This window comes from Gouania willdenowi, chromosome 17 (assembly GCF_900634775.1).
Source record: "Gouania willdenowi chromosome 17, fGouWil2.1, whole genome shotgun sequence".
In the NCBI taxonomy this organism is placed as follows: domain Eukaryota; kingdom Metazoa; phylum Chordata; class Actinopteri; order Blenniiformes; family Gobiesocidae; genus Gouania; species Gouania willdenowi.
This window is the reverse complement of record NC_041060.1, coordinates 22343080-22631437: the sequence shown is the minus strand read 5'-3', so window position 1 is coordinate 22631437 and position 288358 is coordinate 22343080. Positions and strand designations below refer to the sequence as shown.

Below are 288358 nucleotides of genomic sequence, written 5' to 3'. Positions count from 1 at the left end.
TTTTGATTGTAGTTTTGAAGAAGCAGCTCGACAATAACACATGATTTCAGTTTGGACCGAGGAGCGGAAGAAAGATAGGAACTAATCACTGGTAAAAAGTCCAGTAAACCTCTGGAAAACAATTACCAGTGTCGTGGTTTCCCCAGGTAGTGATGTGGACAATGAAAAAGGTGGTGGAAAAAAGGATCTTTATTGAAACGTACTTGCAAAATAATACAAAGTTTATTAACACAAGCAGAATCAAAAGAGCAGGGCCGGGATAGGGACCCTGGGAGAACAAAGGATGTCAAATCATGTTCTCAGGCCACTAACAGGAGAAAGACAGGACTCCTGTGAGAGCACGAGTGGCCAAAATGTACTCTGAAGCAAGAACAGGAGAGAAGCGCTTATATCTTTCACAAAGTTCTCAGATATCACATGATTACTGAACCACCCTTCTCTGGGACACAAAGAAAGGAAGCAACATTTGTCCATTAAGGTGGTAAGACCCTCACATGGCAATGAACATAGGCCAAAATTAGATAGTTTATGGCCTGAATTTACAATTTAAGGAAGAGCAGGAAATGGGGATAGAATGCCCCCTTAATCACAAGGCAATGTCACATGCAAACAGCAGGAACACAGAGACAAATGCTAGGATAGTAAACCCCATATGCTTAAATCCCAGTTGAAGCCTATACTCAACTTTTAAATGAAAAGGTATATAGCATAAATGAATATCATATTAAGCAGTTAATACACCTCATTCCCCCTTTTTTGAGGCAAAAAAGTCTTGAAAAAACAAAGATAACAAAGCATGTTATAAACTGTCTTAAAAGTTATGGCAACCCCTTATCATGTTTAGCCTTATTCATACTGTAAAATTTCCAAATGTGAAAAGGATCCTTTCAAATATCATCCTCTGCCAATTTTAATAAATCTCTAATTAATCAAAATGAGAAAACTAGTATTATTTAATTAATGCCTTATTTTATCTTATGTTTATCAGTCTTTAACTCCAAGTCTATAGACCTACTTAACTCTAATTTAGTTCATTTATTATTGGTTGAAAAGAAAAACATAAATGTCTAAATGTCTACGTGCATCTACATTAAGTACACACATTGAGAACCTTAGAAACAAACAAAAGGTTGCCCACTGTGAGGTCTGGTCGTCCCATCACATCTTACAGTAAGCCTTTCCTTGCCTAAGCCCCACTGGCCTTGCAAATAAAAACCGGAAAAAAATCTCAATACCTGAGGTCTCAACATAAGCACTTTAAACTATCTAGCAAACTCTAAAATGCGTATTTGTTAAAATATCTAGTGTAAAATAAAACACCTCACCAGCAATAAATAGTTTAATTTCAATTAAATTAGCATTAGGAATTAAGTGTTTAAAAGGTAAGTTTAAAGAGGAATTAACTTATTTTCTGCTTTAAAAAGAAACTAAAGCCCCCATGTAAACATGACCAACTTGTTAATTTGTTTGTGTTAAAAATTCTAATTATTTTATTTTGAAAAGAGTTAGACAGGAAGGGTGGTACTTTAGAACTGGCTTTCATGTCAGTGGCTTTCATGTCATTGGCTTTTATGTCAGCTCAGTTCTCACAGAGTGATTTGCACTGAATTTTTCATAAAGTGAGCAACTGATCTTTGTGATACTTCATCAACAATCTTTTCAAACCCTAAAAGTAACATGTCAAGGTACAATAAACACTTCTACAACAAGACCTCTGCCAGGCCATACAACAATAGAAAGCATGACCGCTGGACTGACCAGGACTACGAAGGAGAAATACAGAGGCTGAATGAAGTGATATTGAGGGAAAAGAACAATATCTTGAATGCACAGTATCAGTTGGATGAGGTGTCTAGGAAACTGCGGCAAACTGAAGCAGAGCTTGATCAAGAGAAATCTCTGAAAGTATTCTTCATAAAGGAGGTGAAGGAGGCAAAGCACAAATTGAAACAGATGGAATACAAGGAACATATGACAGACTACATCACTAAACTGGAACAGCTACAAAAAAAACCAAAGAGCAGAATTCTGCTGGAAGAAATGGCCTCTACTCATACAGAGTTTAGCAGCCAGCATGAGAGTGAGGTCCTGCAATGTCAGCTGCAGAATCCAAACAAGGCTTACACAGAGAAGATCACTGGTCAACGGGTAATGGAGGAGATTACCCAGGAGCAGCAGAACTTCCAGCAAAAAGTGGAAAAGCTGAATAAAAACACCATCACCAACACCTCCCCTTGTGTCTCTGCAGAGCTTCGAACTGAGTCCATCTCACCATTTACGTCCAATTCCAGTGACACAGAGGAAGACTCAGAAGAAGAGGAACAATGTGACAGTGACCTCTCAGACACACCAAAGACATCTTCATGGCGGAAGAGACGTTCACTCCGAAAATGGAAAAAACAGCAAAGAAAGTAAAGCGGGTCAATATTATAGAGACATTCATCAGGATTCAAACATTGTTTTTTTGGAAGCTGTCAGTGAGCTGTGAGTGCTGGAACTTCCTCAGCACTCCACAGCGTGTGACCCAAAGCAGCTCTACCTGAGTTGTCCTTTCACCTGTTTGTAACTGTTTTTAGATGACATTAAAACATATTTAACCATCCTACGTGTGTGTGAAGGTTTGTGTCTGTCTCATTATGTGGACTTTAAGCCCATTGTCACAGATGTGGCCATACCAGCCTGTCATTGCCCGATCCCGTTTGCTCTTGGAAGCTAAGCAGGTCTGGGCCTGGTTAGTAGTTGGATGGGAGACCACTGAGAATTCCATGTGCCACAGTGGGGTGGCAGTCACGCCAGTGGTATCTGTCATTGTGTCCTTGGGCAAGGCACTTCACCCACATTGCCTAGTATGAATGTAGTGTGTGAGTGAATGTTGGTGGTGGTCGGAGGGGCCGATGGCGCACTTTGGCAGCCTCGCTTCGATCAGTCTGCCCCAGGGCAGCTGTGGCTACAATCATAGTTTACCACCACTAAGTGTGGCGTGAAAGAATCGTGACTCAATTCTGTAAAGCGACTTTGAGTGTCTATGAGAAAGCGCTATATAAAATTGATGCATTATTATTATTATTATTATTAGATGTTAGTACTTTAGTGCCTCATGACGCTTTCACAGACATTTCTCTGTCATGGAGTATCTGTGCACCTCTGCGGCCCTGGGAGCCACATCACTCTGATCATGTTTTCTGTCTTCAACCAGGACACGTCTTATGGCTGGGAGCTGCTTCAGCACCATTTCTACCATCTTCTGCTTAGTGCCCCATCTTGTGGCAACATCCTGTGGGAAAGATCATACATTTCTTTGTTTTTAGTTGGTCTACATCAGTGGTTTCCAATCTTTTTTGTCCCATGTACCCCCTTCACATTTTTGTCAAATCATGTGTACACCCCCTCTTCACTACATAAGTACCCTCTCCATAATTTCACATGCTTTATTGTTGTGGAACAGTGGGCTCTCCTAAACCCCTAAATGTTTCTCTTAATCTACAAATTCAAAACATAAATTAAAATAAAATAAAATTACATGACACAGTTTAAAGTGGATTTATTAAAAACAGTAAGTAAATGCAGTCTTCTATTTAAAATGTTGCTAATTATTGTCTCCTATAATCAGAAGTGTAATAAAATGGCCTAGAGCATTAAATAATCCTGTTTGATTATATTATAGGAAAATATAGTATTTCATTGAGCAATAGTACTGCAAAAAATAGCCGAAAAAGGCATAGGAACATTTCCCAATTATTATTAATTTTTTTGGCAAATCATTTCAAGTACTCACTGCAATGTGCTCTTGTACCCCTAGGGGTACACGTACCCCTGTTTGTGAACCACTGGTCTACATCAAGATTCAGGCTGTCTAAAAAAAATGTAAATTTTTATATTTCCATTATTTATCATAATTAATTTGAATATTATATTGTTTATATTTGAGTTAATATGCAACACTATATTATAAATCTAGTGTTGCATATTAACAAAACTATTCAAATAAATATTATATTATATTATCACTCACCACTACTCACAGACACACATAAAAAAAAATCACATCCCGATTTTTTCTTTGTAAAATATAATTTTTTCATTCAAACATTTAGACTATTTTATTTTATTTTATTTATTCAAAAAAAAAAAACAGACTATTTTAAAGGAATGGAAGAAAGGAATAAAAGATAATTTAAGACAAGGTAACTTTAAAAAAAAAAAAATAAATTGTGTGTGAGGAATTTATCAAACTGGTTCTTGGTACAATTAACATCAAACAAAAAGGCTGAAAAGTTATTATAGTTACACAGTCTTTTTACTTTGTTGGTGTAGCATTAGTGTAACCTGGTAGAGCTGTATCCTCACCTCTTTTTTGTGTGTGCTGTGGGTGTGGTGACACAGGCCTTGTGTGTGTGTGTTGTGGGCGTCTTGTGAGTGTGGTGACACAGTTGCAGGTAATCATCTGGGGAACACTGTCTACTTAAGCAGCAGACTTGCACTGCTCTGTCCCTCTGTATCTCTGGTTCTTGCTGTCCAGGTAATGCACAATATTAACAGCCTACACTCTCTTAAAAAAAAAAAGCCTAAAACTGCACATATACATTCTCTCATTTTCCCTTTACTATATTAATTAATTAATTAATTAATTAATTAATTTCATTTTAATTTTCCCTTTACTATATGTGGTTCAGAAATATTTATTTTGTTACATGCTCTCTGTATCGCTGGTTCTTGCTGTCCAGGTGTGCTGAAGGGGGCTCTACGGGCGTGGCCCATGGAGGAGGAAGCAAGTGGGTCGTAGTCTAATCCCAAGTCCGATAAAGAACGCAGCCCAAGCTCCGCATTGCGCCATGGCTGCGCGGCCTTGTCGCTCGGACTGGGAAGAAATCGACCAACCTCCTTCACTGACTTTCCCCTGCCTGACAATTTGCACATCAGCACTTTTGGATATATCCTCAATTTTAGACTACCTTTTTAATCTTTTAAATTTTGTAATAAAAATTAACTTTTTAAACTACAACCTGGCTTAAGAATTTTGTCCACACAGAACACTGGTTGGTCAGACAGCACCCTGGGAGTTACATTAGCATTAGCATCACTTGCTACATAACAAGGCAGCATATCAGTCTAGTGATTTCTACTTGTTATTGAGGTACCACACTCATGTTAATAAAATCCTACCTTAAGCAGTGTTTGAACGCCTCATTTCACACAGTTTGGACAATAATATCCTTTACAAGATAAAACGTTACTGTTTTGGTTACATTAGGCCTGGGTGACATGGACCAATACTCATATCTATATTTTTCCTCAAAATGGCAATAGGCGATATCCATCCATCCATCTTCTCCCGCTTAGCCGTTTCCGGGTCGCGGGGGCAGCATCCTCAGTAGGGAGGCCCAGACTTCCCTCTCCCCGGCCACTTCCTCCAGCTCTTCCGGGGGGACCCCGAGACGTTCCCAGGCCAGCCGAGAGACATAGTCTCTCCAGCGTGTCCTGGGTCTTCCCCGGGGCCTCCTTCCGGAGGGACGTGCCCTGAACGCCTCACTTCAGGGGGGATCCTAATTAGGTGCCCGAGCCACCTCATCTGGCTCTTCTCGATGCGGAGGAGCAGCGACTCTGCTTTGAGCCCCTCTCGAATGACTGAGCTTCTCACCCTATCTCTAAGGGAGAGCCCAGCCACCCTACGGAGGAAACTCATTTCGGCTGCTTGTACCCGTGATCTTGTTCTTTCGGTCATGACCCAAAGTTCATGACCATAGGTGAGGGTTGGAACGTAGACCGACCTGTAAATCGAGAGCTTCGCTTTTTGGCTCAGCTCCCTTTTTACAATGACGGACCGGTGCAGACTCCGCATCACTGCAGACGCCGCACCAATCCGCCTGTCGATCTCTCGCTCCATCCTTCCCTCACTCGTGAACAAGACCCCGAGGTACATCTCCAACCCGGAGAAGGCACTCCACCTTTTTCCGGTCGAGAACCATGGACTCGGATTTGGAGGTGCTGATTCTCATTCCGGCCGCTTCACACTCGGCTGCGAACCGATCCAGTGAGAGTTGAAGGTCACATCATCTGCAAAAAGCAGTGATGCAATACTGAGGCCCCCGAACCGGACCCCCTCAACGCCCTGACTGCGCCTAGAAATTCTGTCCATAAAAGTTATGAACAGAATCGGTGACAAAGGGCAGCCCTGGCGGAGTCCAACCCTCACCGGAAATGATTTCGACTTACTGCCGGCAATGCGGACCAGACTCTGACTCCGGTCAAACAGGGAACAAACAGCTCCTATCAGGAGGTTCGATACCCCATATTCCCGGAGGACCGCCCACAGGAATCCCCGAGGGACACGGTCAAATGCCTTTTCCAGGTCCACAAAACACATGTGGACTGGTTGGGCAAATTCCCATGACCCCTCAAGGACCCTGCTGAGGGTGTAGAGCTTGTCCACAGTTCCACAGCCAGGACGAAAACCACATTGCTCCTCCTGAATCCGAGGTTCAACTATCCGGCGGACCCTCCTCTCCAGTACCCCTGAATAGACCTTACCGGGGAGGCTGAGGAGTGTGATCCCTCTATAATTGGAACACACCCTCCGGTCCCCCTTCTTAAAAAGGGGGACCACCACCCCGGTCTGCCAATCCAGAGGCACTGCCCCCGATGTCCACGCGATGTTGCAGAGTCGTGTCAGCCATGACAGCCCCACAACATCCAGGGCCTTGAGGAACTCCGGGCGGATCTCATCCACCCCCGGAGCCCTGCCACCGAGGAGCTTTTAACCACCTCGGCAACCTTAGCCCCAGAGATAGGAGAGCCCACTCTCGGGTCCCTGGGCCCTGATTCCTGATTGGAAGGCGTGTCGGTGGGATTGAGGCGGTCTTCGAAGTATTCCCCCCACCGATCCACAACGTCTCGAGTCGAGGTCAGCAGCGCACCATCCGCACCATACATAGTGTTGACGGTGCACTGCTTCCCCCTCCTGAGACGCCGGATGGTGGTCCAGAATCTCTTCGAAGTCGTCCGGAAGTCGTTCTCCATGGCCTCACCAAAGTCCTTTGGCTTTCGCCGAGGCAAAAGCCTCGGCGACCGCCGTGGCTGCACTCCGCTTGGCCCATTGGTACCTGTCTGCTGCCTCCGGAGTCCCACAGGCCAAAAAGGCCCGGTAGGACTCCTTCTTCAGGTGATAGGCGATATAAACCATTTATTTTTGTATCAATAGTTTTACAAGAAAAACAATTATGGGTCAAAGTCAGTGGAGAAAAGTGCCACAAAGACCCTTTTATTAATCATTAGCAGCACAATAACATTTTGTGTCACTTTTGACTTTTCCCTTCTTAAGGCTGAAATGTGATCAAATTATGTAGTGTTGCTTTTTTCAGTCGTTTTTAAAGCAAATCACATTCAGGACACTGTTTCTTTAAGAATGTGGAAAACATCCCCGTTAGCAGCAGCAGCAGGTCTCTGCTGAGGAGTGACAGAGAGTTAGTTATAGAAGATAAACACATGCAGCGTTTCCTCAAACATCTCTCAGTGCTTCAACACTCAGAACTGATGGAGTTTTACAGGACAGACAGACATCTGCACTCAGCCTCTGACAGACAGTCGTTAACACAGCTGACTGTGTGTGTCCGTGCACTGGGGGGAGGGGGGCTTGGTTTTTTTAGACGAGGAAACTAACACGAACACACACACACAGCAATATAAACAGTGAACAAAATTAGGTCATTACATACCATCTCAGATGGCGTCTGATTACTAGAAACTCTTTCTGAAAGCATGTTGACGAGTCGGTGCGTGTTGTGTGAGGTGTGTCACATATGTTGACCCATTATCATTTTTAACCTCTTTCCACTATATATCATGTTATTTTTGCCAATTTAGCCACATTCTCAATTTGTCATGCCCCTTATTTGCCAGTTTAAACTAATCGCTCCTACTAATTGTTCCAATATTGACACTTTGAACTCTTTTTAATACTTTAATTTTGCCACTCTAATTTGCAAATTTTAACCAATTTCTGTGGCTTTTAAAATACCATTTCACTGCCTTTTTGGTCACTTTAAAAAAAAAAAAAAAAATTCTGATTAAAACAAGAATTTACAACTTTAAGATGACTACATATTAGGGCACAAATAATAATAAACTTCCTGGATAACAGTGAATATTACTCAGATAAATAAATAAATGCGGTTATCACAGATTCATAGAACAAGGGACCATAATTTTTCTGACTTTATGGATTTGCTTCAAAAAGCTTTCCCATTTCTTCCCCCTTATGGCCCTGTCTCCACATGGCTGATCTTCAATGTACATGTGTTCAATCTCCTTCAGTTCAGTGGGGGTCCCCGGTCTCTGGCACCTTTATTTTGGGGGTCGCAGGCTAAAAGGGTTCAGAACCAGTGCTCTAAGGGTTGAAACCCTGTTATTAAAAATCAATTGGCTGAGATGGAGGCCGATGGCACTTGGTGGCTTTTTACGCCACGCACCACCACTGTTGGCCCCGCCCCTTCCATAAAAACTAGCACCTGCGGACTCTGCAAACTGTGGTGAGCAGTGTTTGGAATAACGGCGTTTGTTTTTCAGTAACGGGGTAATCTAACTAATTACTTTTTACGCCGTTACAACGCCATTATTGTTACTGAATGTTAAATGCGGTGCGTTACATGCATTGATTGAATAAAATGTTATCCGAAAGCATCCCTGGCTGAGGAGGTGGGTTAAAAACAAGAGAGCGATTATGATTGGCTAAGGCGACGTGCCAGCACACGCGACACACACACGCACACACACACACACTACAGATTTGATGAATCAGCAGTGATGTTGAGCGTGGAGCAGTCTGATGAAAAGTTGACATTTTTAAGGTGACGATACAAACACTACTTTAAATTAATTGTGGTCAAAGGCAAGAACGTGTATGTGAAGTGTTCATTATATCCAGGAGTGAAGACTTTGTCGACATCCGTTGTAAGCAACTCAAAATTAATGAAGCACCTCACGACACACGCATCGAAAAAATGTGAATTATTTGAGCAACTTTTTTTTTTTTTTTTTTTTTTTAACAGTAACGCAAATAGTTACTTTCTTTGGTAATGAGTTACTTTTATTATAGAGTAATTTAGTTACTAACGCAGTTACTTTTTTGAACAAGTTGTGAGTAGTAAGTTTTTTAAAGTAGCGTTCCCAACACTGGTGGTGAGTAGGTTGGATCGAGAGGATTGAGAATAGAGATGTACAGTGAGTGCTGAGTAGGTAGTTCGTTCCTGTTAGTGACTGGGCGTGGCTTAACTGCTCATTTTTTGCATGTCCAGCCTATACGCACGTCAGCCAAAACCTCAGGGTTTAGTTACTCTTTAACTATTCATCATTTTTAAAACCCTATCTTTCCAGTGAAATAATTATATTTTACTGTGGTGTCCAACATGACTCAGCAACAACACTTAGCTATGTGGTTTTCAAACTGTGGCTCAGGTGATACTAAGGGTATCAAAGTGTGCAGAGAAAATCTTCACCAAGACTACTGGGCCAGATGATTCCTGCTTTCATGATGTTAACTCGTTAATCTGAGTGGAACATCTGACTGGTGCAGCAGAAATCACATCTCTCTGAATTGGTTTCTTTTCTCAGGTCATTGTCTTAGCAAATGATGTTGTTGTTGAAATCTGCTTTTCGCCAGAAGCCAAACAGCTGTTGTTGTTCTCCTCCGTCGTCTGTGCGACTCGGCCTGTCTGCCCCGAACACTCCCCGCCTGCTCCTCTTTTCTCCAGGGCAACTCACTGATATCGCCCCTTTCATTTCACTTATCTGTAACGATAATTACTCCCACCATATGTGGATCTAATTGATGCCTCACAAATGTGTAAATCCGCACGTACTTTGTGCATCTCGCTAATAAAGTCGCATTGCTTGTTAATCTGGACTGTCGTGTGCAAATCCATTAAGTGTGTCACAATTACCATTGCAAACAACATTTTTTCAGTGAACACACATAGCGATGGCTTCATCCTGGGCTGACACACTTGATTGTTGGATATTTCACTCGTGCACATGAACATTTGTTATTGAAATTTGCTAAATATTCTAATGGACACGTCCTCAGGCATTTGTTGTTATTGAACATAGAAGAAGAACCAAAAAAAAAGGTTAAAATATTCCTCTTTTTATCTCTAATTTAGCCTGTATGTCTGGTGCAGTGCCTTATTTCACCACTAGAGGGAACATGAGTACCAGTCTATATCTGTGTGCTCTCCAGCACTAAAAGTGATCCTCTTCTTACATCCTAATCAGTTTTAGCCCCAAAGGATGCAAACCTTTAACCAAATACTTAAAATAAAGTAAATTAGGGTCTGAAATGATACATTTTCACCCTTTTGTTGCAAACACTGTTTTTTATTTGGCTTTTTTATTTGTAATTTCTTCATATCTCCAACCATCAGGGTCTGTTGTCAGATTTAATCATTTATTATTATTTTTAAAACAAAACAAAAAAAAAACACAGCAATTAAAAAAACGTAAACCACAAATTAAACATCTGGATGCTCAGATGGAGACATGTAGAGCCGGTCAGTTGATGCTTCATGTGCGTCCTGTTGTTATTTTTTCACCATCTGTCTAGTAATTCTTACTTTTTATGTACCTTTTTCTGTGTGTGTGTGTTTTTTTTTAATATTTATTAATAACTTCAAAGTGATTAATGTGGCTTCATGGAAACTTTCCAAATGTGTTTATTTTCTTTAAAATTAAAAATTCCCTACAGTATAAGGTTTCTCGCTCATTTCCACCTTATTCCTGTGGGCGCTACTGTAAGAATGATGTTGGGCATGACAAGTAACAATTCACTAATGATAGCAGTTAATTCTAAAAATAATGAATAAGCTTTCAAGACAATATTGGCTTTTCAAATGTGAATTATAGAAGTGTTCATCTTACATAAATACAGGATACACAGCAGTACATAGAATCTGTACTACAAAGTCAAAGTATAGCATAAATCTCTAAAAAAATTGCCACAGGTGAAAGGGATCTTTAACCTAAATGACAAAAAATATTTAAACTTTATGAGTAGGAGTGAAAGGCGATTTAGAAGCTGCATATAGCACATTAAACCCATGCTTGTTGAGGTGGGCATGTTTGACAAACTGTGACGTGTTCATTACTCAAGGAAGTGTTCCATTCATGTTAGATTGGGTATGTAGCCTATAGCTATAAAATATCCAGCATTTCAAAACACTTCAGAGACCAACAGACCTTTACATAAACTGTTCAAGTTCATGAATCTGTCTCCCGCTTGTTTTTGAGTGTTGCTGTTTGAAGTTTCTCACACCTGATGCAGTCTGCTCTGCGTTGCCAGATAAAGCTGTTATTGTAATTCCACCCATTAACTTTAAATAATCCACCAAAATGTGGCCTACATCGCCTTCTTCATAAATCTAAGCTCCACCTGACAACCAGCTTCTCTTTATTTTCCGCTCTACGCTCATCTTTTTTGTTACTTTTCTCACTTATGTTTACATCTTATTTCCCCTGTGAAGTGAAACTAGGACATGTTTATTCATTGTTTACTGATTTATTTTGACTTAGGCCAATTCATTATATACAATTTGATCAAATAGAATGCAAGAAGTGTCTCAAAAGAAAGACAAATGAGCATCCAGCTCCGCCGAAAGACAGACAGGCCTTTTGCTACCAACCGCCAAAAAAAGCCAAAGAAGAAGAAGTAGCAGTACTTGATCATGTAAAGCCTAAGTTCCCAAAGTGGGATACGGGTACCCCCAGGGGTACCCAAATAGTCATAAGGGGTACTTGAATAAAACTTAAAAATTGGAAACTAGAATATAAATAGACCAGTAGTTAGGAGCCTTCATGCATTGCCACAAATTACACATTGGCCTTTGTACGACTGCCCTCTAGCGGTGACTGAGAAACAATCTGATCAAAATAGCACAAATTGCTTTGCACTAGCCAGAAAATGCCAGTAGGTTAGAATCAGAGACGTACCGTGAGCACAAGGGTTGGGAAGGCAGGGCGTTGCATATCGAGACCACCAATGTCAACACCAATGACAATTCCATATGTTTCTGCTGGCAAGTGTTAATCAAACAAAATTAACATCGTAAAACACCATTAAATTAAATAAACAATTATTCAATAGCAGCCTCCATACTCTCCCAACAAGATATATTTCATGACACGACAGCGCATCCGTTGCTTGTGTTGGAAACACAGAAACAGGGAGGAAATGACGACAACAACAACAACAACAACAACTCAGAACAGCCTCAGTGAGGTGCATCCACAAAGTCAATCCTTCCTTTTGTTCCATTCACTGTGGAAAGTACAAACCAGTTTCTGACCTTACCTTTGCTGAAGGTCTGGTAGCTCAGGTGTTGGTCTCCCATCTTTTAAAAGCTGTCATTTTTCTCAAAAGAAAGTTTCTTTATCGTCTCTAGCACTGTCATCCTGCCTGTAGTGTAATCCCGCCCACTAGCTAGAGAACGTAGCAGCGGCCACGCTTTATCAATTCACTAATGCACTGTGAACTTAAGTATAGCATTTAGCATAGCACAGTTACGTTCAAAGATAGCGTAGAGAGCTGCCTTTTTACGTAAATGGTTTTCATCTTGGGGACCTGACTGCACATGCGCAAACACATAAAACACGCTATGGAAACGGAGGCAGAGCAGCAATGTGTTTCTGGGAGGGGGTGTGGCCTACTCCTGCCTTACAGTGAAGTGAGACTGTGCAGCGTCTCTGTCGTACCAGGAAATAGCGACGTTTAGTCATTTGGGCGATGAAAAGCATCAAATGCTGACACTTTCAAAATTATAGGTTCTGTAGGCTATCGGAAATGGAAAAATAAATAATTTATAATTATATTATAATTAAAACAAATAATCAAAATATCCATTTATCCTTGGGTAGGCACTGCCTACCTTGCCTACCCTGACTGCATGTCACTGATTAGTTAAATAAATTGAGTGATACTGCACTTCTAAATAAGATGTGGAAGGGAAAATTCAAAGACAAATTTCACTGTAGGGCTACATTGTATATGACATTACATTATTGTGTTTTTTAAGTGAGCAGGAGTAGGGGGTACATGACTTAAATATCTGAAGGGGTACAGGACTGTGAAAAGTTTGGGAACGATTAATGTAATGCACGTTGAATTGCCTTGTGTATGAATGTACAAGTTTGCTTCGCCTTGCCTCATCTAGGAAGTGCTCCCAAACCCATCTCAGCCTATAACAGTACAGAAAGCTCCCATCCTAGTCTTTTATTCAATCTAAATTATTGCGAATAATCAACTCTATTGTGTTCATTTATTTGTAAATCTAATGTGAAAAAGTCAGGACCTCGCCAGACGTGATCCTCACCGCTTGTCGTTGCTAAAAACATGTAGGAAAATGAAACATCACCCACTGTAACACTCGTATCTCTGCATCGTACGGCCCTGGATCAGCCATGGAAGCCTTCAGCTCCTGGACCTGCTGCTGAACAACACACCCTAGCTTTTTGGCTTTCCCCTCCTTACCCTCAGGCTGCACCAGCTGCCTCCACCATGCACCATGCACCTTCCACACCTCCGACACGCCTTCGTCCAATGCCTCCTCTTCCTCACACTCGCCTCTTATTTTGGCTCTCAACTTTTCTCCAAAAGGTGAGCCGGAGCCATCACGGATGGCACCGTGCGTGACTAATGGTGGAAACATGTTAAAATGGTCGCAGAAATGTCCTTGAGAAGACAAATGAATTTTCAGCAGAATAATTAACTTAATTAACAAATTTGCATGCAAATTCATCAGGGCCATTGAAGTCTTTCCAGCTCAGCTTGATGAACGTTGCTGTGTAATAACCAGCTCATTTACATTCTGCCATCCAGTGCCATTCGTGTGGATTACTGAGAAAAGGCTAAGTGTGTGTGTGTGTGTGTGTGTGTGTGTGTGTGTGTGTGTGTGTGTGTGTGTGTGCGTGACTATAGCTTCACACGGTCTCATCCATTGCCTAAAATATCTCAGAGAAAGCTTCATGAATCCATTTGACATGACACACAGGTTTATGTCGCACACGTTTCACGTAAAACAGCCTCAGGCTTTTTAGAGACGCACATGTTTGTAGGCCTACATCTGACCCTGTGTGTGTGTGTGTGTGTGTGTGTGTGTGTGTGTGTGTGTGTGTGTGTGTGTGTGTGTGTGTGTGTGTGTGTGTGTTGGAGGTTTTAACATTTTTTAACGACAGTGCAGTCAAGTAACCCGGGAGGGTTTACGACTCAGGATTGGTGCCAAGGACTGCCCACCAGAGAGCAACGCACGCACGCACGCACGCACGCACGCACGCACGCACGCACGCACGCACGCACACACACACACACACACACACACACACACACACACACACACACACACACACACACACACACACACACACACACACACACACACACACACACACACACACACACACACACACCTAACCAACCCCTCGTCTCTGCAGGGCAATCTTTAAAAGCAGCAAGGTGTGACGGCACAGACTGGCAGCTTGGCAGACATGCCCGAGGATACCCACGCTCCATCAGCCGTGAACGGGCACCATCACATGGGCTCCACCCAAAACCTCAGAGACAAAGGAATCCATGCAGATATCCCCACAGTGGTCAACTGAACTAATAAATAAAATAGAAACATCTGTGGGTTTTTTTTTAATTTTTTTTTTTAGAAAATCTTCCCTAAAATGTGAAAAAACATCTTCATACAAAAGCTTCTATCAGTGTTGTTCCCTCCGTGGTCCCACCAAGCACAGCTAGCGTGTATCTTATTTTAGGTAGACGATCAATGTACTATTAACTATTACATGTCTGAATGTACAGTAGGAATAAGTTATCGCTGTTAGAGTTTTTGAGATACTTTCGTATCCAGTACCTGAGATTACCTACAGTGAAACATAGTCATAGTTTTGCTTTGCTGAATCAATCAATGAATCAATTTATTACAAATGAACAGAAAATGAATCAACAATAATATCAAGTCAATAGGAGAACAGGGAATCGTCTAAAACACAGCTGTGTGCATCAGGGTCGGCTCACTCCCTGGGCCTATACTGTATGTCATTTTCTCTTTGTACTAAGACATTTGTGATTTTGTCAGGGTCAAACATGAGCTCATCAAAGATAAAGACATAGACAAATTATAGAGATCAAAGCACAGTTTTCAAAAGTTGAAATCTAACAGTATTATTTTAATTAGAAGATGTTTTACAGTTATTATAGTTAGTTAAAAAAGACGTTTAGTGCTGATATAAACAATACAAATTATGTTCAAGATTATTGATTTATTCATTATGATTTTCTATTATTTAAGGGTCTATTGTTTCTGTTTATTTGATTTATTAGGTATATGTATATGAGTTGTTTAATGTGTATTAAGTTTAATATTTAAACTAGAATTATTCTTATTTGTTAACAATTTTTTTTGCGCAAACTATCCTTTTTTAGTGTTAATCTGAGTATCCTAGTTATTTATATGTAATTTGTTTCATCGCTTACGTACTTGCTTTTGTTTTTGTTAGATTTAGATGAAGTTGAAATCAGATGTTCTAAAACCATTTGCTGTGTAGGTTTTGAGAAAGTTGACTTGGATATATTTTATTTTGGGTAAATACGAGCTATTGGACATTTAATTATAGTGTGTTAAAAAATAAACCATGAATAACAATCCATATTTACATTTTACATTGTAAGTAACCATGATGAAAACAAGAAGTGAAAGTACTCACGTTACTGTAATTGAGTTGCTTTTGTAGGTACTTCTACTTTTTTATTTCTAAATCAGTCATTTTACTTGCACTTAAGTTTAAAAGAAGTAAAATTAGTTACATTTCTACATCCAACCGATACTGAGTAAACAATGTATTTTTTTTTTTTTAAATGATCAACAGACATTGTAAAACTACAAAAAGAATGAAACAACCAGACAACAATTAAATGCATCACATCAAAGCCGACCAACCAGATTAAACGTAATGCATAGCTCAAAAACAGCATTGAATGATGGTTATTTTCTCAGTGTTAGAGTTCATAAATGTAGCTATACTTAGAGCCTGAAAAATGTATTTTGAATTGAATTCATAGGTGTTGTTTTATTTTGAAAATAATTGTACATTTTGACAAACCTTTTATTTCCTACAGATGCCTTTGTAGAAGTAGAAGATTTGGTCTCTTCCTTTTTAAGTTTATACATGAGATGTTTACTTTATGCAAGGGAACATGACAAGATTTATTACCAAAAATAAACATGGGGGTGAAAGTAACTGATAACTTTTACTTTGAGTACTATTTAATTGAGCTACATTTTACTTGTACTTGAGTTTTTTATGTATGACGTACTTGTACTTGTACTTGTGTACAATTTCAATCAAGTAACAGTACTTCTACTTGAGTAGAATATACTATTCACACCTCTGCTAACCAATGAAAGAGTCCCACTCTTCCCTGGAGACGTACCAATGAATGACCAAGATTCTCCATACGGAAACACGTGACGTGTGAGCGATCAGAATCAGAATCAGAATGTGTTATTGCCATTGTTGATGAACATAATTCACAACAAGAAATTTGCTTTGGCTTACAGGTGCTTAAAAATGTGCAATAACAAACAATAGAATAGAATAGATTAAAAAATAAATTAAAAAAAACAAGGCATGCAATAAAACGTTCTTGATAACATATTCAATAGATTATATCTTAAAAAATATATACAACAAACATGTCGTCATTGCAGGTTATTAAGGACATGATTTATAAAGTGACCTGAATTATAAAGTGGCAGCAGTTATGAAGTCATAAGTTTGTGTTGAGTATGTAAACGTGACCGTGGTTTGATGGACATGACAAAGACTTTCTTTTCATCTATTTGCGTTAGTGAAAAATCTTGTTAGAATATCTGAAAGCTTTTGCTGGTGTTTACGTTAGTTCTTTAACGTGTATCAATATGTATGATCATTGGTATAGACATTGTGGACATTGACATGGAACTTTTTATTACTTTTTTATGACTGCACTAAATACAGAATGCTATATCCTGCATGTAGCTTTTTGCAATTTTAACCATGTGTCTAAACAAGTCTCTCTTGTGAACATGAGAATGTATGTTTCAATGGATTTTCTTTATAATTAATAGAGATTAGAATAATAATAATAATAATAATAATAATAATAATAATAATAAAACAAAACATTTTAAGATCTTAGACTGTTCAATATCCTCATTAAACACTGAACTTATCGGCCTTCTAATAAGGTTAATCTATAACCTTATATATATATTTGTTTCATTATGATTTAACAAATTTACAAAAAGACAGGAAGAAATTATTTTAAAAATTAGACAACTAAACAACAATAAATTAAAATTAGTGGTTTATTTTGAATTTTTTAAGAGGCTTAATTTATTTTTCTTTTTTAAAAAAAAAGCTTTTATACAAGTGTTTTTTTTTAAGGTATTAAAAGTGAGACTATTTTTGTTTGCACAACATTAACTGTTTTTTTTTTTTTAAGGTTTCATATCACTAAATAAAACATATATTTTTATATAATATTTGTTTTAAAGAAGTAGTTAATTCCATACCTTTATGTAAATAATTAATTAATTACGCTACCTAAACTAATAACTAATAATTTTCTTCCGTGATCAGCCTGACTGACCGGTGTCATGTACTGAGTTCACAATTTACTGATTGAATATGTGCATATATGCGCATGCGCACACATGCGTACTACCGAAAAATTAATTTTTGCTGCAAAAAAATAATATTTTTTGTTTTCAAAGTGAACAGACACGTGTTTTATTTCTTTATTGGATTATGTTAGGGTTAGAGTTATAATCTCAGTACGGAGGTAAACTCAGTACGTGACAGGCAGTCTGTGACGTGACCTTACGTCATTACGTCGCCGGAACGTCAACGTAGCGCGAAAGTTGAAAACGGATCTGAAACCTAATAAACTATATAAGAAGAAAGTGTTTGACCTGAGCGACATGTCGCAGGTGTTTCACTGTGTCAGGTGTTTCAGGTGCGACAGCTTCCAGGTCCAACAGGTAAGTGCTAACAGGCTAATGGCTAAAAACAGCTGGCACCGACATGCTAACAATAGCTAACTGTGTTGCTGTTTACGTTCCTCGTTACGTCATAACCTGTTTGTTCTGCAGGTTAAGAAAGTAAACAAATGGAGCTGTAAAATGTGTGGAATAAAACAGTCTCTGCTAAAGGTGAGTGTGAAGCTCAGGTTTTTGGTGTTGTGATCCTGTTAAAGGGGAATATGGATATATATATATATATATATATATATATATAAGTTTTTGTTTACTAAACTCAGGGTTGGGACAACTCGAAAGAATAAAACATAGAAGAAATGTCTCCTGAAAAGACAACAAATCTCTGCCTTTTACATTTGTTTGCGCCTACTTGCTGTAAGACCTCACCTGATTGGCTTCCTGGTTGATTGACAGGAGTATGGGCGGGGCTCTGGAGCTGACTGCAGACGTCAGGTTCAAAAGTTAAATGCCATGCGAGGAGCCAAATTGGAGGAGTGCAACAACGGGGTGCAATGGTTAGCCTCCTGCTCCTGTAGCCCAGTGGTTGCTATGGTAACCCCCTCCTTCATCCTAATGCTCAGGTATGTGTGTGTGTTTCCAGTGAGCAGACAGAGGAACAGGTGAGACCTGCTCAAAGCAGTCGCTGGAACAAATACTTGGACTCACCTGAAGAGGCGGAGCCTGAGGATGACCTGAATCAGAGCATGCATCTCCATAGCAACAACACTAGTCACAGGTAATGCCTTTCTTCTTCTTTTTTTAATAATATTTTGGTAATACTACATAATTATTTAGTGCATTGTTTTTCAACTTTGGGGTCACCCGGAATTCAAATGGGGCCACCTGAAATGTCTAGTAATTGATTAAAAAAAAAGAAAAATACTAGATAATTATTTTTTAAATTGAAACACCACACACAATCTCAAGCGACTGTATTCTATACTCTCTCAGATATAAATCTAGTTAAAGAAAATATATATACAGTATAAAAATGAGCTTTCTGACACTTTCAACTGGTTTGTTCTTCCAGTGGGATCATGAAGGGAAACTCAGACAACAGACCTACACTTCCACAGGTACCAGTCACCTGACCTGCACATCCAATTAGTCTTTACTGTTTATACTTTATACATGTTTTTTTTGGAGCCTTACCTGCCTTTAACTGAATATTAGAAGCTGTTTTTCCACTGATGATGTGTCAGTGAAGGCAACAGGTCTAAACTATTTTCTCCTTTCTGTGCAGTCTATGAAACCTTTAAACTACAATCAATCCCTCAGTTTTGACTGTCAGGCTCATGGACAGAGCCTGAGACCAACTGGAGCCTCGACTGACGGTGACATCACCAGCAGACCCCGCCCTCTGCTTCCTGTTTCCATGTTCGAAAGTGGTGAAGATTTCAGCAGTGACATTTTCTGACCAATCAAACACTCAGAGCCAGTTTGTAATTTGCTTGCTTTTAATATTTGTTAGAATTAATAAATTGTAGAAACAAGCTGATTAGTCATAAGTGATTAATAGTTATCAGATTATAAGAAATATTGTTGATCTCCTCCTCCCTGGGTTACGATCAGGGCAGTGGGCAGAGCTGTTTGATTCCATCCTCAGGGCTGTGAGCGGCGCTGTTTGATGGCGTCCAGCGCGGCGCTGACATCAAACTCTTTTTCCTGGAGCAGGCGAGTGAGCCAACCGTCTTCATCTGAGAACCCCATGGACAGCATGAAGGACAGGGACTCCACCAGCCGCGGGTCGGCCTCTGGGTAAAAGGTAAACGTTGAAAAGTTAATCAACTAGTTTCTAGTGTTGAAAATCACTTGTGCTTCATATGTGACAGCACGGTTTATTATCTCATTCAATGCATCTGTAAAAAGTTATGCTACCAGGGGTGCATGTTAAAAAAATCAATTCCATTTTTCAATTACATTTATGTTTATTACAGGACCAGGATTTTTTTCAATTACAATTTTTTTAATCCTCAAAGTAAATTACAACTACGTTCTCAATTATTAAAGTTCAATTAATTACAATTACTGAGCCTGAAATAAATAACCTAATAAAAGTTCACCTTCCTTGTGTTAGCTTTCTGTTAGCATCTCTTATGATAACGGTCCTAAATCAGCTGTAAAATACATTAAAAACAAATATCTATAAACAAATTTCTTTCCAATCTATTGGTTACCTTGTTACACCCTTCCTAAACAATGAAAATATAGGTTTCAATATTTTTGTCAGTATATCTTTAAAAACATTTTTAAGGTTAATTGTGGAAAAGCTTGATATGAAACATATTTTAATGATTATTAACTACATATGTGTAGAACTGTAACATGTTCTTTAGTTTTGCATTAAATTATAATTGAGAATTTTTATAGAATTTTCATGGCAATTACAACTACAAAGCCAATTATCTAAACTCAATTACAATTTAATTACGAGTATGGCAGAAACACTTTTTTTTATTACAATTATATTCATGCCATATTTGTAATTATCAATTAAGAAATTACAATTATAATTGACCCCAACCCTGTATGCTACACTAAGATTTTTTTTTTTTACTGAAGTGGAGGAAAATAACTTGTTTAAAATAAGCTCTTAAAATGGAAATTGTCATTTTATAATAGAACATCATTAAATAAAAGCTTCTTCTTGTTTCCATAACCACAGCTTTAAAATAATAACTTTACAATATATAATCAAACTTACATTATCAGTTTGTTTAATTCTCAACTTTATAGTAAAAGCTAGCTCACGCTCACCTTTAGGCAGGTGGGGGTACAGGCCCGCCTCCTTCAGACCTGTGGCCCCTGCCTGCACCTCCTTCAGACCTGTGGCCCCTGCCTGCACCTCCTTCAGACCTGAGGGCCCTGCCTGCATCTCCTCCAGACCTGGATCTGGCTTCTCCTCCTTGTCTTCTGGCTGCAGTTCTCCAGTTGAAGGGTCCACCTCCTTTGAGCTCAGATGAGTCCACTCCTCCTCAGACTCTGAGCTCTCCTGAGGTCAGAGGTCAGTCAGCCAGGGGGATTTCAACAATGACATCATCACTGACGTTTATAAACAATTAACTGACCTTTGACCCCTTCCCTGCTTCCTCTTTGTCACCCTCGGTTTGGGGGGTCACCTTCGTCTTCTCACCTCCGTGTTCCACATCTATGTCCACGTCTATACCTGAAGATTAAATGATATGTGATATATACAGTATTATAGAATGTATCAGAGTTGGGCTCAATTACATTTTTCATTTACAATTACGTTTTCAAGTATTCATGCTCAATTACAATTACAGTGACCAATATTTTTTCTAATTACAATAATTTTTCATCCTCAGAAAGTAAATTACATTTACATTCTCAATTACTAAACTTCAATTACAATTAATCACAATTACTGAGCCTAAAATAAATAACCTAATAAAAGTTAACCTTCTTCTTGCGTTAGCATCTCTAATGATAACGGGTCCTAAATCAGTTGTAAAATACACTAAAACCAAATATCACATTTATTTTCTAACTATTAGTTACTTTGTTAGGCTTCCTAATCAATCATCATATTTTAAAAATTATTAACTACATATGTGCAGGACTGTACAAAGAACTTGACCATGGTTCCCCAGTTAGTGATTATAATTGACAATTCTTATAGAATTTTTATGACAATTACAAAGCCAATTATCCAAATTCAATTTTGATTAAACATTTTTAAATTTACACTTACACCATAATTGTGATTATCAATTACAATTATAATTGACCCCAACCCTGGAATGTATTATATATTACATTTATTTATTATTTCATCCTTCTAAGATCCAGTTAATCTGAATTGTAATGACATGAGAACAGTTTAATATGGTTATAGTGCTGGCCCAAAAATATTTGTTAGATTAAATGTGATTCTTATAAAAGCCAGTGAATTCAATGAATACTTCTTTTAAAAAAATGTTATTCAATAATCATTTTTCACTTCTGCAGGAGGCAGAAAGAGGCCAGGAATCTTTAAAAGTATATTATTTCCCACCCTGATTCCCAGGAGAAAACAAATAACATGAATCGCATGACATTTAGTTAATCATTACTCACCCAGTGGGCTGAGCATGGCAGCCACGCCCTCTCCGATGTTCTTCAGGTAGTTCAGGTGGCTCTGATTACCTGCACACAGAATAGGCTGTTATCAATCCAGTACCACTACAGTGACCTTTAACCCCTTGTTAGAAAACAGCTGTTAGTCCATTACTGACCAGAGGGGGCGGAGCTGCTGGCTGCAGGTGGTCTGCATTGTCCTCCTCTCCCCTGGGTACACATGAAGTGTCTCATCATCTTCACCCACTTTCCCCGAGGACCCCACTGTGGAGTAGACAGATTACTCAGTAACACTCAGGTAATTTAGACACATACACTTTTTAACCTGAAATTACTCAATAACCGTAAGTTATGGTGATATATAGAAGGACTCAGGAACACTGATAACTGAATGATGTTAAAACGGAAAATTAATCTCACTGTAATGCATGCTAGGAGAGCAACAGCAGGTTATTTCTAAAGCATTACTGCAGATGAAATGTCACGTAAACAGCATTAGTCAGATTAAATATGTACAGTAACCGTAACGCACGTCACAATTCTGATATGCATTGACCTTATTTTTACAGATGAACTAAAGTTGGTGTAAAAAAAAATGAAGGCTCAGGCTTTGTGTGTCAATAAGTGACGGCACCAGAAGAAAACACACACACTCATCTGACCTCTATACTCAGTGTTCATATAAACAGGACGGGTTTGTTTTTTCTGTATCTACAGATGAAGTAAATAGAGGAAACATCTATTTTATAATACACTACAATCAGTTTGGGATTCAAAATCACTAAGTTTCTAAGTACACAATTGTTTGAAGACCACCAAATGAGTTTAAAACTGAGTATTTCTCTTTATCAGTGCCATCATTTATCATTTAATGAGTAAACTACACCATATAAGAGAGAAACATACATTTAGTAAAGCAGAAAGTAATCTTAATAATACTAATAAAGAGATGCATTGCTTTCAATAAAAAAAAATATGAATAGACCAAGTGCCTCCCAATGGTTCAAACAAATGTTCTCTCGCTTACCTTTAGAAAAGATTACATACATCTACAAGTCAAAGCAACATATATTAGAAAATATTTGGGGGCCCTTTATTGACTTTATTAAGAATTGGATGTTTCTGATGATTTGACTAATTTTTGAATCTCTTGCTGTTATGTACATGTAGATATGTCTACCTCCTAAACTCCAAGAGAAGGTATGTCCTTGAAAAGCATTATGTGCCTTTTATTGTTATGTTATTTTTTAATTTTTATTTTTCATTGCTTTTACTTTTTATATATTTGTAAAAAATGTGATACTGAATTGTATCAGTAAATCAGTGTATCAGTAATCAGTAAGTAAAAGTATAATTGTAAATTGTGAAAAATGTCCCTTGATTTGGTTCTGATTGATTATTTGGGGCAAGTTCCTATAAATATAAAAATTAAAAAGAGGTTAAAATAATTCTGGATGATGCAAGGCAGGTTATGTGTTTTTAAAGTCAGTATAGGTTAATGCTAGTTCAGTTCCAAAAGTGTTAGGATTTATTTAGCTAATGATGGATTAGATTAAAGAAGGCTAATTTATCAAATCATGCTAAATTAGGATTATTCAATGCAGGTTGAGTCACTTTAGGATTTCTCCAACCAGGTTAGGTTGACACTGAGTGCATATTTACTTTAGTTAAGTCATGCGTGTCCTACAGCGCCCCACATGACCGGTAAACCTGGCTTAGACTAGTCTAACCAGTCAGGAGAGAATGTGATGGAATGCTTGGTTGTTGTGATTATGAGGTGTCGGTGACTGACAGGAAGGGGTGTCATACCTGCAGTGGGTGCCAGATTGGCAGCAAGGCGTGCTCGGTGTGCTTCCCCTGAGCCTGACAGTCCGAGCACAGGTCGTAGTCTGGACACACGGAACACTTGAAGCGAGTGCCGACCACCGGACCTTCACAGCCATCGCACGTCACGTTAGGGTGCACGACAGGGGGTGGGGGCATGTGAGGAGGTGGCGGGGGCATGTGAGGAGGGGGCGGAGGCATGTGAGGAGAGGGCGGGGCATGGTGAGGTCCAAAGGCGAAAGGAGGGAATGCATGAAGAGGGAAGTCCCGGCGATGCTCTTTTCTCTCTGGAAGAGTTCAGACAAACGTTATGGACGTGCAGACGTGAACTTGACTTTGCTCTGAGCTTCACTGACCTTTGACGTACAGACGGAACGTTTCGTCCTTCATAAATGTCAGAGCCATCACCAGCTCCTCGTCAGACGAGAAGGCGACCAGGTCACCATCTTCATCTGAAACACAATCATCGTCACTCATATCCATTAATCAGGTCTGATGGTAAAACACAGGTTTGACACACCCAGAGCCAGTCCATTGTATGCAACACAAAGGCACTATTTTTCCTGGAAGTACAACTGCGAAAAATAAGCCTGAATCAATTTAACTACGCTGTTAAAAACAGTAATGGAGAAATAAACATGCTTACCTGATTTATTCACTGCATTGATACAATAACAAATAGTTTGTTTCATAACTTCATCTGTTCACCTGACAGTGGGAGGGGCCTTGTTTGTTTAACTCGTAGAACAGGATGGAAATTGTCTGTTGTGTTAGTTATGTCTACCAAAATTTTTCATTATAGTTTTCGTCGACTAAATTTTTTTAAGAAGTGACAATAACTAGACTATTACTAATTTTCAAAATCATGTTGATGAAAACTATATCAAACTATATTCAACACTACTATTTGACATGGGATTCTGGGACAAAATTCAATCATAACTCATGTGAACATGTGGTCTTAAACATTGATCACATCAAATCTGTCAGTGTGTATTTACAAACATTATCATCCAATATCAGGTTGATAAACAGTGATTGAATCTCTTTTTTAAAAATGCACAAACTATTCCACTTTATATTTTACTTGACTATATCAGTAACAGATTAAAAAAAAAAAAAAAAATCTTAATGTCATTTAGTTGACTAAAACTACACTGTAACTGAAATCGTCCTGATTACTACATTTGGACTAAAACTAAGATGTATTTTAGTCAAAAGACGAGAAAAACTAAATGAAATGAGCTGTTAAAATGAACAATGATTTGTAGTTTGTTTACCTCAGCAGAACAGACTAAAGCTAATCTGTAATTTGTCTGTTTGTCTTTATGGAACAGGTTGAAAACCTTGATTTTGGCCCTTTGTTGTGTGTTGACTTTTGCTAAACAAGCTAAAATTATCCTGTGGTTTCTTTACGTCTGTCATTTGTTTGTTCACCATTGTATTATCAGTTCGTGTGTTTACGCCCTTAGAACAGGCTGCATGACCCTCTGGTTTGTTTACCTCTGTAGTTTGTGTGTGTGTGTGTGTGTGTGTGTGTGTGTGTGTGTGTGTGTGTGTGTGTGTGTGTGTGTGTGTGTGTGTGTGTGTGTGTGTGTGTGTGTGTTTACCTTTGTAGAAGAGACTGAAGATTTCCTGTGGCTTGTTGAAAGCTCGTCCGGTTTTCTCTCTCAGAATCTCAAAGGTTCTGTATTCTTCCACCGTGAACCGTCGGATCTCCTTCACCGATTGGTCCTTTCCCAGCAGGTAAGCTTTCACCGTCACACTCATATTGGACTTAACCAACAGACAGATAGCCAACTATATCACGAACTGACGGACTGATACCCAACAACGCACTGTAAGGTAGCAACTGACGGACTGACACCACGGAGTGACTTTATAAACAGACCACGAAAGTTTGTGACGCAGCAATAGCAAAGAGCCTGTTTACTTCCGCACACGTCACCGTAGTCAGTGGATAGATCACTTCTCATTGGCCGAGGACTAGACAGCCCACCCTAACAGCCAATGTGAAGCTAGAAGGGGCGGGACTTTGTTTTTGAGCCACGACCTGTTAGACTGGACGGAAAAAAAGTGCGAAGTCACTGCTAAGTAGGTTACGCTGAAAGACTTTTATAATTTTTGTGTTTTATTTAACACGTCTTAAAGTCGAAAAGCCCCAATACGCAATTTTACATAATTACCTGATTATGTAGTTTTCTTATCTAAAAGTATTATGATGTCCCTTTTGTTTATTTTCCTATGTTTCTTGGTCTTCTCTTCAATGAGTACATACAATGCCTTTATTTTTTTGTTTCCAAATGTATGTTGTCAAACTTATCATTAAAGAAAAAATAGATTTAAAAATAAACATACATAAATATTTTACAAAAGCCTAACCTTAATCCTCGCCATAAACCCAAGTTTTATTTACTTTGAAGTTTAAATATTGTTTTGTTTTTTTTGTTGTTGTTTTTTTTTTTTTTTGGGGGGGGGGGGGGTGTCTAATTATTATTATTATTAGTCATTTATTTTTATATAACATTGAGAACATTGACCTTTGTGTGTAATGGTACTTTCCAGAATGTGCCAGAGCGGAGAGAGTTCACATGACGCTGAGTCACCAATGACTCACTGTCATGTGAACACAGACATCACGTCGTTTGCCAAGTTACCAAATATTTTTTTTTTTGATCTACATGTATTTACATCACTTTCACATGAGAATACATTAATTTTCAAAGTCAAAGTGTGTGTTTTTGTCCCTTTGTCTTGGGCAGAGGGATGCTGCATACATTGATATTTACATACAATACATTCATAATATATTTATAATAAAATAAATACAAACATACATAGACTTACATATTCAACAGGGATCAGATTTTTTTTTGTAGATATATTTACAATATTTATACATTTACATTCATTTCATGTAAAGCGACTTTGAGTTCCCAAAAAGCGCTAAATAAAATTGATGTATTATTATTATTATTATTATTATTATTTATGTATGCTCACGTTTTTAGTTATGTTTACATTATTACACGTGTGAATACATAATTTCTTTTGTTTACATTTTTTTATTTTTACATGTTTGCATTCATTTTACATGTGTTTACATTTTTTTTAATATACATGCATTCATATTTTTACATGAGGATGAATAATTCATAAAGTGTACCTGTACAAGTCATCTTTACAACATCAATCAGGTTTTATGTATTAGCGAGAGCACATGAAGTTTCATCAAGTACTTTTCTGAACAGTTTCATTCTTTGACGCAGAACTAATGGGGACCAGCCATTGTCGGTCTAATCCAGAAGTTTCTAACCTTTTTCGGGTCGTGACCTCATTTTGATATCATAAATTTATGGCTATCCCAGAGACATTTTCTTTTCTGGAATTAGTTTTTGATCAAGTGTTTTACAAATACAGAAAAGCCAGAATTAGCGCATACAGTGACAAGATGCAGCACCAGATATTTTTATTTGAGAGAGTTTAGGAATAGAAAACAGTTTGATATTTGCATGTGATGTGTTAATTTGATAAAGAATAATAATTTTAAAAAATGAAAAAAACGTCATTTTAAGCAGTTGTTTTGTTTTTCTTTTATTTTTATTAATTACTTGACATTTCAGGCGACCCCATTTTAATTCCAGGCGTCCCCACATGGGGTCCAGACCCCAAGGTTGAAAAACCCTTGTATAATGTGACTGGTCTTGTTGTATCTGGGTTATCTGCTGCAGGTAAACAAACCGTGCTCATAGGTTGACAGTGTTTCAGATGGAACAAACCTGGCTGTAACTGTGCTGAAATGAGTGTGAATGGTTATCTGTTGGAGCCACGGAGGGATAATATTTATTACATTCTTGTGATTCCCAGGAGGAAAAAACCACCAGAAAGTAGTGGTTTTGTAGGGCAGTATAAGCTCTGCAGGGCTACAGCACCACCTACAGCCTAAACTGTGTTTAACCTTTGCATAATGGATAAAAAAACATGCTGCATAAAAGAATTTAGTCTTTCAATAGTGACATCTCTGTAGTGTTTTTCACCCATTTTCTAGAGCTGCTTCTTCCTTCATTCAGGGTCTCCACTTCACATTGAGTGTAAGGGATAGATTTAATAAAGGAAGGCATTTTGTCATAGGGCCACATAGAGACAAAAAAACATTCTTGCACTCATTCAGTCTTATAGGCAATTTAGAGACTCCAAAGATTGTAATGTACATTTTTTTTTTTTAAATCATTGTAGGAAACCAAAGTAAACCAGACTAACACTATGGGGCATGCTGGAGAACATGCAAACTCCACCCCCTTTACACCGGTAGCTCAAAACCTTGCCCAGTGCCTGGACCAAGTGTCCATGGAAACTGAGGGTGAGGTGTCGGGGTGGTAATGCACTTGTTGCTCACACCTCTCGTGCAATACCTACATTTGCTTCCTGACATTGTCTCATATTGTGCAGTAAAGTGAAGGAGTTCTAAAAAAAAGGTATAGCGGCAATTTTTTTAATGTAAAATTTCAAATTTCACTTTTTTTCAAACACTTCATTCTTTCTCTGCAGCGCAGTGGTTGGGGACCACTGGCTTACATCACCTTGCAGCCTTTTAATTTGTTCCCTCTCTTTAATTTAATTGTATGATTTAGTGTGTGTTGTAATATTATAGTAATATTTGTACTGTATTTTTCCCTTCCCATGAGCTTTAAAATATGTCAAATTTCATTACATATTTGTTTTGTTTTTTAAATATGTCACTGAACAGCTGCTTTTTTCTCTTTTAGATAGAGTACTCTATATTAGCATTGTATTAATAAATACATGCTTATTGTTAATTATATTGATTGACACAGGACTGGGAATAATACTGTACGATATTATTTCATTTTAAGCATGACGCAGGAATTTTTTTTTATAGTATTGACAGAAAAACAGATTCCTTGGGGTATTTGTGTAAATGCAGCCTGAGACTTGTCGTATAGCACTGAAAGGAAAAGCATCTTTTACACAATCAATAAGAGATTTTTACATGAATAATTATCACATTTAGTGGGAAAAATATCACCTGACATATGAAAAAACTGTGAGATTCGGCGTACTTTGATACTCTCTCCTACGCTTCTTACGCAGACATATGTACGCCGCTCGGAGCTGTTACCATCGTTGGAAGTGTGAAGGGGAATTGTTGCAGTGATATGCTGCTATTTAGTGTTTTGACAGAAAAATGCTTTTTAGCAGCAGAGCTGGCATCGGTCCGTAGAACGCCAAGTTTGCCAATTAATTCCTGCAGAAAGGCTTTGATACTTTGAGAACACGTCGCAACACCAGACAGCCTCGCTGTGTTTTTAACGACAGGTTTTAACCATAAAATAAACGTGTTTATTGCACAGTCTGACCCTCTTTGTTTTGAAGCTTCCACTGAAGCAAGACGAATACAAAACACAAATGGACCATTAAACCGACCTTCAGCCCGGGCCGTGTGAAAATCAAACGGCTGTCAGCTCGCCATGAGGGGAAATATGCAGAATTACAGCCCGTCTCCCTCCAGTGACGGCATTAAACACACCGATCACATGCTTGTTTTGATGATCCTCCTATTTGAAGTTAACAACTTGCAGCTGAAGTGAATAAATCTGTGGACGCTTCGATCACAGGACGTGAAAGGAGGGGACTCGCCTCTGCTGATACGCGACAGTTACTCTCCCATCGTACGCCTCGGAACAATAGACCAACAAATCCCTTCATCTGATCACTAGCCATAAAGCCCACACAAGCACATTCTGTTTCCCCTCCAGAAAGATGTATGAAGATAAAAACAGCACCTGTGTAGATCTTAAGTCTTTGTGCCTCAGGTTTTTCCCACTTAAAAGTCTTCATTTGTTTAACTCCAGCCTGAAAAGTTGCCGACGTATATCAGAAGATAAATTTAAGTAACTTCACTGTAACCCTTTCCTTTGAGGCGGGGGTTGTATTCGACTACGGCACCGTTTGATGGTGCAATTGATGGGAAACTTCTAAAGAAAGTCCCAAAGCCTCAGAGGAATTTGATTACCTCCATCCATTATCTGCACAGTGAGCAATCGCGAAGCTCGCCATCTGTCATCCGTTTCATTTGCATCGTCAACACCTGCCCTGCCTGTTTATGCCTCCACATTTTTTATAAGCTGCCTTTCACGGCGGAGGAAAATGTTGACTTTTCCTTCCAAATACATTAATTTCACAAGTTCAAAGAACATATTGAAGTGCGAACGACTTGGTTTGTGTCTAATCGAATTTGGAAAGTCTTCATTTCAACGCCGCAAAATATACAGCAGCTGCTTTTAGAGATCACTGAAAACTATCGAGTGCTATAAACAGACAGACGGGTAGATAGATAGATAGATAGTTAGACATGACGATAGAAACTTAGGTAGCTTGATGCATAGATAGCTGGGTTGATACTCAGATACGTAAATGCATAAATATGTAGATAGATAGATTTGAAGATCGATAGATAGACAGATAGATAGATAGATAGATTACGCCAGACACAAAAAACCACCCCAAAACACAAAATAATTAATCTAGACATTCAAAATGACAAAAATACACAAAATGACTACAAAAATACACAAATAGACTACAAAAATGCACAAATACACAACAAAATTACACTGAAAACATACTCAGATATATATGTAAATGCAGACAAATGTAGATACTGTCGGTAGGTTTGTAGAAAGATTTGCAGATAGATAGATAGACATTAAACATGTAAGAACATGGAGGAACTTTCTCAGACTAATTATATAGTGCTTTGTGAAGAGTCATTAAGTAGATAATTAAGTATCTATTAGCTCGCAAAAAGACTCCATTTGTAATATCTACAGTAAAATGAAGCACTGCTTCTTCCCTAACTGGTAACGTATTGTTCCATAATCACTCCTCCTCAGAATTAATAGCAACTCATCAGACATCGCTTGTAGATCGTTTCAGATGAGGTAATCACTGTGGCAACACCTATTTCTGTTAGCAGCCAGTGCAAATTAATAAACACTTTAATCTGAAGCGGTTCTCTTCCCCTGAGTGTTTGAGAGATAAAACTTGGTACACATGCATCAGCTGGCAGTGAGATAGATATATACGTAGATACTTTTAGAACATGGAGTCTAATCGTCTGTGCTTGTATTTGCTTGTAAAAGTAACCAGCTTACTAGTGTTGGATTATTTTGAGCAATCTGAGGTTTGTAAATGCCTGTACGCACAATCAAGTACAATGCACAGAAGATAGTTACAACCTGACAGTTACTTATCAAGTGAAGACCAGCCAGCTGAAGATGCAGGAGTGGACTACAGCCTACACCACGACTGTTGGTGGACTCACTATAGAAGGACACAATTGTTGGGGATCTCAGACTGGAGCAGCTTGCTGTGAAGGAAGCAGAGAACCACGGTCATAGTGTAGAGTTATTGCAGCTTTACATGCAGCAGCTTTATTGCTTAATAAATCTATTCATCTGTTTGAGGTAATTAAAGAGACCACTGAGAATCCTCGTCACTGGAAACACCAGCATTCAACTTGTACGCTGACAATATGAAGCTAGATAGATAGGGAGGTTGATGCGTCGATATATACGCAGATACATACATAGTTACACAATTAGGTTGGTAGATGCCAATATATATATATATATATATATATATATATATATAGAGAGAGAGAGAGAGAGCTAGATCAAACTAGTTCTTTCATTACTATTTATTTATCATCAGTTAGTGTAAGTAAATATTTTTAGATGATTTACTCTATTAATGGATGGTATACAGTAGGTGTTTCACTGGAATTACAATCTTACATAATTGTATCACTTTATACACAGGCACTGTTCAATGCTGCACATTACTCTTTGGCAGCAGCTATCAATATACCAATATACCAACATTCTATCCGTACGCACTAGCGCCCCTCATTGGCCAGTTTAGGTCACATGACTAAGACTAAACTTAACCCTAACCCTAAAAATTGTTGCGATATAGGGTGATAACCTAACCATAATGCCTGTGGTGCATTAGGTCTGTGTGGTTATAGTCCTTCATTTAGTTTGTCAGAATATTGTGAATAAAAGAAGGGGGTTTTCTTATATGAACCGCAAATTGTTCGCGGCGCATTGTTGTAGATAAACTAAGGTTCTCTTCATTGTCATTGCTCAATCATACCTCTTCAATAGCTCATCCAAATGTTTTCTTTTTCCAATTTTAGTGATTTTTTTTTCTTTTCCATTTTTTGAAAAGAAGAGGTTGTAACTGGATGATGACCACAAATGACAATGGATGGGTAACGTGAGGATCCCGTCACATCTGGACAACATTGACAAAGTCCATAGAGCAAGCACAGGGAAAACAGTCCAACTCGCCGCTAAACAGTTTGGCATTTACTTCTTCATATATCTTCCACGTCAGTTTAAGTTGATCACAGCATGGGTATACACAGTGTTCTGCCCTAGTTTATCAGTCATAAGATTACATTATTTTTTACAGTTCACAGAAAAGCTGTTCAACATCAAAACCTTCAGTTAAAACTACCTGGAACTGAACTATATGGTGTATTACCTGGTAATTATTGGTTTCATTAGATTTTCCACTGTGCAAAATCACACCGGGTACCGATTGAATAATTGTTCTGATGGCCTGAATTTGGCACACGGACCTTCTGTTTGATACAACACAAAAGATGATTTCTGCAGTAATGCTTTATCTTTAGTGATACCCTACATGTGGTAATAGATAGATAGATAGATAGATAGATTCAGATTTTTCCATGTCCTCATGTTTGTTACACATCTTGTCACTTCTCTCCCTCCTCCTTCCCATCTTTCTCCATCCTCCCCCATCCATCCATCCTGTCTTCCATATCCCCAGGTGGTGCCGACGGCTGTGGGGCCCATTAGCGACAGAATTCCTCCCTCCAGCAGGCCATGCGTGTCCCGAGTGACATATTTTTGGACCGGCACCAAGAAACCAACCCTCAGCAGACAGCTCACTTCTCTCTTCTGCAGTCACTTGTGTGTGTGTGTGTGTGTGTGTGTGTGCGTGTGTGCGTGTGTGCGTGTGTGCGTGTGTGTGTGTGTGTGTGTGTGTGTGTGTGCGTGTGTGCGTGTGTGCATGTGTGTGTGGGAGAGAGAAGGGCCCTGTAAGCACAGCATGAGTCCCATAGGAAATGCTTGAAAGGCAGTATGGGACAGATTGGCGATGGCGCACAATGGCCCAGAATACTAAGAAGTATCTCAAAGATATGCAATAACAACACGATGACACACTGAAACAAAAGAGAGTGCCGCCTTGCAGGGATGTTGGTTATTGTGCTAAACTAAGGAAAACCATGTAAGAAGTCTTTAGGATAGTAACTCGCGCTGATGTACTCGCAGTCATAAAGAGGGTTTAACTGGATTTCGCTGATGCACAATGTTGTTTGTGGACTCTCACTGCCAGCTGATGCATGTGTACCAAGTTTTATCTCACAAAGACGTCCCGCTCAGGGGAAGAGAACCGCTTCAGATTAAAGTGTTTATTCATTTGCATTGGCTGTTTACAGAAATAGGTGTTGCCACGGTGATTACCTCATCTGAAACAAGCGATGTCTGATGAGTTGCTATTAATTCTGAGGAGGAGTGATTATGGAACAATACGTTACCAGTTAGGGACGAAGCAGTGCTTCATTTTACTGTAGATATTACAAATGGAGTCTTTCTGCGAGCTAATAGATACTTAATTATCTACTTAATGACTCTTCACAAAGCACTATATAATTAGTCTGAGAAAGTTCCTCCATGTTCTTACATGTTTAATGTCTATCGATCTATCTATCTATCTATCTATCTATCTGCAAATCTACCTATCGATCCATCTACATATGTAGGCATTTACATATCTGAGTATGTTTTTAGAGTTGTTATGTGTATTTTTGTTGTCTGTGTGTTTTTGTAGTCATTTTGTGTATTTTTGTCATTTTGAATGTCTGGATTGATTTTTTTGTGTTTTGGGGTGTTTTTTGTGCAGTCTATGAGGAGTTTTAAAGTTATTTATACAGGTTAAGTAAGTTAGGCTTTATAGCTGTTAATAGTATATCTTGCTTTATATTCAAAGATCTATATGTGAGCATTAGCTGTGGAAAGTAAGGGGGTGACCTCTGATAGAGAGAGCTACACAGACAGGCATCAGTGTTTCCTGCTGTATATGTTTAAGTAGGAAATAAGAATGTAGGAAGAAAATCAAAGGTGGCTGAGAAAAAACAGCTTTAAAATACACAAAACAACCATAAAACAACTAAACTAAACGCAACCAGTGAGGTGACCAAACATATCTCTGCACTGTTTTACACCACTGTACTGAACATTGACAAATCAGTTGCCTTTAATACAACGTCTGTCCTTCTACAGCTCTAACAGCTTCCTCTCTTCTTCGATGGCTTTCTATCAGATGTTGGAGTGTTTCTGTGGGATTCTGTGTCCATTCATAGATCATTGATAAGATAAGATATATGATATAGACTAGAAGGCCTGGTTCCAGTTCATCCCAAAGGTGCAGGATGGGTTTGAGGTCAATACCTTTGTGATGCTGGCTTCACAATGAAACAACAAAGGGTCTTCGCCAAACTCTTCCCACAAAGCTGGAACCAGAACATCGTCCAAAATATGTTGTTATGCGGAAGCATTAAGATGGCACTTTACTGGAGATAAGAGACCCAAACACTTTTGTCCATGTTGTTTATCTGTTTGACCTCATTCCCTCCATCAGTCAGACCTGCTGACCAACACATACTTACAGAAGCACAACACAGAACTGAAAACAGGAAGCATGAACTGAAACACAGCCTGCTCCATGACTGTAACCACAGGTTTGAAATTTCTGACCATATGCAATCGATGGCAGCCTGCACTTCATGAAAACTAAGCAATAGCCACAAACGGAAGTCTAAGTAGCACATGCACAAGTACAGAACGCCCAAACACCTACAGAAAAACTCACACATGGACTGAATCCACCAAGGACAGGAACAGTATAAAAATAACAAACACAGATGTACAAATCACTCAGACACAAACTAAACAGGATGCAGAAATGGATTTAGTACTTTTAGAGTTACCAACTGAATTCCGTCTGTAATACCGCGTACACATTCACGTATATTCTAAGGGTACTATGTTTCGGTACTTAAGCGCATCCTTGTGACTAGTGCGTAATGACGTCAGTAGCTGCAGGTTCAGCAAGCATAGCTGATAGAAAAGTATGGTTCTACTTTTGAAAATGCGATGCCAGAGTACGCTTGGTGCAATATTTGTGATTAGAAGTGCAAGTGTCAGCGCCTGTGGCGGGAATACTTCTAGTCTGAGGAAGCACCTTAAGCACACGTTAGCGACCTGTCGTCTACAGCTCAGCAACAGGGGAGAAGAAATAGTCCTATGTAGGGGTTCAAACATTCTCTAGTCATTTTAAAGCCTCAACTGTGTTCTCCTATTTGATAAATTCTTCATTAACTCTCACCTCAAACTAAGGAGAAAACACTGCATGACTCATTACACAAGCTAACTCATTTCTCACATTAACAGATTATCCTCTTCGCCGTCTGCCAAGCTTGTAGAAATGACCAAAGTGACAATACAATACAAGGGTACCAAAGTATACAAGAGATTGCCAAAAACATTAATGTGTCCTCAGGTTTCCATGAAAACCCCAGTCACTTTGCCTTAATTTTTTGTTCTTTTATTCTTGCTTTACTATACTATATTCATTTTTATTTGGTAATTACCATTAGAGGGACCTAATAATCCAGTAGGCACTTCCCATTTTATTAACATTGGTGTGATTTCGAAGTAAATCATTTTTTCATTCACCTTTCACTGTGTTTTAATCAAAACATTTCCCATTACTGATTTTATTGTGCATTTTTGAATTTTTTGATAATAAATGGTAAAATGTAGTGTTGGTCTGTGATTAATGTTATTGATTCTTGGCTGATTTAAAGAGATTTCTACCCTGGTTCATTAGAGTTTAATGACAATTTATTTAAAAAATCCTTATTCTTCCCAAAGAGGGAAAGTGGCACATTGAATACACTTAAAACCTCATAATGGAATTCAACCAATAATAAATAAATCCATTTAACTCCATACACCAAACATTTGGTGATGCTGCAAGAGCGACAATGACAATGCAAGTGAAGCCCTTAGATCTTTGTCAACTCTAAGCCTTGTGTTTAGGATGACGTTGTCTATGCTTTGTAGTATTAATGTAAATACAAGGCTTTTTTTTACAGGTAAGTCAGACAAATTGACGACAATGAGAGCTTCCACGGTGACTCCCTTTACAAATAATTAATGCAACTATACCATAACTGCACATTTTAAGTCATTTGACAACTTAGTGAAATAAATCCTGCTCTTCCTTTACTTATTTTGTATTTTTGTTGATGCTGTTAAACTAAAACCAAACCAAGCAGAAAGCCAGTTCAGGAGTTTGTGCGAAATGATAAAAAAAAACAACTTTTTTTAACAATTTATCCGTCTGTCTTACATCGCACTGCAGTCACGATGAGCAGATGCTCGCTGTCACATTCAGGGAATCAAAAGCACTTTACCCAGTAGCACCCTGCTCTCTGCCCGCCTTCACACAGAGTGTTGCTGGGGTGTCAGAGGATCACACCCCTGTACACTTCCCACCTGCCACGAAGCCCACCAGACCCTCTGATTCATTGTATCCCCCCCACACACCACCCCACCCACACACACACACACTCAGAATACCCTGGGAGAAGAAGCAGAATTGTCATGCAGTGACAGATGCGTCTGTCACATGCTTAGCATTTCTCTCCACCTCTAAAATAGTCCAAGTGCAGGAGTGAAGGCTGTCTGTCTCTTTAGAGCTGAGCTTTTACACACTGAGAACAATGCCTTTTCTTAATGATCCCTGCTCAGATTTAAGTAAGCGGGAAGCCATTTGGAAATGTTGCTGTTTTATTTTTCAGCATGGAAGTTGTAGTGTTGAAACTATTGCCATTTAAGATATTGGCTTTTCTGAACCAACCGGTCAGACACAGGCCACATTCAGCCCCCCAAGACTTGTGATTGAATAAGTTCACTTGATACAAACAGATCATACAATGTATATACCATCTGTATCAGAAAGATTACAGCAAACTGATGTTTTCACTTCTGTCACCTTCAGAATCATTTTAATATAGGGGCCAAATACGGACCAGTTTGATTTGGATTATAGGCAGAGAAAACAAGCAATTAAAACAGTAATGGGCCCTAGTTTGCACTTCTGCATGAATAAATGATATGTAAAGTATCTAAGGCACAGACAATATTCAAGCAACAAGGGACCTTAAACTTAAATTCATTTAAATTGTTTTTTGAGAGTTCTTTCAAAAGATTTGAGATAGAAAAATGAAAGCATGCCATCATGTGATAAAAGCATGGGGAAACTGAGCACATGGTAAATCTGTGAAGTTTCAATGAATTTGTGTATTTTGAGACATCAAATACTGAATTAGGACCTCAAGTTTGATGCATGTGATCTAAAGTGATTGTTTTTGTTAGAGTAAAATTTATCACCCGAGATTTACTCCGGATTTATGGAAAATAGTTTAAGCGTGAGAAAATGACATTTGGTAGGAATATGGAACAACACAATACACAAAACGACAACAGAAACACAAACTACAAGCAAATAATGCAAAATGACACAATATGATTGGAAAAACACACACACAAGAACGTAATACTGTAGCTTTAAAACAGCTCTTGTGAGTCTGGCTAATGGAACAACATAAAAGTTGAGATTGCAGAGTCTGACCAATCACAAAAACTTATGTCACCATGAAATACAATTTTTTTAAATGAAGGATTAAAACACAGACGTGTTTCTGTTCACGTTCAATTTTGGTGTAATCTGTGGCTCTGATGCTGAGTTCAGAATAAAGCTCAGCCTACATAACATTTTGTTGCACAAATTGCAAATGTGGGTTGGACTAAATAGAAAAGTACTACTACTACTACTACTACTACCACTACTACTACTACTACTACTACTACTACTACTACTACTACCACTACTACTACTACTACTACTACCACTACTACTACTACTACTACTACTACTACTACTACTACTACTACCACTACTACTACCACTACTACTACTACTACTACTACTACTACTACCACTACTACTACCACTACTACTACCACTACTACTACTACTACCACTACTACTACTACTACTACCACCACTACTACTACCACCACTACTACTACTACTACTACTACTACTACTACTACCACTACCACTACCACTACTACTACTACTACTACTACTACTACTACTACCACTACTACTACTACTACTACTACCACTACTACTACTACTACTACTACTACTACTACTACCACTACTACTACCACTACTACTACTACTACTACTACTACTACTAATACTAATAATAATAATAATAATAATAATAATAATAATAATAATACATTTTATTTGAACATCAGCGCCTTTTATGTCACCCAAGGTCACTTAACAGTACATGATAAAACCACAACAGCTGAGTTTAAAACCACAATCAAATTTAAGCTAAAACAGTATAAAAACAACAGTAAAAGTGAAGGTAAAACACAGGGACAGAGCAGGGGGGGTCAGGTGGGAAATGCTGTTGTGAATAAGTGGGTTTTGAGTCCGGCTTTGAATTGTGAGAATGAGTCCATGTTCCTGAGTTTCAAAGGTAGTGAATTCCAGAGCCAGGGAGCAGAGAGGCTGAAAGCTCTGTTCCCCATGGTGGCAAGGCGGGATGGTGGAGTGGATAGATGAATGGAGGAAGCGAGATGGAGTGTGAATGTGGATGAGATCGGTCAGGTAATGGGGGGCAGTGTGGTGAATGGCCTTAAAAGTTAACAGAAGGATCTTGAAGTGGATGCAGAATTGAATGGGAAGCCAGTGGAGGCGGTGGAGAACAGGAGTGATGTAGGAGTGAGAGGGGGGTTTCGGTGATGATGCGGGGAGCTGAGTTCTGGACTAACTGAAATTTATGGAGGGGTTTGCTGGGGAGACCAAAGAGATACAATGGTTTAGGTCCTACTTGGAGGAGCAAAGTTATTTTGTAAGCATTGGAAACATTAACAATGTCATGTGGGGTTCCTCAGGGCTCTGTTCCTGGACCCCTTCTGTTTAGCCTCTATATTCTTCCTTTAGGACAAATTCAGAACTGTAAGGTTGATTATCAGAGCTACAGACGACACACGACTATATCTATTGCTAAATCCAGATGACTAGATGTGTTGTATGACTGCTTAAAAATGAGTAAAGACTTCCTTCAACTAAAGCATGACAAGATGGAGGTGATTATCTTGCGTAACAGAGAAAAGAGGGACTGCTGTCAGCAAGTATCTTGGGTTTCAACTTTCAAAAGCTAAAGACCACGTCAAAAACCTTGGTGTTCTGATTGACTCAGATCTTACATTCAGCAGTCAGATCAAATCTATCACAAAAACAGCCTTCTACCACCTAAAGAACATCTCCAGAGTGAAAGGTTTAATGGCTCAGAAAGATCAGGAGAAACTGGTCCATGCTTTTATCTCCAGCAGACTGGACTATTGTAATGGTCTTCTGACAGGAATCCCCCAAAAGAGCATCAAAGAGCTACAGCTGGTTCAGAACGCTCTCACGTCTCCCTGTTTCCCTGCTCATTCTCGATCCCTCACATGCACGAGCCCACACTGAATGCACGTCACTGCTGACAGAGTTAAAACAGAGTTTTTGGTCACGCTTTTTTAACATATATAATGGTAACGTTTATTGTTCACTTACTGCTGAATGAGACACGAGACAACAAAGTTTCTATACAATACAAGCGATGAGCTGAGCTCCTCTTCTGCAGCAGCTGTGCACATGCAGGTGAGTGAGATGGAGCACAGAGGGGAGGGGGGAGGGGGTAAAGGCGGAGCCATCAGGGAGGCTACATTCAAAATCATGCTAGCTTTCGAAAATCACCTACCGTGCCTTTAACCAGAACAAAGAGGTCAAAACACATTACTCCAGTTTTAAAGTATTTACACTGGCTCCCAGTCAGCCTCAGAATAGACTTTAAAGTTCTGCTGCTGGTGTTTAAATCTGTGAATGGGTTTGGTCCAGCTAGTCAGGTATGAACCCAGCAGGTCTCTCAGATCTATGGACACAGGTCAGATAGTGGAGCCCAGAGTTCACAGCAAATATGGTGACGCTGCTTTTAGTTGTTATGCTGCAAAGAAGTGGAACAAGCTGCCAGCAGAGCTGAAGTCAGCATTACATGTGGATATTTTTAATTCCAAGTTAAACACACTCTTTGTCTCTACTGTCTATGACTGTGAGGGAGATTTTTTCCACAGCAAGTGGTAAATCTCTGCCAGCCAGTGCATGGCAGACCAATAAGGAGCCACCAGGATCAGTGCATGGCCTTGCTCTCTCACCCTGGCCAGGGTGGAGGTTATCAGGGCCAACGGGGGGAACGCATAAAGAAGCAGCTGCAGGACTGCTTTGATAACACTGAGTGGACTGTCTTTGATCACCTGGAGCTGGATGAATACACTGAGACTATACTGTTCTACATCAAGACCTACACAGACAATGTCACTGTGGAAAAACAGATCAGGGCATTTAACAATAAAATACCCTGGATGACAGCGCTACTTCCACTAGCAGTTCAGGGAAGACTGGGAGAACTTGTCTCGACGTGCCCTTGGAAGAGGGGAGCTTCTTTCCCTCATAGCGGGATCTGGTGGCCTTCGTCACAACGGTGGGCTGCAGCGCGTCTGCACACATTGACCGTATCCAGGCTTGGGAGAGGGGAGAAAGGTGTGGGACCCTCATCCTCCTCCAGAGAGGCAACAAAGTTGGTGGGCTAATTAACGTGCCATTCTCTTCCTCATCCGTTAAGAGAGGGTCAGAGGAGTCTTTGTCCTCTTCCCCACAGTCTATAACGAGGACATCCTTGTCGTGTGGAGAGACATCCGCCAGGTCAAGCTGGGAGCCCGAGCTGGAACTGTGAGCAGCAGCAGTGTCCATAAGAGCTGTTTCCTCTTTGCTTGCTGCGGCAGGAACGTCATGAGGAGGAAGGAAGGGGTCCTGTTTGGGCAAGCTTGCCTAACACACCAGCTTCCTTTGGAGGCTCGGTGTGTTGAACACTGCGCATTGCCAACATGAGCCGGGGGACTCGACCGCCAGCCAGGGGTGTTCCAGACCCAGGCAGTTGGAGCACACCTTGTGCTTGTCTTTGCTGGACATCTTGCATCCGCATCGACAGATGCGAGCTGAGAGCATCTCATCTCCTCAGTGAGAGGAGCCTTGGCCTCCATAGTTGTGCTAACACAGGCAGGTAGAGCAGGGGGATAAGCCTGAGCTACCATGTGGTGGCTAGCAGGTGTTAGCAGGGATGCAGGTTAACGCATGCTTGAGTGCCAAAAGATGTCAAGGACAGCGTTTTGCTCAAGATGGCAGCCGTGCTGGTGTCTAGAAGCTCAGATACCGTAGTATGGAGCTTGGAGCTGGGCTGGTCACTGTCATGAGAGCCTGAAAGGAGGACCAACGTGCCGAGGAGACCAGAGGCATCGAGGGCAGAACTGGGGCTGAGGTGTGAGTTGGTGTGCTGAAGCCTGAGAGCTCCGGACCTTGGTGCGGTGCTGAGTGTGGAGCTGGGCAGTCACTGGAGTGAGAGAGCCGCTGGAAGGCCAAAGTGCGCCGGAGCATCAGGGTTGGGAGAGAGAGCCGTCAGCCGGAACTGAGGCTTTGAGGTTCAACACCGTGGTGAGATGGAGAAGTGCTGGCTTCTTTCTCGACCTGGTGTGGTCCAACAAAAGGTGTTAGTCCTACCAGCGTTTGTCAACTGGAAACCGAAGATCCGCCTGTGGACAGTTATGCTGACAAGACCTGAAATGTGAGATACGCTAGAGAGAGAGAGAGAGAGAGAGAAGAGGTGTTTGAATGGAGGGTGCCTGTCCGCCTCCTCCTTTTATATCAGGTGGAAGTGTCCTTGGCAGACGGACATGTTTCACCAGCCAATCAAGATTGGCAGATTGATATCAATGCTTCTTAGGGCTGCAGATGGAGGATGCATCCCATAGTGAGACATCTCACAAAATATTATGAAATAGAACTGGCATATATGAATTTTGCATTCTGTGGCGAGTAGGTTAGATTGATAGAATAGTGAATAGAGAGGCACAGTGAGTATTAAGTAGCTATTTAGCATAGCATAGCTTGTTCTTTGGAGATTTTATAGTTTAGACTTGGTGTGGCTTTAAATACTCCAGGAGCCCCTCCCATAATTAAGGTAAGACAATTGTCAAAGTAAATATTTATGGGAAAGTTATCACATTTTGTTTAATATCGGTTGAGGGATATTCGCGCACTCACAAACGCAATTTTGGTGACGCCACAGCTCTGCACACTGTGTCAAACTCACCGTTGCACGTCTCATAAGCCATTGATATATGATAGGAAGAAGAGCGGGTATTCCACCATCAAGGTGGGACTAAAGGGTCAAACATACTTGGGCACACAGCAGACTCCAAGCTGACTGTTCACTCTCCTCAGAGCTTACATACTCGGGCGCACTGCCGCGTAGTAATTTCCATGAAAATCCTACATTTCCCACAATTTTTAGCACTTCTCTGTAGTCCTTGTACTCCTGGAAACTAGTTTTAAAGGTGTCGGTACTTTTGTAGCTCATCTGCCAGTCTCTCCTGTAAGCTTGCCGTCATTTCTCCTGCTCTGTTTCACCAGGCGCGTGAAATGCAGGTCGGTGGTATTTAATGCGGATTGATACAATGCCGAGCAGTGTTTTGTGTAACATCAAGTACGTGGACAACTCTGAGGTGTGCAGTTATTTAGCCTGGCAGATGTGCGCTCGAGAATGTTTGAGCCTGAAGAAGGAAAATCCGGAAGCATCTGGGAGCTCGGTCTCTTTTGGCTTCCGGAACCCATTGAGAAGGAACGTTTTGGAGCCAGCCAGTGCTTTCTTGTAAAATAGCGTTGAATCTATTCTTCGACTTCAGTTTTGTAAGTGTAAGTTCTCCTCTGGCATTAAAGAACCGGCGTGGGATTACATCTCCGGTCAGCTAGATAGACCTTCGGGACCGGACCGGATGATCAAATGATCATATATAAGATCAGGAAGGGAAAACTCTATGTCAGTGCATCCTGTACCTTCACCTGAGGTTGTTTTATAATGTATGGCTGTGTTTTTGTGCTCCTGGGCAAATAAAAGCAGCTCTTTAACTACAATCCTTCACTCACTGTTTATTCAGTCTGACCAAATAGTATAATTAATGCCTCAGTCTCTTCTCCCACCATGCCCATAACCTCTGCTGCCAAGTTCACAGATAGAGAGAAAGTGCTAGCTGCGCGTGGCCGGGCCTCCTGCCAGAGTCTCATCCTCCAATCAGACACCTTAATGAGTTCCCGGCCCAGCCCTGACCCACGCGGTGCACATGCAAACGCTCCTCTCATGTCTCATTTTCTCACACATGCACCCATACGTATACACATGCACGCACAGGCTCTGTATAAAGGGGGGTTCATATCCCTAAATCTGTCTAATTAAAACACCCAATCCCTCTGTACTCCCCCAACCCCAAACACACACACACACACACACACACACACACACACACACACACACACACACACACACACACACACACACCACACACACATGAGAAATGATTATTAGGAATTTAATGGGGGAACGTTTCCATCCCACACCATCTGGGGCTTGGGAATGGCACAGAATTTGAGAATGCTTGCCGACGTGCATGGCAGAGAAAGTGATTTTCATTTTTATTGAGTGGTGCTCCGACTTTCAAGCATTGCAGGAGAAAAGCTCCCCAATTACAATAAATTAACATAAAAACATATAGACGAAGGAAGGGAAAGTGTTTTTATTGTTTTGTTTTTTGTGTCTATTGACACCAAACTTTTTCTTACTTCCGAGACTTGCTCTGTTGTTTGTTCCCACCGAGTGTGTGACTCTCCCGGTGTCAGTGAAGGTAAATCTAGCTCCGTTTGTGTCCTTCACCTCCCACACAGAGCTCAGCCATATGCTACCTCCTTCTCTGCTCCCAGCCTAATGAGCTGCACCAACGTGTACACGTTTGACCCGCTGCTAAACGGCAGCATGCGGACCCCTCAGCCAGCCCTGTGGGCGTGACACCCCCGCATCACACCTCGCCCTGCCCCCTGCCTCCTCCAATGTGTGTGTGTCTCATTCACAAACATATCTATTCACACACACACACATTTTTTCACCCTTTTTCATGCCTTACCTTCATTTTTTGGCATTTGAAATGTTTTCTCCCTTTTTGTGCCTTATGCTGTGTTCACACCGGACACGCCACAAAATGTTTGCCCGACCAGATCAAAATCAATGGGATAGATGCGGTAAGAAGCAAATGATTTTCCTGTTGGGCGGTGCAGTCTGATCTGCGCGGCAAGAGCATTGGCTGTGGCATGCGCGCTCCCGATTTTCCTTGACATTTGTCATTCGCCTGAGTTGAAAATGAACTCCAGCGAATATTTTGTGTGTGAAAGCCAATCAGAGTCCTTGTTGACAATGATGTCAGGTCGTCAACGCGGACACCGGTCTTTTCACCCATTTCAGCATGTAGGGCTCTACGACACGGCCAGTTTTTTTTTACCGGGACCGGACGAGAAGGGATTTGGCACAGCTCCTGAAGAAAACATTGAAACGCACCGAGTTGGATGCGTTTGTGGAAACGTGACTCAAGGATTCTTCTTTCTGCTGCCGTGGGTTTGAATCCCACTTTTGTCATATATATTTTTTCATTTTAACATATTTAACACAGCAAATTGCACCTTTAAAAATACATATACAGAAAAATATTATATTTTAGAGTATTTCCTGGGTTAGGGTTAGGTAAGGGTAAGAGTTAGGCATGGGGTTAGGGTTAGGAGTAAGGTTAGGGTTAGGGCTAAAATAAAAGGGTTAGCGGGGTAGCTATAAATAAATATGAGCTAAAATAAAACTGACGGAACTTTAGGTCCCGTGGTGCACCTATCACGTCACCTAAACTGTCCAATGAGGGGTGCTGCGTGTGCATAGACTGGCAGTCTATTGATACATTGATATCAATAGCCACAGCCATCCACGAACGCCGCCGTCAAGCGTTTTGATAGCACTTCAGCTTCCATAGAAGGTAAAGACCATCAACTTTACTAGGGTCCTCCATAGTTGATGGTGAAAAGAAAGGGAGTCTGGTTGGCGGCACTTTTATATTCTCTTCAGACGTGCATATGAAGCGAATTTGAGGAAAATGTTTTTTCGATCCTGCGGAAGCTTTCGCGTAGAGCACGCATCACGCATCGCAAAAATTTGTGCTGCGTCCGGTGTGAACGCAGCATTACTATAGCCTTACCTCCATTTTTTGGCGTTTGATATTTTTGCGCCCTTTTTTAAATACAAACTTAAAAGAGGCGTGGGCAACTGGTCGCCAAAATAAATACACGAAACGACAATAAATGCACTATATGACAGAAAAATTGTACAAAATACCTACGGAAAAAAGCCCCACATAAAACAACAAGACTAATACGCAAAATTACAGCAATAATACACAAAGTGACAAAAAAAATTCACAGTGACAGAAAAAGACACGAAACTACAATGAAAGTGAAAAATTAAAACAAGAATAGACAAAATGACTCCAAATACACACAAAATAACAAAAAAGAAAATACACAAAATGACAGCAAATACAAATTACGACAGAAAACTTACACAAAAGTAGAAAGCACTGCCGTTTTGAATGTTGCATTGTCACCTGGACATTACAAAGATATTGAGGAAAATCTATTTATCCATAACAGTGTTTTTCTTCAAGATCTGGATGAGCCAACCCTCCCCGTCCGAGTCAAATTTCATGAATATTGGTCAATTACGAACCGAGATGTGTTTCTGAAATTTTGCCAATGTTAAGAGATGTGGATTTTGTTATTTTTCAAACTGATCCAGATTCTGGATTTTAATCTGGATCAAACCCAAAATAAGCACTTGTTTCTTCTCCCATGTCAGATATTCCCTGAAAATTCCCTAAAAATCCATCTATAATTTTTTAAGTTAGCATGTTCACAGACAAACAAATAAAAAGAACGCAGGCAAAAACATAACCTCCTTGGTGGAGGTAACAACTCCAAAAACACACAAGATGACAATACGAAACACACAAACCGGCAGCAGAAAAAATACACAGCTACAGAAAAAGATTTAAAAAAAACTATAACAAAAACACAAAATAAAAACAAAAATTGACAAAATGATTCTAAAAAATACACAAAACAACAAACACATAAACGCTTTGTTTCTTCCCATATTAATGCACAGATTGGTCATTATTCATAATGAATGTTGATAATGTGGCCCTTGGATCTGTTACTATCATATTTTTGCGACACTCACTGTGATAAAGGTTTTCATCCCTCAAATAAAAAGATGGCATAGAAATGAAAGCATCTGGATTTGAATATGAAACAGATGCAGACTCACAACACCATCTCACGGGAAAACGTGACATTATCACAAAAATAAATATTTCAATTTTTGATTTCTGCATTCTTTCCATGCTTTCCACGTGACTTTCAAATGGATTGGTTTCAATTGGAAGTTATTCCATGCAATTACATCATAATGGAACGTTTCATTTCAGGTTTGGGTTATGGTGAGGGAAAGGATTATGGTTAAGGGGATGAATCCCATTGACATATATTGGTTTGAAATTGGATCACAGCAGCTCTGCACAAATTGAAACAAAAAAATGGTCAAGCAGCCCGAAAACATTTGAATTTGAATTTTTGAATTTTATTTTGGCAGTGTTCAGGAAGTCAAAAACAGAACAAACAACACTCAACTTCAGGCGAAAGGTTGTAGGTTGAAGTAAAAGCTTATAGACACCAACCCCATCACAACAAAACATAGCAAGGCTCTCTAGATAATATCACACACACACACACACACACACACACACACACACACACACACACACACACACACACACACACACACACACACACACAAATACTTATATTACTTTTTTTACAAAGTTTTATACATACAGTTTAAACATGCACATGAAACATATGTACATATGTACACACATATATACACATATACATGCATACTTATGAATGTACATGACATGTACATACTATAAATTATATGCTGTTTCATTTCTACAACACAAATTTTATCAATTAAGATGAGTGTGGCAATATTAATATTGATAATATTCTCTATATATACCTTTTAATATATACATATATATATATAGAGCATATTTTATACCATCATACACTAATAGATATATTATTGCTGTTCTGGGTAAAATTGTTGCTCTTCTTTCTTATACTTACTAATGATAAATGACTCAAAAAGCTTTTAAACATTTCATACCAAGCCGTGCGAAAAAAAGTTGTTCATTGCTGCACGAAAAATATGAAGAAATGGTGTTGTCACACACAAAAATGTACATAAAGTTATATTGGTGACAGTTTTATTAACTGAGACTGGGCTGGTATGCGGTACAGCCTGTTAAAAAACTGCTACCATTAGCCGTGTGGTAACAGAAGGAAAATCTTCATGGATGTGGAACTCCTCCTGGCCTCGTTTTCCGACGCTTTACAGCTTCATTGTTGCAAGACTAAAGCTGATGTTTGTTTGCTAAATGAGTTTGATTTGTTCCTGTTTCGCTGGAAGAAATCATGTCTCATCTCCGCCTTTATCTGCAGTGTTAAGACAACAATTACAGTCATAACAACGCCGCTGACAGCGTTTTGTACACAAGCTGCACAATTAGACGACAATTTACACACAAAGTGTTGTTGTTTTTTTCCCCTCTCATTAACCAAACTTCAGGCAACTCCACGTATTCGTGTTCATGCTCTGCTGAAGGCTGACAACGGGCTGTTAGCAGAGCAGAGGTACGGAGGGTTGGCTCAGCGATGCATTGCTTTAGCACCACACGGTGTCTTTGTGTCGTCAAAGTAACGGCACGCCTGATCCGTCCGTCAGTCTGAGTGAAGCTACACACCGGAGCATGTTCAGGTGTTTGAATCAGCCCTATCGATCGATCACCGCCTAGAAAGCATGTAAACAATAATCAGCTAAGCTTCTTATTTACTCCATTTGTATTGAACACTAGACGCAGTTGCTTCAAAATAAAAGCTCTGTTCTTTAGATATGTGAATGGGTTCTGGTCCAGAATCCATCAGTGACATGTTAGTCAGGTCTGAACCCAGCAGGTCTCTCAGATCTATGGACACATGTCAGATAGTGGAGCCCAGAGCTCACAGTAAACATGGTGAGGCTGCTTTTAGTTGTTATGCTGCAAAGAAGTGGAACAAACTGCCAGCAGAGCTGAAGTCAGCATCACATTTTTAATCATTGTTGATTTAATGTTTTTATTGGTGATTTTAAATATTTTTACTGCTGATTTTAATGTTCTTATTGATTTTTTTAACTGTTCTTTTTTTTCTGTTGCACTTTAGATTATCTTGTGTTTCATTATCCTTTTGTGATGTTGCTGCTGTTGTTTTAGTTTTATCTTTGCCTGTACAGCACTTTGTGATTTCATCTGTGAAAAGCGCTACATAAATAACATGTACTTACTTACTTTTAATCTTGTAAAGTCTTGTGTATTAAATGTGTTACACAAATACATTTGCATTCATGCAGCGAAGGCCACAAACATGTGATTTTATCTGATCTGAGGGCCACAATATCAACATTCATGTCAGCATTGAGAATAGAAGCCAAACAGCCCTTCCATCATCCCACCCTGACTCCCTCTTCCCTGTTCCCTTCCCCCTCACCAGGTGTAACACTGCCCTCTCTTTTTATATTCTCCCTCTAATAAAGTATTTCTTACCCTTCCTTGGGGAGGGCAGGCGATGGTCACAATTATGCAATAAAATAAATGAATGTATTTAATAGCAATAATAAAACATGCATCGCGGTCGCAAAAAGATTGCACTACATACTGTATATAGTGTTGACCTTTGACAGCATGTGCAAGCAAGTTGAGAAAAGCTGTGTTGTGTGATTTAGTTGCTGTTCAGCGTATTTACCGGGTATGCCACATGTTCCGCCAGTTAAACCATGTCTAATTTAGGTTTATCTGTGTTTTTCCAGCAGGGGGCAGTGTCGGTGAAGCTGTATCAGGTATTAATGCCGTGCCTTGGCTGTGACTGCAACCATTGGTTCTCCTCATTCAAAATCAAAGGCAATATACAGCTTTTTTTTTTTTTTTTTTTTAGAGCTTTTTCTGTGACATCAAGGAATAAAGACTGGATGAAATGCTTCAGTTTTACTTTTTGCTTATCAGCAACAACAGGGCGAAGCAGCTTCCTTCAAAATAAAAGCATGTAGTATCACACTAACTTTTATTACCTCCTTCGTGGAGGTAATATGTTCATTTTGTCTCTCTTCGGATGTTTATGATTTTGAAAATGTTTTAACCTAAGATAGAACTTACATCATGGAAGATTACATTACATTTTGGAGGGGATCCAGGTAAATATACTGATTCTGGATCAGTTTTTAAAAAAATGAAAAAATCCCTATATTTCATCTTTAGCGAAATGTCAAAATAATTCATATGTATTTTCATAATTTACTGAATTTTATGAAATTTGACTCAGTTATATTAGGTTGGTTCCTCTGTTATCCCACTGAGTTTAATTTTAGTCAGATCCAGATTGCGCATCTGATCAGGGTTATTCGAGAAAAAAAAAATGCAAATACCCACCCATTGTTGAAGATAGAAATTTCTTCCAAGTCTTTAAAGCGTGAATGATCATGGTACTATGATCAAGATCACTAATCCAGATAACTGCCAATATCTGGCAATGGTGATATTTGTTGCTTGGAGGTTTGCACTCTCTCAGTCCTCTTCTTTGATCCATGATTCTTGAACTACCCAGGTCTTCAGATGCTACACGCAAAACTTGATCATGAACATGTTTTCTTAAAATGAGAATAAAGTTTACAAGCAGCAAATTGGAAGATCTGATGACCACACACATTCCGCATCAAGCTTCACAGCCACCAGGGAGATTTAGACTTCGTTCTTCCTGTTCCTTTGGGAACATTGTGAGATGATGACTCTCACGCCAGCAGATGTTCATCTTTAAAAGGACCCACCGTGTTTTATTTGCTGTCTTCTTCTGTCCACCCTTGGTCACCCAGTCTAAGGCCAAACACGCTGGTCGTTCTCTGTGTATTCCCAGTATATGTTAGTCCTTTTGTCTATTTGGCACAGTGGGTGATTAAAAACTATATTTGTAGACCAACAAAAAGTACAATGACTGTTTTCTCAAGTATTAACCCTAATTGGAAAGAGTTTAAGACATTTCTGCAACAATTATTTTGTTTGACAGGAATAGAGATTAATGGAAAACTTTGTCTGGCAACACACAAATTATAATAAACTAATAGTGAAGTTTTCTTACATCGGATATGCTCCTCCCTCCCTTGTGTTAGTCTTTATTTAAAATACGTAATATATTTCTTTTTTTTGTCTACAAACTTCTTTTTTAAGTTTATAATTAACATTATTCTGGAACATGTTGATATATTAGTGTACTTGCTTGGTGTCTAAAGTTTAACAAACATGTTGCATCACCGTGGATTATGTGGAAATGATGGAAATCTCTCTCTCTCTGATCAAACACTCCTCCAGGATCCGTCAAACAGCCGTAAACAAACAGTCTGTAATTATTGTGACTGTGAGTGGTTTAATGGCTTTACTCCTGGATTTATTTGTCAGTCTGAATTGTAGGGAAATTATGTAAATGTAACTTGAGTAAAGGCCTTTATCCATCTTTAATTACACTCGTCCTGGAGCAGAACCTGAGCAGTTTATTCTATCTGCACCATGAACAGGTTGCCAGTCCAGTCCAGTCCAGTCTCGGGCCATCATTATCAAAGCAGAAACTACACGTAACTCAACCCTTTGGGGACATTTGGGACTTGAGAAAAAAATGAATGTCTCGACTCTGCCTACTGCACACAATGCAATCACTTCTAATGTACAAAAACTGGGACAATAAACACAACTCTAATCATACTAACTGCACACAAAAAGAATGAAGGATTGAGAATGCACCGCACCCCACACTTTGAGAACCGTTGCTTTCATTCTAATTCAGTGCTCTGACGAACCCATGACATCCTACCTTTACCTTTATGACAGATATAACAGAAATATCAATTAGATCAGACATGGGCAAAGGTCCACATGTGGTCCTTAATTGTTTTTAATCTTTTTGCAGCTCCCATATAAAATACATAAAACATGATCAAAAATACAGAAAAGGAAAATGAGCAAAAATGACCACCACTGCTCTGTCTCTGTGTTTGAGCTTAACTTTCACTGTTGTTTACTGTTTTAGCTCAACTTTTATTGTGGGTTTTATACTATGCACTGTGTAAAGTGACCTTGGGTGACCTGAAAGGTGCTGATGTTTGTATTATTAATAATACTATAATACAGAACAACTTAAAAAAAATACACTAAATGATTTTAAAAACAAAAAAATACACTAGATGACAGAAAAATACACAATATAACAAAAATACACACAATAACTCCTGGAAGGCAGCAGCTTAAATTATTGGTTCTAAATGCTGACATGAATCTTAATCACATGTTTGTAGCTTGTGTTGATAAAAGATACTGTATAATATGGACATAACTCAAGAATCTACAACTCTGTACAAATGACTGATGGTGAGCCTGAAGACATTGATTCAACATAAACATCTAATTAAAGTACTTTACAAATAAATAAGTTTCCTAGTAAATGCAGTAGATGTTTATTACTTGTGACAGGGCGTATTTAACTACAAACATGCACATTTATTTGGGTTGAATTTAATAAAAAAAAAACTACAATGTTTACAAGACTTCTTTGTTGCAAGCCGTAGCTAAGAATGTTTGAACATTTGGTAAAATCACCTCAAAAAGAATGAGTGAAAAATGTTTGAGTAGATTTGACAGGTAGTGTTTTCAGACCTTTTAAGTGTGTACAGACATTTGGTTTAAGCAGACTGCCACAATTTGTCTTGATCCTATATAACAGTGTTTTCATTTCCAACCTTAGGGTCGGGACCCCATGTAGGGTCGCCTAGTATTTATTTATTTATTTTTTTTTTAATAACTATTTTTTTTTTTATTTATTTAATTTAATTAGCATTATTTTTAAAATTGACACAATCTGTATTTTATTCTTTAATTTTGTCAAATATAAATTTAATAAAAATAAATATCTGAGCTCGCACAACTTGTCGCTATATCCTGGCCACTCTGTATTCAATACAGTATAACAAACATGATTAAAAAAAAATAATAATAATAATTCTAGAGATAAAAAATGCCTTAGGGTCTTCTTATCAAATGGGGTCACAATCAAAAAAAAAGGTTGTGAACCACTGCTATATAACTTTTATTTTTGAATTGTTTTTGGCTTTTTGGTATGAATAGGGCATGCATTATAAGCTTCAACTTCTGCCTATTCCTTTTCAGACTTTAGTTTTTTCTTTTTCTTTTAGACATAAAATATTAATAAACTTAAAAATCCTACTCATTGCAGCACACATGATGCAATTAAACCCGACTTAGAATGTTTTTTTGTTTTTTTTAAAATCTTTTATTATTAATATTATTATTATTATTATTATTATTATTATTATTATTATTATTATTATTATTATTATTATTATTATTATTATTTTGCAGCAGTGAAACACGCTGAAATTCTGCCAAAAAAGCGCAAAATGAAAGATAAGTTTGTTGATGGTGCTTTTTATGCGTCCAGGCTCAGCGGCTCCTCATTCTCTCCAACCCGGGATCAAGTGCCTCCCCTGTGCGCTCTGGATGCTGGATGACATCCAACACCTCCGGGATCATTCCCTACACACAGCAACCATCAGACCAGCAGAAACCCAGTGTGGTTATAGACTGCTTTCATAGGATCTCTGCTGATGCATCACAGGCCGCGATTATTTCATCAGTGAAACAAACTTTATTCTTTCGGCTTCACGCGGCTGTGGTTTTGAGCCCGAAGGGATTTGGTTAATGTGCGCGCGTCGGTTTCTCTAGTCTTTACGCATTAATATCTTTCCTAAAGGCCACAAAACAAATATGAACAATTAATTTAAGCTTATTCTGAGCAAAAAAGAAAGAGAAAGAAAGAAAGAAAAAAAAAGCCCAATACCTTATTTTATTTTGCTGAGGACAATCCTTTACAAACCGATTTGGCATTATTTTAAATCAAAGAAGAAAAAAAATTGTATAAAAAGCGTAACACATTTAAATGACATGTAAAGTAATAACAAATGTGTGTTTTTAAAAATATATATTTTAAAACGAAAACAACTATAACAGTTCCCAAAAAAGTTAAACAAAGAAGAAAAAAGGAAATTGCCTTAAATTTCAAGATAAGATATTTCTGTATAGTATTATAGTTTAAGTAAGACAGTTTATTAGCATTTAATTTACATTTATCAGTTGAATTATAAGGTGGAGTTCACTGTGCATGAGTTTACCACATAAAAGATGAAGAAAGGTCAGTTTTAAAGCAACATGATGAAGGCCTTCACCTTACACTGCAGCGGGTTGAAATAGGCCCGCAAACCATATATTAATTCAATTCAACTTGAAGATGAGACACTAATTCTTTATGATCAGTCTGTGTGATGGCCTGCAGATCCTGAAGTCACATATAATCGATGGATGTTTATTTGCCTCAATAAGTCCCCATATTAGTGCAGTAGTTATTTCATTCTTGCTGTAAATCTCCCAAAAAATGACAGAGAAAGCTGCAGAAAGTAAAGTGTATTGAACATAAAGCCCCTCTCAGCCTCATTTATTGCAACAAACACATCACAAAAACATGAACACATTACTTCACGAATATTTCGATCCATAACGAGTTTTCAGCTGTTTGGAAATACAGAAACATCCACACAAATAAATAAATAAATCCTTCATCGCTCTGAGAAAAGTGATAAGAAAACCAGCAGGTGTTCCACGCTGTGCATGAAGAAGAAAGGAGAGCATCATCACACCGAGAACAGTTCAAAGTTCACAGCAAGTGTCCCAAAAAAAATGCACATCACTCTCTCTTGTACATGTATAAGGCATGTTGATCAGATTCAGAGACGTTTTGTAACTTTGCAGTTTGTCAAATGCACAACAACGCAACCAAAACTGCGTGGAATAATGTTCTTTATCATAATATTCACATTCACACAGACAGACTCTTATTAAATAGGTTTAAATAAATAAATAAATACAATCATTTACATTCGCTTGGACACCGTTGGCTTTAAATACAAATGCTTTATACCAGTTTTATTTCCTCACACTCAGCCAATTGGTGTAAAATCATCCGTGTGTATATAATATTTATATATCTCTTCAGATCATCCCAACATCTTTCCTGATATTAAATATTCCCACATTTTGTCACATTCTGAAAGCGAGAAGAAATGGATGTTTGAAGAAGCAAAGATTGCATAAACCTTGCATAGCTCAGTTGACCTTTATTGCTGAACAAACCGAATTTCTTTATATATTACAAACTTAAAGGAGTTTCAGTTTCGTCCCATTTCGACGATTAAAGCCCCTAAAATCGGAAAAATGGAGGCAGAACATTGAATTATCTTCCAAAATCCTGTGGAACAATCGTACTAATGAAATAAGACTGCATTCATATGTTTTGCATGTAAATGACAAATTAATGAAATATTAGAATCAGATGAGCACTTTTTTTTTTTTTAATGAAGGTTTGCAAACTTGCTTCTTTTATATTTTTTTTTATTCTTCGAATGTGGACTATTGATGGTAAATGCAAATATGGTAAATAAAAGGAACCATTTGTTGTTTTTATTATTATTTTATAGGATCTTACCGTTTGTACAAGGTGTTAAAGTTATTTGCAATTTGTCACATTAAATCATGTAATTTAATTAATATCTTAAAAATAAATACATAAATTAAGCAGAGTTTATTATTGAAAATGTTTTCGTTTTAGGTTTCATTGTTTTAAAGAAGCTGATAATTATTCATAAAAGGTTTCTTGTCACGCGTTTAATTCTCTTTTGCTTTTTTCGTTTGTGCGTGTTCGGACATCCACGTGTCCCTACATGGCTCCTCAGACTGCGATGGTAACTGGTCTAATTGTGGAAAGAGCCGTTCACCTCCCCCTGTGTCTGGTAGGACTGGCTGCGCACGTGCAGGTCGTAAGGGAACCGGGCTTCGGGTGATACACGGTACATGGACCCGTGCGTCAGAGCCGTGCGTCCCGGCGCGCCGCAGTAACGCACCCCGTAGTGGCTTCCTTTGCCGTAGTCCGGTGGATCGTCGTGCTTTAGGGAGAAGATGCCGTTAAAGTTCGGGCTCAGCTGACCTTCGAAGTGCGGGCTCTCGGGGGACTGGCCCTCGTAGTAAGGGTCGTACGAGGCGCCGCTGTAGCCGTAAGGTCGGAACGGTTTGGCACCGCTGTCCAGGCTTCCTCCACCGTGCACCGGGGGCGTGCTCAGGTCCGAGCCCGGGTACGGGTACATGGCGTCGTAGGGAGCCCTGCCGGAGAACATGACATCTCCGTTGTGATCTGTGAGGAAGTTCCGGGCGTTGAGCTGCAAACACCCGGCCACCAGGTTGGTGGTGGGCTGAGATAATCCTTTACACAAAGTCTGCACAAAGGCGAGCAGGTCCGGCCTCTTCCCGGCGCTCAGAGTCTCGGACAGAGCCCAGATGTAGTTCTTAGCCAGGCGGAGGGTTTCGATCTTGGACAGTTTCTGAGTTTTGGAGTAACATGGCACAACTTTGCGCAGACTCTCCAGCGCTGCGTTCAGGCCGTGCATGCGGCTGCGCTCCCGGGCGTTGGCCTCGTGCCGCCGGAGTTTGGCCCGGTCGTAGTGCTCCTTCCCGTTCTTCTTTTTCCGCGGGCCTCGCTTTTTGTGCAGCCCATCGTCGTCGTCCTCGTGGTCCTCCTCCCGGTCATCCTCGTCCCGGTCGGACGCGCCGTCCTCCACCTCCCTCATGTCCTGCCGCTCCTGCAGACCGTCAGGTAAGATCTCACGGGGAAAGTTGGCACCGAAGCGCGGTTCACACATCACATGCGGCTCATCGAAGGGCAGAGTCAGCATTATCTCCTGCAGAGAGCAACACACGCGGAGAGGAGTGAGAGGTCCCGGTCCATCACCTGAAGGTGAGGCCCTAATAATCACAGCCTCTCCATCTATACAAGTTATACTTTCATTTATTGATTATTATTTTTTAATCACAAACCAAAGTATGAAATGAAACGTTAGTGAACACTAACCTGCGGTCAGCATGCACCTCGCATGATCCCAGGAATGTCTGCAGCTTCTTCCTCAGCCCAACCTGAAGTGGAGGAACATCAACCTGCCTCCGTCTCCTCTGCAGCCCTGCCTCCTCCTCCTCCTCCTCCTCCTCCTCTTTCTCTCTCTCTCCCTTTGAGGAATGACACCCGTGCCAACTGCGGCTACCCGTGCCATCTGCCGCTGACGTCTTGTGGCAGCAGAGACCACGTGCTCAGAGTCCCATGGGACCCCCATTCCGTACCGATCATCTGGCAGCAACGGTAATGGGCACCGGGAGGCCCGCGTTTACCGTCAAACACACGGAGAGGAGAAGGATAACGACTAATATCTGCATCTCATCCCAGTGAGAGGCACAAATTAGTCTTGTTTCCTGTGATAGATAGATAGATAGATAGATAGATAGATAGATAGATAGATAGATAGGAACATAGGCCTGCGAGTCACAGATGTGGCCCCCAGTCTAAATTTGTGCGGCCCCCAAAACAAATACACACAACGACTCTTGAAAACTCAGAAAACGACAATAAATATACACAATATAACAGAAAAGTAGACAAAGTGACTCCATTGAACATACAAAATGACAATACGACTCCCAAAACAACACAAAATGAGACCAAAAACACACAACACTAGAACCACAAATTGAATGCAAACACACACACAAGAAATTAAATGAATAAAAACACAGAAAATACACCAAATGACATGTCACATAACAACAAAAAGAATACTCAAAATAACAACAAACACCCAGAAAAAACTCAAAAATTATTAAAAATCCATACAATCAAGACAATGTTAAGTAGTTTTGAGATATACTGTACACGTACTGATCAAAACCGTCAGAAGTAAAGAGATGATGATCCAAATGAAATGTTTAAGCCAAATTATTATTATATTTCAAAAATGACCACAGGTAATGTAGTGGTTTCTCAAAGCGAGGCCCAATATAGGTTTGAGTCTCCAGGGGTTCAAAACTGCACCTTTGTATGTGGAGTTTGCATGTTCTTAGTGCTTGCATGCATGGTTTTCAGGTACTCCTGCTTTATTCCACCAGAGGTGTTCAACTCAAGGCGTGAGGACCAAATACAGTTCAGCCGGCTGGAAAATATGGCCAAAGTATAAAAAAATGATAGCAAAGATAGGAATGGTTACGTCAATAATCATTGGCAGTTTCACATATCTCAGTCCCTTCTACTTCACATATATATATATATATATATACTCTCCTATAAGAACGTGAAACTATTCAAAGTGATTGGAAGGTCACATATTGCAACATTAAGGCTATTGTGAGTTTAGTGCAAACTCAGGCTTTTTGTCCTTTTTTTTAAAAAAAAAACTTTTTTCGGCACAAGATCAAACTGGGTCTAGAAGTAAAAAGAGTTGGACACCCCTGACCTATTTTGCACAAGGAATGATTACTGATGTTACATCATTTTCAGCTTCGTCATGTCTGTGTTTCCCTGCAGGCAAACACGATATAGAGTCTGCAGAATAATTATGTTTTTTTAATTCCACTACTACAGAAACTAAAATATTGGTATCAACATTGGCGAAAGGCCCGATTTAAACTAATCTCTATGTTGGTTTACGTTACGGTAGTGTAGGGTTGTTCAGCTTTGGAGCTGTTTTGTTCAGTTCTATGCACGTTTTTAAGCTGATAAGAGAGTAAAGCAAGGAAACGTGATTCTTTTTGTGTTCACCACAAGTTAGACGTGGTCAAACTTGCTGCTTAATATGCTAGAATCAGTGTTACACACAGTCTGAGTCTGTACTGTCTGCTAATTATTTTAACCTGTTATGACAAGTTTTGTCTCGGGTCAAAATTATTCAACTATATAATTATTCGATTACATTTAAAATCATACTTTAGATACATTGTAATCACGGCTAATAAGCAGTCAGTTTTGTTCAGTAATTATTATTTACACAATAATCATGCAGTTTGCCTTAGGGCTTCACTCATAATGTCCTCCATACACTGAAGCAGAGGATGGGGCAGAATGTTGTAGTAGCAGCTACCAGTAGAAGTGTTCTCACAGCTGTGAGATACACACATGGGTCAAAGTTTGGAAAGTTCCCGATCAGCCTAGTTTCCCTTCAAATAAATGACTTTGTTATCGTCTGCACTGCTGTAGTAATCGTGGGACCAGCATTGTTAAATTGATCACTCATTTGACGCAACGCATTCATTTTTACATTTGAGTGACGTGAATCTTCTTTTGTTTCCACGTGCTTCAAGTAGAAAAATAAAGACGTGATGAGGACATATTAACCACACACCTCACACAGTTTCAGATTTACATAAGCGTTCACTATGATGAAGCAGCCCATGTCATCTTTTAGCATAAAGCTACAGTAACAATGCCACGTCATGGGTACGCAAAGGTGTTCGTCCGGTGTTTTCAGGAGCTCTTTGTTGCTTTTTTTTTTTTTTCTCGTGAAGCTCCGCTTGTGATGTTGATGCTGGACTAACAACAGGTTCAGGCTGTTGTGAGGCAGCAAACATGACAACGACACGCTCAGCTTTCCCTCGTGTCACATTTAGATACCATTTTTTAAAGAAGAACAGAAAAAATGGGTTGCACATGATTGAACACTTCAGATTCTGACATGCTGACTCTCTCTATCCTCCACTGCTGTTGTTATTGTTATTCCACAGATCAGCAAAGGAAGTGTGTGTGAGGTAGGGCTGAGCGGTATATGACCCAAAATATATATCACTCTATTTTTCAAAATTCTAACGGTTTCGCGGTGTGTGATGGTATTTTTAATTTTTTTTTTCATGCATAATCAGGTGTTCACAGCATTTTCTACTGGTTGAGAGATGAATTACTGCAGTAGAAGATGGTCTATTTTATTGTCATGATGAGTGAATATTGTACAATAATTCCACACTAGTAGTAATTCAAGCTACAATGAGAGCTACAATCTTTGCCCCGCTAGCTTAGCTTTAGCATTAGTTTGATTTCTAGCTTTAAATGCTGCATACTCAGTGGTGTGGTGGTCTCTTATGTTGAATAAGGTAGCGTTTTGTTTGCAGCTCCACCAGGACTTATTTCCGCGTTATCGGAATCACAAATTGCGATCCTTTGCTTTCTTTTTTTGTGTATTACTGCCGAACTGCCGACATGCTAAGCTAACCGTGCCTCCGTGTTTGTGAGTGTTGTTCTCCTGTAGCAGAGGCATGCGCACGCAGGCACATGCTCACATGCAGCTTCAGAGCTTTCAATTGTGTCTTTCTGATCTATTTACACGTATGATTTACACCATAACTAACACCAGAGCGCTGCTGTTTACCTTCCTATTTAGAAGTGCAACGTTGAAAAGTGTCGGGTCTGAAACACGGCGCAGCGTAGCGTTCCAAAAGTTGTGTAATTAAATACACCGGTGCAGTGATATATTAAAAATTCATATCATAACAAAAATATCTACCGGTATTCGGTATGAACCGGTTTACCGCCCAGCCCTAGTGTGAGGGTTGCTGATTTGAATCCCATTCTTCATCCTTGTTGTTGTGTGTAAAGGTCTGCAGCTTTATGACCCAGTAACATACAGTTCACTTCGATCTGCTTTTCTCTGTTGCTCCTCTGCAGGAGTGTAGGCCTGTCTGCTCCAGACTGTAATATCGTACCATACACTACACACTCAATGTCTGCTATAGACTATTAGTATGATTAGTATGGTGACAGTTCCCACTGCATCATATAATGCATCATGGGGTGGTTAAGTATGAGTAGTTTGCCCACCGTGCATACTTAAAGGTCCCATGTCATGCTATTTGTTCTAAGAACTCTAAAAACATAGTATGTGAGGTTTATTTTCCCAAACTCGCCTGTTTTCCAGAGTTTCATTCTCTGAAAAGTCACTTTCTGATCAACTCTACACAAGCAGGCTGATTTGCTGCCTTGTTATGCATATTCATGAGTGGGCGTGTCTATAGACGGGACACTGACTTCCTCCTCCCCGCACGGTGACGTAGGGCCAGAGGACGGCCCGCCCTCCTCCCACCCACTCCGTGGCCGAGCTCATGCTGCTTTATAAACACGAGACAGAGCGTGGGGGCGGGGCGTTCAGCGGTACATACATAGACTGTAGAAAATACGTACACAGCACTGCGTGAAGGACACTGAAATGCTCACCATTGTGGGCGTGTCTGTTTGCATGTCAATCATGGCAGAGCTTCCTGGAGGCGTGGCTTCTCCAGCTCAGTGCCGCGTCAAATTCGTAATCAAAGTGGGAATGCGTCATCAAATTGTAGCGAGGTAGCACTTTATGATGATTAAAGCACAGAAAAGTTGATTTAACGTAACATGGGCCCTTTAAGAAATGTCCCGATATAGTATACATCTGGGTAGTTCTTGCATACTATCTAATGTGAATGCAATACATACTCATTTTTGATGTTGGACTTAATATGAGGAAGTATGTTCACAATGAATGCAATTTCAGCATCTACAGTCACTTAAATCACCAGTGATGAGTCGCTTGAACATTGTCTCGCTTTTTGGTCGCTCCAGTGACGTGACGGCTAAGGAATAGTATGTTTCTGCCAAGCCAGCGGCATTTAGAGGGCTGATCACTTGTTCTCTGGCCGTACGTTTATATCACTTATCATTGACAGCTTGACTTGTACTTACGGTTTAAATTATCAACAATGGAGTTACTTAAGGTTTAGTCAAGGAGTGTGCCACTTTCATTTTGGCCACAGTAAACTGCCTCGGCTCTACAGGCAGTGACGGCCAGGGGAATTGTTGCTTTAAGTCGCTTGAAAAGTTCAAATTTTTCAACTTTGCGCGACTTCCAGTGACTCAGAACGAAATCACTGGAATCACACAAGTCACATCGCTTGAAGGGAGGTCGCTTCATGTTGCATCATTAACATTGATTTTGAATGTAATCTAGTCACTATAATCACTAAAGTCGCGTTCGGGGTAAGACAGCTCTCCTTTTTCCTGCTCCTCCTGGTGTAACTAATCACATACTCTATACTTGTGATTAGTACTTCAGTCCCTCCCTGTATCACCTCCCCCCGATCCTCTCTGCCTGCTAACACTGGCACCGATCACAATGTTGTATATAGAACCACATTGCATTTTTAGATTGGTAGCCAAACTTCTCTGGGGCTGTAGTTGTAGCTCACCTCCATTAGTATGACTAACATGCACACAATATCAATCCAAGTAATTAACTTTGCTTTTAATTTTCACTTTGAACTTCTTTCCCAGTATTACATTTTATTTATTTATTACTAGCAATCTGTTTGCAGACTTTGATCTTTAAAGCGTCTGGTCGTTTTGACACCGCTAAACATCTTGGCCAACAAAAACATGTCTGTGATACTCGGGGAGAAATAAAGTGTAAAAAGCAAATCTTTGTGAGGAATTCCAGTAGATCCCAGAGAAGGTGTGAGCAGCACAGCGTCCGTAGCTCACGTTAAACACACCCTGTGGAAAAGGCCCAGTGGCACGCTGCCAAGCCCACACTGGGGCACAGCTGGCACTCGATATGGGTAAATGCACTTCTTAGTTATGTGAAACACACACACACCAGCACGCACACACGCGCCTGCCAGTGACCTTGTTGCAAGGAGAATCAATTAAAGCGACTTATCATTCTGACTATCGGACTTAACAAGACCAGGATCAGGATCATCTGCAGAGGGCCAACAGTGCAGGACAACAGAGGACGGACTGGACAGAGTGTGTGAGAGTGAGTGCCAGGCGTGTGTATTTTACACACACACACACACACACACGCATTCACACACACACACACACACACACACGGATGCACAAAAATAATGATTAAAAGATGAAAAAAACAAGCCTTCATCGCTGCTTTCATCCCCCAAAAATGCCTCAGCTGGTCCGGTTGATCGTTCTGGTCCAACACCACACCCACAAACACACACATACACACACACACACACACACACACACAAATGCACACATGCACAGACAGCCACACACACGGGTATCTAAAGAGTCAAACTCCCCATCTCAGACTAATCAGTTGACTGCACTAATTGCAAATGCAAATATGCAAATTTATATTAATTAATTACTCCACTAATTAGTTCTCTTGTCTTTTCAGGTAATAAATCATGGTGTGGTTGAGAGAGAGAGAGAGAGAGAGAGAGGGATGGAGGTGATCTTTTGTCTGCTTCAGGACAGATTTTCATCACTCTCCTCCATCTTTACCTTCTAACCACAGCACATTTCACTTCCTCCATGAGCGTTTTTGATATTCTAAGTGTTTGACTTCACTCTGAGATATTTGAGAAGTCCACACAGAGCCGAGGAAGGTGGATCCCAGCATCTCGCTGACATTCCTTGCCCGTCAGCTCTTTTAATTATCACATTATCAGCTTTTATAGGCGCGGCGAGCGGTGCAAAGGTGCAAATGAAGGCGCCACCGATCGCACGCTGGGCTTCATTTATGTCAGCAGTTAGAGGGAATTTGTGGCTTCACGTGTTTTGCGAGGTGTGAGGGCGAGATGACACGACTCTGTCCAAAATGTCAATGAGAGAAGTGTTTCTGGAGTCTGTAGTTGAAAACCTGAGCAGGAGTGTGGTCTCTGTGGGAATCTCTAAGATCCTCAGTGAGCTGACAGCTAACACTGTTTAACAGCTTTTTTTTATTCTGGGCTACACGTGCCATTAGTCAACACACAAGAGGCTGCTCTATGAGGAAGCGTTAACGCAGAGCTACCTTCAAGTACACTTTCGAGTACCTGTTCACACAGACGACACTTCATTACTGATAGTTAGTGATGCACAGACCCATCAACCCCATCCAACATCATTTTGAACTTCTATGGCAATTAACCAATGAATATGCAAGATTTTACTGATCAAATGATAAAGTAAATCTATTATATTTCTGGCTGTTCAGTATTTCTTCCAAAGTATTTAATATTCATGGCATCTTTCCAGGTGAGAGAAAAAGAACCTTAAGGAAGTTTACCTTCCTCGAGGTTCCACATAAATGTTTAGTTTGGAGATTTAAAAAAAAAAAAACTCAAACAGAAATTGCATTATGTGAATATACACTTACAATACATGCATGTTTTCAGACAATATTACGCATTTACATGCAAAAATGCCCAGAAAGGGGAAATTGGCATTTCAGTTACATCCCGTCCAAGAAACATGAAAAAACAATGTGACAAAAGACAGTGCAAAAACACATACAGTATAACATGGGAGGACAGAAGCGGTAGAACTGTGGGTCGCGGCGCCCCCGTATCCTTAAAAGAAAAATGGAAAAACAGGAGGAGAAGAGAGGGGAAAAAAGGCAGATCCTACACTAAGCTCCCTTAGGGGAGCTTAGTGTAAGACAGGACTAGGGAAAAAAAAGCAGCACATTAGCCCATGAAAAACAATTACAACAAAAACTTGACATATAATACTATAACCTGAAATGGAAATAGTTATATGACATGGATTAAATCCTTATAGACATATTTTGGGACAATTCGGGAAGTCAGGCTTACGTCACAGATGACGTTAGCATTGGTAAATAAACGGGCGCCATCTTGAGATGGGGGAAATTACTCATCCGCGACCTGTATGTGTGATGACAAAACCAGCTTTATAAACACTGGAGTGATTTATATCTACTGTATGTATTCTTATAAAATGTATATAAATAAATAAAGATAAAATGTTAAATTATGAATGTTATGAATGTTAAAAAAAAAAATCACGTGGTGCGACTGTTTGGCCACGATTGCTGTTTCAAAAAAAATCTTTAAAATAACTAAATCTATTTAATTTTATTTGCTGTGTTACATTAAACTCTTGTAAGGAATTTCAAAGTATTTAAAATTGTATTTCTATCAAAATATTTGTGCAAACTTTGCTTGATAAAGCCCATTTTATGAAATATCGTAAAACCCTTACACGTCAATAATCACAGTGTACTTTACAACTGAGCTAGAACGGATATAAATACAACATATTGCCATCTAGAATGAAAACTAAAGCCACTGAGATACCCCTAAAATCTTCATTTCAATTATGAAATGTAGAGAGCAAACAAAGTCATGAGACATTTGTGGAGACCAGTTTTTACCCTTGTCCACCCAACCAGACTGCAGCATTTTCTGCGATTTTTCTCTTTTGGAATTGTAAAAAACCTTATATCTGAGTTATTTTGCCATTGGATGAACAGCCAAACACACAGCAGTTCTTTGGCATGGTGGAACCTTTTCAGGAACCTTTTCAGGAGACAAATATGGTGACTGGCATTGCTCGGCAGAAACATCACTACTTATCCGGATGCCCGACTTCCCGAATAAGGTGCATTTACAACTGTAAACAACTGAGCAACTTAGCATTGAATCAGGTTGCCTAATGTGTAGCAAATTTAGCAGATGGACAGACGTCAAATCTCATGCAAAATCTTGCGTGATTCTAGCGTGTGCATTTGGCACACTTGTACGGTGGAGAAATATGAAATTTATGATAGCTAATCTAATTGATGGTATTAAGCATGTTTGGCAATGGCATGACTTCTTGAAGTTTGTTAGCTTGTTAATGGCATTTAATTCGTGAAAGTCAGTGAAATGAAAACAAAACGGTAAAGAGTAAACGGACATGGAAATAGGTAAACTGAAATGAAATTGGGATATTTGCAAAATGGTTAGTCTGTGCATGTGTCTTTCTCAGACTAATAGAAACACATCACCTGACCATTTATTTACCGCGCAGCGTCTGAACTTGGCCCATGCCCGTGGTATAACAATAAAAATTAAGCCCGAACTCGACCCAACTCGGCAAAAACTTAAAGCTCTACTACCAGCCAACAATAAAGCCCACTTACTGTAGAATACACACAATAGAATAAAATACAGATCAGGCATGCATGGGCCATTGATGGCCAATAGGTCACATACGGCCTTTGGTCTAACTCTAACAAGACAAAAAAAAAAAAACAACAAACTAAAACACACAAAATGACACAAAAAACAACAGAAATCCACACAAGACAGAAAAAAACTAAATGACAATGAATACTCACAAAATACCGACAACAATACACAAAACAATGATAACAGAGCACCCAGAGAGCGCAAACCTCTGACAAGTTTAGATCAGCTCATCAAACTCTATTTAAATCCATTCATAACTTTTTTTAATATCCTTGGTCAAAAAGTTATTCTGTATACTGAATCTATAGTACCTTCCCGATCATCTCAAAGATCAAACGTGTTCCTCCTTTAGACATTGTCTATCAGCTCATCAAATTAAATTGAAATGTATTTAGAACTTTTTGAGATATCCTGCTAACAAACATCCATAATAACAGACAGACAATCACATTTCTAAGGCTCCTACTGTGATTAAAGTTACCCATCTCTGCAGTAAATAAATATATACACAAACAATAGACAAATAAAATAAATGAATAAACATATTGAAACAGTTTTCTCCAGTTAGAGATCATGGTTTTGTTAAAAACCATTGAGTTTTCTGGTGTCAGTGGTCTGGATCTACACCCACTGAGCTGAGCGTCAGGCGGAGCAGAGCGAGAGCGGTGCTGATGCTGGGGCTGATTACCACAGGTTAGATGTGGACTGGTGTTCTCCAGCTGTGCTGTTCTACCCAATTAGAAGCTCCATATGTTGCTCTACTCCGCTGCCGAGTAACCACACCTCCACCACCCACGCAGGTGGAGGCGTTTGTGTGTGTCTTTGTTGTGCATTGACACAAATTCTGCAGAATATAGTGAGAAACAAATACTTTTTCCTCTTAGATGCTCATTGGATCCATGGTTTCCCAGAATGCAGCAGTAGAAACTGTGTTTGCGTGATGGTGCAGTGCTGGAAAACATCCTTCACCTCAACTTCTTCCTCCTCACACCAACCTGTGGCAGTGATTGGATGCTGGGTGACAAACACAGGTATTTATGTGGGTGGCACTGAAGTGCTAATAGTATTAAAATATGGATATATGAATAATGCATTTGTTTGTGTAGAATGTAAAGATTCAGACGTGAAGTCTTGCTGCGGGCGCTCGCTTTCTTTTTCAAAGCACAATCTGTTCACAGGCGTTCAAAGTGGCTGCCACAATCTGTTGGGGTAGAAAGCGACACTTCCATCTCCACAAAGTGATAAGATAAATAAAATATGTGTCAGATATCACTTTCAGATACCAGTCCCATCTTTTCTTCTGCGTTTTTGTTGGGGGGGGGATGTACGTTGAGCTCTGTGATTTTATAGAAGTCTGACGGCAGGAAGAGACACAATCATTCATTCATCCTCTAAAAAGAACCAAAACACAAGACAAGAGACATCTTACACATCCTGCAAACATCACAGATTCCTCCTGAAAACCAATACCATGAAACTGAGATGATTGACAGGACTGTAAAACTGCTTTCTCACCTAATCGACACTCTTGGTGTTGATGTGAGGTCTTTCTCATTCCTATCCACACTTCTGCTCATTAGCCCTTCACTGTCCCAAAGCTAAGCTTCATCTGCTGCAGAGACATCGGAACAGAATGGGGGGGGGGGGTGTGGGCGTGGGTAGAGGAATCTAAGTTTTCCCACGGAGCTTTTTCTTATATGTCTTTATTGTACTTATCCACCTTTAACCTTCTTGAGAAGGAGGCTGTGCCATACAACTGCAATTGTGTTCATTTGTTGTTTATTTAATGGCCATTCACACACTGACGTTGACACATGCTGTGAGAAACTTTGAACACGTTCATCAAATTGTCCCCTAAGTTCATGATGTATTTCCAAGCTATTTAAAGCTGCAGTTTGTAGAATCCTCTCTTAGCCTCCCTTTCCGGAGTCTTTGTGAACTTTCTTAGTTCACAGTTGTTGTTGTTGTTGTTTCTTCTTCTTCTTCTTCTTCTTCTTCTTCTTCTTCTTCTTCTTCTTCTTGTCTACAATAGTTAAAATCGCTACTCCTCTGTTTTTCGTGAAAGGATCGAGCTGAAATTTGGTTGGTTCAATCTATGAATGTGTACGTGTCAACGCTCAGAGCCCGATTTTCGATTTGGGGCCCCAAAAGAAAAATAACACAACAAAGTCAATTTCTCAGTCGATTTCAAACATGTTTGATTTTCTTACGACCATACGATTGCTGATCGTTAGCTGGTTGTGAGGTGTTAATCACTTCTCGTGACCCCATGTACAGTATACTACACGATGCACAACACAAAATTTAAGGCTCAAACATACTCAGGCGGACTGCCCGCGCGCCTCGGACCTCATATACTTGAGCGGACTTAGACGTCACATAGTGGTTTCTGGTGAAATTTCCTTAGTATCCTACATTTCCCAGAAGCCTTTCCCTACAATCCTACAGTTCCCACAATTCTTTGCACTCTGTTTACATGTTCATGGCGTCGTACACTGATGACGAGGAAGAGGAGCTGCTCTTGTTGCTAGCTTTACAAAAGAGACAAAAAAATAATGTACGTACTGCTAACAGTATTTATAGGAATGGACATTTTTCTGATTATATATACTCAGCCACAGTAAAGGCCATTATTTCCATCTTAACTTTACACATCAGTTGGTCCGAAATGTGATGTCATAGATCAGACATAGTGTTGATTTACTCACATAAAGCATTCGGACATAAGCTACTATTTAGATTGAAGGAAAACATGCACACAAATGTGTCATAAGTGACCCTAATGGCTCTAAAAGGTGACGGGTTTGTTAGCATGCTAATCCCACCTAGCTGCTGCAGCCAGTTAAATTATCCGCCGACAGCTGTGCAGTCAACAGCGTTGACATTCTCCTCCCCCGTCCCTGCTGTGGAGTCTTTCTCCACAAATCTTTGTCAGGAGATGGTTTGGAGAGCGGCGTCGCCCACCCGAGGGGGATACAGTTGGCAGCCGTCACTCCAAACTGCTCGGCTGCTGGCACGAAGAGCCATTTCCTGTTCGGGGGGCGGCCCTCAGTCAAGTCGAGGGAAGTGCGGCTCTTTAAGAGTTGGGACGGTTCCCAGACATTTGAGCCGCTCGCACCACGAGGCCCTTTGGTTCTGGGCTCCTGATCAGTAGCTCTAAACGCAGCTCTAAGCTCTTATCAGTGCAAAGATGAGGTTAACACTTATCAAAGAGCTCCATCTTAAATATCTTCCTCACATGCTGCATAATGTGGCTCCAGATAAGACAGCAATGATTGAACTGTGCGTAGCCTCCTGCACATCGTCTGTACAAGGTGATCAAGCTTACAAATCACATGGTGCAAAGTCACACCTGTCAAGTTTTGGATTTGAAAATAAGGGACATTTTCTGACCAACCCACCTGCCCAACCAAGCTTTACTATCCCTTATATTTTAATATAGGTGTACATGAAATCTAAAATAACCACTTGTCAACCACTTACTAAATACAACTATGTGATTATAATCTGGTAGGTCGACCTTTATTAACAGTGAAATGCTGTGAACATTCCTACTAGGGCTGGTGATATGGACCAAAACTCATATTTCAATATATTTTCTCAAAATGGTGATCTATGATATAAATCTAGATAATTTTATCAAATAAAGTCTGACCAGAAAGACAATTCTGGGTTAAATTTGCTGATACAAAATTCTACACAGGAACATTTATTAACAAACAGATGATCAATATGTGACACTCATTAATCCATTTAACTGAGCTTTACATGTTGTTCTGAGAAGTAAAAGCAGCGACTCCTAAAACTAATATTTTTATACATAATAAGCTATAATATATACATATATACTTATCTATAAATATACAGTATGTAATATTATAGTTTTCTATATCGCCAAATTAGAAAACTCAATACAACTTGAATCTCAATATACTAATTCCTAAATTATAAAACAGCCTAAAATAAAACATAAATGTGTATATGAAGCACATGTGTTTATTTAATATACTTACAGTTTATATACAAGTCAACACGTTGCATATTTACTGTTAATTTCACATTGTTTGTCTTTAAGTTAGACATTAACATTTTATTTTCATTACATACTTTTTTTTAATTTCTCATGCTCACTCATGTGGTTCTCTGGTATTCACTAATGACTTATTAGACACATTTATTACAGAATTTACATTCTTTAACACTTTTTAAAGCAGTGTATATTTGTGGAGCTTGTGATTGGCTGATTTTTCATGGTGACTTACGTTGTTCCTTCCGCTGTGGGAGACGTTAAAATCTCAGTTATTAATCTAACAGAACATGTAACTGTGTCCCATCCTGCTGCTCTTTAGGAAGGTAAACTCTCTGTCACATTTCACAACGTATTTACACGAGTTCTTTGTTTTTTTTCCGCCGGAACGTCTTCATCCATCATCTTTCTTCTGAGTTGTTTCTGGGTTTGTTGCCGCTGTCGGTACTAATATCGCGAGAACTGCCACTCAGGTCATTTCAGGTGGTAGTTCTCGCGAGGCTAGTGACAGCGTTCAGTTTAGTAAGGCATCTTTATTATTAATTACTATTACATTAAAATACGGGATATTTATGGGTAACATACGTGAGTTTCCCAGCCAAAACAGGATAATTGACACGTGTGCTTAAATACACTGTGTTTTCTTGAGAAAACATTTAATTTGACTATCTTTGAGCAGCTTATTCACTTATAGGGCTAAACAACATTATTTAATGTATGAGTTAAACATTTTATTTTATATTGTTCATCGTTAGAATGCCAGTACTGAATATATATTTTCATATTGTGAATTGATTTATTCTTTTAAGCATTAATATTGATTTATACAATTGCAATGTTTTAATTTTAGTGAAGTTAGTACATATTCAAGGCCATAAAAGACTAATTATTTGCATAATCATTTATTTCCGTGTCAGGTTTTCGGCCTTGAATTTTTCGTTTTCGGTTTTGGCCAAGAATTTTCATTCTTTCACTCTAGTCGGGCAAACATGTTCCTTCTCTGCTGTGGTTGGAGACTGACTGAGTTTGAGTCCAGCACATCCTCTGGATCTCCTCATGTCACACGTTTTGACTTTTTCTTGCAGGCAGTCACTGAACACATCTTTCAATCCCATTTTTCTGCTCACTAGCCAACTTTTAATCAAACCCAAGTCCAAATCAGTGACATAGTCCGTGCTCTCTGTTCTTGAAGACGTTGCCACGTAAAGGCAAATACGATGACATAAACAAGCGTCATTGCGATTCATCGGTAGACTTCAAATCTGTACCGTAAGGCAAGGCAATATATATTTGTATAGCGCATTTCATTCACAAGACAAATCAATGTGCTTTACATGATCAAAATGTGCAACAGAAAACATTCAACAACTTGAACTCTCTAAGAACATTGAAAGGCAAAATTTATATCATTTATACCGTTTACCGCATATACAGCGCACACCTAGCTGAAAATCATATCAACAAAGTATGAGTTGAGATACAGGGCATTAAAAACTAGCAGCTCTGTAACTGAAGGGGGTTTTCTCTTAGTTTGGAGCTTTAAAAAACAATCTGAATACAAATGAAGACGATAAATCCACCAGCTTTTGGAAGTCCAGGACAATCCTGGTCTGAAAGCAGCCGAAGCACAAGGTCATAATGTCGGTGTGGAAGGTCAGCAGTCACTGTTAAATATCAGTAATACAGTTAAAGGGTGCCAGTAGTGAATTTTAATCGCTAGGTTTATCAAAAGATCATATATAATACTGGTTATTGTCTTTCAAAGTCGTTATGGGGCAGGCAGGGGGAGACATAACTCCAAAGTCGCCATCTTTTTGGTCTCCTCGGATGCTAGTAGCTACATCGGCCTGTCGCGTTTAGCGCTGCCTGTGGCTTCACCGATGCACACTTCTCTGGCAGATTGTCCTCTAAACCCACTCTCTCCTACTCACCCGTGTCACACAGCCCAATCTGCATCTTGTCATGTATGTACATGAAACATCTAAAAAAAATTTTAATATCGTAAAAAAGTTTTGTATTTTTGGTCACTCATTTCAGAAAGTCAAACCCATACAGTATATGACATAGGCTCGTGACACAGAGTTAAATATTTCAAGTCTTTTTTTTTTTTTTTGAAATGTTGATGATTATGTCTTACAGATAATAGAAACTCAAAATTCAGTGTCTCGGAAAATAAGAATATTACATAAGATCAATAAAATGTAAGGCTTTTGAAAAGTGTGTTCATTTCTATGCACTCCATACTTGGTTGGGCCTTCTTTTGCATGAATGACTGAATGAATGCGACGTGCATGGAGGTGATCAACTTGTGGCACTGCTCAGGCGTAATGGAAGCCTTCAGGTCATCTGCATTGTTGGGTCTGATGTCTCTCACCTTCCTCTTGACAATACCTCATAGATTCTCTACGGGGTTCAGAGCACAGTAACATTATGGTCGATGAACCAGCTTGTGGTACCTTTGGCAGTGTGGGAAAGTGTCACGTCCTGCTGGAACTTGTCAGCAGAAAGAAGCATGAAGTGCTCTAAAATTTCCTGGTAGATAGCTGCGTTGACTGTGGACTTCAGAAAACACGTGGACCGACATGGCAGCCCACCTCACCACAGACTGCGGAAACTTCACACTGGACTTCAAGCAACATGGATTCTGAGCCTCTCCACTCTTCCTCTTCCTCTAGACTCTGGGACCTTGATTTCCAAATGATACGTAAAATTTACTTTCATCTGAAAATAGGACTTTGGACCACTGAGCAACAGTCCAACCCAGGAAAGGCACACCATGACCTTCAGAAAGTGAACTTTTTCACAATATTCAAATTTTCTGAGACACTGAATTTTGGGTTTTCATTAACTGTAAGCCATAATCATCAAAGTTTGAAGAAATATTTCACTCTCTGAAATGAGGGACCAAAAATATTGAACTTTTTCATGATATTCTAAGTTTTTTGAGATGTACCCGTAAACAGTGCAGCTGACTGCCGGCTGTGGCTGCTTCAACACACAATAATAGCTTCATACATGTCCAAAGTAGCTCCAACATGCATCCTTTTGTTGTTTGTAGGAATAAATAAAATGATATTAAAGAAAATGTAGAGAAAAGCACCACAAAAACCTCAAAAAAAGAGAAATCTGAGAAATCAGGCGGGAGCCAATGTGAACACTGCACAGGAAGCCACAACTTCACGTCACGTTAAGCCAAAGTGGCTGCACACCATGGACTGTATTTTAAGCTATGAAATTGTGTTAAAACAGTATTTCAAATTAAGTTTCTTTTTTTTCACTAAGTACGCACATTTTTTGTTTATTGGTAATACATTAAAAACACACTTTATGGAAAGTGGAAAAAGGTGCCCCTAATCAGTGGCACAGTATAAGTTGGATTCTCACATATTTAAGTTAAAACCACATTTAACATTTAAAACAATGTTCCCTATTTATGGGGTGCCAAGTGTAAAAATTACACATTTTAATAACTGTGTTGCACTGTTGTGTTGCAGGAGTGTAATGTGAAGGGCAGCTCGTCCACCTGCCATGACCGCGCATTCAATCTCCGCCGCACGGAGAGAACCAGCCATACATATCACCCAGCCAAGCGTCGGTGAAGAGGTGGGTGGGAGCGGTTTTGTGTGTCTCTGCTTGTGTATTGGTTGAGATTACAAGGGGCGGGGTCAATTAGCATCTGTGCGAAACATTTAAGTTCCACATTTAGATTTAGATTTAACATTTAGATTTAGATTTAACATTTAGATTTAGATTTAACATTTAACATTTAGATATAAGATTAAGCATTTAGATATGATATATAACATTTAGATTTAGATTTTAACATTTACCATTTAGATTTAACATTTACCATTTAGCTTTAACATTTAGATATAAGATTAAGCATTTAGATATGATATATAACATTTAGATTAAGATTTAAACATTTAGATATAAGATTAAGCATTTAGATTTAACATTTAGATTTAGATTCAACATTTAGATTTAGATTTAACATTTAGATTTAGATTTAACATTTAGATATAACGTAACATTTAGATTTAAATTTAAAATTTAGATATAGATTTAAAATTTAGATATAGATTTAACATTTAGATATAACATATACCATTTAGATTTAGATATATATATATATATATTTAGATTTAATGCTTTTTTTTTTTTACCTCTATATATGTGGTTAAATGTTGTGTTAAATGTAGGAAAATGTGCTAAATATGAGAAAAGTGATATAAATAATGAAAATGTGTGAGCTAAAACTTTTATACTAATTTTTTACACTTGGCAGCCCATACCTATTTGAACTTTGTCCAAAGCACTTTCTCCATTACCTCTTCTTTTTTCGTCTTTTAATCAGTGTTAGAACAAAACAGAAGTTGAAAAGTCATAGGATGCACAGTCCATCCAGCCGCCCTTCACAGAAGTTCTTATATCTGTTAAAAAAAAAAAAGCTCATTTGCACATTTGAGTTGAGAACAGATTAATTAAGAGCAGCAGGAAAAAAAACCAAAACAACGACAGCTCTGTAAATCATCAGCACGCCAAAACAAAACCACAAAAAATAATGATAAAGCAAGAGGTAAATCTTACTCTGTCGCCTTTCCAAACTCCTCACTCCAGCCAACAGCACACATTAAAGCCTCCTTAAAACACTGTTGATGGCTTTTGGTTACAGGCACTTCCCATTCGCCTGCCTGGCAACGGTCTTTTATGGCGGGGGACCTAATACAGGATCTCTGTTCTCCTGCAAACATAGTGGCCATGGGCACTGAAGAACAGCTGCCATGTAATTGAATTAACATTTGCCTTCTGCTGCAGAGGCCTAGCACGAGGCCTCCAACCACTCCATCAGCCTCTGCATGAATATGCATCGCACTGCTGATAAATACGCATTCTGAGCTTTATGTTTGGGTGTTTCTGTGAAAGGTGGATGAAGAGCTGAGGATGGATGATCTCAGGAGCATGGCATGATGAACATCTAACCCATCACTTAGAGTATGACGTCACAGAGACGCCTGAGGTGTTCTCAGGTCTTCTAGAGACATCTAGTGGACATGTGGTGAACATGTGAGCATTTACACACAGGCTGCATGACATTAAGCAAAGAATTACTGATACTTGATTGAAATTGTTCTCAATTACCAGTAAGTAAATAGTACACAAAGTAAAAGTTACCAGTTACTTTCACCCCCACATGTCTGTTATTGGTAATACATCTTGCGTACAGTAACATCTCATGTATAAACTTAAAAAGGAAAAGACCAAATATTGCACAATAAGCATTTTCACATGGTCAAGAGAGATAAACTCACCTTGGCAGACAACGAGTCTGACAGAGACTTACATTATTTTCTCCGTTAGAACATCGATTCCTTGAAATATTTGTTGCGTAAACGTAGTTTTGGTCTCTACGGCAGAAATGCCAAGTCAGCAGCTAAAGCTAATGCTGCGGTTTCACTTATCGGCCTGTTTAGTGTCCATCTTGTGCACTTCCTTCAAAATTGTAAATTTAATTAAAGCAATAACTTCATAAAAAATAATCATGGACCTGGTTAGTGAACGATGCACCTCCTCGTAAACGTACCATTGTAAGGTGAGAACTCATACTGTCCTATACACACTTAGAAACCTTGCTTGTCCCATCAATAATAATGATACATTTTATTCCTAAGCGCTTTTTTTCAAAAACTCAGACACTTTACAGTTACGATTATACAAATAATAAAATAAAAAGAAACCAACAATAATAATTGTAAATACAGAAGAAGAAAATACGCAACAATCACAAGTGAACAGTTTGGGAGAAGGAGTGTAGGAGCAGAGGAGGTCTTTGATACTGCTTCTGTCATCACTTTTACTAAAGTGCTCAGATATGTGCATCATTCCCAGGTGGTCTGTGTTTTCGTAACGAGGGGACTGCCTTGCTTCCACACTGCTGCTGAGCTGCTCCCATCGGGTCTTAAAAGTGCTCGGATCGGCCGAAAGTGGCTTCCCTTGTCCCCCTTCGAGTCTGAATATGTGTAATATTAATAAAATAAACACGATTAAAACACTAAAGATCCCTGGAAATAAAATCACAAACGCTGTTAGTTTGGAAATATCAACAAAGTGAATGAGCTTGTTTGCGTTTTTTCCTTCTCGACCTATGACCCCACAGGTCATGCATGTGCAGTTCCAGAGAGTAAAAAGGCGTATTATTAAATTTTAAAACAAAAAAAAAAAAATTTACCCAGTAATGGTTGGTTGTAGAAATGTAACAAAAATACTTTACTTCTTTTAAAATGCAATTAACACTGATATCCGTAGTTTCTGAGAAATCTATGTTTATGTATGATTCTTTTGAAATGCGAACAAATTCCTAACTTTACTATGGTCTACGGCCGGTGGTCATTCATATACATTCATGCATTCCAGCCAATAGGCTTCCACTTCCTGTTTTTGAGACTGTCAATCAAAGTGAATGCAGAACTGTGCACGGAAACAAGGCCGTGCGTCGCAACAGCAAACAGGTAAATGTGATTTTGGCTCTTAACTGACCCATAGACATATATCAATGAGACCTTGTTATGTTCCGCGATGCACGTGCAGAAAGGTAGAGGCGTGGCTTCTGACAGATTGGGAGAGGCAGTGGGAGGAAGTGAGGCTGTTTAGGGCGGGACATCGAGACATTTCTCAGAAACTCCGGATATCAGCTTTTAAGTACAAGAAAAATTATTGATTTAGAAATAAAGTCAAAAAAGTACAAGTACCCATAAAAGCAACTCAATTACAGTGACGTGGGTACTTGTAATCTGTTACTTTCACTGATCTAGTCTGTACCTACCTACCTACCTACCTTTGTATAAAACATAAAATCACTCCCTTTGTTGATTTAAAACCTCAGATTTACCCAACATACTGTATGTGTTCAATACCAGAGCATTCAGTGACTGTAGGAGACTGTGTTATGAGAGGACTGTAACATCTGCTTATGCTGCTATTTGTACGGTGTTGTGAGTAATCGTTTTAGATAGCTTTACCTTCAATTCTGACTGTGTTTCACATATCTGCAATTATGTACCCATTGACATGAATAATTTGACTCTATATAAATAAAGTAGAATTGAATTGAATAAGAAAAGTGACGTAGTTCCCTCGAGGCAGAGATGTTGTAGATATCTGTCAAATGTTCCATTTGACTAGTTAAGGAGTTGAAATGCAAATATCTGTAACATGATAGATGTTAAATGTTCTATAAGAGATAAATATCTCCTTATCTCATTTTGCTGTTCGCTGTCAATGAAAAACTAACAATATAAAAAAAAGGACCCCATGAGACCTGATTGATATGAAGTGACATCACAGTAACTACTGAGCATTAGCATTCACTATGACGAAGCGTTTTTTCATATGGGCATAATTTCACGAAACGTCAATAAGGAATTAATCGAGGCTAATCCTGAATGTTTTATTTCCACTTTGGTGAAATTCCCCTGGTTGGAAAACACTAACAGCAATGACCAATAATTACAATCTGAGCATTAATATAGGAAAGAACAAAAGGGTTTGTGTATTTTTAGTCATTTTGTGTATTTTCCTGTCATTTATTTCTGTTATTTATTTATTTAGTGAATCTTATTGACCTTCGTGCATATTTAATATCATTTTGTGTGTTAATTTATGTGCTTTTACTGTCTTTTTGTGCATTTTTTTTTTTTTTGTCATCTTGCATGTTTTGCAATCATTTTGTATATATACTTTTTCAGAAGGCCGCACAAAATTGGAGTGCGTTGGATCACATTTGTATAACACAAATGTGATGCCATTATTGGATAATTAATGAACAAATAAACAATCAGTTCCTTTGATTCAGGAAAACGTAGTCATACTTTCAATTCAAAACGATATGTTTATTTTTACCCAAAATAATAACAATTTAAGAAGGGGGCAACTCATGATGTAAAATAAGCCAATCAAAAGTGATCTCTGTACCTTTCTAAACCAATTTAATGATTTAACTTTAGCCCTCTAAAATAATTTTGTATTCAGTTAAGTGATCGAGGTTGGACTAAAACTACAAAAGGCTAATATTGATAATAAAAATGTATTCACAATTATGTTAAAATCTGTTAATTTCAGTGCTATGTTCCAATAATGATATTATTTGTATGGTAATCACTATTACTATTATTGATATTGTTTTATTTTATTTTATTATTGTTATTTATTGTGAGTGCTGGAAATGAAGACAGACGGACAGGATCTGAGCCCTTTGAATCCAGATTTATTGATGCGGCTGTGCAGTCACAGAGCATGGTGGCACAGGACGACACACACACTCACACACACACTCACTCACACACACTAGGGTTGCATTCAGCAGTCACGAGCACATGTGGAGATCAGTTGTAGGATTCGAAAATGAAGCGTTTCACACTCACTGCGGTTCATCCCAGACGTTACAAAACTACACACTGATAAGTTTATACATGATATCACAGCTATAGGATCCTCCAAAGTCCTGCAGATGTTCACACACAGCTGGACTGGCGCACCAGTGCAGGGATCTCCAACACCTTTTCTAGTTCAGGTAAAGTAGCTGATTGTTTTGTCCACACAGGGGAGAAACTCGTTCAGAATGTTGCCTTTACATGGATACAAGCCATTTGTACTGTATGTTCTTTTTTAACAGGGTTGGACCATAAAAATATACAGGAATAAATATGACCATGAGAACTGCTCCACACAGCAACCTGCCTGTGTACATGGGTGTATCTGGGTACAGTTACATTGGAAGGAGGCTGAGCTATTTGGGCATTTTTGGGCAACTTTTATCACAGCAGGGGCCATTAAAATGTGATCTTAGGGCCACAATATCAACATTCATGTCAGCATTTAGAATAATTACCAATCTGAACTTTAATACAGGGGAAACATATGTGTGTAAAAACAGATGTTTGAGTTTTTTAGGGGTAAATGTGTGTATTCTTGTTACCATTTTGTGTATTTCTCTGCCAGAATGTGTAGTTGTTTTGGAGTAATTTGGGTATTTTTGTTGTTGTTTTGAGTATTTTTTTGGGTCATTCCAGAATTGGAGAACATTTTACGTACCAGCCATTACATTTCATAGCATCCATGAGTAAACTGTACTTGTCTTGACACCCAATCTAAATTAACCTGGAGAAAATATTGATTGAAAATCTTTTTTTTAAAAATAGCAAATGTTTGGTATTTGTTTATTTAGATTTAAACCATTTCTGAAATCAAATGGTTATTCAGCGAGAACGATACTTTCTGTGCCTAATGGTAAAGGAATTATATATTTTAAAATGATCATTATCTGTTTTCCAAGTATCTGAATGTTGGTAACATAGTTCAAGGCATGAACATTGAAGAACAGTCATGTGGAGACAGGGCCATCTATAAGGGGGGATAAAATGGAGAGCTTTTTGGGGCCCATTCATAAAATCAGCAAAATGATGGTCCATTGATTTATTTGAATATCCACTGTTATCCAGGAAGTTTATTATTATTTGCGCCATAGTATATAGTTATCTTAAAGATGTAAATTCTTATTTTCATCACAAATAAAATGAGTTCAAAGTGACCAGAAACAGACGCAAAAAGTGTTATAAAAGTTTAGTAGTAACATTGAAAAAATACAGAAAAGCCATTGAAATGTGTGAAGTGGCAGAAATGGGAAAAATTTAGCAAAACTACATCAAAAGGAGCAAAAAGATGGCAAGAAAAAGTGTTGAAAATAAGTTAAAATCTGGCAACTTTGGTGTAGTTGCATCAAAAAGGCTAAGAATAAGCAAAAATGGGGTCAAATTGTTCAAAAAATCTTTCGAGATTCTTGACGGCATCTGGCGACCCCCTCCCAGTGTCTCGTGACCCCAAGGTTGAGAAATCCTGGTCTAATACCAAATTATGGGTGAATACATAACAGAAAAAGAGAAGGTTTATTTTTCAAAAATTTCAAAGTCCAAACGTCCTCCAATTCTGGAATGACCTTCTCAAAGCAGAACTACGTAAGTAACTTTTTCACCTAAATAAATCCTTCTCGTAGTCCCTGTGAGGGTAAGACAAGTGTTTATGTTTGCTGTCTCTGGCCAGAAAACAGCACTTGCAACTTTCCTGCCTCCGACCCGGTGGCAAGACGTACTGCTTTACGACAGCCCGATACAAACTAATGCTAGATTATGACCAGCACACGGTTGTCTACTAATCAACTTTTCTCAAACTTATATCATGGGGAACCAACAAATAAAATAAAGGCAGAGAAGACCTCCATGCAGTGACAGCTCAGCAGCAGCACACAGCAATTACGTACCGTCGTTATGGCAACAGGCACGCACACACACTCGCAACCCAGCGCTCCATCAGGCAGCACACACACAAATATCTATCCATCCATTGTCAGAGCTGCTTTGTCAGCACACAAACAAACACATCACACACATTTCCACACTCCCTTCCATATTACTCTAACATCATTCATTTATTTTACTTGTCTCTCTTCCTTATACTGTTCTCATGGTCACATGGGACTATATGTGTGAAAGCACCCTTAGTGTCACTGTTGTATTAGGATTTTTTCGTGATCGGTTGCTCGTGTCTTGGCAGAGCAAAGGTGCGCATGTAGCTGTGGGGTGGGACAGGAGGCGGGGGGTGCGGAGTGTTTACAACAGTGACATAATCAAAAGTGACCTTTAGGGGGAGCGCGATGCCAAGTTACTTACTTCTGCTTTAATGTCATTTAGCATATTTTTGAGTTGATTTTTGTGTTTCTCTGTTATATTGTGTACTTTTCTTTCATTTAGTGTTTTTTTAATGTCATTTTGTGCATTTGTTGTGGTCCACCAGTATGCATGTCTGATTCACATGGACAGAAACTGGTTGCTGTGTGGAGCTCGTCCCGAGGAAGATGGCAGTTAATTCAGTCCATTCCAAACAAAGGTATACAGTATATTATATATCAATAAATGATGTCTCGTTCCACCTATACTGTGCTCCTGTCTTCGTCCCTGGTGGAGGATCCCTGCACAGGTTCACCTCTGCTGCTTTTCAAACAGTGACTTGTTAAATGTACAAACGTGCACGACTACATCTCTGACTGCAGACGACAAGAGAAGAACCAGACATTTATTTCACACGCGGACGCTAACAGTAAAGGAAACCAGCAGTTCCTCTATACGGACGGACATGTTTCTCCACACACACAAACAGCGTCACAAAGCAGGATGTGGAAACGCACACTTAGAGGCACACTTTACGCTAGCCAGCGCGCTGACTGCTAACTCTTCCTTAGGTAGAAAATAGCGCTGCGGGATAAGTTAGCGGAGCTGAGGGGAGGAAAAATAAGGGAAAAACACGCGGCTACAGAAATAAAACCCCACCTTTATTCATGGAGGCTCTAGCTAGCAGTTAGCGGACGGCTAATCTAAAGTTATGGCGGTATGAGCAGAGCTGAGGCGTCTGGCGTTTGCATCCGTCATCTGCTCTTAGCGGCTCCAGGAATAAGGCGGATGCACGTTTCTTCTGATGCTATATTACACGATTTGCATTCATTGAAAAGAGTTTTTTGTTATAAAATGTTTTCTTTTTTTTTTTTTTACATTTTTTAATCAAAGAGAGAACAAAAATATCTGGGAAGGTGTGACAGACGTGTTGAGGCAACGTGGTCATGTGACGCAGAGAGCGTTTCTGCATTATGAGGTGATCTGAGGGGCGTCTGATGCTTTTAGAGGAGGAAAAGGTGTTGAAATGGAGGAAAGGAAGACCACAGGGAAGCGTCAGAGACGTAGTGATGAAGACGGTGTAAAGCAGACGGAGGCACAACATGAACCAACAGATGATAAACAGTGAAATAAACAATAAACAGTGTCTTTACTGAACGCATTTCTGGAGGATTATTTATAGTTTTAAATGTCTTTCAACAATCTCCTCCAAAATAAAAGCAGAAGCTCATTCTCCTGATTTTGAGGTTGATTTGTTAAACATTGTGAAACAAGAGTAAAGATTCATTATAATAAACATAATGCACTTAGGCCATATTTAAATAAAAATAAATCTATCGAAATAGCAAAAACAGTTCTAAAGTTTTGGACATGTGTAAAAAAAAAAAAAGGTATATATTAAAAAATCTTTTATTTTATTTTTAAATGAAAACAAATATATTAAATAGTTCATTTGTAATGCTTATTTCATTTCATTTATACTTAATTGATAAAATAAATAAATTGATATATATCTATTAAATAGTCCAAATTGTTTCAATGCATGAAGTAAAATGTTATTAAAAATATGCCCAAATGGTTAGAAGATTCTGTTTTTGTCTGATATCTGATGTGTGTTGGAATCTGCTTAAATAACACTAAAACAAAACAAAATAAAAGTGCACAGATGTGCTTTAAAATACTGCCAGTGACACAAACTCAGTATAAATAAATGCATGACAGATGTTTGCACGTTGAAGGAGCGTGTCGCCTTCACGTGCACGCTGCAAACACGAGACAAACACATGAAAAGGAATGGAGTGATTGACGAAGGCATCGAAAAGAAGAAGAAGAAGAAGTCGTGACAGTGTTAGGCAAGAGGAACGGTTTGATATCCTACACCGATAAAGGACATGAACGCATCATGGAGTGAGATTTTGGTGAAATAATTTACACTTTTCCCTTTACATTACATCCAAGGACATCTCCCTCAAAGGATTATGGGTAGGTGCTTCCTCCAGGACTGAAGGTATATACTTACACAGTGAAGAACACAAACACACACACACACACACACGGACAACGAGCTTTTCTACACTCGTTCACATTAAAGTCCTTCCACAGACGTCCCTGGGTGTGGTCGTCTCTGCACGGACGCTGACAGTGGCCGCAGTGAAGCGGAGTAAAAAGCCAGCAGTGATGAGTCAGAAAACACAGAAAGCAGCTCCTCTATGGAGATACGTTTGTGCCACAATTCTGCAAAAGTGAAAAAAAAATTGTCTGCAAGAAAAGAAAAAAAAAAAATGAAAGAATTCGCACAGCAATATTACATTTTGTGTGAGAAAAAAAAACATTACTTGATAAAAATCACATTTAAAACGAACGAAAAAAATTCTGCACAAATAATTTTGGGCATATGCAAACAAATTCTGCGTGAGTAAATTATTAGTTTTGCGTGAGCAAACACAACTTAAAATTAATCTGTGCAAAACTAATTTCGCATGGACAAAAACTATTATTGAATTGAATTTTTTTTTTTTTATTTCAGCATAAAAAAAAAAATGTGTGAAAAAAAGACACATTTTGCACTGTATACGAGCAAAAATGAATGCTGCGTGAAAAAAACTGCAAACAAAAACAACTTCGGCGCGAGCAAAAACAAATATCGCGTGAATTTATGCAGAATTCTGCACAATAAAATAATTTTAAAAATTAAAAAATTGACGGGACTGAAAATACAGTAACAGATATTTTTTCTTATGCAGAGTTGTGGCACAGTTTTAACGCCAGACTCATCAGAGGCGACACAGTGGGAAGCAAAGCGTGTCGGGTTCTCGATGTCCTGCAGGGGGCGACACAGAGCAGCTGAGTGGCTCCGCCCCCCTGCGGAGAGCCCGGTTCTCCCTCTGCAGCAGCAGCAGCTTTAACGTGGAGGCTGCAGCTACTTCACTCCATCAGCACCTCTGTGAAGAAACACAGGCACCTTCAGTGTGATCACATGACCTTTCTCAGCAAATCATCATCAGAAGAAGCTTCACCTGCGCACGCGGCAACAGAAAAATGGATAAATCAAAGCCTTTATATACATTTAATGAAACACATTTTAATGAAAGTAGATTTTTTTGTGCTTGTGGATAAAAATGATCTCATTAGAATAATTAAATAGATTAAATAATGGAGTATCTCAGTCTATCGTCACTGTTTTCAAGGCCTTCTCTTACAGTTTGTGTTATCTCAGTCTTAAAGTATAAACTTTGACTAAATAGATGTAAAATGTTCTTGGAGTTGGGTCACAGATGAATATTTCAGGGTGATGTCTCCTTGAAGCTCGTAGGCTGCTTTTATCAGTTGAAATGTGGCGTTTTTCCCTCCACCAGGGGGCAGCATAACATCAGAAATGTAAAAAAAAACTCTGCAAAAGATTTACTTTGACCAATAATAACCTATATTCATTAAAAACAAAAAATGTGGACACTTACCAAAATTTAAATCCTTTTTTCAACATCTTTAAATCAATCATTAATTCATTTATTGTAAATGTGTGTAAAAGTGTGTGTGTTTGTGCGCTACGTTTGTGTATTACGAGAGAATCCTGCTGCTCCCTTTCACACATTAAAAACGTAAAAATCATGAACTTTTTAAAATGTTTATTACATTGTAATGTGATCATAGCTTAACACTGACTGCGCTGCTGCCCCTTTAGTAAACAGAATTAAAGGTAAATAGTGTTTAACTCTAATTCTGTCGATGTTTATTTGCATTCCTAAGCAAGTATTTTGTTTTATACGTCATAAGTAATCCTTTCTTATGCTCCTGTACCAGTTTGTGTGTATATACAGTATGTAAACGACTGTACAATGATAATACAGATTATCCTATCAAAGCCATAATGTGGCAGCAGATCTTTATGTATTTACTATGTATGATTTTATCAAATAAACTACAGAAAAGAAACTACACAGAGGTCCAATAAATCCAACTCACCCTCCCCTTCTTTGTTCTTGTTTCGTTCACCCACTGGAGACTCGGCTCCTTCTGACAGTTCTCCTGAAAACAACGAAGCTAACTTGATTTTGATTGGGACCAAAAAAAAAAAACACTACAGGTGACAAAATAATAAAAAACTAAAAGTGTATGAAATCAAAAGCTTACACATGAGGTAGTGGGTTTAAACCCTTCAACTTTGTTCTTGTGTATTGGTTTAGGTCACGTTTTCAACTCAAGGCCCAGGGGCCAAATCCGGCCCGTAGAAGAAAGGCAGAAAAAACCTGAATTATTGTGTAAATTCCCAAATAATCCAGTTGTAGATATCTCATATTCACCAATCTAATGAAACTCCACAATATTTTTAGGGGCTTGTATTTTTCCTTTCTTCATATCACATGAATGCAGTCATTTTTAATTGCAAATTGTTTAAAGAGCTCAATATTTCCACAAATCTTGCAATTTCTCACAAACGATTTCACAAAAGTCCTTTGAAGTGAATTGAACTGATATTTCCACCTAAAACCTGTGACTCACTTGAGATCAAACTAGTCCATATTTGGCCCCAGAACTAAAATAGTTTGACACCCTTGATGTAGTTCTTCTCTGTTTCTCTGTGGGGTTTATAATCCCACTGGATGACACAGAACATTCATTCGTTAATGTAAATTTGACTTGAATTTAAAGTTGACCAAATTTTTCATATGTGCATGATTTTTCACGCATGCAAACACAAATCCTTAGACAGTAACTTCCAGACACAGATATAAATTTGAATACTGTATATAGTAATGGGTCATACCATTCTGCAGCAGGGGGCTTTTATGAGGCGGGCTCTCTGACTGCGTCTCTGTCGTTTGCTCTGTGCTGCCATCTGGGGGCCCTGTGGCGTCTGCAGATTCGAGGGCGTTGCCCTCATCTGTGTCTGTCTTTGGTTCGGTGGGTTCGGACTCTGCCTGGACCTCCAGCGGCTCCATGGACTCCTCCGGCTGAGCCTGCTGCTCCTCAGCCTCCTTTTTAGATCGTTCCTCTGCCTCTGAGATCGCACGGAGACCAGAAATTCATCTTTTGGCTCAATATGACTGAAAAATAGTATCAAAACTTGAAGAAGAAAAAAAAAACAAAGAGGGAGAGGATGACAAGGAAAAAGAAGATAAAAAGAAAAACTAAGATGAATATGAAGAAGTGATGAAGACAAAAAAAGATTAAAAGTAAAAGTTAAAGGTAAAAGTTAAGGAAAGAATAGGATGAAGGAGAGGAAAACAATGATGAAGATGATGATGATTTAAAAACAAAAAAGGATAAAGGTAACGAAAAAGACGAAGACAAGGAAGAAAACAAAGTGGAAGGTGAAGCAGAGGAAGAAGAAGATGAAAAAGGAGGATGTGGAAGACAAACTTAAGAGAATCATGATGAAAAAAAGAGCAAAAAAGAAGAAAATGATGACTACAGTACATAACAACAAATAAATCCAACTATCACAAAGAGGAAAACACATGAAGAAAGCAACTATGGAAGGGTTTTTCCAACTTGGGGCGTAGAAATAAAATGGGGTCGGCTAAAATGTCTAGTAATTGGTAAAAAAACAAAAAAAAACAAATTGAAATTATATTTTTTTGGAATGAATTTTCTACACAATAAATATCAAATAACTGTATTCTATTAACTTAAACTTTCTAGTTCAATTAAAATGCTGTATAAAAACCTCTGAAGTGGCACACTTACTGTGTTACTTTATGCACTAAATTAGGCTATTGTATTTGTAACACACTTTAATAAACATGATCAAAAAGTAATTTTAGAAAGAAAAAAAATGTCTCTGGAGTCGCTGAACATTTGTGATATCAAAAAGGGGTCACGACCCCAAAAAGGTTGGGAACCACTGAACTAAGGAGACAAGGGGAGACGGAGAATGTCAAAGAATCTCTCACTCTAACAAAGAAACATGGACAATGTGACGGTACCTTTGGCTGCCTGGGACTTCCACCTCTCTCTGTTCTGATAGACTTCTTCATTCCACAGAGCTTTGAAGCTCTTCATGTCCCCCGTCAGCAGAGAACTGGGACCAGGCGAGCTGCTGTCGGAGCCGCTGCTTTTCACGCTGTGTCGCTTGGCCTCATCTGAGCTAATGCTGTTCAGACTGCACACCAGATAAAACACCACATTTACTGCTTGTTTTTTTTTCATTGTTGTAAAGGAGACAAATCATGCTTTTAAATCCTTCCTTTTTACATATAAATCATAGAGTTTGGTCTATATAAAGCGGAACTGCAATGCTTGGGTCTGAATTCCTCATTATCCTATCCAAAAAGTGGACAAAATAAAATTTCTAGGAATCCATTTAGATCAATCCATAAACTTTAAGGAACACATTAACACATTGCAGAGGTGACACTCGGTTCAACTCCACCCTGTTCGGCCATTTTTGTAGTTTGATAGAAGAGATACGGTTATGTAGCAGCGCATAAACTTTTTATTCAGAGGTTATTTACAAAATGTCAACAACAGAAGACTTGTCCATCCAGCCTTACATGTTCCAACCAGAGTCGGACCCGGCGGAGCGAGATGAAAATGAAGATGATGAACCTGCAGAACCCTAACAAGTGAGCTAACACAAGCACCGAGCTAACGCTAGCGCCAAGCTAACGTCACGAAATGCATTTTAATACAGTGTTTTCAAAGACAAAAACGGCAAAATGAAATGACTAATGAAAACTTTAGACTTAAATTAAATCACGTAGGCCATATCATCAAGGATCTAAAACGAGCACACAGCACTAACATATGAAGACGGTGCAACTGCTAATGCTAACAAAACAATGACAGGGATGTCTTATCATCACACTTTTTAGCGTTATTTACAGCTTACCGAAATGCTCTGTTCGTCATCTCCAAAGATAGAAGGAATTGAACCCTCAATCAGACAAAGTCTTTCGGCAAATCCTTCTTTAAACTGGCGAAGCGGTCATCCTTGATGTGCTTCGCACACAAAAATGACCTTACCCACAGATGTGGGTAAATTTCCGTGAAAAATAAAATTCAACCAGACACTTCGAAAAGGTTCTGATGCTGGGAGACGGTGTAATGAAGCGTGTGGGTTACTACATCCAACAACCGAACATTTTGACTTATCCTCTCGTAACTTCTGCATCCTTGAGCTTGGACTACAAAATAAAAGCAAGAAATAAAAATGGCGGATTGTTCGAAGTGTTGGGCCTGGAGTCGATGTCCTAATTTGGCAGTTCCGCTGCAAATACTGTGACGTTATTGTTCAAAAAACGTAATAAAGAATCGAAAAATCGAAACAGATTGAAAAATATGACCAAAACAGAATATAAAGATATCTACGGAGCACTTGAAGAGACTAATTTGAACTTTTATGTACTTCTAAACACTCTAAATATACAACAAAATGCATTTAAGGGCTAAAAAAGTGGATTTAGCATGATGTGTCCCCTTTAAATCACACGCGCACATTTACAGGCAGAGTTTACTTCGTTAAGTTTGTATAAATGACAAAAATCACAAAAATGAAATGATGCAAAGGAAAAGTAAAGTATTCAATGAAAGAAAAAAAACTACAATAAAAGAAAATGGTATAAATATGTGCATGGTTCACCATAGACAGGATGGTGCAGCTTTAACCCTCGGGGTACCTTTAAAAAAATTAATTTAATCTTTGAACGTACTGTAGGTGCCAAAACTGTAACATTCATTAAACTGTCATAAAAATGTCAGTGTCTGTGTTTTTTCCACATCATATGTCTTTAACAACTCCAGACCGAACCATAAGCCCTATTCACACGGGATTAGTTTTACCTTGGGACCACATGCAATTTGTAATAATTGCGGAGAATGTCTGCGTTGTTAATCCCGTGCCAATCGGCCATGTCGGTAACTTGTAAAGTAAAAATTCCCCCGCAAATTACCTACTATATGTTGCTTTACTCAGAGGTCCTGTGATAGTACTAATCCAATGTGACTAGGTATCTCTGTGATTTGGACAAAAATGGGCGGGATCTGATGCGTGATTACGCGTTTTGTTTCCGGTATCACAGTCTGTGTGAGCATATATGCGTGTATGCAACCCTAACCCTGACCCTACCTAACCTTAACCCTAACCCTAACCCTACCTAACCTTAACCCTAACCCTACCTAACCTTAACCCTAACCCTAACCTTAACCCTAACCCTAACCCGAACCCTAACCCTAACCCAATCCAATAAACTAATAAAACATGTGTCCGTTGACTTTAAAAACAAAAATAAACAAAACTGAATTATTATTTTTTTAGCAAATTCATTTTCCAGTAGTGTGCATGCGCATATATGATCATAATCAATCTCAGTACAAAGTAAACTCAGACCGTGACATCGGGACGCATAGTTATTCACTTTTGGTGAAGAATGGAGGTTGCATTGGAGTGTTTAGAAAACCTTTTGGGTCCCGGGTCAGCAAAACCTTATCGGCCCGTAACGTACGGCAACAAAAAGAGAAGGGGCGAAATCATATCTACTTTGCGCTGTGCGGCAAGATTATTAATATTTTTTCTGTTTGTAGCTACAGAAGGCTACAAACAGAGCCGAGCTGTGGTCAAAAGCCTTCAAAGTTGTTTTAACATCAACTCACACACAAATGTCAGGAAAATTCTGCAAAATCTTAGGCTTTGGTTATCCCGCGCGAATGCGCCACATAAAAAGCAGACGTTGGGGGGTCATTTATTTATTACGTGGTCACTAGGTAAAACTAATCCCGTGCGAATAGTGCTTTAGATAAAAAAGTCTTCATTATATTTCTGTATCGTTTTAAATGTTTTTATGCCCTTTCTGTCATAAAAAACATTTTTCCCTATATTTTGAAGGTAGAGGCTATTTATTAGATATTTACGGGAAAACCGTCAGGATAAGAGTATATCCAAAATATGTGGTTATAATGGGAGTCAATGGGACCAAATCGGTCCCGAACTCAAAGAGTGTTTGTACATTTTATATCTCCGGTTCTATGCATCTTGCAATAAAAGTCATCATGGAATTATGAACACAACAATAAAAGAAAACTCCTGGCCAAGGTTCATATAATAAGACTCTAAACTGAATGAGATATTGAGGGTTTAAAACGCTGAATAAGCAGAACGCACACGTTTGGTCCCCAAAAATATGTTACTGCGGAGCAGCAGATCAACTTGTCTTTATGTATCTATTATTGTGTATTGATGTCTTGTATTTGATAAGACGGCTGCATCAGACAGCTTAAATGAACTGGAACTGTTAATCATCTTGTGCTGATGGGGGCAGACACTTTAAGTTATCACTTTCATTCATATGTTAAATGCTGTTTGTTGTATTTGCTTTTTAAATGAATTAACTAAACAATAAAATGAAAAATGAAATGAAATGAAATAAAAGCTCTACAAATGTCTCCTGTCACTTTTCAAAATAACAATATTTTCCAATAAAAGGTTGGACATGCCCTTCAAGTTTTGTGTAATACAATGGAAGTAAAAAAGAAACAAAAAACTCTTCCCAGAATGTGTCCCAACACTGCTGCAAAGATAGCAGTGTGTCCATATATTATGTACATATTGTATACTTATATATTAGTATCATTATAAATCTGCTGTATCTATTCCTCTTTTTTCCAGTCATGGCCCAAAACATCACTTTATAGATCATTGTTGTGATTAAATCTTATTCTGCTGAACACAAGCAGGTTTAAATGTTTTGTATTTATCTTTAAACTTTGTTTTGTGTGTATATCAGTCAAAGTGTAAAGACCAGGAATGTCAGGCATGGCTGCACGAGATATCTTACAGATCCAACCATTTGGGTCTAATCTGAGATGAACAGGAGACGAATGCTGTCAGATTCAAAGACGAGCACCGGCGGAGCGCGGTAAAGGAGAGGAGTCACAGCTGACTGAAGACAGCATGTGAGGGAAAAACATCCACGGACACAGCGGAGCACCCAGGTGTGTGAGCTCACAGGGATTCAACACTATACCAGATTTCCACTCGGTTGGCTCTGACTGGAGGCGCGCTGAGCACTGCTTAAGGCGACATATATTTATGTGCTTTCCTTCCCAAATAGCTTTCAATAAATGAGAGATGGGGATGATTTTCTGCATTATAGTGTCAAATTTGAGGCACTGTGGAAAGAATTACGCCCTCAAAGCTTTGAATCCAGTCCAAATAATGTTTTTCTTTAACAATAATAATGCACTGATCAGTTTGCTCTGTTTCTTAATGATTTATTTGCATCTAGAAAAATTGAAAATAAGATTTTTCAAAGGTGTTTTTCCAATCTCCCTCATTTGGGAACAAATAAAGCATCTATTTGAACGAACAACCTTAAAACAGATGTGCATTTCTGTTGTCGGGGTCAAAATGTGGAATTCTTTAGATAAAGAGCTGTTGGAATGTATTTCAATTTAAGAGACTGTACAAAAAGAGACTCCTAAGACAATATGAACATGGTGATTCAAAAATAGCCGTTGAAAACACACGTGTTCCTGTGAATCCTTAAAATGTCTTAAAAGGCATTAAATTAATGAATCTAAAATAAAGCCTTAAATGTCATTAAAATGTCGTAATTAATGTTTCAAAAGTCTTAAATTTTAACACATAAGTATGAATTTATGATTGTAATTAGTCTCTCATTTCAAAATAAATGGTAACATTTGTTTTTTTTTGTTTTTTTAAATTAATTGCATTTTTCTTAATGTCTTTTCTTGTTGGTTATTATTTTTTGTTGTTATATAGTTAATTGGATAGCAGGAACCCAAAAATAAATCTATATATTTCTCTGGACAATATGCATTTCACAGCATGCCTGTCAACAGAAAAGTTTTTTTTTCAAAATAAAAGACAAGTCCAATATGAAACATTAAGTATTTATTTATTTTTGGCCAGCTGTTCGCGAGCCACTTTTGGGTTCCGACCCACCAGTAGAGAATCGCTGGATTAGAGTGTTATTTGTTTTCCTATTTTGAATGGGCGTGTAAGTTCTTGAATTTGTTAATGTATTATTTATTCATTATTATTATATATTTTTTAATAATGCTATAAAATCATTATCTCAGGTGGTGTAAACTTGGTAGATCAATTGTTTAATAGGCTTTATAAGGTTTTTTCTTCTCCCTGCTCCTTTCTAAACATGGAATGTAACAAATATACAATATTCCTTTCGAAAAAATTGTGATCTTTACCATGTCAGAATGAAAATAAATGAAATGAAATGAAAGGTAATGTAAACAGATGAAAGGACACGATGTAATTCCAAAAGAACAAAGTATGTAGCTAAAAGTCAGATAATTGCTGTTTTCAACAATATGTTGCCTTTAAACAGCCCAGTGACAATGACTGCTTAGGCAGTGGCTGGATTCATGTTAACTGTGTGTTCAATGTCATGTCTGTCCTCCAACATCACTGCTCTCTGTGCCTTTTAATTATTAAAGTGTTAATTGATCCATCATTGCCAGTGTGTGGAGGGAATATGCAGTATTTTCTCTGTGTGGCGTTGGTTGTGTGTCTCTGTTTGTGTGCGTTCAGCACACAGCGCCATTTCAGAAGCAAATCCACCTCGTGCCTTTTAAAATGTCAATTTCAAGGTGTGTGGCCGTGGCTGATGAAAGGAGGAGACTTTTCCATGCACTCAAACGGATTACCCATGGGAATCTCATCTGCTGTTGGTCCTGCTTCCATCAGCCATGCTGTGTAACCATGTGACTGAGTGAGCAGTGGTAGGTGAAGGAAACACACTTGAAAAACCTGCTTCTCTGATTATAGTATAACGTTTCAGCTGTTAGTATTGTATAATAAATATTTTAAATCGGGCTCACCTCGACCGCCTGAATCCTGCCAGTCCGGAGTGTGAGGCCTCATCGATGAGCGGCGTGACGATCCGCTCCATCATGTCTGTCAGCACGGTGAAGGTGGGCACCACGATGAAGTCTATAAAACCTGGAAACAGAAGCAACAGTCACAACAGAACGCTGAAACACAATTTGATTTGTTCAGGTGAACAAAAAGAGCAATTATAGACATTTATGCACAATAGTGTGAGTGAATGGAAATGTTTCGAGAGACAAAATAATAATCACAAGCAACGTTCTGCTAAGAGGATGCAGCAGCACACACACCTCTAAAACAATGGAGGGACAAATTACGGTAGTTAATGATGTCCCTTATTATCTATAATTGATGATGAAATAATAAACTACTGCTGCACAGACTGTCAGGAAGAGTCGATGAAGATATGAATCATTTATTTTCACTGAAACATCATTAATTGCAGTTGGATGGACTGATGGATGGATGGATGGATGAATGGATGGACGGATGGATGAATGGATGGACGGATGGATGGATGGATGGATGGATGGATGAATGGATGAATGGATGAATGGACGAATTAATGGATGGATGGATGGATAGATGAACGAATGGATGGATGGATGGATGATGGAAGTATGGATAGATGGATTAATGGATGATGGATAAATGCATGGATGGATGAATAGATAATGAATGGATGGATGGATGGATGGATGGATGGATGGATGGATGGATGGATGGATAGATGGATGGATGGATAAATGCATGGATAAATTAATAGATAATGAATGGAAGGATGGATAGATGCATGAATGTATGGATGGATGAACAGATGGATGAATGAATGGATGGATGAACAAATAGATGGATGGACGAATGGATGGATGAATGAATGAATGGATGGATGAATGGATGGAAGGATGGATGGATGGATAAATGCATGGATGGATGAATGGATAAATTGATAGATGGATAAATGGATTGATGGATGAATAGATAATGGATGGATTGATGGATGGATGGATGGATGAATGGATGGATAGATGGATGGATGGGTAAATGCATGGATGGATGAATAGATAATGAATGGATTAATGAATGGAAGGATGGATAGATGCATGAATGTATGGATGAATGTATGGATGGATGAACAGATGGATGAATGAATGGATGGATGAACAAATAGATGGATGGACAAATGGATGGATGAACAAATGAATGGTTGGATGGATGAATGGATGGATGGATGGATGGATAAATGCATGGTTGGATGAATAGATGATTGATGAATGGATGGATGGATGGATAAATGCATGGTTGGATGAATAGATGATTGATGGATGGATGGATGGATAAATGCATGGATGATGAATGGATAAATTGATAGATGGATAAATGGATTGATGGATGAATGGATAATGGATGGATTGATGGATGGATGAACAGTTTAATGGATGTGCGCATGGATGGATGAACAGTTGGATGTATAAATGAATAGTTGGATGGATAAATGGATGGATGAGAGACATTCAGATGGATGGATGAACAGCCAAACAGAAAGATGGATTGATGATGACAACACTCACCTATCTGTGATTGGGCCACCATGGTGGACTTCCTGTCGCAGAGTGGAGAGAAAGGCAGCCCAAGCTCCGCCTCTTTGTCTCCCTGAAAACACACGAGTCGTCATTCAAACATTTCAGCGTTAATTCCTCGTCCTTATTCAGAAAACATGACCCGGACCGTTAGTCACAACCTTGAACCAGGTGTAAACAAACTTTCATCTTTTCTTTTACTTATTTTAATAGCTTGTTTTATTCACCAATCAACATGTATTTATGGATCCATTCACAGCCCAGACAGTAACAGAAGGGCTTCCTGGGGAAGGAAACAATAAAACAAACATCCATAAAATCATACATCCATAAACGTGCATGCTGCCTAAAGGGAGGAATAAAGAATAAAGAACGTCATAAAGCTGCTATTAATTAAAATCTTCACGATGAATCAGAGTCATTGATAGCTTTAAAAACAAACGGATTGAAATCAATCCCAGAACCCACTGGGAGTCAGTGGAGGGCTGATATAATCTAAGAGGTCTCATCGCGTCTTCATGTCTTTGTTCAAAACCTCGCAGCAGCGTTTTGAACAAGTATAAAAGTATTAGATTGGCTATACAGTACATTAGGTGCATTACAGTAATCCAATCTGAAAATAAGAAGAGCATGAACTGTCGCCATGACACCAGGTTATAGATCAGAGACGCACAACTTTTATCACAACGGGGCCATGAAAGTGAGATTGTCTGAGCCGAGGACTGTTACCAGAATATTACGTCACTAATGAAAATAATTTGATGTATTCTTTTGTTATTGTATGTGTTTTATGTTTATGGTTACTTTGTGTATTTCGTTTTCATGTTCTGCCTTTTAGTATCTTTTTTTAAGAGATATTGTGTATTTTTGGTGCTTTCTGTGTATTTTTCAAGTCCTTTTGTGTGTTTATATTATTATATGTTAATTCTTTTAAATCGTTTTGTGTCTTTTTCTGTCATTTTGCATGTTTTTGGAGTCAGTGGCCCTCATTCATAAACCTTGCGTGAAAACGGGTGCAAATCTGAGTGCACGTTTAGTCGTACGACAGGACCAACGTGTGATTCAAGCACACAAATGATCGGGTGTTGATACTGTAAATCCAGGGGCTGAATATGGTTGTCATTAACATGATGCCCACTGAGGTCAAACAAGAAAAGATGAAAATTGGCATCCTCACATCTGAGGTGGAATAAGATAAAGATGTGCTTTGAACGTGTGAAAACTGGAATTAAAGAAGGACATTTAAACGTGTGCGTTGAGAGCAACTTCACAACAAAGATCCTGGAGACACACACAAATATGACGTTTATATCGGCCTCAGTTCGCACGCTTTAGGCAATAAATATCACATTGTATGAAATTAATGATGGAAACGCTTAAAAAAAAGCCTTAAAAATGACTAAATGTTGTCCCTCGTCTGTTTTTATTATGCCTTTAGCCAATTTCACCTATAATTCATCACATTAGCGATTACTGCAAGCATTTGTAAAAATTAAAGGAAGTTTTTACATTTCAAAGCATGAATTTGGTCCTATTTCCTCTGTACAGCGCATCACTGGGCTACAGCACATAGATGTGCGTCCCGTGTGTGTGTGTGTGTGTGTGTGTGTGTGTGTGTTAGGTGAACCTATGTGCTCCTGCTCAGTAGCAGACTTTATTAGCAGGGTTATTAGGTATTGAAAGGAAAACCAAAAAAGATGTATCAGTAATAACGTGGGCTAATTTGTTTTAATTATCCCTTTAGATCAGTTCTGAATGTGTGTCTGCTTATGCTTAAATGACAGCTGAGGTTGGTTTAATACTTTATTTTCAGTCTCGGTCAAATTTTGATGCTGAAAAATCACAAAATCACTCAGATTTGCACACATGAGGTCAGCTTGCGTGAATATGATCAAAGGCACGTTGTACGCAGATCTAAACATACAAATGATTGATAAATGTTGCCATTGTGTATTTTTTGGTGCTATCTGCGTACTTTTGGAGTCCTTTTATGCATTTACTTTTATGTTAATTTTTTAGAGCATTTTATAGTTTTTTGTCATTTTGCATGTATTGGAGTCATTGTTTTTGGTGGCACACAAAAAATTGCAGAGGGCTGCATGTGGTGGCTGTACATGTCTGATATAGATCACACATACACAGAACATTTCTTTAACAATGTTGAAAAACAAATGCTTGTTTTGATCACTGAATGTATTTGTACATTAACTCATTAACTGCCATTGACGTAAATATACGTCAGTTCAAATCCAAACGCTCACTGCCAATGGCGTATATGTACGTCAATTGTGTTTTTCAACGGGGGTTGCTATGATGTAGTGACCAACTGGTGCTATGTAGGTGGCAGCAGCGCACCTTTGAATGAGAGATTAACCATGATAGCAAAATAATAATTTTGCATCAAAAGCCAGGTTTTGGTGGCAAAATTATTATTTTGCTATCTGAGGTTTTTTTTAGTGTCAAAGAAGGGTGCGTTGTCACCAAAGCAAAAAAAAAAAAAATAGTTTCAAAGTCACTGACAGGATTTTTTTTTAGAAAAAGCCTATTTTCTCAGCTTTTTGCTCAGAAACTGGCATTTTGTGTGAAACTACCTATATTCAACTGCTGAATATGGAAGAACAAAACAAGCTCGAAACCCTTTTTTTCCTAGTGAAAGTAGAGAGTCTAATCTTTCAGAATCAAATTTTAGATTGTCATTGTACAAAATATTCTGTGGGTCTTTAAAAATCAGTCAAAATGCTCTAATATGGCCGGCAGTGAATGAGTTCAATTGTTTATATTTTGCGCTGGTACATGGGAGAGACACACAGACTGTGACAGATCTGATAGGTTAGACATATACAACATGGCTTTGATGGCATGAATATTGTGAGGGAAGCATGGATCCTGTGAGCTTTGGGTGAAGATGGTCACCTGTCTGAAGAACTCCTCCAGTAAGGATGTGGTCCAGCGGTGGTGCAGGTCCCAGCTCTTTGCTGGATGGCTGATGTCGGCCGTGTGCAGCAGCAGAGACAGAGCTTTGGGCTTATCGATGCTGCAACAGAACAAGACTCGCTGGCTCACCATCAATGATGTGCAGTTGTGACCAGAGCTGGTTTGTAGTAAACTTTAAAACAAACAGCTACACCTATGGGCTACAAGTAAAGCTTTGATGGACAATGCAGAGAAAACATTTTCATTATTGAAATGTCAATGTGTGCGTGTATGTGTGTGTCAGTAAATTCCCCTTCCCCTTTGTTTACCTTCACATTATTTTAGATTAGTCCTTTCTGTGTATTCGCAAACAGGAAACAAAGACATTTCTCTCTCTCGGCACACTGCCCGTGGTACTATATAAATGGTAATTATAAAACTACAGAGGACACAAATTGTGGGGTGTTTTCTCTCACACACGCACGCACACACTCAAGCACGCACAGAACAAAATTACTCAGAGATAGAGATAGAGTAGGAAATATATGGAAATAGATAGATAGTGAAATAGATAGAAATGGAGAGAAAAGAGTGAGAGTACAAGAGGGATATATTGAGCTAGAGACAGAATGATAGATAGATAGATAGATAGATAGATAGATAGATAGATAGATAGATAGATACTGTAGATAGACAGATAGATAGATAGATAGATAGATAGATAGATAGATAGATAGATAGATAGATAGATAGATATTTACTCCACTCCCAATGTTCCACACAAATGCAACCCTACCAGTGTAAAGTCACCCCTGCTTATCCATGCACGCCCAGTGACACTCCCACCACCAACAGACCAATTATGTGCAGCATAAATACAAGAGAGAACACGTCTTCTTCTATAAAGGCTCTGATGCTTGTCATTTAGTGCCTGTTTGTTCTTCACAAGGTGGAAACACTTCCCTCTAAAAATATCTACTAACCATCCAGGATTTAGTCAGTTTACACTAGAACACCCAGCGGATCGGATACGGTAATCATTTGAAGTGATTGTGAATGTGATGATTGGACCAATGCTTATCTCTCCTAACACCTACAAGGTCACACAGATTGAGAAGGACGACTTTACATTCACGTCCACTCTGACTGGAGCCTCTCATTAATGGCTTTACATTCTTGCAGTCAGCAATTGTTTGCGACGAGGGGAGGAGAAACCCTGAAGGTCGGGGTGTCTTCATTCACACCAGAGCCTGATAATAGTCGTTATTTTGGCTTTAGCATCTAAAGCGCAGCAGTTACACGTATTTAGAGACTTCACAACATAAAAACATGAACGACCTGCTGCTTTACTGAAATGACCAGCAGGAAAACATAATGTCTGATTGATGCCTATACTATCCAATGACCAATATCTGTAGTCTAAGGTGAAATAAAGGTGTGATATCCAACATTGCACATAAAACTGAACCCTGTTGGATGAGAAAAAGCCCAACATGTATGTTTTAATGGTGGAGGAAGCCTCAAGCGGAGAACTTAAAAAATCTCCCACCTATTCACGAGTGACTAAGGGACTGTGAGGGAGACTGACAGAGGAATCAAATCTGTAAAAATATATGTTTGAATATATATTGTAATTCTGATAAGATGGAAACTCAAAGATAAGGTCAAACTGGTGTCACACCTGTTTGTTTCACACTCTGTAAACGTCAGCCTGTAGACATTTACTCACCCCTCAGGCTGTTGTAGGAAGTTCTTCATGGCTTTGACTTGCTGGAAGTGGCAGGACATGTCAGTGGCTAAAACCATTTCCACCACCAGAGCCCGAAGCTCTCTGAAACAAAAAACGCAAACGCTTCTGAACCACCTTACGCAAAGAAAATTTTTTTTTTTTTATTTAATTGCCAAAATATTGTGCTTTTATTATGAAAGGGCTTCTTACTATCTGGTAGCACTTAATCTACTTCATCCACAAACCTCATGGTTTCTTTGCTGTTCCCTGATATAAAGAAGTGAAACTCCAGTTTGCTCTAAAGTAAGGTGTATCAAACTCATTTTAGGTGAGGGGCCAAATACGGAGCAGTTTGATCTGAAGTAACGAGTCATTTCAACATTATTATGGCCCAGTTCGCACTTCTACATATTCATAAATGACAAAATATGCCAGAAACCGACAATATCAAAGCAAAAAGTGACAGATATCAGTCCCAGCAGGATCTTCACTTTAAATTTCCTAGATTTTGTGACCGACTTATATTTAATTAAGGGAAATATTGTCTCATAATTTGAGAAAAATTTAAGGATTTTGTAAGAAGTGAGTTTTTTCAACTGTTTAACATAAAAAAACTGCAATCATCCAATATAAGCACCAGGTAAAACTGTGCACCCCTTCAAACCATTGTTGAGTTTCATTTACACAATAATTAATGTTTTCTGTCTATTAATAATGTCTTATTTTCATTTTCTCCTGCAGGCCGAATTGGATGCTCCAAAGGCCCACGGGCCATGAGCACTGCTGTATAATTCCCTTGTGTCTTGTTGATGCTAATAGCATCACCACTGTCTTCAGCCTCACCTTTGGTAGCTGATTGTGTTTATTTGTTATCCAGTTTGAAGCCTCCCACAGCTCTTTGTATTTCAGACAAAGGTCAAGTAAGAACTGTTCCTGGTTTGATGGTAAATTGTAACATTTTACCTTTAACCTTTGAGATGCAACGAGGAAATCTGCAAACATACGCCTCACTGACCTCCAGTCGTCCTTGGAGAGGTTGTATAGGATATTCATTTCGTCGTCTTCCTGCAGCAGGCGGTACGCCGCGCTCACGTGATGACTCTCCAACACCGAGCGGTCGTTGTACAGGATGGCCGTGTCAGACCTGAAACACAGAGCTGTGTTACCATAGAACAGGGGTCACCAACCTTTTTGAAACCAAGAGCTACTTCTTGGGTACTGATTAATGCGAAGGGCTACCAGTTTGATACACACTTATGCGGTGTAATCGTTATTATTATTACAACAATATTATTATTACAATAATATAATTACACCGCATAAGAAGAGGAAGAAGAGTCTTCTTCCTCTTCTTATGCGGTGTAATCGTTATTATTGTCCGGCTGGAAACGACGCTCAGTGAAGGATGGTCCGCCCGGACAATGTCGGGCAGAAATCAGGAGAAAATCGGGAGGGTTGGCAAGTATGTATTAAACACAAAAAACACTTTACATTTTAAGTGTTTATATATATGTATTGTCATTTCTAAGTTACATGTAAGTGTGATTTAAACAAGAATAGCTAAATAAATAAATCTATATATATAAAAGCTCACTGGTAAGTGCTGCTATTTGAGCTATTTTTAGAACAGGCCAGCGGGCGACTCATCTGGTCCTTACGGGCGACCTGGTGCCCGCGGGCACCGCGTTGGTGACCCCTGCCATAGAATCTGTGCTTCAGTGCAGTGGTGCCGACGTGTTCCCAGCGTTTCATTTATTTACAGTTTATTTCACATTAAACTTAGAGCTTGTGCAATGTGCCGAGAATACAAAGTGTGCAGAAGTTTCTGCTGCAGTCTGGGAACTTCCCACACCAGAGGAGGAGAAGAAAATCTATCAAGTCATGACTTTCTGCAGCAAATACATCAAGCTCACTTCAGTTCGACTGGACACGACCCTGCAGGCATGAGAGTAACTCTTCTCTGTGGCTTTCAATCAGACATAGAGCTAGAAACACAGAGGCACAGATACATTTCTGAAGCACATTTAAATGACGTAAGTCTGACATGGAAATCTGGTGGAGGAGGAGCCACATATCAGAATCAGAATAAGAATCAGAAATACTTCATTTATCCCAGCGAGAAATTACATGCGTTACAGCTGCTCAAGAAATACTTCAAAAAAAAGAACAAACACCAAACAAGAAGAAAGAAGAGCAGAAGAAAGAAAACATACATAGATAAGTAAAAGACCTTTAACCGTTAACCAAAAAAGGACCAAATACCAGTGCACACATAACAGGGGTAAAAGATAAAATCAGATAATAATAATAATAATAATAATAATAATAATAATAATAATACCATTACTACCACAGCTATTTACAACAATAAATAATAATAATATTACTACAGATATTTACAACAATAGAAGCTGACGAGTTACAAGTTATGACCCAAATCACACAAACTAATAAATACACTCAAAATGACAGAAAAATACACAAAATGATCCCATTGACACAAAACAACAAAAAACTACACAAAATAAGAGAAAAACACACAAAATGTTAACAGAAATACACAAAATGATACCAAAAAAGACAAAAAAAACCTTTGTTCTTTCCCACATTAACACTCAGAGTGGTCTTTATTCTAAATGCTGACATAAATGTTGATAATTAAATTAAAATTAAAATTGTTAATCTCTGATGTAAGTGATGATGCATGCACTGAATTAATGGACCTGTTGAGATGGGGATAATGGTAAATTAGCCTCAACATATGCATTAACATATTAAATTAACCACAACATATCTAAATGTATGGCACTTTCAATGTACATAGATGTCAGTTGTGTGTGTGTGTGTGTGTGTGTGGGGGGGGAGTGGCTCCATTACACAGAGGGGCAGATTCACTAAAGGTTTAGGGGTATTAAAACGTGTGCAAACGTCACTCCACGCACTAATAAGGGCTACAAAGCCCAGAGAATGAGGAGTGTGCTGCCGCTGCGCTTCCCAATGTGCCCTCAATCCATTTTGTCAAGTATCCCCCTAATGAATATGCATAGTAGGTGGATCTCCTAGGGGGAGCAAAAATATGGGAGGAGGAAATGCAAATACATCTATGCAGGGGGAGCAATGCGATTCATGAAACCTGGAACTGTTTGCGGTGATAGTTTTAGTACCAGTAAATAGTACAACTGAAAAGCAGGTGCAAACACACACGCAGAGATCATTGCTGCAGTAAATGTAGACAGAAAACACAGCGCACTTGGAAAAAAGGCTCCAGTTGTGTGTGTGTGTGTGTGTGAGAGAGAGAGAGAGAGAGAAAAAACGCTGGATGTGCGTCCATCTTTCCTCCATGGGTCACTGTCTCACACACGCACGCAATCAGTCGCGCGCATGGGTGCGCGCAGTCACATCCACGCACATTTCTCCACTGTGGGATGAATAAAGAATATCTATCTATCTATTTATCATCTATCTATCTATCTACACTATCTATCTAGCTATTCATCTATATATCTATCTATCTGCTGTAATTCATCCATTTTTTTATTCGTTTCCTCTACTAACACCCCTAATTCTGCTGCTTCACATTTTTATTTTCGCTCACGCGCACTCATATTCACCCTACATGTTCATCACAACACATTCAAAATGGTCATTTAAATAAGGGCGGTCTGCACCAGTTCTGCATGTGTGCTAATCATTGCTGCAAACTTGTGAATTCCGTGCAGCAGGTGAGGAAACTGCGTCACTAAAGGATTTAGAAAAGCAACTGAATTACCACCCGTTATTTCAGATCTTAGTGAATCCGCCCGAGTGTACAAATATGGTTTCTCACTGCATGAACAATGATCCCATTCAGAGTCACCGCTATCACTACTTCTCAGAACAGCATGAAAAGCACAGTTAGATAGATTTCCTTAACCCAGACCTTCCTCTAAACAACAAAATTATCCCGATTAATATCGTATATAATTTTTTTGAGAAAAAATATCAAAATATAAGTTTTGGTCCATATCGCCCAGCCCTACCCATCACAGTAATACGTTTAGTCTTCTGCTCTGATGAACATTTAATTGAGTTTAAATCTTTTTTTTTGGTCCAGTTTTACCAAATATCATCAAAACATGTTCTTCAAAGCATACTGTGTGTGTGTGTGTGTGCGTGCGTGCTGTGTTTTCAATCAGAGGAATCTGCAGGAATCCTTCAAACGCAAACGAGAACAGATGTCTCTGAAAATGAAAAATGACTATATTTTTAGTCTTAAGATAGTTAATATACTGTTACTTTCTAAGTATGCAGCATATTAAGCTTATGGCTTTTTAATGACTGAATGATTGTTGCCTCTGTCTCTCAGAACTCATTAACGACAGTGGAGAGAAGCAGCCTGTGTGGAGGCCTCATCTGGACCCCGGTCCCGCTCCAGTCGGTTCCCAGTGTGCTGTAAATGAAAGCATTGATCGGAGCCGGCCGCTGCCATGCATTTTTGATCCTCTCATCCATTACCTTGTCTGAATGTGGAAGTTGTTCGTTGTTCCCGTGTGCTCGTAGTCATGCACCGCCGCCGCAAAGATCATGGCAAAGATCTCCAGCTCCGTCAGCCAGTGCTGGAAAGGAGAAGAAGAGGATGGATGAGGATGGATGAGGATGGGTGAGAGAAGCAGCAGGGGGTGGAGATAAGAAGACGGATCGTATGGAGGAGTATTTTGGTTACAGCAAGATGGAGGAGCCATTGACAAAAAGGAAGACGGAGCAATCAGCACAAGAGGAGGGAATGAGTGGAAATAGGATGGATGAAGGGAATACATCGCAGCACACAGATATGGAAAAGTATTGGGTTAGGGGGGGATTACGTTCCCGTTAGGGATGAAAGGAGAAGGATTGAGGAAAGGTTGGAGAAGCAAAAAGGAAACTTCAGATAAGACAGGCTTTGCTGGGATTCCTCCTCTTCCTACTCTTCATCCTCTAATCTGCATTGTCACTCTTATGACTCACCACACAAGGCAAATATATCATTTAAAGTTTGTATATTTAAAAAATCCAAGAGTTTCAAGTATGAAAATATCATTTCAAACTGTATGAAATCTCACTCCATTTCAACGCTCTAAACCATGTGTCAAACTCAAGGTCCGCTGGACAAACCATCCAATTCGGCCCGCGGGAAAAAGTAGAAATAGAAAAATTAATTACAGTGTAAATTAACAAATAATTCAGTTGCAGATCTTTCAGCCATTCTAAATACAATGAAACTCCACAATATTTGGAGGATGGCAATTTTCCCATGCATGACTGCAGTCATTTTAAATCTCAAATTGTTCAAAGAACTCAATTTCACTGAAATTATTTCACATAATTAGTCCCAAATTACATAATAACTGGTCACAAAATCAAGGAATTTTAATAGAGATTTTGGATTTTGTTGGCGCCTTACATACTTTATGTATAATTTATACATTGAAGTGCAAACTTGGGGACATTAAAGGTCCTATATCATGCTAAATCAACTTTTTTGAGCTTTTAACCTTGTTATAATGTTAATTCCTTATCAAAAACACCCCCAAAGCATTATTGAGCTTCCTTCCTGGATCTCAGAAATCCTCACTAATCCTGCTCTCTCAGCTGCTGCTCTGCCTTCTTCTGAAAAACAAGCTGTCAGTCGTCACTGAAGACTGAACCGCCCCTCCAGGAAGTGCCTGCTGCAGGTGTACAGAGTAAGTACCAAATGCAAGTATATCCAACTGTAGCCGCGGGTACAGTACAAGCGATGCCCCCTACAAACCATGCAAGCAACTTTTCAATGCTCTGAGCCGTTCCATTTTTAGTATCCGTTATATCGCTTTGTATCGCCTTTGACTTGAACTGACATGTTTATGACACAATGCGACGTAGCGGTTGGACAAAACAAGTTATTATCACCTTAAATGCACTATTCCTGTAGTTAATAAAGATAAGGAGGAGAAGAAAGTGACTCAGCAGCTTAACACTCCGGTGTTTGAAGCAGCTGATCTCCGCTGCTGCTGCAGCACTGCACTGATCTCCAGAGCAAGGCATGAATTCTGCGTCTACAAACATGCCTCCCCATGAATATGCATAAGTAGGCTCGTTAAGTAGGCGAGTTTGGAAAAATAAACCTCAAATATTATGTTGGCGGCAGTGGCTTAGTCCGTAGGGACATGGGTTGGGAGCCGGAGGGTCGCCGGTTCAAGTCCCAGTACAGACCAAAAGAACGGAAGTTGTTCTGGTAGCTGGAGAGGTGCCGGGGCACTTCTCAAGCACTGCCGAGATGCCCTTGAGCAAGGCACCGGCCCCGAACACTGCTCCCTTCATTGTAAAGCAACTTTGAGTGCCCAGAAAAGCGCTATATAAAACTGATATATGTTGTTGGGGTTCTTAAAACACATGGAGATGGGTGAAAAACAGCATGATATAGGACCTTTAAATAATCAAAAAACAAATGAAAAATAAAAACTAAAAATAGGACAAGATTTGCATTAATTGAATATAATGCATGTAAACTGCTACTTGTTAGAAAAGATTGGAGACCAGTTTGGCATTGTGTTTGAATGGCTTAGAAGCAGGTTAGCCTGGTAGGAAAGGTTGGAACGGGAAATATACAAGTTGAGCATTAATTTTAACTTTGAATATGAAAAATAACATGATATAGGACCTTTAATGTTGAAATTGCTTGTTTTAATGCCTAAAATCTGCGGCCCACTTGAAATCAACCTACTTCATCCACACCACAGCTCATCTTTGACAATCAGACCATAAATCTCTCCTCTGCAGTCACAAATTTTAAATGTGTGTGTTTTCTTCACTTTGCGATTCCCTGAATGAAAAGTGTGTTACAAATAAAATGTATTATTAATATTATTATTATTACTTCTTGTTTGCCCTTGAACCAAAAAAAAAATGAGCTTGACACCCCTGCTCTAAACATTTGAGCAATATTTAAAGTATAAGAAATTGTGCAAATGTAAGAAAAACAATTTAATTACAAGGAAAAAAGACATTTAGACAAATAAAAAAAGTATTGGTTAGAATTTATTCCTATAGAAACTAAACATTCAAAGGACAGAGGAAGAACTAATCTTTATAAGTGATCATTGCATTGAAGCTTCAGGTCTGCTTTCAGCTTAAAGCTGTAAAATGACACCAGGATTGGTAAACACCGACTTGGGGATTTGGCAATGTTTAATCCTCTTCCCAAATGCTGACATTATGGCTTCTTCACAGGTTAGGGTTAAAGAAACTACCGGTAATTCAATGTGCAAGTCCCTTAGCATGTAACAGTGCTGGATGAGCAGGCTCAAAGGCTAAAGGGGTGGGGCTGTTAATGGGTCGTCTTATAGGCCAAATCTTACAATTTGACCAGTATATGGAAATTAGGATTTTTGCTCTTTTTGGCTAATAGTGCATCCATAGTTTAAAGAAGTCTGCTGACATGTAAATAACAGCAAACAACAACAAGCCTCAGGATCCACTGCAAACACACTCTGCGATGTGCACGTCATCATGGTGTGCACGTCGATACCGCTGAGTGATCAGCACGTTTGCAGAGAAGCCGATGCAGGGCTGTCGGTGTTATGGATCACCTGGTGATGCTTGATTAAATGCAGCCTGCAGGGCCTGCCAGGTGATAGATGCTGCTCTCCCAGGAGCCTCTGGCTCCACTCGTAATGGGGTTTAATACACGAGGCCCCCGCCCGGAAAAAGGCAGCGCTTTGACAGCTGTTGCAGCCGCCTTAATATGGTGATTAAATAAAAATGTATGACTTTCGACCTCTGTTTGGTGTTTTTATTAAAGCAGCAACAGAAATATCTGATTTGGAAAGATAAAACTGTGCTTGTTGTTTTCAAAGCTGAAAACTAAAGCAAACCTGGATTTAAAGGTTGCTTCTCATTAAAAAAAAAACCAAAAAAAAAACAACAACAACACAGAGTTAATGCACTCTCAGATTATAAAGGAGCAGCCATATTTAGACGCTTCACGCCAAGCAAAGCTGCAATTAGGCGAACGTACGCCACCAAATCCCTGTGACTTCACAGAATAAGCCCAAATCTCCAAAGCTTCCCTTTTTTTAATTTGGTTTGCAGCAGAAACAATCTGCTGACGTATACTTACCACCATCCCAGTCTTCAGTAGAAGGTAGTGCACGGTCTGCGTGACGTCGGCGGCGTGCATCAGGTTGTGGTAAGGGTTTTTATGTTTGCTGTATCCCACTTCAAGAGCCTCCACGAAGGACACCACGGCTGAAATCGGGATCTGAAACAGCAAACAGTGAGAAGACAACGTTGACAAAGCTGTTTGGTGATACAAACAATTAGCACGTACACATGAAAAGGATTGAAGCATCGATGCCAAAAGTTCTCAAACTGTGGGCTGGGACCCAGAGTAAGTGGGTTGTGGACTGATGTAAAGAAAAAATGCTCTTAAACATTGATTCTTGAGGCAGTTTTTTAAGCTGCTGTTTATGTTTACAGTCATCTGAACAAAGGGCTTGGCAATATATATGGAGATTTCCTCACATGCATTATACAATAAGACAATATCATTTACATAGAAATAGCTTTATTTTGAAATAAAATAATAGTTTTAAGAGTCGCTACACTCTCTGTTTTCTCCTTAATGTGTCACACATATTCCTCTCTGGACTGCCTCCCTCCATCACGACCGGATCCTGCCAGAACACAATCCGGCACCTCCCAGATCTTGACCTGCACCTATTTGTGGACACTTGTGTCCTTTCTGTATGGAGTTTGCATGTTCTGCATGGGTTTTCTCCAGGTGCTTTGGCTTCCTCCCACAAAAAAGACAAAAAACAAGACTGTTGGGTTGATTGCAGTCTCCAAATTGCCTGTAAGAGTGAATGTGAGTAGTTGAGTGTCTGTGTGTTGCTCTGTGATGGACTGGTGCCCTGTCCAGGGTGTACCCCAACCTAACGCCCATTGAGAGCTGGAGATAAGCACCAGCAGACAGAAAATGGATGGATGCGTATTTGGACAGCTGTGTCTTTTATTGAGTTGAAAGTTGTGAGGATACATGGGGCTCCATGTCCTGTTCTTTTTATTTTGCTGTTTTGGACAAATAAAAAGATAAACACATTTTATTTTCCTTTTTTTTTTTGGTGAGTTGCTGATTCATTAGAGGAGTTATGGCCCTATGGGTGTAAAAGTTTGTAAATGGGTTTCTGTGTTCTGAAAGTTTAGTGACCTTTGTGATGAGTGGCTAAATTAGCGGTGATTTTGCGCTGTCTGTGGTGCAGAAACATGGCAGATTTGACAGCTGTCGCTCAGAGCGAGAGACAAATGTGCTCCGTGACGGGCAATTGTCCATGCTTCTTTAAGGCTGAATCATCATTCTTTTATTAAACTTTTAGGTTAATTGGTTGTTTGTGTTCACATGATATTATTGGCCCATTTAGTTATCAAAAGGCTCTTTAAAAAAAGGAAAGTGTCTATTTGTACGGTTGCCGTACGGACAACCACCGGTGCTGTTGGTACCGTTATCAAAGTACAAGAGTAGCGTCTTAGGGTTAGGGTTAGGTTATAACCCAATGGGGAGTGAGTGGGGGGGGGCGGGATGCTGGAAGGGGGCCTTGGGGTTGGGGGTTGGGGGTCGGTGGCGGGATGCGCTGGGTGCTCGGCTGCTTGGGGCTTCCTCGGATGTGTGTGTGGGGGGTGGTGGCTGCCTCTCGGCCTGAGATCTTGGGGGCGTCTGGGGGGCTGCTCGGCCGTGGGGCAGTGGCTCCCTGGCCCCCGCTCTTTCTGCTGGCCTGGCTGCATCTGCGGGCCCAGGGCAGTTCCTGGGTTTGCGGTAGCGGTTTTTGCACATCTACTGGTCTACGATGCACTGGCACGGCTTGGGATGTGAGATAAAACTCATACTGGGCTTAACTTTAGACACGTTTATCCCAAATACCTGCTTTAGGTACTACCACTCACTCATTCCCCCTGTCCACAGCCACCAACTTTCTAGCTAAGCTTCACACTTGTCACTATACTGGCTTGATTACACAACATAATAAGCACAATATGTTCTACAACTTCACACCTCACCCTCACTGTAAAATAATCTATTCTTCCCCACCCTTTACATTTCCTACCTTGAGTCTCTCCTCCCTGCTCCCTTTCCCCTCCCCCCCTCCACCTAGGTGTAACACTGCTCTCCCTTTTTATATCCTCCCTATAATAAAATATTTCTTACCTTCCTTAGGGAGGGCTGGTGATGGTCACAATTAAGCAATAAAATAAATCAATTTATTATTAACCCTAACCCTCACCCTACGAGAAGGATTTATTAAGGTGAAAAAATTACTTAGTTCTGCTTTAACGGATAAAAGGATGTAAGTTAGGTCCTAACACTGTCAAATAAGAGTCTTCATCCAAACACAAAGAAACGTTTGATTTCTCATTGAATAGGAACAAAAACCATCTTTCTGTCTTTACCTTAAAGCGACTGATGAGGTCGTATCTTGTGAGCAACTCGTAGAAAATAAACTTGAGGGCGTGCTCGCCGCTGGATTCGTTCAAAGCGAAGACGTCAAACGACCACTTGTCCACATTCTGTGTGGAGGAGTGAAGAAGTCAAACAGAAGTAGAGGAGCTAGAAGAGAAAAAGTCTTCCCTCTCTTTAAAAAGCCCGTAGCTTTGAGCGGGCGTCATTATTTCATATTGGTGCGGTTCAGCTTTGCCGTGAGCGCGTGTGTTCGTACCTTCAGCACAGATATGACAGACGCTGGGTAGCTGAGTCCCACCATGTTGGAGGTGCGTCGGTACATCCTGTGTGGGGGAGATAAAAAACATCACAGGCGGAGCAGCGAGGAGTGGAACCACACTGACAATACGGTGTTATGGCAGGGAAACATTGGTGGTAAAGGAATGCTGAGAAAACAGAGCTCAGGGTTTAAAAACCAACAAAATCAAAACCCATGAAACCAGAGCAGAACAATTCTAGGAGCTTCACTAAGCCAACGAAACTCCAGGTTTTGCTTGAAGATGTTTCACTTTTCAAATAAGAGGCAAACACACACAAGAAGAACTTTGTCACTATTTGATTGGTTTTCTACGCGATGATCCTTCTGGAGCTTCTGTGAGATTTGGAAAACTTTCTTAACATTCAACAGTTGGACCGTCATCTATTCTTGATCCTTTCTATACTACCTGACCTTGTACTAAGCCATTTTTGTTATGCCTTTAGAATTGTGAGGGAATATTAACCTACTCAGAACCAGTAGAGCCTCCTTTTCCACGATAATGGAAAACTCACAGAAAATATAATTCACTGCCTGAAACGGGAAACACTCATGTTTTGGAACAATATCACACATTTTCACTTCATTATTCACTGGTAATGAATAATAAGAAATGAATGGACAGTCATATATCACGTCAACCAATCCTAATGCATTCATGGAAAAATTTTTTTTGGTCTTTCCAGTGATAAATCATGAGTTACGATGGGATAATGGGAACTATTTTATACAAATTAAAGAATGTAGCAAAATCACAATGTAAGGAAAAAAGAAAGAAGAAGTATCTTTAAACTATTGATGTGTGGTTTCATGGATAGATGCCAGAGAGAAGTTAAACAATTTATTAGGAAAGAGATGTTCAAATTAAAAAAAAAAAAAATCCACCAGTTAAAATAGTCAAGCCAGAATTTTGGATAGTATCTATGATGTTTTTTGTTTTTTTTTAAACACTGTTTTTCTCATTCAACAGGTCGTTGAATATGTACAAGTCAGACAAACATTTGAAATCTTGTGCAAACTCTCGCCCTACAAAGGCGTTTTGTGTGATGTGAGCGTGTGTATTGTCAGTTTTGCACTTCTGAAGCATAGAAAAGTAAAAAAAAATCACTAAAAGGAGTTAACTCCATTACTCCTTATCAAGCATGTCTGGCATGATTTTCGGAAGTTTAGTATGTCAGTAAATAAAGTCAAATTATAGATAGCAAAGGAGACAAAAAAGGGAGGGAAACCCTGAAACAATAATTAACAGCAGATGGTACGAGCACATACTGTACGTATGGATGAGCGATCTACACGTACAGATACAGTTTTATAATCACTAACCTGTTTAAAACTGTTTTAAAATACAAAAGGCATTGGATTCCCACTGTATAGTGTTATAGTTTATTACTCTGGGTTTTAGTCAAAGACAGTCCACACCTTCTGATGTCTATCCTGTTTATTCCCCCCAACAGATTAAGATAGATTACAGATTACATGTTTGCATGTGACAGAGCACAGCAATGGAGACGGAGCTCTCTGAGCGATTGATTAATTGTGTTTAGCCTGATTTTCAGCAGCAAGGCCACAAATTTCTATATTTTTTTCTTTTTTTTTTTTTACATCACTTGACATTTCTCATGTGGTAGTTTCTGGTCGCTGTTGTTGTTACTAGTACTACTAGTAGTATACTAGTAGTACTAGTTTAAAAACTGGAGATGGGCGATATTATTGGTCCTTCGATATCATTAACCGATATTTAATATAGGTTGGAATCTGAATCAAGAATTTTTATTTAATTTTTTAAATTGAAATTATTATTTTTTTTTTTTTTATTTATTATGAATAAACATATCTTTAAATTAAAAAAAAAAACGTTTTGAATTATGTCATCATTGAACGTTGTTTTAAATTATCATCAATATTATTTTATCATTCCTCATTAATGAGTTCATTTAAATAAAAAAAAAATAGTTGTATGAATTTAGAAACAAATGACACTTCACATATGTATGTTTATCCCTCTGTTTATGCTGTTGTTGTTTTTCTAAACTCAGTGTGTGTCACTGATATATTCGTAAATTGCACAGCTGCGTGAATATTTATGTGACTTCATATGGAGTGTGAGAACGCGCCTGACACTGTGCTGTGACTGATAGGAGGCCGGTACCATTTAAAGGCCTGTGTACTGGAAAAAAGCTCTCATAAACGTCAATAAAAGAGAATAGATCGAAAAGAAAGAGTCAGTGACGTCATATTAAAATTACATTGTGGCTGGGATTGGTCAAAAATAATAATAAATAGTATTTTGTCTGTAGGAAGTTAAATGTATCCAGAGTTTTCATGGCTGAACCAAACTAAAGTTTCTCCATTAGCAGTGAGACGTGACGGTTGTCATCCATGTGAATGATTTAGAAGTAATAACTGCATGTTTAACTCATTTTTTCAGTGTGTATGATTATTATTTTTTTTTACCTTTCCACAAATATACCGGCCTGGACGGCGTGTACGATGCTGCGGAAGCGTGGCTTCTCCTCGGTGCGTCGCAGCATCAGGCCCATCTGTCTGGTAAAGGTGGAGGCCAGCCAATCCCGAACCTCCGAAGGCACAGACTCAGACTGGATGTCGCTGAGCTCATCCTCTGTGTCCACCAAACGCCTGCAGCAATGTGGGAACAATGAACATGCATTAGTGAAGGGATAACATAATTATCAGTCTAATAATCCAGTTTAAACCAACAACATACTGTATTTTACCCTGCTCAGCCAATGATGTTATGTGCTACGCAGGGTTGGAGTCCATTATAATTGGTAATTAATTACAATTATAATGTAATCATAATTGAAATCGTGATTGAAAAAGTATTTTTTATAAAAACTTTCAATAACAATGTAATTCGACACAAAACTTGGGAACCATGTTACAGTTCTATGGCGTACACAAGTAGTTAATGATTATCAAAATATGTCAGGTCTCTTGAGGATTATTTTACTATTCAAAGAAAAAAATTAATTGAGGGCTATACTGACGGAAAAAAGGCTCAGAGCAAAAATATGAATACCAATATTTTCATTGATTAGGAAGTCTAACAAGGGAACCAAGAGATGAAAAACAAATAATGTATTTTTTAGTGTATTTTATAGCTGATTTAAGACATGGATCAAACTGACCCGTTAGCATAAGAGATGCTAACACAAAGCTAACACAAAAGGAAGGTTACATTTTATGGGCTCATCTATTAAAGACTCAGTAATTGTGATTAATTGTAATTGTACTTTAGTAATTGAGAATGTAATTGTAATTGACTTTCAGGGGAAAAAATAAGAATTGTAATTTTAATTGTAATTGGAAAAAATGCTGGTCAACTTAATTGTAATTTAGTTAAATTAGTTGAACATGGATAATTGAAGACATGGAAGAGTAGGAAAACCGTCCTCAAGTTTCATTCGAGGCCACAAAACTGATGCCGTTTGGAAGGAATTGAAACAGCCGCTGCACAGACCAACAAACAAGTAAAGGAGACGTGTTTAGTTCATTGCAGTTTAAATCTTTACAGTTAAACACTGCACAGACACATGAAATGCAGTTTACTTTGCAGATGTGTTTTTCATCTTTGCATTTAAAAAGCTGTCTGTCAAATGTGCCTTCATGGAGGATTTGGTTAGAGTTTGCACATTTAGTCATTTAACTTTGACAGGAACATTTGTCGAGGTTTCGTTTATTCAGACAAGGCGTTTCAGGAAATGTTTACTGCCAGTCTTCGTCAGAGGAGTTCTGTTGATCGTTCAAAAAGAAGACAAAATGAATCTCGCTGGAACTAGGAACATTGGTCGTTTGCACATTTGCTGTGTTTTTTATGCCGTTGTTGTTGTGTTTTTTATTATTTAATTTGATTTATTTCATTCATTCATTCATTTATTTATTTATTTTTATCTATGTCTGTCCCACAATCATATATTTGCAATATTATCCTATGTTGGTATTTTTGTTCTTACTGTCTGCTATTCTATTGTGCTGCTGCAACATGTACATTTCCCCTCTGGAGATCATTAAAGGTCTATTCTATTATTTTCTATAAAGAACCATGTCGTTGCATAACTAATAACAATAGATTTTGATGTTATTTACCACAGCTGATGTATTGCTGTCCATCAAGCAATATTGCCTCTTACGTAACCTGTGAACATCCCAGGCCTCTGGAAACACTGGGATGCAGGGTTCAAATCCAATTGTGTGCTATAATTCTCCATGGCTATCCTGTTTTGTTGACATGTAAAAAGGATCAAGAGCAAAGCTCCGTAAACGCTCTCAACCAAACCCTATTTCACATGGCGAGGAGAAAGCATCCCCATCGCGGGGATAATCGTGACGCGACACGGAAAGTTCATCCTCCTCCGTCCTGCAGCGTCCATGCCATGGCTGACCCTAATCTGCCTGGATCAAGATGATGGGAGGTTTACATAATTCTATAAGCCCACGTCAGATCCCTCATCCTGGACCTTCTACAACTATTGACCCGTGCCGACCTCGTTTCTCCCAACCCTAACCTCAGCTTGAAGATGATTTAAGACTGACCGAAAGATCGGCAGATCAGACAGTGATCAATGCTTGATGCATCCTGTGTCAAACAGGCAGTTACTCAGCGATATATTCCGATAATACATTATCAATGCTAATACCGAGCTGACGATATCAGTGGGCCGATACTAGGAGTACCAGTCAGAAGCGTAATGGCTTTATTACAGATCTATACACTAGATACTAGACTTGATTTTTAATTTGTTATGTAAAGACATTTTGCCTGAGCTTTTCATAGATTTGTTAAAAACTCAAAATTGGGGAGAAAAAACAAGTTTGTTTTTGGTTGATTACAGGCCACAGTAAGGTATAGTTATCAATTATTATGTAAATTAGGCAAAAAACAACACTTTTGTTAACAATTGTTGTGGTCAATTACATATTTTCAATTACAATTACGTCTTCAATTATCCATTACAACTCAATTATGATTACGTTGACCAGCATTTTTTCAATTACAATTCAAATTACAATTATTTTTCCCCTGAATGTCAATTACAATTACGTTCTCAATTACTAAAGTTCAATTACAATATTTCACAATTAACCTTTAATAAGTAACTCAATACAACGTAACCTTCGTCTTGTGTTAGCTTTCTGTTAGCATCTCCAATGATAACGGGTCAGCCATGTCTTAAATCAGATGTAAAATACACAAAAAAACATGATTCATCATCAAATTTGTTTTTTCATCTCTTAGTTATCTTCTCAGGCTTCCTTATTAATTAAAATATTGGTAATAATATTTTTGGTGTGGGTCTCTGAGCCATGTTTCTGTCAGTATACCCATAGATTTCAAATTTTTTTAAATGGTAAAAATGATTCTGAAGAGAACTGGAGGTAGTGGGAAAAGTTGATATGAAATATATTTGAATAATTGTAAACTACAAATATGTTAGCCATAACTATAACATTGTTCCACCTGCTTGCATTTAAATACATTGTAAATGACAGTTTTTATAGAATTTTCATACTAATTATAATTACAAATGTATGATTACAATTACGATTACAATGGCTACATATTTTTTACCATCACAAGTCTAACAATGTCATGATTGTAATTAATTACCAGTTATGCAATTACAATTATAATTGACCCCAACCCTGATTCCCAAAGATTAAACAGCCATCTGATCTGTTTGTGTGTTGGCTGGCTGTTAATGTATTTACGTTAGTGGAGGTCTCACTAAGACTAAATAAACCAGTGAAGTGTTCCCATTCATACGTTTCCCAGCCCCGTCTGAACTGTTCCTCACCTCGTCTCCTCGATGTAAACCGATTCCAGCACGGACGCGGCATACTCCAGGTTCTTCTTAAGGTCGGCGAGGGAAGCCTCTCCTCTCTCCAGCTGCTTCACCAGACATCGTAATCTAAAACAGAGACACAACCACCATTTAACAAATGGGATTACTGCCTCTGACTATGTTGACATGATCTGTCAACTTCAACTGATATTAGATTAGCCTCTCTGGGGTTCAGCCTGCACGGGAACGGGAAGTAAACACTGAGACATTTCAGGTAAAACAATGATACAATAAAATGTGCTTTTGGTTACTCATTGCTCACATAATTTTAGAGAATAAAATCAGGTTTTAGGGACAAAATGTGAGCTGGGAATAAACTGTACAAATATGCAGTTGATAAATTTGACCTATTTTCAAAAACTGCAACTGCATGTCACAGCAATACCAAAATCTCAAAGTTCATCCCTGCTAATTCAGTCAATTATTATTATTATTATTATTACTATTATTATTATTATTATTATTATAATTATTATTATTATTATGGACTATAACTATTAAATTCAATTCAACTTTATTTATAAAGCGCAAAATACAACAAAGTCATCTCAAAGCGCTGAGACTAGAAACAGACTAAATGCAAACTCAAGCCATGACAACTAGAGATGTAAAGATTAATCATAAGGCAGTTAAAAATCGATTCAATGGTGTCACGGTTCACATCAATACTGTGGAATTGAAATCACGGTACTTAAAAAAAAAAATATATATATATTTTTTTTAATTTATTTATTTTTACAGCAAAGGGCGTTATCTGTTTAGAATTTGAAATTCAGGACGCACCACCGTGTTTTGAATCAAAAGTGTGGAAGCATTATGGCTTCCCCAAGACAAAATGAAAGAAGTGAGAAGAATGCAAAGAAATCCAAGGTAAGAGGAGCACAGAGAGGAAAGGGAGAAACAAGAGATTAGGAATGAAAACCACAAACTACATTTTCAGTTGAAGTTTTAAAAAGAAAAGGAACTATTATGTAGTTTTGCATAGTTTACTGTAGAGCCAGAATTTAAATGACTACACTTCTTCGTCATTTGTACTATTTCTTTATTTATTTCATTCAGGGTTTATTCTTAAATAAATAGCACTGTTTTGCATAGTTTATCAATGAATTCTTTTGACAATGAAAGATAAAAGAAAATAGCACAGTATTTTTATTTTTATTTTTGAAGACAAAAAAAAGAATATTTTTCAGTCATCATTTGTCTACAGTCTCATTTTTTTAAATCATGACAGAATCGTATCGGGAGTTGAGGGAATCGTTACATCCCTAATGACAACTTTACATGAAAATATCCTCAAACAATAAATACTAAATCAAAAATGCTTTTAAAGTCGAAAATGAACCAGAAACAATTTTGTCCAATCAGTTGATAATTGGGCGGGACATGATGTTAAAAGAGCCAATCAGGAGTACTGTATGTTTCCTTTGTCACAATGGAATTGGGGAACATTTCAAAGTGAATATCAGAAGCTCTACACACGACAGAACTATTAGATCACAACAAAAGTGAGTTTGGCTTCTTTCAGAAAATATAAATTTTAGAAGTTGTTATATTTAAAAGTTGAAAAACATTCACCACTTCTTTATAATTTTGAAGCACAACATCATGAATGTGCCTCGGTTTAAACAGAAACTTTACAACATAAAACAAAAAAAAACACTGTGCTTCATTGTTTTTGTTACTCCATCTTGCTTATTTTTCATCGTCCTGTTAAAGATCATATTCCTCTCCCCTCTGGGTAGACCAACAGTGACTCCATAATTCATCTCGGCTTTCCCTGTGGCCAAAGGCCGTCTCAGATCAATGTGTTTTTGTGTTATTCGTATCCTCTGAAGACCCAGAATAACATGAAAGCGAAAGGCAACTTAAATTTTACACGGTGCAACCTCTGGCAGTCCACCACCTGCTGCTGGGCTGTGGGTCACACTCTCTCCTTCACAGCCAAAGCAGCGAGCGGCTACACTCCGTGCTGAATTATTAAGCAGAGGGGAGGGAGAGCAGGAAATTTCCAATGCCCTCATTGATTACAGCAAAGGCAATTCATAACAAGCAACAGCGCTGCAGTCTCTCACTGGAGTGAAAGCCCAGTGACGCTGGAATATACGACTGCAACTCTGAACCCTGATCAATTTGTAAACTAATGTCGGCCCGGAAAAGAATATCAATCCTCAGGTTAGAGGTTCCATGTCATGCTATTTTTCACCCATCTCTATTTGTTCTAAGAATTTATTTTCCCAATCTTCCCTGTTTTCCAGAGTTTTAGCCTCTGAAAAGTCACTTTCTGAGCAACTCTACACAAACAGGCTGATTTGTGGCCTTCTTATGCATATTCATGAGTGTCTATAGATGGGACACTGACTTCCTCCTCCCACCCACTCCGTAGCCGAGCTCATGCTGCTTTATAAACATGAGACAGAGCGTGGGGGCGGGGCGTTCACCGGTACATACATAGACTGTAGAAAATACATACATAGCACTGCGCGAATGACTCTGAAATGCTCACCTTCGTGGGCGTGTCTGTTTACATAATCGTAATTTTATTTAATTTTTTTATGGTTATCAGCCATATGAATTTAAAATCATGAATTATTGGATCAGTTCACCAAAAAATCCAGTAATGTCAAACATTATCTTATTTGCCCGTTTTAGCGGACATGGGATCATCTGTAACGGTCTCATTTACAGACCACGGAGTCGCCGCGAGAGAGATTCATCGCCTTTTTAACAAGCGTTAACCTAACCACTCGGAGCATTGCCCAAAACTGTGTCATGTTTTTCTGCAGTCAGTGCCTTCTCCTCGCCTTTCTCTCTCTTTTCTGTTTCAGGTGTCGTGAAGCTGAAGCTGACAGTTCCTGATCTGTGGTTCACGGCTCAACTAGTCTGGGAAACTCTGATGTTCTATCTCTGTATCCTGTTCTGTTCTCCTCCTCCTGTCCACTAACCCCAACCAGTCGAAGCAGATGTTCTCCACCTCTGAGCCTGGTTCTGCTGGAGATTTCTTTCTGTTCAGAGACAGTTGTTTCTCCCCACTGTCGCTGATGCATGCTCATGTGGATTTGTTGGGTTTTATCTTTTTTCTTAAGAAAATGTTGGATTTTGATAGCGCTTTGAGATGATTATTGTTGTAATTTGTGCTATATAAATAAAGTTGAACTGAATTGAATTAACATGGTTTCTGCTTTTAAGGTTGAATTTATAGAAGCACCAACAGACCATATTCAAATTTAGATTTGACTTTGGGTCAGAGCTACAGACTCACTCTTTAACTGTCAGTCGCTGTAAGGGAAAGCTTCCTAACAATAATAATAATAATAATAATAATAATAATAATAATAATAATAATAATAAAGGTTTGACTCTCTCTAATTTCTCCACCTTTGATGTTTGTGCTTTTTCTCAAACTGCAATGTGAAGTGTATGCTTGTGCGTTTGGGTACATCCTGCTGCCCAAATGACGTTGACGTAAGTTTGCCAAAACTGTATCCATGTATCCTTATTTTAAGTCATAGTGTGTAATTGCGCTCATTCCCCACAAGCTTGAGTGTTCAAGCTTGTGGGGGTGTGGCTTTGGACGGAGCATTCGGAAGGGAGAAGAGGGGGTGGAGCTAGCTTAAAACTTGCTAGCTTTCTAAAATTGTGGACTGCTCCTTTAACAACATTATTCCTAAATTTTGCTAAATCTGGCACTGATCTGATCAATATAAACTGTAAAAGGTTATATTTGCTGAAGACCATAAAATAAACAATAACAATAACTCCAATATTTATGACTAAACTGCAGTCGTTTCATCCATTATCTCGTTTGTCATACAGGAAGATCTACGCTCCAGTAGCACCTCCTGGAATAAGGCTCCTGAAAACAAAAACATGTTGATATGAAACATTTATGAAGCTCTTTAGCAACAACAACCACAGCAGCTGCTGCTGCAGCTATTCCAGGGATAGGAGGGAAGTGGACGGATGGAGAAGGAGCCCGTGTGTGATTTGCCTGTTGCTAATGATGGTTATTAGGAGCAGCTGTGAAGCTGCTGCTGATACACACACATGCCCGGCTGCAGGACACAATACAGGCATTTCCTCCTCTGACTTTCACGTCTTTTATCACAACATGCTGTGTTTGCCCAAATTAGCAACAGGGAGAAAAAAGCCTGTTTATGCGTGGGCTTTTGTTCTCCGGACATTAAATGGATGTTTGAGCAGTCATTTATTAAATAAAAAAAAGGAAAAATAAATACAGTAGATGCTCAGCGAAGGGATTTCAATTAAAAAAAACACTTCACTCTTTAATTATTGGACAGAGAAATTTGCTTTTTTGTTTGTTTGTGGCAGATAAAAAGCAGCAAAAGTGGCTTGACCTGAGCCAAGCTGCACAACAAAAGACTCTGTCTGCCAGGCAAAACTAAATTAGCTGAGCTCGTTTCAGCTGCTACCATTACCAATGGAGCTAACGTGACGGGTTAATAGCACTGAGTAACACCTGGGCTCCCAGCCAGCTGAAATATTCTGTTTGCGCCAAAGCAAACAAAGATGATGGTCTCACAGAGACACAGCCGAGTGGTTTTCCAGGGCTGACTGTGTTTTCTAATGCCTGGGACATTCCTGCACTTTATACTCTCATCAATAAGCAAAGTCCGATTATGTGAGTGTTAATACACACCCCACCCCAGCACACAGACTATTCACCCTCCTCCTCTGAGGAAGAAGACTGTGCAGCATCAGAGCCAGAACCAAAAGGCTCCAGCACAGCTTCATTCTAGAACCTGTTAGACTGATGAACAATAATCCTGAGCTCTGATGCTGCCACACACCCACACAACCTCATCGGCCGTGCCAATTCTCTCACATTCCATAATATACTGTGTATACACACATTTCTTCTTCTTTTTTTTTTTAAAAAAATTAAAATGTCAATGGAGAATGACAATAGAAACCTCAAACCTTAAATATTACGAGATGCAGGTCCCTTTTATTTGAGTCATGCAGCGCAGAAAAGTTGGGACGCAGTAGATCTGCTCAGATTATTGACCATTGGGGTTAAAGAGTCTAATCTTTGTACTGAATAAGGACTCATAATGTTCTGAGAGGCTGCACAAAAGTACATAAAGGATGTAAAGTCAGAAAACTCACAATTTCTGTGATATTTTGTGTCGTTTTGTTGACATTTAATGTATTTTAGAATTGTTTTCTCTATTACTTTTGTCAGTTTGTGTTTTTAGAGTCATTTTGTGTATTTTTGTGTTGTCATTTTGTGAAATTTTCAGTGATTGTGTGAAATTTTCAGTGATTTTGTGTGTTTATTTAATTTTTGTTTGTCTGTAAGCAGGATTAAGTACAAAAAAAAATTTGCAATATTTTAACAAAACATTAACCTTACACTTTAAAAGATTCCATTAAATTTTGGTGGGGATCTGGATCAATATACTGATTTTGGATGAATAAAAAAAAAAAAAAAAAATAATCCCAATTTCTTATTTGTGAAATTCTAAAAATGAATATGTTGGTTTTTTGAATGATCAATCTTTGACTCAGTTATGTCGAGTTGGTTCCTCAGCTACTCCACTGAGTTTCACTGGATCTGGATTACACATTGCGTTCATGTGAAAAAAGGGGTTGCCCATACGTTTGGACCGACTGCAATGTTATTAATGAGGATAGAAATTCCTTCTAAGCTTTTAAAGTGTGAATGATCATGGTACAATGATCAGGATCGCTGATCCAGATAACTACCAATATCTGGCAAAGAGGAGATTTGGCGCTTCGAGGAAGTCTGCATTCTCTCTGAGTGCTTTCCTCTGTGTCCATTTGTGCATTTCTCATTTTGTGTATTGCTGGAGTTGATTTGTGTATTTGTTTTGGGGAATGCACAAAGGTAAACCTGCAGGCCACCAGTTGCCCATTTCTGCTATAAATGAAAGCAAAGACTACATATTACAACAGTGTCATAAATCTACCTCCAGCTGTATTCCATCTCTATTTACTCCTTTTTTTTTTTTCCTACTTCTCTCTTTTTTGCACCAAGGGGATGCTGCAAGCTGCCCCGCCGGCCCCCAGGCGCACCAACCAGGCACCCCAGAGCGCGCCAGATCGCCTTTCCTTGATGCCATCCGCGCAATGCGCCCCAGACCCCCCCCACCAAAGGGCCCAGCCACACCGCAAAGCCCGGCTCACAGGGCGCCGCCCAAGCCGGGGCCACCCGGGGCCGCACCCGCAGGTATGGCAGGGCGCGGCCCCTCTATATTTACTCCTAAAGTGTATCATATAGACTATTATTCATGCTGCTGAACAACCCTTCCATCCATTACCTTCAGGTTCTTTACTATGGTTTGTCATTTTCTCAGAGAAAGGGAGAAAAAGAGGCAATATTTCAACATCTTAGCAGGTTAAATGAATACATCATCTCAGTAATGTGGTTTTCTTCCTTGAAAGTTGTACATTTTAGTAGCCACGGGGTCAAACAGAAGCTACAGATGCCTGCAGCGGGAGTTCAATCTGACAATGACAGCATTATTTGTTTTGCCTGCTTGCTGCACAGAACACGGAGGGGAGATTACGCAGGAAGTCACTTTGTCATCTCCTTGCCTTTTCTCACTGCTCCGATGTTTGGGCTCAGACTGACCGACTCGGTCCATGAGAACTCCCAATGCCTCGACAGATGCTGTGACAAGTGAGTGTAAGACAAAGAAGAGGGAGGAGAGGGTAACCTAGCGACGGCTTTTCTTCATCACTACAGTGTTGTCAAAAGAAGAAACAGAATAGAAAGCAGGATGAACACCCACCGAGGAAAGCATGATGATGGTGAATGTGGCTCTGTGAGGCGTTTGAGTGCCTGATTCTACAAACAGCAGCATGCAGGCTTGCTCCTGTGACATCCCAGTAGCCCAGACAGGGTGTGATCAATAGGCTGGGGTCAATGCAATCACACAGGGACAGATTAGCCTGCTTTCAGGGAACACACACAAACACTCACTGCGGCTGATAAGCAGGAGCGAGGCCCGTCAGCAGACCATAACACGCTGCCTAAATTTGCGACCGTGGGACAGAGGACGGCACCTGTGGGGTGGGCGCTCCTACACAGAGTGAGGAAAACAATAAAACACAAAGACGATCTTGGCCTGATTCTCATCGATGTACAACCGCTTGGTTTATCTAATCTATTGTGATTAATCTAACAGATATAGATCTGTTTTAATCAGACGTTTGACCTTTACAGACACCGCAGAGCAATTTCAACTTTCCAAATGATTTGCATGTGCACAAAGGCATAATGGTATTCAAACTAGAGCTGGGACAAACAGTGTGGAGTTGGCGTGTTCTCCCTGTACTTGTTTTTTAATTGGTCGGCTCCTTCTCACAAGCTAAAGTCTGTGGGTGTGTTTCAGGTTAATTTCACATGGTTATGTAAAGTTGAAATCTGCTTTGTGCTTATTTCTCAGTGATATGTTTGGTTGAGTCTAACGCCCCGAATCCAAACTTGGGTGAGGTCCTTGATTGGTCGTGTTTTAGTCATGCTTTAGTCGTTTGTTTGGTACTGTGTTCTGTTAGTCTGGTCTTTGTCTGTGGTTCTTGGGTCCTGTGTGTTTACTGAACCCCCTGTCTTGTTAGTGTGCTTGTGATTGGTAAAAGTGCGTATGTCTTCTTCCTGTCTCCACACAGGTGAGCCTAATTTCCTGAATATCTCCTTTCACTTATTAATGGGATCCTCAGGTGGTAGAGGGATCGTCTTCTGATCGAGAAGTTGGGGGTTAGATCCTAGTGCTGCACCTCTCTATGTGTCAAAGTGTCTTTGGGCAAGACACTGAACCTACGTTGCTCCCAATAATTGATTAGCGCCTCGCATGGCATCTCTGTCCCATTGGTGTGTGAATGGGTGAATGAGCTGATAATGTGAAGTGCTTTGGGACTACCTCAGTGATCATAAAGCGCAATATGAATCAAATCCATTTACCATCTCTCAACGCACGTTTGTGGAGGTCAACGTGTTTGACAAACTGTGACGTAGTGATTACTCCAGGAAGTGATCCATTCACGTGACTCTCACTAGTTATATGAGGTTAAATGGTTTCCATGGTAGCGTAGACTTAAACGTTTTGAGGTGTCTTCCTTGTTCACATCAAGGCCGTGTGTGGCGTAAGATGGGTGATAGTGGCATTTCGATGCTGCACCCACTGGCATTATCAAAGTCCCATTTCTCTTTTCCTGGAAAGGGTAATGTCAAAATCCATCCATTCTTTAGAATACTGTCATAACGTCCATGGGACTGGATGACACAAAACTAAGTACTAAAATATATATAAATATTGTATGTGTAGATTATTCCTGTCTTGATGAGATGATGATGATGAACATTGATTGGCTGAAATGCCCACATATAAAAAGACATAACAGGTTTGAGACTAAAAGTTAATATAAAGGGTTAGGGTTAGGGTTGGGATTCTTTTTCCTCATGGTTTGTCTATCTACCATTCCCATGGAATCTGGTTGGTAGTGGTTTCTAGTTATTATGGTTTTATTTGCACTTTGTGGATTAGTTTGTTTGTCTTGACATTTTGCTTCTTTGGAAGAAATATGGCATTGTAAATTGAAACGCTACTCCCATATGCTGCCTCCTTCTCTGCTGTTGGGTCCACACTTAACTTCTACCTCACCTACACCACAATCCCGACAATTTTTCAAGGAGATAATCAATATTTTTCATCAGAAAAAAAAGACAGATTCCCATAACCTTTTCCGGACCCAGATATCTATTATAATCTAGGATTATCATTAACAAAAAATGTTGTCTATTAGGGATGTAACGATTAATCGTAAGGCAGTTAAAAATCGATTCATAGGTATCACGGTTGATATTGATTTTCTGAAAATTGAATCGCAGTACTTTTTTTAACCAGCAGAGGGCGCTATCCACAAGTGAAGGCGGCGGGCGGAGTCTGCTAATACTTTCTTTCTGGCCGCCTTCTACTCTTGTAGAGTTATATGTTAATAAATGATTCATTGCCCCTTTAGCACTGAAAGAATATCTAACATTACTTGAATATCTGTAAAAGTCACGTTTTTCTATTAGCTCTGTCTGCTAGCATAGCTTCTCTTCTTCACTGCAAGAATTTCTGCATGCCAACCGACCACTGTATTACCAGCGCCCTCTGCTGGTCCAAACAAATATGACGTAAATCAGTGTAATCACGGTTTTTTTTTTTTTTTAAAGTCCAATTGTTAAGGCACAAAATACATTTTCAGTTGCACTTTTAAAAAGAAAAAGAACTTTTATGCAGTTTTGCATTGATTATTATAGAACCAGAATTTAAATTAATAGGCTTCATTTTTATTTGTATTATTCCTTTATTTATTTCATTCAAGATTTATTTTTAGTTAAATTGCATTGTTTTGAATAGTTTATCAAGGAATTCTTTTGACAATGAAAAAAAAAGGAAAATAATACAGTATTTTCTAGTTTTTTTCCCTAAAAAAAATTTTGTCTACAGTCTCATTTTGTAAAATAAATCGTGAGAGAATCGTATCGTGAACCCAGTATCGTGAATTGAATCGTATCGGGAGTTGAGTGAATCGTTACATCCCTATTGTCTATGCTGATTGAGAACTTCAATGAGGGCTTTTTGATAGTCTGTGCAGCTGCTATTTCATGTATTGCAGACGGTAAATGTGCTGCCTTCCTCTGACCGGGCTGAATTAGCAGGGTCAGAGAGTAAAGGGGAGAGTTATTTACAGGTATACTTTACTAGTTATAATTGTCATATCAGAAATTCAAGATGTTTGTCATAGCTAGGCAATAAGTTAAAGAGCTCACCACTACAGGAGTTTAAATAGATATTTTTTGTAAATGTCAGGAAAAACACAGCAATCACCTGCTGTAGTGTCCAGTCTGACCACTGAACCAGCAAAATGAGGCAGGTAGGCACAATCTTGAGCCTGAGTGTGCCCCATTACACAAAACTCTCTGCTTAATGAACAGCTCGGGAACCAAGGCGGGATTAAAGTGAACGCACATGTGCTGCAGGGCGATATCAGCCGGGATGTAAAGCCAACTCCTGTGAATTCCAGCCTGAGAGTGGGACCAGCGACGGCAGGCCAATTGGCAAAAGGAGAGGGTGGCCGCCTGATTCTCCTGCAGCTACGTCATGATTTTAAAAGGTTGAGCATCCATTCATCTGCCATATGGGCTTTAATCATAGTGTTGTCTAAGCTCCACGTAAAAAAAAAAAAAAAACATCAGTCCTAATTCACTGTCCTCGTTCCTTCATTGTGTAACTCTGTTGGTTGAGCTGTTTTTTTTTTGTGTGTGTGTGTGTGTGTGTGACAGATTGTAGACTGACTGCATAGAGAGACAACGCTAGCTTCGCCAACAGATTATCCAGACTAATGCATCACGTCGTAGTGTGTGTGTGTTTGGTTTAAAACTCCTGCGCCGTGTGCTAATGAGGGAGCACACTTTGTTGTGTGCTTCCTAAATCCACACCATATTTCCCTTAATTCCAGGAAGCAATGTGTGAGCTCTGGAAAGTTATTTTTGCAACAGGGAAATAAAAAGAAAGTCACAGCTTAGCCAAAGTGGATGTGTGTTAGCGACACATCACAGAAGTGCAACCATGTCTCTGTGGGTAAGCAAATACACAACACACAAGAGGACCAGCACGGAAATCACTTTTTAAAACGCACAGGACTCTATTTTAAAGAAATGTAGCGTGACAACAAATAGGCTTATCACAGAGTAGAGATTGACAACTTATTACAACGGGAGCCACAGCAATATTACAGGATGGAGAAGGGTTCTTTGTTGGGTGAATTTTTTTTCCCCCTGTAGTTTAGTGTGTTTGTCTTGTTGTTTGGCCTGCTTTTGGGCTCATTTTGTGTATTTTTCTGTCAATTTGTTTCTTTGTTTTGGGTCCTAAACAAAAGTACACCAAGTTGCCCATGTCTGTCATCAATTTTGTTTGGTGAATCTAAAATTCAGGGGTCACTGGGAGGGTGGCAGGACAGAATTATGTACATTTTGGAGCTCAGAATCTGCAGGACTGTTAAAACTTCCAAAACAATGTCCGACACTGTAACCTATTGCAAAATGTAGTAGCCTAATAAAGTGTTAAAATTTAATATTTGCTGTTGCAACAGTTTAACTGAAATGGCACATAGGCCACACTCTATTGGTTGATGAGAGTGCCCTTCAAACAACTCAGCCAATTAGAACAGGCAGGTATTCTGCTATTCCAATTCGGATTAACGGCGATTCAAATAATAATAATAATAATAATAATGTATACATTTTAATAACAGTAGTGAAATTCTTTCTGTGCATTTTTCCCCATTTACCCCGAGGGGTAGCAGTGGGCTTCCAATTGGAGGCGCTTGGGGAGCTGTTGGGTTAAGGAACTTGCTCAAAAATCCACAGTGATGGCCCAGGTGATACTTGAACCGGTGACCCTCTGATTACAAGACCACTTCCTAAACCACTGCAAATCTGCTACGTCATGGTGGTGGAGCCAATAACTTTCCATTCTGGTCAGTATATTAGTTTCCACCGCCTGCAGATGTGCTACATCGCGGCTCCAGAATGAGTTCAGCAGAACGGCACCATCTGCAACACATAAGCAGACTAGGTCTCATTTTTGCCGTACGCCGGATCAAGACACATAAATTCAGCAAAGATAAGCTTGTGTGGGACAGGAAGTAGTGTACAGACACAGAATAAAACATCCAGTTTATTTTCAGCGCTAGGCGAGTACACTGTGGACAGGGCGGCAGTGGATCATATTTCACATACAAATATGACATTTATCCATGGTTGAATCACAATAATCTCCACAAAAGCAGATCTACAGGGACCAAGTTGATTTCGTTCTGCTCCACTTGAAGGACAGAACAAATCAATTACACAAATTATATCACGTGATAACATGAATTAGTGGGATCTTCTGCGCAACCGTGCGTATAACAGGCACAGCCAATGGGGATTGATGGACAGCGGAGAACAGAGACATTCCGCAGCAGAGCCTTTACGCATCCAGTGGAAATCCGGTGTGATAAGTATCGACTGATGAGCTTCCAGCTCTCTGTTAGTAATATTACCGTGCACTTCTATCAGCCTCAGAGTCCGGAGTCGTGATCATTGCTACTGAACAAACCTGATAATGTGATTTGACAACTTTCTAGTATTATAAACTGGCTGAGATATCTTATACTGTATTTCTCTCTTGGTTATTGGCGTGTTGCAACCAACTTGCATAGGTGCATATCGCCACCTACTGCACATGTTTCGGGGCCTAAACACAGCCTTGTGACTGTGAGGGAGTGGAAGAGTTGAAGAATTTCTTTCGTTGTGTGCTGTCTTCTTGTCTGAATCTAATAGGAGCCTCTCTCTACATCTACAGTATATCCAAACTGAAATTATGGAACTGATCAACCGATGTCTCAATGCAATCGACCTAATTTTTTCAACAAGGAGAACGAGCAGAGGTGAGCCCACCTGTTCTAGTGGAACGTTTGCGGCGAGATACGCGATGGACTCGTGGGAGAAGTGGAGGATCGTGTGTCTGTCCATCCTTTCCGTGGAGGACGTGGAAGACATCTACATGATTGGAATTATGATAACAGGTATGCTGTTGATTGGAGCTGGCAGTTATCTGACCTATCGCAAAGTCTGAATTTCTTCGGCAGCTGTTTTTGGAAGGCTGCCATTAATTTCTGATGGATTGGGCAGGGCTTTCAACCCTCAAACTCATGCAATAAACAAACTCAGAAGTAAGCAGGATGCTTAATAAAATAAAAATACGTGGCAACATTTTTGCCCTTCGTGCATAGGTTTTCACCTTTGTGCACAAATGCGAGTGAAATAAAGCTGTGTCATGTAAAGCAAACATTTCTTCTGTGTAAATGAGACAGATAAAACAATGCAATGGGAGCATCTACAGAAAGTTTCAACACAACAATGACGTCATTGATCGGATCGGCGAATTAAAACATTACGGCCGATCACATTAATTACATAAAATGCAAAATATTGGCCGATCCGATATAGCTGATTAGATCGGTGTAAAGCCAGAAAGACCTGCTCTTGAGAGTTATCTTATCTGGTCACCATGTCTTTCCTTTTAATGAGTAGTAAACAACAGGAAGTTTCCAACACAATCCAACAAACATGCATGAAACCTTTAAAACTTTTTTATAATGGATGGTGTCAGCCTCCGTGACTCACACCATTAAACCGAAGAAGGACAGGAAGAGGAGGAGGATGGCACACTGAGGAGGTCAACACCTAAATCAATTTATGGTAAAACTGAGCGCTCACTGGAATGAAGACACTGATGGAGAAATTGGCTAATTAGTGATTTAATGGAGTCGTAATAATGATGCTAATAACACGGGCTGCTGTCTTCTATCTTTTAGAAACACGTTTATTATGGAAAGCTTTTCCAACACTCATTACAAATCTTATTTATGGTCCAGAAACTATTTGAATTACATTGACTCAGCACTTTATTGGGGACACCTTGATAGATCTAGGTTGGGACAACGTTTATGGAGAAGTTTCTTTAGAATTCTTTGTGGCTTTGAAGAATGACTCGACAACATACTGTGCAGCTTAAACCACGACTCAACAAGAAAAAGTAAGACTGCAATGTTCAACAACCGTATTTGAAAAAATATATACTCGGACTGGAGTGTTTAAACCATGACTTGGCTACAAACTTCGGTTGGCTGTGGTGTAAAAAAATGACAAAGCAGCAATGTTTAAACAATTACTCTGAAAAAGTAGTCGGGTAGGCTAGGGTGTTCAAACTAGTGGGTGAGAGGAGGATGGTAGCAAAGCTGACATCCATAATGGACAACACCTTTCACCCCCTACATCAGACTGTGGAGGGTCTGAGCAGCTCCTTCAGTGGCAGACTGAAACACCCACAGTGTAAGACTGACCGTTACCTCAGGTCATTCATTCCTACTGCTGTACGACTGTACAACAAAACAGTGAGGCACTGTACTGTCTGTAAATATGTCTATCTATATCCTTGCCACCGCCTGTTAATATGTATATATCTGTATTCTTCATTCTCACTTGTATCCTTTATTCTCACCTGTCATTATGTGTAAATCCTTTATTCTTTTTAGAATATTTTGTCTATTTATATTTATGCATAGCTTGTATTATTGTTTTGTTTATTTCATTTGATCTTCATTGCACTATTTTTCGGGTGTCTGTCCGGTTTTTCTGTGTCTTGCCTTCTGTTGTCTGTTTATTGAGCTGTCATGTCAGTAAATTTCCCCACTGCGGGATGAATAAAGAATCTCTATCTCTATGACTCAGCAACTAGACTCAGGTAGACTGTAATGTTTAAACCATGTCTCAGCAAGAATGCTCAGGTAGGACGCACAATATAACACATTATTACTCAGTTAGGCCATGACGCTCAAACAATAACTCAGCAACAATTGTTCGGTCTGCTTTTGGCACTCAAACCATGACTCAGCAACAATTTGATGTTGTTTAAACTATGACTTTAATGTAGTGTTTAAACCCCAATGAGGCAAAAATACCATGACTTGACAAATATAGTATAGGAAGCTGTGGCTTGCAAACAATGACTCTGAAATTATACTCAGGGCGTGGGCAACAAATCCCAATTTTTGTGTTTGTGCAGCAAACAAAGAACTGAAATAATAGAAACAAACAAAATCACAAAGTGCGAAAGGCCATTTGTGTAACAATGACCAATATTTCCAGCTTCTTGGGTAAGGATTCCAGGTTCAACCAAAGTATCAAACCCAGCATGAGTTCATGATGGCAATGTGTCAAAAGTCCATTTAATATATTCGGTCGAGCCACAAGTCATAATAATGTAATACGTAAAACTAAATATAATTTTCATTGAATACAAAACAAACCATTTCATTTTTGAAATAAATCCAAATGAATATTTAAATAAAACACAACAATAACTGAAATATCTTGAAAAACAAGTAACTCATGAAACTGTCTCTCTCTGTGGTGCATTCACAGTCAAATCCAGTTTTCCATCCATCACAATCTCCATGAATTTATTTCCATCAACTGAGTCCAGTTTGCAACCAGAGTCAGAGGATTCACACTGCAGCAGCGTCGTTGGCATGGAGATTTTTGTGTAGGAAAAACCATATGGATATGAACGCATCACAGGCACGCCCCAAGTGAAATGAAGAGAGGGAGCGGAGACAAGAGACTGCCAGATGGATCCAGCCTGGGGACATAGGTGGAGTTTGAGAATCTTGCCATCTCACCGTCTCGAGATTCATCCCAACCACAATGTGTGTAACATATACAATAATGCAAAAATTATTCGTAACAATCATAATGTTGATGACAAAAATTTGCATTGACGCGTCATTTAATGTTGTAAATTCATGATAAAATCAGGCCGGCGGCCGCTTTCTGCTTCATTTTTGCTGCAGTACCATACATAAACTGCTAGGCGCAGTGTCATTTCGCCAATTGCGCAACAGAAGAAGAACCAACCAAGTCTCAAAAGTTTGGGATTATCCATCCATCCATTTTCATACCCGCTTATTCCCGTTTAACAGGGTCGCGGGGGTCTGCCGGTGCCAATCTCCGGCTCTCATAGGGCGCTGGGCGGGGGTACACCCTGGACAGGGCGCCAGTCCATCACAGGGCAACACAGACAGACAACCACTCACTCACTCACTCATTCACTCCTATGGGCAGTTTGGAGAGACTCCAATCAATCTTACAGTCATGTTTTTGGATTGTAGGAGGAAGCCGGAGTACCCGGAGGAAACCCACGCAGCACGGGGAGAACATGCAAACTCCACACAGAAAGTACCCAAGTGTCCATCCCAGGGCTTGAACCCAGGACCTTCTTGCTGTGAGGCGGACGTGCTAACCACTAAGCCACCATGCGCCCAAATTTGGGATTATTTCACTGAAAATTCATCCTACACACCTGAGGTAGAATTAACATATGTGACATGAAACTAACAGTAATATGTTTAGAATCAAAGCAGCAGAAAACTATTTCATTAATTAAAAAAAAAAAAAAAAAAATCTCAATAACCACATGGTTTCAAAACAGTAATGAAGATTTTTGACCACTAAGGGGGGAGCAACACTGTTGAGTACCCCTGATCTATTGCTACAGTGAAGAAGCAACTGTTGCTCTAATATGTATAAAGATCTGGAACAGCAGGACACGCCTGTGTTATTCCCTGATTAGTGTGATTAGCAGAAAGCAGCCGCTCCATCAAAGACTAACCATACAGTCGCACAGGAACCAGAGACATTTGGAGACCAAGGTGTGTAAACGAAGTTCAGTGACCTGAAATGAAGCAACTCAACTGTACTAATCAACCTCGCCAAAGAATCCTCGCAACTCCGGTGAGTTCACACGTGGACGTGACCATTATCACCACTTACAAAACACGTGCCTTCCTTTCCTCGGCCACGGTTTGACACCCTGTTGACCATATGCTGTGCACCATATGTGTCAGCGTGCACCTCTGACACACAAAGGTACCCTCAAGAGACCGCGCACATACATGGCTGCTCTCAAACACGCTCTGATCATGATGTGCAACAGCGCCGCAAAGTAAATCCCAACACGCTGCAATGCACGAGTTATGTAATCCCACAGATTAGAGCCCATCCCATGGCCGGTGCAGTTTTCCATCAGAAAGAGAGGAAAGTGCATGCGTGCACAATGCTAATGTTGTCTGTGTTGGTACTGTTTACACACAGTAAGAACCAACAAGCCGGATTAACTGGGAACGCACAGTAAACCAGTCTGGATTAAAGATACAAACACTGCAGCTTTGCAGATTTGAGGCTCTTTATCACTGACACAGAGACTGAAGCTTGTGAAGGAAGTTGCTGTTGTTGTCAAGCAGGAATGAGTGCTAATGAATAAATCTTGCTCTTCCATTGTTTCCCCAACAGCACCATTAAAAAATCAGTTCAAATCTAATTTAGTCTCTGAAAGCATTTTGTCCGTATTTTGTAAAAATGTCCTGCATTTGTCATTTTTCTTTGTGCTGCAAAAAATTGCTTTGCATACATTGGGTGTTGACTTAGACCCATATCCCCAACACCAGCTGCCCCACCACATTAACATTCATCCACTGAAGAATGCTTGTAATTTCATTGATGTACAGTGCACCCATTCAGAAATCCAAGCTCTTCTCACACATGAATCATTACTCAGAAGCCAGGGTCTGTTGGCTCTCCCTCAGGAAGTTTTGATACTGCCATAACATTGGCTATTAAAAACTCTTTCCAATTGGCAGACTAAAGAATTGCACTATTCTTTGAATTTAATTTCAAATTTAACTTGCACTTCTTTTAATTGCATTTTAGAACTTAAGTAAATGGAACACACATATCTTGAGTCTGTCTGTTCTGAACGGTACTGTATGAAGTTGTCCTCAGCCTCCTGAATTTCACTGTGAAGTTTTGCATCTTCTTCAGTTGGACTTATGGTAATTAAAGGTGCGCTTGCCCAAATGTGTCATGTTCGGTGGGAATCTTGTGCATTACCATGAAATTGGACCGACTGACTAGCTGGACAGACCAACTCAAGGTCACAATAATAACAATCTGACACTTAACGGCCTCACTCCAGACTTATTTAAACCACTGATTACGGACGGGGCTCAGGTGCGCCCAGGAACGCATCGCCCAGCCGCGCCAACCCTGAACTCAACTTACAGGTCAAAGCACAAGAAGTGAGCACACAAGCACCAGTGCACAAAAAACACACCCGTGTCTAATCACAGCACACACACACGCACACGCCATTCAAGTAACAAGAAAAACAGACTCCAGATCGTTCAGAACGCTGCTGCCAGACTTTTAACTGGTGCTTCTAGAACATCCCTCATCACCCCCATTCTTGCTACTCTGCACTGGCTTCCAGTTAAGTTTCGCATAGAATAAAAAATATTAGTTCTCACGTTCCGAGCATTACATGGTCAGGCCCCTAAATATATCTCGGACTTGTTGTGCCCCTACTCATCAGGGCGATGCCTTCGGTCTTCAGGTCAGGGTCTCCTAAAGACCCCAAAAACTACATTTAAAACCAGAGGAGACCTGGCGTTCCAGGCTGTAGCTCCCAGACTCTGGAATAACCTGCACCAGTCTCTCAGGGAGCTCAACGGTGTGGACACTTTTAAAAAATACTGCTGAAGACTTCACTTTACAGAAAAGCTTTTAGTTAACTGGATTTTAATTTTTATTTATCCTTTAATGTTGCTGTTCTTATGATGTTTATGCACTCTTGTTTTATTATTCTAATGTGTTGCACTTGTACTTTTACCACAACTCTGTACAGCACTTTGTGATTTTATCTGCAAAAAGCTCTTTATAAATAAACTACTTACTTACTTACAAAAGGAGAGTGGTCGAGCAAGAGAGAGTGAGATATAGAAGCAACAGGTCCGGAACTGGCACCATCCCACTGGAGAGTTTGCAACATTTGGACTGTCACATCACGCACCATAAATATGATCGTGATTCGGAGGAGGTTGTTGCGGTGCCATAATGCGCAAATTCACTTGTCTGAACATGACAGCAAATAGTTCCTTCAAACATTGGTCAATTGTATAAAAGTAGCACAAAAGCAGTAGCTGAAAAGTAAACGTAACCCCTTAAACACACTGACAGCATATATATGCTACAATTGATTCAATAATATACATATGTGAAGGATTTATTGAATCCAAGAAAAGCATAAAACCTATTTAATTTCACTGACTCTACCAGAATTATGAATACTGAGGACCTTACCAGCCCTAATATTGCTTTGTTTACCCTTAACCATGACTGAGTGTCACCAACGACATTGAGCACCCTTTCACGAACATACTAAATGTGTGTGTAATGGAGCTCCTCGGGGGGAGCAGAAGTGAAGGTTGTTGATGAGTAATAAAGAGGGAGCAGGGAGAACCTGATCCCACTGAGTGCTTTATGTAAACTCACTTACAAATGACTCGTGACTGGAGGAGAGGCCGGCACAGCTAACTCAATGAAACAGCAGAGGTAGAGAAAATAGAGCTCTCAAATTAGATTATCAGTTTGGCTCTGAGCCAACATAATAACAGACGGAGCGTAAGGCGGCGAATCTGTCACAGATTATTGCAGCCCTAATCCAAATTTAGTGATAGCCGACAATAGCTGCCTCATGACGGCGGGGGGGAAACAAAGGCAGCGGAGCCTCCTCTGGTGAATTACAGAGAGCCTGTGATTGGCCGGTGCAGAGGTGATGATTCAGGTTAATTCAAAGAGAGCGAGGCGGAGACTTCGTTCTTATCTTGCACACGTGGACAGAGAGAGCACAGAGAGGAATCAATGAGAGGCTGTGAACAGTGCAGCCTGTCCTTCAACCTCTGCACCAACAAGGACATCAGAGTTCACACACAGGCAGGCACACAGACACACACACACCACACACACACGCAAGCATGCACGCACACATACACACACAAACAGCCTGAAGACCTTGAGAACTCAACACAGCTCACATATGAATGTTCACACACTCATTTCATCCTCTGGTAAATATGAATATGAGAGGTCACCACAAACCATCAAATACAATACACACACAATCATATCATTATTATGAACATTAATATTATTAGTAGTAATAACATCATTAGTTGTGTTTAATATATTTGAATAAAGGCCTGAATAGACTTATCTTCACTGTACAATGGACAATGTGATGCTTCTAGCTTTGTGGGAAGCATTTCAGAAAGGCTCTTGGATTTTGAAAATTATTTTCCCCGTCAATTTCTGACTTGCTGACTCTCTCTACCCTCTGTTGTTGTTCTTCTTCTAGTAGACTAGATGAGGCAGAGGTATTGCCACCACAGTTCAGCAAAGGAAGTGTGTGTTGTTGTCCATACACCGTGGCTGTGTACTCCATATGCACTACAAACTCAATGAGTATATACTGTCTACTACTGTATATGCTATAAGTAAGTTTAGGAGGATTAGGAGGCCTCTTCTCAGTAGGACATGCCTGAAACACCTCCCGAGGCCGGCGACCAGGAGGCATCCGATACAGATGCCCAAGCCACCTCAGCTAGCTCCTTTCGACGTGAAGGAGCAGCGACTCTACTCTGAGCTCCTCCCGAGTGACTGAGCTTCTCACCCTATCATGAAGGGTGCGCCCAGCCACCCCGCAAAGGAACCTCATTTTGGCCGCCTGTATCCGCGATCTTGTCCTTTCGGTCATTACCCAAATCTCATGACCATAGGTGAGGGTAGGAACATAGATCGATCGGTAAATTGAGAGCTTTGCCCCCCGACTCAGCTCCCTCTTCACCACGACGGTCCGATACAGCGACCGCATCACTGCTGACGCCGCACCGATCCGTCTATCGATCTCACGCTCCATCCGACCCTCACTCGTGAACAAGACCCCGAGATACTTGAACTCCTCCACTTGAGGCAAGGACTCTACATCGACCCAGAGAGTAGAAGCCACCTTTTTCCGGTGGAGAACCATGGCCTCAGGTTTGGAGGTGCTGATCCTCATCCCGGCTGCTTCACACTCGGCTGCAAACCGCCCCAGTGCATGCTGAAGGCCCCCATTTGATGAAGCCAACAGAACAACATCATCTGCAAACAGCAGAGATGAAATCCTGAGGTTCCCAAATCGGGCTCCCTCCGGTGGCTGGCTGCACCTAGAAATTCTGTCCATAAAAATAATGAACAGAACCGGCGACAAACGGCAGCCCTGGCGGAGACCAACATACACTGGGAACAGGTCTGACTTACTGTTCCGGATCCGGCCGATAGTCGAACCTCGGATTCAGGAGGAACAATGCGGTTTTCATCCCAGTCGCGGCACACTGGACCAGCTCTTTACCCTTCACCGGGTGCTCGAGGGTTCGTGACAGTTCACCCAACCAGTCCACGTGTTTTGTGGATCTGAAGAAGGCGTTCGACCGTGTCCCTCGTGGTGCCCTGTGGGGGGTGCTCCGGGGCCCTTTGCTAAGGGCTGTCTGTTCCCTGTATGACCGCAGCAGGAGCCTGGTTTGCATTGCAATTTTCGGAGACCGGCATTGTGCTACAGACAAAACCTCAGGTTAACTTCAAAACAAGAGCCCTATTACCAAAAAGGTTAAAAAAAAATGAATGGAAGACAAGAAGAGTTGCTTTTGTTTTGAAAAGGGGATGTTTGATAGCCGCGGTCCCAGGACGATTTTACATTCCACTCAAGTAGTCTGCCCACCGTGCACACTTAGGAAATATCCCAAAATAGTATATATCAGAGTATTTGTCGCTTACTCAATCTTTTCATACTATCAAATGTGAACATACTACATACTCATTTTGACGTCAGACAGTATAAGAAGTACGTTTGTATGACATTTACAACACAGCCAATTTCTCGTGCAGACTGTTTTGATTTTATAAAAGAACATCTTGATGATGACAATTATATATTAGCTTTGTGGTACTAGCTTCAGACTTTCAGTCTTTTTTAATATAAATTGAGTTTGAAACTTGAAAAGATCATACAGAAATAAGTCATTTAGAAAATGTAATAATATTGATAATAATTACGAAAAAACACATAAATAAATAAAAAAAATAATGTATTTAGCACAAAAATGAGAAATGTTTGCAGCAGACATTTCTTTTATTTCTACAAAAGGAGATGAGATCTGTTCTGGATGAATGATCAACACTGATAGATTAGAGCCAAATTATCTATCATTCAGCTCCATCAGGGATGTGTCAGATCCAATCTAAATTCCTCCTGGTGCAAGATTCTTAATTAACAAGTTCGGATGAACTACGGCAGGGCCCGAGGAACGTCTCCGAACCACGTTCCTGAGAATTCAGTCAAATGACTCGATTAAAAAATAGGTCTCCAAAAAGCTCTTGACATCTGCTCATAAAATATCTATGTCAAATTATAGCCCGATTCAACAAGCATTAACGGAGGAGTCGTTATTTGAAAATTGGGGTCCCCTGGCGGCCCTGTGGCACACACGGAGTAATGGGCCCTATTCATATATTGGTATGTGTCAATGATTTGGTAGCACCAACTGTCGCAATATTTGACTCACTAAAAAAATAGAAATTGCCAAGAAAAAAGGGGGAGTGGGTCCCCGGGCTCCTAATCAAATTGTGCGAGGCATATTCGTAATTTACGCTGAATAACCTTTAAAATGATATATCACAACTATGTTCTCATAAATTTGGAAATTACCGGAAATGGGGGGTAGGCCCCCGGGCCCCATTTTAAAAAAAAACATCTCATCATATTCATACCAAACTGCATTCTGATCTAACGAGAACAAACAAAGAAGTAGTAGAAAATTGGCGCCCCAGTGACACATACGGGGTAAAGGACCGCATTTATATATTGGTATGTGCCAATGATTCGGTACCACCAACTCTCAAATAAATGAGAAATCAACTTTAATTTTTCTTTTGGGGCCCCAAATCGAAAATCGGGTTCTGAACATCGAGGTGTACACATCCATAGATTATACCCACCAAATTTTAGCCCAATCCGTTCACAAATAAAAGAGGAGTAGCGATTTTAGCTAGTGTACACAACAAGAAGAAGAAGAAAAACAACAACAACAAAGTGAGTGACGTTTTGAGTCCAGTAGCCCAGCTTAAAAAGTGTTGATCTTAACATCACTGACTGGGATTAGATTACACCAACAACAGATGTGTGGTCACTTTTTTGAAAAGCTCCTTCATAACCTGTGTGTTTGAAGAAAAATGCTGCCTTAAATAATAATATATTCTCTCCTTACATCCTGCTGCAGCATTGCATGGTTTTCAAAGCTGTTACCACCTCCCATTCAATCACAGCCAAATAAATGCTCTAGCACAATGCATTTTATATTAGTGGTAGCTGAAGTATGAGTCACTTTGCTCATAGACAGCAAGCTATTATGGAAACTATTGTGTTGTTATCAGTCAAGAAGAAGAAGCTCCACACAGTCAGCAGCACTGAAGACATAAAGAAGAGTCATTAACTGTGGTCTCACGGCTTTAGAGAGGTAGTTTGGGAAGTGTGTGCAAGTCGGGCTCATCAAAATAAAAGCACTGGGGTTTTTTTTTTACAAAGGTAAATGACCACGTCATGCTTAAAAAGCACAGGTACCGACCTGTAAGGACTGACACGGTCTGAGGAGTGGGGCATTGGGTTAAAATCAGTTGTAATTCCTTGGTTGTGGATTCAAATTCGGGTGCAGTAATTTTACACTTTGCGTTTTTGTTTGATTTGATTTAGTTTATGGTTATTCATGTCTTCCTCAGAGATGATATGCCTTGATATGGCAAAGATGAAAAAAAGACAAAATTAACTTACTGGAATTGTGGCTTTAAGATTCCAGTTTGTGACAGATTCGCCTTTTTCTAGTTTCCACCCAGGTGTTCCTCATCTCCTAAATCCCTCACTATCTAAAGGATGGCTTGCATGTCTTTTGTCTTCCCCTACCTGGTCAGTTTCTCAGTTGGCTTGGTAGTTTGCGTTTGTACCTTTATTTATTTTTCCATTTTTTCTTTCCTGTATTAATGCTTAGATTGTCATTATTGTATATAAGCTGACATGATTCTTGATAAAGTGGCTGACATTATCAACAATCATAATAACAGTGATTGTTGTGACCCCCCTGTGATTGAAGCCAGCCATCTTTGGTCTGGACTCTGGAAAATACCAACTCAAGAAGTGGGAAAACAAAAAAGCAGCATGCAGGGGGGACCCAGTTTGAAACACTGAAAAGCTAAATATGTACCTTCAGAAGCTGAGAGTGTGTTTGTTTTGTGGGAATCAAAGGTTCAAGTTCAAAAGGCCAAGCTGGCTTTGATTGAAGGGAAAAAGCACTTCTGGAGCTTTGGATGACATAGTGCTTTTATCCAAACATCTCTAGGGGCAATCTGGGAATGTGTGAAAAACAAAAGCCTAACCTGTGAAAGGAACATCCTTGAGGACGATGTAGGTTGGGGGACGTGAACAGATGAGCTACAACTAGCATTGCGTGAAAGTTAACAATTGAGGAAATTATAAAACAGCAAATTTCTTCCCCTTATTGAAACTATTCAATGATAATCAACCTTTAATGTCATATACAGTAGTTGTGTATGTACAGGTACATACACAAAACTAGTTATCTGCTTTTAACCCATCCCTGAGGAGCAGTAGGCAGCCATAGTGTAGTGCCCAGGGAGCATTAGGGTTAAGGAAGTTGTTCAACATCCCACAGTGTCCACCCAGATTGGATTCAAACCTGTGACCCTCTGATTACAAGTCCACTTCCTTAACCATTAGGCCAAATTTCTGGACAGGAGGAGTCTGAGAGAAAAAGTCAGCCTTCGGTATCTCAGTTTGTGCAGTAATTAAGCCAAGCTCTTTTATTTAGACAACAGATAAATGAAAATAATCCTCTCAAACAATCACAGTTTGAGTGTCTTTTGGGACATCAAATGTCACCTCTCTGGCAGGGAAGGAGCTAGAGCTGGTGGAAGAGGTTTAGCATTACTGAATATAGCAAGAGCTATGGATATTGCCATCCTTGGGGATTTCAAACTAAATGTTTAAGCAAAAGGCTGTTCCATCAATAAACTTGGCAACAGGACAGCCTAGGCCTCAGCAGAAAATCACCCACACTATACAGTAGAGATGGGGAACTGCTAATATCCACTGAGGAACCAGTGCAGAGAGGGGTCATCCAATCTCTGAGGCAGAAATTTGATGGTTAACGCGCCTCTGCAACATTGAGGGGAAAAAGGGAGCAGTACCTTTGCAGTGGTGAATTGAAGGGGGACCAGAGGACGTGTTCCAATTGTAAGGGAACACACCCCACAGCCTCCCTAGTAAGGTCTACTCCAACATGCTGGAGAGGAGAGTCTGGTCAATAGTGGAACCTTGGATTGGGGAGTAGCAATGTAGTTATTTTCCTGTTTGTGGAACTGTGGAGCAGCTCTTCACCCTTGTACGGGTGCTGGAGGAGCCTTGAAAGTTTTCCTAACCAGTCCACATGTGTTTAGTGGATTATGAAAAGGCTTACGACCATAAAGGGGTTTGAGTTCTGGGGTCAGAAAATTTAATCTCTGCTGTTTGCAGAGGATGTTGTCTTATTGGCTCCATTAAAAAACGATCTCCGTCTCTTCATGAGACGATTTTAATCTGAGTGTGAAGGATCCACACCTCCAATTCTGAGGCCATGATTCTCAGTCTGAAAAGGGTGGATTGACAACTCCAGGTCAAGGGTGAGATCTTTCTCCAAATAGAACAGTTCAAGTATCTCAGTAACTTGCTTACAAATGAGGGTGGGATGGATCAGGAGACTGACTGGCGAATCGGAGTGGTGTCTGCAGTTATTTGGATTCTTAATTCGGCTCAGCCCTAGAGATAGTGTGAACAGTCCAGTCCTCCAGGAGAGACTCAGAGTAAAGCTGTTGCTTCTTCATCTCAAGAGGAGCCAGCTGAGGTAATTGAGGCATCTAGCAAGTATGCCTTCTGGAGACCTCTTTGGGGAGGTTTATGAGACATGTACAGCTTGGAGGAGACCCTGAGGACGGCCTAGGACATGTTGGCTGGCCTAGAAAACTCTTGTGATCCCATGGAAAAGCTGTTAGAAGCGGCTGGGGAGAGGACCATCTGTGTTTCTTTGCTTATGATCTTACCCCGCTACTTGGACCTGGATAAGCAGCAAATAACAAAATGAAACATAACAGTAACAGTTTGCACGACAGCCTGTGAGCGGCGTTACAGTAAGTGACCATGTGCAACCCTTCATATGGTCACGGACTTCAGGGATTTTCTCATTTCAGCTGTTTATTTTCAGCTTCATGTTGACTCAGCTGCTTTTACGGACACAGCAGGTAGGTCTGCTTAACTGGAGAAGCATACATAACTTTATTTCATTTGTAGGTCGCCGACAAGGAATCTGCAGTGACAGTCTAGGACCAAAGATCTGTGAGTGCAGGCGAGTGGTCAGCGAACCCGTGCGCAAGAAACTTTATGCTCCTCCTCATTTTGGACCATTTCTGATGGATAGAAAGGAAAACTACACACAAGCTTAAGTTCTGGAGATGCTTCGAACCAATCATTTACCCCTTTATTCACATCTTTGAGGATGAAGTCTGATATATTCCACCCACTCGCAGGTGCCGTGATAATCAGAGCTAATTATTGTTATTCCCCTTAGCTGTCAGCGTAATGTGATGGCTGATCGACATGTCAGGAGTAAATTAGGTCCTTATAAGCTGCTGAAAGAACTCAAATAAGTAGAGACAGCCTGAGGGAAGAAGACAGTGGAATTTAATTTTTTTTGTCTTTTTCTATATGCTTGAGTTTTGCCTATGGCCTAAAAAAGAGACTGTGGATGTTCACTTCTAAGGGTAAATTTTGTTAATAAATCAGAATCAGAGTCAGAATCAGAAATGTTTTAATGGCCATGTACAGTTTTAAGGACAGTACAAGGAATTTGTCTTGGTAGTTGGTGCACAAAACAAAAAAAAAAAACAAAGAACAACCCAGCAACAATAATAATAATAATGATAAATATAAAGGATGAGGGATAAATAAAGGATAGATAGAGAAATGTTTCTATGTTTGCTCTGCAATGTCCACACGCAACACTAGGAGGCCAGAAGATAAATGAATGGGTGAGTAAATGCCTTTATTAATGCGCTGCTATAGAAACGTGTAAACATCATGTGGGATATTTTCTGAAGCGAGCCGTGCACATGCAGCACAGAGTGCGTCAGAGTAAACTCCTGCACACACACAGTTTATTTAAGGAGAGGATGTTTGGGTTGGTGAGTCTTAATGTTTTAGAAGCCTAACAGAGGGCTGTACATTCCCTGCCTTCCACATGGACTCATATTAGGAAGCTTGTTTACACGTGTACACGAGCGTTTCAAGCCAACTACAATGCAGTACACGAACGTTGTGCGCACGCTGTTCGTCTTCCAGTGTTTGACAAAGGATCCGTCCACTTGGTCACACCAGCGTGTCTCACTCCTCTATGCTGAAACCATCACAGGCCCCTGTTTGGATAACAGCGTCGGAGCAACAAGCTGCAGAGAGACACATTACTAATCAAGCCTCGGGAAACTTTGACATCACTCAACGGCAGCGGCGGCGGCTCATTCACAGCTTTTTATTCACTGTGGAGTTTACCTGCAGGATAATTCTATTCCTGCTGCCTTAAAGAAGTTTCTGCATTCAGAGCAGCTCAACTTCTTCATCAACACTATTTACTGTTGGCCTCATACGACAGGAGGCCTGAGAGGACACACTCCTGCTTTAATGTGATTCACTTCACACGCTCAGCGGGTTTGACGAGGGGTGCATTATGGATAACTGGCTTTAATTCTTCCCGGTGTTATGTCACCAAAGTGAGGCCTGTTCGATGTTTCTCGTTGTTTGTGTATGGTATGGAGGGAGGTTTGCTGAGTCATAACACTGTCTGACCCAAGGGACACAGAGATGAACACATCTCCTTCACTATGAGGAGACAGCCTGATAGCACTTAGAGGATCACCACAGATATCCATCAAAACCTGCTTATCCTGTTCAGAGTCAGCATAGGGCTGACATACACACACACACACACACACACACGCACAAACACCCTACAGCCCGACTGAATTGGGATTTTTTAGGGCCAATGCTGATACCGATAATGGAGGTTTTAAAAAGATGATAACTGATATATTGGTCAATATATGAATTAAGAACAATGATATACTCAGAATTATTACTGTATATGAACACAAATTATTTTAATACCTAGAGAAATAGTAAAATACAATAAGGAACTTAAATTAGTAACACTGTCAACATAAGGACTGTAAAAGCCACTGATAAATAAGAAAAGACAAACTTGTGCAAACTGTATTTCCGGCAGAATCGGCGCCAGGAGGTTTTAAAGTGGTCACTACAGACACAAGCATCAGCAGACTCTGCACCTCCCGACCACAGACGCAGGTTTAAAATCCACTTTTCAAGGCGTTAAGATGACAAATCAATATAATGTAAAAAAAATAATAAATTCAAATATAATCAATCTCAAAGAGTAAACGGAATAAAAAGTACCACAGAACCATATTAGAGCCCGACCAATTTATCAGCTGGGCTATTGACCGTGATCGATGTCAATTAATCGGTCCTAAAATTGGCAGGATAAGCCCAGCAATGCATGGGCTATATTATATACATAATTTTCTACATTATCAATATACTATATATTGATCAATGTAGTGCTCTGCATTCATTTTCAAGTAGGGCACACGTTTTGTTTAGAAATCCGAACTTTATATTAGACTGTTGGAAATAGTTACCATGAAATTATCAGGAAATATAAATAACGTGTACGTGTTACTGTTTGATCATTTTGGCCTTAGACTGTGTGTCGCCACACTAATTTCAGCTCTATCATATGTCTGCAGCAACTATTTTATTCATGTTTTCTTGACATTTTATATATATATATATATATATATATATATATATATATATATATACATAAAGATTTGATAGAAGATTTTGGTATCCACATGGACCTTATGTGAAAAAGATTTTTAAAAAAATGAGGGTATATTAATCATAACTCAGAGATGAGCAACTTTTATCACAGTGGGGGCCACAAAAATGTGATCGTCTGATTGAGGGCCACATTACTAACATTTATGTTAAAATAATGACTAATCTGAGCGTTTGTCATTTTGTGTTTTGTTTTTTATGTAATTTAGATTGTTTTTTGAGTAGCTTAATTTTGTGTGATTTTGGAGCCATTTTTTGTTGGTATTTCACTAAATCTAGATAGAACGTGTACCCGGGATACAACGGAAACTGCTCAGAGACACTTGACAGTGAGCTTCAAAATAAGAAATACTGCTACCGTTCATGTTCATGTCCATGTCATGTTTTTGGTCATTTTTATTACCGCAAATCAGGCACATTGCTGTACAGAGGTTTCATTTTTCTTTTCTTCTTTCTTTATTAATAAAACTGACAGAAAATATACAGTTGAATATTTCCCTCTGCACCTCTCTGGCCTGCAACTGGGGAAGGGAGAGTGCTGGTATTGATTAATAATTTGAACAACACACGCTCTCTGCTCTAAAGTGCAGTACAGCACAGACAGCGTTTCAAGGTAAACTGACGCAGTAATCAGTCTAAAAGTCATTTAAAAGCGTGTTTGTGTGAAGAGGTGCAGAAAACATCCCCCACACCTGCGTGATTGAGAAAACTATGAGGAACTGTGAGGCCGATACTTCAGCAAAGAAAGGAGCACCTGATGGGAGAGAGAAGAGCAGTTGAGATGAATGTAATTAACCCAACCCTGAAGAATCACTCCAGTCAGGTAATTACTCCTCTAATCATCAGGCAGGGAGAGGCGAGGAAGGTACATACTGCTTCATCAACAAGGAAGTACAAACTGCTTCCCAAAAATTGCAACTTCCAAAACTCAATGTTTAAAGCCAGGGTTGGCGACTTTCTCCAGATACACTTTTTAAGAAAGTGAAATTAAGATCTTATGTGCTCTGAAAAAGGAACGAAGAAAATCTGTCAACTGTAGCAGCTGTAAAGCTGTAATAACTTCGACCAACCCTGTGCGTCACCGCTGACAGATGGTCAAGTTTTTTAACATATATAATGGTAAAGTTTATTGTTTACTTACTGCTGAATGAGACATGAGACAATGAAGTTACTACACAATACAAGCGATGAGCTGAACTCCTCTTCTTCAGCAGCCGTGCGCATGCATGTGAGTGAGGCGGAGCACAGAGGGGAGGGGCGAGGGGGGTAAAGGCGGAGCCGTCGGGGAGGCTACATTCAAAATCATGTTCGCTTTTGAAGATCGCCTACCCTACCTTTAAACCAGCGCATTCAACGATTATTTTATCCTCGCCAAAATTTTTGGAAAGCAATGAAGCAACATCAGAAACCATCAGACCAGAGCAGATATAACAACATTATGTCGTGGCACCACAAAACAGCACCTTTTAGAACCAATTAAGGGCATTTGTTTTGTGTACTTCTTAGAGACAATTGTGATATAAAGCAGGTATAGTAACACCCATAGAAATAAACAGAGCGGACATGACCCCTGCAAGAAAAGCTCCACTTCAGCTGCCATTTTACTATGGCCTATAGCACACCACAGCCAGCATCTGTCTATTTAAATAATGAGGACAACTGTCAAATCCATCACAATAAAGAACCATTCTGTCAAATTTAGCAATATGCAAGACTATTCCTATGCTAGAATATTCCTAAATGTTACTCTTGATTCTTTAATGTGATTGATTTAATGGATAGATTCTTTTTTATATCCATAGCAACACCTTACATTGCATGTTGTCTATACCAGCATGCACACTTATCGGTCCTGGTTGGTGAATGTGATTTTGTGTAATTATTTATTCATCATTATGGGTATTCGGCGCAGTTAATTAGCCCTGGAGTAGAAAGTGTATGTGTACTCTGCGTGTCCATTGGACACATTTTTCACTGCTGCTGTTAAATGGTACATCTGCACATCTGCAAACTCCAAGTGTGTGAAAATCACCAAACGAACCTGACAGGCAATTCATTAAAATTACAGATAAATAATATGAACTGATGAAACACTTCCAAGTATTTTATCCAGCAGAATGTCCACAAAATGATCAACAACCCAACATAAGAACTAAACACCTCACAACACCAACAGCCTGAGATATAGATCATCCCCCTCTGTGAGGAGGTCTTTCTCTGCCGTCAACCGTGTGTGTGAGGGGTTGTCCTGGTGTGTCAGTAATGACAATGTCCCCGCGTTACTCTCTGCCAATTAACCCGCTCATAATTACATGGACACATATGGAGCTGTCGATCAACGGCTCCTCCACCCACCAGAGGAGAGACACAGAGACAGTGACAGAAAAACACACTCAACTACCGCTCAAAACCATCGCAACCACTGTATCACCATGATCAGCAACCACACTGTAGCACTGAACAACTGCCAGGAATGTATGCTAACTGAAGAACAATATGATTAAATATTGTTGTTGTGTTAGCTCGTGGCTGTGACCAAGTACAAATTCTTATTTGAACAAGCTTGACTCACACACTGCTCAAACCTTAGTTATTCCCATGTCTGATCTTAAATAGAGCATAAATGACATATGACCAGTTGAATCTTAAACATTTATACTTCCGGCCTGATTGAGTAGCAGCAGCGTAAAAAAAAAAAGTGACATAAATCCACATTAGCCACTTATCCAGTGGCGATAATTAATCCCTCCTTTCACCCCTTGTAAATAAATGCATGCAAGCCTCACTTAACAGGCTGCCTGATTTCCCTTGGGGAACTTCACCCCAACAAAACAAATGAAAGTTTCATCGTGAAGCGGACAACATTGATGTCAACAAAGCTTTCGGCTTCTGTTTATAGAGAACAGTGAGCATCCGTCAGGGCGCCACTCGCACGAGAACGACAAGGAGCTGACAGAAGGCAGACGGGGAGAAGCAATGTTTAATGCTTGCTACGCACTACGAGAAGCGAGAATGATACTCACATTCTGGAGTTCTGGAGGTAGAACAAACTTAGAATGTAACAGAGAGAGAATGCAGGTGAGAGCAGCTGACTCAAGCTGTATTTCCATTACCCTTGAAACTATGCAAAATCGAAATAGCGCAATAAAAACTGATAATGGAAACACCTGAATTTAAAAAAAAAAACACTCAAATATCGCGAAAAGGTTTTTACCCTTTCATGCGGAGGAATTTCAGACGTTTTGATATTGAAATGTGTCGCAAAAGCGCCATGGAAACACTTTTTCCGCAAAAACATGTCACAGAACGTGACGTATATGGTCACATGACGTGTCATACTTGGTCACATCTCCGAGAAAACGTGGCACGTGGTAAACAGATGAGGAGACCAAGACATTTCTTAGCATTATACTTAAAAGTTATTACTGTCACATTAGACGTGAAACAACAAATGAATACAGAGTCTCGCAAGATGAGATTTCACAGGAGTTACGTGGCTCCTTCCCAAAACAACCTTCAATGGATATACACCGCAATTATATTTTGTCAACATTTAGAAATATCGCTTTTATTTTGCAAGACTCTGTAATTGAAACCCAGCTACTGACTGAGCTTCAAGTAAAATGAGACGATAACTAAATGATTGGTGTATCAGTTCATCTGGTGATGGTTAAAACCAGTAATGCCTCATGACAGATGCAAGGCTTTATTCCTGCCACTTTAGGGTACATTCGCACATACCTCTGTGGTCCGCACCATGCTTAATTTCCTAGTCTGGTCTATTTGCGGTTTTGTGAAAGCATACACAAAGTCTGGTGTAAAACAAACAAGTGAAGTCTGGTCCTCTGTAAAGTGTAGGTCTCGATTCACCTCAAGCGAAGTAAGGTGCAGTTTTTATGATGTGAGAAAGCAAACCAGGACTAAATATAGGACATTACGTTGAAACACAATTGTGATGGAGCAACCCTGTTAGTGACTGGGCAGCAGCACACAGCAATCACACAAACTATCGTTGCGGCAATGAGCATGCACACACATGAGCACACACACACACGTCACAAACATTTCCACACTCATTGTGATTATGGGTTATTTTGAATTATCATTATTACGTTTACGGTGAGTTTTCTCAGAGGATTTCCTTTGGAAAATGCATTTTTCTGTGTTGTTTTAGTCTTTAGGCGGAAGTATTCTGTCCAATAGGCGACCGACCGTTTTGACCGCGTGCCATTGTTTAGAAAGTTTAGTGCACTTGGCAAAGAGTAGTGTGTGAAACCAGACCAGACCAATTTAAAATGCAGCAATGTTGCAGATTCACCGCCTGAACCGCACCGAGTCCACTGGACTATATATGTGATTGGACCCTTAATCTCAACCAAATGTTCATGGTAATACAATAAAACATCCCTTAGGTGACAGACATATGTTCGCTTTTATGTATTTTTCCTTCTATTTTTAATACGTCTGCCATTATAATCAGTGATGCTGTCAGGAACCAGTCACATGATGACATGATCACCAGTTGAACTGTAACATTTGGAAATGTAACTCGTATACAACACATTTGAATCACATACAGGAAAAGAAAGAGAAGACACATTTGAATTAGGGATGGGCAACTATTATTATTGTTGATAGATTCACAAACGCGATATACAATAAGTATACTTTAATTAAAGTTTTATACATGAGGCTGACATTACGCTGTCATTAGCATGAATAGGGAACCATGAAGGCCATCATTAAGTGTCGTTCACAAAATTGTGACACCTTTGGAGCTATGTTGGCATTTTTTGGGTTAGGTGGGGGGATCGAGTGGGGTTAGGTAGGGTTAGGGTTAGGTTTGTGGTTATTTTCTTTCAATGCAACCTCCTGAATGGTTCTGGACCATTCTGTTTGGTATGGGTTCAGGGTTAGGGTAAAAAACGACACTTAATGACAGCCTTCATGACACCTTATTCATGCTAATGACAGGTGTCATGTCATAATAATGACAGTGTAATGTCAGCCTTTATGAATAAAACGTCATGTAAAGTGTTACCCAATAAGACAATATTGTTCATATTGATGTTAGCTTCATTTTCTAGCTTGTTTTGCACTAAAATCCTAGTTTTCAAAGTCTCTCATACAAACTCATCCCTCGGACCAAACTGCCCCACCCTCATTCACAGCATCACACAGACAACATGGAGAGACACAAAGATGGCAAACCAGTTCTTCTTAATGGTCTGAGCACCTGTAATCTCTCTCAGCATCTCCAACAGCACCATAAGGAACAACAGGAAGAGAGTGTTCAACTACTGCTGCAACCTACACCGTGAAGTCTGTCCAGGCTCCTGCCCTGCAACAAGCCATGTTACACAACTCACTCACATGTGCTGTCCTTTATGATACTTTCAAACCAAATGCGTCAAAACCGTGCCTCACGCCCGTAGATGGAGGCTTGTGCTCAGTGAATCAGACGCTTGTCACCAGCGTCAAAGATGCTTTGGACGCACGTCCAAACAAGTTGGGAAGAGAGCGCGTTGAGCCGGGCTTCTTTGTTGCCGGTTCATACAATGGATGATATTGTGGCGATCAATCAGTGTGTGCACTGTGATGTTAGAGGGCAACAGAGAAGTGTGGTTGAATTAAGAATAAAGTTTAGAGTTCCTTGCTGAAAACGCCGTCTCCAACTCCCGTTCATCGGCTCTACATTATCGAGAGAGTGCCATTTCTGGATTCACCAGAGCTGCGCTCAGACGTCAAACTGGGCCCGTTTCTCCTGGGCCCAGTTTGACGACCTGCTGACCCGCATCGGTGCTCACATCTCCTACCAGGACACCAATTACAGGCGCTCTGTTCCAAAAGAAGAGCGCCTGTTCATCTGTCTCCGGTTAGCGTTTTTTTTTTTCATTATTCTGAATACGTCATGGTTGGGGAAGGTTCCTGATTGGTCAACGTGCCGCGATATGCCCCAAAAGTTCAACAATCCCAACTCTAGCGTGGGCCGTGATGAGGCGCCAGGCGCAGGTCAAAAGCTTGAAATCTCAAAACGCGCCACAGAGGAGGCGCGGGATGCGCAGCGGGACCTCTCAACGCTACTAGAAGCGCGTCCACCATACATTGTGTATGTACACCTGACGCTTTTGATGCGTTTGGTGTGAACGCGCCATTAGAGAGATAGACTAAAGTGGAATCACATAACTAAAGCTGTGGTCTACCACATCCCCAAGGATTCCCTATCTTTTACTGTAAGAGCAAACTGGCTTTTGCATAAAAAATTACCTGATGACAAAGTTCTCCTGACACATTGAAAAAGTGTAACAAAGCAAGAAGACGTTCTACAATATGAGAACCAATCAGAAGAAAAAAATCATCCAGTTGATGCCAGAAAGTGTGAAACTGTTGATTTTTATTCACACAAATATTGAAACAGGATGTGTGCAACAGATGTGAATGAGAGAAAGAGGTAGCAGAGATGAGGTGATCCGAGGTGAAGGCCCACATCCCAGCAGGCAGTCTTACCTCTGGGACGTCTTCTTGTATTTGCGCCTGTCAGAGGAAACACACAGGGGAGAGGAGATGAGTCAGACTGGCAGAATCTCAGAAAAACATGTGGCAGAGCAGAAGTCCTCATCATAGGCCTTTTATTTGTCACATTCAGGAACGCTTGACCGACTCTGACTTCCACAGTCCAGGTTTAAGAGACCAGAAGGGTTGCATTCACTACAGAGGTGTGTAACACTACAATATGTGGACTACTGATTCAAAGGGAACAAGAGAAACCACGCACACTTCTATCAAATATCAAGACAGCCACTGAACAGGTTCTGTTGTTCAAAACTTTGTCTAACTGTAAATAAATTTGTGTAATCCAGTAGTCATGGTAAATAAGGCAATATTGCTGTGTAGTGAAATCTTTATCGTACTTTTACAGGCACATAAACCTCACCTAGCTATACAAAGTGTACATATGTAACCGATACCGGAGCAGAAAATAAGGCTCTTATTTGACATAATTTTTGTTGTTTTAATGTATTTATTTATTTCTAATAATGAAATAATTCACTGATTTACTATTTATTTTGTTTCTGGTATAAAACAAATATATACCTGAGTTCTCATTACTCCCACTACATGGAGGCAGAGGTACTACTTATCTTTGCAAGTTATCTTTTATTGTAAATGTATGTTAATAATTAACCAGTGTTTAAAATAGGTGAAAGGTGTTATTTTAACACCTGATCCACACAGCAACGTGTACAGAGAATGACCCACACATTCTTGGGCAGGTCATTTTCCAAGAGAACTGATTGGTCAGGAGGCGGTGCTTTTATACTCGCTCAGATCTTATTCTAGCCCTTAACCGGGTCCTGACAAGGTTAGCCATTCAACATAAGTTACCATGGTGATGTACCCCAATAAGAGGTTAACCAGCGTCATACTACAGCACAAATTAAAATGTTAGCATGATAAGAGAAAATCCAGCTTTGCAGTGCAAGCCCCAAAGTAGGTTTTTTTTTTTTTTAATGTAAATAAGATAATAAAAATATGGAAATGGCTTGACTTCAAATACAGTAAATATATTAAAAATATTATCAAAGAGCCTATATCATGCTAAATCAAGCTTTTAACCTTGTTACAATGTAAATTCCTTATAAAAAACACCACCAAAGCATTATTGGGCTTCCTTCCTGCATCTCAGAACAATCCTGACTAATCCTGTTTTCTGAGCTGCTGCTCTGCCCTCTTCTGAAAAACAAGCGGTCAGACTTTGTGACATCACAAAAGTCTGAACCGCTCCCTCCAGGAAGTGCCTGCTGCCGGCCGCGCCTCCACAGTGAACATACACGCCCACTCTCTCGAAGCTAAAGGCATGCAAGCTACATATACGAAATGTAATCTCTGCATTTAACCCCTCCATGAGGAGCAGTGGGCAGCAACGATGAAGAACCAAGGTAGCAGTTCCATTTTTAGTGTCCATTATATCGTCTCGTATCGTCTTTGACTTGATCTGACGTGCTTGTGACACAATGCGACGCAGCGGTTGGACAAAATAAATTATTATCACTTTAAATGCACTATTCCTGTAGTTAATAGAGATGAGGAAGATAAGAAAATGACTTAGAGCTTAACACTCCGGTGTTTGAAGCAGCTGATCTCCGCTGCTGCTGCTGTGATAAACACAGCCTGAAGTGCTGAGACGGACTCACAATCACAATAGCCGCTTAAATATCCATGTGTTTTACTGTAATGTGCAGTTTTTTGGCTAAAAACATCAGTGTGTGGATAGGAAAAAGAAAATTGCTTTGGTGATCACTGATCTGCCTCGCAAGAGTGAGGCAGTCACCGTGTACAGACGCGCCTACTCATGAATATGCAAAAGTAGGCTCCAAAACAGCTGGTTTTTAGAACTGCTCAGGAACTTAACTTTCGGAGGCTAAAACTCTGGAAAACAGGCGAGTTTGGGAAAATCAACCTCAAATACTATGATGTTGGGGTTCCTAGAAAAAATGAAGATGGGTGGAAAACAGCATGATATAGGACCTTTAAATAATCAAAAAAACTATTAAAAAACAAACTAAAAATAAATAAAAAATAGGACAAGAAATGGGTGATATGCATTAATGAATATAATACTTTCTAACTGCTACTTGTTAGAAAAGATTGGAGACCATTTTGGCCTTGAGTTTCAATGTGTTTGAATGGCTTAGAAGCAGGTTAGCCTGGTAGGAAAGGTTGGAATGGGAAATATACAAGTCGAGCATTAATTTTAACTTTGAATCCCTTGTTTTAACGCTTTTTATTAGTGTTGTTTGTTTGTGAATGTTTTGGATGTTTTTATATTCATAACTACATGCATCTGCTTTGTCTATTGATGGCACAGAAAAGGCTCAACACACACACGCACGCCCTCCACGCACGCACACACACTCCCATTATTGCACCACTTGAACAAATGCTCACTCTTACATTTGGCCTAAAACACACCTACACCTGTGTGAAGTGATGGCAGCACGACTCTAAAAGCTTCGTACCCCCACTCACACACACTTCCCTGCACACAAACACACACTTATGACACTCCAGGAGGAACAAATGGGAGCTGATCGAATGAGTGGATGAACCCACGACTGCAAGGCTGCGGCCGAGGATTAAAATTCCAGTCAGGCTGGACTCGTGGCACTTAGCTTGATTTGCTCCTCGCTCGTTTTCTGTATCAATCTTTGAGGGCTTGACGTAATAGTGCTAGCTCAGGGAAACCTTCTCCAACAAGGAGACATTATGAGCTATCGAGAAACTGGTAAAAAGCACGAGCAATCGATCACTAGGGGGGTTCCTAATTAAAACAGTACAATGTGCCTGTCTTTCTGTTTTAACAGCCTGGAATTCAGTGAAAGATTCTCCAGAGCTCAATGAGCAGCTGAAAGCATCTCGGTTTATCATGATGACTACCTCCAATGATTACGATTTACATTTATGGTGAACGAATGTCCCCGATCTATGATAACAAAAGCTGTGCAATCTGAACTTGATTAAACACAAATTGAGGTTTTTTTTATTAATATCAAGTGAGAAGGTACAAATGATAAAAGACTGGTGTATAATGGGGGAACGGTATTAATACTGAACCGTTTGGGTATGGTACAGGTGGGTACGGACCCATTATTAAAGATTACAGGCCTGTTTGCCAGTTGAATACAGGTTAAATTAAAGTGAGAGACTGAATATTCAAGAGTCAGACACAGTAGCTGCATCAAAATACTTTCCTGAATACATTGCAAGCATTTCCATGATTACAGTTTTTCTCAATTGCTAAGACACATTTCTTGAAACCTGCTCTCCTTTTCTCTAAACTGTGAACACAAAACACAATTTCCAAGCTATATTCACAAAACGTCAGACTCTTCTTGCAAAACCAAACTTTCACCTCAAAACAGTTCAATCTGTGCTCAAAACTGAACTGTGTTGTCAAATCATGCCCCAAGTCAATCAGAATTAAAAACACTACTGAACAGTCACTAAACACTACGTAGAAAAATAGAAAACACAATGCTCAGGACATGAAACTGGAGAAATAAATGTTTATTCACTGTAGGCTAAATGCATGTTGCAAAACAAAGAACCTGTGCATAGCACTTGTACAAAAAGACAAAACAGAAATCTTATGCATTTACACGTATCTTATGCAGTTGCCACTTGTGTACAGTAAGCCCATGTAAAAAAGTACAAAAATATGCATTACTCAGCCACAGCATCATGTCTCCGTACTGGGTCAGGCCACAGGACTTCATCCACATCACAGGCCACATTTTGTCTGGCCAGGCAACGGGGGAAAAAACCCCTGGCATGCCGTATCCAGGCTTGCCAGATTGACGTTTTTCAATCTAGAGGTCCAGTGGGGTTTTACGGATGGGCGGGACTTACCAGCTCTATAGTATGTCATACAGTAATTGCTGTCAACGTTTACATACTGTACTATAATGTAAAAAAAAAAAAGGTAATTACCTGTTCTCGTCTCTAAATCTTCGGATTATGGTGGACACAGTGAATCTACTGATGTTTGGTTGTACCCTTTGTCCAGCCTCCCTCATGCTCATACCATGGACAAGAACATGGTCAATCACAGTAGCTCTGATTTCATCAGATATTACTGTTCTTTGTCTTCGCTGACCACCTCGCCCTCCTCTCACACGAACTCTTCCTCTCAGATTTCTATCCATTGTAGGGCCTCACAAACCAGTGCTCTTCCCTTACATCAATAGCCACAAGTGTGATCAGTTTTGAGTTGTTGTGTTCAAGTGGTGACACCAGTGCTTTAATTGTGTTTGACTTTTGTCACCTGTGCTCACCATTATGCAGCACGGGTGCATCACAATGAAAATGTGTTGGCAAGTTGTGTCTAAACAGGTGAAAAGTGTTTATGGTTTTGCCAAAAGAGTGATTGTTTCAATCAGTGGGTTCAGGCAACTGAGCATTTGGTTCAGACAATAGGGTTTAGTGTTTTAGCAATTGAGAAAAACTGTAAAGGTGCAGTCTGCAACTCTTATAAAAGTGACTTTTTGTCATATTTGCTAAAGTTGTCACTGTGTAAGGACAGCTTTACATGAAACTAGTAGTTTGTGTGAAAAAACAAAAAAAACAGGCTCATTGACTCCTCCCTGCTGCTCTTGCAGCCTTTGGCAGATTGCCAGAATGCACTGCGACCGAGCAAAAAGAACCAATCAGAGCCTGGATTGTGTTTGATGGGCTGTCTGACAGCTGTTGCTCACAGACCCCGACCCTTTTCCAGAGCTCGAGCACCATCTTTTTTACAGTGTATGGTCTGGAGGAGTAGAAGATGGAACAGGTGACTTTTCTGCTTGAAAGGTAATTACTGCTGCTTGATTTACATTATGTTTGATTTGTAATTGTTACACTAGAACTCTGTAGTGCATGTGTTGTTCATGTGTGCGCAGCAGCCTCCGTGTGGGCTGCTGTAAGTGACACTGTGTTGCTGCTGCTGAGGTGTGTGCACATTGAGAGAGAGAAGCGCTGCAGTAATATGCTTTTGACAGAGCATGTTATATTACTGTGATGTTGCTGTCTGGCTCACGTTAGCTTGGTAGCTCCTCTGAGGGAGGGACTTTGGAAAGTTTGGAGGCAGGGCAAGAGAGCAGCGGGGAGGGATGGATCTGAGAGTTGCGGATTGTACCTTTAAAGGGGACATATCATGCTAAATCCACTTTTTTAGCCCTTAAATGCATTTTGTTGTATATTTAGAGTGCTTAGAAGTACAGAAAAAATCTAATTAGTCTCTTCAAGTGCTCCGTAGATATCTTTATATTCTGTTTTGCTCATATTTTTCAATCTGTTTCGATTTTTCTATTCTCTATTACGTTTTTTGAACTATTACATCACAGTATTTGCAGCGGAACTGCCAAATTAGTACATCGACTCCAGGTCCAACACTTCGAGCAATCCGCCATTTTTATTTCTCGCTTTTATTTTGTAGTCCAAGCTCAAGGATGCCGAAGTTACGAGAGGATAAGTCAAAATGTTCAGTTGCTGGATGTAGTAACCCACACGCTTCATTACACCGTCTCCCAGCATCAGAACCTTTTCGAAGTGCCTGGTTGAGTTTTATTTTTCACAGAAATTTACCCACATCTGTGGGTAAGGTCATTTTTGTGTGCGCGAAGCACATCAAGGATGACCGCTTCGCCAGTATAAAGAAGGATTTGCCGAAAGACTTTGTCTGATTGAGGGTTCAATTTCTTCTATCTTTGGAGACAACGAACAGAGCACTTCGGTAAGCTGTAAATAACGCTAAAAAGTGTGATAAGACGTCCCTGTCATTGTTTTGTTAGCATTAGCAGTTGCACCGTCTTCAGACTTCATATGTTAGCGCTGTGTGCTCGTTTTAGATCCTTGATGATATGGCCTACGTGATTTAATTTAAGTCTAAAGTTTTCATTAGTCATTTCTTTTTGCCGTTTTTGAGTTTGAAAAGACTGTATTAAAATGCATTTCGTGACGTTAGCTTGGCGCTAGCGTTAGCTCGGTGCTTGTGTTAGCTCACTTGTTAGGGTTCTGCAGGTTCATCATCTTCATTTTCATCTCGCTCCGCTGGGTCCGACTCTGGCTCGAACATGTAAGGCTGGATGGACAAGTCTTCTGTTGTTGACATTGTGTAAATAACCTCTGAATAAAAAGTTTATGCGCCGCTACATAGCCGTATCTCTTCTATCAAACTAAAAAAAATGGCCGAGCAGGGTGGAGTTGAACCGAGTGTCACCTGAAGAGGGGGCGGGGTATGGAGTGTCTCATTTGCATTTAAAGAGACCGCACCAAAACGAGGTGCTCTCAGAAGCACATCAGAAAAGGGGTAGAAAAGGGGCCTGTGGAGCTATAATAATGAGGAATTCAGACCCAAGCATTGCAGTTCCGCTTTATATAGACTACAATTGTATGATTTATATGTAAAAAGGAAGGATTTAAAACCATGATATGTCCCCTTTAATATATCTGCAAACAGCTTTTTATGATTTACAAAATTAACTTCAGCCTACAGGAAACTATTAGTTGTCTTAAGCTATCTTTAGCTTATAATATTTAGTGGAATCATATTTTAAATAGAACTAGAAGAAAAAAAAAAAATTCCAGTGAAAGTGCAATTGAGAAATCTGAACACTTGGACCAAAACCTACATTTTTAATATAGAATAATTGTATTGTAATTTACAGTATTTAGACTGAGCTCCCTCAGAGAGAGCGTCAGAACAATCCTGGCACAGGATTTGCTGGAGGTTTATTCATGATTCTCCAGCATGTGGAAACCAAATTATGAATGAACTCAAAACAGCTAGGAGAATTGAGCCGCTCCATTGTTATCTATTTTAAGACATTATGAACTGATATTAGTATTAATAGGATATTAAATGTGACTGTAAACAGTTCGTAATGGGAAGAAGAAGCTATGATAAACACAATCTGATGATCTTTATGAAACAAAAGTCCCGATTCTCTCACATTTGTATCCCTCGCTCCTCTTCCTGATTGATTTATGTCCATCTGCGTCTCGAGCACACATCTCTCTTTCTAATTAGCAGGCTCTAATGCAGTGTCCTCAGCATAATGAGGACATGGGTTGAAGGAGGAGTGAGCACATCCAAGGATTTGTAGTAATTACAGAGAGCGCCGATCTACCCTTTCCAAAAAAATGTCACATTAAACTCCATCCTTGGGCACTTTTACCAACATGGCTGGCTTTGTTTGTTTCATAAAAACAATAATCTACGTCTTTGCACCAAACCTTGGCTAAATCAGGGCAGTTACGAGCTGCTCCGATGTTGAACATGACATCCGTAAAGTGGAAATCTATATAACTGAAAATGTATTTAGTGTAATACTATTCAACATAATATGTGAAATTATTTATTTTAACAACAAAAGCAAAAAATAAATAAAAATATGTAGTAGTAATAGACGAATACATCAGCCGATTTTTGCGTTTTTTACGTGTATCGGCATCGGCCGATGCGGCCGCCCCCTATGTCACCTATTTTTAATATTTGTTAAATATTTTTTACTTGCTGTCGTTCTACCTCACTTTTGGTAATTTCAATAAATGTTCCTTTTTTAAAAATTGAGACTCGTACCATTAGTTATCATCTTTGTGTAATTTTTATGATGAAAATTGAGGGAGCAAAAATAGTATCTGCTCCAAATATCGCCTCAAGAAAATCAACAGTCCGCACCAGTCATTGGCTAAAGCTGATGGAAAAAAAAATTGGTATCAGCATCAGCCCTGAAAAATCGTTATCGGTCTAGCCCTAATATTTAGTACTTTTTTTAACGTTTTATATCTTATGCTGGGGTTACACAGAGCAGGATTTCATATTCATGACAGAGTACCTCATATTTCAAATGAAGGTATAAAAAATGGAACGGGTCAGTTCCAACTTTCCAGGCTCTGTGATGCGCTGTGACACTCAGTCATTGATCTGTGGGTGCGATCAGTGGGTCATCCCAATATGGTATATAAGTGTGGCAAATGTTGAATGGGTAACGAATGGAGTAACTGGATGTGTGGAGGGCACCTGCTGCTCAGGTCCAGGACTTTGACGTGTTCTTCACAGCTGTGGCATCTTGAAATGGATGCTTTCAATTTCTGTTGTGTGCCAAAACGGATTAGCACGGCTAGATGTGAATGTTTGCGCGCTGCTACGCACTCCACGAGTTGATCACATTTGTAGCGTTCGAATGCTATGCACCATTACTAACCCTGTCCAGTTAAGTCAAGCTTCGTTGCAAGTGTCACACGTGTCACGATTAACGCAGATTTGACATTCGTAACTTGTCAAAGCTCTTTGTAACCCCAGCACTGAACACAATCCATGCAGAGCAGCCACGTTCAGCGGATGTGAAGCAGTTGATTACAGTTCCATGTTTACATTAGGTCCCACCTGATTTTTAAATTTTATTTTTTATTTAGGCTTTTTTTAGTGCACTTCTGTAAATTTCCTTTAATATTTAACTATTTATTTCTATGGAAAACACAAGGATGTGTGTTGAAGCTACTTTGGACATTTATGAAGCTGTTATTGTTAGCACTTGTTGTAGGGCTCTGCAATATATCGAGAATATATATATATATATATATATATATATATATACACATTATATATAGCTTCTTTTGTATTGAAATACTTGTTTTTTGGAGTCGCTGCTTTTGCTAGGTCTCAAAACAGCATGAAAAGCACAGTTAGATGGATTAATGAGTGCATTCTAACCCAGACCTTCCCCTAAACAAGCCACCCTACAGAACACACTCACACATGCTGTGTAAGTGTTTGTAATAAATGTGCCTGTGGTGGCATTTTGCATCAGCAAATGTAACCCAGAATTGTCTTTCTGGCCAGACTTTATTTGAAATACAATTTTGAGATTTATATTGTGTAATATACTATAAAATACTGTGTTCAGAAAAAATATTGAGATATGAGTTTTGGTTCATATATTTCTGTGTATCATTCATTTTTCATTGTGTAACAAAAACATGAAAAACAAAAAAAAGACACTCATTATTTGATATTTGTTTTCAAAACCAAAATGAAAAAACGTTGTTTTTCAAATTCAAGCTCTTATCGTTTGGTACAGAAAACCAACACCTTTATCCGTTTTCTCTATTACCGATTGGCCAAGTATGTGACCTGGAAATGAAGCGTTACCCGTGTCACTTACCTGTCAGTTACCTGTCCGAAAATACAAGCCGGACTGGAGGAATATACAGAGTTAGTGGCAAAGCTTTTTGCAGACGGCAAAACACATTCCGAGATATCTTTAGCTCTGCAACACTTAGGAGACTCTAAATCCTCCGAAATGTCCGTGAGGAGGTTCTGTGTCCAACACCAACTAAAGCAAAAAGGACACGTTTTGGATGCAAAGTTGGAAGCAGCGATCTGCCGCACTGCTGTTAGCATAGCCGTTAGCGTCGGATGAGAGTACACTTCCGGGTCACGTACTTTGGCCAATCGGTAATGGAGAAAACGGATAGAGGTGTTTGTTTTTCGTTTTTTGTTTTCTGTACCGAAGCAAAAGAGCTTGAATTTGAAAAACAATGCGTTTTCCGTTTTTTTATTTTGGTTTTGGAAACAAATATCAAATAATGAGTGTTTTTTTTTTTTTGTTTTTGTTACATAATGAAAAAAGAATGAACAAATGATTCATAACGCCCAGCCCTAGCTTGTTGTGCATCAGAGCAGCCACAGTTTGCAGTCAGCTGCACATGGGGGAGGTGGTTAAAGAGTGGCATGTGGCCCCAGAGCCACAGGTTAGCGCCCTCTGTTCTTACATAGTGCATTGTTGCTCCCTGTGCTCATAAAACCTGATGGGTACAGATTTTGCAGCGACACCTGGGATGATTGGGGCACACACAGTGATGCAGCCATTGTGCAGCTGCCAAACAAATGTCCATGAATAATCATGCAGCACATACAGTAAATGTCACAGGCATTCGCAAACACACGATCAATCTATGTGTTTCCAGCTCCCACAGCTGTATGCAAACATACAACATGTGCAATGTGAAGCGTAAACATCTTGTGTATTCACTGAAGGACTCTTAGAGAGATGAAAGGTTGATTTGATCTCGGACACTCAGCAGGAGCTCTAAAAGCAGCAGAAAGGTTTCGACATCAGTCCATGGTTACTGAGGAGAGCGTATAGGACCGAGCGGCTCTCGAATGATCCGTGCGAACAACGACAATCAAGGAAATGTGTTTCAGTTTAAGATATATAGATTACAGTGGAATTATTATCATTTTTCTAATAAAATAAATTAATTAATGTATTAACAAATCTATGAATCTATAAATAAAATAACTATAAATCAATTACATATGATATAAATGATTAACAAAAATGTATAAATGTATACATACCATAAAATACATTTAATTAAATGTAATATAAATACAAACCTATTAATCTAAGACACAAAATATTATTCATTCATGTATAAATAATTCTAATAAATTGTGAATTTAAGATAAATTAAATATAAATCAAACTGTGTTGTAAATAATCACAGTAATATCAAGTTTTATCATTTGTGAAAATTACTCTTTGAAGAGCAACTGAACCCCAAAATCTATTTTTTTTCTGCTGAATACATGTATTTGGGTGTGACGTAGTGATGTTGATTGATCCTAGTCCAACTCTTGACATTTTAGTCAATGTATTTTATTGTGGCGTATTTTGTTGTAGACATGTAAAAATGGCTGCCCTTTATAGGCTGAAACCCAGTTCTTCTGTTTGAACTTTGCTATAGGCTGAGAATGTGGTGGTGATGTTTTGGTGTCTTCTCCCATCAAGAACCAGCACTTTTGGCTCCGCCCCTCCTATTAAAACAACCGTAGTCGGAGGGACTTCCTTCTACCTCAGCAGAAACCAAGTGAACAGCTCAATACTTTGATGTTTGTGGCTCTGTGTTTCTATAAAGTGCTGATTCAGGTCTTTGTTGAATGATTGCCGCTGTCAGAGAGTGACTGGGTGTGTCTTAACTGCTCCAGGAGCAACGCCCACAATTTTTAATTTTCAGCCTCGTGTACATCAGCAAAAAACCCTCAGGGTTTAGTTTCACTTTAACTGTTACTGAAAGTGAGTGAAAACAAAAGAAAAGCCTGAGGAAAAATATAAAGTTGGATTACCGCCAACTGTGTTCGATGGAGCTATGCTCGATAAATAAATACCTTTCAAAATAAAAACACAACATCTTTTGTAAACTATTTTTTTGCGGCCTAAATATGAACTCTGGTACAAAACAACCAAAATTTACCAAAGCTAAATACTTCAGTTTACATCTAAGAGCCTGTGTGCAAGAATTAATTACTTAATTAATTAATTTAATCCACTGTAGAGTTACACAGAGGAAAGCTTACAATTTCATAAAAGAGAAATGACACATCCCCGTCCATATATACTGTGCATGCGTGCGTGTGTGTGCGTGCGTCAGAAAAGGTCAGGCAGGTGTTGATTAGTAGCTGGACGTGATGAAGTCACATTACAGTACCGTTGGATGAAAGAAAGTAGCTGAGTGGGCCTCATTAGAAGGGAAGACTTATACAAGCTGGACAATATCTTAGTTAAAAATTGTTAAAATCACTCATTTCTATGATATCCTCCCCATTGTGATTAATTTACACTGTGTAGCGACACCTATTTCGTGCAATAGGAGGTGATGGAAAATCATTATTGTTTGAGTTTCTGCTGTTTTTAATTTTATCACTTTTCAGTAAGATCATGAATTATATTCCTTGACAACTATGCATGTTAATTGTACCAATATAGTCATGAAATCACTTATTAATATTTCTAGTCCCTCGAGAGGATTGTGATTCTGCAACCAAAAAAAATTTAAAATCCCTTTAAGAAAACCTTACAGTATTTGATATTTTTACCAGTTGTTTAGACTATAAAAGCAATGAGTTTCTGCAGAAAGTCTTACCTTATCACGGCAGTCAATGACTTTTTTTTGTTCCTTATTTATTTGTATACTTTTTCTGTCATTTTGAGATTTAGGCAAGGCAAGTGCATTTCACACACAAGGCTACTCATTGTGCTTCACATGATCAAAAGGTGCAACGAAAAACATTCAACAGCTTAAAATCAATAAGAACAATAAAATCGGCAGCAAAAAAAACATTTAAAATCATCAGTAAAAATTTTAAATTTAGGATCCTTTTATAAATTTTTGTTTCGGCCGCACAAAATGAAGTTGAGGGCTACATGAGCCACCAGTTGCCTATTTCTGTTCTACACCATTCAGAAATATAAATACTGTATTCAATACAGTATATGATAAAGGAATAAATAGGCAGATTTTTTTCACTTCCTCCTGAGAATTGCAATCTTGCAACCAGAAATGTTCTAATTTCCCAATTTTGTTTGGCCGTATTGTTTATATGTAGAGTCAAGGACAGACGTGCAGTGGACAGATGCTCTACAATCTTCCACCTAGTGGCAGAAGGTAAAACTACCAAAACAGGAAAGCTTAATCAAAACAAAAGATGCAAATTTAATGCTTATTTCTACCATATAATATGTATACCCGGAATGCTTGGTTTTCCAAACTATAATGAAAAAACATAATGAAATGTGTGCGCTGTTCGTAAAGGCTATTTTTCTGCATATTTTTAAGCAAAAAACAATTTTTTTTTTTCTTTTAAATGAAGCATTTTCTTTTCTGCTAAAGAAAAAAAATGCTTATTTTACACCAGAAGAAGTAGACTAATGAAGAGTAAATAAATCCCCTGAAGCAGCAGGTTTTCAAATACTGTTTGATGTTTAGAGAGAGAGGGTGACGAGAATACTATATTATTAGAGACTGAGTTTTGCTCAACAGAACCAGTGTCAGATAAAACCAACCACACTCTCTTCTAAGTAATGATATGGAGATTTAAAGAAATAACAAAGTTAAAATGCACACCTATCCTCACACACACACACACTTGTTGAAGAATAAAGACATACTCACAGTCCACGGAGCCGGAGCCAGATCTTCTCTATCTGCTCGGGCTGGAGATACTTCAGCGCCGTGCTTTCAAACTCCTCGATCTCTTTGGTGGGGGACTCCATGTCTGGGAGAGTTGAAGATGCTCCGACGATGGATGAGAAGTGAGTCGGCAGGAAAAGTTTAATCCTCTGTGAAGTGTCAGCAGCAGAGGAAGGAGATGCTTTGTTGGAGCGCAGGTCCTCAGCCACAGTCTCACCCTGTCATCCTTTCACCTCGCAGCCCACAGCCTCACCACTGTTTCAGTGTGTGTGTGTGTGACAAGTATGTGAAACTCAATAAAGCTGAATGCAACGCAGCGCTCCAACATCTGTGAGTCGTAAAACTAGTCCCAAAGTGCGTCTCTCTCTCTCTCTCTCTTTACTTCTGTCCTGCGTGAGCGCTGAGCTCCAGGAGCCGTGCCATGCTCTCCCAGCAACAACGGGATGCAGACGCAGGGCAGCACAATCCAGGATTAACGTAGGCTGCCGAGCTCTCCACACAAGAGAGGAGGAGGAGGGAGGAGGAGGGAGGAGCGACAGCACCAGTGAAGAGAGGGAGGAGGAGGCGGGCTGATAAATGCTCTTCTGCTTCATCCACTGGAACAGGGAGGAAGGGGACGAGTGGGATCGATTATTAAACATCGGACCACAACTGTAAGGGAAAGTGGTCGAGGATTGCACTTACTTATTTGTGCATTTACATGCTTTACATCAGACATGGGTAACATATGGTCCCTGGTCTAAGAATTGTAACTACACAAAATGACTCATGCAAAACAAAATCAAAAATACACAAAATGCCAGTAAAATACCCAATACGTAAACAAAAATAAACACAACACAGCAGAATACACAAATAGACTCCGAAAACACACAAAACAACAAGACATGTATACAATTTTTTTATAAAATACACTAATTGACTTTAAAAACACAGAAAAAGGACAACGAAAATGCACAAAATCACAACAAGTCACACAAAAGAACAGAACAATGCACAAGTTGACTCTTAAAAACACACTTCTTTCCAGTATTAATGCTCAGATCATTAAATGCTGCATGAATGTTTATAAAGTGACTTTTGGGTCAGACATTCACATTATTGTGGCCCCCGTCGTGACAAAAGCTGCCCATGTCTCTCATCAGTTTCGCATAAAACAATGTAACCTTGTGTGCAAGTCCGTTACCTGCACATGGCACTTTAGGACACTTTAGGACACTTACGCATGCACTTTAGGAACTATAATGTTTGTGATGATGTCTTTGTGTCCAACTTATTTCCCTTTGCACCATATTTGCATCTCCGTCTGATCCTGCTAGTAATGCTGTGTACTTGTTAATGTGCATTGTGGCTTTTTTTTTTTTTTAGAAATAAGTTGATCTGCAAGTGTTGTGGACCCCAAAAACATGCACACAAAAGCCGTCCCGAGGATGAAAACCACTTGATAGCACACATATTAAAAGCCGAGCTGACTCTGAGGGGGATTAAAAAGCATGCAGGCCGCACACACCGACACTGATTTGACAGAGATTACTTTGATCCACTCTGCACAGCCTTGTGTTCAATCCCTCCAAATGCGAGCTTTGTAACATAGAAAATATAATTGTGGCTTTCTGCAGCCCACGTGCCACGTCACGGAAAATGCCACGGTCAAACTGGGCATTGTGGGATGAGGAAATGTCTTTTCCGCTTCATTTGGTGGGATAATGTGGTCGTTAGCAAGTTACGTTCAAGGCTACCGTGGTCTAATGATCCCCATAGCAATCACAGCGCAATTATTCCTGTATTATATGTATGTGTGTATGATGAACCAGCAGACTTCACTGAGCTCCTGCTTTAAATCCAACACTGTGTCCAACTGGTGACCATAATGGCACTGAATCCCAGAGCTACATGTATAGTTGTTGTGGCGGTTTTGAATGGAATGAGACGGAGTCCATTTGTAGGGTTTACTGGTCAGATGCGGACACTGGGTTTATTTGGTCAAAGGGTTTTTTGAGGCAAAGCGGTCTGGGATTCAGAGGTTTCCATGTGTGTTTCCCAATTAATCTGTAGTTGCTCTGTGCTCTCAGCGTTTTGTATGCTGACGATAGTGCTAAGCATAACAATGACAGAGTCTCTGAGAAAAGACCTTGGCAAATGTTATCAGTATACGATGGTATCTGGCCTGCTTCAGGCAGTGTGACCAGGATCAGAAAAGATTCTGTAATCACATATCAATAGTATAGGTCTTCGTGTATAAGCGTCAACCAAAGTTGGTCATCAAATATTTCCTGTACACATGTAAAAGCACCAAAGTATGCATCACAAGGACAAGGCAATGAGTACAAAGTGCTGAGTCCAATTCTTTCTGTATAATCACACATTGTAACTCTCTGAAAACTGATGAATGTAACAGAAATACACAGATACATTTAGGCCTTGTCCACACGTAGCCGGGTATTTTTATAAACAAATATCCACCCCCCTCTATTTAAAAAAAATTTAAAAGTACGTAAACACATTAACCTTTAAAAAAAAAATTACATCCACACAAAACCCCATAAATGTGCTATTGAGCGTGGTTATAAGCATGCCAGACCTGGAGTTGGCAAAAAGTTAGAACCATTCTATCCAATCAGAGCAAGCTTCCCAGCTATACTGTACAGGGTGCATCTCATAGTGACCTGTTCCTATAGGAAGGGTTATGTGATGTAAAATAGCGATTGCAACGACTCCTTTGTTCCTCAAGAAGAATTGGTAGTTGGACTCCGAACAACAAGCAACCTTGTAAAAGCGCCTGTACAAATGTTAGCACAGTATCAATGCCGCCCATTGCCCGACATAAACAAGGGCGCAAATATGACATTTAGGGATGTAACGATTAATCGTAAGGCAGTTAAAAATCGATTCATAGGTATCCCGGTTGATATCGATTTTCTGAAAATTGAATCGCAGTACTTTTTTTAACCAGCAGAGTTTTTTAACCACAAGTGTAGGCGGCGGGCGGAGTCTGCTAATACTTTCTTTCTGGCCGCCTTCTACTCTTAAATATGTTAATAAATGATTCCTTACCCCTTTAGCACCGAAAGAATATCTGTAATATTACTTGAATATCTGTAAAAGTCACGTTTTTCTATTAGCTCTGTCTGCTAGCATAGCTTCTCTTCTTCACTGCAAGATATCTGCATGCCAACCGACCACTGTATTACCAGCGCCCTCTGCTGGTCCAAACAAATATGACGTAAATCAGTGCAATCGTTTTTTTTTTTTAAAGTCCAATTGTTAAGGCACAAAATACATTTTCAGTTGCACTTTTAAAAGAAAAAGAACTATTATGCAGTTTTGCATTGTTTATTATAGAACCAGAATTTAAATTAATAGGCTTCATTTTCATTTGTATGATTCCTTTATTTATTTCATTCAAGATTTATTTTTAAATTGCATTGTTTTGAATAGTTTATCAAGGAATTCTTTTGACAATGAAAAATAAAAGGAAAATAATACAGCATTTTCTAGTTTTTTTCCCAAAAAAAAAATTTGTCTACAGTCCCATTTTGTAAAATAAATCGTGACAGAATCGTATCGCGAACCCAGTATCGTGAATCGAATCGTATCGGGAGTTGAGTGAATCGTTACATCCCTAATGACATTCATTCATTAGATATTGCAGACAGTGATGTTTGGGAACTTAAAACTCCAGTTATCTATGTCCACACTCAAAAGCAAAATCGAAGTTTTCCAAAATCTAGGGATGTCCCGTTACAACTTTTTCACTTCCGATACGGTAACGACATTGCAGCCTTGAATATAGGCCGATACCAATATCGATCCGATACGACATCAGCACGAATCATACATACTTTTATTACTTATTTTGTAGTGTGGAATGTTAGAAAAGGCTTGATCAAGTGATGTTACTCAAACAGAAAACAATAGTCAACAAGTCAAGTTCACAAGTCAGTATATGATGGAAGCAACTGAGGGCGGGGACAAAAACAACAAAACTTATCAGAGTGCTATCGAACATTTTAGATGCAGTCCGATAAAATTCAGTATCCGTTTTCTGGCTGATATCAGACCGATATCCGATATCAAGTTTTCCAAAAGCCCTGTTTTTAATTAACTTATCCTGCGTTTTCGTGTTGGCTGGCCAAACCGTACAAAACTATATTTGTTTTAGCAGATACCCAGCTACGTGTAGACAGGGCCTTAGAGTCACAATGTTAACATAGATTTACGCTATATATATATACACAGTATATATATATATGTGCTATATATATGTGTTTTTTCCTGTGTAATCATGCAAATATCAGGTCTGAGAAGTGCCAAACAATGCATGAAGATGATTGTTCATTATACTTACTTAAGCTACAAGCTGCATTTTCATTACCCTTGGAAATGCGCAAAATCTAAATAGCGCAATAAAAACTGTTAATGGAAACACCTGAGTTTTAGAAAAAATACTTAAAATTGCTTAAAAGTTTTTACGCTTTCATGAGGAGGAATTTCAGGTATTGAAATGTGTTGCAAAAGTGCCATGGAAACACTTTTTAGGCAAATACAAGTCACAGAACGTGACGTACCTGGTCACATGAACACTTCTCTTTGAGAAAACATGGTGTGGTACATGTAGACAGAAGAGAATACACATTAGACGTGAAACAACAAAGGAATACAAAGTGTTATGAGGAGGTTTGGAGCGTCCGTCTTCCTGCAGCTAAGTCTCACGGGATGAGATTTCACCGGAGTTACGAGGCTCCTGTTCAAAACAACGTTCAATGAAAACATGTTCAAAGCACAATTACGCTTTGACGATTTGTAGCACTAAGCAACAACCCAGAGACTTAGGGCGCACTTGTAGTACTGGGAATCCAGGCTTCTTTTACATAGGGATAGTCTCTGACACTGGGTTAATAGCTGAAAAACAGCTCATAATGATAAACAGCTTCATTTGACTGAGTTTGCTACAGAAACGCTTCATTTGTTTATTCACGTGTTAAACTGTAGTGACACAGGCTATTCTCTGCCTTTTTAATTCTCCATCGTGCTCAATCAAACTCTTCAGCTCAATGAACGTCACCTACAAACCCCGGAGCTGTTTAACTAATATATTTCAGTCCTGAAGGTGCAACAATGACTCAACCCTGAGCCTCCACCCCCACCCCCTCAGCCTGCCACCACATGCAGAGAGGAGAGGGGTTTCTACTGTATACCATCATCAACCTGCTGCTCTTAATGGCGCCACCAGTTTTTCTCTTTCCAGCTGTCTCTCATTGGCTCTCACTTTGTGACGCTGATTGCCTCCTTCATGTAGAGGCACGTTGGGCCCTGGAGGTTTTAAGCCACCGGAAGACATAGCAGAAATAGCAGAACAACTTACAGTGGGACCAATAAAGCTATTCCACATTAAGACACTTGCTGTTCACAGGTTTCCCCCTCGGGGGCCGGATGCACCGTGTCATCTTTGTGTGTAAATGTGACACCGAGCAGAGTTCAGAGGCGGTGTTGGAGCCTCTGTGCTGTCACGCACCATATACCGTACACACTGCTGTACACAGGAAAAGCTGAGGAAGTCATAAGTCTTCAAGCAAAAGGCCAAAGAGCCTCTCTGTGCTGGGTGTACACCGTCGTGAGACAGGTTAGTTTTACCCTACTGATGATGTGTTGTTGCAATAGTAATCTTGTCTGAATAAACCTCAACTTAACATACTATTCAAAAAGCAGACAAAATGTATATCACTGGAATTATACACAGTATCTGCAGATGAAAACAAGCTGCAGAAAACCTGAACCTCTCTCTCTAACTTCCTGAAAATACATCAATATTTAAACAAATAGTGAAATACTATTTAGAGCATTTCATAAATGCTGAACTGTGAGAATGCAAAAAAAAAAAACAACAAAATAAAGAGAACATAAATATAGTGCAGTAGTCTGCTTTAAAACGTTAGCTTCAATGATAAAGCGGAAATCGGTTGTGATCGCTTTATCAAAATTCTCATGAAACCAGAACAAATGCAAAAAAAGAAAATAATTGAAAAGAAAAATACAAACATTAAAAATTTTAAAATTAAATATTAAACACAATTATAAATTCACAAACACCCCATTGTAAATTTGTTTCGACATTTGTAGGAGTCTTCATTGCCTGTGATTTTTGTCAGTTAACGAAAATAGTAGGTGCTAACTTATTCAAACTGCATTTGGAATTAGAACTTTTTACAAAGCGATACCAGGCAATCGCATGAATGTACTTTAGACCAGCGATTCTAAACTGGTGGGTCGGGACCCAAAAGTGGGTCGCAGACCTGTACTGGGTGTCTCGTGGACAGCTGGTCAAAAATGAACAAATGCTTAATGTCTCTCATGTTGTACTTGTCTTTTATGCTTTACAAGCATGCAGTAAAATGAATTTTGCAAGGAAAAATTTGTGGATTTATGTTTTAAAAAATATCATACATATACAGTATGTGTATGTTTTCAACAGCTATTTTTGAAAAACTAAATTCAGTTGGTTGAATTCTAAAATAAATAAATAAATAAATGGGTCATGATTTAATGACAGTGGAAAAATGTGGGTCCCAGGGTGAGACCAGATGAGAACCCCGGCTTTAGAAGATGATTGGTCTAAAGCTGAATATTAAAACGTTCTTACTATTTCACGTCAGAAATGCCTTTATGTCAACTTGTACGCTAAAATAAAAGCAACATCTCTTCTTTATATGTGAGCAAAGCCATTTAGGAGATTTCAGCCAATCAGCATTTACATATCATGTTCTCATCACAACATAAATACTCTTTCTGGTCCAGTGTTGTTGTTTTTTGATACAACCAACGTTTCCATGCTAAGTAACATCATCCAATTCCTTAGATGTTATGACATTATTCCTATAAAGACCAGGACATTACGGTGAATGGATTTTGACGTTGCACTTACCAGGAAAGGAGAAATTGGACTTTGAAAATCCCGGTGGGTGCAGCGTTTGGATGCCACTATCAGCCATCACTACAGATCCATATATGACCATATACGCTATGATGGGAACCATTGGAGGCATTTAACTTCATAAAACCAGTTGGAATCATACAAATGGAGCACTTCGTTGAGTAATCACACCATGTCAAACATGTTGACCTCCACAAGCGTGAATTTAAAGTGCTTTTTATTGCATATGCAGCTTCTAAATCGTCTCTCATTCCTACAAATACAAGTTACATATAAAAGTCTTTCAGACGAGCTGTGTTTTTTATTTGGGAGGAGTATCCCTTTAAATGTTTCAAGTTGAATTAATTCAAGCAGGCTATTTGTGTGTCTGGAGCTTTTTTTTATATTAAAATAGATCTGCTTTATCGGTAGATATCTTTCACTTATCGGTAATTGATGATCGGCTTAAAAACAACCCTTAGTTCTTCAGAAATGCAACCCTGCAGACAGAAAAGAGGCTTTAGGCCTTTCCAGTAAAGCTGTACTTCTCCAGCATCACCAGCTGATGAAGGAAATACCTGTAAGGGATAAAGATTTCCAAGATTAACTACATTTGGGCCAGTGCGGCACACAGATTATGTGATTAATCATGAGAACTACACAGAGGTGTTCCTTGCTGATGGTTGCTCTGTGACGGTGATTGACTAAAAATGAGATAAACCAGAGGAGGGGAAGCAGGTTGGGATGGAAGCAGAGAGCTAATGTTTCAAAAACAGCATCTAAGGAATAGAATAAAGTCATCACATGTGGCTGGTGTTTTATTTAGTCTCATGACGGATGAACACACACAATCCAACGCTGACTGCAGCGCTTCCCCGCCACCATAATCATACAAAGCCACTGATGAATTCACTATTAACTGAATGCAGGCTTCCGGATGTGACAATGATGGAGGAGCCTGCTGGGAATTAGGCTGGGCAAAGGTATTTTCGTCAGCGTGCCTCACGGAGCCCATACTTGGAAATCAATATATTAACAGCCTCGGTCATTTGAAGGTACATAAAAAATTCAAATCCTCATTTAAATTTCCAGGCAAGTCCACGACCGGATCCATTTGTCAGAATAGCAAAGCACCCTTTGGGTAATGGTCGCATTTTGGTAGAGACTATTTTTGTCTTGCCGTCTATATCTCACTTTTACGTACTAGAAGCCATAACGACACAAAGATGGGTGGCAGAGATTGAGGGCAGTGAGCCGTGAAGACATATTTATCAGCAGTATGATAGAGATGGGAAAATGCTGCACTGAGGAAAATGATTGCTTTGTCTGAGCTCTGACGGGTCAGAGGTGACACTTTGGTGTAAGTGACGTGAGGATGGAAGCAATCAGGATTTTTGTATCACAACACGGACAGAAATTACTTGAATTTAACCCAGGATGCAGTTGTTTTCATGCTTTTAAATGCAGGTAATCACTCAGTATGCAAAAAAAAAAAAACAATCCTAAGTCATAGGTATTAGATAATAAAAGTCATAATAATAAACTAAATAGTCAAATTTAGGAGTCATAACTATGAGATAAAATGACTTAATTTTAAATAAAAAGTTGAAACTATGAGATAAGACATAACTTTAAACTAAACATCATAACTGCATGATAAAAATTTTACCTGAGATTAAAAAAAAAAAGTTATGTGAGATGAAAAGTTGTTTCGAAAGTCATAATAATAAGTTGTAATTATGAGATGACTATTGATAACTATAACCAAAATAAAAAAATAACGTCATTATCAGATGACCATTTATGAGACAATAAGTCATGATTAAGAGATAAAAAGCCTTAATTTTAAATTGACAATGTAATTACGAGATAAAAGGTATTCATTTTAAATAAAAAATCATAACTATGAAGTCTATCCATTCTCCAACCTGCTTTCTCCTTTTCAGGGTTGTGGGTTGGATGAGAAGTAATTTTAAAAAGTCTGGATTGTGATATAAGAGAATTGTAATTATGAAATTAAAATGTCATCATTTTAAATGAAAAGCATAAAAAAAGTTTAAACTATAAGAGTTCAAAATTCTCTCAGTGGTCAGTAGACACTACTATGACTGTTGATGATTTCTTTAAAGGCTGTTGGTCGCCTTAGATTACCAGTTATGGTCTATTTCTCTCTATTTCCTGTTTCTTTTGGTGGTGTCTTTGTACCTCTCCCTTCGTCTTCTTATATTCCTTTAACTTATCATAACCAGCTCGGCATGCCTCACACAGAGCACCTGCTCTCAGAACTGTTTGGCCATCAGTTCTTCTTGTGCTTTCATTGTCCTCTTAGGGGTTGCCAGTTGAGTCTCTACCAACTAACCCATGACACAGGTAGTGCATATTTAGGACTTGCACACGTCCTAAAATTCAGCGAGGTCCTACATCCCAATTAGCACCCCCCGGGCCAGCTCCTGTCACTACTCCATTACATGGAAAAAAGTGTGATGGATCAATTGTGTTACTGCAGTCATCATTAGAGTTGTCATCACTGTCAACAGCTGATCGGGCCGGGACCATGTCAGTTCTCTGTCCTTGCGCCGCCCGATAAAGAATGGTGTCCCAGGTGTGTGGGAGGCATGTGAGCAACACCATTACCTGGGACGAGAAGGGGGCATACATGCTCCCATAAACCTGGGACACCATTCTTCACTGGCGTCGCAAGGACAGAACTGAGTTGGCTGGGTCAGGGACTTTTATATTGAAAATACATTTTTAGTAGGTTTCATACTGTTTCCATAAAAGGGCGTTTTCTGCCTCCAGAGGCTCAATTCAGACTACAAGAGACATTTTCGGGCTTTACGTTGGACATAGTATGAAAATAGTTGAATCACTGTGACCAACGTGGACAAAAATCTGCGTCTGTCAAGAGTTCTAATTAATCGCAGCAGCTGAGTGATCTCAGCTGCAAGTCCGTGTGGCTTCAAATGAAACTACGTCCATATTTCTAGTGCAATATAATGTTTCACTTTATCGGGGCGCTGCACTTACTACAGCCTTCTAACCTCTTAGAAGCGTGTAAGAGGAAAATGACTTAAGCAGATGGTAGAATGCGCGCAAGGGCAGATTTGAATGGGAACACCCACATTTCAGGAACGCTCAGCCCAGAGTGCGTAACTGGGATGAAGGCACGCAGCGACTGACAGCCCTGAGGTCACAGGACAATGGACAGACTGGTCCCAGATGATGGAGAGGCAACAGGAAGTGAACAACCACATGGACAAAAGGGGGCACCACTCCTCACACTGACGCTCCAGTTCACACTGAATCATTAAAAGTGTAGCATCAAAGATTGTAGAAGCGTGCATTTATCCTACCAAGGATGAACAGCTGAGGCTGCTGCTGGTGGAAAAGTGTGACAGTCTAATACCGTTACATTCACATGAACGCACATCTCTGCAGAAGCTTTACAGGACTGTGTTGAAGCTCTGCCTCCAACATAGATCAAATAAAGTGACTAAAGTGTAAGAATTACAACAAATATGAACAATTTTCTGCCTCACTGATGACCATCCTAAAGGTTTGACTCACCTGTCGGCTGTAACTTTTTAATAAAACACCTCCATGCTGCCTCGCTTCACCTAACTGCAAATGCGTTTTGTAATGTTGTTGTGGTTGAACTCATCTTCTTTAATCCGGTGCCACTGTTTACTATACACTGCTTTGTAGAGCTGAAGCACTGTGATGCCTATAAGCTCATTATCGGGGGTCACCTGAGGATCCCACAGAGGTAAGTCAGGTAACATCAGAGAGCATGTAACCCAAACACAGCTATAAGTAACCTGTACGCACAACCAGAGCAAAGCTTTCACTCAACTTTAAATCAAGGGTATCCCTTTAAGACACTTTACAACTTTCATGCTCCCCACTTTATAACACTATTGTGTATTGCATATCACTTTTCCAGTTTCAAAAATGGAACAGATGAGACTGTGAAGCTCAAACAGTGAATCTGTTCACAGCAGATGGTGCAAATGATAGAAGTGATCAACTTCTTTATTTTATTTTGTCTTCTGGCTGTTTTTTGTAGTCTAGATCAGACAGGGTAAACAGGCCCAAGTCTAATTTTGTGGGAACGCCCCATAAGAACAACAAAAACACACAAAATAACTTCAACATCCTACAAAACAACATGATCAAAAACTAAATGACTCCAAATCACCCACAAATAAAGTAAAACACAATCAGTAAAAAAAAAAAAAAAAAAAAAAAACATAAAACGACATTGAAAACACAGAAAATATAAAAATGCACAAAATCACTGAAAAAAAAACACACAAAAATCATCTGTTCTTTCCTGTAATAATGCTCAGATTGGTTACTATCTTAAATGCTGACATGAATCTTGGATCAGATCACATTTTGTGGCCCCTGCTTTGATAAAAGTTACCATCTCTCGTTCAGAGATCGGAGATATTCTCTGAGTCATTTCGATTTTTGTTGTCATGTTTTGTGTTCTTTTAGGGCCTGTATTGTGATGCTGGATCTCCTCTTATCGCGCTAAGTTCAGGAATTTATTCTGTGTGCTGTACTATAACGCTGGTTAACTTCTTACCCGGCTAAATCACCATGGTAACAGGCTGAAAGACGATTGTTCTGGCCAGTCAGTTCTCTTGGAAAGTGACTTGCCCAAGAATAGATGGGTCATTCTGTGAACACGTCCTGCGTGGATCTGATGTGACAGCTAACAGCAGAGAGAATATTTAAGCATAGATTAAATCCTTTCATTTACTCGATGACATTCTATAGGAAAGATATAGATTTTACTACATTAGTCAGCTGATAAACCCTCAGTAAGATAATACAGGCTGTATAAAATACAAATATTGTCAACTTTATGATATAGGCTGAGCTATATGAACACAGCATCAGAGCCACACACAAGGTTTGTGTTGAAATAAAGTGAAACTGATCCAAGTACCCGTACTTTACGATGAATTAATATTGTATAATCTCACAAATGCACGCATTAACAGTCATCAATTATATGCCTGCATTCCTTCCAGCGTAGTCTTAATTGTGGATTTGAAATCTTCATATTTTTAAAGAATTATTCGGCAATTGAGACGTAAGTTGCTCTACACAGTTTCTCTTTGTTTATAATTGGTCTGACGCTGCAATCTGCAATTTCAAATTTAAAAAAGTTGGGACGTGTACCCTGGACCTTGCGGTAATAAATGCAGTTTGTAAGTTTGTGAAAACATAGATTTGGGTTAGCTATAAAAATGAAACTTTTCAGAGAAATTATGGATTATTGATTAGTTATATTTGTGCAATACTATCAACAAAAAGCTTGTAACATGCACAGCAGCAGCAGCAGCAGCTCAGTGTATCACTGTCACATCCTGAAATATGTGCACGCCCCCAGCAGTGAGACAGATCTTTAAACAGCGTCACTGTGAGGTCACGCCTCAATCATTTTCATCAACAGCATTTGCTGTTTCACTGAGTGCCTCTGCTCACCGTGCCCAGCGGAGGCTCATTAGCCACTAACCGAGGAAATGATGGAGCGCAGGGCAGCGTGGGGAGTATCAGCGGGGGTCCAGTGAACCTGAGGACTCAGGGTCAGCACAACGTCAGGCCTGAAGCGCCGCACAGCAGGCAACTAATGCCAGACAAATCTCCCTGTCGACCTAGAGGACTGTTAACCTATAACCTGCATTCTGTGTTTCATTTCAACCCATCTGGACATCTGTGGCCAATAACCCAATAATACTGACTGTTTCATTACTCACAATTTTAATCTTTATACCAAAAACATGACAATGATCAATGTCAAATAAACCAAAGGTATCAAAATACTTGTTTTAGGAGTCTTCTCAGAACAGCGTGTAAAGCTCAGTTAGATGGATTTCTGAGTGCGCCCTAACCCAGACCCTCCCCCAGAACAAGCCACACTACAGAACTCACACACACGTGCTGTCTTTTACAGTTGAAAAAGCCAAAAGTGGCACATATTGTGCAGCTGTTTGTTAATAAATGAGCCTGTGTGGCATTTTTCACTAGCAAGTTTAACCAAGAATTGTCTTTCTGGTCACACTTAAAAAATGATCTAGATTAATATCGTATATCATCATTTTGAAAAAAAACATTGAGATATGAGTTTTGGTCCATATCGCCCAGCCCTAGTGGGAATGTTCACAGCATTTCAATGTCAACAAAGGTAGACCTACCAGATTCTAATCACATCATTGTATTTAGTAAGTGGTTGACAAGTGGTTATTTTAGATTTATTATACACCTGTCTTAAAATATAAGGGACACTGGAGCTTGGTTGGGGTGGTGGGACGGATCGTAGTGGGCGCTAGAAAGTGTCCCATATTTTTCAAATATATATATATATATATATATATATAAATATATATATATATTCTTGAAATGTTGGATTCATCTATTGTAAATAATTTTCTCATGCATTTTTGAGAAATGAGGTAAATGGACTTGATTTTATATAGCGCTTTAAAACCACACTGAAGCAGTCCCAAAGCGCTTTACATATCAGCTCATTCACCCAATCACTCTCACACCAGTGGGACAGGACTGCCATGCAAGGCGCTAGTCAACCACTGGAAGCAACTTAGGGTTCGACACATAGTCAGATACTGGGATCGAACCCTCAACCTCTCGATCAGAAGACGACCCTTTACCACCTGAGCCACGGTCAGGTGGTAAATTGGTCTGTAAATGGACAATACTGATGGATAATCAATAGTGAAATGACTCTGGCCCATTTCAGTTGGTTTGGTACGACGCCTGTTTGGAGACAGAAATTGAAGATGTGACCTAACGGTTGTAAAAGAGAAGGCAGACATACTATGTTCATTTTAAGGTCATCATGACCAGCACCAGTTAACTTCAAACGTGATACAATGTCTGATTTCTTTCTCACTCACCAAAAGTAAAAGTAAAATAATGATGAATATGAGACGGGCTCTATGATAGGTACATAGAAGGGATTTTTGCTGCTCCAGAATTGGACCAATATTAGCAAAAATAATCCTTGAATTCATTTGTATTTTCAGTGGGATCCTCAATGATGACATTTGCCCTGAAGCATTATTTTAGATGAAGGTTTATTTAGAACGTCATTGATGACACTCCATGTCCTTTTCATTTAATTTTTGAAGTCAATACCTGTATGTTGATAGCATTGGTATAATTTTGAGTTTCTTAATAAATGATTGAGTTTATTTCTGATATTTCTGGAGAAGGATTAGTTTAATGATCTTTTTATAATTTGTATTTTTTATTTTAGCTCTTTAGTTATTCAAGATTTGCAACCTATAGGTTTGTTTGGTCTGTATTTACTGTATATGGAAAGGTTTCATCAAAAATGCCAAAGAATTCATTTGAAAAAAGTGCGATATGCTTCAGATGCATCAAAGGTCTACAAAATATTCTCCCTGTACATACTAAACAATATTTTAAAAAGTTATTTTATATTTCAGAGCTTGGAATTCCTCAAAGAAATATTTTCAGTAATTTGATTTATTTCAGTAAAATGGTAGCAAAAATAGGAAGATGATCTGAAACATCTGTGCACAGTATACCAGACATCCCTTTTTTATTGATGCATTTTGAAATTATATTGTCTATCATAGATTTACTAGATGATGGTATTCTGGTGGCTTCTGAAAAAACAGGGGATAAAAAGCATTTAAGATATTAACAACTGTTTATGAGTTGGATTGCATTAGGGTTAATATTAAAATGTATTTAGTAATTGTAATTAAGGGCACAACAATATCATTAACAAAAGTGTGAAAATCACAGCTTGGTGGTCTGTAAACACAGTCAAAAAGAGAATCTGGGTATACAGGGTACGTCAATTATTTTTGACCGGTTAATTTTTTTATACCAAAAATGTTAAGTGGAGCATTAAACATCCCTTCTTTCTTCTTGGTGGTATTTTAAAGTTACCATTCACCATGCACAGATCTTTTGTAGATCAACCCCACAGTGTCAACACAAAAAAACAGTCTTTATATAATCTCTGAATCCCACAAAGTTCCGATCAATCCCTCATTGACCCGTGTGGAAGGCTCACGTTGATATGAATGCTGGTGCAGACACTGCTGATGATTCCCCTGAGCACGAGCAGCAGGTCATTAAAAGCCCAATCTTTTAATCAATGGGATTTAATAGAAAAACAGGACTGCACTAAATAGAAACTGCTTTATAAAGGGTTGGGGTCATTAATGAAGTGATAAGGTGAAGCTTAGCCTGGACTTTCTGTAGCATCCATTTAACTGTAGCTTTATCACCGGCCTGTTACACATGTTTTGGGGTTTTTCTTATTCATCCCTTCAGTTAAAGCTGAGCAATATATAGCCCGAAAATTTTTCTTTTCTCCTAAAATGGTGATTTACAATATATATTTCAATATATTTTTCTTACTAAAGCTGTACCAGAAGAAGATTTTGGGTCAAAGCACAAAATTACCTTTAAAATGAAATGATGTATAAACCTTATTGTCTTATTCTATATCGCACAGCTCTACATTCAAGAAATTTGTCTGGCGATCCTCAGGGTTTGGTTCTTGGTCTGCTGCTCTTTTGTTTGTATCAAAAGCCTCAAGAGTTTTTGTTTATTCTTTTAACAATCCTATTATCCTCAAATGTTACTTTTACCCTTGGAGTCCAAATTGCTGTTATAAAGCATGTTACAATTTACATTTAAAATCTAACACTTATTCACTTCCTTTAATGCTTGTGTTGACTCCACACATCAACATTTCCTCAATGGCAACTTGACAAGAACTTGGAAAAGGGAAGGATGTGAATTGGAAATGTGACAAAACAACCTATTTGGTGTTGTGGAAGCCTATCAGTGTTTAACCAGAGTGCAAAATGCACAAGGCTTCCCTAATGAGCCAAAACAACAGCACGACACCGGGGCCACCGATGAGTCACCATGTGTTTATACACTAATGGCTCCATATTGTTTTGTTCAGTCCCCTCTCTGTGTGACTAAGCATGGGTTTGGTCCAGCAGCTGTAGTCCTCGGAGTGATTCAGTGGCAGCTCAGTCAAACAGCACAAAGTGTCAGCCTTATAAACCCAACACTTTCATTATGTTCATGGGAACCTCCGCTGACTCCATTTATCTGCAATTTATGACAGTCAATAGCTGCTCCGCTTTAATTCATTCACTGTCCACTACACGGCATGTGACCTCTATATATTCTCCAATAAAATCTAATTATCATCGCCTGGAGAGTAGCAACCTGTTCGAGTCCTCGGCGATGGTGCCATGCTTACATCATTTCATGGATTACTTCCTTTAATCCCATCAAACATAATCTTCCCATTTGTCATTCAGTTGAGGATCTTTCCAGGTCTCTGAGGAGCTGAACTCTAATAACCACAGTTAGCGGGGACCAATGTGTCATAGGAGTTCAGCCGTTTTTCCCAGACCAAGATAACTACCAAGGAAAATTGATCTACTTTTATACGTAACGGTTTCAGGACGCTAGAAATGTGTCCAGAAATGCAGAAAATCTATTAATCTAGCAAACGTGTCAAAATCATGATTTGTGATTGTGTCTGAACAAGGTGTTCAATTTGCAGTTATCAGGGTGTCCTGTCACAGCGCAGACAAAGCATCATTGACGTTACAGCGGCTCAAGATAGTTTCCAAGATTATTATTCGCTCTGTCCAAAGCCAGATAAAGTTACAGATATATAGAGGTTCAACTGTTCACTGGTATAAAGAGGAAGACAGTAGACCTACATTTACCATCTGCAATACATGGAACACAAAGATTCATCTTAAAGGTATAGTGGACAATGTTTTTTTGGCTCCTAATTCCAGGTGGATCATCTAGAGTATTGGTCCTCCTAGTTGTCAATTATTCTGGTGATATGTTTACGTAAGGACGTCGTTCGTACTCGTGCTCGTGCCCGGTTTGCACCAAGTCCTTTGAAAATGGATTTTCACTTACCGGTGGCGAGTCTGACATAGTGGCAAAAGCCGCAAATCTTCTTTTGGAAGGTAAGCTTACATCGATGATGCTGACTCCAACTTGTAAATAGAGCTGTGCACGAGGAAAACTGAGCTCGTGCGTAGGCTTTCCCTCTAGGAAGCAGGTAGCGTGTTGCATGTGCAGAGGGCATTTCTTTTCCAAACTTCCGGAAAATTGTATTTCGCTATTTTTCACCCATCTCCAATTGTTCTAAGAACCCCAACAACATCGTAATTGAGGTTTATTTCCCAAACTCACCCTTTTTCCAGAGTTTTAGCCCTCTGAAAAGCCAGTTTCAGATCGCTCCTAAAAACAGGTCGTTACTGGGCCTTCATGCCTATGTATGAGTAGGTATGTCTTTTAGATGCCGACTCTCATCGACCGAGGTTACCCCTGATAGATGGAAACAGCACCATTTTAGGGCCAATTTGTGCTATTTTGCGGACGCAATTTGAACTCTACCTGGGAATGATGCACATATTCAGACTCGGGAGACCAGACCTTTCTGCTGATAACTCTTTCGGCCTGATCCGAGCACTTCTGGAAAATTGAAGGGAGAGACTTCCAGGCCTTGCCAGCCAGGACTCTACCCAAGGAACAAGTTTGAGAGGGAGGAGCTGACATTCATTGTCAGGATGAAGAGTTTCCCCTTTATCGCTCACCTGTTTGGAGCTGACATTTTACAAAATGTGGAATAGCAAGGGAGGGAGAAAACAACAGTTTCAACTTTTGCACTATGAATGAGGCTAAAAGAATGTATATCACTGGAGCAAAACCATTATGAAGTGAATTTCTCATAATACAGTCCCTTTAAGTTTTCTCATTGCTCACACTGGAAGAACGCTGTCAACAGGATGAAATAGGAAACAGTCACAGCACAGACTGCTTAAAAGATGCAGAAATTATGTTTTTTCACTTTCAAATAGTGAAAAACTTCACACCTAATATGGCATAATGAATAAGAAAAATGACCCAAAACTTAAAAAAAAAAAGACAACAATTCAAAAGTTCTACAAAGACACAAAAATAACAACAAAAATACATAAAATGACAACAACAAAATTACACAAATCGGAGAGACCCAAACATATGTCATTAAAAAAGACTCCCAGCGGTGGGAAAATTTCTTAAATATCTTCACATAAAAATATGCTTTAAACTCATGCAGTTTGTAAGGAATATAAAATAGTCTCAGAAACATTATTCATTGCAGTACCCACCACCTGTCTCTACCCTAATCAGAACAACTTCACTCGGATGCACATTCTAATGTTTACTGGTGCGGCTGTTGGGTTGGGACTTCCGTCCAAAGACACACACATCATTGGGTGCCTTTGAAAACAAATAAAGCTGTCCCCACAGGGGAAGTTGAGGGTGCCCTCCATTTACTGCACCTCTTTAAAAATCCTAGACTCCAAAATGAAGGGATGAAGTGTGAGCAGCGGAGTGGAAAATCACTTTCTCTTTGTTTGCATCCCTCAGTGAAAAAAAATGCAGATCTGTGGAACTAAGACAGACAACAACTGCCTGGTAATGTAAGAAAGACAACAGAGGATGCCTGAGAGACCGGAGTAGGAGTTTGGAAAAGGACACAAGCAAAGATCAGCAATGACGGCCTGACGCCTCAGGAGGCTTTCGTAGAAACATGCATCATGAAAACTGGTTGCCCTTGCTTCTTGTCTGTTTTGCATACAATCAAAAGCTTGTTATGGGATGCATTTAGTGTCCTTTGATGTTGGCTCGCTCAAAACCACCTGCGGCATTTGTTACATTCTCCGGAGTCATCAAGGTTAATTGGAATCACACGTTAAAAGACATTCAATATTCCAAAAGTGACAAGAAATTATGTTAATGGAAGCTCCAAGTTCTTGTTATCGAGGTTAAATCAATCAGGGCCGAATCCCTGGAGGTCAGCAGCCATACATTATGCAATAATACGTGTGTGTGTACATCAAGAGCAGCATGTGTCAGACTGAAATATAATTTATGTGGAAACCAATCAGATGATCAACTTGATTATCAGGTTGAAACGGAAGCAGCAAACAAACAAGGAGAACAAAGAGGGTGTTGATGGTCTCTATATCCTCCCCTATATCCGCCTATATCTTTTCACTCCTTCAATCCACCCTACTCAGTCCTAATGGACTTTTTAGAGGACATTCTGGCCTTTCCAATGACTTCATGTGTTAGTGTGGAATGATGGGAAAGTACCGTATATTTCCAACCTAAAACACATTATAGAAAGCAGGAAAATATGCTTGCTAGGTAAATAGTTACAGAGCAAAATATGGTGTGTATGTTTCTGCCTTTGGTAACCATACTGTAAACTGTTGTAATTAGGAAAGAAAAAAACATTTTAACCAATATCAAATAGAGAAGCTAATCCAAAACTAACATGCTAATTCTATGTTTACATTCAAAATTCTGGCCCAAAACTAATTTTTTTGAGGTTAATAAACATTTGTAATGTATATTATGCAATAATACAATTATTTAACTTTCAAAATGTCAGTAAACTGGTGTCTTTTTATCAGGAAAGAAATGTTATTAAATATTAATTGGGTTAGCTAATCCAAAACTAGCATGCTAGCTCTTTGTTTACATACATTCTTCTGCTTTAAAACTCATTTTCTCTTGACTAATGTATACAATTGAGGTATTTTCTATGAAAGTTAGTTACTTCAATGAATCAATACTTGTTTATAATCATGTTTAAATTAAAATCAGTTTTTTACTCATTTTGACTCCATAATAGCTTGAGACAGCTGAAACTAGCATGAGTGATAGATTGATGAATGATTGATTCATCAACAGGTAGACATATTGAAAGATATGAATAAAAATATATATAATATGTAAAATCCTGTGTTCATTACCATTTACTGTTTGTGCTTTTCCAAATATGTATTCAAACTGTCTTATTTTGCTGATGAAGTGTAGCTCGTGTTTTTTAGTAAAAGTGTTACAAATATGTCATAAAATTTGAAAATAAATATTGTTTTATACAAGTTTCCAAAAATGCCTTTATTTGAACACTTGTGAGGCCTCCAAACCTGATAGCCGTCTTCTCTGTGGCGTCGGGTTCGTCAGTTCCGGGTAAATCCTCGGCCAGGATTTCTTCAGGACTACGAGGGTCACTCAGCAGGGGCTTCTGCTCTTTGCCTTTGATCCCCATTCCCGCCGTGATGGCATTCCACAAAGCACTCTGGGACTTTGAGCCTGGGAGTAGAAGAAGAGCATTTGTGACTCTTGCTTTCATTCAATATTCCACTAAGAGTTGACTTTATTTTTTAGCACAACTACAACCATCAACAACATGGGTTTGAAAACAACACCTTTTCTGATTAAAACATTTAACACTGTTAATCGAAGAAAATAAATTATTATTATTATTATTATTCAAATAAAATATGAAAAATAATTGCTTTTAAAAATACTTTCAAGATTCTCTCAATTATTATTATTATTATTTTTAATCTAAAAATAGAATACAAAGTGCCTTTTGTAAAACAATACACAAAATACGGAAATAATTTATCTGGAACATTCCCTATGTTCCCTATCCTTGTATGCATGTATTTATTGTTTTTTATCCTTTATATATACATTATATTTTACTATATATATCAGTACACTGTATATTTATTTACTATGTACATATCAGATGTATTTGCACTCTACTGTTCTATTTGATGTACATCTATAGTGCTAATGTTCTAGTGACGTTTGCTCTCATGTTTAAGAATCCATTAAAGATAATAAAAAATAAAACAACTTCAGCGGTGGAACCTTTAGGGATTTTGTTTTGCAATGCTGCCCTCGTGTGGAAACATGCTGTCAATGCTGATCTGACTTAAATATTCTACTGTAGATACACATTATTCAATTTATTTCCTTTCATTGAAATACAGCTGCTTTTGCTGAAATCTGGGGTTAATCATCAACTTTATCTTTACTTTCACAGATACTTTTAAACAGAAACAACTTTAGCCATTTTTTACACAGAGAAAGAACTGAGTGGTGGATTTAAGTGTTTGGGTTTTATGTTAATTGCACATGGATTTTTAATGTCATGCTAATATTATGCCTCACCATCAGACCATTCCTTTTACAACAGGGCTACTTTAGCCCAGGAGTGGCACAGCTCTTAATGTAGCATATTTTATTACCTTTTTAAAATGTTGGCAGAACTTCCAACAGACTATGAATGCATGTGGTACTGATCCCACATGATGTAGAATACATCAATACATTAAAAGAATAAGTAAATTTTATTATAAGTTATATTTAATGTATTATATTTTCTAAATTCGACTTTTATAGTCAATTTGTGTATTGTTCATGCTGTTTTGTGTCTTTCTTGTTTAATCTGAATGTTTTGAGTCATTTTGCATCATTTTGTGTGATGTATTTGGTTTTTTTTTTTTGTCTTTTTAGTTGTTTTTCATAGTTATTGCCATTTTTGTGAGGAATCTTTCCATAATAAAACAGAGAAATCAAACACATAATTTTTAAAACTTAGCTCTTCCTTTGAATAAGAAAGAGTCTGCAAGCCTGTAACTGTTCTTAATAAAAGGTTAAGTCAGATAAAAAAAAACAAAACAAAAACCACACTAACTAATTTACTGACAGCAACGAGGATACAGAGTGACCAGGAAGGGGAGAATTCACAGACGACAATGCACTAACAAACTTACGGTGGCCAAACGCTACCTTAAATAGTGAAGGAAGGAAATCAAGGGATGAGGCTCAACTGAGTCTAAACAGGAGGCAGCCTAATTACTCACTCAACACACAGTAAACTAGTGATAAAATAAAAAAAAGAAAATACAGATAGAGTAGAGTACATGACCTTTAATGCTGACAGGTGAAATGTTTAAGATGTGACTAAAACTTACGGGAGAAACTGGCCTGTGGTCGGGCAGAGCTCTCTCCATCTTCATTGGCCACTGAGGGAAGATAATGTGAACAAAGTCAGAATCATTTATTCAACTTCTGATCCTCTTGTTCCTGTTTATGGTCAGAGGGTTTGATGACGCTTGTCTCTGATGGGTGCTAGGCAGGGACAGGAAAACACACTGACACAATCCAGATCCATTTCTGCCAAAGTGAAATGACTAATTGTACAAATCAGAACAAAATCTGCCAATGAATGACCAGAATTGCAATGAATAATATACGGTATATATATATATTTTATTTATTTATTTATTTTTTTTTTTCTTCATTGAAAGAGATTATAAATGTCTCTTTCACATCTTTGTTTTTTAATTAATTAATTTATTTATTTTTTGACAGTTGATGAAGTGGCTGTTTCTTTCAAACACTTTCGTTTCTTGTTAGTGTTTTGAATGTTTTTGTTGTTGTTTTCAATGTCTTTCTATATTTTTGAAGTTGTTTTTAATGTTTTTAAAGTATTATATTTTCTAAATTCGACTTATAGTCAATTTGTGTATTTTTCTTGCTGTTTTGTGTCTTTCTTATTTAATCTGAATGTTTTGAGTCATTTTGCATCATTTTGTGTGACGTATTTGGTTTTTTTTGTCTTTTTAGTTGTTTTTCATAGTTATTGCCATTTTTGTGAGGACTCTTTCCATAATAAAACAGGGAAATCAAACTGTGACCAAACGCTACCTTAAATAGTGAAGGAAGGAAACAGGAGGCAGCCTAATTACTTACTCAACACACAGTAAACTAGTGCTAGTTGAAATGACTAATAATTTAATAACTTATATCACTGTATTTCTCAAAACGGTTTTATGGTACCCTATTTTTCGGAGTATAGAGTGTACAGCTATATTGGCTACAGTCCAAGAATTTTAAAGGGGACATATTATGAAAAATCCACTTTTGCAATTTTTTTAACACATATGAGGTAACTTGAGTGTCCACTGGCACACAAAATGTGAAATAAATCCATCCGAAGAGAAAAAATTGTTTGTGACGTCACAAGCTGAACTCCGCTGGTGACAGGGGAGAGAGAGGGCTGATCACTTCTCCAGCCTCTGGGGGTTGTGGGGAAGTGCTCTCTTTGTGGGGTCTCTCTTCGGGTAGTGTCGGCCTTGCGGGCCGTGGGGGTGCCTCTTCCCTTCGGGTTTGGCTTGGTGTTTGTCTCGTTTCCAGGTTGCCTGATCTGGGGCGTCTCTGTGAGGCTCAGTCGGAGCGCCTGGGGTCTGGTGGGGCAACGTTCAGCGTCCTCTTGGTGCCCCGGGCGGCTGGGGATGTGGCTGATGTCCTTGGGTGGGCTGCTGCCGGTCTGCTTCTGTTCCTGTTCCTTCTGGCCTGGGGTCCAACCCCTGCTGGCCCTGGGCCCCCCGGCGGGTGCCCGCTGGCTGCCTGGCCTGTTAATTACATATTTTGATAGAGTTGAATTTAATTGAATATACTAAGGTTGTGCTCTATTCCAGGGGGTCATGCTGATCGCACTCTCTGTATATGCCTTTCCATGTCGTTCAGGGAAGAGTGAAGGGGAAGCCCCCTTTGCTTCGGGCTTTCCACGCAGCTGCTAAAATGGCAGAGAGGTCCCAGAAGAGAGCTAAAATGCATGCTAAATAAAGCTATTTGACTAAAGTGATCCTGACTGAACTAATTAAACTACCAAAACCAAGGAACAAAAACAAACAAATCCGTGTGCATCAGGGTTTTGAAGATTAAAGTAAAGTAGCTAAACCAACTAACCCATGAAGGAGGAAGTCAAAACCTCTCACACTGTGAAAATTTGACAAGTAACAATGGTTTTAAGAATAGATTTTAAATCTCATTGAGGGATAAACACTGAATAAACAGACATGTGACCTTTGAATCACAACCTATGAATTTACTTTCCCCCTGATGTCTTTAGTTCAGATAATTACCTTGACATTTATCCAAGTAGTTCATCTGTATGAGACTTCATATCCTGCACTCATGGCACGGACCATTGATTGTACACTTTAATTGCTGTTTATTGCCCTACCTCGAGTTTATTTGCCTCTGAGAGACTTTCATCGAGTAACATGAGCACCGAGGACACCCGGGGCTGGTCTGAGACTAAGTCAGAGTGCTGTAATTGTTCCTCACACTTCAGAGAGCCTGCAAGAGTCTGAGAGTGTGTTAAGCCTCTGTGGAGCGGTGAAGTCACTGACATTACTGGTGATTATGGGTTATATGGTAATTGGTCAAACAACACTAGAGGAACACTTAGAGGGGAAGTAATGGAGGACCTTTTTCTGAATGAGGAAATAAGAGCACCATTTATTCACTCATGGCTTTGATGAGGAAAGTAGATCCAAGAATATACACAAAGTATGAGAAATATATGAAACACATTCTTTAGAGTAGATACAATGTGACACGGCTCCTCCTAACACTGAATTGAGGTTCAGTTCCAAGACACAAACGGGATGTGGCATTTAACAGTTGGACAATGAATAGGATTTTATCCTTTGAAGAAACATTAAGGCAGTGATGTAAAACTTTTATAACAGCAGGGGACACGAACCTGATAATGTCTGATTCAAGGGCCACATTATCAATATTCGTGTCAGCATTTAAATTAATGATTAATCTAAGCTTTAATACAAGAAAATAAAAATAAAAAAACAAAGGGGTTTGTGTGGTTTTTATTTTGTGTATGTGCTTGTTGACATAATGTATATTATTTTCTAATTTTGTGCCTTTTTGTTCTCATTTTGGTTTTTGACTTAATTTATTTATTATTATTTACATTTTTTGGAGAAATGTTCTCTCATCTTGTGTATTTCTGTTGACATTTTATGAGCTTATTAGTTATTAATTTTGTATATTTTCCTCTTTTGTGTATTTTGTTGTCATGTAAATTGTGTTTTTGGCGACATTTCATATATTTTTGTTATTTTTTTCATCTTTTTTGTGTATTTTTGCTTGTATTTGAAGTTGTTTTTTGCATTGTGCACTTACTTTGGGGCGTTTATGTATCATATCACAGCAGTTGATGGCGCCACACAGTAGGTGTTTTGTTGTGTTCTTTTGCTTTGATTCATCGTGACTGTCATATTTACCCCATGTTCATGGCGGATAAAAGCAAGAAGAAAAAGGAGTCACTTTTCTTTGTGCTCCTCAAAAAACAACATAATTATCTGCTGTTGTGTAAATGTGTTTATAACTGTGACACTAATTCCGTCAGCATGTCAATAAGGTTCATTATAAGCTAGCATTAGGTTAGGATACTTTTTCAAACTTAAACTCAATGTTTAAGTATGAAATGTTTTAAGTTTGTAACAGTCTTTGTTAATTGTGTTCTTTGTATTTATAATTTCGTTTTTGAATGGGAGACCATTAAAGGAGGTCAATCCAGCAGGTTGTCAATCATTTGATGCATTTTTAGCTACCTGACAAACTTAACAGACTACACATTTATTTAAAATAATAATTAGTATTATTATGTATAATAAAAATAAACATTATAATTATGCTACAATTTATTTCCCTGTCCAGTAGTTAGCAGCAGTGTGCCTGTAATTTCTTTATAGCACTGGTGTTTAACTGGTTTGGCTTTGAAATCTACATTCAATAACCAGCTCATACATAAGTTCACAACCTCAATCCAAAAGTAAAATTCCTTTGTTCTACAGCAAATGCAGAAAGAGCAATCCAGCCACAAAGCAAAGTCCTCCAGCATCAAACAGAAGAGCCAGTCCAAACTTTGGACATCCCAATAACGATACTGGTAAAAAGCTCAGATACCACAAATGTGATTGTAGCCTTTGGAATAGATCTATGTATCTATAACTATGGATGCACAAAAAATTATCACACTAATGTCTAATGTAGGACAAGCAGATTTCAACCAAACAATTTAAACCATTAAGTCGCCATGATTTTTCCGTCGGGTGTTCAGCCAGCCCAGCTACGTGCTAAGCTAATAGGAACATTTGGGACTGGTCGCTATTCTGGAGTTCCTTCACAGTTTCAGAGGAAGACAGCAAGTAGAAAGTAAAGTTTCACTTGTCCCTCACCTGGAAACACACACAACATGTTTGGAAGGAATATGGAAACGCAGCGCAGACTACCAGAAGAACATGAAAGATACGTTTTTTCTTTCTCATCACTTCAGCTAAACCTTGGTTTCAAACATCTAATGATCTCACTAGCAGTGAGTTTAATGACAATTGGCCGACAGATCAACCTCTGCCAGCTCAGTCTAAGTGACCTTTGACACTCATAAAGACCCCTGAGCGAGACCTAAATCCTGCACACCCGAGGCTTAACTCCACGTCCTGCTGATGTCCAGCTTCAGAGGAGGATGCTTCGGCAAAGGTCGGACCCCACATTTACGCTGAAAGTGACGCCAACCCCAAACATCACCTTTTCACCTCAGCGCACTGCTCACGGAGATAAAAGAGGGAGTGTGTATTCCGTCAGCTGGCATGCTACAAATGAAGACTAATTCCTGTAATATTGTTGGCTCTGTAGAACGACACTGCTCTGTGTGACAAAATGCTTTAATACCTTGTTCCTTTCAGTGAGATCCTTTTTTTCTCGCTGCGTGAATGGGAGTGGGCTGAATTCATCTTTGAAAGAACATGTTCGAGCTTTGGTTGAATCTGAGGTGTTTGTAAATCCATCTTTTCTCAGTCTCCACTGGCAACATCTTGTTCAGCTAAAACGTACTAGGTACCAGCTGCTCTCTCCTTGTCGGGATGATACGCCCAATTATTACAATGTATATGTTTATTTAGATGGAATGTTATACAATATTCAAACACTTCTGAACACATCTCAGACATATCTGGCAAAAAATCACAAAGGAATATGAAACAGCCTTTACACAGACTGGACGCTGGTATGTTCTTTCAAAGTCTCAAAATGACAGCATTTGGAAGGAATAAGAAACAGTATCACAGACATCTTTCAAATAAAACAGCGTCGCATTAAGGTGCGGATTCACTTAGGTTTCCGGGTATTAAAACGTGCGCAAACGTCACCCCATGCGCTAATAAGAGGTACAAACCCCAGGGAATCAGGACTGTGTGTGTTCAGCACGTCGCAATGCACCCACAATCCATTTAGCGCGTTTCCCTCTGATGAATATATAATATAGGTGGATCACAAAAGGGGAGCAAAAAATGGGAGGAGGAAATGCAAACACATTAATTCAGTGGATGTAATGCAATTCATCAAACCTGGACTTTATTGCAGCACCAGTTTTTCCCGATACATTTAGCACAACCAGGTGGTAACTGTAAAAGATTGTTGCACAGTGATGGCAGCAATGATATATTTGAGGAGATCACACAGGCGAGAGGAATGAGACCGAGGGATAGCATTTTCAGACCTAATGTACAGTAGACATTTTTGGAATGAAAGAATCCACGATTTTAAGAACGTATCGAGCTCCCGCCTCAGCGCACGCATCCCACCGACACAGCTCTGAGCTCGCAGTTATGGACTTGAGGCCATCTTGTAAACTTTTGAGATGTCTTATTTGTATTTTTTTCCCTATATGGGAAAGGTATGTCGATTAAAACACACAGCACTTTTTTTTTTTTTTGGTTGGATTACACATCAGCAAATATTTCTGTGAAAAAACCAAATTATTGAGTAACTTCAGTAATTACATTTTTTAGCAGATAAAATAACTCAAAAAATGTCATGTATAAACCTTGAATTCACTGAAATAAAAGAGTGTTTATGGTGAACATACCGTTGTCTGCGGTTTAAATTGTGTCATTCCTTTATTCTGCGCTTTATATCCTGCCATCTTCTCTTTACTTCAGCTGCTGTTCCTGCTGTTCTTGAGTTTTCCCCATATAGCATTAACTCTCTCACTGGTTTTCTCCTATATCGCATTTATTCCGGTAACACTGAGATGTCTTTGCTGTAGTTCAATCATGTGTTTATTTGCTTCGTCTGCCAACATCTCCAATTCTGCTGCTTCAAATAAAATGTTTCGCTTCCTCGCACTCAGCTCTCCTTCACCCTCTACGTTCAAAATAAATACTCCTTTAAATAGGGCGGTCTGAATTACTTCTGCATGCGCACAAATTGTTGTTGCAATCTTAGTGAATTCCTCGCAGCAGGAAAGGAAACTGCGTCACCAAAGGATTTAGGGACGCAAGTGGTTTACCACCCTTTATTTTAAATTTTAGCGAATCCGACCCTAAATGTGCCTTTATGGATGATTTGTTTTTCACTTTGGTCTCAAGACAAAATTGCCTCTTGGTTTAATTCTAATTTTAGTGAGAATTTTTTTGGTCATATTCATGTGTTACATTTCAGTGAACAAAAAAGTTACCAAAACGTTAAAAAAAATATTAAATAAGGGCTGATTTACGGAGTGTGTAAGTGTACCTGTTGTAAATCTATAGTCCGTAGTTTCTGGATTATGTGCTCAAATCAGAATCCAGTTGAATCTCTCTTCCACAACCTCACAAGGAATTTAATGTTTCTCATCAACATTTGGAAGCTCAAATGAAATCTAAATTCACTGCTGGTCCGTCACAGGCCTGTGGAAGAATGAAGTTGGCCAGACTGTCTTTGTTTTTCCTTGGTTTTCATTGCCTTACTAAAAGGCACTCTTGTTTTAGTCCTGTCTCATTGAAGAAAGTAGTAAAAACAAGAAAACAGTCATCAACATCCACCGCCAGATTGGTTTTCATTATAACTCGCAACCTTTTCCTAAATGTCTAAATCTAAGAAGTTAGATGTATACATAAGAAAATATTATCACATCAGAATATAAAATTACTAATTATCTTAAACGGTTTCTAAGAAAAGCTGTCCATTTGAAGATATCTCGAACAGAATAAAAACAATGGTACAAGGACAATAACTCCAGAAAAAATATTTGCGCACTTCTCATTTTCGAACTCAATCAAGGTATTGATAACTGAAGCCACACACCAAATTTGGTTATCCTATCTTAAATGGTTTCTAAGAAAAGTTGTCCCCTTTGAAGATACCTCAAACAGAGTAAAGGAACAAGGACAATAACTCCGGAAAAAATAAATGTGCGCTTCTCATTTTCGAACTCCATCGAGGATTTGATACCCTGAAGCCGCCACACATCAAATTTAGTTATTCTTAAACAGTTTCTGAGAAAAGCTGTCCCCTTTAACTTGGTCAGTCAGACGGATGGAAGTATATTATACTATAATATGAAGTCCTGTAGTATAATCATAGATCTATAATTAGCTTGTCTTTGTCTCATCAAAGAACAACTTACGTTAAACATATTTCGTCATTGTTTTCAATATCAAAACTTAAATTAACGCCTTCATAACTGTAGCATGTATTGTTTAGAATTTATATGACTCAAAGTCCTTTATTTCTATTAATCTTTCTTGTTCTTTTTATGATTAATACTCTTACTGATGTTGATTTTATTATCTAACAAGAGCACTCAGAGAGTGTAAACCTTCGCCAAGCTCCAAATATCCTCTTCGCCAGATATTTGCAGTTATCTGGATCAGTGATGCTGTTTATGGTAACATGATTATTAACACTTTAAAGACTTGGGAGAAAGTTTTATGGCCAAAGACACCATACAGTGGGTCCAAATGTATGGGCTCACTCACTTCTTCACGAATCATGATTAAATGACCGGTAAGTGAGGAACAAACCCAAAATAACTGAGTCTAGTCTCTAGTCTGAGTCTCATTCAGATTGGTCAATTATAAACCGAGATATTCATTTTTGAAATTTCACCAATAATAAGAGATAGGGATTTTTTTGGTCTTTTAAATCAATCCAGAACCAGTACATACTTTCGCTAAAATTTGGTCCAAATCCATTAGGTACTTTGGCAACACTTTTCTTGAAGTTTTATACATAAGGCTGACATTAAGCTATCATTATCTGTCATTAGGATGAATAAGGAGTCATTAAGCTATCATTAAGTATCAGTATTATAACACCTTTTGCTCAATTATGACACCTTTAGAGCTATGTTGGCATTTTCTGGGTTGGGTGGAGGGATCTTGTAGGGGTAGGTAGGGTTAGGGTTAGGGTAAAGAACGACACTTAATGACAGCCTTCATGAGTCCTTATCCATGCTAATGACAGGTGTCATGTCATAATAATGACAATGTAATGTCGGCCTTTATGTATAAAACTTTAAGTAAAGTGTTATCGATACTTTTGACCTAATCCTGCTACCAGAAGAACAAACACATAAATATTACCTCCTTGACTGAGTTAAGTATTTTTGTCATTTTTTCTGTAATAAGTTTAATGTTCTATGTTGTCTAAGATTGACTCCCTGCAAACTAAACCTACCATGTAATTAAAGCTAACCTAACCTTGAAAGGTGGTTATAAAACTCTTCGAACAAAGCGTCAGAACAGGAATAAAAGGTGATTTTTGATTTTGGCCTTGTGGCTTTCAAAAAGCTTCATTGAAATTAGAGTAAATGAAACAAAGCATCAAGTGATCTCATTGAAAACAGTGCAAACTTATGTCATCAAAGCAGCTTTTGGCAAAACAACATTACTGTCACCATGGAAACAGTGGTGAATACAAACTGTGTGTGTTTGTGTGCACAACTTCACCAGTGTGCCCTGTGTTCTTTGATTCTTTGCCCTTCTGCTTTTAGCTGTTTTCCTCCTAAGAGAGGATACAGAGGCAGCGACGGGCTGATTATCTAACTCTGAAAAAGATGCGACTCAAACAGCCTTCGACAAAAACTGACAAGAAGACGCTTAGATTTACAGATTCATGGACAAACATGTCGTTAGGAGCACAGTTACAGCTCCCAGAGATTTAAACCAGTGATTCTTTACCATTTAACTATTAAAACAAGCCACAATGTAATGTTTACATTTAATGAAAACATGCTGCAGCCTCAATGTGGGAAACTAAACACTTGACTATGAGAGAGCAGCTTATACCTGAGATAATAAAGAATAACACAACAGGAAAAAAAATAGTTACACTTATATTTATAAACAATCATTTTCCTGGATGAACCCAATAAAATAAAGAATAAAATAGAACTGCAATTAAAAAATTAAAAGCTCTTTACTTGCAAGGGTTAGAGTTACTGAGGTCAAAGGACACTATACAAATGTATAGTCAATAAACACGTTACGGGGGTGGGGCTTATTGATAACATGGGGACAATGTGATCAATAATAGTTTTTGCTATAAAGGTGTATTTTAGTTTTCCAATGTTGAGAAAATCAACGCTCCTTTCAAAATAAAAGCATAAAACCTTCTAAAAACCAGTCCGTGACCAGATTTTAGGTCCCAACCCCACAAGTTGAGAAACCTCTAAAGGATTTTTTTTTTTTTTTCCTATTTCCTAATATTTGTGTTTCTAGTGCGATCTGAAGATAAACGGCATACTTTTTGTTCCTGCAGCTTTTTAACTGAAGATTGGAAGTGGAAGAAATTGTCTTTCTATAACTTAAAAATATATCCTCCACATCTTTCTTGGCCTTTTCTTTTTTTAAAAAAAAAAATACTTTATTGTAATAATTAACTTAAAAAAATTGTCATCGAAAATACACTGCATTTTTAAAAAATATACATATATATATATATATATATATATATATATATATATATATATATATATATATATATTAATTAAAAAACTCAACAAATAACAAACAGAACAAAACAGAGGATAACAAACAAAGAAAACAATGAACTAAAAAAAAAGGGGGGGAGCAAAAGTTTAAAACACATACATAAAAGGAAATTAGGAATAAATAAAAACGAAAAAGGATAAGTGCCTTTTTGTCACACATCTTTTGATGAAATGATGTAATTGTGTAGTCTGCTTAGTCTACTTTCAGAGTAAATTGTACTAATGTTTTGCAAGTCATCTCTAATTTTTTATGTTATTTTTTCATTATCTCAAGTGTACTCTACCGTTCTCAACCAAAGATTTATTTTGGGTGAGATTTGTTGTTTCCATGTCCTTGTCTTTGCTTTTTCTGACAGTCTGTGCAGGGGCTGTTTCATATTTCTTCCAAAGAAACGTGCAGATGTTTTCCCTCCTCTGGGAATCTTTGCGTTCCATCTATTGCAGACAGTAAATATGCTGTTTTCCTCAAAAACTGTGGAAGAACTTTATACCAGTGAGCAGTCCCCACATGGTTTGGTTAGCTTAGCGCATAGCAGCGCTGGCGGAGCAGGGTCACAGGTGTTGTTACTATGTCAAATTATTAATTCAAAATGTCTTATCAAGCTACACAATATCTGATCTAGCTGCTTAAAGAAGCAGACTTCTAACTCAAGGGTCACAGGTTCAAATCCCACCCTGAGCTCTACTAATGCGGGGCCATGTGCAAGGCCCTTATCCACAAAATCTCCCCCGAGTGCTACAATTTGGCAGCTCACTGCGTCTCAGAAATGAGTTTAATGTAGAGAACAGATTTCCTGTATGTATTTGTATATATCTTAGGTTTTTTTTTTTTAATCCCTGTTTGCTAACCAGGCTACTCTTACGTCAGATGTTTGTTGTCCTCTATGTTTTATTTCATCCAAATGTATATAATGAGAAAAATGGGCCTGAATAAAATTAAATCAGCTAATAAATAATAAATACGCTACACATACAATTACACACCCTGTTGACTGGGGAAATAAGATGTGATGGAGGGAAAAGTATCAAAAGAGTGGAAAGGAGAGAGGAAAGTCAACCCTTGCAGAAGCTGCGTTGGCATGGTTGGGTTTAGAGTGTCTGAAGAAGGCGGTGTAGGAAACATTTTGGTGGATTTTTGACAGTTTACGGGACGGAATTACAAGCTTTATCTGGCAACGCAGAGCAGATGGCTTGAAAACAACTGTTGGCGAAATAATTTGTGCTAAAAGTAACTGTATGTGAAGAGTAGTAAATACTGAAAGATCAGTATTTATTTGGGTTGTAATGAAATAGTCAATTGACGATACGATATGGAATACAATATACAAAATTAAAAAGAAAAATTCCCCAGGAAGAGTAACAAATGTGGAATAAATCTTTGTTGACGAAAAACAATTTAACTGCAAAAGTTGGAGACAGTGTGTGGGAGTGTTTTGCTTCACAAATAAAGAATGAAAACCAATTTACCAATCTGTTTCTATTTTATTTATTATTTCTCATTTCTCAAACATAAAAGTGTTGAAAGCTTTTGTCTTAGGGCCTTTACACTTTGGACTTTCCATTCATTAGCTGCCTCTTTCAGTACTGCAGGAATGTTTTGGACTGTGTGTGATTCAAATATGGCTCGTGTTTGGAGCACGTAGCTTTTCATTTCCCAATCATCGTCTCAATATAGCGGGCGTTAACTGTTATGTAGCTTTGAACAGCACGTATGTAGTTAGCATTTTTTACTTTAGCGGACCAAGTACAGATGCAATGAAGTGCAGAGGATCTCTGTGAAATGTGTGCTGACAGACTCCATTCTGCTGATGTGCAGCCACGCGTCATGCTGCTGTTTAGGGATCCTTGTGTCGACACAGGGGCACGTCCACGTGACAGAAACAAAAATCCCAACCGAGAGTGAACGTTTCACTGTTTTCCCTCCATGCCCCATCTCAATCTCTGCTTAGAGGACGCTTTAGTGCCCCGATGTGTTGCAATACGGACTCCTGCACGGACAGCTTGGCCTGTCTCCAGACAAGCGTGCGCTGGCTGCGGTATTTGTTCACTGTTTATGCCGAGTTATTTTTTCCGTGCATCACTACACACCACCGACTTATGAGTAACCGGAGCATCCATCTAGTTAACACTGCAGCGTGCAAGCTTGATTTTATTTCATATCGCAGTCTCTGAAATATGTTTGAGCTTTTAGTTGTTTCTTCTTAAGCACAGGAGGAAACAAGGTTAAACTATGTTTCTTTAACCCACCATCAACAACAGCAAGTCAAACAAACCTAAATTGTCAGCAAACACAGAGAACCAGAGCAAGCCATCGGCTGCTGTTTGCGGTTCAGAGTTCATCTGAGGTATGGGGGGGAGGTGGGGGGGCAGTGAGGAGCAAGTGCTCAGGAGTCGCGATCCAGAGGTGGTGATTGGTAAATTGCTCTGCAAACTGGGATAAAGAAAAAATAAAAGACCCGCCACCAATTGATTGTGATACTTGTGAGTTAACATGACAACTGCCGGGCTTGGGAGTTGCACTGGTCGCATGTGATTGAGGCAGGATTTTCCAAAGATGTATTAAAAAATAGATGTGACCAAGGAAGTGGAAAATCCCATGTCATAAAGCCTTGAGAAACATGTTGGAAAATCACAGTCAGCAAGTGGATTCCTGTTTTTATATCAAGAGCTGACGTAAACACTGATCCTTTCCTCAATCATGATGAGATAACACTTCTTCAGTGAGGTCGTACAGTCTGCTGTGTATTGTCTGTATGGTTACTTTTATTACCACAAAAGGTTGATGCAATTATAAACATGTGCAGCTTCTGACAGTCATAAGAAACTACAGTTGACAGAAGACAAAGGGCACATAAGAAATGGAGCTGTATGATATATCTATTGTTAATTGTAATTACTTTAAACATTGAATCAACAATAATACAATTTAAAATCTCCCTCTCAGTCATACGCGGTAGAAAAAAAGAGTGTCTTCAACTTGGATTTAAAAATGTTCACACTGGGTGCTGACTTCAGTTCTGCTGGCAGTTTGTTCTGTGAGATCTGGGCTCCACTATCTGACCTGTGTCTATAGATCTGAGAGACCTGCTGGGTTCAGACCTGACTAACATCTCACTGATGTATTCTAGACCAAACCCATTCACAGATTTATACACCAGCAGCAGAACTTTAAAGTCTATTCTGAGGCTGACTGGGAGCCAGTGTAAAGACTTCAAAACTGGAATAATGAGCTCTGACCGCTCTGTTCTGGCCCGAGCTGTTTGATACTCTTTTGGGGGATTCCTGTCAGAATACCATTACAATGGTCCAGTCTGCTGGAGATAAAACCACAGACCAGTTTCTCCTGATCTTTCTGAGTCATTAAACCGTTCACTCTGGAGATGTTCTTTAAGTGATAGAAGATCTTTCTGTAATTGATATAAAGGTGCGGTATTATAAAGAAAATATCTTAATAATGGTTTTGCTACAGTGATTTACATCCCTTCAGCCTCATTCAGAGGGCCAACGTTGAAAAAGTTCTGTTTCCACTCTCCCTTGTTATTCCACATTTTTTAAAAAGTCAGCTCCAAACGGACTAGTTGGATTTTGCCCATTACTTGACGTCACCTAGCGGAAACTCCTCCTCCTCACAATCCTGGCTCCTCCTACCCTATAAGAATGTGAGCTCCTCCTTATCAAACTGGCTCACAGCTAAAACAAACACTTCAGCTTAATATACAACATACTGTACATTATACTTTATTGTCATATACGTAAAGCTACATACAGAAATTGTGTTCTCTGCATTTAACCCCTCCCTGAGCAGCAGTGGGCAGCAACGGTGTAGAACCAAGGGAGCAGTTCCATTTTTAGCATCCGTTATATCGCCTCTTATCACCTTTGACTTGATCTGACGTGTTTGTGAGACAATGCGACACAGCGGTTGGACAAAACAAATGATTATCACCTTAAATGCACTATTCCTGTAGTTAATAGAGATGAGGAGAAGAAGAAAGTGACTTAGCAGTTTAACACTCCAGTGAGTGTTTGAAGCAGCTGAATGACTCCGCTACAGCTGCTCTGATAAACACAGCCTGAAGTGCTGAGACGGACTCACAATCACAACAGCCGCTTAAATAGCAATGTATTTTACTGTAATATACAGTTTTTTTGACTGAAAACAATAACAACAGTGTGTGGCTAGGAAAAAGAAAATTGCTTTCATGATCACTGATCTCCATCGCAAGAGCTAGTCATGAAGTCATTGTCTACAGACACGCTTAGTCATGAATATGCATAAGTAGGCCCCGAAACAGCCCATTTTTAGAACTGCTCAGAAAGTCACTTTTCAGAGGGCTAAAACTCTGGAAAATAAATCTCAAATATTATGTTGTTTGGGTTCTTAGAACAAATGGAGATGGGTGAAAAATTATTAATCTGACTGCTGAATGTCAGATTTGAGTCAATCAGAACAACAAGATTTCAGACCTGGTCTTTAGCTTTTAAAGATCTAGACTCAAGGTACTCACTGACAGCAGTCCTCTTTTCTCTGTCACCAAAGACAGTCACCTCCATCTTGTCATGATTTAGTTGGTTATGATGAAGAGCAAACCACTCCCTGCTGGAGTCTGTCATCAGTCTGTCATCACTGTTTGTCTGCTAAAGACGACAGCACCAGAAACTTAGTTCAACACCTCCAGAAACACCACACACCAAAGTGTTAACAGTGTGTTGCAAAGGCAAGCATAATAGGACAGGGAAAACCAGTAAAATCATTAGTCTTTGAAACTGAGTTGGGGAAATTTTGAAAAGTAAAATCAGAGGCTCTAAATTACAATCGATTAAAGGGCCCATGTTAAGCTAAATCAACTTTTCTGTGCTTTAAACATTATAAAAGTGTTATTTGGGCTTAATACACATGCTCAAAGTGTTTTTTTCATTGATTCCCTCAGTCGTTAGTTAGAGGGTGATTTGCACTGAGCTGGAGAAGCCACGTCTCCAGGAAGCTCTCTGCCGTGATTGACATGTAAACAGACACGCCCACAAAGGTGAGTATTTCAGCGTCCTTCGCGCAGTGCTATGTATGTATTTTCTACAGTCTATGTATGTACCAGCGGGGAGGAGGAAGTCAGTGTCCCGTCTATAGACACGCCCACCCATGAATATGCATAAGTAGGCCGCAAATCATCCCGTTTGTGTAGAGTTGCTCAGAAAGTGACTTTTCAGAGGCTAAAACTCTGGAAAAAAATAGCATAACATGGGACTTTTAAGATCCCCTAATTACTCCAGAAAAATGTTTTTTGCATTGAGGGAGGAAACCCTCACAGGTTATGGTTCAATTTGTTTTTAGATAGATTCTACAAAAAAACACCTTTGTGAAACCAATGTATACCAAAAAAAATACATCTTAATTGCCATAAAAGTAATAAGTTGACTGTCTCTCAGAGAAGCCGGGTACTGCCCGTCTCACGTTTCATCTGTAGTCTTAGGTTGAGGCCCATTGCTTTCTCACTAAATTGTAAAAGTCTCACAAGGGCACTTGTATTAAATGCAGCTGCACAATATCAGCAAGTGACCCACTTTGGTCTGTGTCTCACTATGGGACAGTACGTGTGAGTGAGTTCTTTAGCGTGGCTTGTTTCGGGGCAGGATTGACTATTTCTAACTTTTCTGTGTCCACTGGAGAGAGGTAATGCAGAAAGGAGTTTGCATGAGAGGCAGACAGGAGGAGAAATGAGTAAAGTAGCCACTGTTTAAACTCCCAAATAGTTTTAATATAAAATTATAACAAAATAAACGATACCGAGTTATTTTACATCAAGTATGAGAAAATCTCAATCTATATTGATGTATCTCTCAGCTATGGTCACGAGTATTCCAACTGAAACAAAATAATTATTTTCTGCACTAAACCTGCCCTAACATGATAAAAATTCATTCTTCGTACTTATACGATGAAACAGCATGAAAATACTGCGTTTTACTTACTGGTTGTATCTCTGAAGACATTGGTCTTTTGCCAGAGACTGTCAGAGGAAATGCTACAAGTGTGCTCAGTTTTTGATGATACTCCGGACCAACATTTATCTATTACTATACCTCGATGTTTTACTAACCAAAGTTGATGGGATGGAAACGGACACATTACAACACGTGTCCAATTGTAAATGTTGTTTAAAACCAAATTTAAGAATATTTGTTTAAAACTTGTTGGGAAAGTTTTTAAATTGTGACAAAATAAATCCCTTTGAAGGTAGGGCCATCTGTAGGAATTTACCAATACAAACCAAACTCACTGGGAATGGCATAAATCTGTACTAATTAATGGTAAAACCTTTTGGATGGGACAGGAGTTAGCCCCGTTTCTCACAGTTGGATGGCTGCTCCTGCACACACTCTGGCAGTAAAAACTGCACCATCAGCTGATTGCATGGAGCTAAAGCTGCCGCTGCTTCTCAGAGGGAGGCTCCACATCATTGAGGAGTCACTGAGTCTCAGACGTCAGAAGCCAAAGGTCTGGAAAAGATCGTTAATCATCATCAAGACCCTGGATCCCCATTTTAAGCTGCACAAAAAGCAGTGTTGGTGTAATAGCAGGGCTAGCAACACAAGAAAACCCCTAGAAGATCAAGCCCCAATGTATCGGAAAGACCTGTGAGTGCCCTTCTGTTCCCAGCAGAGGACTCCCAGGCTGATGTTTTACTGAATGTTCCCCTGCGTTTTAAAATTAGAAGGCACAGCGTTTAGCTATCAGGCTTTTTAGTGCTGGAGGTTGGAACTCTGATTATAAGACAAAGCTTTAAAACTTTCAAGAAAGTACCGGTACATGAGACACATTTTCAAGGCAAGAGGTTTCTCCAGCAACTAAGAGCCTTCTCTGGAACCATTTGTGTTTCCACTGCTGGAAACACGGGTGCAAGTGCATTGTTATGGTCAAAGGTCACCACTGAAATGTTGTGAAAAATGCTAATTTTGAGGGAGAGGATTCAAGAGCCAATGTCTGATTGGATATGGTGTTCAGCCTTCATGATGTTTAAAGCCAACTGACTGCTGGAATACCATTGTGCTATGAGTAGGGTAAAACTAACCTGTTTCAGGATGGTCCAACCCTAACTCACGTTGTATGAAACTTTCTGAAAGTAGGCTTAATACTAACGGTGATACGGTATCTCATGCAACGATATAATATTAAAACATCACAAAATCTATTGTTGATAGTACGAGTGGTATAGCTGTTAACATTTTCTGACATGCCACTTGCTGATATTCCCTTTTGTCATGTAGACTGTTTTACTGGATGTTGACACAAACATGAACAGGATCAAATAAAACAATAAAATAAATCATAGTAAAAAAAACATTATATTTGTAAAGTAATAGGGGAAATTTAGTTATTTTTTTGGACCGTTGACAGTTTTTTTTTTTATTCCTGGAGTGATGAACAGATTGATCCACTGTAAATACCTTTGGCTCTATTTTGTCAACACAATGAAACAAGAACTTTAAACCAGGCTTGATTGTTGTAGTTGTTTGATCAAAATATTACCTCCTTGGCGTAAGAAGTACATGTGTAGCACAAAGCAGAACTACAGAAACAGATTTTGATGGAAAAAATAATTTTGGGCAAATCAAGAATAAATTCAAAATTGCAAGACTGAAGTTTAAATTTTGAGATTGAAGTAAAATTTTCAAGATGAAGTCCAAATACAAAATCATCATGAAAGTTGAAGGTTTCCTAATAAAACCTACGAAACTGAGGAGGGCCAATTCACCATTTGACAACAAACACCATTTATCAATGTATGCGTTAAACAATGCTTTGAAGTTGGATTTAATAACAAAGAGATTCTTCCTCTGTTAGCTAATAAACACACCTTTGTAATCTCTTTAAAGGTCCAGTATTGTGCTAGTTTTCACTCATCTCCATTTTCTTCTAAGAACCACAAAAACATCGTATTTGAGGTTTATTTTCCCAAACTCGCCTGTTTTCCAGAGTTTTAACCCTCTGAAAAGTCAGTTTAATGACTCTTCTAAAAAAGGGGCTGTTTTGGGTACTACTCCATGGCTGCCCACTGCTCCTCAGGGAGGGGTTAAAGGTCCCATGTCAAGCTATTTTTCACCCATCTCCATTTGTCCTAAGAACCCCAAAAACATCGTATTTGAGGTTTATTTTCCCAAACTCGCCTGTTTTCCAGAGTTTTAGCCTCTGAACAGTCACTTTCTGAGCAACTCTACACAAATAGGCTGATTTGTGGCCTTCTTATGCATATTCATGAGCGGGCATGTCTACAGAAGAGACATTGACTTCCTCCTCCTCGCACAGTGATGTAGGGCCAGAGGATGACCCGCCCTCCTCCCACCCACTCCGTAGCCGAGCTCATGCTGCTTTATAAACACGAGACAAAGCGTGGGGGCGGGGCGTTCACCGGTACATATACAGACTGTAGAAAATACAGAGAGCTTCCTGGAGGCGTGGCTTCTCCAGCTCAGTGCCATGTGAAATTCGTCATCAAAGTGGGAACGCGTCATCAAATTGTAGCGAGGTGTTTGGGCTCGCTCTGCAGTAAGAAAGGAGCAAATCACCCTCTAACTAATGATTGAGGGAATCGATGAAAAAAATAGTTTGGGCATGTGTATGAAGTCCATATAGTACTTTTATGATGTTTAAAGCACAGAAAAGTTAATTTAGTGGAACATGGGCCCTTTAAATGCAGAGAACACATGTATGTGTGTATGTAGCTTTACATATATGACAATAAAGTATAATGTATATTCTATATCAAACCGCAGTGTTTTTTTTTTTAGCTGTGAGCTAGTTTGAGAGAGAGGAGGTCATATTTGTATAGGGTAGGAGGAGCCAGGATTATCAGGAGGAGGAGTTTCCACTAGGTGACGTCACCTAGTGAGAAAAATCCAACTCGCCCGTTTGGAGCTGACTTTTCACAAAATGTGACATAAGAAGGGAGGGAGGAAACTTTCAGCCCTCTGAAAGAGGCTAAAGGGATGTATATCACTTTGGTAAAACCTTTATAAAGTGAATTTTTCACAATACTGCCCCTTCAAGGACTTTGAAGAGATATTACCATAAACCTAATCTGTTCAGAAGGAAAAACCAGTCAAGTTTGGAAGATGTGGAGCATTCAGCCCCATCTGTGGAGGAGCTGTAGGGAAACAGATTAGGGCCAATTATGAGTTGTGATTGAGATTGTTGTCATATATCGTGAATTGGCCCTAGTCCGCTTCCAACTTTAATTTCAACATTACATTTAAACTTTATTCTCGACATTTAGACTTTATCCTTGATTTGCCCAAAATTGTTTTCATCAATAAAGTTACCTAATCCGCTTCCGTGCAGAACAGATATTACATCATTTACAAACAAAATATTTGGTGTGTGTGTGTGTGTCCCCATCCTCTCCGCCATCATTGGCCCCCTGGTGGCCCCCCTTTTAAAAATAATCCTACATTCACACCTGTTTTTCACACGTGCTTTAGGAGCTGCTGGTGGGTGAAAGTGCTTATAACTTCAACCCCACTCCGGTTGTCAAGACAATAGGATGAATTCCTGGTGACGTCATCGGTGCGCTGCTCCGGGCTGGAGCCTGCCGCGTTTCCATGGCGGAGCTGAAGTGAGCAGCAACTTTGGTGGAAAAGGAGGCTGACGTGCGGAGCATCAATGTGATGTGTTTAACGATGTTACCCACGCCTCACTGAACGCCCCTTCCACACACACACACACACATGCATGCAAACACGCTCAACCTCTCCTACCTATGGTGATGTTGAAGCCGTCGATGCTGAAAGTGGCACTCCGACCTTTCCTGAAGCGCTGCTTTTTGGAGTTGGCTTCCATCGCCCTGCCGTCTGCTGAACTCCGCTCCCCGAGAGCTGCACCACGTTGTTTGGGAGAAGTCCTCAAAACACACGCTGGAGGATCTCACTCTGTGTGTGTGTCACTCAAGTCCTTCTTCTTTAGTCACATTTCTTTTCATTTCTCTCTACCATAACCTTAACAGGTGCATTTCCAGCAGCTTCTGACTCTTGGTTTGGTTGTTTCTCTCTCTCTCTCTCTCTCTCTCGCGCGCGCGCTCTCTCTCTCTCTCTCTCTCTCTCGCGCGCGCTCTCTCTCTCTCTCTCTCTCTCTCTCTCTCTCTCTCTCTCTCTCTCTCTCTCTCTCTCTCTCTCTCTCTCTGCATCTGTGGAAGTGTTTAAAGGAGCGTGACTCCTCCTCCGATGGAGTATTTAGCGCGTTTGAGTCTATTCCGCACGCACACCTTGCACGCACGGAGGAGGGAGGGGGAAAGGTGCGTGCAGAGATAGGGAGGGAGTGATTATGTGTGTTTACTCCGAGCTGGTCACTAAATCAATGCTGCTGCTGCTTTTCATGTTACAGGACTTATCTACTCAGGCCTGGAAAGATGAGGGCCACATCCGGGGGAAAAACTGCCCTTTTTCCATCTTTCATTTTAATTAAAGTACACAGTATCAGGGCAACTTTTATCATGGTGGAGCATAAACATGTCCAAATTTAGAATAACAACCAATTTGGGCAGAGCAAAAGGTGTGTGTTTTTGCAGTGGTTTTGTGTGTTTTTCTGTGATTTCGTCATGTGTAGAGTCATTTTGTGTGTTTTTGGAGTCATATTGTGTTTCTCTATTATTTAATGCGATTGTGTGCTTTTCTTGTCCTTTTGCATGTTTTTATTACTTTCGTAAACGGTTTTCAAGGAACAGCTGATTGAAGTTTGGTGATATTCTGGCTACCAAAAGAAAATATATAGATATATATCCCATTCACACTGTGAAACTCCTGTTTTAAACATTGTTTTAGAACACTGATGATGTCATCAACGGTGATATCATCAGTCACACATCGTGTACACAGACATCGGCCGTTTTCGAAAGAGCGCAGGGTTATTGTCATTTTGTTTGTTTGGGGAGTCATTTAGAGTGTTTTCATATTTTTTATTTTTTTATGGGTTTTCATTGTCCTTTTGGATACTTTAACTCATAATGTGTATTTTTCTGTAAACTGTGCATATTTGTTCTCATTACCTCCGACAAGGAGGTTATGTTTTTTGTCGGCGTTAATTTATTACTTTTGATAACGGTTTTTGAAAGTACATTGGTCGTCATGTTTGTTTGTGTCGTCAATTTTTGACAAATCCACTTTTCTGTGAATTGGTTTTTGGGATGATGTAAGGCTATGACATCCAACATCTGACCAAACAGGATACGGATCCGATCCAGATTACTGACTGTCCCAAATTTTGGTAGTGATGGAAACAGATGAGAACGCACTGCACGAGCGCTTTCATTTATGTGTTTGTTTGTGAACAGCCAAACTCAAAAACTAATGGATGGATTGTGATGGCATTTTCAGGAAATATCCAAAATGGCATAAGAAATCCGGATCAATATCTTTTGGATCAGTTTAAAAAAAAGAAAAATCCCTATCTCTCACTATTGACAAAATTTTTGAAAAAATCATATCTCGGTTCCTAATTGACCTGATCTTTACAAAATGTGATCCGAACTTATAGAGTTTGTATATCTATCACCCTACTGAGTTCCATCTGGATATGATCCAGATTGACTGCTACGTCAAGTGCTTTCTAGTTTTGTTTGTTTTTGGACTAATTTTGTACATTTTCGTTGTAAGTTTGTGTGTTTTTGGAGTCATTTTGCATATTTGTTTTGTGAGGATATCCAAAATGTTGTTCGACCCATGTCACTTTGCAGCCAATGCGTGTTGATTAATCAAAACAGGAGACCTGATTAAGTATTTTGTTTCATGTTAATGTAATCTCACACATGCTCCGTGTGTCTTCACACGTGTAGGCTTTAGCTACAGCAGAGCAACAGACGCTCCCGCTGACATTTAGTGGTATAGTAGTCTTCCCTGTTTTCTTTTCCCTCCTGATAACTGGGATTGCTCTTCACATCTCACACCTCACGCCCAGTTCATTAGTCGAGCAGATAATAACTGTATGTGCACAAATCACAAGGCAGGCTGTCTTTGTGTGCTGGATTTATCCTCCATGTATTTACAAGTCCCCACCATCTGCTGTTGCGCTGTTTAAACAATGTGAATATCACCAAACAGTAATGCTTCACAGGTAAATTGGACTGATTAATGCTTGCCGTTTAGTACAGGGACTCAGTGCAACAGTTTTTAGAAAGCCTTCATCATCGTTGTCAAACCTGAAGTAAACAAACGTGTAACAATGTGATTAAATATGACAATCTTTGTTTGGATGAAAAGAGAGAGAGTAAATTCATAAGCGAACGTCTCGATGTCCCTCTCTAAACAACTCCACTTCCTCCCCCTGCCTCTGTCAATCAACCAGAAGCCACACCTCTACTTTTGTGCATAGCGGAACATAACAAGGTTGCATCGGGTTGCATTGATATAGGTCTATGGTTTATATTTTATAGTATAGTTTCGGAGCGCTCCTCATTGATGCTATGCTGTTCAGAGTGATACCTGTTTGCTGTTGTGAGGCACGGCCTTGTTTTTTCGTGCACAGTTTACTTTGATGGACAGTCTCCGCTACAGGAAGTCGAAGCCTATTGGCTGAGCGATCTCGGTGCGATTTTTCATAAGAATGATACAAAAACATAGATTTCACAGAAACTCCGGATATCAACTTTAAAGATATAATACAACATTGATCCTCCATGTTAATGTTAGTGCTAAAAAGAATGGTGTTTTTTTTTTTTTTTTTTTTTAAAAAAGGATCTTAACCTCTTGTCATTTTATTATGAGTGTTATTATTTGATAGGGGTGGGATGATACACTAAGACAGGGGTTCTCAACCTTGGGGTCGGGACCCTATTTGGGGACATCAGACACTGGGAGGGGGGGTCACCAGATGCCTTAAAGAAACAGAATATTTTCTGAACAATTTGAGCCCATTTGTGCTTATTTTTACTCCTTTCCTACATTTTAACCTATTTTCATCACTTTTTCTTGACATAATTCTGCTCCTTTTAATGCATTTTTGCTACATTTCTGTCACGGCTCCATTCAATTTCAATGCCTTTTCTGCACATTTCTTCCACTTTTAAGACATTTTCGGACTCATGAACCATTTTCACCACTTTTGCCACCTAATGTCACATATGTTGACCCATTATTGGGTCAACATATGTGACATCACAATATTTCATGCGTATTTTTGCCATTTTAATCACATTCACAATTTGTCATGCCCATTATTTGCCAGTTTAAACTACCGATAATTGTTCCTACTTTTTTCTGCTACTTTTAAGCCAATATTGACATTTTGAACCCTTTTTACAACTTTCTCTGTTCATTTTTTGCCACTTTAATTTGCAACTTTTAAACGTTTTTTTTTTTTTTTTTAAATCCCATTTCACAACTTTTTCTACCATTTTTCTTCACTTTTAACCCATTTTATTTCTGATTAAAACAAAGATTTACATCTTTAAGATGACTTTATGGTGCAAATAATACTACACTCCTTGGATAACAATGGATATTATTCAGATAAATAAATAAATGTGGTTATCACAGATTCATAGAACAATGGACCATAATTTAGCTGACTTTATGGATGGGCCACAAAAAAGCTTGTCCCTTTGTTCCCCCTTATAGATGACCCTGTCTCCACATGACAATGTCAATGTTCAACCAACTTCAGTTACAGTGGGGGTCCTCTGTCTCTGGAACCTTTATTTTGGGGGTCGTGAAAAGTTTGACAACCACTGCACTAAGATACAAGATCAATACAATATTTTGAAAAGGAATTTAAAATGTATTTGACCTTGAACTCTGTATGAGCTTTTCAAGTTTCAAACTGTATAAAGAAATAAACGGAACAACAAAATAATGAAGAGTTTTCTTTTTTGAAGTGCAAAAACTTATTGCCACACTGGCAATGCCATCCAATCGGTCCATCATGTTGGTTTAAGTTGCTAAAACCTCAATGAAGTTGTTAATTCACAGTTAACCCTTTTGGGGGGTTGTGCAGATTTGGGAGATAGTTGCTGAACAACAGGCTCTACTGCGTCTGTGTTATGATTAGTAAAAGGGTGATCAAGAAAACCATTAATCATAATTAAAGCTTGAAATAATTATCACTGAACACTGTATTCATCAAAATATTAGCATTTGGACCTAGAATATACACAATGCTGCACAAAAATGTTTAATCTATATATTAAAAAACAATTAACATTGTATACAACAGTTAGATCCAACAAAGTAATTTGATTGGATGAGAGATTCTTACAGACATCACTTCACGGTACAAGCGTTTCTATAACTGTTACGACACATCAGTTGTTAACTCTTAGATTTGGCAAACTTTGCACTGAAAAGATAGACATATTTCCACATATAACATGTGATCAAAATTATGAATTATCATCAGATTTGGAGTAGAAAGGGAAGGAAAGAGGCCTGGAAACATCAGGTGTGCTGAAATGAAATGATACAAAGTGCATGGCGGTAATATGCAGACAGTAGCAAGCTTGTGTGTAGGTTAATGTTTATAAGTAGCCTAGCAACAGCCTTGCAGAACTATTTGTGTTGGCAACCCAAATAAATGATTAAATAAACAAATCATAATCTCTTGTCACCTAATACTTTTGATTATAAAATTCGCTTGTAGAGCTGTTGAAGAGATCAGAGGCACTCAGAGCGACTGTTGATAAAAAGCCTTTATTCCATGTGGACTACAGAATTATTAAAACACGCCAACATGTTTCAGCCTTACAGTCCTTCATCAGTGCAGTTACAAAATGACTATAAAGCTGCTTCCTTTATAGGTTCTCAACAGTTCACTTGATTACTAGTATAGTCACAGGATTAAGTCATGGTTACAAAATCAAATGATGTAAAACAATATATCTATGTATGCTAAACATTTGTATTACTTTACAATAGATTGACAAAAAATAAATGTTTGAAGCAGTTATCAAAGTGAGAGCAAGAAAAGACACAAAAAGAAAGCTGCAAAAAAGAAAAGAAGTCCAGTTCCCAACTTAGAACAAGATACTTGATTCTATACGTAATGTGTACATCAAGAAAGACTCTCTTTGTAAGAGTCTGTCTCCTCTGATTGAATTGTGTATGTGTTCATAATGCCTGATATTTTCAGATAATTAAAATTGCCATGATCTGCCTGTTTATAATATAAAGCAATAGAGTGATTGGGATTTACTGTTTTAATGACATAATTCATCAAATCTTGCCTTTAGTTTTTTTTATAGTTCTCCCAATATAAAAGCATCCACAAAGACATTTAAAGTCTGTAGACTACAAAACAATTATACAATTACAAGAAACTCGCATCTCATAGGTGCACTGGAATGCATCGTCAGTGATGTGGCCTGGGGTTATTGGGTGTTTCGAGTCTCTCAAAATCAGACCCCCCCACCCAGGGGACCCAGCTGAGGTTAATCAGGCCCCGACTTGCGTCCCAGTATCAACCCACGGATCAGTCCTCTTAAGCCAAAGCCACCTTGTAGCTTTCTCAGCAGCTTCTGTTGCTGATCTAATGGCCCTCTTCTTGCTTATCTCTGAAATCTCCAGTCGACTGAGGACCTTGCAAAGAGAACGGCCTGCAAAGCCTCTGCAGTCTACTTCTATCAGCTTATAGAATGTTCTCCTGCCTCTGCTCCTACAAGTCTCCACCAGTTCCTGGTAATTAGCATGTTTGCGCTCGTTTGCCTCCTCAATGCGCTCCTCCAAGGGCACTGTGAGTTACAGCATGATCAGGTGTTTTGAAAACTCAAAGGTGATGATCATGTCTGGCCAGAAAGATGTTTCAACAATGTGCTGTGGGAACTTCAGCTGCTTTCCCAGATCAACTGGAGTTGCCAGTCAGAGGCTGTGTGGAGGAGGCCTGGTTGTGCCTGTGGTTTCATTTCAGCTCTAACAAAGGGCGTGGTGGTTTTTATTGGCACTGATGGCTGAGGCAACAATTTCAGCAACGGCCTTGAGCACGTGGTCGTGGCGCCACCAGTATCGACCATCTGCAAGTGCCTTTAGACAGCTGCTGAGGAGCTAGGCAGTACATTGTAGACTGCCTGCACTAGGAACCGGACCCAGTAGAAGTCTGCCTGCATGATGTTAGACAAGGTGATCCTGCACTGCAAAGTACTCTCCCACCTTGTTCATGCCCCTTGCTGGCGGAGTGCCACTGCTCTGCTGACCTGCTCTTCTTCCACGACCTGCTCGAACCTCATCCTGTACTAGCTGTCGTCTCTTCTTGCCCAGGGCTTTGCTGGTTCCTTGGAAAGTAGCCCAAGCCCACCCGACCATCTGCAATGTTGCCCACCAACACCTTTTGTCTCAGACAGGACTCTGTCACTTCCACTGACTTCTTAGCCCTCCACTTCCTTCCTTAAAACTCATCCTTGCCCAGGTGATGAATCTCTCATGCACTTGGATGATCCACCTGCTTCCTGGGACAGATGTTGCGGTAGTGAAGTCATCCATAAAAGCTCTTATGGGGGGCTGTCGTACACCAGACTTTGTTAGGGGCCCTCTGCACTCCTCCTCGGCTGACTTAACTACCATGTTCATGGCAAGAGGAAAGGAAATAACAGAGATGATGCAGCCTGTTATTTTTCCTTTCCCAAGACAATGCCAGTCTGATGTTTCTGACCTGGAAGTGACCCTCAGCCTGAAATTATTATAATAATCCAGGATCAGGTCCTTCATTTTACTGGGAACATGGTGGAAGTGTACAGCAAGCTCGACCAGTTTGTGAGGAATGGACCCGTGGGCATTGGCCAGGTCCAACCATAACACCACTGGATCGCCTCTGTTCTCGCAAGCCTCTCTGATGAGCTGTGTAACTACCCCAATGAGCTCCAAGCAGCCAGAAACTCCAGGTATCACACCCTTCTGCACTGAAGTGTCAATGTAGTTGTTCTTCAGGAAAAAATTCGTCAGTCTTCATGAGACAATGATAAAGAACACTTTCCCTTTAAAACTCAGTAATGAGATTGACCAAAACTGGCTGATGTACTTCCTCTCTTGAACACTGGAGATAGCCACTGTGCTTATCCTCTAGCAGCTGTTTTGCCAACTGGAGTCGGCTGTCAGCATCCCCTTTGGCTGAGGCTTGAATTATGGTGGACACACATTTGTCAAACTGCAGCCACACACTCCAGTTGTTGCTGGGGGCCATTTGATCTGCTTCTGGGAAACTACTCTGCTTAGATTAGGAGCTTCTGGCACTTGGAGGGACTGAGCTCTGTGGGGTGACTCCTGGCCAGGCTCCTCCTGCGATTCAACAGGTTCGGGACCTGTGCGTTGTACCTCGCTCTCCCGCTCCAAACATTTCATTTTGGCCTGATGGATTCTTAGGCCACAATGGTTCTTGCACAGCTTTCCGCAAATACATGATTTAGTCGTAGTCAGTTGGTTTGCATGGGTCATTATTTGTTGGTCCATCAATTTGGAGATCTCATCCTCCCCCACCTCTCGGAATCACCTGGGGGTATTTCTCCTCAGGGCTTTCTGTAGCTTTTTGGGGGTTCTTTCTCACAAATGACACAGACTGGGGTGCTAACCCATACTGTCCCCTGTGCCGTCTTTCCGTGCTGTCATCTGTCTCTCCAGTAGTCACCAACCTGTCCTTGGTTGCCACCTAGTCTGTTACAGTTTATACAAGATTTAATGTAAAACTGCTGACCTGTTTTCATGAGTATGAAGTAGTGTTGGTGATTGATCCTAGTCCAACTCTTGATGTTTTTGTCAAAGTATTTCAATTTGGCATATTTAGTTTGTCTTTTTAGGGTTGTCTGCCCTCTATTAGTTGAAACCCAACTATTACAAGTGAATTTTGCTATTGGCTGAGAATGGTAGTTTGTGACTTTTAGGAGGCTTTTTACGTCACTGTTGGCTCTGCGCCTCCAATAAAAACTATCTTTATCCTTTGTCACCCTAACCTGCTGCATGTCCATCCCATCTGTGGAATATCCAATATCCAATTTCTTAAGGCCATCACACATTGTATTGCTAGGGCCCTATAAAATTAATGTTATTGTTTTCCGAATTCCGTTTTATTTTTTTCCGAATTCCTTTTTTTTTTTTTATCAATTTTCTTTAGAAAATATTAGTTTTTAACTCCTGTGAGGAAACAAAATAAATACTAATAAAAAAAAAAAGAAAACAATAAGTAAACAAAAATGTATGTCAAAAATAAAAATGTAATTTAAAATAAGTAAGATACAATTAAAAGGTAGATATAAGTTGTACTGACATGGATTATTCAGTTTAGACGGTGTTTCGGGCGGTTTAGGCGGTGTTTGAAATGGCTAGGACGGGAGGGGTGTGGGCGGTGCATCTATTGAGCGGTCCCCGGAAACATTTCCTCATAAAAATATGTTCCTTGCCTCACGGTGACAGCGTTTTATCCACATTCAATCAATTCCCACGTTCGATGATAAATTCCGTTTTCATTGGTCAATTCCGTGATTCTGTCTGCGATTCCGTTACCGTGGATTTTATAGGGCCCTCTATTGCAGGTGCTACAGTCTCCATTATTCGAGGATCTATAATCAATCTCTGGTTCCCTTCTTACATTGACTGGAGGTAACTAAATAAAAATTAAAAAAAATATTAATAGTTTCCCAGCAATATTTATTATATCACACAATATTGAATTAATCTGAGAAGAAAGGTCTGCAGGATTGTGTCTTCCATGTGAGGTTTTATGGCCTCTGTGTTGTGCTGGGTGTTCTCAGCCTCCTGTTTACTGCTCTATAGAAGTTGAAGTGATTACATAATACACTTAGCTGAAGAGTGAGCCTCTGCTTTTATTTTTTTCTGTGACTTTCAAGGCCACTCATCATTACTGCATCTATCACTCTATGAGACTCCATAACACAGGCGATATACAGCACGCTTTGCCACTGACACTTCACAAATGAGCAGAAAAACATAAGCCCAACAAAAGATCAAACTACCATTAGATTTCATCTACGGCTAAAGCACAGAGCATCAAATACTCAAATACTCGCTTAAAACAGCCAGGCTGGTGTTATTAGAAACAGGACAGAGACTCAAAAGCACTAAAAGTCTTTCAAGTGAAACAAAGATTACAAGATGAATTATTCAGTGTGAAATTAGATGGCAGTGCATTTTGGTAAAGTTTCCTCCTGTCTCCACACAGGTGTGCTTAATGCCCTGATTGTCTTCCATCACTATTTAAAGAAGTGCTTAAACACAAAGAGCATGATTTACTAAGATTTCAAATGAAGAGCCTCCGATTTTCCTCAATTCCATTTTAGAGTTTACCCATTTCCGAGTTAGTTTACTCATTTTAGTTTTGTTTCCATTTTGTATTACCGCAATTAAATGTCATTACTGGCAACTAAACTTCCCAAAAACTCTGGAAAATTCTGAGTAAACTATTGTTGTTGATTTCATATTTCTATTCTACAAAAGTACGCTGAAAGCACATGCTGAAATCACAGGAGATTATGTGCTTGCTGATGAACATTATTGTGAGCGCTTTCATTCTGGCATTTGCTAACGGTCCTCTCACGCAGTTTAACTTCGTTCAAGAGAGTGCAAGATATCCATAGAGCCTTCCAGGTGAAAACCCAGATAAAACACTCCATAAACGGCCCTTAACATGTAGGGGGAAAAACACCAAATCTGGCAACACCAGCTACTGCAGAGTCACATCAACGTCTGCGTCATAAATCGGGCAGCAGGCTGCACCACCAACCATCACTACCTCAGATTCTGTCTCCACAATTAAGTTAACATCATGTTTTTGAGATCATACTGTATGGGTGAAAGCTTCAGCTGTTACTACTGTGGACTGAATGGGTGGCCACTTAGGGAACTGCCAGGATTCTGAAGGGAATAGCTTGCAGCAACATACTGAAAGAAAGAAAACATTGAGAACTGAGAGCTTAGTTCACATATGAACTTTGATCTAACCTCGTTCAGTCTAAAGCTTGAACTGGATTAGTTCATGTAGAAAGTGAACTTTCCCAAGAGTGACTATGGCTAACCACTGCTCCTCCGGGATAGGTTAAAAGCTGTGAACAAATTTAGTTTATCGAGCACAAAGAACACAGTAAAAATGAATTATTATTATTATAAAAGTGCCGATGAATTGGAAGCAAAACAGAAATGTGTTAAATTAAATGGAAATGCTTATATCTACTATGAAATTTAATTGCATGAAATTTGAAATGAAAAATCTGATGATCGACATAAGTGACCACAAGATAGCAAATTACATGTGTCCGACTAGCAGTGTAATATTAAAATACAGTAGGAGACTTCTGAATGCACTTTGGAGAAACTAGACCTGCCACTCTGTTTTGATGTGTTTGTTTTGGAAACAGAAGCGGTCATAATGTTATGGCTGATCATGTCGCTGCAAACAGAGTTAGACCTAACTCCCTGCTCAGTGCAGCGTGAATAATGCTTTAAATGCCAGACAGCCTTCTAAAAACCCAGGATGTTCTTCTGAGAGGTATATTCTCCAACCGAACACATATTGAATCCTCGTCAAGGTCCACTTTTTCTCAAGGGTCATTACTGGGGCAACGTCACTGTCACTAGGCAACAGGAAGACCTTTCAGACTTATATCGCATATATTACATTGCATACGGCAGGAGGTTAATAAGGAAAGTGCTCTCATTAGAGCGGTTTTACACTTTTCGTGAGCACGCTGAAGTCGTTTCACTCTGGTATTGTCTATTAGGGTTTTATGACCAATGTAGTTTGATGGGACAAGGGTAAAAGTCCAAATAACTCAAGGGATAAGGCGATACTTCCATGTGAAATCTAGAACAAAGAAAAGTCGCTTGACAATACCTTGTGTACCATAAACCACACCTGCTTGCGGTTGTTGATGTCCACTGAAGCCCAAATGTCAACCTTTGATCTGCTTTTCAAACACTGATGGACATTGTGAGGGAAACAGACCCCCGTTCCAAACAAAGCGATGAAATATATCATGAAAGAAAACCAGTGCAGCCACCAGCAGGGATGGATGTCTGACACGTTGACATAATCTTATTACTGTTGTACCATCTGATCAGATCAGAACAATTCAACAAATGTGTCCCTGAAGCTCTTCTCAATTCAAGACAACAACTACGCAATCAGAACCAATGAAAAAAACAAACAAGCTCATTAGAGGGATCCCCTAGACTGTGGAGTGACACACACATGTTGCTGTCACCACAGTGACTCACGGGTGTAATTAAGACACGCAGGCTGATAGGGAGCTCGCCTTTCCTTTGCTAAACACTCATTAGAGGCAGCTTTAAGGGTAATGTTTGCCGCCGAGGCAGGCCTGAGGGAAATGAGCTGACAAAACACAGAGCTTCATGAACTGTCATCTCTAGTGCTACAGCAAGGAGGAGAACAAGTAGACTGAGAGCGCACGGTGGGCTAATGATTGCGCCAGCGTGATTCCACATCAAAGCAGGTGAGCTGGAGTGAGGAGAAAGAGGTCAGCGGGGTAAACTGATGTGAACATTCACATCAGAGCCAGACATCGCCCAGGAATCTCACCTTAAATGAGCAATATGTGTATGTAAACTGTGCACTCACGCTATAAGAAAAACAGCTTCCAAGAAGGGATCATACAGCAGAGCAATAATGCATACCCTGAGCCTTGTTTCTTAACCGTGCGTACTGTGGAAGTATTGTATTAATCAACTTGAACATTTGTAGATTTAAGCACAAATAGAAAATTATAAGCCAAAATAGTCACAGTGTTCAGGAATCTCAAGCTTAGACATTTTTTGTTAAAAATGCTTTGATTTTTTTATTGCAGTTTTATAATCAGCTGCACTACTATTATATACATGACCTAACTAAAATAGCTAGGATCTTCACCACAAAAGACATATTCTGCTCAACAAGTGTTCTGACCTTCACTCTTGAGAGCCGCCTCTCCTTCTTTTTTTGTTTTGATACCAATGAGTCATTGGCCCCTATATTCACAGTCATTCGCAAAAAAAAGAAAAGTGGCCGAGTAGTTGCACTAGTCAGCTTGCCATGACCTGACCTGATGAGCGTGAATGACTTTGCTCATGATCACAGAGGTGCGACTTATTAAAAAGCTTCTTATTTTAAAGAGTAACTAAAACCCCAAAATCACTTTTTTCTGCTGAAAACAAAGTGATTGAATTTTGTCCAACTGGATATTTGAGTCCAAGTATTTTAAATGTAAGAGTGAGTGCCCTCTATGGGTTGAAACCCAGCTATTACAATTCAATTTTGCTATTGGCTGAGAATGGTGGTTTATGAAATTTTGTTGGCTCCGCCCTTCCAACAAAAACTCACATTTGTGGATTCTGCAATCTGTGGTAAGTAGGTTGGATTGAGAGAATTGTGAATAGAAGGGTATAGTCAATATTGAGTAAGTAATTAGCATAGCATAGATAATCAAACCATTTTTTTAAATTTCCAGCTGGAACCTCTGGGTTTAGTTACTTAAAGGAGAACAGGGAAGTACTTTGACAAATAAACCACACCTGCTTGCGGTTGGGAAGTAAGGTTGGGAAGTAAATTATGTTGCAGACAAATAGAAAGCTGAAAACTTGCTATAATTAAACAACATGCACCACAGTTTTAGAGAGATTGTGCAAAAAAAAAGGGAGGGGAGTTTTCTGCACTTTTTCATCACACAAAATTCTAATGTCTTGAAATTATGTGGGGGAAAAAAATATTCAAGCTACAAAGTCTTGGGGAAATGAAATACCTTCTCTGACTTGGGTCGCAGCCTGTTGTTAGCGGCTGTTGGCAGCTCCTAAAGAGAGCAGACTAATAGACCTTAAGGGATTGTTTGACAACTAAGGGGGAGGCTGTTGAGTGGGTAGGTTGAGCTGGGACTAGGATCTATGTTTCAGTTCCTCTGGAAACGATGGCTGAGTGTACGTTCAGGTGAGCGTTAAGGAGGAGACTCCCCGACACACATGGACCGCCCTTAGGGAGCCGGAGGAAGCTCAGCAGGAGTCCACACTGTCATCTGGTCATGGAAACATCATGGTACGGATGGTATTTTAAAAGTCAGCTGGGGACAGAGAGCTTCCTCAGGGAAGGATACAAAGGAAGATGGAAGGAACGAGAGAGGACAAACAGGGAGAACTGAAACAACCAAGGAGGGAAACACAGAAAGAACACAAACTACGTATTCACAATAACATTACTTACAGCGTGTTTTCAAAAGTGCCAAAAAACAACTTAAACTTTTTTTAAAACATACGCAAATAGAACCTACGATGATGTTGGATTATCAGTTCAACTAATGATAACATTTGTTTAGAAACCAAAATAAAAATTTAGAAACATTCTGCTAAATAGAAAAAGTTACTTGAACACCTTTGTTTTTTATCTGCCTTATTCCTTGAGGCTGAAAAGTCCGATGACACCAAAAGTCATGTTGATACTAAATGCAAGAACATAGTCACAGACCCACCACCCACCCCCACCTGCCCACGTGCTATGGTTATCGTGACTGTGTTTTCTGTGACTGTTTTTGCCTTACTCTCCAATAGGAAACTCAGTTCAAAACCTGCCTTTTCCCCTCACCTCTCCTTATGTTGTTATTCCATTTCTCATCTAAATAAGGGGCGTCGCCCTTGTGGTGAACCACACTTCTCCCGCTCCTGTGGTCCCATGTTGTGTGATTGTGTTCTCATGTTTTCTTGGATGGGATGAAATTGAAATGCATTTTACTGTTGTACCCTATGTGGGTTGCAATGTCGAGAAATGACTCCCTTTAGCTTCACTGCAGCGCTGTAAGCTCACTCTGACAATGCCTACGAAGTTAGATAGCATCATAATTATTATCATTACACCAACTACTCTCAAAGATGCCTCCATACTGTTTAGTGGTTAATGGAGTTTCTTTATTTACACATAGCCTAATGGCTTGTGCAGCCATCAGGTATCATACAGCTATAATATTGGGTTCATATTTTCCAAGTGAACTTCTCCACAAATCAAACTGTCGTCTGCTTGAGACGTATTGCTCGCAAGCTGAAGATTTGCTCACCAGAAGTGAAAAAACATGGCGTTAAATTAAAGATTATGGACAAACTGAGCATCGTTTGGAGCTTTTTCAATTGGATATCAGCATGATTTTTTTCATAGAATAAGATGGTGGTAAAAACACAATATGTCAAGACTGTTGTGATGTGCCCTTTAACAGCAGGCATGACAATGGTCACAACTTCCTGTCTAAAGTAAGACTTAGTAGTTAGCAATCAGTAAATCAATAACGAGTTTCTTTGAATAAAAATTTAGTTAGTGGGGCTGTCAATATCAAAACAAAGATAAGCTACTTCAGTCATGTCATTGCAGTCATCATGACTAGGATATCTACTGATTTCAAGTGAGAAAAGACAAGACAAGGCAAGACTAGACTACACTAAGAAATAGGTAGACTAGGAAATGTATGGATAAGGCAAGGTAGGTTAAGATTAAATAGAGAGAGTTTCAGCAATAGGGCTAAGAGAAAAAATAAGACCCCAGTTAGGGACAAAGACCCCCAAACCTTCACAATCCAGCTACGCCAAGATATCCTGTCCATAAATGTAAAGAGTAAAACCAGCGACAAAGGACCAACACACACCAGGAGCAGATCTGATTTTCATATGTGGACCAGACACCAGAGGGGTATTCCATAAAACGGGTTATGTTCAAACTCTGAGTATGTTCGGGCTCAAATGAGGGAAACTCTGAGTATCCCATTCCTAAACGCTAGGTACAGTATGTTCTACTCTGAGGAGGTCACCATGGCAACATTGTCCGTGAACTAAACCTGGTCGCTGGTAGGTTTTATCAAAGAAACCCTGGGTTTCTACCTGGCTCCGCCCACCTGAACACCGTGTCTCAAGGAACACTTTTTTTTACTTTAACTTGACTCTTCTCTGACACACACTAGTAACATCACACACCACAGACATGCTCACATCATTACTAATGTCGTGTTGCTTTACATTTTTTTGCTTGTTTTTTCGCAAACGGTAGTTTTCTTTATAACATTGTGGATGCAGGTCATTAAGTGAAAGACACTGAGAGCTTGATCTGCATTAAAATGCCTACATCTGTAGTAAAGTTCCCTGGATACAAACCTGTGGAGAATGTAAATGGGAGATGATAATTAAAATGAATACACATTTAAGGCTCGATTATTGTTTTATACTGTAATATATACAGTTTGATCTGTAGATTACGTAGCTTTGAAGTTATGGTGGGGCAGTGAATTATGACACCGCTCTTGGAAGCGAAGGGTTGCGGGTTTGCGTCCCGCTTCAGTCTTTTTTTTTTATGACATATTTTTTGGACGTCAAGATGACTCTGATGACAATATAACATTAAAAATCAATATAAATGATGCAATATCAAGCGGCAGTCACTGTCTTTATAGCCAGTGTAACGGGAGGGCTCTCTATCCAGCCATCCTATGCTGCTGCCATGTCTCTCCAGACACATTTTATTCATATTATTCCCCGCTCGTCACGTCACTGAAGTGATAAAGTGATGAAGCGACCAAAAAGCGTGACTAATCACGGGTGATTTAAACCAGTATAGTCACTGAAGTGGCGTTCAGTGTGAACGCACCTTTAGAACATGCTCATATTCCTCAAACGCCGGCTTATTTCACCCATCAAGGTGAATAAATCACTCTCTTCTGAGTGGTTACCATGGTAGTTTGTGTAACCTTCGATCCATTGATGATGGCTTTTTATCGCACGCATGCACGTAAGTAACCCAAGGTTTACATACTCGGGGTTGATTGACCCACTTCATACCAGCTGTAATGGAATCCGATACCCGGAGTTTCGAATCGCGAGGTATGTTGACCCAGAGTTTATGGATAAACTCAGAATTTGTTAACCCTCCTTTATGGAATACACCCCTGCTGCTCCTTCGGTATGGAGACAGAATGGCCCTTAATAAGGAGCCATCCAAGGTTCAAGGATTAAAAAAAAAAAAAAAAAAAAAAACACCTACCGCCCCCTCAAGGACCAAAGCGGAACTGCAGAGAAAGGCATTAGAAAATGGCCTGAATGTAGAAAAAACTGTCCACAAATGAACTTTGTATATAAAAAAAACAGCATTAAACTCTCTTATAACCAGTGAGAGAAGTTCACATGTGAATGGATTCAAATGACTAGAACGGACTGCTTGGTTTGTATATTTCCACCCGCAACATCAAAGAAATGCTTTGGTAGTGGAGATATGTTGCATGGAGGCCGACCTTCAAAGAGTTCAGCTCTCATTCAGAGCATCCTCTGAAGTGATGAGGGGCTCTCATCTACAGACGATCCTAACTCGACAACAGAACACTAAACCACAGAAACACTGCTCTTATCAAGCTGTAGCTCTCAAAGTGGTCATGTCGAAAAACATTGAAAGACTGAGGATCTGCTGTCTCGAATAAGCCAAAGGAGGTGTGTTACTGGCGTCACATCGTCATCTTACCTAATGATCTAATGGTATAGGAAATGGTTTTTGATTCGGTGTATTTTCAGTTCAAGGAAATATACTATATGCTAAACATAAACTTGTTTGTTGTTTATTATGAATGTCTTTAAAAATTAACATCAAATTCACAGTTTAACAGCTTTTCTTCAGTCAAACTAACACAGGATCAACTCTACAATGCCACATTTTAACCCCAACAGCTTTTCTTATATAATTGCATAGTCGTATTATATTCATACTTTATTCACACATGTATTTTAATCCTGATAATTCATATTGAATCTTGATTCTTGTGTTAATATATTTGTTGTCTTGGTAACTATGTTTACTTTTTTATTCTTGTACGTATCCTTTTTAGTTTTTCTTTTCACCTTCAATATATTTTCTTACTTGGAGCCACTGTAACCAAATTAATTTCCCCCTAAGATTATTAAAGTCATTCTGATTCTGTACAACACACATAGACACACAAATAAAATTGTAAATTTACACCATTAGCTACTAATACTAGACCTCTTGATGGCCAGGGTTTCTTGAAAAAAGCGCTATATAAATCCAAGCCATTATTTTTATCTAACAAGTTACTATTTCCAAACCAGTAATCAGATTACAGTTACTTATCCAAATCACTGTGAGTTGCTATTCATGTCATTTTCCTCATGTATGTGACAAGTCAAGGTTTCAGCATGAGGACAACTCACACGTTACATAGTCAGACAAAATATAACTGGTCAAATTTGTTTTGTTTTTTTATAAAAACTTGTTTTTTCATGTAATAGTTTGTCAGGAGATATTGTTTATGTTACTGTTAAAAATGCACTTCCATTAAAGTGAGTTTTGGTAAAAACCGGTTGTCGTTTTTCTATTGAGGCGATGGAGGGTGGGTGTGAATGAGCGGCTGAATGTAACTAATAAAGTAACTTGTAATCTAACTTGGTTACTTTTCAAATCAAGTAATCAGTAAAGTAACAAAGTAATTTTTTTAAGGCAGTGGCCATCCGTACGGTTGCCGTATCAATATACCCTACCCTAACCCTAACGCTAATAATTGCTGCGATATTCGGTTATAACTTAACCCTAAACCTAAACCTAAAGGTGTCTTCACACCGAACGCGACATCAGCGACTCTGGCGACTAGGTTACATTCAAAATCAATGTAAATGATGCAATGTCAAGCGACCTCCTTTGAAGCGATGTGACTTGCGCGATTCCAGCGACTCAATCGTGCGGGGTCTGAGTCGCTGGAAGTTGCGCAAAGTCAAATGACTTTGAGTCACGCTGTGTCGCGACATCCAATCAGCGATGAGTTGAGGCAATGAAACAAGCAAAAAGTGTGACTATGTTCAAGCCATTTATCACAGGCAGTTTAAGCAACTATAGTTGCTGAAGTCGCTATACGTACTTGTACTTCGGTAACCGTACCAATAGCACAGGGGTTGTCCAACCGTACAAATAGACACTTTTTTTTTTTTTTTTAAGGAATAATCAATAATCAGATTATTTTTTCAAGGATCAGATAATTTTTGTAAACAATCAGTTCAGTTTAAAAATGACTATTTTGCCTTTAAATATGTGATGTTTACCACTAAAGTACACTTTTTAAAGTTCCCTACTGAGATAAAGTTCCAATGAATTCTGGCTCAAACAGCTCAAAGACACGGTCCGTGGCTGTGGTACTCACATGGTTGTGCTCCCTCCGCAGCTCGCCGTCTGGAGCTCGCCCTGTCCGGGTCCTGTCGGCTCAGCACCTCGGACAGAGACTGCCTGGAGCTCTGCCGTCCAACCTGCAGGTTCAGGTTAAACCGCGCGGTTTTTTTCTTGGTCCTCTCCGACTCCGGGGCAGACTGGGTCCTCTCCGGTTCATGGTTTTCTGGTTCTGAACCGACTTTCACCAACGCGTTCCGGGTCCTGGTCAGCGCAGAAGTCACGGAGCCCATCCCCGAAAGCACCTCAGGAACTCTCCCTCAGGCGGACACTCCAAGCTTCATTTCTCACCTAAACCCCCCCTGAAACGTCACTGGGTTTACTCTCCTAGTTTGAAATAAAGTGTTTTAAAAGCGCCACGGTGACAGAGGAACTGAAAAGTCTGAGTTTGAGCGGGTCGTGTCTACGTCACCCGTGGAAAGTCTCCCGGGACAGAGAGAGGAAAACAAGCTGCATCCATGATTAACCCACTACGATCCCTCAGTGACTGTGACTGCGAACCATCCACCAACATTCAACACACACACACACACACACCCTTCTATTGTCTGGAAATTAGTGTCTGGAATATTCTAAGATTTGCACTTATTAACTGATTTTATTTTTTATTTTTTCATTTTAATGGTTAAATTTGAATTGGTTTCAAAGCAACTCTTTAGAAAGCAGTTCAGCCTGTTCACCACCAGATGGAAGTCACAAAAAAACAGATACAAAAATTTAAATTATTTTCACAGGCTTTTACGGAAGCTTATTGCATTCACTTGAATGAAGAAAAAAAAAATAGAAACGTTTCTGTTTTTATGAGTAGTTTTAGTTATTTTACTCATAATATCAGAAACTTTACTTAAAAAAAAATTAAACTTTTCTCATAAAAACAGAAAGTTTTTTTTAATTATTATTATTATTCAAGTGAATGCAATTTCAACCTTTTAACGCAAATTCTCTCTAGATTTAGTTTTATATCTTAATTTTTCACACAGGATTGGTCTGATTACCACTGACCTTTACAAAGTTGTAGTTTTGATTCTAAGTTAAAACGTTACACAACGTGCATTAAAAAAAAGCAAAAAAAAAAAAAAAAAAAACATTAAAATGAATTTCATTAAGTTGAAAAAGTATGATTGACAACAGGGGGAGCAGCGATTCTAAGGGCAACACTCCTTCCCAATTTAGTTTATTAAATGAATTTACTAAAACCGTGATAAAGCTGTTATTATGTCAGTGATACTGAACTTGATGTCTTAATTGTATTTATTATTCCCCTGAAAACCTTAAAAGGGTGAAACTTTTTAACCCCTTTTTATCTTTTTCTTTGGCCGTTTTGCAACTTCCTTTGTCCCATTTTTGCCCCTTTTCCAAAAAAATGTACACTTTTCTTTTTCAGATTTTAGCTCCTTTTGTCAATAAATATCAACTTCCCCTAATTTTAAGTTTTTTTTTTGACACATTTATGATATATTCCTTTAGCCATTTTGTCACTTTTCATCCAAATAAGCTACATTTTGCCCAATAAATAACACTTATTTCCCTGTTTCACTACATTTTGCCTCTTTTAGTTCCACATTTTTTGCTCTTTTTCATTATTGAAACATTTTGCCATTCTTGACTGCTTGGCCCATTTCAGTCACTTTTCACTCTTTTCTTGGCATGTTTTTGCCACTTTTGGCCCATTTTTTGCTTACACTTGACACGTTGTCACTGTTAACTCTGAACTCTCACCATTCAATCAATCTAACTGAACCCATACGTTTTTAACAATAAATCCCTCTGTAAAAAGGGGAGTTCCATTATTTTTATTATTATTATTATTATTATTATTATTATTAATTTTGATATTATCATCAACTGTATTTACCAACAACATTACATATGATTAATACAAATTCCAACAGTTGTTTAAGACTTTCATGACTGGCAAAAGAAATAAAAAAAATATATTATTTATGAGTGATTTGTTTTTTCTTGTTTAGTACATACATACATTTAAATGTGTCTGTGATCACCGTGGGTCTCTATTTAAAGGTAACCAATATAAAAGTATTAATGCATAATTAATTAACTTCATAGAATACCTGAATTAGCAGACTAAACCATTGAGGAAGTTGGGGTGATAATCATTGTTCTTTATTGGTGTGTGTGCAGGCAAACAACCTATCAAAACAGATTTCCAAACACTACCATGGTTACAGATAAAGAGCTCTCTGCTGGTTGTTTAGTGCTGGTTTCTATAACAGCACTAAACTCAGATTGTCAGCCTCATCTTGTGTGTCACTCCATGTCATCGTGGTTCTGGCTGGACTCATTGATCACCTGAAAGGAGAGAAAGAGGTGAACTATGATTAGCTCCGTCCTCCACTGGAAGAGTAACTGGTGTCCCTAATAGTTTACTGGTACCTGACCGTCTCTGGTCTCAATCGTCTTGATGAGAACCTTTTTATTGGTGGAGGTCTCAACATGCGGCTTGATCTCGAGCAGCGTAGTTTCTGAGGACGAAAGGTTGTGATGTGGGTTATGATGAAATGATCTAAAAACAGACCAACTGACCATGAGGCGATGATGGAGACATGGAGGACTGAAAGCACACCATTCTTATCATTAATGTTTTAATATTTACTCAATATTATATTGTTATTTTTTCTTAACTTGCTTTCTCTATACTCTTGTATTTTCTTGTCTTAACTTATTTCACCTTATCGTCGCTAATTAATATAGCTCATCTTGTCATAACTCATTTCTTATTTACTTATCTCAACTTGTCTTGACTTTCCTTATTTCATCTCATCTTAACGTATTTTTTCTAAGCTTGTGATATCTCATCCTCAACAAAACTCAATTGAACTTGATTGTTCTTGTTTCTTTTTATCTTAACGTATCCCTAGTTATCTTATCTTAGCCCAACTTGTCTCACCTCTTCTTGACTTAACTAGTCTCATCTCAACTTAACATGTCTTATCTTGTCTTCTTAACTTAGCTCACTGAATCTCTCAACAACTCATCCTAACCTGTCTAAGCTTAACTTACCCCATTCTTTCTCATCTTAACTATACGTGTTTCAGCTTATCTTGCTCTTGTCCTGATTTCTTCTTAACTTAACATATCTTATTTCATCTAAACTCAACTGAACTTGTCTTGCCTTGTTTGTAATTTACTTGTCTAAACTTAACGTGTGTTATCTCAACTTAGCGCGTCTCGTCCTTGTCTAATCTCTCTAACTTAACTTATCCTATCTTATGTCAGCCTAACTCAACTGAAATTGTCTTGCCTCATATTGAATTAACTGGTCTCGTCTGAACTTAAGTTCTTTCATCTTAATTTATCTCATCTCACGTCGACTCAACTTAACTCATCTTATCCCAAACTCAACTTGTCTTCTCTCGCCTTTACTGAAAGAGTAACTGAACCCCAAAACCAGTTTCTGCTGAATACAAATGTATTTGGGGATGAAGTAGTGCTGTTGATTGATCATGGTCCAACTCTCAACATTTTAGTCAAATTATTTCAATTTGGCATATTTTATTGTAAAATATCAGAGTGACTGCCCTCTATGGGTTAAAACCCGGCAATTACAATTGATTTTTGCTATTGGCCGAGAACAAGATCATGTGACATTTAGTGACGTCTTGAGTCACAAACAACCACTGTTAGCCCCGCCCCTTTTTAAAAACTAGCACCTGTGGGCTCTACAATCTGTGGTGAGTTGGTTGGATTGAAAGAAGAGTGAATAGAGAGGTTTATTGAGTAATGAGTAGCTAGTTAGCGTAGCATAGATCGTTTTTTGGAGATTTTATAGTATAGACTGGGCGTGTCTTCACTCCTCCATGAACCCCACCCATAATCAAGGCATTTTTTAAATTTCCCTCCTAGTGGCAGGTCAGGAGAAAGCAGGGGTTTAGTTACTCTTTAACTTGTCTTAACATAACTTATCTTAAAAGTCCTACATCATGCAAATCAACTTTTTTGAGCTCTTAACCTTGTTACAATGTTAATTTCTTATCAAAAACAGCACCAAAATATTATTGGGAGTCCTTCCTGTATCTCTGAGAAATCCTCAATAATCCTGCTCTCTGAGCTGCTTCTCTGCCCTCTTCTGAGAAACGAGCGGTTCAGAATGCCAGTGACGTCACTAGAATTCTGAACCGTCCCCTCCAGGAAGTGCCTTCTACTGGTGCCGTCCCTCTACAGTGAACATACACGGCCATTCTCTCTGGCGCTAGAGGCATGCGAGCGGCCGAAGAACATCTGTTTGGATGGTCATTGTGCTTTCTTATCCAGTCTGCACAGGGAAAATAAACGGACTTTGTTTTTGTTTAAAAAGATAATGTCTGGTAACCAGAGTTTGGAATAACGGCGTTTAAAATAACGGCGTTAGGTAACAGCGTTTGTTTTTCTGTAACGGGGTAATCTAACTAATTACTTTTTACGCCGCTACAACGCCGTTAACGTTACTGAACGTTAAATGCGGTGTGTTACATGTATTGATTGAATAAACTGATGATCCGAAAGCATCCCTGGCTTCTTACTCAGCTGTATTGAGGAGGCGGGTTAAAAACAAGGTGAGCGATTATGATTGGCTAAGGCGGCGTCATGTTCCATGGTAGCCAATCAGAGCCAGTGTTTTTACCCATGTGCCAGCACACGCGCCACACACACACACACACACACACTACAGATTAGCTGAAGCAGCAGAGATCGTGAGCGTTGAGCAGTCCGATGAGAAGTTGGCATTTTTAAGGTGACGATACAAACACTACTTTAAATTAATTGTGGTCAAAGACAAGAACGTGTATGTGAAGTGTTCATTATATCCAGGAGTGAAGACTTTCTCGACATCCTTTGTAAGCAAATCGAATATAATGAAGCGCCTCACAACGACACACGCATCTAAAAAATCTGAATTTTTTGACATATAGCAAGTTTTTTTTTAACAGTAATGCAAATAGTTACTTTACTTGGTAATGAGTCACTTTTATTATAGAGTAATTCAGTTACTAACGCAGTTACTTTTTGGAACAAGTAATGAGTAACTATAACTAATTACTTTTTTAAAGTAACGTTCCTAACACTGCTGGTAACCGAAAATGCGTGTTTGACAGTCTTCGGAATTTGTTCAAACTTCCTAAAGAAAAGTCTGCTCGCCAGAAGTGGTTGGAATTAATCTCTGGAAGCACGCGACACACCATCCAGCATCCGTTATTCTGTGACCGTCACTTTACAGAAGACTGCTTGGTGAACCTTGGCCTGTTCCGAAGTGGATTGTCCAGTAAATTACATCTTCAAACCGGTGCGATTCCCACATTAAAACCCACTGATGGAGAGGTCACAGCTGTATGTGAAATAAACCTCTGGTGAAATGTTAGCCATACTCGCTTCTTTGTCTTTATATTTCAACGCTCCTCCATCTCTGGAACTGTTTACAAAGTTTTGTGGGCGTGCTTGTGGCCCATGCTCTAGGGCTATGTCATGAAATGGGAGGCACTCACATGGGGAGAGGCGGAGACCGTGCGTCTCAACTTCTTGATAGAAAATAAGTAATAAGCCATAGGTGGCTGTAGTTGATTTTGGAAGGTCTTAATATAGCATGATATAGGACCTTTAACTTATTTCATCTGAACATTGGGTTCTTACCTCTCAGGTTTAGGGTTGAGAAGTTGGGCAGTGGGCTGGAGATCCTGCAGAGTAAACACAAACGTCATCCTCTGTGTTCTGTGTGCTTTTAGAGTCCATGTCTCATCTCCTACCTGCTCTCCTCTCCCTCCAGCAGCTTCCTGTAGGTGGCAATCTCGATGTCCAGGGCCATCTTCACGTTGAGTAGATCCTGGTACTCCCGGAGGTGACGGGCCATCTCATCCTTCATGTTGTGAATGTCCTCCTCCAGGTGGCTGATGGTGTCCTGGTATCCACTGGACTCCAGGGAGAAGTTTTCCTCCGTCTCTCTTAACTGACGCTCCATAGACTCATTCTTGGGGTGAGAAATAAATTGAAATGCAAATGGTCTGATTTCAAGACTTACTGTCAGCCTCTGACACAAGGCTGTAAAGGAAAAAAAGGCTAGTTTTTTTGAATGAATGAATGTGAGTTGAATTACATTTTATTGTGAAAGGATACAAAAGGATAAAAGTGTCATTTTAACCCGAAATACTGCTAAAAGTTGGACTCTTAATCAGGAAGTAACAGCACCAGGAACAAGGTGAATATCCTAAAATATTTAATGGGTTTTAGTTTTCAATGTTTTCCTTTATAGTCCATAGTGAACTTGATATTGCACACTTACTGTCCCTTTGAGGGCGTCCACCTCACAGGTGAGAGCCTGGACTTGACGTCTGTAGTCGTTGGCCTCCTGTTTGGATGCTCGGAGGGCATCGTTGTTCCTCGCTGCAGCTTCAGTGAGGTCAGCAAACTGACAATCACAGTGAGAGGCACAGATAAACATTTAAAAATGATGAGTAAACATTTCTGAAAGGTCATAAAAGGAGGCGGGTAATTATCATCTGTGTAAACCCTACCTTGGATTTGTACCATTCTTCAGACTCCTGAAGATTCTTAGAGGCCAGGTTCTCGTACTGCAGACGGACGTCCCTCAGAGCTGCAGTAAGGTCAGGCTTGGCCACCTCCATGTCCACCTGCATGTGCTGCTGCTGCTGCAGGATCTGACTCTGCAGCTCCAGCAGCTCCTGGGAGGAAACAAAGAGCGTTTAGGTGTTTATCTAAAGATCGCCTTGAAACCTTTACATCAATGGGACAAAATGTACAACACACACGCAAGCATGTACACGTTCTTTGTTTTTTTTTTTTAAGTAACCTTCCCTCACTCTCTAACCTCCACCTAAACCTAACCCTAAGACGCTACGTACGTGTACTTCGGTAAACTTACCAATAGCACAGGAGGTTGTCCGTACGTACGGCAACTGTACGAAAAGACACTTTCTAAATTTTACAGCACGTGGAATCCTATTTTGGAGTATTTTAAACTTTTAGATGACCCCCATTACACTAAATAGAGGGTTTTCACGGCCATCACCGTCTCATCAAACCAGAAGTCGCCATATTGGAGGTAAACAAAGTGCACGCAAGCAGATCCCGAATGTCGAACAAAATGAAATGGTGAATTATTGCCGTGTTTTTGGCTGTACCAATCAGTCAGACCGTGAAAAACATTTAGAGTTTTATGGACAACCAAAAGTTAGAACAAATCAGGGAGAAGAATGTCAAAAGTTATCAGAGGAAAGGAGGCGTTTGTGGTTAGAAAAGCTAAACCAGGATTTACGAGGCAAAAATCTGGACAACATCCGTATTTGTTCGACCCATTTCTTGTCATGTAACTGAACTGTTGATAGCAGTGGCTTTTAGCTAATTTCCTAGTGTGATGATGAGAATATAATTCATATCAAGCTACAGCATTATTGACCTAATATAATGATATTTAATAGCCTGCTACAGTAGTAACACAGTTCTTAAAATGTTGAGCTAAAATGTGCTGTATTTCTCATAGTATTCCAGGTAAAAGGTCTGACCTTTATCAAAACGATGACCCACATTGGTTAAAACCAGGTAGTTGCCCATATCAGGATATGCAATAGATGAAAGACTCTCCTGTTCGTCATTGATTCAAGACGAGGGAACCGACTCGTATGGATCTGCACCACCAATAAACCGTAACTTTTACAAATATCGTGCCCTTTCCTGCAGATCAAGTCCTTCCCTGTATGTCTTTGCATCTATAACACATTTTGAGGAGCTTTTCTGTGGTTTTGGACATTTATCCATCGCAGTGTTTACCTCCAAGTGCCTCTAATATGGCCACGCATCCAGGTTACTGCCTAGATTAGAACACGACGTAGGTCAAAACCCTCTGTTTGGAGCTAAATTGTGGATATCTTACAATGATGTTAATAGCCTCATTGTTAGTATTGTGTATTTTGTCGTTTTGTGTTTGTTTATCCAGATTTACTTGTGTTTAGAATAAACTCTGGACTAAACTTACTGTATTTTTATGTATACTTTGTGCCTGGCTGTATGTCTTTTTCTGTCTTGTGTCATATGTAAAATGTTAAAAATCATAAATAAAGTTAAAAAAAAAAAAACAGTTCTCCCTCCCAACATTTGGCTGCCCTCTTCAAACAGCCTTTGGCCATTGTAGCCCATTAAAGCTGAGAATTGTACTTTATCATTTGCATGAATGTACCAAAGCGTTTGCAACTTGTTCAAAGATGACAAACTGCTATTTTGATCTGAGAAATGTACCAAAGTGAATGAAAAACTGTAAGCCTGGTGAAAAAAAGCACTAACAAAGAACATTAAACTAGAGGCTATGGTGAGATAATATATGTGCTTTCTGGTCCCGAGCCATGACAGGAGAACCCCTGCAGCAGTCGCGGACACTGGACACAGATTTACCCACAGAGAGAAGAAGCTGACCTCATCGTGCAACTTCTTGAGGAAGTTGATCTCATCCTGAAGGGACTCAACCTTCCGTTCAAGGTCCAGCCTGGCGAGGGCGGCGTTGTCCACATCCTGTAATAACACAATACAGACAGACAGTGTTGTTCTGATTCACTGTGAGGTCACAAACACGAGCAGCCAATAAAAAAAAAAAACAATACAAGCACATGATGTGTGTGCGTTTTCCATCTAATTGGTAGAGGTCATACTGTGTGACTACAGCACACATGGATTTGCTGTGTCATCAGAGGAGTGATAGATAGATAGATAGATAGATAGATAGATAGATAGATAGATAGATAGATAGATAGATAGATAGATAGATAGATAGATAGATAGATAGATAAATAGATAGATAGATAGATAGATAGATAGATAGATAGATAGATAGATAGATAGATAGATAGATAGATAGATAGATAGATAGATTTTAAGCCACCATGTTTCATTTGATGGATAGACGGATAGACGGATAGACGGACAGATAGATAGACAGACAGACAGACAGACAGACAGACAGACAGACAGACAGATAGACAGATAGACAGACAGATAGATAGATAGATAGATAGATAGATAGATAGATAGATAGATAGATAGATAGATAGACAGACAGACAGACAGACAGATAGATAGATAGATAGATTTTAAGCCACCATGTTTCATTTGACAGTCTGTTTTCGTGTTTTATTGTGTATTACTAATGTAGTGCAGACATAGGTGACATGTGGGCCCCAAAGTAAATGTACAAAATGACAGAAAAATACACAAAACAAGAGCAAGAATACATTAAAAAATACAAAGAAATTCAACACTGCAAGAAAAGACAGTAAAAGACATGAGAAAAACACAAAAAAATACTACAAAAAACACACAAAACTACTACAAAAATGAACAAAACAACAACAGTAATACACAAATTACTCAGAAAGATATACAAAAGTGCAGAAAATGACAACAAAAGTAGACAGAAAGACAGGAAAAATTACTCCGCAAACCCACTGTACTGAAGAACAAGCAAAACGACAACAGAAATACACAAAAATGACTCCAAAAAACATATATTTTACAAGAAAAACACAAGAAAGGACGACAGCAATGCACAAAATGCCTCACAACGAGCAAGAGAACAACAAACATGCAAAGAATGACAGAAAAACACACAAAATTACTATAATCCTGTATTAATGCTCAGATTAATGCTCATTATTCTAAATACTGATATGAATGTTGATCATGTGGCCCTCCAATCAAACAAACACATTTTTGTGGGCCCACTGTGATAAAAGTGGCCTACCTCTGATGTAGTGTATTAATGTAATGTAAAACGACATGAAAGTAGAATAAACTTACATGTTATTTATACATTATAATACTTTATCTTTTGTTATATAACTGTGGATTGGTGTTAAAGTCCAAATTTAAGTGGAGAAAAGTATAATTTTTTTTTTTTTTTATCATCCTTGGAAGTTCAGATTTATTGGCTCTCAGATCAGTTAGAAAAAATAAAGATGAGTGTTATGCATCTAATTCTCATGCTTTTCAGTGCCTGAAGCAGCCATAACACAGTGAGCTAATCAGAGTTTCCTAAACACGGTGAAGGATAAGGAACGACCTGCCTGACTGAGCAGAGACTTGTCCCTGAGCCAGGCACCGCCTTCTTCCTTCCTGTCATTCATATGATGGTTGGTGAAGCATGTGGTTTTGAACCACCATAACAATAGCAGACTGAACATCAGATTACACTATTTATCACACTAAAGGAACATTAGTTTTGCATGAGGTTTAGTGACTGAAAGGAGCTGATGCTAGAGAGGGAAAGCATACTTTTTACACTGAATTATAATCCTAAAACAAAGTACCGGTAATGCTATATACAGCTATTAAAACAAACCTTCAAAGACCCAAAAAGTGTACATATGGTGTAGTTAGTTTTAATATGTTAATATCTCTGCCAAACCATAAACTGACGATGAATAACCTCAATCTGATGGTTTTGAGTTCAAGTCCTACATTCTTTTAGTTCCTGACTTCTGGTTTTAGTAATTAGGGGTGTCCCGATCCAATATCGATATCTGATATTGGTCCGATATTAGCCTGAAAACGAATATCGGATTAAAATTTCCTGATTTTCCGATTTAATTGTAGAATACTGTAGATATTATGTTGAAGGTTAAAATGTATGTAACCAATTGGTTAATAATAAATGGGTCAGTTTTTCTCATACCTACTGTTGCTGACTATTGTTCTCTGTTTGAGTGACATCACTTGATCAAACCTTTTCTAACATTCCACACTACAAAATAAGTCATTATTATTATTTTTTTTTTATTAAAGTCAAGAGAAATAAAAAAAAAAACAAAACCAAAAAAAAAAAAAAGTATGTATGATTCATGCTGATATCGGAACAATATCGATATGGGCCGATACGCAAGGCTGCAATATCGGTATCATATCGGAAATGAAAAAGTTGTATCGGGACATCCCTATGGGTAATCTGTTTTGTTGTTCTCCCATCTCTTTATTTGTTCATGGGTTACAGTTTGTTATTGTGCTTGTCTATTTGTAATAGCAGAGTGATTGTATAGAACAGAGATTTCCCTCTTGTTTCCACACAGGTGGAGCCCATCTTCCTGATTACCTTCCCTCTAAATTTTAACATTTTTAAAATTTAGCCAAAAAAAATTTGGGGGAAAAAAAATGTAAGATAAAAATCTAATGGTGACCTTGAAGAAGAAGACACGGTTTCTATCAAGAGTGGGAGACAATAGCAGATTATACCTTAGATAATCATTTATTACATATTAAGGCAGTGCTTCTCAAAGTGTGTGGCGCAACCCCTGGTGGGGAATGAAGGTATGACATGTGGGGCGTGACAAACAGGAGGACATTTAAAATTTCATGCCATCTTCTAAAAAAGCCTTTCTTCATTGACACCCAACAAAATGCGTACACACAAAGAAGCCTAAAAAAGTAGCTAAATGAAACTGCTGCTAGACTGCATAAGAAATGCAACCGGAAACAAAATGCAACGTGAAACCAAGGTGCAAAAATAATGATTTACGTCAGCATGTACTTCAGATTAAGTGAATTAATAAACTTTCAATAGCTGACTCAAAAGAATATTCCCTACTGGTTTTCTTAAGCTTTTTGGCACGGATTGCCAACAATGTTTCATTATTTCCTGTATTTTGACAACTCTACTTCTAAATTGATTTTTATACAGGTAAATAGCTTAATTTGGTTTTTGATTTATTATGAAATATGATGTTACTTGTTCCCCGTTAGTTTAATACATTTAAAAATGTTATTTATCAGGATTTTATGGGGGGCAATGGGCACTGGTGGGGCTTGAAAGTTCACCTTCATCCAAAGTGGGAAACACCCAAAAATGTTTGAGAACCAATATTTTAAGGAAAAGTTAGTGAGAAACCAACAAATTGGTAATGCTTGAGAGCAAAATAATTCATATTACATGCAAATATCTTTCATTCTACATTAACAAACACTTTGGAGCAGAAGATAAAACTACATAATGCACCCCATAACAGATATGATAAGTAAGTAAGCTCAATATTCAGTATTCAGAGTTAAATGTACCTGCGAGGTGTGGGTTGGATTAAAAGGAGAGAGATACGGGGTAATTAGTTACAGCTTAGGGCTGGGAGGTATACTGGTTCATACCGAATACCGGTGCATATTTTCGTTATGATGTGAATTTTTAATATACCGCCGCACCGGTGTATTTGATTACACAACAATCGCTGCATTTCAGTCATGTTGCACTTCTAAATAGGAACAGTAGCGCTGTGGTGTTAGTTATGGTGTAAATGGGTAAGAAATACATTGAAAGCTCTGAAGCTGCATGTGTGCATGTGCCTGCATGCAATGCATGTGTCTCTGCTACAGGATGACAACACTCACGGACAGATATTATATACGTATATAATATCTGTAGTCACGGAGACACGGTTAGCCTAGCATGTCGGCAATAATTCACAAAAAAAGAGAGCAAAGGATCGCAATTTGTAATTCCTATAACGCGGAAATAAGTCCTGGTGGACATGCAAACAAAACGTTACGTTATTCACTATAAGAAACCACCACACCACTGTGGTTAATAACAGACGGAGTCAGGCTGTGTCTCATTGTAGCTTGTATTACTACTAGTGTGGAATTATTCTACAATATTCACTCATCATGACAGTAAAATTAACCATCCTAAGTCAATCTGCTGCAGTAATTCATCTCTCAACCACTAGAAAATGCTGTGAACACCTGATTATGCATAAAAAAAATACCCTCATAAACTGTGAAACCTTTAGAATTTTGAAAAATACCGTTATATACATTTTTGGTCATACCGCCCAGCCCTATTGCAGCTGTAGTGAGGTGTCCCAGTGTGTTGGTGGAAGCCTTACCTGTGACAGTCTTGTAATAGTGTCCTCATGCACACAGTTTAAGAATACAGTGACATGAAAGTGTTTTCCATGGCTCAAATTATGGTTTTCTACACCAACACAAATATAAAAACATTATAGATTGCTAAGCTGCAGTTTTTAATCCACCAACTCTGAATAAATTAAACGATTCAATGATCAGTACGATTTAAAAGGAGAAAACTTCTCCAAAATGATTTTTTCTTCTGATTACTTAAGAGCAGATACCAGAAAATAAATAAAAATTATTTCTGCAAAGCAGAAGTTGAGACCTGCTGTGTTAGATCATGTGTAGAATACTGAGAGGAGACGGCGCCCGTCCTCTCGCTCTGATAACCACGGAGGGTCCAAACTGTCTGAGCTCATTCACGCTCAGCATTTTGGACCTGAAAAGACCTGTCCATCACTGCTGGCCTGATTTCACTCTGCAGCCACAACTTGGCCTTTTGTTCCAGGACGAGGTCAGACTAGAACTCGCCACCAAGTTTGGTCCTGGATCTGATTCTGATGTCATCAGAGCAGAGCCTTCCTGTCTGCTGAGCTCAGGATGAACTTCAGAGACTTGTCATCATGAACTGAAACCTTACATAAGAGCTCAGAGATTTTTGTTTTTAATAAATACTCGCTTTAATAAAGAAGATTAAGGTAATATAAAATTATAAATGCTGAAATATAGAATTATAGACATTAAATGACATAATATCCTAAGGTATATTATTCAGCTTTTTTTTATTTAATGAATTGTCTTTTTAGTTATTCATTTTTCATTTCTTTTTTTTGATATTTACCAAATTATTTATGAATTCTAATTGTATCTACCTCACCTGTCTGAAGCTCTGCATGTTAGCTTCAGCTTCCTCCCGCTGGCACATTTCCTCCTGTAACCTGCAAAGACGTGAAAATAATTATCTCTCCGTTTTTAGACTCATTATCTTGTTTGTTTGTTTTTTTTTTTTTTTTGTCGCATCCAACAAAGTTGATCTTATTGAGAAATTTTGAAGCACAAATAGGAAAACACAAACCAGATCCTTAAAATGTTTATATATATTATATAATCAGAGCTCTTACATTGTGCTCTTTGTAATTTTTAAAACTATGTTCTTAACCAGGTCTAATGTCATGTTAACAATACATTGAAATAGTGTAATTATCATTCTTCTTCTTTTTTTTTTCTTTCGAAAAATACAAGAAGATTTGAGTGTGTTCCCAGTGATATATTAAATTTCCAGGAGTGGCCAATTCGGGTCCACAGGCATCGAATTTAAAGGGCAGTTTTAAAAATACAGATCTGCTTTTTATGTTATTTTTAAGGCTAAACGAACATGAGAACTTACCTTTAAATTAAAGATAATAATGCAAATACAATGTACCTCCATGTGCCAGCAGTTAATAACAAATGCCTGAAACTTGCTTCCAAAACTACAGTTCGTATTAGTTTATAGTTTTATGAACAGAATAAAACAAAACAGTGTAAAATAAAAAAAAAAATATATATATATATATATATATATATATATACTGTATATACAGTATATATTTTTTATTTTTTTTAACTGTTATATTTAACCCTCTGAACAGAAACCAGTGCTGTCAGTGGCTCCAGTTTGAGATTCAGACCCCTAAAAGTACTGTAATTGAGTAGTTTTTATAAGTTCTCGTACTTTTTTGAGTATTTTTCTAAATCAGTAATTTTACGTGTACTTAAGTACCTTTTAAAAGTAGTAAAGTAATGGAGTTATGGAGTAGAATTATGTTTATTTAATGATCAACAGACATTGTGAAACATAAAAAAAATAAAATGACCAGACAACAATCAAATGCATCACATCATAGGCGACCAACCAGATTAAAGCATTGAATGCTGGTTATTTTCTCAGTTTTAGAGTTCATAAATGTAGTTATTCATAGAGCCTGAGAATTGTTCATTTTGAATTGAATTCATTAGTGTTGTTTTATTTATAAGAATTGTACATTTTGACAAACCTTTCATTTTATACAGATGCCTTTGTGGAAAATAAATGAAGTTCTAATTGTGCAAGATTTGGTCTCTTCCTTTTTAAGTTTAGACATTTCCGATACGATACCGATATTGCAGCCTTGCAAATCAGCAGATAACAATATTGATCCGATACGATATCAGCATGAATCATACATACTTTTATTACTTTATTTTATTTATTTTATTTATTTAAAAAAATTATAGTAATTAGTTATTTTGTAGTGTGGAATGTTAGAAACTCAAACAGAGAACAATAGTCAGCAACAGTAGGGATGAGAAAAACTGACCCATTTATTATTAACCACTTTGTTACATACATTTTAACCTTCAACATAATATTTACAGTATTCAACATTTGAATTAAATAAATAAAAAAAATCGGAATTTTGAACAAGATATCTGATATTTGTTTTCAGGCTAATATCGGACCGATATTGATATTGGATCGGGACACCCCTAGTTTATACATGAGATGTTTACTGTATGCAAGGGAGTCATGGAGAGATTAATTATCGAAAATAAACATGGGAGGTGGAAGTAACTACTAACTTTTACTTTGAGTTTTATTTAATTAAGCTACTTTTTACTTGTAAATTTCTATCAAGTAACAGTACTTCTACTTGTGTAAAATATATCAGTACTCTTACACCTCTGACCCTGACTCAAGCATATTATTGGACATAAAGGTGAACTTTGTTTTAATGTAAACTTTTGAGGAACAATGTAAAACGTAATTCCTCCAGATGAAGTAGCACCTACTTCTCCCTTAGCCTGTGGATGTCCTCCTCCAGGTTGTCCCGGTGCACCTCCACCCGGGCCTTGTCGTTGCTGAGCCGGTCCACCTGCAGCCTGAGCTCCTTCAGCTCGTCCTGGTACAGGTCCCCCACCCTGGACGTGCCCTTCCCCCGCAGCTGCTCCAGCTCCGCCTGCAGGATCTTGTTCTGCTGCTCCAGGAATCGGACCTTCTCGATGTAGTTGGCGAAGCGATCGTTGAGCGACTGCATCTGGGCCTTCTCGTTGGTGCGGTTGGACATGAAATCGGTGTTGATGGCGTCGGACAGAGCGAAGTCTAGAGTGTCGGAGCCCAGTCGGGGCATGGCAGTGCTGCTGCTGCGGGACTTCAGGCTCCTCTGGGTGGAAGACAGCCCGAAGGATGTCCGGGAGCGCACCGGGATGGTGAACTGGCGGCCGGTGAAGGTGCTCCTGACGGATGCTCGGTCCCCGCCGAACATCTTCTTGTAGGAGGAATGTGGAGCTGGTCTGTAGGACATCTTTGAAAGTTTCTCTGCAGAAGGTTCTGTGATCAGGATGAGTCTGGAGATGCACCGCGCAATGCACTGTGCGTAAAGAGAGGCTGTTATATAGTCTCCTCCCTACACACACACACACACACACACACACACACACACACACACACACACACACACACACACACACACACACACACACACACACACACACACACACACACACACACACACACACACACACACACAAGTTTGGAGGGGTGCCTATAGGGGTTTCTTTTCTTTTGTGGGAGGGTGGAGTTTTTTTTTTGTTTTTTTTTCCAATCATGTCGCTTCAACACTATAGGGATTTTCAACCTTGGGGTCGGGACCCCATTTGGGGTCGCCTGAAATGTCTAGTATTTAATTTTTAAAAGTTACTGATTTTTAAACGATTGTTCTTTTTGAAATACAAATGCACAATCTTAAACGGCTGTATTTTTACTTTCACCAAAAATGAATCTAGTTCATATAAAATGCAGTAAATCTGAGCTGGCACAACTTGTCACTAATCCTGGCTACTTTGTATTTGTAATACAGTATTACAAACATGATCAAAAACTAATTTGAAAGTGTCTGTTTGTACGGTTGTCGTACGGACAACCCCAGGTGCTATTGGTACATTTACCAAAGTACGTAGCGTGTTAGGGTTAGGGTTATAATCCTATATCGCACCAATTTTAGGGTTAGGGTTAGGATTAGGTTTAGGGTAAGGTTTAGTCTTAGTCACTCGACCTAAACTGACCAATGACTGCCCTATCACGTGACCTAAACTGGCCAAATAGGGGCGCTGCGTACGGATAGAATGTTGGTATATTGATATGGCAACTATAGCCACATTTAAAAAAAAAAAAGTACTGATTTTTAAATTATGATTCTTTTTCAAATTCAAACGCACAATCTTAAACAATATTCATACTTTCACCAAAAATGAATCTACAGTATAACAAACATGATGAAAAACTAATTCTAGAAAAAAAATGTCTTTGGGGTCGCCAGAAATTCTTGATCGTCAAAATGGGGTCACGATCCAAAAAAGGTTGGGAACCACTGGCCTATACTTGAACTCATTGGGCTCCAAATCAAATAAGGGCTACTCTATATTTATTACATTTATTAGGCTACATGTGCCTTTGTGGATTTTTTCAACAAATAACTGACTTCAATGGCTGAAAATTGGTTTATATAATAATATTGATTAATAACATTTTTGGCCCAGATTATGACATGGTGTCACAGGACTTTTTGAAAAACGCATACGCTGCCAATAACTTATTGTTATCCTGCATTTTCTTTCTTTCTTTCTTTCTTTCTTTTTCTGAGGAAATCATACTTTCCAAGCGCAAACAACCACCAATTTAAAATTCACACCAAATCAACCAAATGTGCTACAGATTTGTAACTTTCACCAAAAAGTAGCCCTAACACTAAAGAAACACACATTACACATTTAAACAAATTGCAAATGATGAAATCCATAACTTTGTTTTTACCAAACTTGCTACATCTGCAGACATATGCATATAGGTGATCCAAAACAGATTTTTTTTTGATTCATCAAAAATTGAGCCTACATTGCCTCCAAAGGTTTGATTGATTTATTTTTAAATATTTTTATTTTGTAAACAGACTTGCAAATTCTTGCTGAATATATTTAAAATGTTGATTTAAAAAGGACAAAATCAGTGGAGAGGATGTTTGGAAAATGTCGGAATTTTATCTCAAAAACTGAATTTATTTACAGCATTTTACAGAATTTTGCTCTCATGTAAACAGTTGGAGTCAATTAAAAAAAAAAAAAAAAAAAAAGATTTTTTAAACATCAGTTTTTCACTTATGAGCCAATTAGTGTTGTTTTACTTTTGTCTTATTAGCAGAATATTTGACAGCCATTTAAAATCTGCTTTTAAACGCTAGCAGCTGCTGACTGGCTTTGCCCATTAGTAAAGCTACAGGTGACATTTACATGTGCTAATTAGCTTCGTGAGGATGTTCCATCATGAAATAGTTGTGGATTAATTATGTGTTTGACTTATTGATTTAAAAAATAATAATATTTTTTTTGACTAATCATTGCAGCTGTGGAGTTCCTATAATTAGGGAGAAGAAATTTTGAACACATGTACCACAGAGTTGTTTCTTGGTAAATAAATTAGGAGTACAATGTAAAATGCTATCTTTTTTAATCTTCCTATACTCTATTACTTCAGCCATTGGTGTGTAGTGGTATGAAAATATATATGAATCAAGTCCATTTACCATTTGCTCAGAATTGCCTGAATTTTCCTAAAATTGCCTGGTCCCGACCGTTGCTGCGCAGCAGCTATAATTTCTTAGTAGTTTATCTGCAGTGTTTTTTATTCATAACAATGCTCTAACAGACAAAAAGTCACTGAAGGTGTAATGGTTTATGACAGGCTAATGAAAAGGCAAGGCCCATTTGTTTATTATAAAACTCAATATGCTTTACAGGATTAAAAATGTAACATTCAGACCAAATTAATCTTTGCAGACATATAAGAATAGATCTATTCCTGTCAAAGGTAAAACACTAGGGGTGTTGGAAAAAATCGATTTGGCGATATCCATATCAAATTTTTTTTTTTACCTTTTTTTAACGAGGAAAGTTTTTTCCACTGCAGGAGACATTGTAACTGCACAAAGAAGTGCTCTGAAACCTTGGCATGTTGAGCTTGTGTTTTTTCAATGAAATCTAAAAAGTAAGTACTAACTTTCCGCATTTGTTTGTTGTTTTCGGCATAAACCTCAGTTAAGTTGCACTGAAGTCAAAGTTGGTTGAAAAGCCACAGGCAGATTGTGTGTTATGTTATTTTTTTTATTTTAAGTTGTTGGCACATGGCATGTTAAAGCCAATGTTTGTGTAAAAAAATGCCAATAAAATATATTTCATGCATAATGTTCTCATAAAGGTGTCCACATTTACAGATGAGTTCTTTTTTTTAAGTCATATAAATAAAAAAATTGCAATAATTGCCTCATACTTGAATATCGGGATATATTGTATCATATCGTATCGTGAACTATGTATCGGGATATGAATTACTAAATGTTAACACCGAAAGAAGCTATTATTAATGTGGCAGTAGAACTGTAATGAATGATGTTGGTTGACCTGAAAAACAGTGTCTTCCCATTTGTTTACTACGCTTTTTTTTGTCAGTTCAGTGGTTGTTTCATGTTCCTTGAAAGGGCTAAGATTTGTACACATTGGTTACTTTATCAAGAACTTTTAATCCCCTCAACTGTCAGATGCTGTCCTGCCAAAAGCAATGAAACCCCTGATCCTAATTTACAGACTTTTCTCTCTTAAATCCAATCAGACCGCTCTGCGTGCATTCGCCGAACTGTCCATATCTCATTGTGCTGCAAGGTTTTCTCCATTAAATCTTACGAACTCAGGTTAATCACAGCAACAACAAGACAAACGGGAGGAGGAACAAAAAGAGCATTTCAGGGGAGAGAATGAGGAACATAATTTACATGTTCATGGTGAACATCTCAGCACGTCTCTGACCATACTATGGCAACAAGGCATGGGATGGACCATCCTTGATGAAACCAATTACCAATGTGCTCTTTTAGCTGCATTATGATTAAATGACACAATAGAAACAAGGCTCGACTACACTGATACACATTTTTACACCGCTCCGGTCTCAAAATCAAAACTTATAGCATTAGTAAATAATAAATTAATAAAAGTAATTCTCTCTCAAAAGATATGTCTTTTTCCATACTGGTTTTATAGATGCATTAAAGAATAGATCTGTTCCTTCCAATGTGGAATGGCTAATTTTCAAACTCATTAAAGTTCATTTGTCATGAAGCCATTTAACTGTAATGATGAGAATTGCATTTAATGATATATCCCTCCACATCTTTCACGGCTTCTCTGACAGTCTGTGCAGCGGCCGTTTCATGTTTCCGTGTGGGTCTTTTCAGGTGGCGTTATACTCTTTATACTCTTTGTTTTGTGTATATTTCTTGCTGGTTTGCGTTTTTGGAGTCGTGTTGTGTGTTTTCGTTTGTCATTATTGAGTTATTTTGTGTAATTTTGTTCTTATTTTATGTAATTTTTTGAGTTATTTTGTGTAATTTTGTTCTTATTTTATGTAATTTTTTGAGTTATTTTGTGGATTTTTGTTTTTTGTCATCTTTTTTGTGTTTTTGGAGTCATTTAGCATATTTTTAGATTATTATAGCGTATATTTTTGTTTTGTTTTGTGTGTTTTTGAAGTCATTTTGTATTTTTGTTACGTTTTGTATGCTTTTTGTTGTCGTTTTTTTGTTTTTTTGGAGCTGTTCCTTGCCTTTTTTCTAGTTATTTTGTGTTTTTGTTGTAAGTTTTTGATGAAGTAGTTTCTGTATTATTGTTGCTGTGTTGTGTGTTTTGGACTCACTTTGTGTCTTTTTGACGTTTTCTGTGTTTTTGGTGGTTTTGTGTATTTTTGTTATCCAATCCAATTCTCAAATTCTCACTGTTCGCTTTTCTCATCCCTCCATCACTTGTTGCTCTTTAACCAGCGTTCCTCCTGCTGTGTTTCCCCCACCCGAAGGAATTTTCCCACTCACACCATTAAACTATTACAAAGCCAAGAATGGGAGATACTCAGCCTAAACCCTGCAAACAGAAATCACCGGCCTGACAGTCTGCATTCTATGGGCTGCTGTACGCTGACAGAACAGGAAAACACAATCCCCGCTCTGTGTGTGGGACAATCCGGACCTCTGCGTCTGCCTCAGTGAATAAACATAGCAGATCGGATCATAATGGGCCTTCACTTCTTTATTAGTGCTTTCACACTACAACTCTGGCTCTCATATTTGGCCCTAACGATGATCCATTATTACAGTTTTCTCAAATGTTTTCCCATTCACTGTGCTTGTTTTATGTTTTCAGATTGAAGTTTAGGTGAAGGAGCAGGAGTAGAGTTTCTGATAACAGGACACCCACTAGATGGATACCATTGGACCACAATAACAACAGAGGAATTACACTTCTGGGCCTATTTTCCAAATCTCCATAGTTACCGACAAAACCCTTGGAAAACATCCAGAGCGGTCACTTTGGAAAGACCTCTCTCCTCTCTTTGTCCAACCCTTTCCTTTGTCTGCTTCTGAATGTGAGCATTCGCACAGAGGGGCAAGCCCACAGGGATGAATGGGAGAATATTTTCCCAGAATTTCACTCTAGGATTTCCACTTTCCAAGTGTCTACTGGATGATATAATCTTGTAGTTATTCATATCGACTTGTCAGTCAGCATAACGTCCAGTGTCACTTTCAGATGTTTCCTCCAGCATCGGCCACGCTGAGTGACAGCTGCTGATGACACTGGCTCCTCATGAAGGGACACAAGTGTGTAAAAACCCAGCACACACAGTCTGAGTGACGGTAATTTTCTGATGATTATTATTACCACAGGAGATCGGAGTATGAATTACACCCAAAAATGAACTGGATGTGTTGTTAAAACCATTCCCATATACAAAGAACTGAGCACAGTGTGAACATCATCCCAGTCTGACTGTATTTTCATACCAGTCTCCCAGTTTTTTTCTCTCTTATTATTTTTAAATGGTTATTATGTTTTAGTGGATGATCACATTACATAGTTGCAAATATGGGCTTGATGACCCATAGAAAGTTTTTGTTTTTAATTTTTACTATTCATTATTTGCTATCTGTGTTGTAAAAAAAAAAAGTTTAGGTTTTTTACAATTTGTTTTACCTTTACCTATATCTTTTTATTTCTTTTGTTTTAAAAGTTTTTTGTTTTGCACTTTATTGTAATTTTGTTACAAAACTTTTCTTTAAAGATTTTTACAGTCAGGACCCTTAAGGTTATTTAAATAGATTTTTATTTACATATAGACATACATATGAGGCACAGCTGTCTTCATTGTTATATACATCTATGAATGTTCTGAAGCTCCAAAAAGATTTGTTGACGATTTTTTTTAGCTAAGGTTACAACACTTCAGGAGCTTCTTTTAGAAACAAAATGAACAGCCAGAAATGGCACATCGGGTCCATACATGGCTGAACGTGTCAGAACTGCTGCTACAGAATAGGGCAGTACTGTCCACATCTGACACGGAGAGCATTTAGTGTGTCTCGTGACCGTACTGTGCTCTCTTCCCCACTGGATGTCCTTCTAACCTGAGAGACAGCTGAATGCTCCCCCTCAGGATGAACCTTCCTGTCTGATATCCTAAACTCCACTGAGGCAAACGAAGACATGCTGCCGTTTTTGTTAGCCCAGGTTTTGGAGGTGTCCACAATAGGAGACACCTTGAAGTTTCTTCCATTAACACCCCTAGAGTGCTTTTTCCCACTTTTGACACTGCAATCATCCAGAAACGGGTCAGAGTCACTTCCGTGTGGCATATTGAAGTAGGTGCACTTTGGAGTCTGAGGCCTTGCCATCTCCTCAAGCTCAGACGAAGAGAGGGCTACGAGCGGGCTGTGCTGTGTTTTCAAGTAGGATGGAGAATCCTCGCCATTGTTTTCCTGACTGGCGTCGGTGGAGATGCTATCCAAGTTAGCGTACATACTTAGAGAGGCAGGAGGTGATTTTCGGATCAGGTGGTTCTCCTTTAGCAGCCATCGGCCCTGGTCAATCAAAACGCCGTCAGCAGACTCTTTCCCTGGTGTTTTAGAGGTGCTGGCTGCACTGTGAAGGGACATAACCTCCTTCAAGGTCTTATTTACAGAGTCCTTCGAAGACAAACTTCCTGCATTTCCAAGGTCTAACACTCTGGAGGTTACCTGCTCCATCTTGTGTGGTGAATCTGCCAGAAACGAAGGTTCTTCTCCACTCTCTGAAATAATATCCTCAGATTCTTGACTTTTGCATCCCCTGCTTTCTGAAGTCTCAGGCCTGTAATCAGATAAATCTGATGTGTAGGGACTCGGGAGGCATTTCGACCCATATAAACTATCTTGTCTGTTTTTTAAGTGCGCTGTCTTCTGAATCCGCAGCATGCGCTCAGTGTCAGGCTCTAATCTAAGATTCCCCTGAGAGTCATAGGTGAACAAAAGGGAGGAAGACCGAAGAGCGTGGTTAACAAAGTCTAGTAGTTCCTGGGATATTTCCACTGGATGAACTGTGTTTCCTTCTCCCTCATCTGACTGTTCCTCATTAACCACTTCAATCCCATTAACCTTCTCATCCTCACACTGATCCTCAAATGAAAACGATTTACTTTCTACTTTGGTTTCTTCACAGTTTCTGATGCTCTGCTGCAGGGACGGTTCTTCATTACTGTCAGAAAGACTATCTTTCTCTGAAAATGATTTACTTTCTACATGAGCTTCCTCACAGTTTCTGATGACCTGCTGCAATGACTGTTCTTCATTGTCAACAGAAGGACTATCTACATCTTCCTCTGCCTCATTTAATTGTGACTCTTCCTCGTTTAGCTCTTTTTCATTGTTTTCCTTCTCATCTACCTCTAGAGGTTGCTCCGCGGTCATGTTCCCTTCAATCTCTGATTCATCAGCAGCTTCCTTATCATCTGTTGATTCTTCCTTTGCTTCTGTTGTACCTTTACAAAAAGAGTCATCACTACTTTCTTCCTCCCCGTCTTCATGTTCTTCATCTTGTTTTTTCTCCACAGGTTTGTTATCTTCTTCACTAACAGCATTATCTTCTTCCTCAACCTTTTCCAACTCGTCTACCTCGATAACTTCTTCATCTACCTTTTCTTCTTTCTCATCAACCTCTTGAATTTCTTCTTCCTCTTCTTGCTTCTCAGGAACATGTGTTTCCCTATCACTTTCTTCATTATCTTCCTCTTTGACATCTTTAGCAACAGATAGGTGTGCTTGGACTTCCACTACATTGTCGGTGTTTTCAATCACATTTACTTCCTCCTCTTCTTCTTCCTCGTCATCTTTTTCCTCCTGTAAGTTGTTCTCTACATCCTTCTTTCCTTCACCCGACTCAGTAGCTGCCTCTTCCTCCTCCTCACTAAAATGATCTGACCCCACATCGTTCCCCTCAATTATCTCTTCCTCCTCTTCCATCTTATTTTCTTCCTCTGTATTCTCGGCCCCCTCTCGCTCATCTGTGTCTTCAACAATACTTGCACCTGTTGTTTCCTCCTCTTCTTCACCAACCTCCTCTTCACCTTCACTTAGCTCTTCCTCCACTTTCTCAGCAGATTCTCTATCAGTTTCACTCTCATCTTGCTGCTCTTCTTCATGGCTCATTAAGTCTTCCTCTGTTCCACCATCTGCCTCTGCCCTGCCTTCAATCTCATTAGTATCTGAATAGACCTCTTGAACTTTCTCCTCTTCTTCTGCTTCTTTTTCTTTGATTGGTTCTTCTTCCTCTGTCTGTGCATCACATGCATCTAGTTCTTGGTTATATGCACTTATCATGTGGTTCATTTTTATGGGATCACCATCAGATGTTCTCCTGTTAACACCTTCATCTATGCTGTCGTGGTCCTCAGATAGTGTAGTTTCACTTTTGCTCTCTTTGAGAAATTGCTCGACATCTTCCTCTGAGTCAGACATGTTCTTCTCAGTCTCTATAAAGGTGCTTTCCTCCACTGGGTAAAAACTCTTGGTCTGTTGAATTGTTGCAACAATCTCGGCTCTGAGTTCAGGTGTCATATTCAGCTCCTCCATCAGCTCATTGATGCCTAACTGCTGATCTTCAAAGGCATCACCAACTTCGGAAATGACATCCAGAGCAAACTCAGTTTCTGAAAACCGTGGGGAAAGAGGTTCACTTTCAAGCCTTTCCCTAAGTGTCACAAAATCCTTCCAGCGCTCCCTGAACTGTGATGAGGCTCTGCCTCGCAGATCTGTCAGGCTTGCTCTTTGCTCTTCTTCATCGTCTATGGTGGAAATCTTCTGTAGGGACTCCATCATTAGCTTGGCCTCTGAGGTTGTTTTGGACGGCGAACCATCTCCTTCTCCAAAGCTGTCTCTCAGAGTCATTACTGACAGGAATGAAAATAGAGCTTTGCAGGATGAGCCAAAAACTGAGGCAACTTGTGTTGGGAAATCAGGAAGACTGTTGGATTTTTCCAGGTTGGACGTTGTGTCAGCGGCAGATGCTCTTCTGATGAATTGTATTGATGAACAGAGTTGCTTGAGAACAGGTTGGATCTTTAATTTGGGGCTTAAAATGTTGGATGAGGTGGATTCATAGTTTTCTGGCCCAATGGCCTCAACTGATTGGTGGGACCTCAACCTGTTCTCGTGATGAACTGGGTCAACCCTGAAGGTAGGCATTGAAACACATAACCCTCGTGTTTTCCACTCATTGTTCTGCAGAGATGTAGACATCTCTGCGTGGCTGAGAGGAACTGATAGACAGGAAGTCGATTTTTTCACAGCATTGCCAAATGATAAATGGTTTTCATCCAAATTAGTTTGGTGTCCATTTTTCTCATCTGATTCTGTGTCACCACCAATCTGAAAGACCACTTTAGTACGGGATTCAGTTTCGTCATCCCCCTCTGTGTATGGCACTGGGTCTGGGTTGGCCTGTTCTAACCAGTTTTCAACATACTGGTGTACTTCGTCTGGCGAGGGATTGTCCAGCGGATTGAGCAAAGGCATGGAAACACTGTCGGCCAGCTCTAAGGGCTTTCTGAGTGTTGGTGTTGTGGTTTCTGTCAGGAATTTAGGCTTCATCGTCTTCTTTTTCCCTAAAGTGTTTGCTTTATTTGTCTGTAAAAATTCTGTCATGTTCTTCTTCATTTGTGGCCTTGCAGATGGAGTATTTACATTGTAGCCGTTTTCACGAGCAGGTGCTTTGTTTAGGTTTTGCCTCTCCGATGGGGTCCTCTTCATGGGTTCAGAGCGGAACGATAATGTTGATTCTTTTGGCAGCTTTTTGTCTTGAATAGATTTCTTTGACTGAATTTGTTCAACTTTTTTCTCTTCTTTGCTCCTTTTGGTGCTTTCTGATGAATTGTAGCCATTTTTTCTAGCAATTGCATCACTGCCAAGCTTTCCAAATGATGAAACCTTGATGTTTTTTGAAGAGTTGGCTTTGTTTTCTCGTTGTTTCATGTCTGTGCTGCTTGTAGAAGTAGAACTTTTCTGATTTCTGGCAGACCTTGTCGTCTTTCTCTTTGTTCTTCTTGGGTTGTTGTCTTTTTTCAATGACTCCTGAGGCAGTGACTGTGATGACATATTGTTTGTTTTCTCGCATGTCAGAGGTGTTGGCTCTGATGACAGTGATAACATCTCCTCTTTCTGTCTTTGCTGTGAGCCAGCAGTGGGTGGCTGCCAGCTGCAATCTATGTCACAGTCATTTCTGGATGATGGCGCTGAGTCGGAGGCATGTTGTCTTGTTGGAGCAGTAGCAGAGCCGTCTAAAGGAACACTGTCAACACTGTAGTCCTCATTTGCAAAGTAGTTGTCATAGCAGCCCAGGCTCTCATAAATATGCATCACTGTCTCTGTAACCTCCATCCCATTATTCTGTATCTGAAGGACTTCGGCTACCCCTGACGACCTGATGGAGGACTTGGAATGTTTGTCTCTTGTTCCTGCTGATGCTGTTTTCCGAGGTATTGGGATTGGTTTGCTGCTACCACTGCTGCTGCTGTGCTGAACAACGCAGTATCCTTCCATTGTCTCGCCATCAGCCGTTGTCTCCATGTAAGAATAATGCCCAAGGGTGTTCTCTTGAATGCCGGATTTGCTAACCATCTTCATGCTCTCCACAGACACCTTCTTATTAATGTGTCGAGGCCCTGGTGTGGAGCTCCGTTTTAAACTGTTCTTTGTGTTTTCCGAAGCTCCTGATGAGTATCCATTGAAGCCAACCTCCTTTCTACCTCCACCTAAACAATTATCCTCTTTTGCTTCAGCATCACTAACACTGCAAGAGGCTTTGCCAACAACATTGTTCACGTCTGGTGAATTGTGCTCTGACTCAGAATAAGAGGCGCAGTTCCTTTTATTGCTGGTGGAGGAGCGGCTGAGCGTGGTTGTCCAGTGAAGCACCTCCTCTTCTTTGATAGTCAGATGAACTTTCATCTCCACGGTCATGCTGCCATCTTGATTTATGCGAAAGGATTTTTCTATGTCGTCATCCTGAGGTATAATGCAAGCACAATGACCAGTGTCTATCCTCTCTGTGTTATAAGCCTCCATTGATGCGTGATGATTGGAAAGCTGGTGGTTCTTTTTGGGTTGATTTTGGTGATTGCCTCCAGCTAGGCTACCATTCTGGGACTTGTTTATCTGGTTGATGATATATCGCTCTGACGACAAGGAGAAGTTTCTTGAATCTCTGCCATTCAAGAGGACTTTGTTCTTCGCTTTGGTCAGAAAAAAAGATAGGGGACAGAAACAGAAATAAATCAGTTAGTATAATTGTGACATAGCAGTCAGAGTAAGATTTTGTTAGTTGTCTAAATACAGACATGTTTCAATCCACAAGGTTACTCTACTATATATATGTACACAATCGCTTCATGTATGTGATTTTTTGCAGTAATCCAGCATAGAAGAGATTCTTTCAGGAAAAGTACTGGTTATTTATTTTAGAATGTGATTTTTTTAGTTTCAAAAACTTAAACAACCACTGATTCTCTACATAGACATTATGGCACAGCAGCTAAAGAAATTATTTTTGTTCTTACAAACTCTGGATTGAATCATCAAGGGCTCCACAGGATTCTCTCCGTATGGAGCTGGTGCAATCTGGCCAAGGCCGGAAAAAGTGTAGCTTCCTAATCTGAATGGCTCGCTGCCTGCTGCCACAAGAACTCCAGAACACAAGATTAGGGCAGCAAGACCGTCGACCTGAAAGGACAGAGGAGATCAACACGTGACAGTGTCAAAGTCAAACAGGTTGGTACGAAAGATGTAAACATGTTCAAAGGTTGCTTTTAATGATACTCCAAAAACACACAAAATGACTTCAAAAAGACACAAAATGCAAAAAATACACTAACCACAAAAGAACACTAAAAACCACAAAAGAACACCAAAAACCACAAAAGAACACCAAAAACAACAAAAATACACAAAATTACTTCAAAAACACAAACGAACAAGAAAAACACACAAAACCTTTTTTTTTGGTTCCTGCTTAGATGCTCAGATTGGTCATTATAATTCTCACTGCTGACACGAATTCAAGTGTGAATGATCATGGTGCCGTGATCAGAATCACCAATCCAGATAACTAGTGTTGTGGTGGTCAAGACCGGTCTTGGTCTCGAGACCAAATTTTAAAGGTCTTGGTCTTGTCTCGGACTTTGAAGCATTTTGACTCGGTCTTGTCTTGGACTCGGGCTGCCCGGACTCGAGATTTTCCGTCAAGACCGTTTGAGACCAGCACTAATTCCTGCTATTTTTAAACTTTTTTATAATGTGATAATAACACGGAGAAGAACGGGATAAAACAATCCTTTATTCATTATTTAATCCACCCCGTATAATGACCACAACCTTCCTTAATGTGACTGAGTGACGTGTGTGACACACTCATACGTGTGTGGCTACGGTGTCAGTTACATGTATGTATATAATATGTTCCCCACAATATAAACAGGTTCACAATATAATTATTTTTTATAGTTTCTGTTTCCACTGTATCCAGAATAATAATATTTCTCAACAAGAACTATTGATTGATTTGTCACATGACTTTTCCAGGGTTTGAGTTTGTTTTATTTAGTTTCACATCCACCTGTAGCTCTATGTTTTTTACACTGCTGACAACTTGTTTGTAGTTCAGAAAGTTTCACTTTTACAGTTACAGCTGGAAACCTTTGTTAATTGAATATCCTAGTTACATTACAGTAACCAAATTAAACTATATCAACTAAGTGAATTAATAAAAAATAACCTGTGTAAAGGATTTTTCAAACTAAAAAAATATCTTGTGAAATCTGTGACCTGTTGACCTGCACAACTCAAAGAATCAGAATCAAGAATCATTATTTCTTGGCAGAAATGCTTTTAAACACTTGCTGTACATTCAGCTGACATAAAATCTTGTTTTCAAATATGTAGAATAATTGTGAATTTATCAGTAGCAGTAGTAGTTTTAATATTTTAGTTAACTTTTTGCAGGCACCTTTTTTGTCCGTCAAATGTATTTAAAATAAACTAAAATTAAAGAGAGAATGTTATTTAACTGTTGAACCTTGCCATAATTTTATTTATTTATAGATTTTTTTTAAATTGAAAGAAAGATGTTTATGGTCTTTTTCTTGGTCTTGGTCTCGGTCTCGGCTTGTCTCGGTTTTGGTCTTGACTCGGTCTCGGCTCCCGAAAGTCTTGGTCTTGTCTTGGTCTCGGTGCATTCTGGTCTCGGGCAAGTCTTGGTCTCAGATAGTGTGGTCTTGAACACAACACTACAGATAACTACGAATATCTGACAAAAAAGAACAAATGGCGATTGGCATAAGTATGGCTCTATAATCAGGTCAATAAAACTACTGGACAATTGTATGTTATTTACTAACATGCCGCAAGTCGTGCATACTGTAATATGAATGGTACTTTTATCAATCAATCAATCTCAATCAATCAATCAATCTTTATTTGTATAGCGCCAAATCATAACCAATGGTATCTCAAGGCACTTTACAGTAGAGCAGTCTTGAGGATGGACTCTTCATTTTATGGATACACACATATGCATATATACGTATATACACATACATATGTATCCCACACCCAACATGAATTCATCATGGCGGCAAGGAAAACCTTCTGTTAAGCAGCACTTTTATGAAATGATAAGAAAGTGTTCCTGTTTATTTACATAGCGAGAGGAAGCTAGTTTCTGGGCATGGTTAGCCTCAAATAAGATGGCGACCTCTTCGGCCCATTCAGAGCAAAGGATGATTATTGAACCTGTACAATCTCCATTTCTATATTTGTGGTTGAAGGCATGTTAATATTAGGTAGATTGATAGAGGAAGTTCTTATCATATTATTCTTTTGTATTCTTTCAGGGAATTTGGTGCATGGGCTCTTAACTTGCAAGCAGTCACAAAATCTGGGGTTACCTAAAGTCCCTACTGACTTGCTGCTACTTACACGTCTTCCATCTGTAGAGTAGAGCTTCAGCACTGGGAACTGCAGGATCTGAGATAAGTAATCCAGTAAAGCATCAAACGTTGGTGCCGTCCGTCGCTGTAGCACAATGGTCCGTCTAAGGGTGGGATCTTTGTTCTTGATGACCAAAAGTCTCTTTGGAGTCCGTACTGCTACCCTTTCTGTAATCTTTGTTGACCTGGTTTCATTTATAGGACCAAACTGCCTCAGCCTTATAGCTTGACGTTTTCGGCGCGCCCCCCTGAGTGGCCGGGTGGTGTTCCAAGGAACCTGACGCCGGTTCACCTCTTCTAGGTTAAGAGGCTTCACTCGTTTCTGGTCAGAGCACACGTAAGATCCTCCATCATGCAGGTCATCTAGAGCCTTGACGAGGTGCGTCCCCCGGGGTGTGGTGATGGTCCGCACACCGAACGGCAGAGGCACTTTCTTCGACAGAGCATCCAATAAAGCGTCAAAGGTCTTGAAGGTGCGGGCATTGACGACCAAGCGATGTCCACTGAATGTGTAGTCCCCGCTTTTATAGAAGCAGAGCCTTTTAGAGGCGGACGGGTCGGGGGCGGGCTGTGTGAACTGGGACGGTATTGTCCGCCCGCTGTCCGAGGATGGTCCCTTGGCTGGGCGTTCCTGAACAGATGTGCTACTCATCTCAAAACAGCCTGAGAGGAAATAGTAGATTGATTTAGTGCAGTGGTTCGTAAACATTTTGCTCAGAATTATGCAAAAAAAAAACATGTGATAACACATTTTAAAGAATCTCATTTTGTAGATAAGTGGAATGAAACAGTATTTAGTATCTCCTGAATAGATTTGTTTATATAGTTTTTTTTTTTATTATTTATGGTCACCTCCCTCCTGATGTGGGACCAAGACTGACTTGTATTTTGAGTTCATGTTCTAATCAAGATCATTTCTATCATCATTTTGTGTGTTCTTGTGTCATTTTGCTGATAATATTTAGCAAGATTATACTTTTTAACTAAAAATAAACATAATAAACCCCTATATTTTTAATACTTTCATTTGTTAATTTCTCTCTCTCTCTCTCTCTCTCTCTCTCTCTTTCTATCTAAGTATCTCTCAAGTACCCCCTGTAGTGCCATTGCGTACTCCTAGGGGTACACGTACACCCATTTGAGAAACACTAATTTAGTGAATGCAACATTCTGTCAGCAATCCATACTTTTAGAGCTGCTAGATTTTGCCTAATTTAGTAACACTACAAAAGATCAAGGACAAAATAACAATAAATGGTTTTTTTTTTAATTTAGTGTACACTGTACATCAGGGAAATGTCTTTTGCAAAGTGAAATGCCATCATATCCGTAACCCTTTTTTCTTCTTTTTGTTTGGGACCTAAAAATGAATTTGCTAGTGTTAGCTACTTCAAGCTACTGGTTTTCCTTCTCCTGTTTTCCATATTAACACACTGCTCACACTACAGTGTTCTAGTTTAAGTGCTGCCCATTTTAACTTATTATCGACTTCTGTTAACATTACTTTTTTTTTCTACAGTAACGACAGAGGGTGAGTGGCATGCAGTCATTTTGACTAATTAGAACGACATCTTAGATATCAATAGTTTTGACTTCAAAACTGAATTTTAGATAACTGTATTTAGAATGACACTCACTGTTTTTTACTATTTTTACTTACGCTACTAAATGTAGCAGTAACCCGTATGATGTCATCAGCTTTTTTAGCAATTCAAGATGGTGGCCCACAGACTCCTTATCTGTAAATGAAGCTCATCTTTTAAGGACAATAAAATGAATGGTGCGCACAGTAATAGGGAATTTTCTTGAGCACAGATCTTTTAATAAATATATTTAGTAGCTTTTGGGCCAAACTTGTAAAAACACAAATGGGAAAAGTGACATCATTTCACCTCATCAAAATGACTTTGTAGAGATTTGCCATCTTAATTCTTGATTGGCACATTTGGGTATCATATGTTAAAATGACACATTAGTGTGTTTGTTGACTGTTCTTGTGCAATTTAGAGGTACTGCATATAAATGGCACACATATGAAGTAAATACTTGATCGATTTATAAATATTAGATCCGAACATAGGATAGACCTCCTGGACATGGAAATCGACTAATACATAGATAAAAGCATTGATAGATTAGTCCTATCAGATGATCAGGAGTAGTGAGTCGCTGATTGTCTATATCTACCAAATATAACTTTTTTTAAAGGCATTACTACAAAATGTTAAAAATCAATGCATTCGTTACAGGTTTAAAAAATGCATCTGTTTTTGAAAGTGTGCAAGACTTCATGCCACAAACCATTCTTCGGCTTTCGATTGACGACACATTAACATGGTTATTATTTGTGGGTTTAACTCTATCACAAAACAATCATAGTGTAAAACAAATGCTGACTACCTGAGGAACCTATTGCCTAATTTCATGTGAATAAAGAGTTCTCATTCACTATGTTTTATTCTATTTCCTGAAACAAGTTCAAATGTGGCTAAGTTATTTGTCCAGAAGTTGGAGAATCTCTGATGTGAAATTTTCATTTTGGCTGAAAATATGGTCTAAATTAAAACAGCAGGCTCCACGGGAGGCGAAAACAACTAAAATAATCTAACTTGTTTAACATTTAAACAAATAATCTGAGGATAGTTTAATGAGATCAACAGCTCTGACTAATATAAATGGAAGACAAGTTATTTTAGTCGATTCACCTTTTTTTTCGGAAGGGGTTAACACTTAGGAAATTGGTTTAAAGGAAAACACTCCATCTAGATTTACATTCATACTTTCAAATGTGTTATTAGACAAAGGAAAACAGACTTTTAAAGGTGCAGGGGAACTGATTGAAGTCAATATTCTAAAAACAGTTGAGGAGACGAGTCATGGACTTGTTGAAAATCTCACAAACAAACCGTCAACAGGCGTAGTAATCGAACAGGTTATCGATAATAACATCATGCATGCCGTGAAGAGATTAATGAATAATTGATATGATAAAAAGGCTTACCTGTGGGTCACATGATAGCACAGATATCATCAGAAAGTCTGCTTGTGCTGCTCCCGCCGAGCACCGCTCAAAGCCTCTCAGCAGCTATTTCAGGACATGCAACTTCACGGCCAATTTGCCTAATCTTTGTCCGCACACAATCAGCACGTCGAGATCAGTGAATAAAAAACAGAAAATGTGTTAAAAAGCAGTGGGCTTTACATTTAAGGGTCCTTTAGAGTCCCCCACAGGTGAACAAACTGTCCTTTCATAAGAATATCTCAGTGATGTTGAACTACTTTCTGCTTTAGGAGACAAAGTAAGCAAAGGAGAGACTAACACAGAGTTTGTGTGAGGGAGAAAAAGCTTGAAAAAGAAAGAAAGGGTCTGTGAACTTACAGGAAACGCTCAGATGAGCAATGATACAGATACTGCAAGTGCTGAGAAGTTGAACCACTGCTAATTTGAAGGCAGCCTGTGTAATCAGATTGCAGAGGTCTTGGCCTAATAGGGATTATAGGGTAAAGCACTTGCTGACAGCGTGAGGCGGGGTGAAGGTCTTAACAGCAAACTTTTACATTGCAGGGTTTAGTTGGAAAGCAAAAACAAATGTGTGTGAGTTTGAAATAAACTGCTGTTTTATGACTGCAACTAAACCGAGATCAAAGACGGAAGGTGTTGATGTTTTCATTCATCTGCTTAACAACACGTTTCAATAGGTGCAACATTTAGTTTTTTTAAAGAGGTTTTAAACATAGACAGTTAACAGAAATGCATCTTCTTTTAACGTTGTTCTAAATTTACTTTAATCAAAAATGTTAAATTAGATTTTCCTTCCCTTTGTTTAAAATGCGATATAATACCCAAAATAAGGCTTTTAATTTTTACTCAAAATAAAATCTCTAACACTTTTAACCGTACTTTACGGTTTGTTAGCAGATGCCCAGAATTCCACTTAATGTATCATTCCTAATGAGATTAATGGATCTATATATGTTTTAAATGTATTACCCCAGCTTTCTGAGCAATAGGCCAGGTGAAGCAATATAAGAGATCTATTTAATATACTTTTTGTTCTATGTAGAACAATAGTGCCAATAATTTTATTTTTTTTTATTTATTTTTTTTTATATATGTTCTATGTGCGGCTTCCAGCAAAGCTCATGATCTATGGTGATAGGTCGGCAAAGGCTATATTCAACATATTTACCAAAATACAAGTAATGGTGTAGAATGTGTGTGTCAGTTTAAGTATTTTGTTCATTTTTGTTTTCTGCATTAACATAATTTACCTTTAATTACACAAAGTTCATAAAATCCAAGGAGAAAAAAGTTAGTGTTTAAATTTGAAAACTAAAAAAAATAAAACTGGAAATTGAATTTGCTTCTGTTTAATGGTTTTATTGATTCAGACATAAAAGCACTACACTGATGTGAATACCAGAAAACTAGTCCATTATGTATTAGTTAGCTTAGCATGTAGCAGCACTGGCTGTGCAGGGCCAAAGGGTGATGGAGCTTATTTGACCCATAGATAAATACCATTATTGGCTGATAAGATCATGCATCCATACTGAAACTATGTGACAACGCTGGAAACAGCAGACAGCGCCAACTCTTAGTTACCCCCCACTGAGCGAGAGCCGCTAATACTTTCCAACACATGGAGGCTCTTCCTTTGGGTGGGGCTGAAGGTCCTTAGGCAGGTGAAAAATTTGACATCTGGTTTTGTTTTTTTGGATGGATTATCACATTCTTTTGTTTTTATTTTAAAATGTTTACCAAACCTACTCTGGTAAACTCCTTCAAGTTCTCGTAGGTTAGTCAATTTAGACTTCACAACTTCGAAGAGGAAGCTCGGCATGTTTGGGGCCATTATTGTGGCAGAACTATTCGCAAATGTATATTTCGATCCACAAATGGGTACAAAAAAATCTGTATGTGTATGTAACCAGATTCACTTTTTGTGTAAAAGTATTTCAAAATGCATATTTCTATTCACAAATGTGTAAAAAAATGTAAAAAAATGATTGTATGTTTGTGTGGCCAGATGTGTACAAAACAACATTTACATAAATTGATCTATATGGATAGAGTGGTAAATGCGTATATCAACCTGTAACTGTGTGATGGAAATATTGGGCCTTTAGATTGAAGTTGTTCTCACACGTGACTTTTGCTAAAGTCCTGAGAGAAGAGTCGTGATTTGTGAAGAAAGTGCCTATTCGTACGGTTGCCGTGTGGACACAGTCCTATTGGTATGTTTACCGAAGTACACGTACGTAGCGTCTTAGGTTTAGCGTTCGGATTAGATTATAACCCTATATCGCAACAATTTTTAGGGTTAGGTAAAGGTCTACGGTTAGGTTTAGTCTTAGTCACGTGACCTAAACTGGCCAATGAGAGGCGCTGCGTACAGATAGAATGTTGATATATTGATACAGCAACCGTACGGATAGCCACTGCCATTTGTGAATACGTGTGGTAAGTTGTGTGTGCCGCCATAGATATACAGCTTTATACCACCAGGGGGTGCAAGTACAAATTATATTATCGACTGCTCCCGTTATAAATGCCCCCTGTAGTGAATTTTAAATGGAAGCGTTATAAAAAGATCATACAATTCAATTTAGTAGTTTATTTAAAAGTCCTTCTATACAGCAGCCAGGAGATATTCAAACACAACCATTTGTTAGACTTGTTCGCTGCTATTTTGCTGAGAACAGTCATAGTGGCTGTTGTGAAATGGTTGCGCCACCATTAGCTGACGGATTTGGTAGCTGATGATGGTATACACAAGGCTCCCTCGTGCCACCGACTCGACTGGAACCACCATTTAGGTCAGCAGGGGGAGCTCTAAAAATAAAATCTTTACTTTCTCAGGAGAATGTTCCGTCCATCTTTTTTACAGTCTATGGTATGAAGTTGTATAGCTACGGCGACACACAATCATTGCTGCATGCATCTGTAATTCTTCTGCAGCAGAGTGTAGCAAATGTGTCTTTGGATTTAGAGGTCTGATGTTTACAGATCACACAATTACAGACCAATGTATGCATTTACCTATCTATTTGACTTATTTTTACACATTTGTGGTTACACATACATTTTTTTATGCATTGGTGGTTTGAAATACACACTTGCAAATAGTTTTGCTACAATAATGGTCCAACAGGAGTGACATTACTTTTTAAATTGCAGCCCCAATTTGTTTTTTGTTTTTCTCCCAATGTGTACACGCATATAGTTGTTGATTTTTTTTATTAGATTTTCTCATTTATTTACTTTCTTTTTTTTTTTTTTTGGCGGTGGTAAAATTATTTATTACAAAAACAAATTCTACAGATGTATTTACTTTGTTTTGTAAACTATATTTGACTATAAATCTTGTTTATTCTATTTAAATGTACCATTTTCTACAATTTAAAATTAATCATTTATTTATTTACTTCGTATATATTTCAATTATAAGGGGGGAAAACATTTGTAAAAAAAAAAATAAAAGATAAAAAATAAGCCTTGACATCACCATTGAAGTTTTAAAAAAAAATAGAAGAATAATATACTATTTATTTTTGACAGCAAGCTATTTTATTAACACTCTAAATCCTTCCAAAACCTTCTGTGTGTAATAAATAAATAAATAAATAAAATGTACCGTTAAATGTAAATCGAACCCTTTCAGAGGTGACGGTTTTTGTTGTTGTTGTTTCCATGGAGATGACTCTGGCTCGACTCGTTTCCCCTTGTTGTAATCGGTCAACGGCTGATCAGGTCTGCGACACAGCAGCAGCTTGCCAAGCCGCCGTTTTTATTCGAGCAGTGTGTTTCTGTCGTTCATTTTCCTTCTTTGCAGCTTTTACTATATTTAGCGGGGCTTGGCCTGATCAGTCAACATGGGCAAAAAGGAGGAAGAGGATATAATCCGGATTGCCAAGAAAATGGATAAAATGGCGCAGAAAAAGAACGGGGTGAGTGAGAGGAATGGACCTTCGTTGGTGTTTGAATGACATCCGTGTTCATGTTGACTGATGATTAAGTTCCGTTTTCGTCACGGACTGCCGCTTTGATGTCATTTACTGAAACAAAATAATGCCTATACGGTTAATTAAAAACCCTAATGTAAAACATATTTAGGCGTTACTTTCTATTTATCTCCTCATATCATTGCATTCCACCATCGACTACTCACCAATTAGCCCGCACACCAGTTGACTTAGCACACCTACTGGTGTTGATAGTGGCTAAGCTTTAGCAGTAACGAGGCTATAAATGGGTTAGCTGTCGGCAACTTAATGGCTATACTTAATGGTTAGTTGTTTTGTTTTGTTTTGGGCAGTATTTACAACCTTACCATTACTGGCCACTTGCAGAGCTAACCTTGCTACATCAACACTTCATGGTTAGCATGCAGGTGGCTACAGTTAGCGGCGGTTCAATGGACTGCTAATTGTTAGCCACATAGCATTGTGAAGTGTTTCACTAAAAGAACGCGTCACTTGTAAAAATGTACCGTATTTATTGCACGTATGCACTAATGCTGCAAGCAAACCAAAGATAATAAATTGTTGACTCATGTGAAGTTTGTAAACAGTAAATAGTGGTGTGTGTGTGTAGCATTAGCCGCCAGGCTAACCACTGCAGCAATTAGTTAAAGGTTGATTTGCGGCTTAAAAATTTGTTTCCACGATGTTTCGGTTTCCATATTCACATTTTCAGGATATAGCACACTACCACCTCAGGGTATCATACAATAATGTAATTTAACCTCCTAAAAATAATGACTAAAATAATCTTCATATTTACATTTTTATGGGCGATTCTAGTCATTTTAGTGTTTAGATTATTTCAAATCTAAATCTTCCACAACTATTTGGTACTAAATATTGTCACTATCTCGTGTCTGTCTGCGATTAATAAACTGCTGCAGATAGAAATACTACCACTTGTTTATAATCCTACAGATATCTATCTATAAAGCAAGGAATGTCTGTGTGTCTGTGTCTCAAATATCTCAGCCATCAGGATCAGACTGACCTGAGACTTTCAACACGGCTGCTGCTTGGTTCAAGGGCGTGCAATGTCTGATTTGTTTGGACTGCAGTGATACTGTTCATTAATTATTTCATGAAATTGTCTTAAATGCAGCTTTGCAGAACAGCTCAAAGTTGAGGGGTAGTCATTGTAACTCAGGATTAGTTTAAAGCTGTCCAAAATCTACAGGACTGACTGCGCAAAGGGCTTTTTGCATGTTTACGAGGACAGTCTAAAGAGGATTTCACTTTTATTCTGAATTAAAGAGGAATTAAAGCTCCCATGAAAAAGCTACTTAACCTCCCACTTTTCTATAGCAAGACATACTTAATATGGGCACTGCACTAGTCTTTTAAATGTGCACAAAGAACTTTCAGGTAGTTTTTTTATTAGACAATTATTTAGAAAAGTGTAATAATGTAATGAGAGCGTGTGTGATACACTTTGGTCTTCCTCTGCAGGCTGGAGCGTTGGATCTGCTGAAGGAGCTTCGCAGTATTCCCATGACCCTGGAGCTGCTTCAGGTACCTCTGCTCACACATTCTGGGGCTCAATGCCGCTGGAACGTGGAGGGTCTGACAGCTCTGTCTCCCCACAGTCCACCAGGATCGGCATGTCTGTCAACGCCATCCGCAAGCAAAGTACAGATGACGAGGTCACATCTCTAGCAAAGTCCCTGATCAAGTCGTGGAAGAAGCTGTTGGGTAAATATTGCACACCTGAAAACCTTCTCCATGTGACGCTTTCTTGCTTTATGCGTTTATTGTTGTTTTTTGAATAAATAACACAATTGAAAAAAAAAAAAAAAATTTAAAGGAAATATATAAAATAACTATCTAATAAATAGTAAGCAGCACGCTGCACTAGAGCTGGGCAATATGGACCAAAACTCATACCTCAATATCTTTTCTCAAAATGGTGATATAGAACATTAATCTCTATTTAAATAAAGTCTTACCAGAAAAACAATTCTGAGTTAAATTTGCTTTAGAAAAATGCCACACCGGCAAATTTGTTAACAAACAGCTGCACAATATGTGTATATTTTGGCTTTTTCACCTATAAGGGACAGCACGTGTGAGTGAGTGGCTTGTTTAGATGAAGGTCTCAGAAATCCATCCAACTGTGCTTTTCATACTATTTAAATTCAAAATAAGCTATAAAATATACACTACTGGTTAAAAGTTTTAGAAAACCCTACATTTTCCATTTTTTTTATTGCAATTCAAGGAGATATTGTCATTTTCTATGTTTCTCGATATATATCTTCAATTTTAATATATTGCCCAGCCCTATGCTGCACTGGTGGTGGGGATTATGGCTCAAATGAACCTGATGAATTTAGTGAGTGACTCAGATTAACCCGTATCCATTAAATCAATAGAATTTACCAGCACTAAGCTGCAGTTCATAAACTGTTTCGCTGCTGACTTCCTTCTGTACGTCTGTGCTCTGATTGCTGCAAACAGTTTATCACACTTGTCATGTGTGCAGCCTTCATGCTGCTTCAGAAGTGTTGGTCATGATGCTGTGGGATTGAAATACACTGGAAGTCCTATTGCACTTAAATGCATCATACTCCATGTTTATGATTTGTCAAATAAATCGTAAATTATGTGAGTCGATGCATTGTTTTTTCAGTCCAATGAATCAGGTTTTTGCTTTTTGCAGTGCTGCACCAGCCCACTGGGACTAAGGACTGTGTAATGTGTGTTTACTGTAAAGTAGTTTTACTATTCTTAGCGGTGTTTCACCAGCAGCAGCTCAACTGGAGGATCTATTTACCACAGTGGACTTATTAAAGAGTAACCACAGGTCGGGTTTATTATTTATTATTATTATTGTTATTGTTATTATTATTATTATTATTATTTATATTTTATTATTTTTCCTGTTTTATTGCATATAAAACTAAAGCGAGTAAATACATAAAATCACATGTATCTTCTTGTTATTTTAACCATTTCAAAATGTACATCTTACATGTTGACATATGAAAATCAATAAAAATGTGAACTGAAAAACAGAAATGAATTCCATAAATATGAAGGACCACATACAAATAAACGGCAATATTACTTACAGAATGCAGTAATGGAAGTTGTATTACTTGTTAATTTCATTTTTGTCTTACTTTATATTAAATAATATTTTTTATTTTTCATTTTTATTTTATTGTTGAACTTTGGGAAAAAAGTTTTGTTTGACCTAATTTTGGATATTATAAATGCACTGTTTAGTGAAACACTGTATTTGTTTATGTCAGCACTGTTGATGATTAGGCCTTTATTGCAGTAATGGCTATTTAAGAGGTCATGTGAGTTTATTTTGTTTAATTCTTCTGTGTTTTTTTCTGGAATAAGTACAAGAACCATAAAGATGGCAAAATGTTTGATTTCTCTTATGTGATTAATGGATTAAAAATCAAATAGATTAATGGATTATTAGAATAATTGTTTAACGCAGCCCTCCAGTTTGCAGCGTCACTTACAAATGCTCAGGATTGAACAGTTTAGGAGTTGCATTGTGTGTATATTTGTTTTTATTAGAGATTAAACTAGAGATCACTTTGGTCGTAAAGTTGACTTTACTTTAACATTAAATGAGTATATGATGTGTGCCACGTACTGGACTTTATTCTTGTGTTGCTCAGACGAACCCGGCAGTGGAGACAAACCGTCAGAGGAGAAGAGGAAAGAGCAGACACAGCTGTCCCCCTCACAGGCAAGCCCCGAGCCTAAAGAGGAGAGGTGAGTGCGACACATCTCTGCACCATTCCTCCGCTCGTGTCCTCTGTTTGGTTTTGAATGTGTCCATGTCTTTGGCAGCAGCTCCAGCAGTAACTCCAGCAGTAAAGATGAAACCTCTGAAGTCACGGCCAACACGTTAATCAGCACCTACCCTCGGGCCCCGAACACCTCCGACTCCATCAGGCTGAAGTGCCGAGAGATGCTGTCCAGTGCGCTGCAGACTGGAGGTGGGCATTCTGCAGGCGTGGGACCAGTGTCACGGCCTGATTTTACCTCGTACTGAGATCGATTATGAGCATGTGCACTACGGGAAAATGAATTTTTGCTAGTTCCGCTGTGATTTTTGCTATGTCTGCCGTGCTGAGTGAGTGACAATCTCAGACAACTACTTGAGTAAAGTAATAGTTCCTCATGCAGCAATTTCAATAGGAATAGTTTGTTCTCCAAAAAAATAATAAAAGTCATTACCAAAAGGAATAATTTATTTTCCAAAAAAACATGATTTTATTATACATTGCAATAAATAACAGTTAACCTACTGTAACTATACCATAATAAGCTGTTGTATTCATATAAATTAGCAGTCTTATCATGACAATCATATTTTTTTATCATTGGTCGATTTTTTTTTTTTTTATCGATGGTCGAATGATGTGATGTTTAAGCATTTTTTTAAAATAAATACAGCAATCTGTATGACATTGTGCATGGCAATTCCAGCACGGGTACATCTCAGTACAGAAGTAAACTCACGGTACGGAGGTAAACTCAGTCTTTGGCTCACGTTTTTTGTGTGTGTTCTGATCACATTCAAAGTGTAACTTGTCATTGCAGATGATTACATTGCCATCGGTGCCGACTGTGATGAGCTGGGAGCACAGATTGAAGAATATATCCTTTTAATGTAATTGATGCATTTTGAGGGTGTGTGTGCTGCATGTGAGGCTTTTAAACAATAAGATTACTGTAATATAATGTATATAAGGATTTAATCACTAGTTCTATCCCTGTGTGATCATCAAACACTGAGGGAGTCGACTGTGAGCAGCACTAGTTCTGCTGTAATACATATTTACAGTACTACTACAACAGTGTAATCAAAAGCAAAATATAAACCACAAACTGGCTGTGTTTATTTATTTGTTTTTCAACTAATTTACTTCCTAGTTTTATTCCTTTTCTCTTTTTTGCTTTGATATTTTTTTGACACCAGTTATTATTCATTTTCTAGGATGTCTTGAACCATCCATTTTTGTTGTCCTGTGCACAGTGTCCCTTTATGTCCTGTGGTCATTGTGTGCTTCTGATTTTTAGTGAAATAACTTAACCGTGAATCCATGCATGCACCACCAGACTCAATTAGGGCTGGGCAGTATGGAAATTCATATGTCAGCATTTTTCCTCAAAATTGCGATAACTCAATAAAGTCTGACCAGAAAAACAATTCTGAGTGAAATATACTGACGTTAAATGACACAGGCACATTTATTAACAAATGTTTGCACAATATGTGCCACTTCTGGCTTTTTATCCTATAGGGGACAGCACGTGTGAGTGAGATCTGTAGTGTGGCTTGTTTAGTTGAAGATCTGGGTTAGGACGCACTCAGTAATTCATCTAACTGTGCTTTTCATGCTGTTCTGAGAATTTGCGAAAGCAGTGACTCCTACAATGAGAATTTTAAACCAAAATAAGCTCTAAAATAAAAACATATCGTTATAGGCGATATTGTCGTTTTCTTTATCGCCAAAGTAGAAAACTCAATAGATCTTGAATCTCGATATATTGCCTAGGCCAAGACTCAATCCATAGATGTCTCATCACTGTCATTTAGACATACTTATTATAATCATCACCCATGTTGTCTTTTTGTGACTCAAAACGACACCTTTTTGGTTCCTTGATTCGACAATACGCATTTTCCAAGAGTTCAAGAACACAGACATGAAATATAAGAACCGTGTGCGGAGTCGGATCTCCAACCTGAAGGACGTGAAGAATCCCAACCTGAGGAGGACCGTGCTGTGTGGGAGCGTCACCCCTGAGAGGATGGCCAAGATGACTGCAGAGGTTGGTGTACCAGAGTCAGGACCCCCCCCAGATCCCCCTACAATGTCATTTTTGTTATGCCTTTGGTGTTTGCATGTCTGAATATTGTTTTTATTATTATTATTATTATTATTATCAAACCAACCCAAACAAAGGAATTCAGGCCCGGCAATACAAACTATAACCAAAAGCATTGAGGAGACAAGTGAGTAAAGACAGCTTTACCACTGTAAAGAAAATCTAAATAAATCAATAAGGTCCTGAAAGATGTAGAGGAAACCACAGAACACACAGTGACTTAAAAAACATGCAAATAGCAATACAAAAATGTCTTAAATTAAGGGTGGTGTTTAGCTCAGTGGGTTGAGCGCCCGCCCCATAAATGGAGGCTGTAGTTCCTCACCTGCAGCCGGTCCCAGGTTCGATTCCCAGCTTGGGACCCTTTGCTGCGTGTCATTCCCTGCTCTCCCCTTCCTGTCAAGCAACTGTCATATAAAGGCCACTAGAGCCCAAAAAATCCTTTAAAAAAAAAAAAAAATGTCTTAAATTAAACATTTATTGTACAATACACGGGAGCACAAAGATTTCCAGAGGAAAAAATACCTAGGGGGGGGGCAAAAAAATCGATTTAATCGAATTTGTAGATAAAAAATAATTTTATTTTTGCAAATTCGAGTAAAGAGTTTTTTTTTTTTTTTTCTCTCCACAACAGTTTTTTCTGACTTTTTCGCATTTCAATGTGAACCAGCCCCCTCTTTGTTTACATACGTTTAACCTTTGAGTAGGCTATATGTGTGCCATAGGCATGTTTAATTTTTTATTCGCACAATGCTGAGATGCTAAGGGAAGAGTTTATAATTTTTTTAGTTGTAATGTCATATGTTATAGAATATGTAGTTATTTGATTTCTTAATGAGAAAATATAATTTGTTGCTCTTTGGCTTAAGCTTGGGTTAAAGGTTGACATTGTTGAATGACAGAGCCTCATTTACTTTTGATTTTTGGGATTGTTCTATGCATTTTAACTCTTGAGGACAATCACAGCAATAAAGTTGAATATGTTTGATGTCTGCAGGCATTTTTAAGTGCATTAAAAAAATTTTTTTTAAAGTTCTTTTTTTTAGGCAAAATCGCCCAGCCCTAGGAAAACCTTGTTTTTATCACTCATCTGAAAAGGAACATGAAACGGTCATTAAAAGTTGTGAAAAACCTGGAGTTCTGTATGTTTAAGTGCATACAGGCTTCACTTCACATTTGCTGCTATGAATAAAGTTATGTGAAATATGTCATAACATGTTGACATTTAAGAGGTTAAATCTTCAGGAAACAAAGTCCATGACCATGATTGGATAACATCCACATAAGTGCATCATTAATTAAGACTACTGATGGGGTCGTTTAGTGTAGATGTGTACGGTACTTACTACGTAAAAGTCAGTGCTGCCTTTTGTGTCTGCAGGAAATGGCGAGTGATGAGCTGAAGGAGATGAGGAAGAATTTGACCAAAGAGGCCGTCAGGGACCATCAGATGGCCACGACCGGTGGAACCCAGACTGACCTGTTCACTTGCGGCAAGTGCAAGGGCAAATGCTGCACCTACACACAGGTATGGAGCACCATCAGCAGCATGGGAGCCTCCATCAGTGGCTGAACTGTGCTTACTGTGTTTCTCAGGTTCAAACACGCAGCGCTGATGAACCAATGACCACGTTCGTCTTCTGTAATGAGTGTGGAAACAGGTGGAAGGTACGTCCATCCTTTAGCTCTCACTGTGCTGCCATTTAGTGGATTTTTGTTCTCGTTTTGTTAAAGTTAGTTATGTGTAATTTTGTACGTTGTTATTTTGTGTATCTTTGTTGTGTTTGTTTGTGTTGTCATTTTGGGCCTGTACTACAAAGCAGGATTTCCTCTTATTGCAACATCTTCCAGGATTTATTCCGTGTGTCTTGTACTGCAACGCTAATTAACTTTGTACGGGGCATCATCACCATGGTTCTTAGTAGGTTTAAACCGGGTTTAAACCGTAGTTTAAACCTGGTTTATCCAAACGGTCCGTGACCACACTGGCTTTTCCCATTCCATCAAATTCTTCTGAGCTCAGCCAAGCCAGCTGACAGTGTTTAGCTTAGGTGCACGTCATAAGACCCACGAGATCGATCACAGATTTAATGATTAGAGATGTTAGGGCGCATGCGCTGCAGCTTTTCTGATGAATAAGCGACCAATAGAAACCACTGCTGTGACCAACAGGACGTGACATCATCTGTTACTGAGCAGTAGTAAAGGGTTAAACATGGTGTTATTTAGTCAGTGTATCACAGAAAACAACTGAAGCATGTGATCACACACTGATCATGTGAGTTTGATATGTTTGTTTTTAACACCTTTCAGTGTTTAATTTAGTTTGTCATTTATGAGACTTGTGAGTGTTTGATGAACTCAGCACTAAACATTACATTTAAATGAACAGACTTTTAAAATACCAGATTAAGCATTAACAGCCATTCATTCCTGCATTCCTTTCTTCCTGCTTATGCTGCAGCAACAGTGGGTTTTTTTTTAGACTGTGTTCTTGTTCTCATTTTGTTGATTTTTATTGTCCTTTTCTTTATTGTTATCTTATGTTTTTTTTTTTGTCTTGTCTTTTAGTTTCATTTTGTGTGTTTCTGGAGTCCTTTTGTAATGTAATTTCTATATTCTAATATATTTATGTTTAAGTGTAAAATTATTATACAAGCGTAAAGTTTTACACGATCCTCTTACTTTACGCAAGCATATTAAACTCATTATACAGGGGTACTCTGTTCAGGTCCAGGTCATGTCCTGCATGTTTTAGACGTCTCCCTGTTCTAAGACACTTTAATCTAATGATGGTAAAGCTGTGGTGGACCATGGGAGCATCTAAAACATGGAGGACAGGGTTGTTTGTGCTCGTTCCACTCTAATATGTAGTACGTTTCTCTGGCTTTATCTTCCAGTTCTGCTGAGTCCACCCAAACATCTCGGACTACAGTAGTAGTGAAATTCCCAGACCAGGTTGAACTTTCAGCAAAAGACTGGATCTTCATCATCCGTAGTGTCGACCTGCCTCATAAAGACGACGACGACAACAACGACGCCGTCACTGTTTGAATGGATATGTTGTCTGTAGATGGAGTTCATGCTCATTTCTCCTCCTCTAAAGCCCTTTACTCTTCATTAGTCGTCTCTCACTGTGGAACATACGCGATACAACAATGTCTCATTCTTTGATCTGCTTTTTTTTTTATATGTAGTTTTAACACTTTGGATAATGTTTCTATTTTACCTGCCCAGCATTGTTTTATTTAAATTACCAATAAAGTGTAACCCATTTGATTATTCAGGTGTTGAATGTTTTTTTCTTTTAAATCTGGACTATTCAGTTTCGAACCCTCTTTTCATAGAAACACATGCTGTCAGTGATCTGATGGGCAACACTGTGTGTATAATTAGCTGAATATTCATGACATCAAAGGCGATGCTGCTGCTTGCATATTCATCTTTCCTTAGACGAGCAAATGTGATTGGTTTCCATTTGTGTTCCTGAGAGATGGTGGTGGTTGTTTTTCAGTGCCAGGTGCAAACACTCTGTGTAACTGCATAGCTGTCCATTTACCGTGTAATGTAAACCTGCCATACTGGTCAGTATAAAAGTACTAACTGGGTCCTGGAGGTTTGCAGTCCTGCAGGATTTAGATAATTCCTGCTTTAACACACCTGATTTAAAAGGGACTCGATTCAGGATTCAAAATGTCATTTAATGTAAATGGTTAATTATAGCCTGGAATGAAAATGTTACTGTACCTGTGTGCAACAAAAATGTGAAAATGTAACAAATTTAAGAGAAAACTAAATGATTTGGCATATAAAAAGGAATTACGGCAACGAAAAAAAGGAGGTATGTATGGTGGCAGTCAAGGGACCTAGCTTTTTACATTTTCAACATGCATAATGAGCCATAAGATTAGGAAAAGCTGTGGTGAGTTGTATAAAAAGTGAAAGTGTTTTATTCCGTACAACTTTGAATGTACACTAAGAAAACTGTTTAAGAGAACATGCAAAGTCCATGAAACCAGATTCCATCTATGTTCACATCGACCACGTTAAAGAACCATTCTGTCACATTTAACAGTGTGACACACTTGTAGCGAGGCAGTAAATAAAACATGTTTTTTTTTGTAAAAAGAATATATGTGTGTATATATGTATATATACACATACAGTATAAATTTGACAGCAAATTTTGATTTGGTCAGTTTTTTGACTAAAATAAAATGTGGTTTTATTCAAAATGTAATCATCAGAACTATTTTAGCTATATATATATATATATATATATATAGGATTACTATTGCAACAACACATCAGTAGGGTAAAACTAACCTGTCTCACGACGGTCTAAAAATAGACATATATATATATACAGGATAAGAGTTTATGCATTTCTTAATCATTAAATACCATTTATCAGTCTGATATGAGATGGTGTTAATGTTCGTAAACACACAAAGACAGATTTGATGGGATCAATGCGTGAGACCACATGTTCACATGAGTTCTGGATTTTGTTCCAAGTGACGAAATATAGTTTTGTTTTATTAGTTTTATACAAAAATATGAATACATTTTGATATAGTTTTTGTTCACATATGTTTTAAAGAATAAGTCACAGTCTAGTTATTGTCACTTGAAAAAATTAAGTTGACGAAAGCTATGATGAAAAGCTTTAGTCGACAAAGTTCACACGGTACAAATATCATACAGTATATTTGAAATATGATATATAATGTAGTAAATTAAAGAAATCTCTTTCCTGGTCAGATTGTTTTAAGCAGACCAGCAACAGGATAACGTATACCAAGGTCTCTGCACCAAGTCTCTTGCATGTTTTGACTAATGCTATCAGCAATACACACAAACAGAGAGAACCCAACACACTCAAGTTAAACTCCTAATCTCAGACCAGTCTGGCTTTTAATAAATGAACCTTGTGTTTTTATCTGACCAACTAACCCTAAGATAAACTCAACTCATTCAAACCCACCATAATATATATATATATATAGTACCGTATATAGAAGAAATTACATAGCAACATATGTTAATACATACATCCCATTATATTAATACTATATTATAATACTGTTAAACAATTATATATGATATAATATTGTTAAGTTACAGGTTTTTGCATTATAGAATAAATATTACATTAAAATCATTCAGTCCAAGCCAATAGAAATGTGTCTTTTATTTAATGAAAAGGTGCAAGTTTGTCATATTGTTCAATGTGACCTTGTGGTTCTCTAATGTGAGGGACAATAGACCTTTTTATTTTATTGCACAGAAGCTGGTTGCTGTGTGGTGTCTCTTCGCACACCCCAAATGGGACTTGACCCTACTATCCCTGACTCAGGAGGTCAGTGCCTTATCCATTTGGCAACTAACCACTACGCAAAAAATCCCAAACCTAAAAAATAGGAACGATCCACCATCTACACATACAGTAGCTCTAATTGGCTGCAATGGGATGATGTCCAGTCAGGCACAGTTGTGCCGGGTGTTAGCCCAACCCCCCACTTCTGTCCGTTGTTGCTTAACCCATAATACTGCTCACACTGCTTCACATCATTTATACACTGATGTCCACCCCATATATCATTACGTGCGACCAGTACAAGACAAAACCTCGTCTGTAGTGGTAGCATTGAGGATTCCGCAAGACAGTTAATATTAACCCAACCACTTGGAATGAGTGTATCATAATGTATCATGTTTTCCCTGCAGTCTGTGCCTTCTCCTCGCCCTCCGAGGGCTCTCTTTTCTGTCAGGTGTCTTGACGCTGGAGCTGGTTCCTGATCGATGGTTGTCTGGAGCACTCGGATGGACTGATCATTGGTTCACCGCTCAACTAGTCTGGAACACTTGGATGGACTATCCTTCTATCCTATTCTGTTTGCCCCTCTGTTCACTAACCCAACCAGTCAAAGAAGATGACTGCCACCTCTGAACCTGGTTCCGCTGGAGATTTCTTCCTATGAAAAAAGAGGGAGTTTTTTTCTTTCTTTCTTACTATGGACTTTATATTTTGTTCAGCGCTTTGTGATGACTTTGTTGTATTTTGCGCTATATAAATAAAGTTGAATTGAATTGAACTGGGGCAGGTCCGGTAGCAAACTCGTTAAAATCCTGACACCTTAACGTCTTGACAACATTCTCATTATATTGACTGCCTAAGGAAGTAAACCAACCATTTATTACTTTACATGTTAGCGACCGATACTTGCATTTATCCAAATGCTGAGATAAATAGTTTAGTCTAATTTTATGTATATATGTTAACTTTATTTGCTTCAAAACTTACAGCATTTTTTTGGTTGATATTTTGCCTATAAAAATATAAAAAAAATGGTATAATGAGTGTCAGTAAGAGTTTGTAATTCTGCGTTCACACCGAATGCGTCTTCTGCGGCACCGTACGCGTCTGCCGCACGAAATGTTCCGGAGGTTTTGCAAATTCATTTAAAAAAATTTCCACAATTCGCTTCATATGCGCGTCTGAAGTGAAGCACCGCCCACCAGACTCCAAAGAAGGCGGCAGCCAGGCTCTGTTTATTTTCACACTCAACTATGGAGGACCCCAGGCAAATTGCTGCTCTTTACCTCTTTTTATATAGTACAGCTCGTGTCGGTCACAAACAGCTACAATGAGCTTCTCCTCCATGCTTAAATCCAATATCTGACTGCAGCGCTATATGAATGGTTTCTTCTTCTTCTATGTGGAGTTTTTTGGCACAAAAGAACGGTTTTCTTGTTGACGGCCTGACGTCATTGTCAACGAGGACTCTGATTGGCTTTCGCGCCTGCGCGTCGTGCGAAACAGTCGCTGGAGTTCAATATTTTCAACTCGTGCCAATTTGACAAAAAATTAGTTGCGCGCTTGCATGGCCAGCGCTCTTGACGCGCGGATCGGACAGCACCGCCGCACAGTAAGAATTTTGCCTCTAGGCCACGTCTATCCATTGACTTTGTATGTAATCTGGTTGCACGAACATTTCATGACACATCCGGTGTGAACGCAGCATAAAAGTTAGATCAGTATAGTTCAGTGTCGGGTGAGTCAGGGTTTCAAATCATTCCAGAGTCAGCAAAATTATTGTGCTTTATTTTCTTTCAATCCAAATGCCCACAAGTCATTGTTTTCTTGGAGTTGCAGAAAAAAATAAATAAAACCAAACCATATACTGTAAACATTCACATTATTTGTGTTTTCTTTAGTAAACTCGGCGCAAAAGAACACACTTCATATCGTAAACAGAAGAGAAATAACACTTAGAGGCATCACTCTAAACCATTGGCTTAGATAGTGTTTTGAGGTTGATCTACATGACGTTCCCATAAGCTCACATTGCACATAGTCAGTTTAATTATTTCGTAAGATGAGTCCGATGGACCGAAACAGCCCTGCACACCAGTCTTTGTATGTCCTCAAAGGTAAAGACGCACCATCCTCATTTGCTGCGCTACCAAACAAAGTAATGTAGTCGCGACTCAGGAACTGAGACAATAAAACATAAAGAATTTGGCTCGTGAGAGGGACAGAGTCCAATGGACTGGTTTCATGCTCCACTGCAAACAGCAAGAGTCCGAAGTCAACAGTTGCCCCGTGAGAAAGATGTCATAAAATTGAATGTCAAGGCACTTCCCCCGTGTGAGGATCTTGTCTTTGAGTGACACGGAAACGAAGGTATTCAACAGAAACTACCGTTGATGCTTGCTTGGCAACTCCAATCTAAAACTCTACTCACTCACATACGGACACAGTTTACGTGGTGACTTTGGTGTTTCTGCTAACCTGACCAAACCATCTTTCAACAACGCAGAGATCGTGAGTCACTGTAGTGTCACTGAACTCTTCCTGATGGGTTGCTAGCTGCTGTCAGCCTCTTTTTGCTTGTGGCATAACCTTAAATATCTTTCCTTGGTATTTTTCAAAGATTTTTTTTTTTTTTTTTTTGCATTTTCAATCCATATGACCATTGCACATATCTACAATGTTATTCTGCCTGTGGCAAAAACACGTCACTTTTTAAATTCATGTCAATGGCATACGTCATAGCGGATATGTCAAATGTCATTTCATCTCGTCAAAACCTGAGATATATTTAGCTTTATCTAGAGTTTTGACCAGGCAAAAGGATGCTGGAGATATATCTAGCTACATTTGAGATGTTAAACACATTTTTGATGAAAACGCATGCAGACTTGATTAAACACAGTCTTGATGAAACGCAGTCTTGACGAAATACACTCTTGACGAAATGAAATGTTGATGAAACATAGTCTTGACAAAATGCAGCCTTGACAAATTACTCAGCCTTGATAGTCGTGAAATATTTATTTTTACAGCCCGAAAATTGTGTATATGAGCAGCCAAATGCGACAATGGCATGACGCTGGCGTTTGTCCACACGTTAAAATCGAGCATCCAAAATAGTTCAGAGACGACTAACTACTATTCATCTAAATCATGTGGATATAAATGAGGGAACCAGTATTAAATGAGTGAATGGATGAGGCTAATTGATATAGAAAAATATGTCAATTACTATTATGGTTTTACATGAGGTACCATTAGATGACTATGTGAGAAGTTGAACGTGTAATACATAAATGTAATGTTGCAAAATTGTTAAAATGTTCTGATATGTGCCAATCACAACTAGTAAGGGAAAATAAGTGTTTAAAATGGATCAAGAATGGTTAAAATTGTGTAAACGGCGCCTGTTTTTACTAAAAGCAAAGGCCGTTACATTAATATCTGTGATTTATTAAGTTTTCCTGATCTGTACCTGACCTCCACCCATTGCTTTTTCTTTAAATTTCCTTGTCATTCTTTTGACAACGCTTAAGTAATGCATTTGTCCGAATGAAAAAATTCTGACCCACAAAACAATTCATATTCTCATATTTTGGCGCCGCCTCCGTCTCATTGTCCTTTATGCTAATAACTGTCTCTACGTGAACTGGAGTTGCCAAGTCGCTGTCACAGGTACACAGGTGTGAGATGAACTAAAAGAACCAAAAGATCGTCATACAGTACCTCACAAAGCTGCCTGCAGGTAGAGCTAACGCGTAGCCGCTTGAGCTTTGATTTTCATACGCAGTATATAGAACCAGGCGTTTCCACTTAAAATACCCACAATTCCATGATTTGCTATGTACAAACTCATAAATATATAATCTACAATAGGAATTATCTCCTGAAACAAGCATACAAAATAAACAACAGACCATAAAAATCTGCAAACACAAATAAAATAGATTATTTCTATCAAAAGGAAATAAACTGACAGAAATCAAACGTCATCGTATTCCTTTGGAGTGTTTCGCTATGTTGATCAGTAGCAGTACTTGTGATTTCGAGCCCTCGGGAAATTTTAAGACCTGAGTGTCTTCGGTCCGGTGCAGATCACAATAGCGCTGAGATCCCTGGGAGGGGCCCGGCTCAGAGCCCGGGTCATGTAACCACACACTGAACACACACTGAAATTCATAGAAAACAGGGTAAGGACAGGGCCGGGCCAGGGGGTGGGGTCAAAGATCACAGGTCGTCCTCGCCCTAAGACTCTGGGGACTGCTCTGACAGAGTGTTGAGCAGGTTTTTGTAGTCTTGGGAGTTCATGTAGCGCGGGTAAGAGTCTCTTTGCATGAGTGTGTAGATCTGCAGCTGGGCGTCGTCAAATGTGTGCGAGTTGGGCTCCTGCATGTTCCTGTTAATCGATTCACGCACACGGGAGTCCAGGCTGACCTGGGGATCAAGAGAGGGGAAATAATTATATCACATATGTCAAACTTATGGCCTGGGGGCCAAATCTGGTCCTTTGGAGCATCTAACTCAGCCCGCAGGAGAAAGTAAAAATGACAGAGAAAACATGCATTATTGTGTAAATAAGACTCGACAAAATTTGCAGGTGCTCAAAGTTTTCCCAGTGCTTATAATGCACGATTGCAGTCATTTTTTTTGTTTAACTGTTGGAAAAACAAAAAAAACTTACAAAAACCTTCAATTTTCCTTGAATTATTGCATAATATTTTATATATTTAATAGAATTTGGTCCCAAAATCTTGGAAATTTGTCACTTATTGCTTGGGTATTGTCAGTTTCCTACATATTTAGTATCTTTTTATATGTAGAAGTGCAAAATAGGGCACCATAATGTTAAAATTATTCATTTTCCCGCATAAAATCAAGCTGCTTTGTTTTTGGCCTCTGAACTAAAATGAGTTAGATGCCCCTGGATTAGATACAGCACGGTTATCTGTAAATCACACAAAGGGAGTTCATCCTTTTAATGTAGACCTGAGATGGGGAACCTTTTATCATAGTGAGGGCCACAAAACTATGATTAAGGGATCCAAGGGTGACATAATCAACATTAATGTCAGCAGAATAACAGTTTTATGTGTTTTTGTTGCTGTTGTTCTTCAAGAGAGAAAACGTGCATGTGACATCGTGGTGTCCCACCTCTTTTGGCGAGAGAATAGAGATGTAGTTCTCGTAGATCGTGCGTGCCTTCTCCTCCACCGAACTCTTGTTGGTCTCTTTGCTGAACTCCTCACAGGCGAGCCAGAAGAGCATGTTCTCCTCGCTGAACTCAGTGCGGAGAAACAGCCGGAAAGAGTTCCTCCCCGCGGGGCAACACATCAGCTTGTCGAACGACTGTCCCCAGGCACGCACGTCCTCCAGGGTGGGCTTTGGACTAATCCCAACATAGATTTGTTAGAGAAAGTAGCTGTGATGGTCAGTATAAAAGATCATTTCTAAAGAAGGTTTTAATATACAAACCAGTCTTCACAGTCTGTGGTCCTTTCCCTGATGTCATAGGAGGATTTTCGGTTTCTATCATCTCGGTCTTCATTCCTGTAACAATGCAAGACATCAGCTTTGTAAACACTAGTGTGTTCTTCAACCCTTACTATGAGAGATCATCACTCAGGCAGTTAAAAAGCATTATTGCAGACATTAGATCAGCACGGTGATGTAGTGGTTAGCATGCCTAGCCTGCCTCACAGCATAGAGGATGTAACTTTGGTCTTTTCAGTGTGGAGTTTGCATGTTCTCCCCTTGCTTGTGTTCCTCCAGGTATTCCAGTTTCCTCCCATAATCCTAGCATGTGTATTTTAGATATATCAGAGTGGTTGTGATAGACTGACGTCCCGTCCAGGGTGTACTCCTCACCCAGAGCCCGTTCAAAGCTGGAGATAGGCACCAGCAGACCCCGCAACCCAGAACGGGGATCAGCATTCAGGAGATTCACGAATTGATAAATTATTTAGTAGTTAAATAGCAGTGTCATCACTTTCATGAGGCCGAATGTCTAAATATTCCTCCATGCCATTGGGTGGCAGTAGAGGATACAAGACGTATGTGATGGGGAACTTCTTAAAGGGTTTAGTGCACCCAAATAACTTTTCTCAACGTGTAACAACAATGTGTAACAACCAGTTTCTCAACTAGTGTACCACAAGATATCAGGCGCATCAAGTAAAACTGTTCAATTTCACGTCATTATTAACTATTACATGAGAACATTTTTGCTAATCCTGCGCACAAGAGCCTCTAGCATTGATAAAGACTGGTTCAGTACTTAACCAAACAGAAAGGGTCTTCCAAGTATGGGAGGTGGTTCAAAGAAGACAAATACAGGAAAGTTTCACATTGTATGACAACGTTTCGGAAAAAAATGTGACGTATATCTTGTGTTTATTCTGATCGTTATACTTAAATAGTTCAGTGGCATTCTGTGTCACTGTTCTGTTAGTTTTTATGGTTGTTGTGAGCTTTTGATAACATGACTTGTGCTTTGAACTAAAAATAAATAAAAGCAGCACAACAGCATGTCTCTAAAGCCTCACAGAATACGAGGCTTTCAAATGAAATGACTGAAAACTAAATATAGAAATGCCTGAAAAGCAAAAAAAAAGCACAGTTACTATTTTTAAAGCACTGAGCGTTCAGTTATCCAACAGTGTGTCATAATCATCATCATCCTTATCACTTTCTTAAAAAAAGAAGAAAAAAAAGAAAACGTAGATTACTGTATATCTTGAGATGAAATGTATCTTAAAGTTCTTCCTGGTAAAATAAAGGTTAAAGGAGCATAGGGCAGGATTTAGAAATCAGACTTCATAGTGACACCATGGTGGTTAGTGGAACTGCAGCCATCAGTCAACCTGCATAATGTTCGTTTATGAAAGTGTCTATTCGTACGTTTGCCGTACGGACAACCCCCGGTGCTATTGGTACGTTTACCGACGTACACGTACGTAGCGTCTTAGGGTTAGGGTTAGGTCTAGGACAGGGATCTGCAACCTTTACTCTACAAGGAACCATTTTGACTCATCTCACATGGATTAAAGTCCTCCCAGAGCCAAAAAGATACCTTCTCAATTAAGACAATACAGCGTAATAAATTCTACATAGTTAAAATTTCATAGAATAATGATTTAATTTGATTTGATTTATATTGATCATGTGAATGGCAACTTAAAACAGTTTAAAATAAAATAAAATAAATTGACATCAAGAAATAAAACAGTATCTTGCATCTTCAAATTCTTACACAGCTCAGTTTACATGAACACAATGTTATATAAAGAAGTATATATATTTTTTAGTTATTGTATTTGAAAGGCTACAAAAAGTAACTTGAATTTGATCAACACATGCTAATCGTTCATTTCTTGCCACACATAAAGCATACATATTTAACTGGCACATTCTGTTCCCACATAATTAAAAGCTCTACTTTATTTCCGAATAGTGTTTTTGTTGGTTTAGTTATCTTACCAGGGATTTAAAACTTAAGGTTAGCCACAGGTGCAGGAAAGTTGATGGTCTGTAGATGTTGCAGGAGCTGAAGTAGAATGTCATTGCACAGTGTGATTTATTTTAGGTTAACAAATTGTTATATCTTGATTTTGTTTGTCATTAATCATTAATAGTTTCTCTAAAAAGAAACAAAAACTATTTCGATAGTTTTTTTTAAAGCTATAGGGAGCCTTTGCAAAAGAGTCAAAGAGCCACATGTGGCTCCCGAGCCGCAGGTTACAGACCCCTGGGTTAGGATTAGGGTTCGGTTATAACCCTATATTGCAACAATTTTTAGGGTTAGGGTTAGGTTTAGGTTATAAACCTATGTCGCAACACTTTCTGGGGTTAGGTTTTTGGTTAGAGTTACGTTTACGGTTAGGTTTAGTCTTAGTCACATGACCTAAACTGGCCAATGAGGGGCGATGCGTACGGATAGAAAGTCGGTACATTGGTACGGCAACCGTACGGATAGCCACTGCCTTTGTTTATCAACAGAGCCGTTACTATGGATAGAGAGACACCCGTCCACTGTGTCTTTGTCTCCAAGTCGTCTTCTTCTCATTCTTTTTTTATTTCCGTGTTTTTGGGCCGCCTCTCCAAACCTTCATCAACGTGCAAAAACGTCATTTGACATCACCATCAGCGTCATTTGACTTCACGTCCGCAGTGTTTGAACCACAACAAGCAGTACAAGATGTATCAAAATATTTTCAAGGCAATAGGTTGAAATATGTGTGGACTTAGAAATATGTGTGGTTTAGAACGCTTCATCGGCCATTAGCATTAAAAAAAAGAAAACTTAAAATGAACGTTAATATGCTCCTTTAAATATCCATCATCTATTATTCAAAGTTTAAGTTGTGTACTGCTTTATTTGGGCTTTCTTGCAGTATAAACTAAAGTATGCACGCGAAACGGGACAGCGAACCTATAGGTATGGGTAAAGTGACTTTGACCTTGATTGGAGTGTATGTTGGTGCACCTGTCATCACACGTGTCTGCAGCTTCCATTTGTGTTGCTCAGGATCAGTTCTTGCTCTTTCAAGAGGCAGGGAAACATTTGCATGCAGATTGTGAGCGAAGGAACATGTGACCCAGTTCTTGAAGCCATCAACGATGAATTACTGTATCTCATATGACTGAATAGAGTTCTGACAGATAAGGGTCACAGTGCATTGCTGTATGGAAGTGTAAAAAGTGCATTGCTCCATTGTGGAGGATCTATGAACTGAGCCAGCAGAGGTAAATCAAAGCTTTAGGCAACTAAACCTTGCCCCCCCCCCATACACTTTAACCAGAGCATTGTTGAAAACCATTCATAGACATTGTATTATTGCATGACAGTGAACTCAAACGTGTTGGTTCAGAAATAGTTTAGGAACAACCAGTTTTAGATACAAATTTCATTCCATACGGAATCAATGGCAGGGAGGTCAAACATGCAGGACATGATTCTGTGGTATGTGAACAGATTGCAGTGGATACCAAGAAATATTTTTGTGGACCATGCAAATCACATTTTTAAATCTTAAGAAACACCTAGAAAGTCCTACATACTGTTTCTCTAGACCCATGGCTCTCAACTAGTACGGCTTCAGGGCTAAAAACAAACAAACAAAAAAAAAACGCCCTTGAAAACACGATGTGACACCAATACAAAAAACAGCAACAAGAGCACACAATAACTCCAAAAACATTCAAAATGACTCTAAAAACGTCAATCAAAAAACTGAAATTTCATCTTTTCAATACATGGTAATTGGTAAACAATCTAATCCACGATTTGGACAAAAGATTAAAAAAAATCAAAATGTAAGGGATTCATCATAGAAAACAGTAATTTTTTTATTGTGATGATCTTTTTAAAAGCTTTATAGTAAAAAAAAAAAAATGTGCTTTAGATAAATTGAGCACATTTTGATAAAAATAGAAATAAAAATAAAAAATCACTATCAAAATGAAAGCACCACATCTTTTTCTTTTTTCTACACAGTACCAGTGTTCCTCACATTAATTCTCCTCCTGAGACACAAAGTAAGCTTTGTTTCACTAGTTTAGTCTCTTTCTCATTTGTTAAATCGTAACCGTCTCTTAAGGCCTGTTTTTATTTCTTCTGTTGCCACAAACTGCTGACTCAGCAACTTGAAGTGGATCATTTGTCCAACATCCGTAAAAACGGAAGAGAGAAGAAGCATGTGGGCAGTGGCCAAATGTTAAGAATAAGGCTGTGTTTGAAATGGCATACTCTGTACTACATACTACAAACTCAATGAATATATACTGTGCACTATATACTATAAGTATGGTTAGGATGATTAGCATGATGGCCGTTCCCACTGACGTATACTTCAAAGTTTCCCAAGATGCATTTCGAACCGACAACGACAAAAACCTGAAGGACACTGAGGCTAAATATCACCGTTGATTTGCCACCTTTGAAAGTTATGAAAACATTTTAGGCGAGAAAGTGACCAAATAGAAACACATTTCAGAGATTTTCAGAGACCTGCCATTGTGCTACTGATAAAACTTCCAGCATTAAAAACAAATGGAAGACAAGAAGAGATGCTTTTATTTTGAAAAGGGAATGTTTGACTCCTCCATGAACCGCCACCTTAACGTGGTGGAGGGGTTTGAGTAACCGAATGATCCTGGGAGCTATGTTGTCGGGGGCTTAATGTCCCTGGTAGGGTCTCCCAAGGCAAACAGGTCCCAGGTGACGGGTCCGACTAAGAGCGGTTCAATAGCCATATATGTACATTAAACAACAAAGGCAGTTCACGTCGCCCGGATTGGCGCTACCGGGGCCCCACCTTGGAGCCAGGCCCGGGGTTGGGGCTCGAGTGCGAGCGCCTGGTGGCCGGGGCTTTGCCCACGGGCCCCGGCCGGGCAGAGCCCGAAAGGACGACGTGGGCCTCCCTAGTGAGGCGTTCAGGGCACGTCCCTCCGGAAGGAGGCTCCGGGGAAGACCCAGGACACGCTGGAGAGACTATGTCTCTCGGCTGGCCTGGGAACATCTCGGGGTCCCCCCGGAAGAGCTGGAGGAAGTGGCCGGCGAGAGGGAAGTCTGGGCCTCCCTACTGAGGATGCTGCCCCCGCGACCCGGAAACGGCTAAGCGGGAGAAGATGAATGGATGGATGGATGGAGGGAATGTTTGACTTAGCTTGAAGCTGGTGTCATGTACTGAGTTTGCATTGTACTGAGATTGTATATGCGCATGCGCACTAGCGGAAAATGAATTTTTGTTTATTTTTGTTTTAAAAGTGAACGGACTCGTGTTTTATTTGTTTATTGGATCGGATTAGGGTTATAATCTCAGTATGGAGGTAAACTCAATTTTACGTTTCGCTCGTAATGCATTATCGGGCAGTTGTGCATACTTCAAAGATGTCTAGTATACAGTACATCTGGGTATTTCTTGCGTACTCAATCGCTGCATACTATCTAATGTGGACGCACTATATACTCATTTTGATGTCAGACATATAGTATGAGTAGTACATTAGCATGCCATTTCGAACACAGCCAAAATATCCCCTTGAAATGGACAAACAGGATGTGGTGTAAGAAATTTGAGGATACGACGCAATTACACCAGATTGTAAATAGCTTAATGGATACTGTAAGTAAGATAGCCTTCATATGGAAAGATTTAAACATTTATTTAATGGAAAAAAAAGCCTAAAGTCACTCATATTGTGCATTTTTATGTTCTGTGGCTCACTAAAAGTAAAAAAAAAAAAAAAAACCCCATCTTTTTAGTGTTTGTTTGTTGGATATATGAGCTTTCATGAGAGTTCTCAGACTCACCAAGAGCAGCTACAGCAGCAGCACCAACAGAAGCAACAGGCGTTGGAGCCTCGAGGGTTGGCCTGGTTTGGCTGGTCCTGCTGGGCCGGTGCAGTTCCTCCCGCTGCAGATTCCTGCTGCACCGACATCTGCCTCTTTCGCATCTCCATCCGCTCTGATCCCATGGGCTGCACACACACACACACACACAGGAGGGTTAGTCTCCTGAGGTTTGACGTGCAGGCCTCGTGAGGAAGAAGTGGTATATTCCACACCACAACCATCAGAATCCTAGTCCTCAGATACCTATTAGTCATCCTGACAGCAGTGCTGATGCTGATGCTGATGCTGCCCTGTGAAGGAATTTCCTCTGTTGAGAGCTTTGGTTTCACCAACAATCATGTAATCACTCACTCTGATTACTGCATGGATGGACTTTTCTTCTACATTGGTTCAATAATGCAACATTTTGGAGATCGGTGCATTCAAGGATTTGTGTCAGGTTGTGATAAAACAGCCCCACGCGCTCACATTTATTGTATATATAGTTGCGAGTGGACCTGTCACCTTTCAGGCTATACATTGATCACCTAGCAGTGAAACCACAGAGGTAATAATTACAGTTATAAATCTCCAGAGGATCCCTCAGGACAACCCCCCCCCCCCCCCCCCTCCTTCTCCTCCTCCCTCTGTTGGACTTTATAGGCTTACAGAAGGACCGGCTCCTCCAATGTGTCATCATCAGGTCAGAAAATCCTGTCATATGGTTTATGTAACAAGGCTTTCAGCACATAGCTGCACTACCTGATTTGTAAAAATGGAGATGCGAGGATGGATGGATGGATGGATGGATGGATGAATGAATGGATGGATGGATGGAGGGGCCCTGAAGGTGCAGCTTGCAAATCTCTCACCACAGCATCGGCCCATCTCATCCGCACATTGAATGCATGACAGATCGTCGGTCTTAAATCCTTGTTTCCCTATTTTTTTAATGGGGGGGGGGGGGGGGGTATCTGCGCCTCCCAGCTGCAGATTTACGCACCAAATCTCTCCGTTTTTGACGCGTTATGTTCAAAGCTGTTGCAGAATACGCCGAGGTTTGACGGTGAAATGGGGGAGGGGGAGGGGGGGTGGAGGGTGATGGAGGTGGTCGCATCCATTCACAAAAAAAAAAAAAAAAAAAAAAAAAAAATCACCATTATTTCATTTCTAACGAGCGCACGCGGTTTTTCTTGTATAGGTGTTTTACGCGCACGGGGGATTAAAACGTTCCCCACCGAGATGAATTCACGGTGAAACCACATCAACGCAAAGTGTCACCGTGAAGAACCGGAGAGCTTCATCGCCCTGGACGAGCACTACCGAGAAGATGCTGGAGAGATGTGCGCTGGGAAAGCAAACCGCGAAGCGCCGTTAAAACACGCACACGCACAGAAACATCCGTCATTCCGTGTCTACTTACAATTTCACCATGTATGCACAGCGAGCAGAGGCAAATCTTTGCTATGATTACATCCGATGGCACATCAGGGCTTTTTTTTTTTTTTTCTCCGGCTGCTCCAACTCACTACGCATGCGTCCTCCCTCCAGCTCGTAGTAGAGGTGTGAGGGGAGTGAAGGATGGCGGGATGGCACAGGTTCGATTCTACGCATATTTGATTAGTATCATCCAATAAACCAAATCATATGGACGCAGTTTCATTTTCCTCTCTCCATTTCACTTTTCAGATTCCACACTAATTAATTAGTGACACTTCAATTATAATATTTATTTAAAAAAAAAAAAAAAAAAATACAGTTATTTGGAATTAAGCCATGAACATTGTTTTGGGGGTGACATTTTGTTATCCATTTTATTTAAAAGCTTTTATTTTTTCCTAATAAAGAGTTTAATTCCTACCTGTTGCTAAAAACCAAAATAGTGTCCCTCATAAACAAACACTTGTAACATCAGATTATACACAATAGCAACACTTTTTGGACTATTTTGACAATATGTAGCAAATAAATGATATAAAAATTCATTTTCCAAATAAATGCTAATAAATTACCCACTTTGCAATCATGTGTGCACTTTTTAAACTGTATTTTTAAAAAAAAAAAAAAAATCTATTTTCTATTTATTCTTTATTTTATTTAATTTTATACAAATTGTGGTTGGTTCAAAATATGTTGGGGGTTACTTTTTTTAAATAAATGGAAAGTGTAATAATATGAAGCCACTGCAAATTGCAATAATTTAATTCAGTTCAGTTCAACTTCATTTATAATGCCAAAATACAACAATAAATTACCTCATGGCACTCATCACAAAACATAGTTATGATGTAAATACATTTAAGCGATGTAAATATATTTCATTTTGGTGAGTTGTTACATAATCTTGCTTTACACCAGAATTCCTGCAACTGTACTTAAGCCAGTGCCGACTTTTAGAAAGAAGTAAAAACTATAAAGTCTCTGAATTCCACATTACACCCAATCAAAGGCCCTGTTATAACAATTTGCTGTTAATCACATACCAAATACTGCAGTGCATCGCATTCAATTGTTTTGAGTTTCAATCAAAGACAAATCATACAGTTCTCCTCCAGATGTTTGCAACTGCATGTTTTGCAGTTCTCTATGTAATAATACTTTACACTCATAATAATTTAGTACATTATATTGTTAAAAAAAAATTGCTTATTTTGCCCCTGCAGTGATTATATTTGTTACAGTTGGCCCACCATGTCCCGCCTCTTTATACTAATTTACCAGCACCTCAAATTTCGAATAATAAGATAAAAAAAAACTAAATATTTTGTTGGCAATTCCATATAGGCCCACGTTCTTATCTTCTCATATTAACATATACTGTACAGTGTTGTCTGGATTGGAACACCCTTAGAACAAGACCTGTGTCGATGCAGCTGGTGCTCATTCAGGAGCTGTAAACCACAGGTTAGAACACGTGTTTTCAATCTTGGGCTTGTGACCCCATATGGGGACAATAAAATGGGGTCCCCTGAAGTGTTTAGTAACAAAAAAAACAAAAAAAATATACTGATTAAAATGTATTTTTAAATAGTATTAATGCTTTTATTCATCTATTTTACACATTAAAAGAAACACAACATCACAGAAATAGATACAGTACAGGAAGAGGCAAAGCGCAAAGAACTTATAGTTATTGTTCTTTTTTCAAATTCAAACACTACACACAATTTCAAATAACTGTATTCTATAAATTTCATTTATCAAATATAAATGTAGTTCAAATAAAATGCAGTATAACAAACATGATCAAAAAATTAACTTTAGATTAAAAAACTTTAAAAAAAAAAAAAAGTCTTTGGGGTCGCCAGAAATGTGTGATATACATATGGGGTCAGGAGAAGAAAAAAAAGAAAGGTTGGGAAAAACTACTGGGTTAGAAGATCACATAGGTAGATGGACTTGGTTTCATCTTCAGTCCAAGCTGGAATCAATGAGAGGAAGACAACACTGCCATCTAAAGGAAACTGAGACCAAAGCGTGATCTGCTTCACACACACACAACTCTCATAATTCCTCTCAGTCAGAGCTCTGCAGCTAAGAACCAATTCAAACTATTATTTTCATCATATGTCAATTATTTTTATTTTAATGCCATCCTTTATTTTTTTTATTTGTTTTTACAGCAATCCAATATCTTTACATATATATTGTATCTACTTATCTTACACCTGTTTCCTCCTGTTTTTATAGCTTTTCTCTGTTGTCTAGGAGTATGTATTACTGTTGTAAAAACAGAATTTCTCCATTGAAGGATTCATAAAGTTGTGTTATCGAATCTTATTGGATAAACGTTCTTGTTGTTTGTTACACAAGTCACAAGATTGATTCTAACTGCAGTTCATTTTTGAATGTGTTGTGGAATACAAATTACATAATGATTATATTATGGGTTACAGTTAGGGGTGTCCCGATCCAATATTGATATCGGATATCGGTCCAATATCAGCCAACGAATATCAGATTTTAAGTTTTTGTTGTTTTTGTCTCCACCCTCATTTGTTCCCACCATATACTGACAGTAAAAAATAACTGATGTGAACTTGAATTGCTGACTATTGTTCTCTGTTTGATTAACATCACTTGATTAAGTCTTTTCTAACATTCCACACTACAAAAAGGGTATCAAAAGTATGTATGAGACATGCTGATATCGTATCGGATTGATATCGATATCGGCCATAGCTCAAGGCTGCAATATCAGCATCATATCGGAAGTGACATCCCTAGTTACAGTAGAATGATGCACAACATCAAATACAGGACTCATTATCGCAGTGGTTAGCACATACGCTTCATAGCAAGAAGGTCCTAGGTTCAAGCCCTGGGGTGAATACTTAGGTCTTTTCTGTGTGGAGTTTGCATGTTCTCCTCATGCTGGTGTGGGTTTTCCACTCTGGCTTCCTCCACAATCCAAAAACATGACTGTTGACCGTAGGTTGATTGGAGTCTCTAGAGTGCCCGTGAGTGTTTGTCTGTCTGCGTGAATGTGGACTGGCTCCCTGTCCAGGGTGTACCCCAGCCTAGTACCCAATGTCAGCTGAGCACCCCAGAGATCCTGAAAAAAGGAGCAAATGTGGAAAATAGATTGTCCTTCCTTATCTCATCTTTTCTTGTCTTGTTCTTTCCTACCTCGTCTTGTCTGGTCTTGTAGTTCCTATCCTGTCTCGTCTTGTCTTGACCGTTATTGTGTTATGTCTTAACCTGTTCTTTCTTATCTCGATTTGTTTTGTTGTCATATCTTGTCCTATCCTTTCTTATTTTGTCTTGTCAGGACCGGCCCTATAGCCTTTTTGGTGCCCAAGGCGAAATTACTTAATTTCCTGTTTGGTTTTTACTAGTCAGTAACACAAATCTTAAAACCAAAAAACACAATGTGAAAACAACACAATAGAATTATATAGAATGGAACAAGAATTTAAATTAAAAAAAAAAGATTAGCAGGTATAGTTACATATTTTTAATATTAATAGTCAATTGAGAGAAAACATGTATTGTGATTTTAAAGGGTGTGTTCCACGTTTATTATACTATTATATTACTATTATTTTTAGATTCATATTTAAAAAAAAAAAAGGGGGGGGTACAATTTAGCGCCCCTCCAGCAGATGGCGCCCTAGGCGGACGCCAGTGTTGCCTGTTGGGAAGGCCGGCCCTACGTCTTTTCTTGTCCTACTATACAGTATATCGCCTTGTCTTGTTTCATTGTCTTGCTCTTTCTTATTTAATCTTATCTTAACTTGTCTTAACCTTTCTCGTTTGAACTTTATTATGTTTTCATGACACAGTAATGGAAGTCAAATTTCAGAGATGTTGAAATAATTCTAATTAATTTAAATGAATTAAAGGAAAATAACATTTTACTGTAATTACACTGAACAAAAATATAAATGCAACACTTCTGTTTTTGCTCCCATTTTTCGTGAACATTTTCTATGTACAGAACACAAAAGACCTATTTCTCACAAATCTGTCTAAATCTGTGTTAAACCCAGCAACTTGGCACAGCCGTTGAAGAGGAGTGGACCAACATTCCACAGGCCACAATCTACAACCTGATTAACTCTATGTGAAGGAGATGTGTTGCACTGCGTGAGGCAAATGATGGTCACACCAGATACTGATTGGTTTTCTCTTTTGTTTTCCTAAGATGCACTTTTTTGGGTTTAAAATAAAAAGGTACTAAAATATTAGTGAAACCTGTACGCTCGCAGGTTAAATGCATCATCTTTTTATTGAATAAATGTAAGAATTTCCACCACTTCTTAAAATTTTAATCACAGTTTGCATTCAGGGAGTGATAGTTCGCGAACCACTGCCATAATAATGTACTTCTCTCCTCAGCTGAGGAAAATCCCTCATTTTTGTTGTGTCTTTGTGCATCTTTCCTTCCTTCAGGGTGCAGAACATGTCCTGCTTTGTGTCATCACCAGATGGCAGTCCGCCTTCAGGACCAACCTGCTTTCACACCTGTTTTATCCTATTTAACGCCATCTGTTGCCTTTCAGGGTCATAAGAATTCTCCTTTAACCCTTTAAATGTCAATAAATCATCATTTATACGAGTGAGTTGAAACATGATGCATCTAAATCCACTGTGATCTGCTCCACATCTTGTTTCTCCTCATCATAAACCCTTACCTTAGTACCAACCTTATGTTTTGTGACCGTGGGAGAGAACATGCAAACTCCAATCAGTTTCCTGCAAACAAACCTGCTTTAATAATGATTATACTGTATTATTGAAGAGAATATATTCACTGACATTTGTATGAATGCACACCAGCTTCATTTTACTAG

At 39.1% G+C, this 288358-nt stretch overlaps 8 protein-coding genes and 1 pseudogene across 15 annotated transcripts; 3 read left to right on the top strand and 6 right to left on the bottom strand.

Moving 5' to 3' along the window:
* The first annotated feature begins 2661 nt into the window (after nt 1–2661).
* LOC114479879 (uncharacterized) lies at nt 2662–2779 on the top strand (annotated as a pseudogene).
* Nucleotides 2780–17930: 15151 nt separating this feature from the next.
* Nucleotides 17931–19620, top strand: mrnip (MRN complex interacting protein). The gene is made up of 6 exons (XM_028473600.1): nt 17931–18068; nt 18180–18239; nt 18480–18580; nt 18667–18801; nt 19096–19141; nt 19309–19620. Exons 1-6 carry the CDS (start codon nt 18009–18011, stop codon nt 19480–19482), a joined length of 576 nt encoding a protein of 191 aa, XP_028329401.1. The 5' UTR covers nt 17931–18008; the 3' UTR covers nt 19483–19620.
* Nucleotides 19505–25904, bottom strand: sqstm1 (sequestosome 1). Its single transcript, XM_028473599.1, has 8 exons — nt 25577–25904; nt 24323–24418; nt 23952–24253; nt 22301–22406; nt 22143–22211; nt 21134–21231; nt 20823–21057; nt 19505–19819 (listed from the first exon to the last, which is right to left on the bottom strand). Exons 1-8 carry the CDS (start codon nt 25734–25736, stop codon nt 19668–19670), a joined length of 1218 nt encoding a protein of 405 aa, XP_028329400.1. The 5' UTR covers nt 25737–25904; the 3' UTR covers nt 19505–19667.
* A 27517-nt stretch (nt 25905–53421) lies between these two features.
* neurod6b (neuronal differentiation 6b) lies at nt 53422–56459 on the bottom strand. The gene is made up of 2 exons (XM_028473052.1): nt 56361–56459; nt 53422–56190 (listed from the first exon to the last, which is right to left on the bottom strand). The coding sequence occupies exon 2, from the start codon at nt 56182–56184 to the stop codon at nt 55210–55212; it is 975 nt and encodes a 324-aa protein (XP_028328853.1). The 5' UTR covers nt 56185–56190; nt 56361–56459; the 3' UTR covers nt 53422–55209.
* Nucleotides 56460–82279: 25820 nt separating this feature from the next.
* Nucleotides 82280–222742, bottom strand: pde1cb (phosphodiesterase 1C, calmodulin-dependent b). Of its 7 annotated transcripts, none has more exons than XM_028472732.1 (19): nt 222265–222742; nt 184494–184544; nt 182649–182814; nt 149676–149702; nt 114601–114714; nt 111239–111421; nt 108746–108812; nt 108480–108596; nt 106156–106296; nt 102537–102637; nt 99058–99186; nt 98043–98144; nt 96314–96434; nt 93392–93473; nt 91811–91931; nt 85939–86114; nt 84777–85010; nt 83975–84037; nt 82282–82953 (listed from the first exon to the last, which is right to left on the bottom strand). In XM_028472732.1, the coding sequence occupies exons 1-19, from the start codon at nt 222518–222520 to the stop codon at nt 82937–82939; spliced, it is 2268 nt and encodes a 755-aa protein (XP_028328533.1). In that variant the 5' UTR covers nt 222521–222742; the 3' UTR covers nt 82282–82936. The 7 variants fall into 7 exon arrangements, with proteins under 7 accessions (XP_028328535.1, XP_028328533.1, XP_028328534.1 ...); XM_028472735.1 differs by lacking the exon at nt 222265–222742 and adding an exon at nt 203897–204154 and having other exon boundaries at nt 82284–82953; XM_028472734.1 differs by lacking the exon at nt 83975–84037 and having other exon boundaries at nt 82280–82953.
* A 1655-nt stretch (nt 222743–224397) lies between these two features.
* On the bottom strand, nt 224398–238435 carry LOC114479432 (vimentin A2-like). The gene is made up of 9 exons (XM_028473100.1): nt 237924–238435; nt 235990–236050; nt 230703–230798; nt 228791–228958; nt 228559–228684; nt 228026–228246; nt 227913–227956; nt 224682–224770; nt 224398–224597 (listed from the first exon to the last, which is right to left on the bottom strand). Exons 1-9 carry the CDS (start codon nt 238433–238435, stop codon nt 224556–224558), a joined length of 1359 nt encoding a protein of 452 aa, XP_028328901.1. The 3' UTR covers nt 224398–224555.
* A 6099-nt stretch (nt 238436–244534) lies between these two features.
* On the bottom strand, nt 244535–253171 carry LOC114479650 (oxygen-regulated protein 1). Its single transcript, XM_028473427.1, has 3 exons — nt 252509–253171; nt 250093–250255; nt 244535–249768 (listed from the first exon to the last, which is right to left on the bottom strand). The coding sequence occupies exons 1-3, from the start codon at nt 253169–253171 to the stop codon at nt 244535–244537; spliced, it is 6060 nt and encodes a 2019-aa protein (XP_028329228.1).
* Nucleotides 253172–259240: 6069 nt separating this feature from the next.
* Nucleotides 259241–268692, top strand: tcea1 (transcription elongation factor A (SII), 1). 2 transcript variants are annotated; one of them, XM_028473633.1, is made up of 10 exons: nt 259241–259470; nt 260995–261057; nt 261132–261237; nt 263187–263283; nt 263362–263510; nt 264118–264174; nt 265199–265353; nt 266792–266938; nt 267007–267078; nt 268311–268692. In XM_028473633.1, the coding sequence occupies exons 1-10, from the start codon at nt 259396–259398 to the stop codon at nt 268317–268319; spliced, it is 930 nt and encodes a 309-aa protein (XP_028329434.1). In that variant the 5' UTR covers nt 259241–259395; the 3' UTR covers nt 268320–268692. The 2 variants fall into 2 exon arrangements, with proteins under 2 accessions (XP_028329434.1, XP_028329435.1); XM_028473634.1 differs by having other exon boundaries at nt 259396–259470; nt 263365–263510.
* Nucleotides 268693–272501: 3809 nt separating this feature from the next.
* rgs20 (regulator of G protein signaling 20) lies at nt 272502–283598 on the bottom strand. Its single transcript, XM_028472791.1, is given in 6 exon segments — nt 272502–275164; nt 275882–276116; nt 276203–276277; nt 282042–282208; nt 283486–283557; nt 283560–283598. Coding segments are annotated over 6 exon segments (777 nt in total). The 3' UTR covers nt 272502–274975.
* Between the last annotated feature and the right edge of the window lie 4760 nt (nt 283599–288358).

Coding starts and splice junctions, on each gene's coding strand:
- mrnip (XM_028473600.1), top strand. CDS start 18,009: ATGTCGCAGGTGTTTCACTGTGTCAGGTGTTTCAGGTGCGACAGCTTC. Junction 18,069..18,179: donor ACAGCTTCCAGGTCCAACAG/GTAAGTGCTAAC, acceptor TTTGTTCTGCAG/GTTAAGAAAGTAAACAAATG. Junction 18,240..18,479: donor TAAAACAGTCTCTGCTAAAG/GTGAGTGTGAAG, acceptor GTTGATTGACAG/GAGTATGGGCGGGGCTCTGG.
- sqstm1 (XM_028473599.1), bottom strand. CDS start 25,736: ATGAGTGTGACGGTGAAAGCTTACCTGCTGGGAAAGGACCAATCGGTG. Junction 22,212..22,300: donor CAGCAGCTCCGCCCCCTCTG/GTCAGTAATGGA, acceptor TTCTGTGTGCAG/GTAATCAGAGCCACCTGAAC. Junction 21,232..22,142: donor TGCCATGCTCAGCCCACTGG/GTGAGTAATGAT, acceptor TTTAATCTTCAG/GTATAGACGTGGACATAGAT.
- neurod6b (XM_028473052.1), bottom strand. CDS start 56,184: ATGCTGACTCTGCCCTTCGATGAGCCGCATGTGATGTGTGAACCGCGC.
- pde1cb (XM_028472732.1), bottom strand. CDS start 222,520: ATGGGCTCCGTGACTTCTGCGCTGACCAGGACCCGGAACGCGTTGGTG. Junction 108,597..108,745: donor CTGTCATATCTGTGCTGAAG/GTACGAACACAC, acceptor TCCTCCACACAG/AATGTGGACAAGTGGTCGTT. Junction 93,474..96,313: donor TGGAGGAGTTCTTCAGACAG/GTGACCATCTTC, acceptor GTGTGTTTTCAG/GGAGACAAAGAGGCGGAGCT.
- LOC114479432 (XM_028473100.1), bottom strand. CDS start 238,435: ATGTCCTACAGACCAGCTCCACATTCCTCCTACAAGAAGATGTTCGGC. Junction 228,247..228,558: donor TGGACGCCCTCAAAGGGACA/GTAAGTGTGCAA, acceptor TCTCACCCCAAG/AATGAGTCTATGGAGCGTCA. Junction 224,771..227,912: donor CTCAACCCTAAACCTGAGAG/GTAAGAACCCAA, acceptor TTTCGTCCTCAG/AAACTACGCTGCTCGAGATC.
- LOC114479650 (XM_028473427.1), bottom strand. CDS start 253,171: ATGAGTAGCACATCTGTTCAGGAACGCCCAGCCAAGGGACCATCCTCG. Junction 250,256..252,508: donor ACTCTACAGATGGAAGACGT/GTAAGTAGCAGC, acceptor CTGTCCTTTCAG/GTCGACGGTCTTGCTGCCCT. Junction 249,769..250,092: donor GATGATTCAATCCAGAGTTT/GTAAGAACAAAA, acceptor TTCTGACCAAAG/CGAAGAACAAAGTCCTCTTG.
- tcea1 (XM_028473633.1), top strand. CDS start 259,396: ATGGGCAAAAAGGAGGAAGAGGATATAATCCGGATTGCCAAGAAAATG. Junction 264,175..265,198: donor GGGAGCACAGATTGAAGAAT/ATATCCTTTTAA, acceptor ATTCGACAATAC/GCATTTTCCAAGAGTTCAAG. Junction 266,939..267,006: donor AATGCTGCACCTACACACAG/GTATGGAGCACC, acceptor TGTGTTTCTCAG/GTTCAAACACGCAGCGCTGA.